The 288,358-nt window shown below is 41.8% G+C and overlaps 1 protein-coding gene across 1 annotated transcript; it reads right to left on the bottom strand.

Moving 5' to 3' along the window:
* Positions 1 to 57,426: 57,426 nt before the first annotated feature.
* HIVEP1 (HIVEP zinc finger 1) lies at positions 57,427 to 262,923 on the bottom strand. Its single transcript, XM_082259257.1, has 9 exons — positions 262,747 to 262,923; positions 262,330 to 262,474; positions 137,661 to 137,714; positions 103,338 to 109,060; positions 100,726 to 100,853; positions 97,790 to 97,965; positions 93,787 to 93,888; positions 69,124 to 69,602; positions 57,427 to 59,171 (listed from the first exon to the last, which is right to left on the bottom strand). Exons 2-9 carry the CDS (start codon positions 262,367 to 262,369, stop codon positions 58,041 to 58,043), a joined length of 7,833 nt encoding a protein of 2,610 aa, XP_082115383.1. The 5' UTR covers positions 262,370 to 262,474; positions 262,747 to 262,923; the 3' UTR covers positions 57,427 to 58,040.
* Between the last annotated feature and the right edge of the window lie 25,435 nt (positions 262,924 to 288,358).

Below are 288,358 nucleotides of genomic sequence, written 5' to 3'. Positions count from 1 at the left end.
TGCTGCGATTACAGCTATAAGTTGCGTGGGGTATGTCTCTATCAGTTTTGCACATCGAGAGACTGAAATGTTTGCCCATTCCTCCTTGCAAAACAGCTCGAGCTCAGTGAGGTTGGATGGAGAGCGTTTGTGAACAGCAATTTTCAGTTCTTTCCACAGATTCTCGATTGGATTCAGGTCTGGACTTTGACTTGGCCATTCTAACACCTGGATATGTTTATTTGTGAACCATTCCATTGTAGATTTTGCTTTATGTTTTGGATCATTGTCTTGTTGGAAGACAAATCTCCGTCCCAGTCTCAGGTCTTTTGCAGACTCTATCAGGTTTTCTTCCAGAATGGTCCTGTATTTGGCTCCATCCATCTTCCCATCAATTTTAACCATCTTCCCTGTCCCTGCTGAAGAAAAGCAGGCCCAAACCATGATGCTGCCACCACCATGTTTGACAGTGGGGATGGTGTGTTCAGGGTGATGAGCTGTGTTGCTTTTACGCCAAACATAACGTTTTGCATTGTTGCCAAAAAGTTTGATTTGTTCATTCAGAGTGATCATGGGCCTCTTAGCTGCATCTCTGATCAGTCTTCTCCTTGTATGAGCTGAAAGTTTAGAGGGACGGCCAGGTCTTCGTAGATTTGCAGTGGTCTGATACTCCTTCCATTTCAATTTTATCGCTTGCACAGTGCTCCTTGGGATGTTTAAAGCTTGGGAAACCTTTTTGTATCCAAACCCGGCTTTAAAATTCTCCACAGCAGTATCTCGGACCTGCCTGGTGTGTTCCTTGTTCTTCATGATGCTCTCTGCGCTTTAAACAAACCTCTGAGACTATCACAGTGCAGGTGCATTTATACGGAGATTTGATTACACACAGGTGGATTCTATTTATCATCATTAGTCATTTAGGTCAACATTGGATCATTCAGAGATCCTCACTGAACTTCTGGAGAGAGTTTGCTGCACTGAAAGTAAAGGGGCTGAATAATTTTGCAAGCCCAATTTTTCAGTTTTTTATTTGTTAACAAAGTTTGAAATATCCAATACATTTTGTTCCACTTCATGATTGTGTCCCACTTGTTGTTGATTCTTCACAAAAAATTACAGTTTTATATCTTTATGTTTGAAGCCTGAAATGTGGCAAAAGGTCTCAAAGTTCAAGGGGGCCGAATACTTACGCAAAGGCACTGTATATGTATATACAGGCGGTCCCCGGGTTACAAACATCCGACTTACAAACGACTCCTACTTTCAAAGGAGGGAGACAACAGGAAGTGAGGAGAAATCCAGCCCTAGGAAGGGAAACTCACTCCTGTAAGAGTTCTCATGGGAAAAAGGTATCTCCACTAAAGCTTTATCACTAATCCTTGTTTCCAAAACATCCCAAAATGTTAACAATCCAGTTGTCATAGGGACAGAAAGTGAGGGGAAATCTTCTAAACGGGGGTACAGACAGCAAAACAAATGGTACAGGGGTGTTAACCCTTCCCTATGCTATCCAAAAAAAAACTAAAAATTATTCTTTTGGCTGGAGCTATACCTAAAAAATGTATCTGTTCCGACTTAAGAACAAACCTACACTCCCTATCTGGTTTGTAACCCGGGGACCGCCTGCATATATATATATATATACACACATATATATATTACCAAAAAAATAAATAAATATCAGTTTATAAATCAAAACATAAAAGAAAATGAAACACATTTGACCCAAAAGCAATATAGTTTGCCTGTAATAACTTTCTTATCTTTGACTCTGGGTAAGAATGGATGTGCAAATTAATTAAAAATCCAGCAAATTTATAGAATTAGAGACAAATTATTTACTGCCTTTAAATGTGTTCCATATTGAATTCTAAACATTAAAGATCACTGGATAACCTCTGAATATAAGAGACGTTTAACAAATAGCATGATGAGTTGAAGGTTCTATATTGTGTTGCATTGGGGCATCCCTCCCATAATCCCGTGTTCTCTCTGCAATGTTTACTATTAGGGATGGTGAGCTGCAGGTGCTTATGGCAGATGGTGGTTTAACAGGCTTGAAACGTTGTGTGCTGCAGTGCTAGTTAAGTTCCAGGAAGCCATCTTGAATTCTTACATTACTACACCAGTGCTTGGGAATGGGATACCTCTCTAAAATATGCCTCTCGTGAGTCTACAGACAACAATATCAAGTAAATATTTGCCTAATGTCAGAAATAGAATTCGTGCCATTTTATCTTTTGTGCTTTTGAAACCTCTGACGTATATGGGAGCCTGGACTTCATCATATGGTGTTGACTCAACAAATAATTCTTCAGATATTTATTTTCACACTAAGCAATGCAAATTTCAGAAATATTTCTTCTTTTGCTCAACGGTATTGCTTTATGGCCTGGAGTATTGTATTGTCATTGTCTGTGGCGAGAAAAGAGAAATAATACAACTGGTTGCTTTGCGTTTACTACCTTTGTTACAAAACTGAAATGACTTTATGCTTCCAGTCTATTTTTACTTTTATTGTACTGAACATTAAAGAAGGCTCACACCCAGCAATTAACTATATGTGCTAATTAGTAATTTATGCTCAGTAATGTTTTGAGTTTACACCCAGTGACACATTTGGAAAACAGATTTATCTGGAAGGAGCAATGTACTTTTAGGAGAAGCAGACAGCATATTATTTAACTAGCAAATACAGTCTGAAACACCGCTGTACAGTACTGCCTCAGTGGTGTTTTTAGGTTTTGTGCTGCCCTAGGCCTGACTAAGTTTGTGCAACCCCTAATTTAAATATAACCCACCCCATCCTGTAAAGGCCTCACCACTTCCTGTTTATGACCCGCCCTGTCATCTGTACACCACAGACCACAACCACAGTCTATCTGTGCCCATAAGCATAGCCTTATCAGTTCCCATAAGTTCAGCCTCTTCAGTGCCCATCAGTGCCACCACATTACTGCCCATCAGTACACCCCCATCAGTGGCCACCAGTGTAGCCTATCAGTGCCCATTAGTGCAGCCTATTGTACCGGCAGGTAGCAGTGTGACTGCTTTATGGGGGTGCCAGACTAATTTGCCTCCTGGACCCTGCCCTCTGGCCCAATTTGCCCCATAATACTGGCCTTAAACTAAAAGTGTAGAGCAAGCTAGTGGGGACCCTTTTCGTGCAAGAGCCGGGAGACGGCTGTTTTTTTTTCATGTGCTGTGCAGATTTTTTTTTTTTTGCTGCCCCCCTACAAAGTGCCGCCCTAGGCCTGGGCCTTGTTGGCCTAGGCCAAGATACAGCACTGGTTACAGGGCTATGTTTGATGAGAAACTAGTACCAGCAGGCTAACACCATTAAATAGTTTCCTTGCGGATAACTATATTCATAAACAATGTTATACGTATCCAACTGTCAAAAATCACAGCTAGCAATTGCAAGTATTGGGTTGGATTGGCAGACAAGGAAATGTCAGCCTATTTGCAATGATGTGATTATGTATCGTGTTACTGTCTGCATTGATCAGTTATAAATGTCTGAAATAAAAATAAAAAAATATAAAACTTAAATATTAACTTAAATCCAGCTAAGAGTAGACCGCCAATCACATTTGATCTTTGTGTTCAGAAGAAGGAGTATTTTCTGAAGCGTGTTTTTTATTGTGCAACCAGGGATGATCTTCATAACCAATCTTGCAAAAAAAAAAAAAAAGCTCAGTAATCACTTGCAGAAGTCAAGAATGCTGTAGACCGATCCATGGTATATCAGCAAGTTCACTGAAATGAACGACTGGCAAATAATTCCCTGAATCTGGAAAAGTCTACATCAATGATGGATACCACCACCTAATGAGCCCACTGTCTAGTTTTGCAAAATCTGGAAAACAAACTATATTAGTGGGATAGCCAGTGTAACACACTTGTTGTCCTTGGGTGACAATAATCACTCAGTGTAGTGCAAGTAAAGGAGCAGCAGTGTCACCATAGGATGGGAAGTGTGTTAGGGCTATCACTTTCCTCATCTTTTTAACATAGAGGGAGTTGTTCTGTAATCCACAGTGGGTAACTAAACTGGGCTGATAACAACTGATTGAAATACCACTGCACAGTGCACAGAACAGTATTGGATTTCTGGCAGGATTAACAGGTATTTTTTTTCCACTTATCAAACAGATATAACAAAACACTTCCAATGGTATATTTATCAGACCAGAATGGGACAAAAAAGAGCAGGCAATGGTTAGGATTTACATTTACCTAAATGACCTTCATAAACTACAAATGAACATACCACACTGTACACAGTTTTTTTAAGCAAAATTATTTTTTGTAAATCTTTTGCTAATTTTCTTACCTGGAGATCCTGCCAGTAACAGCACATCCTGTTGCAGCTTGACAATGCTAAGTCAGCGATGTGTTCTCCTAAATGCACTGGGTTCCCCGGGAAAAAAAAATGCAGAGTAATATCAAAGTTAACAAGAGTACAATTGCATACAGCCATTTGCTTGTATGGCAGACTGTACGTGGTATCTGCAGCTCATTGGGTGCGGGAAAAAATTTAGGCTCAGCATGTTTTCAGCCTCTCATCGTCCATGTGCATAAGGATAAGACCAGTGCTAGACAACCATTCAGAGGTTAAGATCTACTTGGACAACATGGAGGAAATCAAAGATCCCAGGAGGTGGGGGCTGCATCTTTTTGTAAAAAAAAAAATTAAATGAATAACTATCAACTCCCCCCCCCCCCCCCAAAAAAAAGGAAAAAATGGCATGAAAAACACAGTGTCACAGTAGTGTCCTCTGCCCTCCCACCCCCGCCCACATTATTGTCCTCTGCCCCTCCCCCTGCACAGTATTGTTCCTTGCCTCCACCCCCCCAACAGTACTGTCTTCTGTCTCTCTGTCCCCCCCATGCAGTAGTGCCCTCTGCCCCCCCCCTCACTGTAGTGTTCACAGCCCCTTTTCAATCACCCCCCCTCACTGTAGTGTTCTCTGCCCCCCATAGCTTTCTCAGGTGTCCCCTTCACATCACCCCCCCCTCCACTGCAGTGTCCTCTGCCCTTCCCCCACCCCAAAGCAGTGTCCTCTGTCCCTTTCACATCACACACACACACACACCAGTATGTAGGTAACACTCTCCTACCTTACATAGGTGTACTGCAGAGAGGAGAGAGCGGTAGGCAGCACATTACTGGACGAAGGGCAGGAGCTGCTGTTTTAACTTTTCATATTAACAAGCTGGCGATTGGTTGCTAGGACCATCTCAAAAGGTTAACAGAGGCAGCTCCTCTCCTGCCTTCCATCCACTACTGAGCTGCCTCCCGTTCTCCGCTCTGCAATGAAGATGAGATCGATGAATTTTGGGGAGAAGGAGTGGCAAAGCAAGGCCGTGTTTACGTTCTACTTCTAGGCTGCCCAAGGTCGATAGGTAGATCACGATCAATGACTTGCCAATCCCTGCCTTAGACAGTTGTCATCAAAACAAGTGTCCACATTGGAGGATATTCCCTCCAACAGAAAGTTGAACTGGGTTTGAACTGACATTTTTTTAAAAGTTGGGCAGTTCCATGTACATTCACTGCATTTACAAAGATTACTAGCAAAACGTTGCAAAGGGTGAATACCAATGAATGCAAACAAAGGACCCAAGCAAAAATTTGTTAAACATGCACTATATGTATGGCTAACACAACAAGCAGTTAGAGTCCCTATAGGTAATAACTGGGAAATTGAATTTACTAGTTCATGGTGGAGTATATTAGAATCCAATATTATAACTGTCGCTGTTTTGTGATTGCAGAAAATCGTACATATTGTAGAATCTCCCAAGAATTCTGAAATTCAGATGTTAGCAAATCTTTCTGCAAGTAATGATGGAGAACATTTATTATAAATTTAACAAGGGGCTTGATTGCTTATATACGGTTATCTATGATAATGAATCTTGGGTAAATCTGACAACTGACCTTTCATAAGTACATTCCTTAGTATTGTGTTTGATATCCTCACGATAGAAGTAATTTTGTCAAGCATAACGATTTATAGATTTTTCTTATACAGCAATGCTTGAAAACCCAAGTATGCTGACTCTGATTTTCAAAGAATTTAGAGGATAATGTTCATGTCACCAACGCCTTTGGCAAATAATTTCAGTGTGATCACCTTTCCAATAAATAAGTCCTTTCTATGCTAGGCAGAAAAAAGCCTTTCTTCATATCTCAGTGTGTTTTTCTTGTCACAGCCCCAGGGATAAAAATTTCAGACAAATCCTTGCACTGACCTTACATTTTTCCTATCCATAGCTTTCTAATTCCTTTTATCTTTTTTCTCTCTTAGCTTATCATTTTTTTTTTTCTGTCTTCTGCTTATTATATTTTTTATTTAGCTATATTTAGCGCTTCTTATTTTTTGTGCTGTATTTTCTTGCTTCAACTTTTGTTAATCTTTCTGTATCTCTAGCATACACCCAGATGATCACTTTCTTAAAGTGTTTTCCAAATGAAGCACAGCTCTTCAAGGTCACCAGTTCTTGTGCCTAGAAAACTGAATATTAGATTGTGTTTTGGCAGCAATTCCATGCAGTCTCCAAAAAACTGTGTATGTCACTACTTCACAAAGCTTTTCTCAAGCTTATTATCTTAGGGGAACCCTAGAAATATCTTTCTGGGCTCAGGGAACCCCTCCAAAAATGACTAAGTTTACCACTCACAGTACATTAGTGTGATCGACACTAGGAAGAATGCTCCTTACATTTGTAGGCATTGGGAAGAATCCCCAATTATAGCTAGCTAAAAAGATCATTGTTGAACCTGTTGTCAGTGATTACTCATCTGAGAGGTAGAAGCTGCACATTGCTCAAGGAACCCTTAGAAATCTCTAGAGCACATGAGTCAAACACAAGGCCGAATCCAGACATCCAGACCATTTCATGTGGCCCTCGCACTTCTCCTAGAGCTCCGGCCCTCCTTTGGGCCTCCTCCAGACCCTGCACTTTCTGCTTCCCAGCTAAGACCCCAGCTACTTCCCAGCAGCAACACAAGGTAAGGGGGTGCACTTTGATGTAAGGGAGGGTAGGGCGGGACACTTGACATCTGATGTAAGGGGGGTGGGATACTCTGGACATCTAGTATTACAGATACAACTGGCCCTTTAAGGGCAATTTTAATGCTGTTGCGGCCCTCGATGAAGTTGAGTTTGACACCCATGCTCTAGAGGAACCCTAGGACTCCACAGAACCTTGTTTGAGAGACGCCGAACTACACAGTAAAAAGCCTGGTACCCACTACAAGTTTTTTTTTTGTACAACCCAGTCAGCTCCGGTTAGGGATGCCATACTAATGATCCGACATTTTCGTACTGACAGGGGGATGCCAACCCCCCCCCCCCCCAAAACACTCTCAGCTATTGGCTGAGAGCGATGATCGGGAGCCGGTCTACTGCTGGTTTTCCATCCGACAGACCTAAATACACATGCACTGAAAACATTTTTTTTTTTCTTTTTTGAGACAGACGAAATTTGGCGAGTCTTCTGACATTTGGCCTATCTGTGCCAGGCTAAAGGAAGCAAAATCACACTGTACGGTATTATGCTTTTAGCTGCAAACCTAAACTAAAAAACCTAGACTAAAAAATCAATAACTGAGAGAAATGGTTTTGATCCTAGTTTGTGACACTTTAAATCCAGGTATTTATAGTACAAATTAAACATCTATAAACTAGCATAAAAAGCAGGAAACACCCGTGCCCTTTCTCTTTGAAAAAGTGGCTTAGTACATCCTGCTTTTTTGCTACAGAGCACTAACCTGGATATCCTATTGCTTGTCTTATAACACTTTCAGCGTTTGCAAACAAGACATCTTCTTCCTGCACCTATGTTTTTGTGGCCGCTGTCCCCCTGAAGCTCTTTTCTTATCTGTCTGCACTCTCTTTCTCCTTTATTTCCCACTCACCACTTCTGGTTTCAAATGTCAACTTTGCCCTGATGACATACAAATGTGTTTGTTGTCATCACCTATCATTACACCTGCATCCCTGAAAATAGACCATTGAGTATCTCACCACTTTGAGTTTTGTAGTAAGCCACTTATAAACTTGGTATAGAACGCTTCGAGTATTTTTAATATGTTGCGGCCATGTACTTCGTTATTATAACCTATGACCTTAAAAGTAGAAGATGTTGTTTATAAAAGTGACTAAATCAACCATATGCATTTAATGTATCACTATTGGGCAGCCACTTTATTTCCAATTTAAGATGCTCATTATTTGCTTAATCAGACTGATGGCAGTTCCCATGCATACTGGTCGAAACTGACTATCACAGAAAATCCCAAATATTTATCAGGTAGAATGAAAAGATTACTAATGCTATGATTGGTATGCAGTAAATGGGTGGACACTAATCAACACTTCAGCCCTCTACTCCAGTGTTTTAGTATTTAGTTCTTACTATTGACCATGGAACTTGTATGTTTACATAAAGTTCCTCACTATTCCCTACTGTATAGTTTATAGCCCAAAATTGTACTGACAGAATAACTGGCCTCACCATAAAGTATTAATAAATGTATTTTCTGGTATGCATGTGGTAAGAATATTAGTTTGTAAGCACCACTATACAATGGCTGTAGATATGTGTATTCTGCTAAGGGCTGCATATATGTCAGTAATATATGAAGCTGGACTCCAGGTAAATCAATAAATACATGGTTGAAATACATATGTGAGCCGTTAAAACTGCCAATACTTATTATCCTGGAAACCCTACCAGACAGCACATTCAGGTCCTGGACCTCTGTACAAAATACCCTGGACCAGAGCCCACTCTAATATGTGACTAGTCAATGGAGGGGTAGCAACACAACAATTAGGTCATCCCTGTATTCTCCCCTCCTGTAGGCATGTTCCTTATTGTACTTTGTAAAGATGTGTCCTTTGTCATATGATGTCCTCCCAAAACAATTGGGTGCGCCAAAAGATCTGTTCCTAAGCAGGGTATACAAGTATAGAAATGTGGACAGTTTTGCAGGAACCTAGATGAATTTTGATGAGTGTGTAACCCCCTCTCTGTTTAATAGAAACCAACCTCTGCAGCGCAGCTATTACGGTATATTCTAATTGTCAGTTTTTTTCATTCGACCCACTGGTTGACGAAAATAACCTCTCCATGTATACCCAGCTTTAGTCTAAGTTGCCACTGATAGAATTGAATACACAGTGTAGTGCATTGAAATAAAATCAATGAACACCATCATCACAAAGAAGAAGAAATGCAAGAAAGCAAAGTGGCTATGATGAAGCTTTACAAATAGCTGAACAAAGAAGAAAGGCAAAAGGCAATGGAGAAAGGGGAAAATATACCCAACTGAATGCACTTCAAGTTTGAATAACTTCCAGAGGATAGCAAGAAGAGAAAAAAAGACCTTCTTAAACAATCAATGCAAAGGATTAGAGAAAAACAACAGAATGGGAAAGACGAGAGAGCTTTTCAAGAAAATTTAAAATATAAAGGGAAATTTTTGTGCGAAGATGGGCATGATAATAGACAAAAATGGCAAGGACCTGACAGAAGCAGAGGAGATAAAGAAGAGATAGCAAGAATACACAGAAGAACTATACAAGATCAATCGGAATGTCTCACATAACCACGATGATGCAGTCACTGACCTTGAACCAGATATCCTGGAGAGCGAAGTTGATGGAGCCTTGGAAAGCATTGCTAATAACTTAAATAACTTAATAAATAAGCTTGCGGAAGTGATGGTATCCCAGCTGAGTTATTTAAAATCCTAAAAGATGATGCTGTTAAAGTGCTGCACTCAATATGCCAACAAATTTGGAAGACTCAACAATGGCCAAAGGACTGGAAGAGGTTCTTTTATATTCCAAAACCAAAGAAGGGCAGCACCAAAGAATGCTCAAACTATTGTACGATCGCACTCATCTGACACGCTAGAAAGGTTATGCTGAAAATTCTACAAACTAGGCTTCTGCAGCATGTGAACCAAGAGCTAGCACAAGCTGGATTTCAAAGAGGCAGAGGAACAAGAGAGAAAATTGCCATAATTCTCTGGATCATGGAGAAAGCAAGGGAGTTCCAGAAGAATATCTACTTCTGCTTTATTGACTAAAGTAAAGCCTTTGATTGTATGGATCACAACAAGATGTGACCTACTTAACTTATATGCAGAGTACATCATGCAAAATGCCAGGATCAATGAATCACAGGTCGGAATTAAGATCGCAGGGAGAGATATCAACAACCTGAGATATGCAGCCGATACCACCTTAATGGCAGAAAGTGAAGAAGAACTAAAGAGTCTCTTGATGACAGTGGAAGAGGAGAAAGCAAAAGCTGGCCTGAAATTGAACATTAAGAAAACTAAGATCATGGCATCCCATCCCATCACTCCTTGGCAAATAGAAGGAGAAGAAATGGAAACAGTGACAGATTTATCTTCCTAGGCGCCAAAATCACAGCAGACAATGACTGTAGCCATGAAATTAAGAGAAGCCTGCTTCTTGGGAGGAAAGCAATGTCAAACCTAGACAACATTATAAAAAGCAGAGACATCACCCTACCGACAACGTGCTATATAGTCAAAGCTATGGTATTCGCAGTAGTATCTTATGGCTGTGAAAGTTGGACCTTAAGGAAAGCTGAACGCTGAAGAATTGATGCTTTTGAACTATGGTGTTGGAGAAGACTCTTGATCCTGAAGGAAATCGATCCTGAATATTCACTGGAAGGACAGATCCTGAAGTTGAACTCAAATACTTTGGTTAGCTAATGTGAAGAGAGGTCTCATTAGAAAAGATCCCAATCCTGGTAAACATGAAAAGAATAGAAGAAGAGGATGACTGAAAACAATTATCAAAACAATGAACATGAAACAATGAACATGAAGTAAAGCAAGTTCCTGGAGGCAGTGGAGGACAGAAAAGCCTGGCGCGCTATGGTCCATGAGGTCATGAAGAGTCAGACACGACTAAGCGACTGAACAACAACATTGCACATTGAGAAGCACATATATTCTTTACAGCTAAATAGCTATTGCCATATGGATTAATTACAGCTTCAATTGGTGCTTCTGCTCTTACACCTTACATCAGCCCTTCTCACCCTCAATCTCAGGGCTCCCCTTGCTTATTATGATATCTACAACTTAGGTTACATTACCGTTATGGTCACTGGGAAGAATGCTCATTGCGTTTGTGGTCATTGGTTAAAAGTCTGCCCTTACATTAAGCTTAAAAGATCACTGGTATCAGAAGTTACTTATCTGAGAAGTAGAAATTGCTCATTGCTCAAGGAACCCCTAGCAATCTCTGTAGGAACCCTTGAGAAAGCCTTACTTGATCGATGGGCAAGGCTGTAAAACCCTGTGTGCTCGCAACAGGAAATTAAAACCAATGCATTTTGTGTGTGGATATGGACAACCTTTGAATGGCCCTCAATTAAAAATAATTTCATCCTTCCAAAAATCAGAATAGTATATATGCGATCTGAGAGAACACTAGTAAAGTAAAAAAAAGGAGCAAAGCCATGTGATGACATTATCAAACTGGGGCTGCACAGACATCTCTGGCTTGGGGCCTGAGTTAAGCTCACATTTTCCTAAAGGGCTAAAAACTTCCATAGGTGCAGGTAAAAGTTTTCTGGACATTTGGACAACTGTATGCAAAAGCAGTGAAAGTAAGACAGACATCAAAGGCCATTTCTAATACATGCACAACAGGCAAGGCATGATTTTATAAGAAATATGCTTATGCCAGAGTTTACTACCCATGTTTATCTAGAAAACCGCTAAAATATCTCCCTTTGAAGTCTCAATTAAACAACTAAATTCCACTATTATGCATCTAAAGGGCTTAAAAAGTAGAGTAAAGTTTGTTTTCTCACTGGCTCTGCCACTGAATTAAACAGGTCTTAACATTTGACCTTGCTGGGCAAAACAAACCTGCTATTACCAAGGAAAACTAAGCAAGACTAGCTAATTAACTGATCCTGGGCTGGCTTTTTTCTTACATGACTGAACTCCAGGAATGCACTGCTTTGCAGCTTTTTACAAACAGGAGGTATTCAGACCTCCCATGATAGAAAAGGTGGCTATAATTTTCTTCTTCAGTCTCAAAATGCTGTATTTTTAATCCTCTTTTTATTTTTGTTGTTTTTATTACAATCATATAAAGAATTTGAAAAATGTAAAGTTTGAAATATCAAGCTGCCCAAAGATGGATCACTAAGATGGTGGGATGACGAGTGATCTGTCCATCACATACTAGCTTAAGCTTCCATGACCGGGTCTGTGTCTGCCTATGGTAAACATGCAAGGAAAAATTGTTCTATTTTCTGTCGTGGAAAGGAAATGTACAATAATTATTCAGATAATAAACACTTCAGGTGTTCACACATGCTTATTATAATTTGGCTTACAATATTTGCAATGTTTGGCTTTAAATATAAGGCCACACATGGATGAACCCTAAAATGTATCTAAAAATAGGTCTCATTAAAATTCTACCTCTAGTTGCCTGCATGCCTGTTCTGTTTTCCTAAAAGCTTATGGGTCTGTCTATTTCTCCTGAAGCCTGTGGCAGTCTATCATGTAAATTCAACCCTCTGCAAGGGTTTAAAGCCTGGCCTTTCCCCTCCAATTCCTTATGGCCTACTATTGCCCACTGTGATGATGGCCTTACTGAACAAAAGTAAGGTGGAAGGACAGGCTATTGATCATGGTAGAATGACTTATTAGAGCACCCACAATTTGGGATTCTGGGCCCTCAGTAGGAGAATGGAATTGGTAGGCAGGCACCTGGAGGTTCTCACTATTCCATAATAGCAGCAATTCAATAGTTTAGAAGTAGTTGAAAAAAACAGCAGCATGGTCTGTCCCATATGCATGTCCTCATTCAATTATTATTCTTAGGTGCAGTAATGCACAAAAACGACTCAGAATTCACTCTGCTGAAGTCAGACTAGAACAAGCTAGATTTTGATTGGTCGCTGCACTTAAAGTGATTGTACACGATTACCTTGTAAAACAACCCATTCAGTTTAAAATAGATATGAAAGGCAAAACATTTTTATATAGATTTAAAAAAAAAATCATTATGAATACCTTTTTTCCATGTTTTTAAAGTGATCACATTCCTTCTGTTCTCAGCTTCATAAGAGCTGGGGGGAGGTGAAGCAGCAGCACACTGAGCTTCTCAGTGAATGACTGTGCATTGGAGGCGTGTCAGGACAAGTCTGATCATTGGAGGAGAGCACACAGAGTTCCCAGCATAGTTAGAAAACGGACCACAGTTTGCTCTCCTGCCTAATGTGGTCAGTTTTTATTAGGAAAACAGCACAATTAGAAAACTGACAACGATTTGTTCTCCTGCCTAATGTGGTCAGATTTTAATAAGAAAGCAGAGGGACTGGCAGGAACATCAGGGATTTCACAAAAAGGAAGCAACAGAAAGGGGACAGGATACTTTATCATACCAATTACATTGCTCAGCAGGCACATATCAGGAATATGAAGTGTTGGGATAACAAATGCTTTAAATGTACTACAGAAGAATAAGATAATATATCTTTGCTGAATTAAGTCATATTCATATTTACACAGTGGCTAAGTGGTTAGTACTTCCGCCTAGCAGCACTAGGGTTGTAGGCTCAAAACCCAACTACCTGCCTGGAGTTTGCATGCTCTACTTGTGTCTGTGTGGGTCTCCCCCGGGTACTTTGGTTTCCTCCCAGACTCTAAAGATATGCTGGTAGGTTAATTGGCTCCTGTCTAAATTAGCCCTAGTATGTGAATGTAGTTGTACAGTATGAATGTGAATTAGGGACATTAGATTGTAAGCGCCTTGAGGGCAGGGACTGATGTGAATGTATATTATATACAGTATCTCACAAAAGTGAGTACACCACTCACATTTTTGTAAATAGTATACCTTTTCATGTGACAGCACTGAAGAAATTACACTTTGCTACAATGTAAAGTAGTGAGTGTACAGCTTGTATAACAGTGTAAATTTGCTGTCCCCTCAAAATAACTCAACACACAGCCATTATACACCCCTAAGTCAAAATGTCCAAATTGGACCCAATTAGCTATTTTCCCTCCCCAGTGTCATGCGACTTACAAGGTCTCAGGTGTGGATCGGGAGCAGGTGTGTTAAATTTGGTGTTATCACTCTCACTCTCTCATACCAGTCACTGGTAGTTCAACATGGCAGCTTATGGCAAAGAATTCTCTGAGGATCTGAAAAAAGAATTGTAGCTCTACATAAAGATGGCCTAGGCTATAAGAAGATTGTCAAGACCCTGAAACTGATCAGCAGCACAGTGGCCAAGATACAGCGGTTTAAAAGGACAGGTTCCACTCAGAACAGGCCTCGCCATGGTCAACCAAAGAGGTAGAGTGCACATGCTCAGTGTCATATCCAAAGGTTGTCTTTGAGAAATAGACATATGAGTACTGCCAGCATTGCTGCAGAGGTTGAAAGGGTGGGGGGGTCAGCCTGTCAGTGCTCAGACCATACGCTGCACACTGCATCAAATTGGTCTGCATGGCTGTCATCCCAGAAGGAAGCCTCTTCTAAAGATGATGCACAAGAAAGCCCGCAAACAGTTTGCTGAAGACAAGCAGACTAAGGACATGGATTACTGGAACCATGTCCTGTGGTCTGATGAGACCAAGATAAACGTATTTGGTTCAGATGGTGTCAAGCGTATGTGGCAGCAACCAGGTGAGGAGTACAAAGACAAGTGTGCCTACAGTCAAGCATGGTGGTGGGAGTGTCATGGCCTGGGGCGGCATGAGTGCTGCAGACACTGGGGAGCTACAGTTCATTGAGGGAACCATGAATGCCAACATGTACTGTGACATACTGAAGCATAGCATGATCCCCTCCCTTCGGAGACTGGACCGCAGGGCAGTATTGCAACATGATAATGACCCCAAGCATACCTCTAAGACAACCACTGCCTTGCTAAAGAAGCTGAGGGTAAAGGTGATGGACTGGTTAATCGTGTCTCCAGACCTCAACCCTATTGAGCATTTGTGGGGAATCCTCTAACGGAAGGTGGAGGAGCGCAAGGTCTCTAACATCCACCAGCTCCATGATGTCATCATGGAGGAGTGGAAGAGGACTCCAGTGGCAACCTGTGAAGCTCTGGTGAACTCCATGCACAAGAGGATTAAGGCAGTGCTGGAAAATAATGGTGGCCACACAAAAATATTGACACTTTGGGCCCAATTTGGACATTTTCACTTAGGGGTGTACTCACTTTTGTTGCCAGCAGTTTAGACATTGATGGCTGTGTGTTAAGTTATTTTGAGGGGACAGCAAATTTACACTGTTATACAAGCTGTACACTCACTACTTTACACTGTAGCAAAGTGAAAAATTATAATAAAATATTTACAAAAATGTGAGGGGTGTACTAATTTTTGTGAGATACTGTATGTTATGTGCTGCATAAATTGACGGCGCTATAAAAGGACCTGTAATAAAAAAAAAAAAAATAATGATCAATTTAAATGTTATATGGAACAAAAATAAAGGTTGCAATTATGACATCATTTTGAAAACACTAGGTGCCTGCTTGTCATTGGGAACCTCTAGCCTTACTGATTCAGGAAAAATATGCAGAGTTCCAAACTATGTATGACATTCTGAGCAGCATTTTCAACTGTGTTCTACTATAATTATAAGTTTTTATAAATAGTTCTCCTTAACCGCTTTACTCCCGCTCACATTGCTGCTACTGCGGCAATGTGGCTCGTTATCGTCCAGTGACATAGACCTACGTCGCTGGACTCCTCCCCTTGTGGGTGGCGCACGCGCGCCGCCGGAGGCTCGCTCCCGCTGTGTTCAGTCACAGCGGGAGTCGGGCCAGGGGAGGAGCAGCAGCGATCTTCTTCCCCGATCGTCGGGGAATCGAGTGTGGAGATCTGCCTGCTTGTGTAAACAAAGCGGGCGGACCTCCTAAGTGACAGGCAGTGACAGATTGCAGGGTTCAGCATAGCTGAACCTGCGATCTGTCCCTGTGTCACTCAGTCACCTCCCCCCACACACGTCAGTAAGCACCAGGCATATATTAACCCCTCCCTCTCCAATAAAAATTAACCCCTTCCCTGCCAGTGTCATTTTTACAGTAACAGTGCATATTTATAGCACTGATTACTGTAGTAATGTCACTGGTACCCCCAAAAGTGTCAAAAATGTCAGTCAAGGGTCCTATCTGTCCGCCGCAATGTCGCAGTCCCGCAAAAAAAAAATCGCAGATCGCCGCCATTACTCGTTAAAAAAAAAAACACCAAAAATGACAGAAATCTTTCCCTTAGTTAGTAAACGCAATAACTTTTGCGCAAACCAATCAAAATACGCGTATTGGCAATTTTTTTTTACCAAAAATATGTAGCAGAAAACAAATTGGCCAAAAATGATAAAAAATTTTGATTTTTTACATTTTTTTGGGGGGAATTTCATATAAAAAAATTTGAAAAATATTGTTATTTTTTCAAAATGTTCGCTCTTTTTTTGTTTATAGCGCAAAAAGTAAAAAATCGCACAGGTGATCAAATACCACCAAAAGAAAGCTCTGTTTGTGGGAAAAAAGGATGTCAATTTCATTTGGATACGGCATTGCATGACCGCGCAATTGTCAGTTAAATTCGCACAGTGCCGAATCGCAAAAAGTGGCCTGGACGTAAGACAGCAAAATCCTCCGGTGGTAAAGTGGTTAAAGTTTACCTGTTTGCATGGCAATAGCAGCTAACAAATATAAAAATAGTTATTATTCATGAAATATCAAGCAGCTAATGTACTGACAAACAGCATACTTTCTTTTGATTATACTGTAATCAAAGGATCATTTTTATCATAAGGCATTTGTGGCTTGTGACTTCCTAGGCCATGTTTCCACCTTTGGCTTCACTGGGCAATAAATCAATTCCACCACTTCTTTCCAAAAAACAGGTTGCTGACATAATGGTAATCCCTAATTTTATAAGAAGTTAAAATGGTAAATATACATTCCCAACCCCTGGTCACTTCTGAGTTGGGCTGATTAACCAATTCCCATCTGGGCCAATTCTGACACTTCACTCCTACATGTTAAAATCTACTTTTTTTTGCTAGAAAATTACTTAGAACCCCCAAACATTATTATTATTTTTTTTAACCAGAGACTCTATAGAATAAAATGGTGTGTGTTGCTATTTTGTATGTCATACGGTATTTGCGCAGCAGTTTTTCAAATGCAATTTTTTTGGAAAAAAAAAAAACTTTCATGAATAAAAAAAACAAAACACTTAAAGTTAGCCTAATTTTTTGTATAATGTGAAAGATAGTGTTATGCTGAGTAAATAGATACCTAACATGTCCCGCTTTAAATTGCGTCTGCCCGTGGAATGGCGCCAAACTACGTTGCCTAAAATTCTAGATGGTCTATGCTTTAAACCCCTTTACAGGTTACCAGTTTAGAGTGGAACAGGATGTCTGGTGCTAGAATTAATACTCTCACTCTGACATTCACAACAATACCTCACGTGTGGTGTGATCACCATTTACATATGCGTGCAAGAGTAATGTATGCTCTCGCATTTGCGCAAAAGCATGGTGGCGCTTTCATTTTTTTTTTTATTATTTATTTTATACAAAAAAAAAATGTTAACAATTTTTTTGTACTAAATTTATTGCTATCACAAGGGATTTACAACATCCCTTGTGACAGCATGGGCCGTGACAGATCCTCTTTATGGAGAGATTTGGGGTCTATTAGACCCCATATCCCTCCCCTCTAGCCTCCCATGCAGCCAATCAGACACAGATCGGTCTGATTGGCTGCTTTACTGGCCCCTGGTGGCCAGGTAAACAAAGGGGCGGAACCGGAAGTTACAGAGAGAGAGAGAGGAACGACACCAGTTCCTCTATCTCTGTACAGGGCAGCCATTGCTGCCGGCCGCATCACTCCGGGGCTCAGCAATGGGACAGGAGAGCTTGGGAATCCCCTTCCGCCACCCACAGAAGGGATTAGATCACTTCTGCATTAAAGAGAATATCTTGCTGAAAAGATTGATACGGGAATGATGTCTGTAGGTACAATTGAAACCTGAGGACGCCCATGGACATCCTACAGGTGGAAAGTGGTTAAAAAATGCATATCCCTGCATAACTGCACTACCTGCTTTTCTGCAGATTCTTCATTGAAGTCAATTAAACCAAAAATGCACAGTTTCGAATTTAATAAAGTCCCCGACCTTTTCCAAAAACACAGTGGCTGAAAAAAGCAAAGATGGGAACGTATTCCATAGGAAACCATGTTAAAGTGGCCTTTCAGTAATTTTTTCATCTTTCCATCTATTAAACCTTCTGCCCTTGTTGTTTTAACTTTGGATAGTAAAACATTTTTTTTCTGCCAGTAAATAACTTATACAGCCCACTTCCTCTTTCTTGTCTGGTAATTAGCCAAAGCTAATGAAATCATGCACGCTCGTGAGAGCTTGCCAGCAAGGGAGTTAAGACGAGTCATAGGAGAGCTGCTGAGCTGGAGGTGGAGGGGGCTGGCTGAGGGCGGAGATAACAGGAGACTGCAGAGATCCATGTGTATTCATCCAGAGAGGAGAAATGTGCAGGCAAGCAGTGGTGTGTCTGTCTGTATATATGTTTGTGTTTGTGTGTGTGTGTGTGTGTGTGTATGTGAGTGTGTCTATAAATATGTGTATGTGTGTGTGTGTCTGTTTATTTGTGTGTTTATATATGTGTATGTGTGTGTGTGTGTGTGCAAATCCAGGAAGAACAAGAAGCAACTTCAGCCGTCCACAGTAAAAATGACTGCTGCCAGACATAGTGGAGGGAGATTTCTGCAGCATATTTGGCAAGTAAAGAATCACAGTATATATAAAATATTATGCAAAGAGATGAAGGGAAGCTTCAGAATGGCAAATGTGCTTTGGAGTTCCTCTTTAAATTGACTGTAGTGCGCTTCTGCAAAAAAGCACTAAAAACGCATAGGTGTGAACCAGGCCTTATGTCATCTCCTTTTCTCTCTGCAGCCTGCTAAAGTGAGCTTTGAATACAAAAGGGCTTTTGGGAGCTTTGAATACAAGGCATTGTGCCATAAATTGGACACTGAGAGCGAAGGTAAAACTCCAGCCAAAACTCTAGTTTTGACGATTTGAATACAATATATATTTCCCAAATTGAACTTGACAGAGGTGATGACCATTTCCCAATATATTTAAAACTAAAGACCAATCATGGATAATGTTCTGCTTTCATTTTTACAGCTGCAAATATGGAGCCTGCATGAATAAATACATAATTGAAGTGTGCCTGAGGCAGTAAGAATTCAAAATAAAGCCCTGATCTGATGTTTGACAGGAGCTACATCACAAGCCAATCTACACAGGCTACAGCATTTTCCTATGTGCTTTAAAGATATATTTTTGTTTAAGTGAAACAATTGTAATCTTACCTATAAAAGATGAAAGAACTGAGTTTAGCATGTAAATGACGGTGCACCTTTGTCCCTGTAAGGTCAGTAATGAGCAGGGGTTAAGCTGGTAAGGGAAGGGATATTGTTAAGATTAGGGGAAAAGTAAAGTTTAGGAATAATGATAAAGGTCAGACAAGTGAACTCCTGAGGCTATATCCCTTTTGTTTATCCAGTAAGCAACAGGAGGATACTTCAAGGTTAAGCACATCTGCATTTAACGCTTTAAGGATATGCACTCCCAACACCTTGTTATCTCATATAATCCTCTTTTTAATACCAGACAAGCAGTTGCTGGTTATTTGAAAGCTAAAAATAATGATGCTTATTAGTACAGTACAATATAGTGTGTAACAGTTTCTCACACTCATTTTTACAGTTTTTGCAAATTGGTATTTGAAGCTTTATGAAAGTATTGATCTTAGGAAAAGTAAAGATAATCTGCAAAGGTCAGTATTTCTGTTTCTTTTCAACTATCCAAAGACTCCTAACCTCAGGGTGTTCTGACATTCAAATATAAATTCCTTCTGCACTTGGCTCTGCCCCTCCTGGTTGGGTTATCTAATATGATGGGTGGCTTTACTAGCCAATTAGAAGGTATGGACATGGGATGCACAAAAGATGACTTCAGTTTGAAAGTTGCTTCAAAGTAGAAGGTTCCAATGGTTCTTCTAACACAGGGGTAGGCAACCTTAAAGAGGTGGACATCTACCTGAACAACATGGGAGAAGTCAAAGATCACCGGGGACAGTTTTGCACAGTGTCGTCTCTGATTTAAACCTCCAATTGCCCTACTACTTTGTCACAATCACAGTATATTGCATGGTAATCATGGGTTTAAATCAGATGGCAAGGAGGCAACATATCGCCTCTTTTATATGTGTGAGTGGTTCCTGCGCTATCTGGAGTAGTGTAGGTTCCCTTCTTGTTGCTGCACCACGGTACTGGTACCAGGATCCAGTTAATAGAGTTAACCACTTTACCACCGGAGGATTTTGCTGTCTTCCGTCCAGGCCACTTTTTGCGATTCGGAGCTGTGCAACTTTAACTGACAATTGCGCGGTCGTGCAACGCCGTACCCAAACTAAATTTACGTCCTTTTTTTCCCACAGAGCTTTCTTTTGGTGGTATTTGATCACCTGTGCGATTTTTACTTTTTGCGCTATAAACAAAAAAAGAGCGTTTATTTTGAAAAAATAAAAATATTTTTCACATTTTTTTATATGAAATTCCCCCCCAAAAAAAATGTAAAAATCAAATTTTTTTAAAAATTTTTGGCCAATTTGTTTTCTGGTACCTATGTTTGGTAAAAAAAATCATGATAAGCGTATTTTGATTGGTTTGCGCAAAAGTTATTGCGTTTACTAACTACGGGAAAGATTTCTGTCATTTTTGGTGTTTTTTTTTTTAATGCGTAATGGCGGCGATCTGCGATTTATTTTGCGGGACTGCGACATTGCGGCGGACAGATCGGACCCTTGACTGACATTTTTGACACTTTTGGGGGTACCAGTGACATTACTGCAGTAATCAGTGCTATATATATGCACTGTTACTGTAAAAATGACACTGGCAGTGAAGGGGTTAATTTTATTGGAGAGGGAGGGGTTAATGTATGCCTGGTGCTTACTGACGTGTGGGGGGGGGGAGGTGACTTTGTGAGACAGGGACAGATCGGATGTCCAGCTATGCTGAACACTCAGATCTGTCACTCCCTGTCACTATGGAGATCCGCCCGCTGTGTTTACACACAGCGGGCGGATCTCCAGACTCGATCCCCGACGATCGGGTAAGAGCAGCGGCGATCGCCGCTGCTCCTCCCCTGGCCCGACTCCCACTGTGAATGAAAACAGCGGGAGCGCGCCTCCGGCGGCGCGCGAGCGCCGCCTACAGGGGGAAGAGTCCAGCGACGTAGGTCTACGTCGCTGGACGGGATCGTGGCAAAGTGCCGCAGTAGCCTCCATGTGAGCGGAGGTAAAGTGGTTAAAAGTGGGGTTGTGTGGTGCGCTACAGAAGTGAGGAAGTCACGTGACGTGACGTAACGCGTAGGAGGAGCTGCCAGACACCGGAAGTGACGTTAAGGATCGGAGCGAAGTTCTCCCAACGCTAACCAAACAATTTCCATGCGCATAAGAAACTTTTTAAATGTATGTGCAACTGATTTTTTATGAATAAACTGTTTTTATATACTGCACCATGATGGTACTCTGTGTTTAATGAGCCCGAGGTCGAGACAGGAGCTAAGGACCCCATAAATAAAAGCACCCCAGAACGTACCCAGCAAGCATACCCGGGAACAAGAATAGGAGAGTGGAGATAGCACAAACCGTTGTTCACCACTCCAGGAGACCAATATATATATACAGGCGTATATTATACCTTACTAAGGTGAGAGTTTAGAGCACCTAGAGGTGACACCTGGTGGAGGAGCAAGCCATAGCACGTTTGTTTGCACGGAAGCACCTTGTTGTTTAAGTTGAAGACACTTGGTTGAATTTCTTCTTTTTGTGGATTTTATTAAACGGACATTCACGGACACTGCACTTTAAGAATTTATATATTTTATTGCTTTGATATATTTAATGAAGAGTGAAAGCACATAGCACCTTACGGTTTGGAATTATTGTTTTTACACTATATCAGCTGGAATACGTATTTATTTATTTTGTTGGTTTACATATTGAAAGCACTCAGCACTTTTAATTGGAATATCTGTTTAGCACGGTATAGAGTTCAATATAGGATTTATTTATCTGTGTACGTCAGCATAACCAGTTTGAAGCTTTAACACACCCCCAGTTAAAAGAAGACGACACCAATCAAAAAATAGTACTTTATTTATTTATTATCACCCAATTACACTTATTAATTTTTCTCACTTCTGTAGCGCACCACACAACCCCACTTTTAACATATCGCCTCCTCACCACCTGTCAAACACATTTGGATCACTTTTCATAAGAGCAGCACAGCCTGTGCACAACTTGTGAATTAGCCCTTAGTTGCATTTGGCAATCCCTACCCCCCCCTCCCTTTAGCTGCTTAGGCAGCAGTCAAAGGTGTACACTTGCCGCAGCAAGAATTATACCTCCTGTTGCTTATGGTGGGTGCTACTGCCTGCCAATCACAACCCATTCAAGTAAATTGGGCCACTCTGCAAGTGCCCCACAACTGCATGCTTTTGCAGGGTCCAAGGGGTTAAAGCAGGTAGTGAGAAAGCAACACAACACTGCCTTCCTTAACCCCTTGTTTGCTGTACTGCATGAGGTTGCAGGGCACTTGAATGGGTCATGCTTGGCAGTAGCTACACCCACCAACCATGACAGGGTGTATAACTCCTGCTGCGGCTGTGACATGTGTACACCCCTGGCCACTGCAGCTAAAGGGGGTGCAGTTGGGGCAGAGGTGATAAAAACACATCTTAACTATGGGGTTTTACCACCCCCCCCCAAACTGCAAATGTAAATCATTATTATTATACAATATTTATATAGCAGTTTGCGCAGAGCTTTACAACATGAGAGCAGACAGAACAGTTACAATACAATTCAATACAGGAGGAATCAGAGAGCCCTGCTCGTTAGAGCTTACAATCTAGGAGGGAGGGTCAAGTGATACAAAAGATAATAACTGCGGGGGATGAGATAATGGAGAAAATCAAAGTACAGTTATTGGGTATGGGCAGGATAGGCTTTTCTGAAGACATGGGTTTTCAGGGATCATCTAAAACCAAACAGGTAGGAGATAATCAGACAGATTGGGGTTGGGAGTTCCATAGGATCAGAGAGGCTCTGCAAAAGTCCTGGAGACGAGCATGGGAGCAGGGGACGGGGAGCTAGAGAGCAGAAGGTCTAGGGAGGACAAAGAGCACAATTTGGTTGGTATTTTGAGACAAGGCTAGTGATTTAGCTGGGTGCTGAATTGTGGATGGCTTTGTAAATTTTTGTTAGTATTTAATTTCTTGGATGAGCAGATTGACAGAGAGGAGTAGCAGACATGGAATGGTTGGTAAGGTAGATGAGCCTGGCAGCAGCATTCATGATGAACTAAAGGGGGAATAGCTTATTTAAAGGTAAGCCAATAAGAAGGGAGTTGCAGTAGTCGAAGCGAGAGATGACCAGCGAGTGGACTAGGAGCTTTGTGGTGTCATTGGTTAGAAAGGGGCGTATTTTGGAGATGTTGTGGAGGTTGAGGTGGCAAGATTTGGACAGTGATTGGATGTGGGGCCTAAAGGATAGATCAGTGTCCAGGATTACACCTAAAACATTGGCATGTGGGGATAGACTGATAGTTGTTCCATTGATCTTGACAGAAAGATCAGGGGAAGGGGCACGTAGGGGATGAAATAATATGAAGTTGGTTTTGGATAGGTAAATGAACCCATACTGTTCTAAGCCCCCTATAAGGCTGCTTTCACACTGATCTGCTGCGGTTTACCTGCAGCACGGGTGCAGCACAGTGCATCTGCGACTTTCCTAAGTCAGCTGCGCTTTGCCAGACATCTATTATATCCTGCATTTAGGAGTTTTGGTGCACTTTCATAAAGTGCACCAAACCCGCAGGATATAATAGAGGTCTATGGCTAAGCGCAGCAAACCCGCAGAAAAGCTGTAGGTACACTGCACTGAACCCGTGGTGTGGGTAAACCTCAGTACATCAGTGTAAAAGCAGACATATACTATTATGCCCAGTGTATTGCTTCACACTTACCTGAAAATCTCTTCTTTCCTGCTGCTGGCACCACTCCGGAGACCGCTAGTTGGGATAAGAGATGGAGTGCAGTTCGTATTACTCCACATGGGACAGGAGCCTGAACTACAGAGGAGGCATCAGCTTTTTTCGCTCTTACTCCCTACTACAGCTCCAACTTTACAAGTATTCCCTCTGCATTGCATTCTGTTTGATGCTCTGGGATGGTGGATCAACAAGTCCAGAGACCACAATCTACCTAGCCGCGATCTACTGGTTTTCCAACCCCCCCTCTAACAGGTAAAATGAACAACTTATTTTTTTTGTTCCATATTTATTTGCTGCACAAACTGTTGACGCTATATAAATCCTGTAAAATAATAATAATAATAATAATTGAAGCGGACCTGGCAGTAATACCCAAAGAAAATTCAGATTACCTAGGCCCTCTCCTCTTTACAAATCATCCATTGTAAGGCTGGCCATCTATGGGCAGGTTGGTTGTGCTGAAGTCAATACATTGATTGACTTTAGTACAACCAGCCTTTTTTTTGTGCTATAGCTGTCAGCAGTAATCATTGTATTCTGACTGCTGGGAAATCTCGCGATGTCAGAATACAATAGCACAGCGGGAGGGATTCCCCCATCAACACTGACTGTGTTGATGGGAAATCGGGCAATCTTCTTTCCTTCAACCCGTGGTTGAAGGAAAGAAAATTATATATTGTAGTTCACTTTAGTAGATTTAAAATGAACTTATATAAGAAAGATTTATTTTTATCTTATCTTTGTCTTCGTGTGAAAAAACACTCCAATCCATTGCAACATCGTCAGCCACTCTGTTTTCCCCAGGATCTAGCCAGGAGGAGTGTGACATCATTCTTGTCTAGGCACCATGGGTAGAAGACAGCGGTGAGTTAAGTAAAAACCCTAATTTTTTTTTTGTTTCACAGATATACAGTAATTTACACCACCTAAAATTTGTTATTTGTGGGGAGGGGGCTCAGACAGTGTAAAACCGTGAATTTTACTGCAAGATCCACTTTCACTTTCAAAAAATAAATCCTTGTTTAGAGCACAGAGCAAAAACGTGACACAATAAATTGAATACACTTTGGACAATATAAATATTTGTGGAAAATTCACTAATCATTTGTCTCACGGTCACAGTTAGTTTACAGTGATCGTTTGGCAGCTGTAGGCTCAGCAGCGTAAATAAACGTTGCCGGCTGCCTTCTAGGTTTGGGGCACGCATCTGGGCGTCCCCAGCTGATCTGCACTGGAGTTGGACACATCAACATTTTTTCAGCAGGCGTCAGCCAGTTATTTATGGCTGATACCTGCGGATTGGCTGTGTGCAATTACAGCACAGAGTCCTGTGTTTACAAACACACAGGACTCTGTACAAAGAGCAACAATCTGGCTGTTTCTTCGCCCTGCAAAGCCAGAACAAAAAACAGCCAGGTCTCTTAGTAAAAGCAGCACACATTACACTTGTTAGGCACACAGTTAACTCCTTGATATAAATCCCAACGAGGGTCATTAGAACTGTGACAGTGTACAGTAATATATCTGATCACTGTATTAGTTGCAAGGTCTTTGCCACTACTAGTATAGCATTATAGTGGCGAAAAATTCCAGTATATATACCATAGATTGTAGACGCTATAACTTTCACACAAACCAATTAATATACACGTATTGGAATTTTTTTTTTTTTTTTAACAAAGACATGTAGCAGAATACGTTTTGGCCTAAGTATATGAAGAAATTAGATGTTTTGTGTTTTTATTGGACAATAAAAAACCCAGTGGTGATAAAATCTTACCAAAAGAAAGCTCTATTTGTGTGAAAAAAAAAAACAATATAAATTTCATGTGTGCACAGTGTTGCATGACCGAGCAGTTGTAGCGCTGTGCTGAATAGCAAAAAATGCCCTGGTCATAAAGGGGGTAAAACCTTCCAGAGCTCAAGTGGTTAAAAAATGTTTTACAGGGGGTGTGGCTGTGACATGCTGGACTAAAAACTATATAGTGTTAAGCTCCTGCACTCTCACTTATAAACAGGCATATCCTTTCAATTCTACTCCATAAATTAAGGGCTGCTAGGAGAACAATCACTGATATACAGCAGTCAGCTGCGAAGACAAAAATCCACTGCTATTTTGGTGCCTCACTTACAGCAGCGGCCCCCAGACTTGGAAGACTTCCGCATTGAGTCCTCATCCAGGGAACAAATACCTTGATCTGCCTTAGAGTCATGCAGATTTCCTCCACTATTTCTATACTCAGACTGCAGCAGAGAATCACTGCAGATACCCTCCAACCCTGAACATTAGGTAGGCTGAACTCCATATTTGTGGTGGATGGTGAACCCAAATACATAGGCATGCTTCCCTGCACCTTACCCACCAAATCAGACATAGAGGGCCCAATTAATAAGATAGCAGAGACACACAGATGGGAAATTTAGTCTACACATCCTGAATTGCAGCAACTCATTGCCTGCATTAAACAGGAAGAATCCACCTCTCCAGCATTGGAAGTACTGGACAATTACAGATATGTCATGTAATACAGCGACAACCCCTGTCCTCTCTCCAATTCCTTATGGAAGATTATAAGGCTAGGAATCGCTGCAATCACTTCTGACTGAGGGGCCCTCTAGAAGCCAAGGAATCTAAAACCCTGAGGGATACCACTTTAACCATACTTAATAAGACCTTTACTAATTCTCCATCCACTGCTATTTAACCTGGACCAAGTGCCCCAAACATGACATAATTGTCAGGGTCCATTATAACTCTCAGAAGAAGAGATACTAAAGAAGGCCTGTCACCAGGATTCCACAGGTTTTTTCCATGTCCACCCTGCAGAGACCACTTACTGTGGCCTGTCACCTAGATAGACTGCAAAACACTTGCAGAACAGTCACCAAGGTAGCAGTATGTACTCTTCACCACCACAAAAAAGGCCTCAGAAAAACCTCTCTGTATTGGACAGCAAGCGTTAAGATGACATTTTGAAACTGTAAGTCTTCCGTGTCCCGCTTGCCCTACCACGCCTGGATAAATATTTCCCTGTGCATGCTTTACATATTGAAACTGTGCAGATACTTGCTTCTCATGTAACTTCAGAGGATGAACCTTTGTGTGCTCTAAGCAGAAAATCCAGAGGGCTTCTGCTTAGCCCACCATTCATACTACATCGATAATAATTTTAGCCCACCAGTTGCCTCTGCGGCTTACTGTCTTTGACATCTTTACATACCGAGACCAATCCACCAAATTAGATTGTTTTTAGCTTTCTTCATTTTCCCTTCAATTTCACTAATTTGAGTTGCCTGTTAAAACCTTAAAGTGGTTATAAAGTCAAATCATTTTTTACCTTAAAGCATTCCCTGAATTGGGAACCTGTCCCCCCTTTCCTCCAACACTTATCTGAAGCCTCTCTTGATCCAGTGCATTTCTGCTGGTCTCTGTTCCTGCTCTCACAGGACAGACTGAGAGTAGCAGGAGCCATTGGCTCCTGCTGCTGTCAATAAAATCCTGTATGAAGGGAGAAGGCGGCAGAGTGTCTGTGGACACAAATAGCCCAGCTTAGGAGAGCTCCCACATGTATGCCCCCATAGCAAGCTGCTAACTATGGTGGCACACGCAGGAGAGAGGGATCCCGCAGGGGACCCCAGAAGAGGCAGTAAGGGACCTATTTGTGCATTACAATTGCACAGAGCAGGGAAGTATAATCCTTCTTTTCATTTTAGAGAAAAAAATGTACTTTACAACCACTTTAAAGTTGAACTCTGAGTAGAAATGTAAAAGCAGTTTTACCATGCAATAGTCTGTAGTCAGTTTTTTAATTATTGGTGCAGCAATGGAATAGGTTTCATCTTATAGTCTCTTTTCTAGGACTTAATTAACCTGATTTTCTTTCAGAAGCCTGGCAGCTACTATACCCTCTCCACCCCATGGCCAAATGTCTCCTAAAAATTTCCTTTTATGAACAGCAATATAATTACATTGCTACTTCCTGCAATGGGAAAACCAGGCTGTGCAGGCTCCAGGCTTTTCCTGCCCATCAATGACTGCAAGAGAAGATTGACAGCTGGATGACTCCTGATCTGTTCCGCCCATCCACCGGATTGGCAAGTTATACATTTGCAAGGATGTGATGTTGGTAACTTTCCTCATCCCTCTTCCCAGCAGCTCTGCATTTTTTAATTAACACTGATGATGCCACAGATTTTTCAACAGGAGGCTTCCCAAAATATATGTAAGTGATCTAAAGGAGTTCTACGATCACAGCATACTTTCATTTTAGAACATCAGCATTGTAATAACAACACAAACAATACTTATTTTTAATAATCCAATAAGCTTACTTGAAAAAGCTCCTTTCATGTTGTGAGTTCTGGTCCTCTACTGGCCATCTTTTTCCACAATTTCCTGGATCCTCTGAATGCTCTGCTTTCCATCTGCTGTTTAATTTCACTTTTTAAGGATTACAGTGCCTTGCAAAAGTATTCACCCCCCCTTTGACTTTTTACCTATTTTGTTAAATTACAGCCTTAAGTTCAATGTTTTGTTAATCTGAATTTTATGTGATGGATCAGAACACAATAGTCTAAGTTGGTGAAGTGAAATGAGAAAAATATATACATAAAACTATTTTTTAGAAATAGAAGGCAGAAAATTGGCATGTGCGTATGTATTCACCCCCTTTGTTATGAAGCTCATAAAAAGTTCTGGTGCAATCAATTACCTTCAGAAGTCACATAATTAGTGAAATGATGTCCACCTAAGTGCAATCCAAGTGTCACATGATCTGTCATTACATATACACACCTTTTTTGAAAGGCCCCAGAGGCTGCAACACCTAAGCAAGAGGCATCACGAACCAAGCACTGCCATGAAGACCAAGGAACTCTCTAAACAAGTAAAGGACAATGTTGTTGGGAAGTCAGGGTTAGGTTATAAAAAAATATCCAAATCTTTGATGATCCCCAGGAGTACCATCAAATCTATCATAACCAATTGGAAAGAACATGGCACAACAACAAACCTGCCAAGAGACGGCCGCCAACCAAAAATCACGGACCGGGCAAGGAGGGCAATAATCACAGAGGCAGCACAGGGATCTAAGGTAACCCTGGAGGAGCTGCAGAGTTCCAAAGCAGAGACTGGAGTATCTGTACATAGGACAACAATAAGCCATACGATCCATAGAGTTGGGCTTTATGGCAGAGTGGCCAGAAGAAAGCCATTACTTTCAGCAAAAAACCAAATGGCACATTCTGAGTTTGCGAAAAGGCATGTGGGAGACTCCCAAAATGTATGGAGGAAGGTGCTCTGGTCTGATGAGACTAAATTTAAACTTTTCGGGCCATCAAAGAAAACGCTATGTCTGGCGCAAACCCAACACATCACGTCACCCAAAGAACACCATCCCCACAGTGAAACATGGTGGTGGCAGCATCATGCTGTGGGGATGTTTTTCAGCAGCTGGGACTGGGAAACTGGTCAGAGTTGAGGGAAAGATGGATGGTGCTAAATACAGGCATATTCTTCTGCAAAACCTGTACTATTCTGTGCGTGATTTGAGACTAGGATGGAGGTTCATCTGCCAGCAAGACAATGACACCAAACACACTGCTAAAGCAACACTTGAGTGGTTTAAGGGGAAACATGTAAATGTGTTGGAATGGCCTAGTCAAAGTTCAGACCTCAATTCAACAGAAAACCTGTGGTCAGACTTAAAGATTGCTGTTCACAAGCGCAAACCATCCAACCTGAAGGAGCTGGAGCAGTTTTGCAAGGAGGAATGGGCAAAAATCCCAGTGGTAAGATGTGGCAAGCTCATAGAGACTTATCCAAAGCGACTTGGACCTGTGATTGCTGCAAAAGGTGGCTTTACAAAGTATTTACTTTAGGGGGGTGAATAGTTATGCACATTGACTTTTACTGTTATTTTGTCCTATTTGCTGTTTGCTTCACAATAAAAAAAAAAACATGTTCAAAGTTGTGGGCATGTTCTGTAACTTAAATTATGCAAATCCTCAAACAATCCATGTTAATTCCAGGTTGTGAGGCAACAAAACATGAAAAATGCCAAAGGAGGTGAATACTTTTGCAAGGCACTGTACATATCCCATGCCCCTTTCTATGGGGGCACTCACATTTACGCTGGGAAGGGGAAAGGATTTATGCTGGAATAGGAGATTGGGCTGGAGAAGATTTGTGTTGCACTCTTTTTGTTTTATACTCCAGTCCCCTGCATTCTGTGTATTACATACACCTGACACCTGCTCTCTGGGTGTTATATACTCATAAACCCGACACTGACTGCAGCACTGTGATTGAAGTGTTAAATACCCCTTTGCCTTTGAACTCTTTGCATTATACACCCAGACTTCTTCGCTCTGTGCACTGTACACTCCTGACCCCTGCACTCTGTGGTATATATTCCTAAAATGACATTCTGTCTTACAGACACACTCTTACACTATATACACTACATTACATACTTGCCACCAAGTGGGGTGGGGTCACAGTCTGCCATGTTTGCCCTGGGCACTGCATGACCTTGTCCTGGCACTGGCCTTGGTACCGTTGCTAGGAGCATGTAGTTCAGCTGATTTCACTAATTTAAGAAATGTTGCCAGCTCATACACATGAAAGAACAACTTTTACTTACAGATCCTCATCTTTTACATTCACCACATAGCTGTGGGGAAAGGTATAATAACTGGTGGTTTAGCTAATTAGTAGGCATTGATTGGTACTTAGAAATTGGGTAAGCAATGGTTACTATTTTAGTTAAGTGCAAATGAGGGTGTTTTTCTGTCTGTGTCTAATTTGGAAGTGTCATATCCAAGTCACAGAGCTAGTAATTTACTAAATGTAATACTTATATAGGTGTTTTTGATGATGAAGATGAAAGTACTAAACACAGACATTATAGCACTCCATGTAGAAATAGGCAATGATTTTTCCAGATTCTAGTATTTACCATTATTCCTGCCCCATGCAAGATACAGTTGTCTAATATGTCAGCATTGTCTATCATAGAGAAAACCCTCTATGTGTGGCCATTAAGGGTACAAGGGAGCCTTTTTTACATTGAAGATCACAACCTACTAATATTCACTGCATCAGCCCAGTTCTGAAGGCAACGGAAAACGCCTTATCCTTCCAACATAGCCTCTAGTTTTACCTGGTGTTATCAATGATCTGATTGTCAGCTCAATCAACAATCTTCATGCAACAATTTTCAATATCAACTTTCATTTTAAATTATAGACTTGAAAGATACAGATCTAACCTAAACCTAAAGGGGCTTCCATGCTTTTGTTTTACCTTTTTCTTATGCACATGTGATTCATTTTTTTAGAATATTCTAATGATCAGCTGTGGGAGTATTTAAAAAAAAGTAAAGCCATGATACATGTAAACAGAAACGGCCATATTTCTTCATTACTACATATTTGGGTATAGATTTGTGCACAGTTGTGCTGCAAAATGATTGTACTATTCTTTGTTTATGACTAGTGTTGAACGAACACGGACTGTATTATTCCTGTTCGTACCGAATAATTGGATTTTTGTTACCCGAACACGGACCCGAAAACTTTACTGTATGTTCGGGTAAAAATCCGTGTTCGGTCATTTTATTTCCGGGTTTTGTATGTATTGGCGCGCTTTTAATGGCGGGCTTTCAACAGCCAATCAACAAGCGTTTAACTGGTGTGCCTTTAGCCATCCCAGCCATGCCTACAAATGTATTAGTAGCTGTGATTGGCCATCTGAAGCATGTGACCAAGTCTTTATAAGTTTGAGACGGAACGCCGCTGCGTCATTATGCTGTAGTTCAGGGACAGAGCACACACCATACGTGCTGGCTGCTGATTAGGGACAGACAGGCAAAAATCATTTGTGTCCGAATAGAATTGAGGGACAGGTCGGAGTGTTTTAGGCAGGGCGAGTTGTTAGGGCATTTTAGGGCGAGGCTGCTGATTTTTAGGGTCAGTGTTCTACAATCTATTTTGCTGTGTGGGGGGGGGGGGGGTTTGCAGTGCCGGCAGTGACCAATCTTATCGATCCTTTTAGGGCGAGGCTGGAGATAGGCAGGGTCAGTGTTCTACAATCGATTTTGCTGTGTGGGGGGGGGGGTTTTGCAGTGCCGGCAGTGACCGATCTTATCGATCCTTTTAGGGAGAGTCTGGAGAAAGGCAGGTGTCAGTGGTCCACATCGATTTTGCTGTGTGTGGGGTGGTGTGAACACAATCTTTTTGCCCGCTGAGGAGGAGGGAGAAAAAAGTCTTTTTTATCAGACAGTCACTTGTGTGCAGCGTTTTTCATTCAGTGCTGCTGTGCTGACTGTGATAATACACTGCTGTGTGCACATGTGCTATTATTGAGTGATTTCAAAAGTTTTACACTTTTTTCTATTCCACTATTCAATATACACCCTTGGGTTAAACAAATTAAATTGTGGCATAGTCTGTACTAATCTAGTTAAAATTACAAACTTAAAAGGGGAATTTTCTTTTTTTTTTTTCTCCCCATAGCCTGCAGCAGAGCTGCTGTTCACTAGAGGTGTACCGAACTGTTCGCCGGCGGACAGTTCCCAGCGAACTTAGCATGTTCGCGTTCGCCGCTGCGGGCGAACATATGCGATGTTCGGTCCGCCCCCTATAATATATCATTGAGGCAAACTTTGACCCTGAACTTCACAGTCAGCAGGGTGAACTGCTGCTGCTGTTAATAGCTAGGGACAGTTGTTAGTCAGTGTTCCTGGTCTTGCTAGTCAGTGTTCTTGGTCCACTACTGCTGTAAGGACAGCATCCTGACAGCACCCCAAAAAGCCGCTGGTATTTGTGTAATTTTATATATATATATATATATATCTAGTGTCCCCAAAAGCCCTTTTAAGGGCTGGTAATTGAGGATTTTTTTTTATTTATATATATATATATATATATATATATATATATATATATATACAGTGTCCCCAAAAGCCCTTTTAAGGGCTGGTAATTGAGTTTTTTCTTTTTATATATATATATATATATCTATCTAGTGTCCCCAAAAGCCCTTTTAAGGGCTGGTAATTGAGGATTTTTATTTATATATATATATATATATATATATATATATATATATATATATATATATAGTGTCCCCAAAAGCCCTTTTAAGGGCTGGTAATTGAGTTTTTTCTTTTTATATATATATATATATATCTATATCTATCTAGTGTCCCCAAAAGCCCTTTTAAGGGCTGGTAATTGAGGATTTTTATTTATTTATATATATATATATATATATATATATATATATATATATATATATATATATATATATATATATATCTAGTGTCCCCAAAAGCCCATTTAAGGGCTGGTAATTGAGTTTTTTCTTTTTATATATATATATATATCTATTGTACACTGCAGTTGCCTGCCCGCTGTGTGTGAGAGGCCACAGACCCACCACAGACTGTACTGTGTGCACACCACACTCATTTCGGGTGGCACAGGCACAGTACCTTGCATTTTAAAAAATATTTTTTTTTTTCCTCTGTCATAATTGCAGTGAGTGCTGTGTCAGGTCCACAGAGTGTACTGTACCCACTGCAGTGCACTGCCCACCACTGATATATATACGGTGGCACAGCATCTTGTTGCAAATTGAAAAAAAATATATATTTTTTATTATTGCAGTTGCCTGGGCTGCCAGTGACTGTCAGGTCCACAGAGTGTACTGTGCCCACTGTAGTGCCACTGCGTGCCCACCCACCACTGATATATATACGGTGGCACAGCAGCTTGCAAAGTAAAAATATATATATTTTTTTATAATTGCAGTTGCCTGGGTGCCAGTGACTGTCAGGTCCACAGAGTGTACTGTGCCCACTGTAGTGCCACTGCGTGCCCACCCACCACTGATATATATACGGTGGCACAGCAGCTTGCAAAGTAAAAATATATATATTTTTTTATAATTGCAGTTGCCTGGGTGCCAGTGACTGTCAGGTCCACAGAGTGTACTGTGCCCACTGCAGTGCCACTGCCCACCCACCACTGATATATACGGTGGCAGGCATGACTTTTTTTGGATTAGTGTCTGGGGGGGTCTAAAAAGCGTACCTGTGAAGTTTCAGCTCTGTAGCATGTCCAGAACCAGAAAAAAAAGATCATATAGGTGTAAAAGGGGTTCCCACCATCCCTGCTCTACTGAAAAATTATCTTATTTTCTGGTTCTGGACATGCTACAGAGCTGAAACTTCACAGGTACACTCTTCACAGGTACACTTTTTAGACCCCCTAGACACTAAATCACACAAAAAAGTTCTTAAAAATTGTCATTTTTGATAGAGAGCCAATTATTGGAAAAATTAAAAAAATAAAAAACCTTAAAAAAAAAAAATTCTTTGGATTTATTGTCTGGGGGGTCTAAAAAGTGTACCTGTGAAGTTTCAGCTCTGTAGCATGTCCAGAACCAGAAAAAAAATAGAATTAGGGTTAGGGCTAGGGTTAGGGTCAGGGCTAAGGTTAGGGTTATTTTTAGTGCTTAGGGTTAGAGGGTTAGAGTTAGAGGGGTAGGGCTACTAACTCTAACCCTAAGTATCTCACCGTAACCCTAACCCTAGCCCCTAACACTAAACCTAACCCTAACCCTCTAACCATAACCCTAACCCTCTAACCTTAACCCTAACCCTCTAAGCCTAGCCATAAAAATAACCCTAACCCTAAACCTAACCCTAGCCCTAACACTAAGCCTAATTCGTATTTTTTTCTTGTTCTGGACATGCTACAGAGCTGAAACTTCACAGGTACACTTTTTAGACCCCCAGATGCTAAATCCAAAGAAATTTTTTATTTTTATTTATTTTTTTTAATTTTTCCAATAATTGGCTCTCTAACAAAAAATTACAATTTTTAAGAACTTTTTTTGTGTGATTCAGTGTCTGGGGGTCTAAAAAGTGTACCTGTGAAGTTTCAGCTCTGTAGCATGTCCAGAACCAGAAAAAAAAATAGAATTAGGGTTAGGGCTAGGGTTAGGGTTATTTTTAGTGCTTAGGGTTAGACGGTTAGGGTTAGAGGCGTGGGGGTAGGGTTACTAACTCTAACCCTAAGTATCTCACCGTAACCCTAACCCTAGCCCCTAATACTAAACCTAACCCTAACCCTTAAAGCCCAGTTCCTGTCCCATTTTGGTCAGTTCTGGTCTGTTTGCGGTTGTTTGCGGTGCGTTAAACGGGGAGTTTGGTCTGTCACTGTGAAGCGGCGTAACCCTTACACAACCTGATCGATACAACATCATACCTGATCATATACACACACTGGATGTTTTAAAGCACGTTATTCCAAACAATTTAGGAATGTTAGGTGATTTATGCACTTTATGGAATAAAACCCGACACTGCGTCAACTACGTAATTTTCCATGGGAGTATTGCCATGGATCCCCCTCCGGCATGCCACAGTCCAGGTGTTTGTCCCCTTGAAACAACATTTCCATTACTATTGTGGCCAGAAAGAGTCCCTGTGGGTTTTAAAATTCGCCTGCCTATTAAAGTCTATGGCGGTTCGCAATGTTCGCCGGTTCGCGAACATTCGCCGATGTTCGCGTTCGCCGTTTGCGAACGGCGAATTTTATGTTCGCGGCATCACTACTGTTCACATGTGCTATTGATAAATCACCAATTTCATATCATACTTTCTATTCCGCTATTCAATCTACACCTTTGGGTAAAAACAATTAAATTGTGGGATAGTCTGTGTCGGTACGTGTGAGATACACCTTTCCAATTTTTGGGGCGCATCTCATACTGCCGAGGATTTGAGGGTGCTGCCTGTTCTGAACTCCTCCTACTCCTCATCCTGCCTTTGGGGGGGTACAAAAAATTGTAATTTGGGCCTAGTCTGGGTCTGTACGTGTGAGATACATACACCTTTTGATATCATATTTTCTATTCCGCTATTCAATCTACACCTTTGCGTATAAACAATTAAATTGCGGGATAGTCTGTGTCGGTACGTGTGAGATACACCTTTCCAATTTTTGGGGCGCATCTCATACTGCCAAGGATTTGAGGGTGCTGCCTGTTCTGAACTCCTCCTACTCCTCATCCTGCCTTTGGGGGTACAGAAAATAGTAATCGGGGCCTAGTCTGGGTCTCTACGTGTGAGATACATACACCTTTTGATATCATATTTTCTATTCCGCTATTCAATCTAAACCTTTGGGTAAAAACAATTAAATTGCGGGATAGTCTGTGTCGGTACGTGTGAGATACACCTTTCCAATTTTTGGGGCGCATCTCATACTGCCGAGGATTTGAGGGTGCTGCCTGTTCCGAACTCCTCCTACTCCTCATCCTGCCTTTGGGGGGGGTACAAAAAATAGTAATTTGGGTCTAGTCTGGGTCTCTACGTGTGAGATACATACATCTTTTGATATCATATTTTCTATTCCGCTATTCAATCTACACCTTTGGGTAAAAACAAATTGCGGGATAGTCTGTATCGGTACGTGTGAGATACACCTTTCCAATTTTTGGGGCGCATCTCATACTGCCGAGGATTTGAGGGTGCTGCCTGTTCCAAACTCCTCCTACACCTCATCCTGCCTTTGGGGGGGTACAAAAAATAGTAATTTGGGCCTAGTCTGGGTCTGTATGTGTGAGATACATACACCTTTTGATATCATATTTTCTATTCCGCTATTCAATCTAAACCTTTGGGTATAAACAATTAAATTGCGGGATAGTCTGTGTCGGTACGTGTGAGATACACCTTTCCAATTTTTGGGGCGCATCTCATACTGCCGAGGATTTGAGGGTGCTTCAGTCTGCCTCCTGCCTGTTCCGAACTCCTCCTACTCCTCTTCCTCATCCTGCCTTTAGGGTACAAAAAATAGTAATCGGGGCCTAGTCTGTGTTTGTACGTGTGAGATACACCGTATTATAAAATTTTTCCTATTCCGCTATTCAATATACACCCTTTTGGAGTGTAAAAAATTAAATCACGGCATAGTCTGTATCTGTACGTGTGAGATACACCTTTTAAATTTGTTTGGCGCATCTCCTTCCACCGCCAAGGATTGCAGGGCGCTTCAGTTTGCCTCCTGTTCCAAACTCCTCCTACTCCTCTTCCTCATCCTCCCTTTAGGGTACAAAAAATTTTAATCGGGGCCTAGTCTGTGTTTGTACATGTGAGATACACCGTTTTTATCATTTTTTCTATTCCGCTATTCAATATACACCCTTTTGGGGTATAAAAAATTAAATTGCGGCATAGTTTGCATATTTGACTGTGAGATACACCCGTTGTATTTGTATACTGTTTTTCTATTCCGCTATTTAATAAACACCCTTTTGGTGTAAAAAAAATTAAATTGCGGCATAGTTTGCATATTTGACTGTGAGATACACCCGTGCGATACTGTTGTTGTTTTGTTCCGCTATTCAATAAACACCTTTCTAGGGCAAGATCATAAATTACAGAAATATGAGGAGACCGTCAAATAGGGGCCGTGGCCTGGGTCGTGGTGCTGCTGGTAGAGCTCCTGTTGCAAGGAGAGGACGTGGTCGATCTGTGCCAGCTACACGCACAAGTGAAACACCTTCCTCAAGTGTGAGTAGGCGACAGAACCTGCAGCAGTATTTGGTAGGGCATAATGCGCCTCTAGAAGTTATGAGGCCAGAAGAAGTACAGGCGATAGTAGATTAGGTTGCTGACAGTGCCTCCAGTTCCTTCACATTGTCTCCCACCCAGTCTACTGCAGAAAGGTCAGAGTTGGCACCTGCAGCCAATGTCCAACCATCTTTCACCTCACCCCCTTGCAAAGCAGGCAAGCAGTCTGAGCCCCAAGTCATACAGCAGTCTCTTCTTCTTTTTGAGGACTCTGTCAGCAGGGTTTCCCAGGGCCATCCACCTAGCCCTGCCCCAGAAGTGGAAGAGATTGAGTGCAGCGATGCCCAACCACTTATTTCTCAAGATGAGTACATGGAAGGACCATCGCAGCACGTCTCCGATGATGACGAAACGCAGGTGCCAACTGCTGCGGCATTCAGAATTGTGGAGACCGACAAGGAGGGCAGGGGTGAAGACTGGGTGGAAGATGATGTGGAGGACGATGAGGTCCTCAACCCCACATGGAATGAAGGTCATGCAGGTGACCTGAGTAGTTTGGAGGAAGAGGCGGTGGTCGCACAGAGCCACCAGCACAGCAGAAGAGGGAGCAGGGTGCAGAAGCGGAGCGGCCGTGCCCTAGACACTACGCCTGCTACTGCCCAACGCAGCAAGGGAACGAGCGCACCAAAGCCAGCTCAAAGGAGTTTTCTAGTGTGGAAGTTCTTCAGAAAATGTGCTGATGACAGGACACGAGTGGTTTGCACCCTGTGCAATCAGAGCCTGAAGCGAGGCATAAACCTTCTCAACCTGAGCACAACCTGCATGATCAGGCATCTAAGTGCAAAGCACGAGCTGCAGTGGAGTAGACACCTTCAAAACCAAGAAAGGTCTCTGGCTCCTCCTGCTTCCTCTTTTGCTGCAGTCTCTGCCTCTCCATCCACATCTGTAGTGATACCGGCACCTGCCACCCCGCAAACAGAGGATCTGTCAGCAACACCACCACCTGGGTCACCAACCATCTCCACAATGTCCTGTGGAAGCGTTCAGCTTTCCATCTCCCAAACACTTGAGAGGAAGAGGAAGTACCCCCCTACCCACCTGCGATCCCTGGCCCTGAATGCCAGCATTTCAAAATTCTTGGCCTTTGAAATGCTGTTATTCCGTCTGGTGGAGACGCACAGTTTTAAAAGCCTTATGTCGGTGGCTGTCCCACAGTACGTCGTGCCCAGCCGCCACTACTTTTCCAGGCAAGCCATCCCTTCCCTGCACAACCAAGTGGGGGAAAAAAATCAGGTGTGCACTGCGCAACGCCATCTGTGCCAAGGTCCACCTAACTACCGATACGTGGACCAGTAAGCACGGTCAGGGGCGTTATATCTCCCTAACGGCACACTGGGTAAATGCAGTGGCGGATGGGCCTGAGGCGGATAGCAATTTGGCGCATGTCCTTCCACCACCGAGGATTGCAGGGCGCTTCAGTTTGCCTCCTGTTCCTAACTCCTCCTACTCCGCTTCCTCATCCTCTACCGCCTCCTCATCCGGTCAGCGTAACACCTTCACCACCAACTTCAGCACGGCCAGTGGTAAACGACAGCAGGCAGTTTTAAAACTTGCCTGTTTGGGGGGAAAAACCACACACCGCGCAGGAGTTGTGGAGGAGCATGGAACAGCAGACAAATGAGTGGTTGCTGCCAGCGAGCCTCAAGCCCGGCCTGGTGGTGTGCGATAACGGGCGAAATCTCATAGCAGCTCTGGGCCTAGCCGGTTTGACGCACATCCCTTGCCTGGCGCATGTGCTGAATTTGGTGGTGCAGAGGTTCCTTAAAAATTACCCCGATATGTCAGAGCTGCTGCAGAAAGTGCGGGCCGTCTGTGCGCACTTTCAGCGTTCTCACCCTGCTGCTGCTAGCCTGTCAGCGCTGCAGCGTAACTTCGGCCTTTCCGCTCACCGCCTCATATGTGACGTGCCCACAAGGTGGAACTCCACCTTGCACATGCTGGAAAGACTGTGCGAGCATCAGCAGGTCATATTGGAGTCTCAGCTGCAGCACGCACGCGTGAGTCGCTCTGCGGAACAGCACCACTTCACCACCAATAACTGGGCCTCCATGCAAGACCTGTGTGCCTTGTTGCGCTGTTTTGAGTACTCCACCAACATGGCCAGTGCCGATGACGCCGTTGTCAGCTTAACTATCCCACTTCTATGCCTCCTTCAAAAAACAATTCGGGCGATGATGGAAGAGGATGTGGCACAGGATGAGGAGGAGGAGGAGGAGGAGGATGAAGAGGTAAAATTTCCAAGGCTTTCAGGGCAGTCATTCGCAAGGGGCTCCGAGGGTGGGTTCCTGCACACACAAACGCCAGGGACACAATTGTCCAGCAGGGGCACAGTTCTGGAGGATGAGGAGGAGGAGATGGAGGAGGAGATGGAACCATGTTCACAGCAGGGTGGCACCCAGGCCAGCTCATGGCCATCACTGGTGCGTGGCTGGGGGGATACAGAGGACGCAGACGATACACCTCCCACAGAGGACAGCCTTTCATTGCCTCTGGGCAGCCTGGCACATATGAGCGATTACATGCTGCAGTGTCTCCACAACGACTGCCGAGTTGCCCACATTCTAACTTGTGCTGATTACTGGGTGGCCACGCTGCTGGATCCCCGTTACAAGGACAATGTACCGTCCTTAATTCACTCACTGGAGCGCGATCGCAAGATGCGCGAGTACAAGCGCACGCTGGCATTCCCACCTGACAGCGGGGCCACAGTGGAAGCACAAGGCCGAGGCAGAGGAGGAGGAGGAGGAGGAGGAGGAGGAGGAGGAGGAGGAGGAGGAGGAAGAGGTCGCCAATGCAACCAGGGCACCGCCAGCACCTCAGAAGGCAGGGTTAGCATGGCCGAAATGTGGAAAAGCTTTGTCAGCACGCCACAACAAACAGCAGCACCAGCAGCTCATATGGAACGTCTTAGCAGGAGGCAGCATTTCACGAACATGGTGGAGCAGTATGTGTGCACACGCCTAGACGTACTGAATGACGGGTCTGTCCCCTTCAACTTCTGGGTCTCCAAGTTGGGCACATGGCCTGAGCTTGCCCTTTACGCCTTGGAGGTGCTGGCATGCCCTGCAGCCAGTGTATTATCTGAACGTGTATTTAGCACGGCTGGGGGCGTTATCACAGACAAGCGCAGCCACCTGTCCAGAGACAATGTGGACAAGCTCACGTTCATTAAAATGAACCAGGCATGGATCCCACGGGACTTTTCCGTACCTTGTGCAGAATAGAGATGGATACCGACCTTACCCAGCCATTGTTGTATTTTTGCTCTTTCTCACTCTTTTGTGGTGTACCCTCATTTAAAATGACTGAAAAAAAGCAGTGTTGGCTACCTCGTCCTCCTCCACCGCCGCTTCCACCTACACCGCCCATAGGTGTGCGCAGCATATTGCATTAGGGTGTGCACCCCAAAGTTTAAATACACATGCATGCGTTTGCCTACATGTACATGGCCCCGATACATTACTCTCCCTGCTGGCAAAGTGAAATAGAAGTGTGTGGCACTTCTCTTATGGCAGAGCAGGTCAGAGGGAGATCTTTCCCATCTCCTCACTGGCAAGCACAGCGATAATGCTAATGTGCCCTAGGTGATTAGGGTGTGCCCAGGCACACCCGGCACACCCTGTGCACACACCTATGACACCGCCACATCCACCACCACCTCAACCTCCCTCCTACTCCATATGGGCCTCGTCCTTCACAGATGAAGAACATTGTTTTATTTTTCTGTTTTTTTTTTTGTTGTTTTAAGTTATTTCCCTATCCACATTTGTTTGCAGAGCACTCGCCATGCTCTTAACTACGTTTTGCTGCCATTTGCAGCACTCTAGCCCTTTCAATTGGTGTTTTAGAGCCATTTTAGTGCCTGAAGGTTCGGGTCCCCATTGACTTCAATGGGGTTCGGTGTCCGGGTAAAGTTCGGCAAAAGTCCGGGACACGGACCCGGACTTTTTTTTAAAGTTCGGCCGAACCCGCCGAACACGGACATCCAGGTGTCCGCTCAACTCTACTTATGACAAGTCTATCATTCTGCCCTGACTTGTTTAAAGAGGAACTGCAGTCTGCTCACATAATTTGTAATAAAAACATATTTGCCATTCTGAGGCTTCCCTCCAACCAGTTTGCATATTATTTTATATATACTGTGATTCTGTATTTGAATGTTCATTTCTCTACCATAAGCTGTCTCCAAAGGCCTTCTTGTCCACATCAGTGCCTGACCTCACAAATGCGCTTCTGGAAGAATGGTCAAACATTCCCATAGACACACTCCTAAACTTTGTGGACAGTCTTCCCAGAAGAGTTGAAGCTGTTATAGCTGCAAAGGGTGGGCCAACTCAATATTGAATCCTATGGACTAAAGCCCCATACACACGATGAGATTGTCGAACGATCTGTCGTCCGTTTTTTGTGGCATGCTAGTCTGATGTGGAAAGTGAAGAGGTTATTTTCATACAAATTTTCCCGTATGACAGAATTCTCCTTCAGAAGTGATGTCATGTGCTGGATTGTTTTGTATGTGTTCTTTCGTCTCTGAGCATGCCTAGTCTTGCTCTTAAGATTTTTTTCCAACAAAATTTGTACTAATGAGACGAAAATCGGACGTTGTTTTGACGTACAACAAAAATTATATAGCCTGCACATCAGGATTTTGTCAGCCGAAAAGTCGGCGTCGGCTGTCGAAAGCACCACATTAACAATCCGAAAATCGACAGATCGGTCGTCGGACGAATTTTCCCTATCGTGTGTACGGGCCTTAAGTCTGGGATGCCATTAAAGTTCATGTGTGTGTAAAGGCAGGTGCCCCAATACTTTTGACAATATATTGTATACATGTATATTAACGATTTGGGGCTAATAGCAACTGTAGTAGTGCTTCAGGACCACACCTTTGGAGACAGCTTATGGTAGAGAAATAAACCTTCAATTCACGGGCAACAGCTTTGGTGTACATTCCTGCAGTCAGCATGCCAATTGCACGCTCCCTCAAAACTTGCGACATCTGTGGCATTGTGCTGTGTGATAAAACTGCACATTTTAGAGTGGCCTTTTATTGTGGCCAGCCTAAGGCACATCTGTGCAATAATCATGCTGTCTAATCAGCATCTTGATATGCCACACCTGTGAGGTGGATGGATTATCTCGGCAAAGGAGAAGTGCTCACTAACACAGATTTAGACAGATTTGTGAACAATATTTGAGAGAAAGAGGACTTTGTGTACATAGTTAAAGTCTTACATCTTTGAGTTCAGCTCATGAGTGACCTTAATATATGGAGGAAGCTGAAACTTCGAGTTGCCAAGCAACAGCCAAGAAACCTTAAGGATCTGTAAAGTGGACCAAAATCCCTCCTGAGATGTGTGCAAACCTGGTAATCAACTACAAGAAACGTCTTAACTATGTGCTTGCCAACAAGGATTTCTCCACCATGTACTAAGTCATGTTTTGCTTGGAGGTCAAATACTTGTTTTACTCACTGAACTGCAACTCAATTTATAACATTTGTATAGTATTTTTTATTCTCTGGATTTTTGGTTGATATTCTGTCTATCACTTAAAGCGGAGTTCCGGGCACAAAATCGACCTAATCGATTTTGTGCCCATCCGCTGGCTCTTCTTCACCTGAAAAGGAATTGGATAGTTAGGATTATTTCTTTTTTTTTACTCACCTTGTATTCGTAGAAAGAAATACTCACCTATTCTCCACTTCCTTCCTCTGTGGTCGCGGCCTGCGCCGTCACTTCCGGTTTGCAATGATTCCTGGGAGCTGAACGTCATCGCTCCCAGGAATCAATGCGACGGCACCGGCCCCGCTCGTCACTTCCGGTGTGACGCCGCATTCCTTGCTAAACAGCTTCTGGGCATGCCCAGAAGCTGTGGAGGAATGCGGAGCCGCACTGGAAGTGACGAGAGGGGCCGGTGCAGGCGCATTCTGAGAGAAGAAGACACGGAAGAGGACGCAGAAGAGGATCACGCCGGCTTCAGCTGCCCACAACAGAGATGGCAACGCTGTAGAAGAAATTTTATAAGTGAGTATTTCTTCTTGCAGGTAAGTGCGAACCGAGACAGATCAGAGGCTAGCCATTGTGGAATGTACTAGCCCTGACTGTCCCGGGGGTATGTTTATTGAAAAACTGTTTTTGTGCCTGGAACTCCACTTTAAAATACACCTATTATAAAAGTTATGGACCCTTCTTCTTTTTTTGTGAGTTGGCACACTTACAAAATCTGAAGGGGATCAAATAATTATTTTCCCCACCATATATATATATACATACAAATATTGGAACACAGTTTAATTGAAGTAAGGTCACGTGTTCAGATTTTTCCATAATGAACCAGGATGCATCCGTACATTCACATTTCATTCCCCTTACACACAGGTACCTGCCCACAGCTTTTGGAAGATCTGATAATAGGCCTTGTACTTGAATAAAGCTAAATATGAAATATTCCAAATCATATTTCATGTTTTTTACTTGCAGTCACTAGGTGGTGCTCAAAGCGATCCAAAGCAAGAAACTAATTCTCTCCCAGCAACAGCTGTGCTTAAAGAGAGACATGAGGGTCGCCCCCCTCCTAGCACAGAGTGCAGTCTTAAACCGAGGTTTTATATTGTTTGGAAGAAAGCATAAATATACTTTTTTTTAATAAAAATTCCATCATGCTTTGCACACACATTTATTAAAGAAATAGAGGCTGTTCCCCTAGTAAAATGAATGTTCACTTTGGAAAGTGTATGTTGACTTAGCAAAGTGAATTAGGTTGAATAAGGCAAAGTTGCATTTTAAACCTTCAAAACCAAATCAAATGTGAGGGACATTAAAAAAAAAAAAAGCAGCTGCTAAAAGGCTGAGCCGAATCTGTGATGTCAGCCGACAGCGGTTTTCAGCTGCTAAACAGGCCAGAGGAGTGCTGAATGGACTGCACTCCTGTGATCCACAGGATAAGTACAGCCAAACAAGCTTTGGCTGTACTTCTCCTTTAAAGTGTTACATATTTACTTCATAATGTGTTTATTTGTAAAAAATAAAAAAAATAAAATAAGAAAAAAGTATTCAATGTTCTAAAAATGTAACAATAAAGAAGAGAATCTAAATCAAATGGACAGTGCCCATTATAAGCTCCCTTTAGGCTCGGTTCACATTTATGCGATGCAGGAAGGCTGCGAATTCGCACTGCCATATGCGATACGCTGGGGGTGTCAATGTAATCTTAACGACACCCCCAGTTTGATCGCATATCGCAGTGCGATCGTGCAGTTCGCACAGGAGCGGATCGCACAAGTGTGAACCGCTGTGCGATCCGATCCTGATGCGGCTGCAAAAATGCCTCCTGTGCGTGTTTGCTCCGGGTGCGATGCGAATTTAGCCATACAAAAACTGTATGGCTAAACTCGCACCGCACAGTTGATCGCATGTAATGTCGGAGCAGTGCGCTCCGACATTACATGCGAACCCGGCACTCGCAGAAGTGTGAACTGGGGCTTAAAGTGGTTCTAGAGGCATAAGTTTTTTTCCTTAATACATTCTCTGCATCAGGTTAAAAAAACCTTCCATGATCAGCTCCTCCCAGTCTCCCCCCCCCCTTAAATAATTAATTGGCTCCTTTTTCAATTCAGCACTGTGACCATCTCTTCCTGTACTCACAGGACACAGAGGCAGCAGCGGGAGCCATTGGCTGATGGGGTTGGGGCAGATCCATGCTGTCTATGGACGCACACAGCCTGGCTTGGGAGCACACAACTGCTCCCATAGCAAACCGTTTCCTATGGAGACACTCAAAGAAAAGTAGGAGCAGTGGGGGATCCAGCATAAGAGATAAGGGGCTGCTCTGTGCAATACCCTTGCACAGAGCAGGTAAGTATAACAGGTTTTCAATGGAAAAAAAGTCTTTACAACCACTTTAAGTAACAATTTTGTCTCTCTTGTGACATCTTCACTCTAGTTTAAATTAATGCAATTCCCAAAATTTAGTTGTTAATCATCTATTGTTCCTAAAGTCATAATAGTGAGACGTAAATCCCCAAATGCTGGGTACAAGGTGTTTGTTTAAATAGTGGGTTAGAAAAACAATTATATTTTCCTAGACATGTTCTTCCCTTTTGTGAATTAATGGTTGGCAGGCTTTTTAGTGACAAAAGGTTGTGTTAGCTAATTCCGAAAGCCAGGCATAATTCCAAAGTATAGAAATAAAAGGAACTTTACAAAAGGAATTCCAGAAACATATACGGGTAAAGCATTTGTTAACTCTTGCCACACGTTTGCTGTTTAATACAGTGCCTACTAAACTTTAGATATGCGTCTTCCACAAACATGTTTCCAGGTTAAAGGACCCCAACTCTCCCATATCTTAACAATGGCTAACTCAGAACAGTCTCATCAAGGAAGGTCTTCAACATCTTGCCTTCCATAAGTTTACTTCCTCGTACCCCCTTCATTTCGCCAAAAGGACTTTGTTCTTTTTAAAGCAGTTGCTACAGTAAACAGAAAAACAAGGTATAGATCCTAGAAAATGGCTAAATACACAAATAAAATATAAATGTTTACTGATTTATCTGCCAAAGGATTTGTACCATGTGATTTGTACACCTCTGCCACTAGTGGAGGGACAAGGTCAATCAGTGTCCAGGGTGAAGATGTCAAATTGCGCCGCCCTCCTTGGACGCAAGAAATACCCCCAGCATAGGTGTCAGTGGAAACCATAATAACCCTCAACACAGGAATCAGAGGATGCAATAACTCCCAGCATTTATGTCAGAGGAAGCAGTAATACCCCCTAGCATAAGTGTCAGTATTATTAACCCACACTGTGGTGGTCAGTGGCATTGAAATGTAACCCAATGTGGGGGAAGTGCGTTAAAATGTCATCACTGCCATGAGCAATAATACAAGGCGGGGGGGGGGGATAACATTCACTGCCATGAAGACCAATGCAAGGTGAGGGAATGGGGGGGGGGTTAACATTCACTGACATAAATACCAATGTAAGGTGGGGGAATGGGAGGGTTAACATTCACTGCCATTAAGAACAATACAAGGTGGTAGGTGGGGTAAAATTCACTGACATAAATACCAATGTAAGGTGGGGGAATGGGAGGGTTAACATTCACTGCCATTAAGGCCAATACAAGGTAGGGGGTGGGGTAACATTCACTGTCAATGACAAGCAATGGGGAGGAGGGGGGGCAGTGGCAGTTAACCCCCATCTCCCATCTGTATGGTGGTCATGGCAATGTTGAACTCAATTCCAGCCAACTCCCCTACTTTCTGTGCTCTGGTGATGGACAGGGAGCATGTGCAATGACATCAGATGCTGCCACACTCAGTCCTGCTCAGCTCACATCTCCCTCTGCCAGGCAGGCAGGCAGGTGGGTCGGCTCTCAGAATCTGGCGGCATCCCCATCCTGCCCACACAACAATTAGCAATAGCCAGCAAACTGCCTCTGGGTTATCCTACACCACAGCCTGTCCACCAGCCAGAGCCATTCCATCGCCCTACTGCTGCTGCCCATGGGTTCTTTTATCCATCATGAGAGGTTCATGAAAGTTGGAATCCTCATACATGGGTGACTGTATTATTATCATTAATGCTGTGGCAGTAGATCCGCATGTCATTAAAAGGCAGTGGATTGTGCTTGGTACCATTAAAAGACATTTTGTTTGGCCTTGTGGATTTTAGCACTAAACTATTTTGTTGGATATACATCACTAAGCTGCCTCATATCCTGCATCACCTCAGTGAGGTTTATTTCATATGAAAGACATTCCATTATGGTCATCCTAAGCGCTTGTGTGGATATATCATGATTGCAAAGGTATTTTTATGTACAGTACTTGCAGAAAACGTACTAAAAATTAGAGCTTATGCTGCCACCACATCTATGGACTATTAAAGCGGTATTAAACCCATAACAAAAAATGTATTATATTTATATTTCAGTTTACCAATCATTAGATGTGGTAGCTGCATTCATGTTCTTTGTTCCCTCTGTTTTCACCTGATGATCTCGCCAGTAACACATTTCCTGTCCTAAGAGCGCCTACACCCTGGATGAAGGAGCAACAGAGACGCTTTTGGACAGGAGCAATGTCAGTGTGGGCGGAGGGGAGTTTGATGTAATAGTAGATTTAGATACACTAACAAATTGAAACCAAATGTAAGCTTACATTTTTTTTTAAGTAGTTTCAGCAACATTTATTTTCCTTTTGGGATAAAGATTTTACCTAAATAAAAGACGTTCGTTGTAAGTACTCATGTTAGTGTTAAGTTTGTCTCAACTCTCTAACTACCACATCACAGTTGTGATATATACAGTTTTATTAACATCAATGATAAGGTAAAACACATGCATATACATAGTTTGCTTACCTTCAGGACGTTAATCTTTAACCATAAATAATAATGAGCGAATACTTAAAGCCTGGGTTGGGCATAAAAGTCCTCCTTTCTTCAGTCCTCTGCTTCCTCCTTACTTTTTTCCAGGTGTCTTCTCTCAGGTCACATGACAAGCAGGGCTCTTCCTCTTCTTTTTCCGTTTAGTGGAAGGTGGTCCCTACTCCTCCAAAAATAGCAACCTAATGATGTGTCTGTGCCTTTTTGTACAATCCAAAGCAAGGTCCATAAAGACATGGATGCGCAAGTTTGGGGTGGAGGAACTTGACTGGCCTGCACAGAGTCCTGACCTCAACCCGTTAGAACACCTTTAGGATGAATTAGAGTGGAGACTGCGAGCCAGGCCTTCTCGCCCAGCATCGGTGCCTGACCTCACAAATGCGCTTCTGGAAGAATGGTCAAACATTCCCATAGACACACTCCTAAACCTTGTTGACAGCCTTCCCAGAAAAGTTAAAGCTGTTATAGCTGCAAAGGGTGGGCCAACTCAATATCGATCCCTACAGACTAAGTCTGGGATGCCATTAAAGTTCATGTGTGTGTAAAGACAGGTCTCCTAATACTTTTGACAATATAGTGTATGTGCGTACTCGTGAGTATGCGCATTCACCCAGTGGTGTATTTAAGTTAAGTGCTGCCCTAGGCCTGACTAAACTCATGCACCCCCTAATTTAAATATGATCCACCCCTTCCTGTCAAGGCCACACCCCTTCCTGTTTAAGACCCCCCCTGTCATCTGTGCCTCAACAGTGCCCATTAATTAAGCCTATCAGTGTCCATCAATGCAGCCTATTAGTACCCATCAGTGCAACATTATCAGTGCCCCATTAGTGCAGCCTATCAGTGCCCATCAATGCAGTCTGATCAGTGCCCATCAATGCAGCCTGATCAGTGCCCATCAATGCAGCCTCACCAGTGCTTATCAGCGCAGCCTCATTAGTGCACATCAATGCAGCCTCACCAGTGCCCATCAATGCAGCCTCATATTGCCCCAATAAGGGCCTCCAATTGCATTTAATCAATGTGAATTTTCTTCATAGTAAAGTCACTGCAGAACATCTCAGCATTAACTAAATATGGGAAATAGACCATGACAAATTATAAATGGTAGATTTGTAGCTAAGCACACATCCCAAGCAGTGATGGAAATCTAAAGCAAGGTGCTACATGTAACAAGTGCTGTCACAACAGTTCTCACCAAATGACAGGCGTTGCTCTGCCCTGCAGGTGGGACTAGTCTAACACTGGGTGAGGCAATGATACCCATTTGCTTGGGACAGAACAACTTTCCCCCATCCCTGAACTGTACAATAAACACGGACAGCTGCAGCATGGCACTCACCTTTAGCCTCGCTCTGAGCTCTGAACAAAACAGAGACCCAGGAAGAGAACAACACACTGGCTGCACAATGAGAATTACTGTTTCATAGTAAGTTTAGGGCCTGGGGGTTCCCCTCGTCATCCTCTCTCCTATGACACCCGAGGCAGGAGGAAGTTAGGATGCAACGGAGGAGAATAGGCGGAGCTATAGGCTCCGCCTCCGCCCATTGCAATAAATTTGGTTGGTCTGGCCACTTTATGGGGGCGTCAGTCCTTTCCAATTATGCCCCATAACACTGGTGCTACAGCAAGCCACCGGGGACTGTTTCAGGAGACAGAGCCGGGACTCAGGAGGCGGCTTTTTTTCATGCAGGGGGATGGCTTTTTTGCCACCCCCTGCAAAGTGCCGCCCTAGGCCAAAACACAGTGCTGCATTCACCCGTACAATATATGCCTGTGCTAAATCCATGAATATTTAGGCTAATATGCACGTATTTGCACACATATACATGTATCAGCATAAAATACTGACCCGGTAGGCAGATTTTACAATTTTTTGTTTTACTCAAGAATACGCAGCACTTGTTTACATGCCTGTGTGTAAACAGTGTGCATCATTTTAGATCAGGAAAAAAAACGCTGTACTAAGCATTTTCAAGCTGCAGTGTGCAAGAGGCCTAATAGTTTCATCTCTCTTGCATGCCTCAATTCTAGTCCCTGACACCCCCATTAGTTAAATGATGTGAGAAACCCTCCCAGACCTGTTCCTGAAGTTTAGCTTTGGAAAGGTTTAGGTCTTGTATGTGTTCTCTATGGGAAGTTCTTGATTTGTCCTGCTGACCTCTGTCAACTAAATAGAGAATAGGAATAGGAAAAGGCAGGAAGCCAAGAGAAATCTATAAAGGAGAAAAAAGAAAAAAAGAAAAAAGAAAAAGCAGGACACGGGTTTTACCCCATTTTCTTATCCTATTAAAAACTGACAGAGAAAAATGTTTTGGCTTCAGGTACACTTTAAGGATTGATATGCCAGTGTACCATAACTGGTGAAATCAGGACCCCAGTGCAGAAAGGTAACAGGGCCAACCAGAAAGTCACTGTGCTCCCCATTGTTTACTGGTGAACTTTAGACGTCTCCTAATTTCTTTTTTTATGATTAAATATAATTAGGATTAATTAAAGCTCATACAAACATCTGCTAGCTTGTACACAACCAACTTGAGCATTATAGTGAACACAGACTGCAGTTTACACTAGTCAGCACTGCATGGTATACCAGCAGATACAGATCTCCGATCAATGGGGTTGTGCAAAATTTGGTGCAGCTCTGCAGAGGAACCAATCAGCTTCAAAGCTTTTTTTCTGTCAAAGCTTAATTGAAAAAGCTGAAGTTAGAACCTGATTGGATGGCTACCATGCACAGCTGCACCAGATTTTGCACCTTCCAGTTTTAGTAAATGAACCCCAGTGTGTCAACTAAGATTTTCTCTTGATCCAAGAGGTGAATGCATGGCAGCCTGAATTTACCATAAACAAATAACAGCAATGTTATATTTGGTGGGCATCAAATATCTACACGCCCATGTACATGAAATAATAAAATGATATGCAACCAATGAACTAATAGATCTGGAAGCAAAATGAAACAACGTACGTTTCATTCATTCACAGGTGCAAGCCAAAAGACAATGTAAAGAGGAATAGAAATACCTCGACAACAGTGGTAGGGTTAACCTCAGGATTAAACATCACAATAATACAACCATCTTTCAATTACAAGTCCTTGTACAGAAGGTAATTATTAAACTGCTTCAAGAACCACTTATTAAAAGATTTGATAGAATAAATAGAAGTCTACTTAACCAAATTGCTGAGTTAAATCATCCAAAAGAGGTTATTTGCAAAATATATCTTAGTAAATAGAAGAATATAATCAAAAGGAAGGAAAACATGTTTTTAAGTTCTGAAAATAAGTATTTCTGCAATTCACTGACACCTAACAATAGGGGACAATTAAACCAACACCCTGTATTAGGAAGGATTTTATAACCATTACTTATTCTCTGATCTCCTACTACATAATGTTTTACCCAGGGAACCTAAACTTCTCTCTTGACCAAGTAGGAGACCTAAAGCCCAGATATAGTGATAAAAATAATTGATAAAAAAAATGTTAATTTTAATATTTCATTTGGCTCCTAAAAACATACACGAACCAAAACACCTTTAAAGGAGAAGTACAGCCAAATCTTTTTTGGCTATAATTCTCCTGTGCAGTTCTTTCTGCACTCCTGTAGCCGTTTTCAGCTAAAAGCGGGCTTCAGCACTGAAGCCAAAGTGCTGGTCCAGGCACTGGAAAGATCCCGACCTAATGGTCACAACTAACATGAATTGCTCGTTCAAAGAACAAATGAGAAGGAAAGGCGAAGGTTTAGGAGCGTATAAAGAATGTTACAAGGGGACAGAAAAACACAATAACTTCAATACCGGGCACGCTCTCCCCCTTACGGCCCAGGCCAATTTTCAGCTTTAAGACGATTGCTTTCTGACAATTGCGCGGTCATGCAACACTGTACCCATATGACATTTTTTTTTACACAAATAGAGCTTTCTTTTGGGTTTTTTATTTTTTGCTAAATAAACTTCTTCAATACGGTTATAAACTTTTCCAAATAAATAATCTTTTTATCTTATTTAATCCATTTCTTTGGTGAAAATAACCAAATCAGTGTTTATTATTTAGTCTGTAGGAAGGTTATAGAATCCACAAACTATGGTATATATCTGAAAATTGATCAATCGATATGGATGGCCTTTTTTAATTTCTTGAGGCCTGAAAAACCCAGGACAGTACAAATACCCCCCAAATGATCCTTTCTTGGAAAGTAGACAGTCCCAGGTATTTAGTAAGAGGCATAGCAAGTTGTAATTGTTTGTCACATTTTTTTAGAAAATGAAGAAATAAAAAAAAACATTTTTTTTTTCACTATTTTTTTTTTTTTTAACATATGGTCACATACTGTATAGCGTCATTAGATAACCAGTGTGGTGGTGATGAGGGACACTGACTGGTGACAGTATGTACAAAAAAAAAAAATGGTAATTTTTTTTCAATTACTTTTCTTTATTATTTTTTTTTATATACAGTGACCAGAGTAATACAGTATTACCACATTATGATTGCTTATACCAGTGAATTTCACTCTTATAAGCAACCATTTTTAATGAATGAAATGGATTCAGTGCTTACTTGGCCACAGCGAATCACATGGTAAAGATGGGCTGTGATTGGTTAGTACCAATCACAGAGATTAACACAATTGTATACAATGAATGGCATGAATCAAAGCCATTCATTGTGTACAATTGTCACAGCGATCACACGATACCAGCAGCGACTGGTACACAGCGGTGGACACAATGGGTGACAGATTGTGCCTCAGCGGTGCCCAAGGGGGGACGTGTTCCAGGAGGACGTCATAGGATGATGAGTGTCCCGCCCTGACGTCATTGATCTATAGGTTGGGCAGAAACTGGTTAAAGAGAATCATTGGTCTTTTTGTAATAAAATAAAAGTCACCAGCTACAATCACTGTAGCTGTAGACGTTTAATAAAATGACAATTACCAGTCTAGGGATCCAGTGCTATCCCCACACAGATCCGGTTCTTTGCCGGTTTTTAGATCCCTGACAATGCCATCTTGAGTGTGGGAAGCCAGCTTGAACTTCCTGCTGGCTCACGGCTGGCTTCCCCACTGTGCATGCACAAGACACGCTGCACTTTCTGAATGGTACTACAGCCTCCTGGAACATGTGACATGTCTGAGGAGGTTGCAGGTAGGGCCGAACTTCCACTGTGCTCACCTAGGTAAACCGAGAGGAAGTGGGAGCAGGTACCTGTAAGCTATAGGTACCCAATCCCTGAAAAAAAAAATGATTACATTAGTGGCAGAGGGAGGGAGGAAGAGGATCAGTGAAACTTCCGATTTTAGGAGAAGAAGATTGTTTAGTGTCACTTTAACTGCTTTACGTCCGTCCCCTGCAGATGTACTGCGGCAGGCAGCCGCTCCTGGGCGAATCGCTGTACATGTATGGCGCTCACTCTCGGGAGTCTCGGTGGCAAGCATGCGCCACCGGCGTCGCGCTCCCGTCACCGATCGTCACCGGGGAAGCCGATTGATCAACCCCCCCCCCCCCCTACAGACATATACTTACAAACATATCTCTTTAAAACAGCATATCATTTTAAAACAGCATATCGAATAATATAGCAGAGCACGCAGCGTCTGCCGACCAGCCTCGGAAGGTTGGAGATATGTTTGTAAGTATATGTCTGTGGGGGGGATTGATCTGTGGATCCAATAAAGTCTGTGGAGTTGCACGATGAGTTTCTTCTTCTCTTTTTTGGATGGTCTATAACCCCTATTACACTTACTTGGAGAATCATTTGCATTATCTTGAGAGAGGTCCAGAGAGTGAGGTTGAAGTGACATGCTCAATGGGAGTCAGCAATGAGGATCTCGTGGAAATGACATGCCTTTATTCCATTGTTTTCTGGTGAGTGAGCGACCACTGGGAGAGGCTGCACGTGGTTCAGTGACGGACTATGATGTATATCTTTAGATTCCCTTCACACAGTGCATCCTGAAATTCCAATATATATCTTATATGGACTTACCATTGTATGGCATGGTGATCTATGGGATTATTGAGATGCATTTGATCCTCCGGTGTTTTTAATTTACATATTGAAGTGTTCTTTGATATTTACAACACTGATAATTTTGACTGCTCTGTTGTATGTCTGCCTATACTGTAATCACTTTGTAGGTAATATTGCATATGTGCATACATGCTTAGAGGTATGGCCTATTGATGTAATATGATATACAATGGGCTCCTCACATTTACATTTATTTTACTTATTATAAATGAGTGATTAGCGCAGCTTGATGTTTTAGTTCTTTGAGCTTTTTACCACCAAAAGAAAGCTCTATTTGTGGGAAAAAAGGACGTAAATTTTGTTTGGGTACAACGTCGCACGACCGCGCAATTGATCGTTAAAGTAACGCAGTGCCGAATCTCAAAATAGGGCCTGGTCAGGAAGGGGGTAAAATCTTCTGGGGCTGAAGTGGTTAATAAAAGACTTGGTGAAGATCACCATACTCAGCAGATTTGAACATTTCTGCTTTGTCCGTAAATGATAAATGTGGTTTGGCAAGAAACCAATTTTTTGTCATCACTTCCTCCACCATGTAATACTAATAGTTACTGTAAGTACCAAGCTGAAAGGAAATGAAACGGATATTATATATATATATATATATATATATATATATATATATATATATATATATATATATATATATATATACACACACACATTATCTTTGCTTGTATTTACCTGCAATGTGCTTAATATGGAAGTGAATCATGTTTCCAGTAATATATTCCAAACTAAACTATCCCCAACCCTTTTGCTTTATTAGTGCCCATGTAACTAACTTGCAAAGTAAAGTCTAGGTACAATGTAATAAAGCCTAAATGCAGCCAAAACCATAAACAGAAAATTCAGCACAAGGGACATAATTTAAATTCAGTAGAATGTGTCCTTTGTGCTTATTCCTCTTCTGTTAGTAAAAATCTTCCTCAATTCGCCTTCCCACCCCCACCGTCAGCAGGTCCTAATACAATTAACAAGCTGTCATAGGCCCAGATCCACTACAGATTCCATGAATGGAATATGATCTATGAATAGATGTGCATTGCTATCAATCTTCCACCCTGTCCTCCATTCATAGATTGATTCCCATTCATAGAAGCTGTAGTACCCTGCCCTTTTCCATTCATAGAAGCTGTAGCACCCTACCCTTTTCCCCAACAATGACTTACCATGCCTTGTTCTGCACAGTATCTCTGTGTGAGGGTGGCCATCTTGGTATATAAGCGTGGATTTGTTTCCTCATGTCATAGCCTAATGTGGTAATGTTCAAGAACAAGCAAAGGAGGTGCCGAAAGCACAAATCCATAGATTGAAAAAGCAGAAGCAGGGAGAGCATTGCCCCTCAGGTGCAGCATTCTCTAGAGCAGGGATTTCCAACTACGGCCATCCAGCTGTTGCGGAACAACACATTCCTTGAGGCATTCAAAAAAACTCTTGACATTCACAGACATGACTAAGCATGATGGGAATTGTAGTTCCTGAACAGCTGGAGGGCCAAAGTTTGGAGACCCCCATTCAAGATCAATGAGTTGCGCAGTAGTGACATCACCAAATCTCAATCCTAATCGAGTCCAACCTACATCGAGAGGCACAGACCACAGCCCTGGATCCTCAAAACAAATCATCCAAGTTAGCTCTCATTTTACATCCTGCCAGAGAATAGGTATCTAGATTCGATTTTTCAGCTAAACATATGCAATGAACACTTACTTGCCTGTTATGTGCTTTGTAGTTTCATACACAAAACCAAACTGTATTTGAAGATAACCCATAAAGCACCTATGTCCCTGACAAACGATTGTACTGCGCAAAATAAACTATACTGGTTAAAGCACCTCCAAGTGTTTAGTGGGCGTTTCCATTAAGAAGCATGTCTATGTCCACAGTTTTAGACAATTTGAAATATGCAGAGATGCAATGATTTATAGAATGACCATTAGCTGGCCTAAAAAAAATGGATATTGTACTTCCTAGAATGTATGCCATAACAGTCATGAATGCTGTAATACATAGGACAGAGAAGCTTAGAGGAGTTATTTCTTTGAGCCAAGGTCATGATTTCTAGAAATAATAAATATACTGCTCAATATATTACAATTTTATATAGCATTTCCTCATATGTATATTTATTTTAAAATCCACATTCTAATACTATCATTTTACTGAATGGTCAGGGGTGGTAATGTTCATGGGACATTTCTTTAACCATGATCACTAGATTGGCAACCAGTGCTTGGCCTCTAAACCTGACCACAAGAAGCATGCAGTGCATGGTGTGGTGGCTGCATTCGTTTTCTTTAAGTTTTATTTTTCCTTTTGGTTTTCCCTAGGGGACCTGGACAGTGACACTCTTCCCGTCTTATATTGTCTCCACTCTGTATGGAAGAGCAACAGAGACACTTTTAGACAGCAGCACTGTCAACCTAGGTAGAGGGTACTGTTGGATGCAGATCTAAATAGATTTGGCTAAAATATTAAAGCCAAACTTCAGCTAAAACTGGTAAAGCAGTTACAGCAACAGTTGTTTTTTCCTTTGGGGATAAAGGTTTTACATAAATGAAAAAAAGCTTACCATTGTAACTATTGTAAGCAACCTTGTCAGTGGTACATGGTTTGTCTAAACCCTCTAACTGCCACTTTTGATGGACAGATTCGTTTGGTAAAGGAAGTTGAAAAAGAACTTACTTGCCAGACCAACAAATTAAAGTAAAAGAAAAAGTATGAAGCCACCAAGGTTAAGAGTTGGTAACTTGCAATATATTAAATTTTTGTTTTGGGGTTTATTACTGTTTTTCCTGCCAATTCATGGCACAGTGACAGTGTCTTCTGACAGCCACCACAAGTAAGGTATACTCACAAATTTATGCTCTCGTATCATTCCCGCTGCAGGAGTCCACCTTAAGTGAACTCTGAAGTTGGAACCTACCCAGAAGGATGACATAACCCCCTATCCCTGGGAACATGACTAGCTGTTCAGGCCCAAGCTCCTCCATATCTGGAAGCCCCACTCCATCAGAAAAACAGAGCAAGGGCTCGGATAACTTAGTGCAGAATGGGCAAAGCAACAGTGTCTCTTTAGTAACCATTCCTTAATGTTACGTAATCATATGTACATTATTTAAATCACAAAACGCACAATGCAACCATAAGTAGAAGTCAGTAATAAAAAGTTTACTGGAACATAGGTTAACACAGAATTTCTGTTTTAAAGTGTAAAGCTACCGTCTTGCACACAAAGATGGACAGAACCATTTTCCAAGACTAATATGGACACAATAAATATGGAGTTTTACATACAAGATCTGTACACAAAGTTGCCCCACGTCCATAAAAAATTACATTTAACAGTGCAACATATACATATAGAATTTTATAATTTAATTATTTTACTCAACATGAGATATGTACGTACATACTAAACACAAGCAACTACCTTGTATTATGTACATTTATAATATTTATAAGTATTTATATTGGATTCACTGATATATACATATTTTACACATAAAGTTCCGAAAGGCACAAGTGTCTATACAACATGTACAAAAATGGTGGGAGCAAAAAACAGAGAGAAAAAAATAAAATAAAAAAACTATTATTGGTCAAGAGTTCATGATTGCACAAGTGTAATTCATGTGTAAGAAAATGTGCTTTTAAAGATAAGAAAGGTTTTCCACTAAACCTTGAAGAGTCTTTTATATCACAACTTTCCCAAAACAAATAGAGAAAAAGAAAATACTGAAACTAAAATGAAAATCATGAGTCTAGGTTGCTATAATCAGTCTGCCTTCATCATCATCGCTGCTCGAATCGCTATACTGCACAGTCATCTGTCTTGAGATCAGCTCTGTTCTCCTCTGATGTCTAAGTGGCGGAAGAGCTGGACCTAAAGCAGACCTGCTTAAACTTTCAGACTTAGCCTTCAAGTAATGATCTGGTTTGGCAGTTTTAAGCTGACTGGTACCGATGCTAGTATTCTGCTTTAGTTGGCTTTCTCTGTCCATTTTCTTATTGCAGGTTGTGCCTCTCTCCTCTGTAACAGCAGCATCACTTGATGTTTTAGGAGGCTCATGGATCTGGGATGACACTTGTGAAGAATCAGACTGCTTGATATTTTTGGCATCTACCCCAGTAAGGTTGGTTGGACTCTGGCCAGGTGCCGTGCTACATGAAGAAGATTTATCAGGAACACCCTGGCCATCGACAGACAAAGGGCTAATAGATGGGATTAAAGTGGGTAAAGCTATGTTGAGAATTTGAAGGCCTGGAATGTGAGTCTGTGGACTGGGATTGCTCTGGGAAGCAGGAGTTGTTGTTAAAACCTGCAATCCAACTGCATTTAGAGTAAGTCCTGAAGAATGAATCTGAGGTGAAACACTTGGGTTTGAAAGACCTAATATGTTCACAGTTTCCATGCTTAATGGCTGAATGGGCTGTAAGTTTGATGCACTAAGAGTTGGCATGTTTACTTGGCCTATTGGAATACATGGTACTACACCATTCATTTCAGCCACACCTATGGGGCTTGATGTGTTAGGTACTTCCGCATGGTTGTCCCCATGAGAACTTGCAGTTCTGTGAATCACCCCCACAGCAGGTATGGTAAGTTGTACTTGCCCAGCTGGGAACGGAACAAAAGTGGAATACGCAGTAAGACCTGCTGGGACAAGCTGAATCCCACCTACTGGAATCATGCTGTAAGGTGATCTTACAGGCTGCTGAGAATGCAAAGGCAAATGGCTAAATAGATGAGTTGGAGCAGCAGACACTTGACTGAACTGTTGAGTAGAGCTGGCAGATGTTCGTTGACGGTCATCACAATCCGCTACAGAGGAATCCATTGTCTGTGTGCTCCGATCAACAGGGGAGGAAGGGGTGTTCACAGATGATGAATCCTGCAATAACCAAAAACCATCAATTACATTAACTTGTTGTGAATATGTGCACAATATGACAAGTGTACATGAACATTTAAATTATCTGGCTAACCTTAAAAATTGCATACGTGTGATGTCTGGGCTTTTCACTGTTTACTAATCTGATATATTTGGTAAATTAAAAAAACATTAAAATAAAAAGTCTGTTCAATAGCTAAGCATGGTAAAGTGCATACCAATTCAGTGCAAAATAAACAAGAGTCAAAGCAGTCATAGATAATATACAAGGAGTCTAAAGCCAACCATATAGGGTTTAAACCATATATGGGCAGGCTGAATCTACCAGAGCTGAAAGTTGATTGAATGATTGATCATCTTGGGTACAACCAGCCTGCCGGATTTTACATGCGGTTTTTGCTAGCAGCTGTTATAGTCACTAGCATTAATCACTGTGTTCTCCGCGTGGGGATGGCTTCCCCCGCCGGGAGAACACAATGTCTACGAGGGAGGGATTCCCCCATCAACACTGTTTTGATGTGGGAATCAAACCCCTTTCTTTCCTGCAACTCCTGGTTGCAGAAAAGAAAAGCGCTTTGTCTAATGCCTCGTACACACGCAACGATTATCGGCCGACCAATATTCCGACTTTTGTCCAGAGTGGTGTTTTGTTGGTTGGAATGTGCCTAGACTGCACACAAATTTTCTCGGCCAACAAAAATCTACTTCAGAAGTGATGTCATGTGCTGGTTTACTTTCCGTGTGTTTTTTCTTCTCTGAGCATGCCCAGTCTTGCTCATCAGATTTTTGTCTGCCGAAATCTGTACTGACTGACGGAAAATCGGCCGTTGTGTTGACGGCCAACAAAAATTTTATAGCATGCACACCAGATTTTTTCGGCCGAAAAGTCAGAGTCGGTTGTCAGAAGCATCATACTAACAAGCCGAAAAACGGCCGATCGGACGTTGGCCGAAAATTCCCGGCCAATAATCGATGCGTGTGTACGGGGCATTAGTCTGGTCTAAACAAACAGTCATCAGTAATCAGGGAAGCAGAATATAAAATAGATGCTTGTTATTCTGGCAAAGGAAAACTGTGCCAATTTTTTTTTTTTCTTTAAGGTTTGAGCAGGGAAGGCTCTAAATGCTGTCTGTAGCTCCACTTTCCTGTTTTGTTTAACACCCAACACATGGACAGGTAGTGGGAAATCTCCTCAGTGTGGACACAGCTATGTATGGATAAAACCAGACAGAGGTTTTACTACTTATCCACTCTAACACAAAAACTGTTTCAACTGCTGTGGCCCCACTGGGAAAGAATAGTAATAATTGATACTATTGCACTCAATGGATGTTCTACATTTTCTCTATTCTGTTAACAAAAAAAAAAAGATTTTGGTTTAACTTCTGCTTTAACTTGCAGCCAATGGGACTATATATCAATGTAAAGTGATAGGGCAAAGCAAATGTTTGCATCGTAATCCTTATTATGAAGGTGTAGGCCTACAATTGTAATCAAGACAAACACAGTGGGGCCTTCATTTAACCACCTTAATGACCAGGCCATTTTTTGCTATACAGCACTACGTTACTTTAACCGGTTGCCGACCGCCGCACAACGATATACGTCGGCAGTCAGCCCCGGCCAGGCAAAGTGACGTATATATACGTCACTAGCCTGTCACTTCCTTGTGAGCCAATAGCGGGCGAGCGCGCGCCTCCACTCGTTCCCTGGGAAGTCAGTGCGTGTGACCGGCGGCCCCCGATGTCCGCCGGTCACTCTTGATCGCCCTCCGTGAAGGGAGAAAGGCAGGCGGCTAATGTAAACAAGCCGCCTGTCATTCTCCCCTGTGTAGGAATGGTGATCATACGGTTCTACTATGTAGGACCGTTGATCACTGTTCCTACACTAGTAGCCATGTCCAATCACAGTAAAAAGCACGCCCCTAGGGACACACTTAACCCCTCCTTCCCCAATAAAGTTAACCCCTTCACTGCCAGTGTCATTTTGCAGTAACAGTGCATATGTATTGCACTGATTACTGCAGTAATGTCACTGGTAACCCCAAAAGTGTCAAAAATGTCAATCAAGGGTCCGATCTGTCCGCCGCAATGTCGCAGTACCGCAAAACAAATCGCAGATCGCCGCCATTACGCGTTAAAAAAAAAAAAACACCAAAAATGACAGAAATCTTTCCCTTAGTTAGTAAACGCAATAACTTTTGCGCAAACCAATCAAAATATGCTTTTTGCGATTTTTTTTACCAAACATATGTAGCAGAAAACAAATTGGCCAAAAATGTTAAAAAATTTTGATTTTTACATTTTTTTGGGGAATTTCATATAAAAAAATGTGAAATATATTGCTGTTTTTGAAAAATTTACGCTCTTTTTGTTTATAGCGCAAAAAGTAAAAATCGCACAGGTGATCAAATACCACCAAAAGAAAGCTCTGTTTGTGGGGAAAAAAAGGACGTCAAATTTAAGTACAGCGTCGCATGACCGCGCAATTGTCCGTTAAAGTTACGCAGTAAAAAATCGCAAAAAAAACCCTGGTCAGGAAGGGGGTAAAATCTTCCGGGGCTTAAGTGGTTAACTGACAATTGCGCGGTCGTACCCAAAAAAAATTAATGTCTTTTTTCCCCCACAGATAGAGCTTTCTTTTGGTGGTATTTGATCCTTTCTGCGATTTTTATTTTTTGTGCTATAAACAAAAAAAGCGTCAATTAGGAAAAAAAAAAAGAGGATACTCCTCACTGGGCAGAAAAAATCTATAGCAGACAGAGGGTGTATACCACCTGGGACTGCCCATAGACGTAGCCAGTTTTTTTTTTCTGCCTACTGTCCAAGTCCTGTAGGGGGCAGAATAATCCAGTGGTTAAGAAGATCAGGAGCTGTGTCTGTCAATGAATGAAAGAGAATTACTTTCTGCTATAAAACATTCCCAATAAAAAAAAATTAAAAATCAAATGTTTTCATCATTTTAGGCCAATATGTATTCTGCTAAATATTTTTGATAAACAAATCCCAATAAGTGTACATTGCTTGGTTTGCGCAAAACTCATTGCGTCTTCAAACTAGGGGAAAGATTTATGTCATTTTTATTTAATTTTTTTTAGCGATTTTTAGCAGGACTGCGACATTGCGGCGGACAGATTTTTTTTACACTTTTGGGGGGACCAGTGACATTACTACTAGGGATGCACCGAATATTCGGCGGCCGAACATTATTCGGCCGAAAATAGAAAAAATAGCACTTTCGGTGTTCGGCCGAATAAGTCAAAAGGCCGAATAATTTTGTGCCGAACAATAGGGCTGAACGATAGTCGATATGATATCGACTATCGTTCTGTGGCCGTAGGCGATATTCATATCGCCGCAGGGGGAAGGGACTCGGAGGAGGACAGGAGGACTCACAGACTTCCGTGTTAGGCAGGGGAAGCCGGGACACTTCAGCGGTGAGCATACATACATTACTCACTCGTGCACTGCAGCCCGCCCCACACATTCAGTGAGTCTTACTCTCCTCCCTAGTTTTTTCAATGGCACATTCAGAGAGCCAATCACGCCGTGATTAGCTACACAGCGAACCAATCACGCGTGCCTGCACACCTGATTGGTTCCGCTGTGCCGCTACTCACGGCGTGATTGGCTTCCTGAATGTGCCATTGAAAAAACTAGGGAGGAGAGTAAGACTCACTGAATGTGTGGGGCGGGCTGCAGTGCACGAGTGAGTAATGTATGTATGCGGCTGTGCTCCTTTCCAGGCTCCTCATAGTCCACCTCCAGCCTCCTACTACCACCACTATGAGAGACTGTCTGTCACTGTATAATCTGATCGAGTCCACACTGACACTGACTGATTGTCACTGAGTAATTGATGTTACCATATTAACCCTGACCTGCCCAGTGCCCTGTATCTGCAATTAAAATTCACAAGGCTGCCTGCATGCTTCCTGATTTCCATTCCCGGCATCCTTCCCAATCCCTACAGTGTCACTAACATTAACCCTATGGTACAAGGCTGCAGTGTGCACTGAAACCCATTCACTACAGTAACATTTAGGGAGAGAGAGAGACATGAGAGGACAAGAGAGAGAGAGAGAGAGAGACACGAGAGGACAAGAGAGAGGACAAAAAATTGGCAAAATAAATAAATGGAAAAAATGCGAAACACCGCGTTCGGTATTCGGCCTTCGGCCAAGCATTTCATTATTTTTCGGCTTCGGCCAAGAATTTCATTTCGGTGCATCCCTAATTACTACAGTAATCAGTGCTAAAAATATGCACCGTTACTGTACTAATGACACTGGCAGGGAAGGGGTTAACACCAGGGTGATCAAAGGGTTAAATGTGTGCCTAGGGTGTGCTTTCTAATTGTGTGGTGGATGGGCTCACTGGATGAACACAGAGACCTGTGTTCCTAAATAGCAGGAACACAGGATCCCTGTGTTCATCACTCACAGAACAGCGGTCTGCCTTGTTTAGATCGGCAGACCGCAATTCTGTCTCCATGGGGAGCGATCGCGGGTGCCAGTCGGACATTGCGGCCACCGGACCCGCTAATGGGCTCCCCCTCTAGCCAATCGGCGCATGCACGCCCCCACTAACTGCTACGCGAGGCGATGTACACGTACGTCGTTTTGTGTAACAGAGTTGACCTGCCACAGTAAAACTACGGCGGCTGGTCGGCAAGTGTTTAATCCCTTGTCTACCAAAGTACAGTTATAGTATTCAAGGGTTTAAAGCAAGCTCATGGCTGCTGCTGCAACTGACTAAGCGCATTCAGGTAAAAGTGATCGCTTTCACGGGGCTCTGAAGGTCCTCCCTCTATCCGGCAACACCAGCGCCCGTGGTTGTTCCCAGGCTGTTCAGTTCAACTGGGGAGTTGGGGATCATGGTAAATAGCTGCATCATTGAGAGCAGGAGGTGACTGGGGAACAGATGTGAACTAATGAACCTGGAAGTGATGTGTAACGCAGAGTTCACAGCTGACATTCCCCAGCTACTGTAGCTGAGGAAGCAGCTAATCAAGCGTGACCGGGTTAGCTGAAATGGAGGACAGGGGGACATTGGGGATCTAATAGACCCTAATGTCTCCATAAATAGGATCTATCCCCTGCTATCACATAGGAGCTTGGTAGCCCCTCGTAATAAAAAAATAAATATAAAAAAAAATGTACATGCACCCCAGTTAACCTCCCTGCTATATACCGTATATATATATATATATATATATAGCAGGGAGGTTAACTGGGGTGCATTTACATTTTTTTTTATTATTTTCATTTTATTTGAGTATATATATATATATATATGCTCAAATACAAACTGTCTTATGGGCCATGCGCCTTCAGACAGCAGCTATCTGGGCCATGAAATGTACACTTGGGGTGTGCCCCTATCCTTAAATAATTTATTACATGGAAGGATTGGGAAGCAAGGCTTTCGGGCACAAGAATTTGTATAAAATTACTTTTATTGAAAAGATATTTAAAATCATAAGAACATACAGGCAGATAGTTATGTAATGAGGACCAAACAAAACCAATAAATGGTCTGTGCTGTAGTGTTTCCTGATACATAAAGTATAAAACAACGATTTACATACAATTCAAGGTACAAGACAGTTGGTAATCATATATATCTCAGAGCTATATACATAATCTCAGAAGAAACCTGCCAGCGGACACCCGAACACCCATCCGGTGAGGACTGTATGCGAGTGCAGAGAAGCTCGGCACGGGTCTCTACATAACCATAGGAGATACGCTTTATACAATAGGCTCCCTCCTATACAGTGTTTGATATTAAACATAGAGTGACTATCCTCACTGCTATGTAACCCCTCAGGTGCCAACACATGAGCTCTCTAAAATGCATAACAGTCCTTTTCGTTAAAAAACTCCCTACGAATTGAGATTTTTGCCCTACTACATAGTGTACAGACAAGCCAAATGATATGCTCCAGACGAAGCTTTTCTCATAAGAAAGCGAAACATGTTGAGCAAAGGTCAAATACTGTATGTTGAAAGCTAATTTATACTCCCAGTTGACCCTGTCGACCGGCACCATAGTGTTCGGGTGTCCGCTGGCAGGTTTCTTCTGAGATTAAGTATATAGCTCTGAGATATATATGATTACCAACTGTCTTGTACCTTGAATTGTATGTAAATCGTTGTTTTATACTTTATGTATCAGGAAACACTACAGCACAGACCATTTATTGGTTTTGTTTGGTCCTCATTACATAACTATCTGCCTGTATGTTCTTATGATTTTAAATATCTTTTCAATAAAAGTAATTTTATACAAATTCAAATACAAACTGACAGAGTAGGGCACGAATGTGTATGTAAACATAAATTGCGTTACACATGTGAAGTATCGCTGTAAGAGTAATAGTTCTAGCGCAATAATATATGATTAACTCTAAGCTTATAACCTGTAAAGGCTTTTAGAGGGTCACCTGCTTTATTGTCCAGTAATTTTTTTTACAATTTCATGGGTGCATGCACTTTTAAAGGTTGACATGTCTGATATCTATTTACCTTACAAAACACATTCTTTTATATTTTACCATAAAAGTTGTATAATATTGTGTTTCTTTGCTCTAAAATTAATTTTAATTTCTTTCCTGAAAATATGCATTTAATAAGTAGTTGCACAAAAAATATGTGACATAAAATATTGTAAATGCCACCATCTTATTCTCCAGGGTCTCTGCTTTTAGAAATCACATTATATACCTGTTTGGGGGTTTTAAATAATGTCTGGTAGAAAAAAAAAAAAAAAAAACATGCAGATTTTACCCCGTGTGCAAAAAAATTAAATAATGTAGACAATTTAGGTGGCAGACAAGTGATATAGCTTTTAGTAGCATCAAGTACCTTGCCTCATTATAATGCTAAGATAAGCATTAAAACAAAACTTAGTTCACATTTAGGTTTTAGGCAGACTAAATAGGATATGAAGAAATAAAAGGAAATGATGAGATGAGTGTTTGGAAAAAGGTAAAAATATAATTTACTGGTTTTATCAAAAGAAAACGGATACACACACAGTATTACTGTCATTACTATTATAGAAAGGAGAACCCACTGAGATTATGCAATACTTGAAAAAAGTTAGATTGTATGCGTCATTTACACACACTACAATCAAAAATTGCACACATCATTGTGCACGTTACTTCAGTAATTCCTTTTGGATCCCTTACTCTTTAAGCTGAACTCTACACAAAGTATGCAGATGTATTACATAATGCTTCATGTCCATCAGATTTCCACAGCTCTGCCACACAGCACAGCCCTATCTGTCTGCTCTACTATCAACATGATCCTTGTTGCACATGCACACTGAAGCACCACTGAGTAGCTCCTTTTGCTGCTTCTCTCTCTTCCAGTCTGAGCTTTTCTCTTCAGTGGATTAAAAGAGGTTGATACCAAGGCAAAGGGGCTTACACTGCTAGAATTTAAAAACACATTAAATTACGTATTAATATATACAGAGCTGAACTAAAGGCAAACGTTTTTTTTTTTTTTTTTTTTCATTTTGTATATAGTAAGGGGGGATTATAACTCATGTCAGGTTTTTTATTGCCACCTGTGTCCCATTTGGGAGATTTACCTTCAATTCCTGTCCCATAGCCTGTCCCTCAGGTCAGCAGAACTACTGGAAAGTTTTTCCGTCTACTACTTTTCTGGGGACAACTCAAAATTTGGGGTTTTCTTTTTTTTTTTACTTTCAATGATAATAGTAGACAGGACAATAAAGCAGGTGAATCTCCCTAACAGGTGCACAGACAGCAATACAAAACTAAAGAGGTATTCTAATCCATCTCCACTCTATTGACAAAAAAAAAAAAGTTTTGCCTTTAGTTAGACTTTAACTTGTCCCTTTTATATCTGCCTGGAGTTCAGTTTTGAAGGAAATCTTGGCAAAGGAACTCTGTACTTATTCACAACCCTCCTACATTCTTTTTTTATTTATTCTGCAACAGGCAGACATAAATACCACTAATATTTCTACTACAGCTACTAGTTCTAATATAGAGATGGATATAATCCATTCAACACAAACTGCTGCTTGGTCCTGAACTAATACTTAGACAATATGATTTTCGCAATACTAAATAGATGTCAAAATGTTTCTCCAAATCCCCCCCCAGCCTGTTAAGGTCTCTCCGAGTTTCCATCATCAAGATAAGCTGCAATTCATTTCATGGAAACAAGCCAAGGGCAACCATGGTAAGTGGGAGGAAGCGGGAAAAACCCAACACAGTTATCTTAGAACTATAAAAAGTCCAAGTTAAAAATAACTTTAAGATTACCATCTGATGGTAAAATATACATTTTAGGTGGGCATAGGCATATGTATTGATTATTATTGGATATTAGGGTTTATTACAGTGTTACTTTAAGATAAGATACTAAGATAATATACTTTATTGTTATTGTATACATACAACAAAATTTTTTCAGGATACTCTTTACATCAGCAAAAAATATTTCTCAAAACAACCACACATACATACTTCTAGCACAAGACCACAAATATAAAAATGTTTAAAAAAAAAAAAAAAACACTTTAACTATTTGATTCTTTTAAATTTTCACTTTGCTGATAATAATTTACAGTATCCATTTGGTTCAGTTTGTACTAGCCATGTTTGTTAGACATTTTAATAGATTTAAAAAATTTGAACTAAGCAACATTTAAAGGTGGATCAAAGAGACAGACAGGGTAGCAATCCCTCTATTCCTGATATACTGTAAAAGTATAGTTACAGCTGAAGTGTCAAGAGCCCATTTATTTTTTGTGGAGCTAACCTAGTAATTTTGCAAGAAAAGTGAAGTGGTAGCAAACATTCATAGCAGGAATATGGCATACCGGTAATTATTCATTCATAAGTTATAAGCAGTGAATTTCTCAAAAGTGACTTATTAATAGCCTTGGAAAGGTTTGCCTATTTTCTCTCCATGGATACATTAACATTTCAATAAAATCCACAAAAGTCACCGAGGCTGCAAGTTGAGATCTTGACTTGAATAGATTTCTCCCTGATATTCATTTTCTAAAAGATGACAGACCACTGCTTTCTAAAAGCTTTTTAGTTTAAAAAGTAAGCCACTAAGTTCTGCAGCAGTGAAACTAAAGCTGGATACACACTATCCAACTTTTGTGGTTAGATTTCCTTCAGATTTACCTTTTCAATTTAGTGCAAGGGCCTGCCAGATTGCATACAAATTGAAAGTGTTTAGGTTTGACCTCATATTATATGGTTTTGGTAAGTCTAAAGGAAAATGTCTTCAGAAAATCTTATAGTGTGTATGGCCCATAAGGCTGGCCATACAAGGTTTGAACCGTTAATGGGTAGGCTGAATATACCAAGTTGATCGATTCACTTGGGTACAACCAGCCTGCCGGATTCCCTTGCATTTATTGCTAATGGCTGCTATAGCTGCTTGCCATAATCACTGTCCTCTCCTGGTGGGGCGGCTAACGCCCCCCTACTAGGAGAAGACATTGGCCAGGCAGGAGGGATTCCCCTGTCAGCACTGTCAGTGTTGATGGGGGAAATCTAGTGAATTTCAGAATGGGAGCTTCAACATGAGACTGACATTTTTTATCTGATCTGATATTTCTATTTCAGACAGATTCCCTTGAAAACAAAAAGTAGTGCTGATTGCTTTAGCTGTGTCACAGAAGTGAGTAACTTTATATTTACACTTGGTCAAATATGTCATCAACCAATAGCAAACAGAGATTGTTTGATCTTAAAGGAGTGGTGTTTTCTGAAAGATTAAGTTGCAAAAATGGCAAACTTAAGAGATAATAAGGTGTCTCTAATATTGTACTTTATGTATATACCAGCCTTGACAACACCAGGAGCCGGTGCCGCTTTGGTCTTGTTTGCCAAAGGTTTGCCAAATTTTGATGTGATATGTACTTTTTAAAAATGTCTATCTTACCTGTGATACAGCTAATTTCTTTGTTTCGGTTGAGCCACCTTCTTCTTCAGTACCATCTGGATAATCCACTGACATCTGATGACATGGGGATTTAGGAGAGGATGCTTCACTTTGAGGAGGTATAGTTTTTTGGACTGAAACATCATCACTCTTCCTTTCATGGCTCTCTGGTTTGCAAATGGTTGGTGTGGTCAGTGCAGTCATCCTGGTAATCAATGCTTTAGGAAGAATGTCCATTGAGCTTGCCTGACCAAAGCAATGGGGAATTCGAGAATCCTCATCAGCGCTGGATGTATCTTGCTGGCAATTTCGGAAGGGGCAATGCTGAGGGCTTGCTGTAACTGATGGGGTAGCCGACAAAACAGACTCTGCTTGACTATCTTCATCTTCATCCTCATTATCATTGTCTTCATCCTCAACACCATCAGAGTCTTCCCCATCGAAGCCTGCACGATCACCAGTGTATCTTTGCCTCTCACCTGCAAAATGGAAAAAATAAAAGTTTGCACATTTCTAATAAAAAAAACCCATAGATTACGCAATTTCAGGCAAATACCCATTTTATAACTTTTCACAGTTCATTTTAGTGCCAAATTTAGGGCAGGAATATATGATTTAGTTGTACAGGTCTGTGCTGTTAGCGAAAGATGTAATGCACACGGATCCAAGATAACCTGTACAAACAGAAGCATGAAGACTACAACTGATAACTACTTAATAATGGTTTTCTTGAGAAACCCAGTTTTGTTTTAAAATGACACTGAAATAGCTGCTATTCATCCCATTGCCTTTTAAAATGGCATCCGGTCTCAATGGCTCCTGCAGGTCTCAGCAGGGTTGCAGGTTGCAACCCCTGGCTGTCTGTGACAGCTGACATCCAGCATGATCCGAAACAATCGGCTCCTGGGCTTCCAACGTTTTTTAAGATCACCCATGTAAGTGAACACAAATTCATTTGATTTTTTATAAATCCCTGATTAAAAATATACTTTTGATTGATTTTTAACAGTACTAAACTTATACACACATGCGTACAGTATATAAAGTTTTTTATTTAGGATTGTAGATTTTTGATTAGGATAGGAAATCCAATTTCAAGTTCTTGAACCAATCAATGAGCACCCAAAGCAAAAGTGACACACGGCATAAACATGGTTTATCATGCTTGAACATTTATGTAACAAATTATAAACGGGATTGTCATTTTATTCTAAAAAAATCTACATAGCATAAAATATATGATAACGCTCACATTTTATAGAAAGAACTTTATCTGTTTGGGTGGCCATTGTGCAGCTGTAGAATTACCACAATCACATATCTCTTCATCTGACATGTTGGGGTTGATTTACTAAAACTGAAGAGCGCAAAACCTAGTGAAGCTGTGTATCGTAGTCAAATCAGATTCTAACTTCAGCTTGTTCAGTTCAGCTTTGACAGAAAAACCTGGAAGTTAATTGGTTTCTATGCAGAGCACCAAATTTAAAAATTAAAAAGCACTGATCGCTGCCATTACTAGTAAAAAAACAAAAAATAATTAAAATTCCATAAATCTATCTCATAGTATGTAGATACTATAAATTTTGTGCAAACCAATAAATATACGCTTATTGGGATTTTTGTAGCAAAACATGTAGCAGAATACACATTGGCCTAAATCGATGAGGAAATTCGATTTTTTTATTTTTTTTATTGGATATGTTTTAAGCGGAAAGTAAAAAATATTGTTTGTTTGTTTTTTTCAAAATAGTCAGTGTTTTTTTGTTTATAGCGCAAAAAAGAAAAAAAACACAAAGGTGATCAAATACCACCAAAAGAAAGCACTATTTGTGGTAAAAAAGGAAATCAATATTGTTTGGGTAGAGCGTTGCATGACTGTGCAATTGTCAGTTAAGTAATGGAGTGCTGTAGTTGTGAAGTTTCCACTTTTTATATTAAAAATGCTCATTAGGATTTGTTTGCATTACAGTTGACAAGATAGGTTTGCTAAGAGTTTCCCCCCCCCCCCCCCCCCAACAAGGCATTTGCTACATTTTACTTCTGCTTAGTAAACTGATACTTGACAACCCAGATCAACAGTGACAACAGCACCCACAGGTTTCAAGTGAACGTGTGGGGGTGTATTACACATTAACGGAAGCAATACCTATTGCAATGTACTTCACCATCACACAAGTCATGTTATAATAACAAGATAGCTTGTTTTATGTCCATCTCAGACCAGCCAATATAATGAAGATTAATAGATCATTAGCAATTCATCATTCTTTGCCCATATTGTCATGAAACTAATAAACATCTATTTTTATCAGAATTCTACTAGCATTTTATAAACTCTCAAAGCAAAAAAAAAAAAATCTATTTTGCACTTTTTATCCTCTTTTTGTGCACTGATTTAACCTAGTATAAAGTTTGGTAATGCATTTTCCAAATATCCTAATTTGTGAAAAGTCATTAGAGATGACCTGATTCTATGATGGATACCTGATCACAGAAAATTTAATAAATGCGTTTAGCAAGGGATTTAAAAAAAAAAAAAAAAAAAAAAAAAAAAAGAATTAGGCCCCTTTCACACACGGAGTCCGCCAGGCAGACTCGATCTCGACTCGATCGATCCGCCGATCCCCCCCGCTGAGCAGGCGGATGACAGCTGTGTCACCGCGCACAGGTCCCCATTCATCTCTATGGGGGAATCGGATAAGAACGGACCATCTGTCCTTTCTCATCCGATCCGATCCGCCGGACGGATGGAAAATAGGGTTTCCATCCATCCGGTTTTGATGGATCGGGATGCATGGGGTGTCCGTTCAAATCCGCCAAAAAAACTGACAGGCGGATCTGAACGGACTCCATGTGTGAAAGGGGCCTAAGAAAGGCAAGATAAATCTGTTCATACACATCACTTGAAATCTTCAAGACCGCAGCATTGTTTTGCTATATTTGTTTTCCATGTTTTTGTTGTTCCATGGACTTTACTGATCATAACTGTACTAAATCCGAACAAAAGAGGTGGGATGTCCGATAGACAATGACCAGCTGCCCAAAAACAAATTTAGGATATATTTACTCATGTTACTGGGTAGCATTAGCCCAAGTTATATCTGTCAGGAGAGTAAAAAATGAGCTGCCTTTGCTGGCCTCTGCCTGAAAAAGCAAGTCACCTGTCTGTTATACTATAGACAAGATCCTGGGATCTGTTGGTATGGTGTGTGGTTTAACATTCATTTTTAATGTTCCTGTATAATGGACATATATATTGAGATTTCTGATGGGACAATCTCTTTGGACCCCTAGACTGGGAATACATGCCCCCTGTTATAGTGTTCCCACACCTGCCGAGACAGACATTCTCTGGGGCGCCTTGGGTGGGTTCAGAATATGTACAGTTCTTCTGGGTCTTCATGCTTGCATATATTGTTTTTATATTATGTATTTTTTTTTCTGTTATAATTGTTATTATCTCTCTATAGATAATTTTGTTTGCTCTCCAACATTCCTGAAGAAGTGGATACTTCCGCGAAGCATGTCGAGAAAATCTTGGATGCATGCTACGACTACGTGATAGCTTTTAGGTACGAGCTTTTTTCCATCACTGCATTATTATCCACATAATAGAGAGTGACTCTAGTGCCCTATTGTGGCACAACTTCTTTTATTTGTGAATGTTTTTATTCAATTGTTGTAATAAAAATACTTTTTAAAGATTATATACGTGTTGCTGTCCTTATATAGTACCATTAAAGTTTATATTTGCCTCCAAAACAATACATTTCTCATAAATGTTATAATAAACGAATGACTTCCAAACTTTGAGGCTCAAAGAAAAAAATAGAAAAAAGACGAGAAAAGTTACATTTTTTTTTTTTTTTAAAAAGGCAGAAGTCTTATTTGCATACTTGGAGCCTGTGACTCAAAGTATAGAAGTGTGAGAGTCAGTATGATAGCCAGGGAACTACAAACTTCAGCACAGGTCAGCAATTACAGCCGACATATCCTGATTGGGTATTACAACTTTTAAACACTACCGCTGCCTCGTATAGTTTATACTAAGATTACCCTTATTTCAAAAGCACAAAATCTGACAGGCTTAAAATGATTGTAAAGTCTCCTCCCCCCCCCCCCCCCCAAAAAAAAATAACTAACCTGTTATACTTACCTGCTCTGTGCAGTTGGTCTTGCCCAGAGCAGCCCAGATCCTCCTCTTTTTGGGTCCCTCTTCTGTGGTCCTGGACCCCCCCCCCTCCCCTGTTCAGTGCCCCCACAGCAAGCAGCTTGCTACGGGGGCACCCAAGACAAGTCACAGCTCCCTGTGTCTATTCAGACATGGAGCCCTGACCTGGTCCCACCCCCTCTCTTCCCTGATTGGTTAGCTGACTTTAATTGAGAGCAGCAGGAGCCAATGGTGCCGCTGCTGTGCCTCAGCCAATCAGGAGGGAGAATCAAAGACGGCTGAGACACTCGTGGACATCGTTGGACAGAGAGGGACCTCAGGAAAGTTTAAGGGGGGGGGGCTGCTGCACACAGAAGGCTTATTATCTTAATGCATAAAATGTTTACTAATAGGTACTGATGCTTTACCTATCATCAAAACAGCGAAATGATGAGATCTAATCAGTCTTCACAACATAAACTACTATACGTGATTATACCCGGGACAGTTGAGCATCGGTGAAAATATTACCAAGAAAAAATCCTAGTTTAAAATGTTAACACAACTATACAAATAACATTACGATTCAAAATGATTTTTTGAACTTGCTACCTACCTGAGTTATGTATACAGAATGGCACTAAGCAAATCGCCTTTGACAAATCCTGCCCTCCCAATTGCTTCTGCTCCCCTGAAGCAGAGCAGCTGCCTGTGTTTGTGGACAAAACTAATCTTACAAAATAACTCCCTCTTTGATCCACGGCACAGAGTAAAACTAAATAGGCCTTTGGTTCTGGGTGACTGGCAGGAGACAGAAGCTCAATGCACATCCCTTTCAAGTCAGCTTTCAGATTGTACATATTCCTTGTCATCCCAGGCTTCAATCCCACAGGGAAAGGACTTGCTTCCTTCGGTGAATCAAGCATGAAAAGTAAACATGAAAGACACTACCTCTTTAAGTCACCTATCACCTTGTCGCCTGCAAACCAATTTCTCATGTTGCACAAGTTAACAATAAAGGAGACGTTTTTAGCTAGATCAACTAATGAAAAACAAATTGCCTGAAGCCTGTAACGTCATGTTTTGTCATGAATGGCAGATTAGAGAGCTGCCCATTAAAAGGATATTCAGATATATTGGGAATAGTAATTTGTGGTTATGGATTAACTTTAAAGAATTTCCCAGTAGGCATAAAAATATGAATAAAAGCTTCTGATGACAATGCTAGCTAGTGTCAGCTTTAGTATATTTCACATGGGGCTGTATTTAGAGATTCTACTCTTCCAAGCATATAAAGGATGATGTCCTTTTGTCCAGGTCGTGTAACCATTGGAAATCAGAATGCACTACTGATATCAGCATTCTGTCTACTGGATGTGGAGCCATGGGACAACACAATCTAACAACCAAAAGCCTGTTTAAAACCACTTGCGACCACCTAACTTGGAAAATACGTCATTACTTTGATGTTATATCTGCAGCTAGATGCCACAGTGTAATTTTCTTCTCTCAGGCGCAGGTCTTTCTGGATCGCTTCTAGAAGTGGTAGAAGGGGTCTTCGCTTCTAAAAGTGATCCAGAAAAACAGGCACCTGTGAGTGAGGTCACCCCCTCCCCTCCCGCTGCTTTCTGGTGGTTCCCAGGCTTACCTGGCCAATCGGTAGCCCTGGGAACCGATCCGGTGCTGGCGGCGGCTGGGCATAGAGATTAATGAAGGAAAGATGGCCTCCGCTCATCAATATGGCCTAGGAGGACCGGAGCCATGTCAGGACGTCACTTCTGGTTCCGGTTCCATGTAAACAAGGTCATTTTTTTTTGTTTTGATCTTTTTGCTTTTAAGGGTAGAGGAGAGATTTGTAGTCTTGTCATAAAGAAGACCTGTCATGCTGCAAGAGATGTTTACATCCTTGCGATAGCAATAAAGTGATCAAAATTTTTTTTTTAAAGTGACAGTGCAAAAAAATGAAATAAAATAAATACAGTAAACCCCCCTCCATTGCGGGGGTTACGTTCCGGACCCAGCCGCGAAAAGTGAAAATCCGCGAAATAGAAAAACCCTATTAACCACTTGCCGACTGCCTAACGCCGATCTACGTCGGCAGTCAGCCCCTCACAGGCAAAGTGACGTAGGGCTACGTCACTAGCTTGTGAGGGTCTAGGGAGCGAGCGCGCGCCCCCGGAGGCGCGCTCCCGCGTGGTCACGGACCCCCCCGCGCGTGTGACCGGCGGACCCGATGTCCGCCGGTCACTCGGCGATCGGCGGGGGAGAGGGAGAATGTCAGGCAGCTTGTGTAAATAAGCTGCCTGTCATTCTCCTTGCTGTTAGGATACTGATCACTCGGATCTAGTATGTAGATCCGTTGATCAGTGTCCATACAGCTCAAGCCCCAGCCAATCACAGTAGAAAGCACGCCCCTAGGGACACACACAGCCCCTCCCTCCCAAATAAAGTTAACCCCTTCACTACCAGTGTATTTTTACAGTAACAGTGCATATATATAGCACTGATTACTGTAGAAATGTCACAGGTAACCCCAAAAGTGTCAAAAATGTCAGTCAAGGGTCCGATCTGTCCGCCCCAATGTCGCAGTACCGCAAAAAAAATCGCAGATCGCCGCCATTACACGTTAAAAAAAAAAAACAACAAAAATGACAGAAATCTTTCCCTTTGTTAGTAAACGCGATAACTTTTGCGCAAACCAATCAAAATACGCTTTTTGCGATTTTTTTTACCAAACATAGGTAGCATAAAACAAATTGGCCGAAAAAGTAAAAAAATGTTGATTTTTAAATTTTTTTTTGGGGAATTTCATATAAAAAAATGTGAAAAATATTGCTATTTTTGCAAAATTGACGCTCTTTTTTTGTTTATAGCGCGTGATCAAAAAATCGCACAGGTGGTCAAATACCACCAAAAGAAAGCTCTGTTTGTGGGAAAAAAAGGACGCCAAATTCGTTTAGGTACAGCGTCGCACGACCGCGCAATTGTCCGTTAAAGTCACGCAGCGCCGAATCGCAAAATACCCCCTGGTCGGAATGGGGGTAAAATCTTCCGGGGCTTAAGTGGTTAAAATGCATTGTAGGCATGTTTTTTTTACTGTCACTGTACGTGTAAAAGCATTTTAAGGTCTTTAAACACACTTTTAAAACAATAGAAACTCATTTAAACACATAAAAGATACTGAGAGACATAGCAAGAGCTATGGAAAACACAAAAATATTTCATTTTTAATGATTTATATAGTAAAATAACATTACAAAAAAAACCGCAATATACCGGGACCGCAAAAACTGAACCGCGATGGAGCGGGGGTTTACTGTACATTTAAAAAAGTGCCCCATCCTGGCATGCTCATGCAGTGGTGAGCACATACATAAGTCATGCCGACATATGTAAACTGTGTTCACACCACACATGTAAGGTATCGCCGCGAACATCAAAGCAAGAGGAATAATTCTAGCACTGGACTGCCTCGATAACTCTAAACTGGTAATCTGTGGAAATGCTTAAAGCTTCATATATGGAGATTTTGAAGTACAGTAGTTTGGCGCCATTCCACGAGTGCGCACAATTTTAAAGCATGACATGTTAAGTATTCATTTAATTGGCATAACATTATCTTTCCTATTTTACAAAAATGGGTGACATATTGTGTTTTTTTTATTCATTTAGGTGTATTTTTTTCCCTCCAAAAAATTAAGTTTGAAAAATCGCCTCGCTAAAATCGTGTGACATTAAAAATTGTAATGACTGCCACTTTTGTCTAGGATCTCTGCTAAAAAAATATATATATATTTAATGTTCGGGATTCTAAGTAATTTTCTAGCAAAAAATATAGATTTTTACTTGTAAACAAGAAATGTCAGAAAAAGGCCTGGTCAGCAAATGGTTAAAAAGATCTTCATGTTACATAGATCTACAGCCTTGAGACTTCTCCTAATATATCTGACATTCCACTCTATTATGCTGTGTCACTTTTTTTTTTTTTTTGGAAAATATTCTATTTTTTGATATTTTTAATGCTTACATAAAATTTCACATTTTCTGTTTTCAAAACATTATATATACAAAAATGTCTAGACCAGTGTTTATCAACTGGGGTGCCATGCCATTTTGATTCCCCAGGGGTGCTACAAGCATGTCTGCCCTGGGTTAGCTTATGAGCTTTATAAAATGTCTCTTTCCAAATAATTGCACATCATAAAGTGGTATATTTTAGCCGAGTTAAAAGCAGAATTTCAGCTATCACTTTTTACCCATAGTGGAAAGGTCTGTCAGGCATTTGTTGCTTTCTGTGTTCCCACTGGGGCATTTTTTCCTCTTATTTCGTGTCTCAGTGACAACATTACCACTGGGTCAGGAAACTAGGGAAATCTTCCCACCAGCATAACAGACAGAGGTTCAGACCTTTTTCTGACTGTTCAAACCCAAAATTATTTTTTTTTTTTATCATTTCCAGATCAATAATTTATCATCTATATTGTTTTACCTGAATATAATAATAAAAAATAAAAAAAGGGGGTAATCTTTATAGTATTAGCCCAAAAAAATCATGTTTATACCCTGAAGATGAGGAAAAGAAAGGAAAAAAAATGACAAATGAAGCATTAACTATCCATTTCCAAGTAAAACACAAACGACTCATTAGGCATCCCATCACCCTCCCGAAACCTTTATCTAAGAAAAGTGTTAATCTTATGTGTAGTCTGGGTTGTCATTTTGCTCCTGTGTAAACTGCCCTCTATCATTTGCTTTCTTTTAACTTATTCAGCTTAAGTGACCTCATTCCACTCTTTAGCAAACAAAGGCACAACCTCTGACCCCGGGAAGCCCATTGGTACTAATTACAGCTTAATCTCCTTGAACTCACAGTACATTCAGAGGTGACATGCCAATGACAATGACAGAAAGACTCTCTCTCCTCCCGTGTTTGCATTTATAAAATAAAACAAAACTAAATCTATATTCCTGCAAATGTTCCAAATTTAAAAAGCTGTTGATCTGGCAAGCTTAATTCTCCCGGAAATGTTTTCTGCAGATGAGAACTCCCCAAAGTCCCTTGCGATTGCTTTTATGAGACCTTATACAGAACACATCTTTGCTGTGTCAATGGAGAAACTGGAAGAATGGAAAATAATCTCATTATTTTTTTTCTGCAATTAGGTTAATCCATTAAAGATATGCACATTATCTGTGCCTACAATGCAGTTACCCCGTGGCAAATTTGGTGTATAGTAACTACATACACAGTCTAATTTCCAAATCACATCCTGGTAGTTTGCAGTGCAAATCACAATGTGTAGACATTTATGGGTTTCTAAATGTCATCATTCTTTTGGAAGGCTCTAGAGGTGCTGGATCAGTCTATGTTTGGGGACACTTTAACCAGCCCAGTAGATTGTTCTAAAATGTTACATTCGGAGGGTGAAATCTGTGGTAGTTCTCAGACGGACATTAGATGATCATTGTCCAATCTCAAATTCATGATCAATAATGCTATGTATGTCTTTGATGTACCACAGATGCTGAAGCAAGGATGTGTTTAGGCGTTCAAAAGCTACAAAAAAAAAAAAAAAAAAAACGTTACTTACTGCTAACAAACCTTATCACAACCCATACATGCTTCATAAACTTTCTCTATTTAAATTCAATTTCTAAGAATATAGTAACATAGGAACTGCCATTGCCATATATATATATTTTTTTTTAGCAAGACATGGGTACAGCCATATGGACCCATACATCTATGCAGAGGATCTCTTGTTTTTGTGCCTGGGTAATGACAGGCCTTCCTTCAGTGAAGCCCAAGAGGCGCTGAGGCTGTACAGACCTTCCCACACATGCCTGAGGTTCTACGGATCTTCCTGCAGGTTATCTGCATCCAGAGCTGTGCATCTGTCCCTTAATGGATGTTGTACACACTGGTGTGTCTGCTGGAAGATCCATACAGCCGCTGCATCTCTCAGGCTGTAACTGATTTTGACAGGCTGGCTTCATGCGACTGCACAAAACACCCGTCATTCCTCAGATGCTTAAACACAACCTTTTGATTGGTGGTATGGTCTATGCACCCGTGTAAGGCTATTCTCAATGCTTATGATCCTAATTTTAATACAAGGTAACTCATTGACCCGGAACAGGCATGTGAATGTGCTCTAAGAACACCAGATATACACATACCTGTTCCAATTCGGTAACTCTCTAAATAGTGAATAAAAGAGAAAGATTACAGCCCCGAAGGTTCCAAACTGAGAAAGTCGGCAAATATGACAGCTTTCAAAATTGTATTTTGTCAAAGTCCATTCAAGATGTTCATACACAGACCAACAGCAGCAAGCGATGAGACCAGATAAAGCACTCCTTGCAATGAATACCACCATTCATGGAGCATGAAGCACTACTAACATGGTAGATAACTTCTATCTTGGTGGCTACTGATCATTCTTTTAAGGCTGTGAAAAGACTAAATATAAAGCCTTTATTAGTGATGACGACCATACACAAAAAATTAACTAGACTCCATCTTCAGACCATTCATTTCAACAAAAATTTTTCTATGACATTATATGTACATTTAAGGCATGTTATACATGCTTTTTATGTGTGAGAGTCTCCTATGTGTAGACACCCAAAAGCCTTGAGACTGCTGCCATCATGGATGTGATATTGACAGCTCTAGCAGATTCAGGGCTGTCACTGAAGTGACACTCTATAGCAGTGATGTTGAACCTTAGTACCCCAGATGTTTTGGAACTACATTTCCCATAATGCTCATGCACTCAGCAGTGTAGTAGAGCACCATAGGAAATGTAGTTCTAAAATATCTGGGATGCCAAGGTTTGCCATCACTGCTCTATAGTATTTACTTTAGATCATCCACAGTAGCTACCTAAAAGGTTATGTAGAGAGGTTAGGGGCAAAGATGCTAGGCCAGCACAGACAGTAATTAGAAAATATCAGAAAAGAAGAGAGCTATGACATGCAAGGGGGGAGGGGTTGTGCTTGGAAATTGACTCTCTTTGAGTAGTCAGATTTGCTAGCAAGTTCAAAGGCACATTACATGTGATTTATTAATTTATGAAAAGCAAAAGCATTTTAACCACTTGCCGACCATCCGCGGGCACATATACCGCAACAGGTCGGCTCTATTGCGCGAAAACGACATCCCTGTACGTCATTTCGTGCAATAGCCAGTGGGGGCACGTGCTGATTGGCCAGAGGGGGAACCAATCAGCAGGTCCAGCGAACGCAATGTCCTTCAGACACCAACGATCACTCCCCATACACACCGGTCTGCCTATGTAAAAAAGGCAGACCGCCATTCTGTCAGGAACATAAATCTCTAGGTTCATTTTGTTAGTAGGCATCCCCTAGGGACACACTTAACCCTTTGTCCCCCCTGGTGTTAACCCCTTCCCTGCCAGTGTCATTAGTACAGTAACAGTGCATATTTTTAGCAGCGATTACTGTAGTAATGTCACTGGTCCCCTCAAGAGTGTCAGTTATGTGTCCGATCTGTCTGCCGCAATGTCGCAGTCCTGCTAAAAATTGCTGATCATCGCCATTAGTAGTAAAAAAAAAAATAAATAAATAAAAATGCCATAAATCTATCCCCTAGCTTGTAAATAGGATAACTTTTGCGCAAACCAATCAATATGCACTTATTGGGATTTTGTTTACTAAAAATATGTGGCAGAATACATATTGGCCTAAAATGATGAATAAAAATTGATTTTTTATTTTTTTTTTTTATTGGCTGTGTTTTATAGCAGAAAGTGAAAAATATTGTTTTTTTTCCCCCGAATTGTCGTTTTTTTTCTTGTTTATAGAGCTAAGAATTAAAACTGCCGAGGTGATCAAATACCCAAAAAAAAGCTCCATTTGTGGGAAAAAAGGACATCAATTTTTTTTTTTTTGGGGTACAGCGTCGCACGACCACGTAATTGTCAGGTAAAGTAACGCAGTGCCGTATCGCAAAAAAATGGCCTAGTCATTAAGGGGGGTAAAACCTTCCAGTCCAGTAGTGGTTAAATATCAGATTTTCTGTGCTTGTACCTGAAAATTTTGTAAGCGTGTAACAGGGCCCCTTTCACAAAGACGAGACCCTGAAAGAATTCTCTCTGTACCTGAAATGTACATGTACTATTGTGTTATTGTGCAAAAGCCTCTAAATTACAGCCCATGATGCAATATAGGGGAGCTGTAATTTACTGCTAGGACTTTATCAGAAGAAATGTACAGAACACTGGAGGAATATATCCTGCTAGATTTCTTGAAACATCACCAGTCTCCTCAGGTTCATCAATTGGATTCTTTGCATTCTATAGTGAAGACTGTTTTATGACCATGCAACAGTCTGGTACTATGTACTGTATGCATACCTTAGGGCTGAACTCCAGGTTAACTGCCAAGTATGCAGATGAAATAAATATATTGGAGCAGTTTAACCTACCAAAAGATCTGTATTTTTGCTCATCCACTACTGAGATTTACACTGCTCTGCCACACAACACAACTCTGGCAGGGAAGGAGACCGGATTTTTCTCTTCTTCAGCAAGTTACAATTAGGGGTCCTGTCCATCCACGATAAAAGAAGAAGAGGTAGACTAATAAGATAATTTGCTATCAGCATGTTCCTTCTTAGCACATGCAGAACTAGTCGACTGGCTCCTTGTTTTCCTTATCCTTCTCCCACTGTAAACTTTGTGGTACAGAGACTGCAAGCTGCTGATTCCAAGTCAAATTCAGGTACTTATAATGCTTGCATTTAACAAATATACATTTAATAATATATTTGTGAATACAGAGTTGCATTAATATTTAAGCCCAACTCTGGGAAACTTAAAAAAATCTCCCTTGTAGTGGGGCTGCATTGCATTGCAAGGGTTAATCTTACACATAGGTCTAAGGGACATAGAAAAGATTATTTAATTACCCAATCAACGGTGCCAGGACTGGTCCCAATAGTGTCTTCTCCCCCATGCTCCAGAGGTCTAAGGTCTTGATATCAACAAAGCTGAAGACAGTACATTGCTGAAGTATAAAGCCAGCTGTATATGGATCGATATTTGGCCAGTTCAGCAGGGACCGGCCAAGATTCGATCCATCTATGGGCAGGCTGATCGACTTGGGTACAACTAGCCTGTCTGATTTTTATTACATGCCCCCCCCCCCCGCTGGCCGGAGTGTTGATGGGGGAATCTAGCAATTTTCTTTCCTTTCACGTGTGCAAATGCGTACTGATGTAGAAATCCTAACTTACTGGCCCCAGGTCTGGAACACAGAGTAATCGACCGATATCGTTTTTCTACCTCCAATACTGTTTTTTTGGTCATCGGATATCGGTATTGGCCGATATTTTCGGACATTACATTTTTTTTTTTAATGTCTACAGGTACTGTGGTGGAGGGATCCGGGGGTCTAAAAGACGCCAAACCCCTTCTCTGCACTTAAAAGCATTCAAAACGCCAAGTTTGGCTGTTTTGAATGCTGTAAATTTTTGAAGTTGGCGCCGCCAGTACCCGGAAGTGATGTTGTGTCAGGACATCACTTCCGGGTACTTGGCGGCGCCAAATTCAAAGAAATGGAGACCCGGTCAGATGGCGGCGTTGAAGGTAGGATGCCTTGGTCTCCCGGAGGGACAGGAGACTCGGGCGAGCCGCAGAAGGCGGCGGGAAGGGGGGTGTCCCCTCCCGCTCCTTGGATTGACAGCCGAGCGGCTTCTCATCGGTTGTCATTACAAGACAGCCGACCGTCGGCTATGGACACCGGTACCGGGGTGATGCCTCTAGCTGCAGGCATCACCCCGGTACATGCACTTTCCCGAAATATTGGCAATATCAGTAAATCAAAAGGCCTATTCCGATATATCGGGGAAAGTGCATATCGGCCCCTCGATAGATCGATCTCTAATATTTACCCAAAACATATAGAATTCCCCTGATTTGCTATTAGATGAAGAAAAAAAAAAAAGAACAGATTATACTACGATGATGATTGTACAATTTATAAAGATTACATTTATCAAAAACTTAACCTAAGTGGAACTGTCATTTCCAAGTAACAATATTCTAGTACACTAAATAGATGTAATAAGGACATGGATTTTCACCACATTCCTGCCAATATTTAGGCACTTAAAAAGTGCCCTGCAGGAAAGAAGGAAAAGCCTTTGAAGCACATACATATATTTTTGATCTGACATAGTTCAAAAAAGCACATGGCTACATTTGATCAAAACTCAGGATACAAGTGGAAACCAGCCTAACAGTGGAAATAGCAGGTTTTAATGGGATTGAACATTTAAGCCTGAACCTTGGTTCCTAAATTTAAACATACTAAGAACAATGCTATAGTTCTGTCAGGTATCTACGGCTGTGTTAGACACAGACATTTAAAAATGAGAATAGGGTTTCCACTACATATCAACTATTGCCAATGAGTTATCTCTTGTGCTTTTCATTAATATTCACAGCACACGCTACTGTGGAGCACTGTATTAATTATCTCATAAACTAACTGGACCATCTAGTGAACGTCTGTCGCTGGGCACCAGTTTTGAGTCTCCTAATTGAATTACCCTGGTTATGTTTCAGTGCTAAATTATCACTTTTTCTGCACTGCTGCTCTCTATAAAGCAACAAAGCTAAATTCTAGACATACAGGTAGTTAACCACAGACAATTATGTTATACAGTGCCACTGTAATGCTGCAAAATCAGATTAATATATGGTTTACTTAAGAAACAGCCACAATGGTAAATACTGAGGTATTTTACAAAAATAAAAAAAATAGCTTTCTGGGTTGAACATGCTCAATCCAAAAACAGTTTTTTAAAATAAAGAACACATTACCCAATGGTATTCTGTCCGGGGAGAGTATACCATGACCCTCTTTTGTTGTGCAGTTTTTGTTTCTGTTATATATGGTTTTACCTTCTTCTGGCCCTGCAGAGTCCAGCTGTGGGGAACACTGTTGGGTTCTCTAACATTTCAATGTCCACAAGTCCACTAAATGGTTGTACTGTTTTGTATTCTTGTATCTTGAAAATTTTCTAATAAAACGTATAATGGGAAAAAGTAAAGAACACACTCAAATTTTTCATGTGTGTGTGTGTTAGGACACCGTGATCTATGTGCATTTCTGGCTAATAGTGCCACCTGCTGGGAGTATCTGAAAAAAAGTAGATCGGTATTTTCTATATCGAAGGAAGAAAGCAAATGATTTGCAGGATACCACAAACAAAATTAGCTACAATACATAGTAGTAATTTTTAAATACAAATAGTAAAGCTGTTATATTTACAGCTATGACAGATAAACATAGGGAGAGAGATAGATTGGCTAGCACAGATAGAAAGCTTCTTTTCTGCATGTAGCGATATGACCAGGTCTGTCAGATGACGGGGTGCACTGGACAGCACCTTAAGAGCCGGTTCACACTGGGGCGGCAAGACTCTGTATTACTTGGGGGGCGACTTGTGCATTCCTATGCACCACGACTTCGGAGCGACTTGCATGGACTTCACATAATGGAAGTCTATGCAAGTCGCTCCGAGGTCGCCCCGAAGTAGTACAGGATCCTTTTTCTAAGTCGGAGCGACTTGTGTCGCTCCTATTAGAACGGCTCCTGTAGCAGTCAATGGACCGCGAGGGAGCGCGACTTGTCGCGCTAGTGTGAATCGAGTCTTATCGGTAGAAAAAGGACACATTTATATTAAGACACACAACACAATTGTTATTTTAGGAAAGTGGAAGCAAGACTAAGACTATGAAAATAAAGATTGTTTTACATGTTTGGTTGACTAAATATCTTTTTTTTTTGTTTTTTCCGTTGAGATTTAACATGTGCACCGGTCCCCGCTCCTCTATTCTGACAGCTAACAGGTGATCTTCCCCCCTCCCCCCACTAACTGTCACAGTCTGCAACAAAATGTTCTGTGAATGGGAAAACTAGAAGGTCTGATAGCCTTTGAAGCTTGTAGTCCAGAACTACCATAGCGCTGTTGAGTGTTGTGGTATTACATTCATGCTTTTTTGTAAAGGTGAACTTGTCCTTTAAGTGAGCATACTACTGGTAGCAATTTTTAATGCATGTGAAAAAGAAGCAGACTCAGATGCTCTAGACCCAGGGTCTTCAAACTATGGCCCTCCAGTTCAAGAACTACAATTCCCCTCATGCCTAGTCATGTCTGTGAAAGTCAGAGTTTTACAATGCCTCATGGGATGTGTAGTTCTGTAACAGCTGGAGGGCCGTAGTTTGAGGATCCCTGCTCTAGACTGAAGATGCACTACTGCCTTTACTGAGGATCTAAGAATATAAAACACAGATTGACCTATAAATGATTAGCTGGTAAACAGTTCCACATCCGGTTAAAAGATCAAACCACTTGGTAAATTGGGCCTGGGATGAACACCATGAAACAGGATACCCATAGTTACATTTTGTCATGCTAAATGGTTCACCTGGCCTGACAGTTTAACTCACATATTAACATTCCTCACATTGCAACCATGTATTTTGGTGACAAAAGTGTAAGATGTCCAGCCATGGGGATGAATCTGAACACAAAAGGTGAGAGCACAAAACTATTTACTAATGCCTTAATGATGACAACCCTAAACAAAAAGAACATGGTAACAACAGCCAGGCTATTGAGCTTCAGCCACATACATACACCCCCCCCCCAAAAAAAAAAATGCTAGGCACATTTTTAAAGGGGATGTGTTGTGTATTTTCCATAAGCATATATTGTGAGTTATTGCAGTATTCGCTTGAATTGGAAGAGAGTGCAAGAAAAAATACATTCCACATTAATAATTACGCTACTAAATTATGCAGGCCATACACATAGCAAATGTCTTTCCTTCAACCACAGGCAGTGCTGACAGAGGAATCCCTCCTGCCGAGTCATTATATTTTCCCAGCAGGTCATCCCCACCAGGAGAAGACAGTGAATATTGCATGCAAAATCTGGCAGATTCGTTCTACCCAAGTTGATCGATCGATTAACTTGGTACATTCAGCCTGCCCATGGTTAAACTTGAACCATCTATGGCCAGCCTTAGTGTGTGCTGTAAATTGCCTTCAGCACTGCTCCTGTCTCTTCTTGATGGAGGCTGCAATTTTGTTGAAGCTCAGAGCCCCTAAACAGCATCTTTAGTCTGTCAGCAGATTGGCCTCTACAAATTCAGCACAGTGGCTAAAATTAGAGTAACTGAGCATGTGCAGAGCAGGGTGAGACAGTGTATTACTGGATTTTTAACAGTATAGGCACTTATTTTAAAATTTTTTACATGGTTATACCTGCATTTGGAGCCAGCCCTTAGTAATCAAGCGGGACTTAATTTTCTGACTGAAGTTCCACTTTAAGGGCTCATTCTCACCAGAGAGCAGTGCTGATCGCACAGCTCCTGGTGTGCGCTGGCAGGAACAGTACTGATTCGCCAGTCCCAAAGTGACATTTCAGAACATTCTATTTACAATAGTTTGCATTGCAACACACTGGGCTGGGAAAAAAAGCAACTTTTTTCCTGAGTGCACACCACTTCAACAATGTGCAAGAATCAGGGTGCCCGCTCTAGTGCCTACACTCTCAAAACACATGTCAGCTATTGCAGCCCCTGTAAACTGCTCACTGCAATTAGGTTTCTAGTAAACCCCTTGCATTCTACAATTTAACGGGATTGTAAAGGCAGAAGGCTTTTTTTTATCCTATCGCATTCTATGCATTAAGATATAAAACCCTCTATGTGTAGCAGCTCGCTTCAGCCCCCCCCGCCCAATACTGACCTGAGCCCGTCTTTATCCAGCAATGTTGCAGGAGTGCCTAAGCTGACTGGGACTTCCCTCCTCATTGGCTCAGATAGCCACACGGGGCGATTGGCTCCCGCTGCTGTCAATTAAAATCATTCAACCAATCAGGGGAGAGGGGGGGCGGGGCCGGGTCATGCCTCTGTGTCTGAATTGATACGAAGCTGTGACTCGGCTCGGGTGCCCCCATAGAAAGCTGCTTGCTGTGGAAGCACTCAACAGGAGCGAGGGGCCAGGAGAGTCGAAAGCCTGTCAGAACATCTTTATTATAGACCTGTGTAACTCAAATCACAGTTTGTCAAACCGGAGTTTAATTCTTAAAAGGTCAAAACCACTATTTTACAGGAAATTTAATTTCCAACATCTTCAAACAAAACGGAACAAGTACAAAATACTTTTACAAGATACAATGAAAAGTAATTTTTGTCTCTAATTGCTGTTACCTGCACCTAAATCCCACTTCATAAGCCTTGTATAAGCCCCCATTCACATTGGCCCGATTTGACATGCGATTTGACAGGTCAAACCGCATGTCAAATCACAGCCTATAGCTGACAATAGGAGCGTCCTAATCGGTGCAAAGCCAACTTTGCAGTGCCGCACCGATTTCCAAAAGTTGTTCCTGCACTACTTTTGCCAACTTGGGGGCAACTTCAATAGACATCTGCGCCCCCGAAGTCGGACTTAAATGCGGCTTTGAAATCATGTGAGTTCAGGTGAAGATGCACGATTTCAAAGCAGTGAAACTAGGGCTAACTGCTGCAGGACTAATGTTCCTTTTCATACCTTATGGAACAGACCAGGCAAAGCTTGAACACATTGCTGATTAGATTATAGAACAGGCCTGAGATCTGCACAGTTACTTCAGTGTGACATTCTAAGGTGAAGTTTACACCTTAAGGTTGAGCTGCGTTTTTTTCTGCCCCCCCAACACCCCCCTAAACTGCAAATGCAGCTGTATGATGGTATACACGTCATGGTCAAAAATCATCCTCCCTGTCACGTATGGCAGGCAGTATAGTCTTACAAACGTAACCCATTAAAGTGAATTGGGCCACACCAAAACTGCCCTGCAAATGTGTGCAATGCCCATGGTTGAGGCACAGTGGTGTGTTTTTTTTTTTTTTTTTTTAGGTTAAAACAGGCAGTGAGAAGGTACATATTTAGCAATTTACCAGAATGCTCTTCAGAGGGCTGCTGCAAGCCCTAGTAGTTTTTTTTTTATAGCTAACCATTGCAGCTGCCTGTTGCAATTTCCATGCAGGAGCTGCTCTGACTGGCTCTTTAGAAAGAGAATGTATTCCCAAGGTGCGTTTAATAAACCCTGCACAGCAGTTCTTGGGTCAATTAAACTATACAGATGTCCTGGAGGGCTAAAGAAACCATGTCAGCAAAAAAGCAGCTAAAAGCAGAAATAATTAAATATTTAAAGCATTTCCTTTTTATAAATACTTTTTTATTGACCTGCAATGTGCCTCTGAAATTGCTAGCAATTTTGACTAGCTTAGGAATAGTGATGGGCTCAGGTGTTCCGGACCGTAGTCCCAACCCACCTGAGCAATCCTGCCTGGAGGCCGACACTGCACACCGCCAATCATAGGCAGTGAGGTATTTCGCGGTCTGTGCAGCTGTGGACCGGGACATGCATCACTGCCTATGATTGGCATTCAGTGTCCCCTTCCTGGCGGGATTGCTCAGATGGGTTGGGATTGCGATTCGGAACACGCCTGAGCCCATCACTTTTTAGGACGAGTTGATTACCTAGCACAGCCCCTCTATTCTTGCATATCATAGCCCTTTACCATTCTGTGAGTTTCTAATTACTGTCGGAGTTGGTTTAGTACTCCACTCGTCGCTACATAACCTTTTGTTGTAGCAGCCAGAGGAATACTATACAGTGTCACTTGAGTGACAGATCAGAGTTTCCTGGGGCTGCTAAAATAACATTCAAGATAGCAGCACACAGCCAGGGATAAACAACGTTTACACAACATAGGCTATTGCAGGTAAACAAGATACCTAAAACATAATACAGTGATCAGTAAATTATCTGTATACTGTATATAGTGACATTGTGACAGGGAGTAAAAGGGTTAACTGGGGGGTGATCAGGGGGTTAAATATGTGCCTATGTGTACTGGTGTCAGTGTAGTGCTTGTGTACTCACAGTTGATGCTCTGTTCTCTCACGCTGGAACTGAAAAGGGCTCCAAGAGAGAAGATCGCATAATTTTCTGTGCCCATGTTTACATTACAGAGGCACAGGACATTCTGCAATTGGTCAGAATCCCGGTCACCAGGTCCAGGCCAAAAATCGTTAGCCTGGACCGGATTACTGACCGGTTCTGAACTGAATCAGCACATCACAGGGACGGCGGGCGCGCGCGCTCCCTAGCCTCGTGCGCTACCAACATACAGTTACGTCGGTGCGCGCGCCTAAAACCACCTTGCCGCAGTAAAATATTGGTGGGTGGTCGCCAACTGGTTAAGCTGTTTAAATAATATAGAAGGTTCAGAAGTAGTTAAGAGTCTGAACTCTATTTTGTCATATAAAACAAGCATTTTCCCCAAAATGATCTGAGTTTCTACACGAGCATGTCATGAATCACAGTGTGTATGTACATAATTTGCCAGTACTCTGACCAAAAATGTCAAGTATGTGAATTTATCAAGTTCATCTTCTGCTTACTGACAGATTCATATGTACGATTTCGTACTTAAAGGATACCTATGCTGAGAGAAATACAGCAACAGTTTCAGAAGCAGAGGATAATGATGGCAACCTTTATATGTCTCTCAGCACAATTTGCAATAAGCCCCAAAAAGCATATTTACTGGTTAAAAAATCAAATAAAACACATACTACTATTCTAAAAGGTAATGTTAAGTAGCTTTATACAGCTTTTCTTTTCTTTAAAGTAGAACTATAGGTAATACGTTTTTCATTTTAGATAGAGTAAAGGAGGGTCATAACCTGCCAGTTTATTTTTTTGCCATCTGTATCCCATTGGGGAGATTTTCCTTCACTTCCTGTCCTATAGACAAAACAGGAAGTGAGAGGAAATCCCTGCAAATTAACCAGTTCCTGGACTACCCACCACATATATACTGCGGCAGGACGGCCCACGCTGCACAAAATCACATATGTGTACCTAATTTTGTGCGTGCGATCAAGGGGGGGTGCCCGCACCGCCGGAGCGCCGCTCCCGCTGTGATTAAACATCGCTGATCGTTCGGAGGAAAGGCAGAATGGCTGTTCTGCTAGGGAGTAAAAGAAAGATGTTGTGTTTTAACTAAGCTCCCACCCACAGCTTGAAAGCACTATATACTGCGGCGGTCAGCCCCTGCCAGGCAGAGTGACGTAGGGGTACGTCACTCGCCTGTCACTGACTTGTGAGCCGATTGCGGGCGGGCTCGCGCCCGCCCCGTTCACTGACAAGTCAGTGCGTGTGACCGGCGGACCCGATCGTCCGCCGGTCACTCACGATCGCTACGGTGAAGGGAGAAAGTCAGGCGGCTAATGTAAACAAGTCAGACGGTTCTACTATGTAGGACCGTTGATCTCTGTTTTTACACCAATAGCCATGTCCCTTTACAGTTAGAATCACGCCCCTAGGACACACTTAACCCCTCCCTCTCCAATATAGTTAACCCCTTCCCTGCCAGTGTCATTTTTGCAGTAACAGTGCATATGTATAGCACTGATTACTGCAGTAATGTCACTGGTAACCCCAAAAGTGTCAAAAATGTCAGTCAAGGGTCCGATCTGTCCGCCACAATGTCGCAGTACCGCAAAAAAAATCGCAGATCGCTGCTATTACGCGTTAAAAAAAAAAAAACACCAAAAATGACAAAAATCTTTCCCTTTGTTAGTAAACGCGATAACTTTTGCGCAAACCAATCAAAATACGCTTTTTGCGATTTTTTTTTTACCAAACATATGTAGCATAAAACAAATTGGCCGAAAATGTTAAAAAAACTTTGATTTTTAATTTTTTTTGGGGGGGAATTTCATATAAAAAAATGTGAAAAATTTTGTTATTTTTGCAAAATTGACGCTCTTTTATTGTTTATAGCACATGATCAAAAAAATCGCACAGGTGATCAAATACCACCAAAAGAAAGCTCTGTTTGTGGGAAAAAAAGGACGTAAAATTCGGTTTAGGTAGAGTGTCGCACGACCGCGCAATTGTCCGTTAAAGTCACGCAGTAAAAAAAAAATCGCAAAAAACCCCCTGGTCAGGAAGGGGGTAAAATCTTCCGGGGCTTAAGTGGTTAAACCCCTTCATTGCCCCTGGTGTTAACCCCTTCCTTACCAGTGTCATTTATACAGTAACAGTGCATTTATTTTAGCACTGATCACCGTATTGGTGTCACTGCTCCCCAAAAAGTGTCACTTAGTGTCAGATTTGTCCGCCGAAATTTGGCAGTCCCACTAAAAATCGCTGATTGCCGCCATTACTAGTAAAAACATAAAAAAAACGTGGTTTTTTTTTTTTTTTTTATATAGCGCAAAAAATAAAACCGGCAGAGGTGATCGAATACCACCAATAGAAAGCTATATTTGTGGGGGAAAAAAAGACAGCAATTTTATTTGGGTACAGTGTCGCTTATTTTCACTTTCAATGATAATGGTAAACAGGACAAACAGAGAGGGTGAATCTCCCTAGCGGGTGCAGAGACAGCGATAAAAATTTCCTGGTGTTCTAATTCCTATCCACTGCATCCAAAACTAAGCAAAAAGTTTTGCCCCTAGTTATACTTTAAAATTGTGAGGACTAATTAAAATATTTTTTTTAAAAAAACTATTATTTTTAAAAGTTAAGCAAATATGAAATATTGCAAATATTATGTTGTATTCTATCCAGCCAGCAAGATGATCACTATCATTAGTATCACTAATTTGTCTTAAAAAAAGCCTGTATACTTAAAGCAGAGCTCCTTCCAAAAGGGGAACCGCCACTTGTCTGCCTCCTCCTCACCTCCGCTGCCATATTTGGCACCTTTTGGGGGAAGCAGGTATCTTGTTTTGACAGGTACCCCGCTCCCAGTTCTTCACGGTTAAGGTCAGGACTCTGCAGGCCAGTCAAGTTCCTCCACCCCAAACTCATTCACCTATGTCTTTTTGGACCTACCTTTGTGCACTGGTCCAAATCATTTGGTGGAAGGGGAGTATGGTGTGGGGTTGTTTTTCAGGGGTTGGGCTTGGCCTCTTAGTTCCAGTGAAGGAAACTCTTAAGGCGTCAGCATACCAAGACATTTTCATGCCCCCAACTTTGTGGGAACAGTTTGGGGATGGCCTCTTCCTGTTCCAACATGACTGTGCACCAGTGCACAAAGCAAGGTCCATAAAGACATGGATGAGTGAGTTTGTGGTGGAGGAACTTGACTGGCCTGCACAGAGTCCTGAGTCCTGACCTCAACCCCAATAGAACACCTTTGGGATACATTAGAGCAGAGACTGCGAGACAGGCCTTCTTGTCCAACAGCAGTGCCTGACCTCTCAAATGCGCTTCTGGAAGAATGGTCAAACATTCCCATAGAAAATATCCTAAACCTTGATGACAGCCTTCCCAGAAAAGATGCCATAAATTTCATGTGTGTGTAAAGGCGGGCATACCAATACTTTTGACAATATAGTGTACGAACAAAGCATATCCCTCTATAGTGTGTACTTGTCTTATTTAAGATCACCAAGTGTTACTTTTGTCTTCTACTTTGTTCCTCTGCTATCAGTATAAATCACTTCTGATAATGTTTCCTTACACCAAGAGAAAAAAGGTGACAGGGGAGGGATCTCAAGCTGACTGACAGCCCTCAGCTTTGTTCCTATGAGCTGTGTGGAGGGGGTTGTGTCTCGTCTCATCTCTGCAATCAGCTGTCAAAGCTCTCCTTACTGAGCTCTGCAGAGTGTAAATTCAGCTCTCCGTCCCCTGTCTTCTGAACTCTCAGACAAGCTTATAAATGCAGCACTTTGAATGGATGTAGAGAAGAGAGGGCTGCAGATAATCAGGTAGAACTTATGTAGCAAGATTGGTTTCATTTCTGTGTATCACCTGAGGCCAGTCACTTCACTGGGTATATGTAAGGGTTTACAAGCATTTTAGATCCCTAGTATGTGTGCACATGGCTCTTTTATCAAGCACAATGCAAAGTATCTTAACAGGAGCATATTCATGTGGTTTACAACTGCAATAAGCAGAACAGCTGGGCGCATCTTCATGTAGTTGGGGCTTGACCATCTTTCCCTATCCTGACATAAGATCAATAACAGCTAACTATCTATTAAACGTTTTTGATTTTTCTCTTCCTTTAGTCTAGCACCACACATACTTTTGTCCTTTTGCTGTTATTAAGGTTATTTCATTGTCCTTGTACCATAAGAATTAAATATGAAATTTTAAAATCAAAGCCAAGTTAAAAAAAATGCTGTATATGAAATACAACATAAAATAGTGTCACTATCTTCCTTCACAACAGATGTTAATCTGTTTCTCAGACTGTCTTTTTATTCTCTAATAGTGTGAAGTAATGAGTCATGTAGAAGAAGACGGAATTAATAATTCATTGATAAGCTTTTGGCCCAAGGTTTTGTTTTTATCAATGAAAGGGTGTCAGCTTGTACGCTATCAGTTGGAATTTCATAAGCAAAACCAAAATTGCTTCAGGGTATTTAGAGAATAAATAGATAAACTAACTTACCAGAATCATCTGTATCTTGATCATCTACTGGCCCAACTACTATTCCCATATCCATACACTTCTTGCTGTGAGCCTTGGATTTCATGTGCTTTGTCAAATTGCCTAAAAAACACATATCAGAATTATTGTAAAGCTGAACTCCAGAAATGGTTTATTTTGCATATTTACATTGGGCTAGTCTGGCACAATGTAAAAATTCATATGTGATACCCGGCTGGCTTTGGAGAAGAGTAGCCTAAGCTACCACAGTGATGGCCATGATCCTCTGGGTGCTGTGCTGAATGGCATACTAAACATAAGGGGTTGCTGACTCAGTATAGTTGCAATTTGGAGGGCATCATGCATTTTTCACGATGAATAAAAAGCACTCTCTGGTTGGACAAGGTGGAGATCATGACTTTACTACCCTTCTTCTCAATCTCCTCCAATCAAAGAATTGTTTGCATCCATTAGGAAAAATGCAAGGCGTTCTGTGAATGACAGCGGTGCCAAGCAAGCAACCCCCTGTGGTACTATGCAGAAGGCATGGGCTACTACAATGATCCACAGCTTTCACAGAGGCAGATTGGGTATTAAATATGCATACTTGCATTGTGCAAAGCTGGCCCAATGCAAGTAAGTAAAATATATCATGCCTGGAGTTCAGCTTTTAGTGAATACATTAATGTGATACCAAAAATATCGCACTCTCAAATTATATAGATTTATAAGAAGCATGTATTATAATGCACTCTAAAATTACATTAAATAAAACTGGTGGGGTATAGCCTAAAGATTGAATCAGAAATTCAGTTAAAAGCTGATTTTGAATTGGTCAGTGAGAATTACTTTCAGTATGAGATTATTTCTATCTCATGCAGCCTAAGTTCACACTGGATGCGGTATAATTTTCATGTGGTTTGGAATGCGAATGTGCGGTGTGATTTGTGCATGACAGCTGTAAATGTAATGCAATTTTAATAGTCTGTGGAGCTTAGGATCCTTTTTTAACCACATTAGAATTGCACCGCATAGATGTGAATGGCCTTCAAAAAAACAATGTTTCACTTGACATATGAATCCTTGCTTTCTGGAACGCTTCTGAACGCATCAGTGTGAACCATGACTTTATGTAAAAAGGAAGCTAAATCCAGCCAGCAAGAACTTTGATTGTGTTTTGCCTAGATTTATTTAACAAATAAATATTTTATTTTAAAATGCCATTCACGGCACATTTATCATGAGGTCTGCTGATAATAAGAGCAAAAAGAAAACAACTTTCTCCTCATAGGAATTTTGAGGATTATTAAAAAAGACTTTGTTTTCTTTCCCCAGTTAAATGTTGCCTCCTTAGCACCTCTGTTTAAACCTATCAAGGCCAAATCACTGCACTGCAACCACGAGCATTGCATGTGGTTGCAGCATTCATTGAATGGGTCGCATTCAGTGGTGGTACTGCCAGCTAAAAGCAACATGGGTTTTAATTTTGGCTGTAGCTGAGAAGCAAAGCACTGCGGCCGTGGCATGTGTGCAGCCCTGAGTGGCTGCATATCCTTTAGGTGGGCAGTTGGAGGGCAGTAAAATCTTTGTGAATGACTCCTCACACTCACACCAAATGAGTTACTGCACCTTTTACTGCACTTTAGAGCAGGCAAAATATATATACAGGAATCAGAAAACGTCATATTTCTCAAGTAAATTCACAGTAATATATAGTGTTGGAGCTGGGACTTATTGCGCTGGGTCTTTTTTTGTTTGTTTGTGAAGAAATATATAATCTGTGCAATATTGTGAAAAAAGTGTGCAAAAAATCATGTAAAATAAATAAAGAAAAAATAATAGCCTTGATCCCAGGCTATATGGTGATTGCTGCCCACACCTCTCAGAGTGTATCCACCTGTAACTCTTACATTTTAAACACCATATATCATAACTAGTGTAGCACAATCATTTTCGACAAACTGTACAATCCATATTAAACAAACATAAAAAAGTCTCTGTATATATTCCACCACTGTGTATCTTCAAGTGACAGTTCAAAGTAATAATAATCCAGTGAATTCGGTGACCACTACCCTCAGCTAAAATGCCTGCTCACCTCCAGATAATGACCCCACTACAGAGTCACCATAACCTGTTAAGATATTCCACAAGAAGCCTCAGGTGTAGTCCTCCACAGGGTATCTGAGAGTTGACCTCTTCTTAGGATCCCAATCTTTCGTATGTGGCCTCCAGATAGTGACCCCACTACAGAGTCACCATCCGTAGTGGAGATATATCCCAGGATGCCACAGCAATATTCCTCCACAGGGTATCTCAAAGCTGACCTTTTCTTAGGGTCTCAATTATTCATGTGTGGCCATAAAAAAATGAAAGAAAACCATAGTGCTCTCTGCTTCTATTATTTATTAAAACATATCGCAGGGATTAAAAATACCCACAGCTGTATGTAAAAACCAAGCATATCTATAGCTCATAAAGCTGGCACAAACAAACATCCAGAGTAATAAATCATCCAACCTGTATGAGTTACGCCTTCTACTGGGCTTCTTTAGCAAGTAAGGTAAGCAAGTTTTTTACACACGGCTGTGAGTTAATCCCTGTGATATGTCTTAATAAATAATAGAAGCAGAGAGCTCTATGGTTTTATTTTATTTTTTTATGGCCACACATGAATAATTGAGACCCTAAGAAAATGTCAGCTTTGAGATACCCTGTGGAGGAATATTGCTGTGGCATCCTGGGATATATCTCCACTAGGGATGGTGACTCTGTAGTGGGGTCATTATCTGGAGGTAAGCAGGCATTTCAGCTGAGGGTGGTGGTCACCGAATTCACTGGATTATTATTACTCTGAACTGTCACTTGAAGATACACAGTGGTGGATTATATACACTGAGACTTTTTTTTTGTTTAATATGGATTGTACAGTTTGTCTAAAGTGATTGCGCTACACTAATTATGATATATGGTGTTTTGTTTGTTTAGCTTTTATAACGAGTGTACAGATTATTCCTTACGAGTGGTCTTAAAAGCTTAAGTACTGCCGTCCCAGCTTTTTCTCCATTTCCCTCAGCATACTGATGAGCCAATGCACTACTTCTTAACCAATTTTGTGTATTTTTTAATGAAAAAAGTTAATGCTTGCTGCACTGTATGTTAAACTGCACCTTTCCATTGAGGTTAAAGGATAAGTTTTCCTTTGGGAACATGTTACGAGTTCCACACGTTTTTAGGGTGGAACATGTATCATGCTCCCAATGCTGAAACTGCTGCCCCTCTGCGCTGTGGAGTGCCGTGGTAGTTCATTGATTCTTCCTATCAATCAGTTGTCATTGATTCTTCCTGCATGGCACCAGCGATCTGCTGATCACTGGTGCAATGCTTTACAGGCTCCAAAAAAATAAATAATAAATGCACATTTTTTTTTTACCTGCAAAAAAAAAATGTGCATTTATTAATTTTTTTTTCAAAGGTGAATTTATCCTTTAATTGGAAAGAAGCCTTTCAAAAAAGTTTAAACAATGCAAACGGTGGTAATGAAAGCTTGTGAATAAGCCCTAAATTAAATCTAGTGGTTGCATTTGTTATGGCTCATCCTTCATTTTTCTCCATAGTTAGTGTAGAGGTAAGCCTACATGACAGTTTAGGATTCTTCGTGATTGTGCACATGTATTAATTAAGTTATCCAGCAGGTGGAAGCGGTGGCTACCAAAAAGCCAGAAAGGAGAATGAAGTTTGTAATGTTAGTTGGCATGTGTTACTAAAACATCAAAACCAACAACAATGACAAACTTATTTGTTTGCAAGGAGTGTAGCCCTCACAAAGAAATATACAAATTCTACAATGTACACATGTGTGGTCTAGGAAGCTGACAAAATCCAGTTCTCATTACAACAGAATCCAGTTGTCATTAACAGCAAAACTACAAGCAATGGCTGTCATAGTAGCATGTCTGGCCAAAGTTTGTGATAAAATAAAGTAATGTGAGAATAACAACAGTAGAGGATGTGGACTGCGTACCTTTTGTTTTGAAGGAGAAGTTACAGTAGTTGCAGTGGTACGGCCTGAGGTCTGTATGCGTACGAATGTGTTTCTTTAACATGCTAGGCTTCTTGCATCTTATTCCACACTCTTCACAAATATATTTTCCTCTTCCTCTACCTCGCACATACACGTACTCTTCATTTGATTTATATCTACCAGGAATATTAAAACTACATTTATTACCTAGCTACTGAAATAAGGTTTTTCTAAGCCGAAATGCAACTAATTTTGACAATTTTTTTCCCAGGAAAAAACTACATTTAATTGTTAACAATTTCAAATGGTAAAAATAATTTTTTTAAATAAATAATAAAAATAGTATTGCTGTATATTTCAGATAACTACTAACAAGTGCTGAGTAATTTGCTGAAATACTCTATGAGTTGACATGTGAGTGAGCCTGTGGCCTTCTAGCAACCAATATTCATAAAAAGAGAATTGGGTAGTGCAACATAAGGTTTTAGTGTATTTTCAGGCAAGATGAGCCCCATACAATAAAAGGAATGCTTTCTTTGGACATGCAAGCCTGACAAATCTAAAAGAATTAAGCATCACTTGTACTAGGATTCTATTGGCACTTTTCCACTGCAAGTACCGGCTCGGCTCCACTCGGCCTGCTTGGCCCTGCTCGGCTCGGTTTGCTTTTCCACTGCGTGGTACGAATCTGCACCTTTCGGCACTGTATAGGCTCTACTCGGCTCGGTTTGCTTTTCCACTAAGTAGTAAGTGGGTGGGATTACAACAATTCTCTGACCAATCAGTGGCTAGTAGTGACAAACAATCATGGCTGCATGCGAAGGATTGTGGGATATGGTATAGGTACGGAACGCTTGGAACCACAACCGAGGGGGTACTGTTTAACCGGTTGCCGACTGCGCACAGTATATTTACTGCGGCAGTCAGCCCCGGCCAGGCAAAGTGACGTAGATCTACGTCACTCGCCTGTCACTGCTACTAGAGCCAATAGCGGGCGAGCACGCGCCCGCTGAGGTGCGCGCCCGCCTCGGCTCGATCACAGAGGAGTGCGGGCGTGTGACCGGCGGACCCGATGTCCGCCGGTCACACTACGATCGCCGGTACAGCGGGAGAAAGACAGAGCGGCTTATGTAAACAAGCCGCCTGTTATTCTCCCCTGTGTAAAAATGAAGATCAGACGGTTCTACTATGTAGAACCGTTGATCTTTGTTTTTACACTAGGAGACCTGTCCCACTACAGTTAGAATCACGCCCCTAGGACACACTTAACCCCTCCCTGTCCAATAAAATTAACCCCTTCCCTCCCAGTGTCATTTTTACAGTAACAGTGCATATGTATAGCACTGATTACTGTAGTAATGTCACTGGTACCCTCAAAAGTGTCAAAAATGTCAGTCAAGGGTCCGATCTGTCCGCCGCAATGTCGCAGTACCGCAAAAAAAAATTGCAGATCGCCGCCATTACTCGTTAAAAAAAAAAAACAACAAAAATCTTTCCCTTAGTTAGTAAACGCAATAACTTTTGCGCAAACCAATCAAAATACGCTTATTGTGATTTTTTTTACCAAACATAGGTACCAGAAAAAAACTGGCCAAAAATTTAAAAACATTTTGATTTTTAAATTTTTTTTTGGGGGGGGGGATTTCATATAAAAAAATGTGAAAAATATTGTTATTTTTGCAAAATTGTCGGTCTTTTTTTGTTTATAGCGCATGATCAAAAAATTGCACAGGTGATCAAATACCACCAAAAGAAAGCCCTGTTTGTGGGAAAAAAAGGACGTCAAATTCATTTGGGTACAGCGTCGCACGACCGCGCAATTGTCCGTTAAAGTCACGCAGTGCCGAATCGCAAGATACCCCCTGGTCAGGAAGGGGGTAAAATCTTCCGGGGCTTAAGTGGTTAAGCGAGCCGTACCATGTAATGGAAAAGCGCTGCCGTACCAAACCGTACCGAACCACTCTAACATTTTTTGTGCCTAGAGTTCAACTTTAAGGTGCCATATCTTGCCAATTGAATTGTTTTCTAACTTGCTTCTTCTACATGTTGAATGCACAATGATTAATCTTTACCCAGACTGAATCCAAAAAATGATGCAGAAATACACTATTATCATTAAAAAATACAATACGGAGGCATTGTCACCAATTATTAGGTCTTTGGGATCTGTTAAAGTACTTTACAGGCCTATCAGCTTCTCATTACAGTACACATTCCTTCCACTCATTCTATTTTAAACTAATTCAAAAAAATAGGGCTTACATTCCTAGCTCCTTCTGAAAATGATAGCTGCCCAGCTATCACAGATAAAGAATAATTTTGCAGAGCAGGCTTTTGGATGTCATGCTGACTCTACTTGTGGCATGCTTGCTGTGGATTAGTAAATCAGGCAAAAGGCAAATACATCCAAGCAACAAGAATTTTCACAAGAAGCCCACCTATTTTTATCCTGACATGGGTGCTATATCAGTAGCAAAATCATTCAGTTGTGCCTATCACATATGTCAATGGGGGGGGGGGGTATCAGCACTTGCACTGATTTCTTCCAGGGGGCCAGCTAGGAGTAGATTGGATTGTGGTATGAACCAGCAAGTTAGCAATTATGAATGCGATTAGGTAGTGTGTAGCAACTCTAATTTTACCAAATCATATTATTCCACAAAATATCTACACGTTTAGCGCCCATACAAATGCAATAAAAAAAAAAGAAAAAAAAAAAGAATTTATTAATGTATACGTATTAATATATACATACGCACACACGCACACACTATATATATATATATATATATATATATATATATACACATATATATATACATATATATTCACACACACACACATACGTATATATATATATATATATATATATATATATATATATATATATATATATATATATGTATGTGTGTGTGTGTATATAGAAAAATACTTGCCCTCCATCAAATATTTTAACTCTTCTTGGCTCATTTCGATTTTGGAAAATTTCCTTCTCTTGTTCACTACTTGCTTCTGCAGTTTTCTGACCTTCAAGTTGATTTACTGAAGACTGGCTTTGAGATGGCTATATCATGACAGAAAAAAGGTTAACTGTAACTTCTAATAAATATGCATGACATAGATTAGCGTGAAATTTGAAATTACTAAGTGAACAAACAAATTCCAAATTAACAATCCAGTTGTGAAATAAAAAAAAAAAGCTTCAGATATGGCTAACACTTACATCAGATCAAATATCTTCTATTTTAAAGATTGGACAAAAATGCCTTACATACAAAGTATCCTCAATGCCTTTAGTTGCCTTTTGGTGGTGCTATGTGTATTGCAACATACATACAGGCTTTACTGAAAATGGCTCTCAAATTATTTCAAATGCATCTACTTTTGAACATGCAAAAACAAAAGTTTAATAAAAATATTGAACTTGAAAATATGTCTAATCATAATTAATGCTATTGTAAATACAGTACTTTAAAGAAAATCAGCCTAAAATATTGTGAGCCATTATTTTGAATTGCAAACTAACAATTTACAACTAGAGACTTAGAATTGAATGCCTGATTTAAATGCAAAATACAATTTACGCTGTCATAATACATTTTTAGCATGATGAAACCCTGTACATAAGCAAAATTATTATTGCGACGTGTTTTAAAAAAGAAAATGCTGGATAGCTACAATCACAGTTAAAAGGATAAAAAATATTTAACATAAAATCTAACACATTCTCACACATAGACACTACCTCAGCATATTTATAATAAAGAACTTAAAGATTTTTTTAATTATTATTTTTTTTAATAAAACAGCAAACATGTTATACTTACCTGCTCTGTGCAATGGTGTTGCACAGAGCAGCCACAAACCTCCTCTTTTACGGTTCCCGCGCCAGCTCTGTCTGATTCTCCTCTTCTGTGTCTGCCCCCATAGCAAACTGCTTGCTATGGGGGTAGACATGAGGGCTCAATCCCAAGTCAGGCTGTGTGCATCTATAGACACACACACTGCGTGGCTCAGCCTTGTCCCCTGCTCTCTGTTTACAGAATTTGACAGCAGCAGGATTCAATAGCTCCCGCTGCACCCTGTCATCAGAGTGAGAGAGGAGAGAGCCCCTCACTAGACTGAGATAGCATGCAGGGAATGCATTAAAGTGATTCTAAAAGCTCAAAGTTTTTTTTTTTTTTTACTTCCATGCATTCTATGCATAAAGGTATACAACCTTCTGTGTTCAGCAGCCCCCCCCCCCCCCAATACTTACCTAAGCTTTATCTTGATCCAGCAATGTTCATGAGAGCCTCAGCTTACTGGGGACTCTTGCTCCTCACTGGCTACTGTCAACCACAGCCAGTGAGCTAATTGGGAATGGGGGCAGGGCCAAACCGCGGCTCTGTGTGTAAATGGACAGGCAAAGCCGCGGCTCAGGAAAACGCCCGCTTGGGTGCCCTGGGGGGTATTCGGCAGGAGGAAGGGGCCAAGAGTGCCGACGAGGGTTCTGAGAAGAGGAGGATCGGGGCTGCTCTGTGCAAAACCACTGCAAAGAGCAGGTTAGTATGACATGTTTGTTATTAAAAAAAAATGTAAAAAAGTCTTTAATATCACTTTAAGGTAAAAAAAAAAAGTCTAGTTTTTAGAGCCACTTTAATAAAAATGGTTCTTTTTACAAGTTATCTTTAGTTTGTCAGGCTGACTGACATTTAACGTTTTGGCTAGTGCAGTTTGCTACATCCTCTCGATCTCTGAGTAATTGAATAGTGAGGAATTTTTCCCTTCACTTTACTTGGTTTTTAAGAAACACAGGTTCTCCAATTCCCTCTTAAATCATGCTCAAATCTAGAAATACAGATCCTAAAGAGCAAGTGTACTTTTAGTACAGGTATCCTTAGTATTTGATGTCCTTCCCCTGCAACTCCTTCCAAGTCTCACACATGCCTGTCCCCACCGTGAGATCTTTGCTGTGTAGACTACTCAGTGTTGCACAGCATTTTCTTAAAAATTCAACCAGCCAGGCTTTGCCCCTTCTCCGTAGGAGCTATGCAACCTTAATTTATTTCTATGGAAAGTCAGTTCACCACTTATGCAGGGACTGGTAAAATACATATGTGACTTGGAAAGGGAGCTGGGGGAGTCTAATAAGGATAACTGACGATAAGTACAGTTGTCCATTAAAGGTCCAGATTTCACCTCTGAAACTGGAGATGCTAGAGCAAAATATCTAGGGAGAGGAAGAGGACATATTCTTCCGGCAATATGGTGGTATTTGGAGGGATCATAAATCCTAGATCTACTTTTTACTAAGAGTAGAAAGAAGCTGAAATTATTATGGCCCCTCCAAAAAATCTTTGCACTTAAAAATGCACATTTTTATTACACGCATTCATGAAAAGAGACATGCATTTTTATTGCACATTCTTGTGTGCTTTACTGAAAATCAAATGAAAATGCAACTAATAAATGCAAATATGTAAGATTCCTACTCTTTTCTGCAGTTTCACATATTGAGTTGGCTGAATAATATTTTATATTGATCCTCAAATAATTATATTATTACCTCTTTCGCATTTCTCTTCCATTTGCTTGAGTACACCAAGATGTCATGCCTTGAGTGAGAGGTTTTCACTAAAGTAAACATGTACTTCTCACACTTCTGTTTTGAATTCAACAGAGACAGAGCCACTTTGGTGGGTAATCCAAGTGGGTTTGGATTATTAGAACCAATAGTCCAGGAAGCATAAGCAGATGTCTTTTGGTCATTCTGTGGAAGATGGATTGGCTTCCTCTTCAGCAAGTAACACCATGTGAAACTTGTTGATGTTTTCAGGCTTGGAAAAGACAGCCTATGCATATCCCCTGCATTTACCACTGATATTGCTGCACCAAGTTTTATTTGGCCTTGAATATTAACTGCTTTAGTATTAACAGATGACCTCTCTTGGCTACTATATCCGTGCTTCAAAGAGCATGCTTGAGTGCTGGTAGAAGGTTCTGGCGACATTCTTACACTGGGACCAGAAAGTTCAGGAGATTTATTTTTCTCACATTCTATTGTTTCTTTCACATCGGAAATGGGTTTTACAGAGGAATGGAAGCTGGTGATCTGTGACCCCAAAGATCGATCTTCAGAGCTATACTTTCCAGGATTGACATCCTGATCCAAGCTTTCACCTGGGTCTGTAGTGCAAAACTGTCTTACTAACATCGGCTTTCTTTGTTTACCAGGCTCCATAGCATTCATGCTCATCAAATGCACTTGCTGACCACTAGTATTACTTGCAGCCCCATTTTCATCCTTTACACGCTTTTGCTGTTTCTCCATAGCAATATCAAGGCTGTTGGCTGGTGAAAGCATTCGCTTGCTTGAGGCTGAAGTCTCTTGCTGAGGAACTAGGCCAGCTACTGGAGCTTTTTGAGGTGCAGATCGTGGAAGACAACTTTCTGAGTTTTTGGGGGAGCTTACAGGAGGTCTGCTTGGCTCCTCATTAGGCTTTGGCATCTGTACTTGTTCCTTTTCTGTCACAGTACCTGAACTGGCTTTAAAAATCATTTGATTCCCATGGTCTTGCGTTACTAAAATCTCAGGGAGAGAAGTAATTGTAGGAAACCCGTAATATAGAGAATTGCTGTAGTTATGAACTGGAACAACTATTGAATGTGTGGTTTGTAAATTACAATACAATTTGCCTTGTTTTTGCATGGTCATACATACACTGGATCTACTGTCTGTAGTATCGGCCTTTAAATGCCAAGATGTGCTACTAAGTCTATTGTCTTCAGAACTGTTTGGCAAAATCATTGCAATTGGTTTTGAAGCACAAAACTGGTTCTCTTGGATTTTCTGACATTCAAGTTGATATTTGGGAGCAAAACTTGTTTTAACTTCATTCTTATTGTGAGACACATACTTCTCTTTTCCATCAATTTGCAACATGCTTTGCTTTCCAACAATTACATCTTTTTTAAATAAGTTAGTATTAGTTGCATTCATTGAAACATTAGAGTCAGTGTGCGGAGCAAGCTTTGAGGTTTCAGCTGAAAAATGTTTGTCGGTTACAAGTTTTTGCTTAGAGGATTCTTTTGGGCACACTGTAAATTCCATTAATGATCTGTTTCTTGCATGTATGCTTTGCTGTGACAATACAGGTGTTTCTGATTGATGGACTTTGGGTTGAGAAGTAGCAACACCAGTTTCTGCAATATTTAAAGATATCTGCTTTACAAGTGGTCCTCTCCTCCTTTCCAATAGGGGAATATGTCCAGTATTTGTTCTACACAACAAAGATGATCTTGAAGTCATAATATTAGTTGGCGACATAGATCTTGATCTAGACATGCTTCCGCAGTCAAATGACTTACTTCTGTAGTCCGAGACTTCCATTGAAGGTTGTGTGCAGTTTATTTGCTCAGATGCAGCTCTCCTCATCTCTCTTGGAACTCCAAACGCATTTAAACCTGTTGGAATTGTAAGAAACTCTGAAGATTTGTTTATACTATCTGTTTTTGAGAAACTCTCAGTTTTTGAAGTCTCTTCTTTGTCAAATGAAGCTGAAAAACTTGAGGCACGGGATAAACTGCTTTCTCGGCTCAGGCTTCTTGAATAGGTAGACTCAAAACTTGATTCAGCAGATGAGTTATCAAGATCAGCCAGACGAATTCTTTTCTTTTTGGGAGGGAGTTTTTCAGTTGGCAAACTGGAAAGGCTTCCACTGCGTTGTGGCCAGCTAAATTTTTCTTGAGGTTCTTGCTCATTTCCTTGAGCTTCTGGATCTTTATCTGGTTCTTCTGTAACCAATATCTCTGGAACCTGAATGTTATGTTGGCGAACCAGACGAGATTGAGGAGCTGATGCTGTTCTTTCTGTAAGTGCACTTTGTTGGCTTTCGTGGATTTCTGTTGTTGATGTATCAACTGATCCACCTAAGGAGCTATGAGAGTCATGATGGGGGTTTTCTTCTTGAATATGAACTGTATGCATGGGATTCTTTGCATTACACTTCTGATGTTCATAAAATGGTACTGGTGAAACTCTTTCAACAGATTCTGATTTATCAAATGAGTTGGGTCTACTCAATGAGTTTGTGTGTTGAATTACTGAAATACCAGTTCCCTGACACTTAAGTTCCACTTTTTCTGTAAAAATTAAGTTTGTGTTCTTGTCTACTCCAAGCAAATTCATATCAGTATTTGTTTCCGTGTTTCTTGCTACCAACTGTATTTGAGGACTTGACACAGTACATGATTGTGAGCCTAAAATTGTGATAGTAGAGGAGGATTTTGGGCTAGCTACATTTTTCAGAGGTTCCAAATTTTCTGGAATTAAACGACATTCACTTTGTTGGGGTTCATCATCATCACCTACACTTTTCATCTTTCTTCGTTTTCGGATAAGCAGTGGCTGTTCCAAAGTTCCAGTTGAAGTAGCAACTCTATAATGAAGAATTTGAGGCTGAGAAATAGTTGAAGTTGTGCTATGCTCAGTTTCACGAGCTATAGTTTTGCTCTTTGGTCCATGCAACTCAGAACAGTAAAACTTCTTATGATTTTCAAAATTCTCTAGTTTCCTGTACCTATTTCTACATGTTTCACATTCAAACATTGTACCACGACCCTGATGTGTTTTTTTCATTTTATCTAAACTAGACCCTTGCACAAAGGATTTGCTTCTAGGCAGCAAGACATCCTGCAGTGATTTACTTGTAGGATAACTTTCATCAACTGATCGAGCAGGTCCCAGACCACAATGTTCAGTGGTTGAGGAGTCTTCAACAGCAGCCTGTCTAACAAGAGTGCGGGGATGAACAGTTTGCTGGGGCATAGGTGGTCCTGAAACAAACACATCATCATAAAGAGTACCTATTTTGTCATCAAATGACTGGCTTCCTCGGAGAGGATGGGAAGCTGGAATTACAGGGGGGATAGCTGAATACCCTGTTGTGGGCATTGAATTGCTTCTTGTAATTGGTAAACAGTCAATGGAAGGGTATTGTGAAGGAACAGAAAGAAAAAAAACTTGTTTGGACTTGTCTGTTGGTGTGAAAGGGGACTTTGGTATGTCAGAGCTGGAACTTGTACGTCTTCCTGGAGGTTTTAGATCAAACTGGAAGGAATCCTTAAATATGTAAGACTTTGGTGAATCAATGCTACCTCTTCTTGACAATGAGGTTCTCCTTGGCTTCACACTGTCTAGTTGTTTGTCATCAACCAATGCTTCATTGTCTGAAATTAACTTTGAAATACGTTCTTCAAGCGTTTTTGATCCTAATGGAGGCCGCATTATTCCTATTGTAGAAGATGATTTCTCAACACATACTGGTTGTACTACAATTGTCCCATGAACAGCTGGGTGTGCCAAAGAACTTATATTTTTAGTCAGATCTTTTTCAATGGAGGGAAAAAGTTTAACGAAAGGTGATGGAGAAGTCATAGCTTGATCTGCACTCTCTGACCTGGAGAAATAACCAGAGTCTGTGCTTCCCAAACTTCGAGGACTTAGGAGACATTTGCTCTGCTGCTCCTGGGAACAATCAGTAGCTTGCTGTCTCTGCAGCTGTGCATGAGGAGTTATATTTGTTGACTGTTTGCTTTCAGCTTGAACTAGCTCACAAATTTTATGAGACGACTGCTCTAATTCGCTTAATGAGCACATTCGCAAAACATTTAAAGGCTTGTTTTTTGTTTTTAATTCTGCCATTTGTGCTACAAAATGTTCAGAAGTAGATTCTAAAACTTTTGGGCTATCAGCTCTCAATGGAGAAACACTGACAGGATAAACAACAACTTTAGGTAATTCCGTCAGTTTTGCCTCTATTCGGTTGTCCAAAATGTCTTGACACATTGCAACGGGGCTGTTTGAGGAAGACCGTCCTTCTTTCTGTGAAATACTGTCAGATGCAGATGCCATTTTTACATTTTCTGGGAATTCCATGCTTGAAAGACTTTGATCTTCTTGCCTTTCCTCTGAAGTATACTCCTCATCACTTTCTCCACTGTCATCTGCATCTGAACTAATAAAAAGTGCTTTTTCAGAGTCCTGTGAAAGGAGCATGCCACCAGAATCTGATCGGATACCTAGTCCAAGTTTAATGGCATGTGCATGAGACTTTTTGTGCTTGTACAAATTACTTTTTGTTTTGAAAGAAAATCCACATGTTACACAAGGGTATGGACGCTCCCCAGTATGTGATCGAATGTGCTTTAGGAGAACACTGGGTTTTGCACAAGCCCTGTTACAATATTCACATATGTATTTACCTTGTTTCTTAGGTTTTTGATCCTTCAAAACAATATTGCACATTTGCTCCCCAGTAATAAGTGAGGCCACTTGGGTTACACTGTATGTGGAGTTTAAAGACAAATTTGAAGAATTAGATAAAGAATTTACTGGCAGCGAAAGAACCTGAGTTACTGTATTAGTTGAAGAACTAACTAGGGAAGAAGTTGCAGCTACATGATAAACTTGTTTATGTTTGGTTATGTCCAGAGCATTGGAGTACCCTGAACAGGCAGCAGGTATTTGCATCTCACACTGTTCTTCCTTAATACCCAAATGACCCTGGGTATTTGGAGAATATTTAATTGACATGCAAGGCTGACCACTCTGAGGTCCGTGATGATAATGTAAATATTTAGCACTTGATTCCCTTTGAGACGAAGATGATGTACTTGAACTTATGTATGTTACTGAAGGTGCTGGATTGTTATTATGCCCCTGCTTTTCCGTTTGAGTGCCACAAGGTGCCCGAGACTGGTTCAATGTGTTGAGTTCAGGCTCCATTGCTTTTAATAAAACATCGAAAGCTGAATTTGCACATGAATACTGCTTATTGGTGTTCTCTGAGTTACGATTTGCACTTTTATCACAAACTGGTAATGCACTAGGAGCACTACTTTCCTTAATCAAAGTCATTTTGCTACCAAAATCAAAGCCTTCAGTTCTCCCGTTGCATAAGTCTGGTGGAACAGACAGTTTTTTAGCCTGCATTGACACTCCAGACTTAGCAGACTGTCCAGTTAGCTCAGAATTTGCAGCTTTGCTTTGTCTGATGTTTTGTTTATGTAGTTCTACCAGCAAAAGCTCCTTCTCTTTTGAATGACCAGATCTTGAGGGGGTAGAGCTGGATGATGTGTGGGAATCTAGATCATGCCTTTGCTTCTCCTTGGTGACATTCTTTAGGGGTGACTTAGGTATTTTCTTTAGGTGGTTTTCTGCTACTATTTTTTTCCTCTTCACACCTTTAACAGTGTCAGAGCAACTTCGGGAGCCAAAAGCAACAATTTCTAAAATATAAAGAAAATAATAAATAAATAAATAATTGACCAGGGCATTTTTTTTTTTTTACAAAAAGGACAAATAAACTAGCAATAGTTATTAACAAATACACTAATAAAAATGGTTAGACCTCTGTCTTATAGCTGAACTCCAGAAATTCAGCACTTTGTAAAAAGTACTGGATTACTATGAGTTAAGTCCAATGAGGTATATGTCACATTGTGGACTTATATAAAGGTTGAGAGCATTGAAAACTGGGACTGAGGAGTCTGGAGACCTTCACAAGGTTTAGAGGCTGAGCCTAGGCAAATGATTTCCTTACTGTACAGCCCAGGATTTGCATCAATTATGCTTTTCCTACCAAATTAAAGCCGCAAAAATTAACAATTAAGGCTAATACAGGCAATCAATGCAAATTAACAGTGGCTTTAATTATTGCACCAAGCATTTGGGCCAAGAGATTTACCTATAAGTAGGTAAATGACACATGCATGCACGGAATAAAAAGAACATAAGCAACTTTTTTATTTTTAGCAGAACTACTCTTAAACTTCTATTCTGACAGGGTGGCAAGGTTATCTCAGAGACACTATTACAAAGACAGCAGTGGGACCAAAGTGGATTACAAAGCTCAAAGTGGTTCCTGGGTTATTTAGGCTTTAAGTGATGATGTTTATAATGACTGCTGGGCAGTTTCTGATCTGAAGGTACACTTGATCTATCCCCAATGCATTTATATGGAGAGATGAAAATAATTTTGCAAATGACACCTTCAATTCTTTACAGTAGGGTCCACAGGCACTGGATGCAGAAGAAGAGTACCCAGTGTTTCTGCAGGCCCAACCTCAAAAGAGGCTGAAGAAAGAAACAAAGCAAGTTATAGTCCATTTTCTGTCTCTCATAACTATGCTTATAGAATATACTTAGAAAAAATACATAGTGGTTTTATATATATATATATATATATATATATATATATATATATATATACATACACACGCACATACACACACATTATGTTGCCAATAGTATTGGGACGCCTGTCTTTAAACGCACATGAACTTTAAAGCGGAGTTCCGGCCTCGGAAACTATTTTTCACTAAAAATACCTCGGGACAGTCAGGGCTAGTGCATTCCACAAGGGATAGCCTCTGAACTGTCCCAGGTCGCACTTACCTTTTAGAAGAAATACTTACCTTGAAAATTTATTCTCCAGCACTGCCATCTCAGGTGTGGGCAGCTGAAGCCAGCGCATCCTCTTCCGTGTCCTCTTCGGTCCCACAATGCACTGCACCGGCCCCGCTACTCACTTCAGGGGCAGGCGCGTCATCCCTGCACAGCTTCTGGGCATTCCCAGAAGCTGTTTAGCAGGGAATGACGTGCCTGCACCGAAACTGAAGAGCGGGGCCGGTGCAGGCGCATTGATTCCTGGGAGCGATGACGTTCAGCTCCCAGGAATCAATGCAAGCAGGAAGTGACGGCGCAGGCTGCGGACGCAGAGGGAGGAAGTGGAAGAAAGGTAAGTATATTTTCTTCAATAACAAGGTAAGTAAACAAAAAAAAAATCTGGACTATCCATTTCTTTTACAGGTGACACAGAGCAAGCGGATGGCCCAAAATCGTTTTTGAGGCCGGAACTCAGCTTTAATGGCATCCCAGTCTTAGTCTGTAGGGTTCAATATTGAGAGAGGCCCACCGTTTGCAGCTATAACGGCTTCAACTCTTCTGGGAAGGTGGTCCATAAGGTTTAGGAGTGTGTCTATGGGAAAGTTTGAGCATTCTTCCAGAAGCACATTTGTGAGGTCAGGCACTGATGTTTGACGAGAAACTAATTTATCCAAAAGGTGTTCTGTCGGGTACAGGTCACAACTTTGTGCAGGCCAGTCAAGTTTCTCCACCCCAAACTCGCAAATCCATGTCTTTATGGACTTTTCTTTGTGCATGCTTGGTCCAAATCATTTGGTGAAGGGGGGATTATTGTATGGGGTTGTTTTTCAGGGGTTAGGCTTGGCCCCTTAGTTCCAATGAAGGGAACTCTTAAGGCGGAAGGGTTTGGGGATGGCCCCTTCCTTTTCCAATGACTGCGCACCAGTGAACCAATGCACATAGACACACTGCTAAACCTTGTGGACAGCCTTCCCAGAAGATTTTAAGCTGTTATAGTTGCAAAGGGAGGGCCAACTCAATATAGAACCCTACAGACTAAGACTGGGATGCCATCCCAATACCTTTGACAATACACACACACACACACACACACACAGGGTTTGATTTACTAATGGCAAATGCAGTTGCGCTAATTTTCCCAAAACCTTAGTGAATGTGGTAAAGCTCTGTTGGATTTCCATCATTCAACCACATGCAAGCAAAAATTTACATTTTTGACTTACTCTAAAATCCATTTCTCTGATGTTCATTGATGGACACAACTCCTGATCTTCATAACCATTGGGTTATACTGCCCCCTATAGGAGTAGGACACTAGGCAGAAAAATAATCTGGCTACGCCTATGGGCAGTCCCAGGGGGTATACTCCTTCTCCCTGCTATAGGTACTCAGTTTTGTTACAGGCAGTGTCAGAAGAATTACAACTCCACAGAAAGGTTGGTGCTGTGTCTGTCAATGAACATCAGAGAAACTGATTTTACGGTAAGTCAAAAATCCAATTTTCTCTTTCGTTCATTGACGGACGCTCCTGATCTTCATAACCATTGGGACGTCCCAAAGCAGTGTTAAACATGAGGGGTGGGAACAGCAAAATAAAGAAAAAAAAATTCCCAGGCTAAACAGTAGCCAACCAGGCAACAGAAACTCAACCAAAACAACTGGAGCACACATTAAAAAAAAAAAAAAAAAAAACAATACACCCTCAAAGGAGGATCAAGTCCTCTAAACAGCAGCCTGCAAAACCTTGCTGCCAAAAGAAGCATCTGCAGAGGCCCACACATCCACATTATAGAACTTTGTGAAAGTGAGCACTGACGAACCGGTGGCTGCCTTGCAAACCTGCATCACTGACGCCTGATGACAGAAAGTCCAGGAGAAAATAAGTGCCCGAATTGAGTGCGCCTTGACAGAGAAATGAGGAAACTGATCCCTGATGGAATAGGCCTGAATCGCCGTCTGTCTGATCCATCTGGAAATGGTCGCAGAGGAAGCGGACAACCCTTTCCGAGGCCCATCCATGAGCACAAATAGTGAGTCTGACTTTCTGAAAGACTCGGTAGCTGCGAGGTACACCCTAATTGCCCGGACGACATTCCATGCATGCAAGGCAATTTCATTCGGATGTTTTGGCCTGGGACACAGGGAAGGCAACACAACGTCTTCATGCAAATGAAAATCAGAGACAACCTTTGAAAGGAAAGACAGACAGGGGCAAAGAACCACCTTATCTTTGCGAATCACCAATTAAAGTAAACGACAGGATAATGCCACCAGTTCAGACACCCTGCGAGCAAAGGTGATAGCCACCAAAAAGACCACCTTCTGAGACAGCGTAAGCAAGGGAATCCCCGAAGATTCTCAAAGGGAGGTTTCTGGAGGACTGAAAGCACCAAATTGAGGTCTCAAGGTGGCAACGGAGAAAGCACTGGAGCAACCAAATGTCGGGCACCCTGAAGAAAGGTACGCACCAGGGAGTGTGTAGCCAAGGGTCGTTGGAAGAAGACCACCAAAGCCAACACCTGGCCCTTGATGGTACTCAGGGCCAATTTCTGTTCAACCCCGAATTAAAGAAAGGTCAAGATCCGAGCCACCAAGAAGGAGCGAGGATAAACCCAAGGAGACTCACACCACACAATATACGTCTTCCACATACTATGGTAGATTTTCCTGGAAGCAGATTTCCTAGCTTTTAACAGCGTTGGAATCACCGACTCAGATAAACCTCTATCCATCAGCACCAGGCGTTCAACAACCAAGCGTCAAAGCCAGCGACTATAAAGCAAGATGCAAGGTTGGTCCGTGGGACAGCAGATCCTCCCTGAGAGGAAGCTTCCAAGGAACGTCGGCAAACATTCGCACCAGATCGGTGTAACAAGCCCAGCGAGGCCAGTCCGGAGCCATTAAGATTAACAGAAACCCTTTCTGCCTCGATCCTGTGTAGAAGTCTTGGCAGAAGCTTAAGAGGAGGGAAGGTGTAAATCAGACGATACTAAATCCACGGGGCCACCAGCGCGTCTGTGGCGTCCGCCAGAGGATCCAGTGACCAAGCCACAAACCTCTGCACCTTTCTGTTGAGCCGAGACGCCAACAGATCCACCTCGGGGATTCCCCACTGGAGACCCAACTGATGAAACACCTCCGGATGAAGGGACCACTCCCCTTGGTCCAACGCCTGCCGACTGAGATAATCCGCCTGCCAGTTTTCCACCCCAGGAATGTATATGGCAGAGAGGGCTCGAACAACCATTCTGTCCACACCTTAGAATTCCGGCTACCTCCAGAGCCACCAGGAATATTTTTGTGCCCCCTTGGTGATTGACATAAGCCACGGCCATGGCATTGTCTGATTAAATGCGCACTGGACATCCCTGAAGACGATCAATTCAATGGTCCAGGCATCGCTCGAAGTTCCGAGGCATTGATCGGTAGTCTGGACTCTTCCAGTGTCCAGATCCCCTGAGCAGAATTGTTGCCGAGGACACCTCCCCAGCCGGACAGGCTGGCATCCGGGGTGACCACTGTCCAATATAAGGGAGGAAGGATTTGCCCAGCCGAAGCGCTGGAGAACAAAGCCACCATATCAGGTAAACCTTCGCTCCCCGGCTCAGCCTGATCGGATTGTCCAGAGACTGCATATTCTTGTCCCATTTGGCCAGAATCTCCCTTTGCAGGAACCTCGTATGGAACTGTGCAAACGGAACCGCCTCAAAAGGTAGACAACATCAGGCTCAGCACCCGCAAGCAAGCCTGGAGGGATGACCATCTGCTGGACAGTCTGAGACGAAACTCAGCCTGCAATTTCTGGAGTTTGTCCAGAGGATGGAGCACTCTGGCTAAGGCCGAGTCCAGAGTCAGATCGAGATTGTCCAGCTTTGTGGACGAAACCAGAACAGACTTCTGAAAATTCAGAAACCAGCTGAACTCCCTCAGAGTTCGTACAGTGATTTCCAGGTTTTCCACCAGAGCAGTAGGGGTCTCCGCTCGCAGAAGGTTGTCTAAATAGCCTGGTACCGCGATCCCCCGTTGGCGTAACAATACTAGCACCGGGGCTAACACTTGACTTCATGGACCCACTTGTCTTGTACCAGGGAAGTCCATGGGTCTGGAAACCAACAAAGACGTCCCCCTACCCCGATACGGGTGAGGGCAAACAGTCATGCTGAAAGAGCCTTGTCCGCGGGTCTGGAGAAGCCCGCTCTCGGCTTGCCAGACCAGGTTCGTTTGGATCTTCCAGAAGAGGCCCTGAAAGGTTTTGAGCCCTTGTCAGTTGACTCTGAGGGATGAAAAAACTTCTCATGAGCCGAGAAGGAGGACCCACTTATACAACGAGGTTCCTTGCCCTTAGTAGCCTGTAAAAGAAAAGTACTCCCCGTTAGACCTTTAATGATGTCATCTAGGGTAGCCCCAAACAGTCGATCCCCTTGAAAGGGGAGATCGGTCAAGGCCTCCACAGACAGCATCTAAGCCAAGAGACACGCCGAAGGACCACTGCCGAAACAGAGAGCTGAGCCACTGGGGGGCCACATCCAAAGAGGCATCACAGATAAACTACAGCCCTTAGACTAGCTGGTCTGCCAGCTCAGCAACGGCAGGGGGAGCTGTTCTCCCTACAAGTCATGGCGTAAAAGCTTAGCCCACTCGGTCAGAGTTTGCAACACCAGGGCAATAGTGAATACCGGCCTCAGTGCTGAACCAGCCAGAGTGTACATATTGCGAGCCACAGCCTCCATCTTCCTGTCAGCCGGATCCTTAAAGGCCGGACACTCTGCAACTGGATTCAAGATTGCCTTGTTCAATCTGGTGGAACAGTCAACGTCTTAATAAGGCACTCCCCATAGGGTATCGCCTAGTAAATAGCTTAGGGACCAAAAGGGAACGCTTTGGTCGTCCCCAACTCTTTAGCGAGAATTGTGTCAAAATAGGCAGGGAAAGGACACATTTTTGCCACTCTGAATGGCTTGTGAGTGCCAAAGGGAACCTGCGCCTCCGTCATAGTTGCATCCTCCATCTTTATGGTCTTACGCACAGATACAATCAGTGCTTCCACCAGTGCCTTTTTATGCGCAGTTGCAAATGTGAATCATCCTCGCTATCTGAGGATTCTGGGCGCGTGGTCACAGACCCAGCAGGGTGACCCACGTCCGTGGTGGCCAAATCAGATTCAGGATCCAATGAGACAGATGAGGCAGGGGAAGGTGGGGGGCACTTTTTGCTAGCCCGTCGCCCAAAACCCACCTCCAACCGCATCCTCAGAGAGGGGGGTCAGGTGGGGAGATGTGCTCCAAAGACTCCATGAGTAACCAGGGGGACCCCACCAAAAGTGTAAAAACACTGCAAAGGGACAGCCCCCCACCGTGCTGCCAGCACCACCCGGTCTCCAGGCACAAAGCACCAAGCGATCCTCAGCAGAGAGGGAGAGAACCCCACCAGACTCACCCCCTAGAAGAAACAGGCACCAGCAGCCACCAGGATAATCCACACTCTACACCATCTCGCGAGGTGTTTAACTCGCAGGCCAGCCCCCGTCCAGTGGGGCTATGTCGCAGCCGACCTAGCGCAGAGTGGAGGTCTGCGCGCGCTTGCTGGCTAAACTGGGGTAACCACTGGATCTAGATTATCCAGCCCGTTGCCCGGTTCGGCAGTTGATTGTAGATCTATAAGGAAAAAAACTTCCAGGACCAGAGATCCCAGCAAGAAACAAGGTCCTTACTCCTGACTAGGCAGAAAAAAAACTGAGTACCTATAGCAGGAAGAGGGACTATACCCCCCCCCCACTGGGACTTCCCATAAGCGTAGCCAAATTCTTTTTCTGCCTACTGTCCTACTCCTGTAGGGGGCAGTATAACCCAATAGTTATGAAGATCAGGAGCTGTGTCCGTCAATGAACGAAAGAGAAATGCTGTTTTTTATTCCACCACATTCACCAAGCTTTCAGAAAAATTCCCTTGCAAAGTGAACAGGCTACTTGCCTTTAGGAAATCCACTCCATAGAATAAGCAGCCACCTCTGTACGCAATAGCCTTGCACTTATTTAGGTATTCTTTACAAAGAGAAGCTTCTCCACATTCACTAAGCTCTGGAGAGAATTACAACAACTCTATTTGCAAAGAGGGGGGAGGGAGGGTTGCAGGTAAATTTGAAATTCAGCATATAAAATGTATAAAAAAAAAAAAAGCTGTTAAAATGGCTTAATTGTTCAAAGTAAAATGTACTCACACAATTAAATGAGTCAATAACCCACCCCCCTCACTGGCTGCCTTTTTGGAAAGCTATCTGTTTCTGTTCTTTCTTTCTCTCAAAAAATCCCATAACACTGTATAAATCCTGTGGCAATGGGAGCACTCTCTAAATTAAATGTTTATTTGGAAATGCACATACCATATCATTCATAATATCTTTATAAATGAACCACAGTTGCTGGGAAATTGCATGCTCTGAATGTGAGGGTAAGCTTCATTCATGTGTACACAGGGGCATACAATAAAAATCTGACGGAGGTGGTATTTCTTTCCTATCCAATTAAAGAAAAAAATGGCTGGAGTTGCACTTTAATGGTTTCAGAGATATATAAAAAAACTATAAACCTAAATTAAACATTATTTTTAAAACCCTAATAATGCCATTCACAAATATGTCCGCAAAACATTAAATTTCTACATTAAACTTGCGATCATTAGCACTGTATTTACATGTCACGTTAGTGCAACTTAATATTCAAGAGTAACAGCCATTTTAAGCTGGAGAAGGTTTGATAGAAGCTGCCCACATTATCTTGCTGCTTGAAGACTGAACTGGAAACCAGATTTGCGTAAGGACTAAGTATAAGAATCTGTCATTTATTTATTTTCTTTTTATATATACAAAAAAGCAAGCAATTTAAGGGGCAACGCAAAAATATTTTAAAGAATAAAAAAAAGTAATCTTTAAAGAAAATCACAAAACATTTGCAGACTTTTTTAAAGGATTATCATGCAGAAACACAGTTTATGGTAAATACTTATTATTATCATTTTATTTTATTATAATAAAACCTAAAATAAAACTCCTCTCTGTATGCAGCAGTCAACCTTAAAATACACAGGAAGACAGACAACGGGGATGGTAATATTTGTGACTGATAGGTATATTTCCAGATTTGTACATTATCAAATGTAAATATATCTAAGCTTTAGAAACTCCTGCTCCATTACTTTTGATGCCTGACTCATGTTATCCTATATATTTGCATTAAAAACATTAAAGTTTATTGCATAGGGCAAACCATTCTTCTGCCTACTTTGTTTTCTTGCGAGACAAACACAAATGACAATTTAACGAACTACATAGTTGGTAAAGGTGTATTTGCTTCCTTTGATGCACTATAACTATCTTCATTAACTGCGTAGTAATTATACACAGGAATAAACGAAAGAAGCTTTCCAATACAAAATGATGCTCTGCAGTCAAAAAGCATCAAGAGAAAATAGTTATCGTGGCAATGATCTGCAGATAGATCTATTCAAATGGTCATTTTATATGTTTGAGATATGGTGATGTAAAAATCTCTAACTGTTGGTGCTATATTTATCAGTCTTCGCTCAATGGAGGAAGCAGGAAATCATATCTCATTCATAAAAATGGATCTGAATGCAGAGATTTTAGGTCTTTATAATGAAAATGGAAAGGCAACTAGTTAAGCCAGGAGACATTCAGTAGTACATACAATAAAATAAGATCATGCTCTGTCAATGCATTACATATCATTCAGTACCTGTTCTGTCCAGGCTCAGATTCCTTCACAAATTCCACCACTGCATTGAAAATATCAGCAATGCTTTTGTTGTACCAATTCTCACTGCTGCCAGTACTAGCCTACTCAAGCCCACGCATTATTATAACACCTACCTTCTTCCCAACAGTCTCATCTCCAGCTATCCTCCCCTGGCTTTTTTTTTTTTTTTTTAATGGAGCCGTACATTAAATATGACAGAGCCACAGACAGCAAAGCCTACAAACACGTAATTGTTAAAAAATGCACACAGTGTTCCTGTAGTGCAGTACATTTACGTAAAATGATAAATACAGTTTCATTGGGGGAGCAGATGAAATCCTATGATAAAGAATACTTGGTTTCAACATGTGAAAGGCAAAAAAAAAAAGGAAAATTATGACAAAAATGGTTTATATAGAACTATATCATACAGCCAACAAAATCTACAAATAAACCGTAAAGGTGAATATAACCCAGTACATAGTCTAGATAAGGCAAAATACATTCTGTTTCTGTATGGAAGGTATGAAGTGAAATAGAGCAGCTATTTAAAGTGGACTTTAAATAGTTTTTTCTTTCTATGTTAAAGAAAATTTCATTTTTAAAAGTGAAGATTTGCTGTGTTACAGAGTAGATTTAGAAATGTTAAAGTGTTACTAAACCCACAACAGTAAAATCAGTCTTTATATGCAGTAAAGCATGCCTGTTATACACACTGTGGAACCTAAGGGGTTAATGCTCCATATTGTGTTAAAAAAAAAAGCTGTTTAAACCTGATTTCTCTGATCCTCCCTTTCTCTTACTGTCCCCAATCCATCTCCTGATAATACAGAGCCTTGAAGGCAAGCTGCACATTCTCAGTTTGGAGTGTATTGCTAGAGATTTTGTTTGGGGAGGTTGCACGTGATCATCACAGGGCCAATCAGCACTGTCCAGAAAGAGGGTCAGGATTCATGCAGCCTCAAAGGACAGTCAGATGAGAATGAAAACTCCTCCTACAAGCTTTAACCAGTGCTCGGCTGGACATTGAAGTCAAAAGACCGCTCAAAATGCTGATGAGAAAAGGAAGGTTGTACTGTGGGAGACCAGGTATAGAGAATTCAGGTTCCTGGGATTAGTAACACTTTAACTATACCTAAGCAGTACTCTCAATTGTATCTTTTGTCTGAATTCCTTCTAAAAACAGCAGTGCACCTTGTAGGTATATGAAGCAGCCTGGGCACTAGTGTTAATTTTGTCGACTAAAACCAACTAAAACGTTTTCGTCGACTAAATTAACACAATTTTAGTCGATTAAAATAGGACTAAAACTAAAACAATTCAGATGACTAAAATACGACTAAAACTAAAATGGCATTTTAGTCTTAAGACTATAACTAAAACGAAATCGAAATTTGCTGCCAAAATTAACACTGGTACTCAAAGCTTAATACCATAAATAATAACATATTAGATTTTTCACTCCAGGACCACCAGTAGTATATAATGAGTTTGGAAATTGTAGAGAAATGCTTGGATAATGCATTACAAATTACAATTGAACTACACCCATTCGATTATAGATGACTAAAATGAGTTTCAGTCGACTAAAATGTAGGACGTTTTAGTCGACTAAAATGTAGGACGTTTTAGTCGACTAAAATGTACTGGAGTTTTAGTCGACTAAATACAACTAAAACTAAAAACACTTGCAGAAGACTAAAATGGGACTAAAACTAAAATGCCATTTTAGTCCTAAGACTAAGACTAAAACTAAATTGAAATTTGCTGCCAAAATTAACACTGCTAGGCACTCCTGTGTCTACAGCCTAATATCTATAGAGGCTCTCATATGAGGAAACAAACACCCAGCCTTCACCAGGATGCCTGCCTCTACACAAAGACACAATGCAAAACAATGCATGGTAAGTCAGTGATAATAATAAAACCACATACCATAGGTAATACTGGTGACTAGACTTCTATTTTTAATTACTTGATTAGGATTTTTTATTGTCTCCTTTCCTGACCAGCCCTAGCACCCATTTAAATGGATCTCTACAACTGGAAATGAGATGGACCTCCAAATCTTGTGACCACTGCGATCAGTTGTCTCTCTACACAAAAACCTCGGTTGTCCATGGATTCATATTTGAAGATTAAGACTCGATTCACACTAGCACGACTTGTCAGGCGACTTGTCAGCCTGACAAGTCGCGGTCCCTCGCGGTCCATTGACTGCTACAGGACCCGTTCTAATAGGAGCGACACAAGTCGCTCCGACTTAGAAAAAGGGTCCTACTTCGGGGCGACTTGCATAGAAATTCATTATATAAAGTCCGTGCAAGTCGCGCCGAAGTCGCGGTGCACTGGACTTCACAAGTCGCCCCCGAAGTAGTACAGAGTCGTGTCGCCATAGTGTGAACCGACTCTAAAGCTCACCCACTTTGCTGTCCCACAAATGCATTACATCAGAGGCAAGGAGTTAAAACGAAACTACAATACATCTGAGCACTAAACCAAAAACACTATTTAATTTAATTTTTAATATTCAAAGCAAACTCCCCTCATTCATGTCTCCATAATTTATTTTGCTGAGAAATCACTTCGAAAACACCTCCTAGCATTTCTGGACGTGGCCATCTTGAGTAAGGGAAGAGGATTTGTGTCGCATTTTCTGGAAACAATCTGCCCTTAGCTCAGGAATGCAGGCAGGAGGGTGTTAGCTGAGAAAATCCATCCTCCTCTCCTGAAGATTCCTACACTGTATGACATCATTTCCCTAGGCCAGAAACGTAGAAAGTAACTGAAGAAACGTAAAATGCCGGCAGCATAAGGATTAAAAATAGTCAATGTTGCTTGAGAGAGTGAAGTTCTACTTAACCTACTGCATGCGAAAAGAAGGCCAACTCGCCAATATAGCACAAAAAAAATCTTAAATTCCTACTTATTGAGGAAGTCCAAAAACTACTATTCAGTGCTCAAGCAACCCACTGCCAGCCCTGATCACTGTCATATAGGGTGCTTGCCTAGCAAACAATGTGTGTGGGGATGGCTAAATGTGACTGTGCTTTAAGAAGCTACTAAAACCATCCACCGCCAATTTGGGCTCTCTTTATCCTATTTTCAGTTTTCATTTGCAAATCAATCACCATGCAGTTTCTAAAGACTCACTTTCTGTCTTAGGCCCCTTTCACACTGATGGACTGATTGGGTCTGCCTGTCAGTTTTTCAGGCGGACCAGATCGGACCATCCATAGCTCTCTATGGAGCGGCAGAGATCAGCGGACATGTACCTGCTGACAACCACTGGCATCCGATCCGGGCGGCTAAAAACAGACAGATGGGGATCTGTTTCCCACCCATCTGGCGGATCAGGGGAGATCAGATGACAGTCCATCTGACCGTCCCAAAGAGAAGAGTTGGCTGGGAGGGCATAGTGGATCGAACATGGATCTGTCATCGGCCTGCTCAGCAGGGATTAGCAGACAGATCCACTTGGTGGAGTCCGCCCCATCTGCAAAGGGGCTAGAGTGCTATGCTCACTCTTCCTCGTTATCTATGGAAGAGCAGTGTCACCCATGTTAGATGAACTAATAGCTGCAGACTTTACATAAGTGATTAACAAAATTACCTTCAGCCAACACTGTTTAAGCAATCGCAATGTTTTTTTTCCTTTCTGGAAAAAGGTTTAAAAAAAAGTTGATGTTTGGAAACATGTTACATGTTCCACCCATTTTTAGGGTGGAACATGTAACATGTTCCCTGTGCTTCAGCCTTTCCCTGACATGCTGTCTCTAGTGACAGCGAGCAGGGGATCTTCTACCCCAACTCGCTGTCACAATGTATTTATTTATTTTTTTAAACGTGGCTGTGCATGGCTCCACCCACTGGCCGCATCATTTATTCACAGAGTTCTGTGAATGGGAGAACTACTATGCTTGAAGTTCTCAATGAACTACCAGTGCACTATTGAGCTCTATAGTACTATATTGAACTATTTAAAGTAGTTTATTGTTCCCCCCTGCCATTGTGCAATAGCCTGCTCGTAAGGAGTATGAGCAGACAGCTTACACTGACAGTCTGCAGGAGTCCTGCATTGCACCTATAATCTACTGCTAGTAAAAAAAAAAATGCATGCATATTTTTTACCTTTAAAAAAAAGGTGCATTTTTTTTAACGTTTAATGTTAATGTTTAATGTCAGTGTTAAATGGCTTGTCACAACCCTCTAAATGAGAGTTTTGCTGTTCAACTTGGTCTGGTAAAGGAAGATGAAAAATAGACTTACTGGCCAGTTTAATGGGTAATGCAACTGTGGAATGGGGGGGGGGGGGGTTAGAAAAACAAGGACTGTGTTAATGCTATGGACACACTGCATCAAACATGCCACTTTTTTTGTCCACACTTCCAGCACACCTCTTGAGAAGGCTCCTCCTGTTACCACTATCTGGTTGGAAAAATTTAGATACGTTTTTTTTTTTTATACAGCTGTTTCAGACAATATTTTCTCATTTTTGGTGAACATCACAAAAAGAGAGTCTAAAAAAAACCCAACCTGTAAATGGAGGCTAGGTCAGAAACCAAGCCCAAGAACAAGTTTCAGCACACAAGCTTAACTGTGTCCTTCGAAGATATGGAATGTTGATTAAAAAGTCATCATATGTGTGGCAACAGCAATGGTCATTCCAAGTGAGCTTTCTGCCAACTAAGTCCATTAGTGTACAGATATATACAAAGGCAGCTCTGTACCTACACCTTTCAAATGGTTTCCCTATTGCAAATGATCTTTCAAAACCAGAACTGTTTTTTTTTTTTTTTTTTTTTTTTTTAAAAGCCTGCCATATATATAACGTTTTCTAAAGGTGCCTATCAATCCTTATCTGCTATTAAATGGGTTATAGTTTTCCATTTGAAATAGGTCTTTAATATGTTGAAAAGGGACAACAGAATGGAAAATGTAAAAAAGCAAGTGAAATGTTTCCTGATATATTCTATAGAGAAAATATTATAGGCACATTGTTTGCAGATAGCTGGGAAGACATAAATGACTGTATAACAACGCTAGTAGTACAATGGTTTAAAAGCTGAACTAGGATCAGATATAGTTTTATGGGCATGGTTAGTATTGTTTAACGACTTGCCGAATGTGCTATAGCCGAATGATGGTGGGGGCAGCGCGCTCTGTGATTACAAAGTCCTCCAGACACTGCTGATCACATACTGAGGTAAAGAGCCAATCAGCGGCTCTTTACCACGTGATCAGCTGTATACAATCACAGATGATCACAAATTTTAACAGAAGCCGATTATCGGCATGCCTTTCCTCATGCTAACAGCATGAGGAGAGGAGAAGAGAGCCAATAACCTGCTTCTCTAAAAAGGGCATGTACACTGGATAATCAGGGCACTGATTATTAGTGCAGTCCCAACAGTGCCCACCAGTGCTGCAAATAAGTGCACACTAGTGCTGCTAATCAGTGTCCATCAGTGCCTCCTCATCAGTGCCACCTATCAATGCAGATTCAGCAGTGCCCACCAGTGCCTCCTCAGTGCCACCCTATCAGTTCCCCTTTAATGCCTATCAGTCCTGCCTCATAAGTGCAGCCTCATCAGCGCACGTCAGTGCACAAAATTACAGGTTTGCAAAATTGTATTTTTTCTTGAAATTTTCAATATGTATTCATTTATTTAGCAAAACAAATAAAAAACCCAGTCGCGATTAAATACCACCCAACGAAAGCTCTATTTATGTGGGAAAAAAAAAATGTTGTTTGGGTACAGTGTTGCATGGCCACTCAATTGTTATAGAAAGTGCGACAGTGCTGAAAGCTGAAAATTCGCCAGGGCAGGAAGGGGGTAAAAGTGCTCAGTAGGCAAGTGGTTAACACTTAAATTTTTTTTTTCGCTCTCAAATTTTTTTCCCTCCCCCAGAAGGCCAGACCCATATTTGTTAAGTCATTAGTTAGAGGGGGCATCTCTTCCTAGCATCTTCAGCCATCACAGTCTGCACTGGTTCACATTTCTGCGATCACAGAGATTGCATGTAATTTGGAGCGCACTTCTCCTAAAATTACATGCGATCTCTGTGCGGCGCAAATTCAGATATACAGTTTGTATGGCTGAATTCGCACCGCAATCACACCTAACTTGCACAGGACCCTTTTTTTGGTCCGCAGCAGAATCGGATCGCATGGTGGTTCAAACTAGTGCGATCCGATTCTGTGCGCACTTTCAGATCGCACTGCGATATGCGATCTGATCTGGAGGTGTCGTTAACTTATAATTGACACCCCCATATATAAATCAGCCCCTACCTTGTGCCCTGCCAAAACACTACACTGAAAGCGAAGGAAATGCTTCCTCATTCTTGCAGCAGATTCACAATATAATTCCCCCACAATGCTTATCTCCAAACCTTTACAAACTGTGCATGGAAACACACACCTAATTGAAGAAATGCTTTTTGATAAGAAAAGATACATTTTTTTCTTTTTACTCATGCTCATTTTGTGACATGTCAGGAGTTTACTCATGCATGCATATAAATTTAATGAAAGGTTTACTCTAAGTCTTAACAGATTAAACTCATAGATTTCCAATATAGAACTCAAGAAAGCAACAGAAGAAACTGTGAAGTTCCAAAGAATAAAAATATACAATGAAAATATCAGACTGGCCAGGAATGCTGAATGCCTGCCTGCCATGATGCAAAGAAATATTCCAATTTATCTAAACTCAGCATTTGTATAGCTGGGATTGTCTGCTTTTGTCTTGACATAAGGCATTCAATAGAAGAGAACATCTAAAAACAATGGCATTCCAAATGTCTGCTTTATTTGGCAATGCCTACATCAGTATACAAACTTTATCTGAGACATACGACAACATGGTAAGGCCGTAAAGAATGTCTTGCCTGCAACTACAAGCTGGATCTATCAACTTGGGTACAAGCAGCCTGCTGGATTTTACATGTGATTATTGCTAGTGGCTGTTATAGCAATAATTACTTCCAAAAAGGATGGCTTCCCCCACATCCCCACCAGGAGAACACAATGATTCCATGGGAGGGATTCCCTCCTGCAGAGCCATTGTGCTCTCCAGGTGTCGGAGCAGGGGAAGCTGTCCCAGCCGGGAGTGAATATTGCTAGAGGCTAAATATTGCTAGCGGCTATAACAGCCACTAGCAGTGGCGGCTGGTGCTCAAAATTTTTGGGGAGGCGCAAACAGAAAAATGTAATAGGCATTGCTTTGCGTCAAAAAACACTGTAAAAAATTGCGCGACTTTGAGGTCGCAAAAGTGAGAAAGGGGCCTTCAGTAATTAAGGTATAGTGTGCCCCCCTTTCAATGCAGAGAGACCAGTGTGCCCCCTTTCAATGCACAGTGAACAGCGTGCCCCCTTTCAATGCACAGTGAACAGCGTGCCCCCTTTCAATGCACAGTGACCAGCTTGCCCCCTTTCAATGCACAGTGACCAGCGTGCCCCCTTTCAATGCAGTGACCAGTGTACATGCCCCTTTCAATGCAGTGACCAGCGTACATGCCCCCTTCAATGCAGAGATCAGTGTTCATGCCCCCAATGCAAAGACCAGCATACATGCCCCCTTCAATGCAGTGACCAGCATACCATTCCCCCAATGCAGAGATCAGCGTACATGCCCCCAATGCAGTGACCAGCATGCATGCCCCCAATGCAGTGACCAGCATACATGCCCCCAATGCAGTGACCAGCATACATGCCCCCAATGCAGTGACCAGCATACATGCCCCCAATGTAGTGACCAGCATACATGCCCCCAATGTAGTGACCAGCATACATGCCCCCAATGTAGTGACCAGCGTACATGACCCCAATGCAGAGATCAGCGTGCATGTCCCCAATGTAGTGACCAGCATACATGCCCCCAATGTAGTGACCAGCAAAGCGATTTGGGTTGAGCTCAAGAAAACCCGAGTTTAGAGTAGGATTGTATAGTGTATAGGTGCCAACATCCCTTAATTAGAACAAATAGTGGTATTTGGTTCCTCGGACCAGTGGGTGGGACTTTGAGGCAATAGGTTGAAAGACAAAAGTAGTATGCGTTTTCGTTTATTATAAAACAATGTTTATCATAAAACAATATTTAACATGTACGAGACATGAAATATTAAGTGCTTGGATGGGTAAGAGGCCCATCCGTGGTGGTGTACGAAAGAAAAGAAATGTGACACTTGTGAAAGATGGTGACTTTTTAGAGACGCAGATTCCTGCCATCCATGGATGTTTGGATGTTGCAGGATGCGTTTCCATCCGACGCGTTTCGGCTGTGCCTTTTTCAAGGATTTTCACCGTATCTATATGACGATATTTTAGTCTTTATTAGTGTCAAAAAGCGATTTTTAGGCAATTTCATTAGTATAGTCTGAAGTCTTAGCTTACATTGATTTTTTGTGTGCAGTTACTGGATCGGTTATGGAGGTGCCCCCTCTCAGTTTCCCAGGCAACCACAAGATCCCAAAGAAAGGGAGGAATGGCGGTAACGTTTTTGTTCTGAAAGACCAAAAATTGGTGAATGGCATATAGTGTGTATAGGTGTATAGCCCTTTGATTTTACAAGGTTATACTCACAAGGTCCAGATAATGCTGGTTTTCCAGTCGTGAGTGCCCTTAGTTGTATTGGCTGTTCCTGGAATTATATAGGTATTTAATTAACCATGTTTATCCAAATATTAGGAATTTGTTGGGCCGCCAATGCTTGGGTAATAAAATACCTGAGGAGCGTCTTGGGTATCAGATGGTCTCTCTGTGAGAAAAAACACCTGCAGCGCTTCTTGGTTGCCAGCTGTTCTCTCTATCTAGGAGGGACATATACCATTATGACAGGGCTATAAAAATCCCATATGCCTGAATTTTGGTGTAAGGTAATGTAAAATTTTAATTTACCTTACGGTACTGCAAAGGATAATTATTCAGACTGCAGAGCATTTGCCTGTAGTGGATAACCTTTCTCTTGCAAGATGATCTCTTCTGTGGAAAAGACACATCGTGTAGCAGCAAGGAGGAATGGATCCTGTGAGGTGCAAGGCTATATAAAATTCTCGAGAGGCTGTATGTGTTACCTGTGTCCAGCAGAGGGAGTCCTGTCAAAGAGTAGGGGTGGTCCGCCGTCCTCCAGGAGGTGCTTTCACTCCAAGGTCTGGAGATGAATGGCACACTGCAGGGATCCCCGACGCCTTAAATATAGGCCGCGCATGCGCAGTACAGCGCCGCACGGTCCTATCTGTCAGGGCGGAAGTGCTTCACCCGTGTCTGCTGCGCATGCGCCTGGGCTGCTGCGCGGTCAGTGACGAGGGATCTTATCCGTTGCCTGGCAATTAAGGACGCCGCCGACACGGAGGAGGAGGGGCGACCAGGATGCCGTAAGCTGTTGGTGAAACCAACAAGTTTACGACTTAGATGACAACAGCTGGTGTTTGGCCCCGAACGTTGCCCCGCCATGTGGCGGGGCTTTCCGTGCCGGGGGTTGCAATAGGGTGTTGGGGGGGAGCAAGTCCACCGATCGGGTCTGCATTTACAATTTATATTGTTATATCAAAGAACAATCACTTGGCATTGATTATATATGTATATACTGTTTTAACTTTTCATTCTAACAATAACAGGTCTGGTACATTCATTTTTTAAGGAGAATGAAATAAGATGCCTTGAGAAGGGAAATAAACAAGGGGGATGTATGAAAGACTGGGGATTTATATGGGTCTCTGGTGTCAGTATCTAGGGTCTCTCCACTGGTGGAAGGGGAGAGAGAGTGATGGGGGTTATTATATCGATGTATACAGAGCATTTGTATGTAGGGAGGACAATTTGGTCGGGATGGAAAATAGAGGGGCAAGTAGCAAATCCTGTCCAGGTGATGACCGGTGACTGATGAATTTTGAATTAGTCTGTTTTACCGGACACAAAGCCATCATGCCCCCAATGCAGAGATCAGCGTGCGTGCCCCCAATGTAGTGACCAGCATACATGCCCCCAATGTAGTGACCAGCATACATGCTCCCAATGCAGTGACCAGCATACATGCCCCAAATGTAGTGACCAACATACATGCCCCCAATGTAGTGACCAGCATACATGCCCCCAATGTAGTGACCAGCATACATGCCCCAATGCAGAGATCAGTGCGTGTGCCCCCAATGTAGTGACCAGCATACATTCCCCCAATGCAGAGATCAGCGTGCCTGCCCCCTTACTTACCTGTAGCAACAGCGGCGTCTCCTCCAGTCCTTCCGCTCCCGCCTCCTCCTCGGCCAATGGCATGGGGTTTGCCTTGCGGCCAATCAGGAAGCGCGTATCGGACGTGCTTCCTGATTGGCCAGGAGGAGGATTTTCATTCGCTGTTGTCACACAATGGGTGGGCTCGGGACGCACTGTCTGCGCCCCAGGTCTGCCCTTTGCATCGCCCTATTAGAGCCTCTGGCTCTAATCAGGTGATGCAAAAAAAAAAAATCCCCATTGAACTCCATGCGTCCGGCGCCCCTGCATGCAGATTAGACGCATGGATGGGGGGGCGGCCCCTAACGAACCGGCAGCCACTGGCTAATAATCGCATGCAAAATCTGGCAGGTTGTACCCAAGTTGATCGATCCATCAACTTGGGTACATTCAGCGTTTCCTGCTGAACCAGCCGAGATTCGAACCGTCTATGGCTGACTTGAGGGTGGAAAGTTTTGGCAGCATGGATTAAAGAAAACCATGTGAATACAATAAAATATACAAGTGCTGAGAAAAATACAGAGACTGCCAAAGAAAATACTAATTACCTGGTTGGCTTGTGGATCTTCTGGCTTCAGTACTTTGAACTCAGTTGCTAACTTGAACAAGCATGCAGATGATGAATTGTGACACTATGCTGCCTCAATAGCAGTGACTGTCAGTGTAGGCAATGGCAGTCTTCATATCCTTTCAGTGCAGTTCCCTAGTACAGACATACCTCACTTTTAAGTACGCAATGGGACCAGAGCATATATGTAAAACAAAAATGTACTTAAAGGGAAGCAATACCTTTTCTCACTTCTCAATTCATGTAAATACACTAGCTCTATAGGAAATCAGCTTGAGATGGCACTGCTTCCAAATCGTAAGTGACAAGGACACCAAACTTGGGGAGCACGTTAAGGGGACCAGGACTATGACATGGTACATTACCTAGGCAAGCTGGCTGGGCACAAAATATGATATGTGCTCCCTAAGTTTGGTGCTCCCTAAGTTTGGTGTCCCTGTCACTTATGGTTCGGGAGTAGTGCCATGTCAAGCTGACAAAGACTTCCCATAGACACCAATGTTTGACAAGGAGCAGTGTCTTATCAAGCTGACCAAAATTTCCTATAGACACCAATGTTAAAAACCGGCAGCAGTGCCATGTCAAGCTGACCAAGCTGTGTCTGTACTCGCGAGTGTACGTAACGTGAGTGTACATAAAACGGGGTATGCCTGTAATCAGTGTCACTGCAGCATGTGTGTAGAGCTAAATAGAGAGTTTGTACCCTTTTGGAAGTAGGTAGCATGTTCCTCTTACTGCAACCTATGGATCCCACATTATTGGGAACATCCTGCTGAGGAAGAGGTTGATCCTGGGAGCCACTACTGTTCAGGGTAACACATGATATGGACTCAGATGAAGTCATCTTCTTTATTGCCGAGAACCCAATTTATGATACCCCTGTACTTGGAACGTGTTACTGGTTTGGAATTCTTCCCATCAGGTAGCTCCTCCTTGAAGTGGAACTTAACTGTATCTGAGCGCCAAAAACTGAAAATGTAATTTTATTCATTTTTAAAGCGGTAGTATACTCCGCTTTTAAACTTTTACCTACAGGTAAGCCTATAATAAGGCTTACCTGTAGGTAAAATTAATATCTCCTAAACCTACACGGTTTAGGAGATCTTCGCCCTGAATGTAGCCGCTGACACCAGCGGCGCATGCGCTCTGAAAGTCCGGCGGACCTTCAGAGCTCCTTGCCGGAAAGTGAACTCCCACATGCATGCGCGGGAGCGATGTCATTGCGGCTCCAGCCACTCCAAGCCCCGGAGCCGCTGAACCCGGAAGAGACGCCAAGGGAAGATGTCAGCTGCCTCAGCGGTGTCCGAGCGACCATGACGGGGCTTCGTTCTAAGGTATTTCATAATGAGCTAGTATACAATGCATACTAGCTCATTATGCGATTGTCCTGCAGGGTTTTTTTTTCAAGGATACAACCACTTTAATATTCAAAGCAAACCCACCCATCCATCCAGGTCTCTCTGCTTTACTTTGTTGAGAAATCGCTTTGAAAAACACCCTCAACCTAATATGTCCAGCTGTGGCCATCTTGAGTAAGGGCAGATGTATCACATAGAATTTACTTCCTGAAATCAAATGTTTTCATGATTTTAGGCCAATATGTATTCTGCTACATATTTTTGGTAAAAAAAAATTCCAATAAGTGTATATTGATTGGTTTGCACAAAAGTTATTGCGTCTACAAACTAGGCAAAAAGAATGTCATTTTTTATTATTTTATTTTTTTGTACTAGTAATTGCGGCGATCAGCGATTTTTAGCGGAACTGCAACATTGCTTTCGTGGGGACCAGTGACACGAATACAATAGACAGTGCTAAAAATATGCACTGTTACTATACTAATGACACTGGCAGGAAAGGGGTTAACACCAGGTAACTGTGTGGGGGATGGACTTGCTGGATGAAAGCAGAGACCTGTGTTCCTAAATAGGAGGAACACAGGATCTCCTAAATAGGAGGAAAACAGGATTCCTGTTTTCATCACTGACAGAACAGCGGTCTGCCATGTATACATCAGCAGACCGCCGTTTTGTCTCCATGGGGTGCGATCGCGGGTGCCCGGCGGACATCACATCCGCTGGACCCACTGATTGGCTTCCCCTGTGGCCAATAGGCGCGTACGCCCCCACTAGCTGTCCCGCGAGACTACGTATGGGTACGTCGTTTCGCGGGACAAAGCCAACCTGCCACCGTAGAAGTACGGTGGCTGGCCGGCAAGCAGTTAAAATGCATCGCAGTGCTCATTTCTTTTTCCTGCTGTATGTAATTCTTACGCGCTGCAGCACACTGCGATGCCTTATGGCACATGGGAAAGCTTTGTGCAAAAAATGCACCACTTTAGGATAGAAGGATAGTAGGACATATTCTTCTATAGGATATAAGGCAAATTGCCTTTGTTCGTGTGTAAGGACTATGCTTGGTAAGGCTGCCCAACAGCTGATGTGAACAAGCCCAAATGATGACCCCATCAGCAGTTTATATTTATTTTTCTACACAAAATAATACACTAAATAATACAGATTCATGGGGGTAGGGAGAGAGTCCTTAGCTCTGTGTAAGTTTCAAGTTTCAAGGGGTTACCTTCTTCTCTCTCAAAGGTCAAAAGAAGTGGCACTGTAGTGAAATTAAAGGAAAATATAAGGTGCTGGTATAGCAGCTATTAAAAGGAAACAGTTGTTTTGCCATGCTTAAACCACTTTGCCTCTCAACACCTGTAAACATGCTAAGCACCAGAGCATTTTTTACAATTGTGCTATTGACCCCCTTTATATGGAAATAATTTGTCATTACTTAGGTGGTTCTTATTTACGAATATTGAATTGCAAAAATCATTTTTTTTAAATTTTATTTAAAAAAGAACCTAAATTTTGGTTAGGTTGCTTTAACTGACATCATTCAAAGTTAACATTAATAAGTAACCAGGACCAGATGGCTTACACCCGAGGGTCCTTAAGGAACTCAGCCAGGTGATAGCCAGACCATTGTTCCTGATTTTTATGGATAGTCTACTGACGGGAATTGAACCAGCTGATTAGAAAAAAAAGCCAATGTAGTACCAATAATTATAAAAAAAGGGCCGAGATATATCCGGGGAACTACAGGCCGGTTAGCCTAACATCAGTAGTCTGTAAGATATTGAAGGGGATGATAAGGGACTATATACAAATCTTTAGTAATGAAAATGGTATCATTAGTGGAAATCAGCATGGATTCATGAAAAATCGCTCTTGCCAGACCAATCTATTAACCTTCTATGAAGAAGTGAGCTGTCATTTAGATAAGGGAAGGCCCGTGGATGTGGTGTATCTGGATTTTGCAAAGGGTTTTGATACAGTTCCCCACAAATGTTTACTGTACAAACTAAGCTACGTAGGTATGGACCATAGAGTGAGTATCTGGATTAAAAGCTGGCTTCAGGGGCGAGTACAGAGGGTGGTGATAAATGGGAAATACTCAGAATGGTCTGGTGTGGAAAGTGGGGTCCCCCAAGAAACAGTCCTGGGACCAATCCTATTTAATTTATTCATAAACGCCCTAGAGGATGGGATAAACAGCTCAATCTCCGTATTTGCGGACGATACTAAATTAAGCAGGGCAATAACTTCTACGCAGGATGTGGTAATCTTACCGGATGACCTGAACAAAATAATGGGATGGGCATCTATATGGCAAATTAGGTTTAATGTTAAAAAATGTAAGGTAATGCATTTGGGTGCCAGAAATAAAAATGCAAGTTACTCACTAGGGGGAGAGCCTTTGGGGAAATCAAAAATGGAAAAGGACCTGGGGGTCCTAGTAGACAACAAGCTCAGCAATGGCATGCAATGCCAAGCTGCTGCAAGCAAAGCCAGTAGAATATTGGCATGTATTAAAAAGGGGGTTCACTCCTGAGATAAAACAATAATTCTCCCACTCTACAAGACTCTGGTCCAGCCGCATCTGGATTATGCCATCCAGTTCTGGGCATCGGTCCTCAGGAAGGATGTGCTGGAACTGGAGAGAGTCCAGAGAAGGGAAACATAGCTAACAAAAGGGACTGGAGGATCTCAGCTATGAGGAAAGACTGCAAGCACTGAATTTATTCTCTCTTTAGAAGAAACGCTTGAGAGGGGATATGATATCAATGTAAAAATACCGTACTAGTGACCCTAGCATAGGGAACAAACTATTCAGTGAAAGGGAATACAAAAGGACTCGTGGCCATTCGCTAAAATTAGAAGAGAAGCAATTTAACCATAAACTGCGTAAAGGGTTCTATACCATCAGAGCGGTAAGGATGTGGAACTCTTCCACAAGCAGTGGTATCAGCAAGGAGCATCGATAGTTTCAAAAAACTTTTAGATGGGCACCTTAACAACCACAACATACAGGGGTATTCAAGGTACTATTCACAAACACTTATCACATACACTCATCATAGGTTGAACTGGATGGACTTGTGTCTTTTTTCAACCTCACTAACTATGTAACTATAATACAGATCAAAGCTCAACCTTTTCATCTGCAAATGAAATAGAATACAAAAGTAGCAATGTAAAGAAAGGGGTCACATTCCTCTTAGAGGGGTGGTTCTAGGGAGGAAGGCTCCTCCCTAGAACCACCAGTCCAGTTGGACTTTTGTAATGTCATTGGAGTGTGATCCCTTTCTTGTCCTATCATGTCCACCCAGGATGGGAGAGCTCCCGCTTGGGTGTCATTCTTCTGTAGGCTGCGCGGGAAGCACTTAAACACTGTTCCTGTCAAGGACATTTTTTCACCATTGTGATATTTTGACCAACAATTACTCAGTCAGGCAACAGTGTACCCAAATTAGTCTTATATAATTTTTTGAGACTTGAGAAAGTAGAGCTTTCTTTTGGTGGTATGTAATCACCATGTTGACTTCACGTTGAAAAAAGTATATATATTTGAAATGCATTAACCCTGGTGTTCTGATAGCCTATCCCATTTCTTGAGGCCCTAAAATGCAAGGACAGTACAGACACCCCCAAAATGACCCATTTTTTAAAAGTAAAAAAAGTTTGATCGTTTTTTACATTATCATTTTATAAAGTTATTTATCACACAAAGAATAAGCATACTTGAAATTACACCCAGAAACACATTCTTCTACATCTCTTAACATATTTAACTAGAGGCAGGATGAGTCTTTTGAAGAATACATTTTTTGAGACACGTTTTTGGAAAATAAAGTAAGAAATCTAAATTGTGTGTGTGTATATATTTATATATTTTTTTTTTTTTTACACACAGCAATCAATTACATGGGTATAATTGGAATTAAACCCCTCTTGGTTTTCCTCTGGAGTATAGGTAAGGCACATATGTGAGACTTTTTTTACAACCTAGTCACAAACAGAGGCCCAAAATCCAAGGAAAACTTTCAGGATTTCAAGAGACATAAGTAAAATGTCTAATTTCCTGACTACCCACACATTTTTCGAGGCCCTGGAGTGCAAGGACAGTGGAAAAACCAACAAAATGTAACACCCAAAGGTATTTTTTAAAAGGCACAGTAAATATTTTAAAGCCACAACAAGTCTGTGGAAAAAGCATAAAGAAAATGAAAATGTTTTTTTTTTTTTTTTTTTTTACACCAAGTTGTCAATTTTCTTTTTTAGATATTTCTTACACACAACATGGACATACTAGGGCTGGAAATACACTATACAATTTTCTTGTTCAACTTTCCTTTAGATTTACCAAAACCATGTAATATAGGGTCAAACCTAAACACTTTCAATTTGTATGCAATCAGGCAGGCCCTTACACTACATAGTTTAAGGTAAATCTAAAGGAAATTGAATAAGAAAATTGTATAGTGTATGGCCAGCCTTAGAGTCTCACCCAAAAACATATTCTGCTTCTCTTCCCTGATATGGGGGATATCGTGTTTGAGACTTTTTCAAAATTTGGACTGATTAGCTACCAAAGATTGTAGTTTGTGTTTCCCAAATATCAACCAATACTGTATCAAAAAAGTGTACTGCTTGCCTTTGTATGAGTGGTTGAGGAATATAGGTTAGTGCAGTGTAACCTATAGCAGCCCCCATACCTGTAGGTTAAGCAGGCCTAAGCTATTGGTATGTGGCTGCCCACGGAAATGCCTTGTTCTCTGGCCAGAAAGTACAACAGACTGAACAATAGGTGAACAAAAGAGTTTCTGTGGCTTCAGGGGTGGCGTTGTCCCCAGGGGATTTCTGAGACTGATGTTTTGCAGAAACTTAGTCAGTGGGACGTGCGCATGCATCAGTTCAGATGGCAGGCAGAGACATGGTTAATATACAGGCAAAGGATAGGTCCAGGCAGCAGGCAGAAATCTATAGTCAATAGACAGACCAGGGTCAGTACAGGCAGCAGGCACAGGCAAAACTGCACTTGTGTGGTGGTGATCTGAAACACTGTTGTTGGCTGCCCTGGTGACACTATTGCTAGCTTACACTGGTCTTGTGTGGCCTGGACATTAAAGGCCACTATTTCTGCTGTTGCTTAAAAGGGTTACAGGGTCAGGAGGCAATTAATAAAGAACAAAAAAGAAGAATCGTACAAAAAAAAAGAATACACACAGGTTATTCAAAAATGTCTTAAATCAGGGATCCTCTAATTACGGCCCTTCAGCTGTTGCAGAACTACATATCCCATGAGGCATTGTAAAACTCTGACATTCACAGACATGACTAGGCATGATGGGAATTGTAGTTCCCGAACTGAAGACCCCTGCCTTAAATGAAGGGCTGGTCAGAATTACACATAATTAACTGATGTGAAGGTAAATTTAAGGGGCACTTCTGGCATTTCCACAATAGGTTAAATAAATGGGTGCCTGTCATACAGCAGAAAAGTATCATACATTTGCAAAACTTCTTTCAAAATGTTTTTTTCTTCACTCTTGATGCAAAAAGGGTTCAATCTGCTGGGTTTTTATTGTTGTCTTTTCCCCTGTTGTGTTCTCAGTTTCTGTGGAGTTGTCTGGAGTGCACTCTCCACAGATTCCGGTATAGAGTGCATACTCCACATATGGATTTATGTACAATCCATAAAAGAGCTGATAAAACTGCAACAGTGCCCACTGGACTCTCTGGAGTAATATTTAGTATGCACTTCAGAGAGGGGAAAACACATTTAGCTCACAGCAATACCTTAATTTAATTCATACAGGAAGAGAGGAGAAATCTCCCCAAAGGGTAGGATAGGTTTTGTCTGGAGAATATAAATTTTCTCAATGTATCTTTTTGTAATGAGAATCATTTATATCAAACGTCCATAAAGATAAAAAATGGAAGTCATATTTGACCTGCCACCTTCTGTATCTCACTACTGGCCAGTAAAGTGGTCACAAAAAAGCACAAATCAAAAGCCACAGGAAATATACCAGCTATCTGACATCTGGGTTTCTAAACTGCATGACTTAAATTCAAGTAAGTTCCTTTATAATTTTCAAATTATATATAAAGGCTTGTTAAACACAATGCTCTTCAGACTAGTATTTACAGGGCTCATTTACACCTGCTTTGACTTCAACACACATTAAAGCGCCTACTGCTTCAACATGCTTTTTTGATGTGTTTTTGACGCCTCTGCGATGCATCGATGGTGCTTCGGTGATGCTTTGATGAAGCTTGGTAGATGTCATGTGTATTTGCTAATATCTCGTACCTGCAATACCTCCAAAACAAAGTGAAGCTAAAACTGAATTAAAGCCACTCAAAAGCTGCAGGCGCTTCAAGCGAGCTTTGTCAGAGATTTCTATGGAGGCTTTGAAGATGCTTTGAAGCACCACTAAAGCAACATGGGGTATAATTTGTGAAGCAAAGCAAACGCAAGGTGTAAACAGGTCTAAAATCTAACCATTTTATTTAGTAACAGGAGCTTTGACTGGAGTTGAGAGAGCTTTAAAAAAGCGTGTCCGAAGCCACGTTTTGAAGTACCGTATTTATCGGTGTATAACACGCACCGCCGTATAACACGCACCTAAATTTTAGGAGAGAAATTTCAGGAAAAAAGCTGAAATTGAAAATAAACAGCTTTGAACTCAGAACATTTTTTTTAATCAAATGCAGTATCACCAGTGCCCATGAATGCAGCCTCCTCATCAGCGCAGTGCCCACGAATGCAGCCTCCTCATCAGCGCAGTGTCCATCATTGCAGCCTCGCCAGCGCAGTGTTCATCATTGTAGCCTCGCCAGCGCAGTGCCCAAACATGCAGCTTCGCCAGCGCAGTGCCCAAACATGCAGCTTCGCCAGCGCAGTGCCCATAGTTGCAGCCTCGCCAGCACAGTGACAGTAATTGCAGCCTCGCCTGCGCAGTGACAGTAATTGCAGCCTCGCTAGCGCATTGACAGTAATTGCAGCCTCGCCAGTGCAGTGACAGTAATTGCAGCCTCGCCAGTGCAGTGACAGTAATTGCAGCCTCGCCAGCGCCATTGACACTATTAGGATCACTTTTTTAAAAAGTTCAGGAAGCTGCGCCGAGGTAGAAGGGGGCGGGTGGGGCCGAGGAGAAGGAAGGACGCACGCGCTGCCATCGGAAGTCCCGGCGCCTATGATAGACGTCGGCATAGGAGGCGGGACTTCTGATGACAGCGCGTCCTTCCTTCTCCTCGGCCCCCGTCCGCCCCCTTCTACCTCTCGGCGCTGCTTTCTGGACTTTTTTTTTTCATATCGGCGTATATATAGGAGGAAAAAGTGTGTGTTATACGCCGATAAATACGGTAAGTGTAAACAAGCCCTTATACTGGAAAACTACTTTATGTAGATTTTAGCCTAACAGGAAAAAATATATATTACACAGAACCTGATTTTCTAAAAATGCTAAGGTATAAATTTAAGCTTTAATAAGTCTTTACACTTTAGATTTAGTATATAACAGAAACATACCAATAGTGTACTTACCTTTTTGATGTTCTTCTGGAGTGTTAAGCTTTTTCTGTGCCTCTTCTATTTTATCTAAAATATATATAAAAAAATATATATATATGAAATTCACTGTAATTTAATTAACAACCGTTATCTATAAAAAAATCACAGAAAGTTTATGCAAAATAATCAGAACATAGCACAATCATATACTATTGTTAAATAATATAAATTTTTTTAACCCAATGCAGAAACTTGATTTAAAGGGCAAACGTGGATTCTACCATATATTCATTTACGTTATATATTTGTTGTAGCACCCAGCTCCTGATAAAACTTTTGATGCGAAACATGTTGAGCATGAGGCATCTCTCCATCAAGTTAGCAGTTTCGCTTTGTTGATATTGAGTCCTTTTGACCATCTCTACAATTGATGTATATATGTTCAACTGGTTTTTGATATTGCCTCTGTAGTGTGTGTACAATGTACAAATGATGTTCACCATTCATGCACTTGAATATGTTTTAATGGATATTTTATCTCTTTGTACAAACATATGGGTTGTATCTATTTTTGTTGTGCGATTTACTGACAGAGGAGCCACTGCACTTAGCTGCACCCTCTTTGTTTCTATTTCTTTCTTTTTTTGGAGACATTATTATCTCTAGAGGAGCAACCGCTACCTGACTCAAGAATCGGAGCCCACTTTGCATGTACTTTGCATCAGTGGCGGCTGGTGCTCCATCAGTCAGGCGGTCCATTCCCATCCAATTCCCCCAGAGAACAGCGGGGACCTGACAGCTGTGTCTCCGCACACAGCTCAGAGATAGAGCTGCCATCCACCTGCTCAGCTGGGGATCGGCGGATCGATCCCCCGCTGAGAAAAATTGAGTCAGCCGACGGACTCCCATGTGTGAAAGAGGCCTTACTGCTGCCTTTCTATCATCTCAAACTCCGTCTCCTCTATCCCCTGACATCAACAAGGCATTTTAGTCCACACAACTGCCGCTCACTGGATACAGTATCTCACAAAAGTGAGTACACCCCTCACATTTTTGTAAATATTTTATTATATCTTTTCATGTGACAACACTGAAGAAATTACACTTTGCTACAATGTAAAGTAGTGAGTGTACAGCTTGTATAACAGTGTAAATTTGCTGTCCCCTCAAAATAACGCAACACACAGCCATTAATGTCTAAACCGCTCGCAACAAAAGTGAGTACACCCCTAAGTGAAAATGTCCAAATTGGGCCCAAAGTGTCAATATTCTGTGTGTTCACCATTATTTTCCAGCACTGCCCTAACCCTCTTGGGCATGGAGTTCACCAGAGCTTGTCAGGTTGCCACTGGGGTCCTCTTCCACTCCTTCATGATGACATCACTGAGCTGGTGGATGTTAGAGACCTTGCGCTCCTGGGGTCATTATGTTGGAATACTGCCCTGCAGCCCAGTCTCCGAAGGGAGGAAATCATGTTCTGCTTCAGTATGTTACAGTACATGTTGGAATTCATGGTTCCCCCAATGAACTGTAGCTCCCCAGTACCGGCAGCACTCATGCAGCCCCAGACCATGACACTCCCACCACCATGCATGACAGTAGGCATGACACAATTGTCTTTGTACTCCTCTCCTGGTTTCTGCGACACACGCTTGACACCATCTGAACCAAATAAGTTTATCTAGGTATCCTCAGACCACAGGACATGGTTCTAGTAATCCATGCCCTTAGTCTTCAGTAAACTATTTGCTGGCTTTCTTGTGCATCATCTTTAGTAGAGGCTTCCTTTTGGGACAACAGCCATGCAGACCAATTTGATGCAGTGTGCGGCATATGGTCTGAGCACTGACAGGCTGACCCCCCACCCCTTCAACCTCTGCAGCAATGCTGGCAGACCTCATATGTCTATTTCCCAAAGACAACCTCTGGATATGACACGAAGCATGTGCACTTAACCTCTTTGGTCGACCATGACGAGGCCTGTTCTGAGTGGAACCTGTCTTGTTAAACTGCTGTATGGTCTTGGCCACCGTGCTGCAGTTCAGTTTCAAGGTCTTGGCACTCATATTATAGCCTAGGCCACATTTATGTAGAGCAACAATTTTTTTGTTTTCAGATCCTCAGAGAGTTCTTTGCCATGAGGTGCCATGTTGAACTTTCAGTGACCAGTATAAGGGAGTGAGAGGGATAACACCAAATTTAACACACCTGCTCCCCATTCACACCTGGGACCTTGTAACACTAATGAGTCACATGACACCAGGTAGGGAAAATGGCTAATAACATATTTACAAAAATGTGAGTAGTGTACTCACTTTTGTCAGATACTGTATTTTCTCTTTTTCAGACCATTCTCTGTAAACCCTAGAGATGGTTGTGCATGAAAATTACAGTAGGTCAGCAGTTTTTGAAATACTCAGACCAGTCCGTCTGGCACCAACAACCATGCCACATTCAAAGTCACTTAAATGCCCTTTCTTCCCCATTCTAATGCTTGGTTTGAACGTCAGCAAGTCGTCTTCACCATGTCTAGATGCCTAATGCATTGAGTTGCTGCCATGTGATTGGCTTATTAGCAATTTGTGTTACCAAGCAATTGAACAGGTGTACTGTTGAGTGTACACAATAAATAGTTCTAATGTATCTGTATAGTTATCTGTATTAAAGCCGTGGTAAACAATAAAAAAAAAAATCCTGTCTCCTGCAAGTTAATGTCATAATGTGCTAGTATGCATCGCATACTAGTACATTAATAAAGACTTACCTTAAAAAAAAGACCTCAAGCGACGCACTGTCACTTCTGCCAGCACTTCCATCTTAACCCGATCCTCCTTTCCGGGTTCGAGGGCTGTGGCCATTTAAATAACCGAGCCGCGATGAGGTCACTCTCTTACATGTGCTCGGCAGTTACAATCGCGGCACAGCACTTGGAATGGTCAGCATACTTGAGTATACTGTTTAATAAAGAGCGCAGTATGCATGCGCTGATGAGGTCACCGGCTGCAAAACATCCAAATACCTCCTAAGCGGTACACGTTTCGGAGATATTCATTTTACCTACAGGTAGGCTTTATTATAAGCTTACCTGTAGATAAAAGTGAAAAAGCAGAGCTTATTAATGCTTTAAGAAAGTTGTAAGAACCAATTAACCACTTTAAGACCGGAAGGATTTGCCCCCTTCCTGACCAGGCCCTATTTTGCGAATTGGCACTGCGTTACTTTAACGGACAATTGCGCGGTCGTGCGACGCTGTACCCAAATAAAATTGATGTCCTTTTCTTCCCATAAATAGACCTTTCTTTTGGTGGTATTTGATCCCCTGTGCTATTTTTCTTTTTTGCGCTATAAACAAAAAAACAGCAACAATTTTGAAAATAAAAAAATATTTTTCACATTCTGCTATATGACATTCTCAAAAAAAATTAAAAAAATCAAAATTTTTTAACATTTTAGGCCAATTTGTTTTCTGCTACATATTTTTGGTAAAAAAAAATCCCAATAAGCGTATTTTGATTTGTGCAAAAGTTATCGCATCTACTAACTATGGGAAAGATTTATGTCATTTTTATGTTTTTTTTCTACTAGTAATGGCGGCAATCTGTGATTTTTTGCGGGACTGCAACATTGCGGTGGACAAATTGGACCCCTGACTGAAATTTTTGACACTTTTGGGGGGACCAGTGACATTACTACAGTAATTAGTGCTAAAAATATGCACTGTTACTGCAATAATGGCATTGGCAGGGAAGGAGTTAACATTATGGGTGATAAAGGGGTTACATGTGACCCTAGGGGAGTGATTCTAACTGTGGGGGGTGTGGCTTCTGAAATTACAATAGAGACATAGGATCCTATATAGAAGGATCACATGGGCTCTGTTTACAACAGCCGACAGTCCTCTCTCAGCGGGGAACGATCGCGGGTGTCAGGCGGCAATTGGAGCTGCCTCCCTGCTGCATCGGCTTCCTCGCTGACGAGCGGGGCCGTGAGAGCGCCGCCGGCGAAACGCGCTCGACCCCTAGCCTACCTAGAGCGAGCGTCGTACTTGTACGGCGATTTGGCTGGGAGCGGCTGCCTGCTGCCGTCAATCTGCGGCGGGCGGTCATAAAGAGGTTAATTGAGTTCATAGACTTCCATTCAAAGCAAGTAAAGTTTCTTAGTAAAAGTCGAAAAAAATGCTGGATTCAAGTCAGGACAAAGTTAGATCACATACACGCTTCCAAAATTAAGCTGTAGAAATCAGTCACACCTCACAGAAACCCATCTGGCAGTGCTGAAAAAAAAAAATTGAAAACTAGCATTGAGCATGTCCTCAGGTGACAGTCTGCAGCCCTCTGCTTACACTCTTTAAGCATTTCTGATTTGTTTGCTTGTTTACAGCAGCTCACAGCGTTTTACTTTGAGGGTTAATGTCCGCTATGTACCTGCAGTGAGGGCACATCACACTAACATTTTTTTTTTCTTCCTCTTTTTTTTTTTTTAACTTTCTTAAAGTGTTGCAAGAGGACACTTCATTAACCACTTAAGCCCCGGAGGATTTGGCTGCTCAAAGACCAGGGCCTATTTTGCGATTCGGCACTGCGTGACTTTAATGGACAATTAAAGTCGTGTGAGGCTGCACCCAAATGAAATTTACGTCCTTTTTTCCCCACAAACAGAGCTTTCCTTTGGTGGTATTTGATCACCTGTGCGAATTTTATTTTTTGCGCTATAAACAAAAAAAGAGCGTCAATTTTAAAAAAAATAACAATATTTTTCACATTTTTTTACATGAAATTCCCCCAAAAAAATGTAAAAATCTAAATTTTTTAACATTATAGGCCAATTTGTTTTCTGCTACATATTTTTGGTAAAAGAAAATCGCAAAAAGGGTATTTTGATTGTGTTGCGCAAAAGTTATTACGTTTACTAACTAAGGGAAAGATTTAGGTAATTTTTATTGTTGTTATTTAACTAGTAATGGCGGCGATCTGCGATTTTTTTGCGGACTGCGACATTGCGGCGGACAGATCAGACCCCTGACTGACATTTTTGACACTTTTGGGTGTACCAGTGATATTACTACAGTACTCAGTGCTATACATATGCACTGTTACTGTAAAAATGACACTGGCAGGGAAGGGGTTAACTTTATTAGTGATCAAGGAGTTAAGTGTGTCCCTAGGGGCGTGATTCTAACTGTCAAGGGGCGTGGCTTGTGATGTAACCACAGAGACATACGATCCTACATAGCAGGAACTATGATCTCTGCAGTTACACCAGGGAGAATGACAGTAGGCTTTGTTTACATTAGCCGCCTGCCTTTCTCCCTCTTCAGCGGGAGATCGCGAGTGGCCGGCGGACATAGGAGCCGCCGGTCACTGGCGCGGGGATGGCCGTGAACGAGCGGGGATGGGAGCGCGCCTCTGGTGGTGCGCGCTCGCCCCCCTACAGGTTCCTGTGCGAGCGACGTAGTACTACGTCGCTTTGCCCAGGAGGGGCTGACTGCCGCAGTAAATATACTGTGGACGGTCGGCAAGTGGTTAAATGTACACGCGGCATAGCGTAGCTATGGTGCGGTGACATGTGGTGCAGTGAGTTGTGCTGCCGAAAAAAGCATGTCTGCATCTTCCACACACCTCACATCACAATGGCGGTGTGGTGTAAACAGGGTGAATAGTAAACAATTGATATTTATGCAACCTAGCAATGATCCATGTTGTTCTTGTGCAGAAAAATACAAGTCACCGCAGTGTGTCACACCTGAGCGTATTTCAGCTTGTAAAACTCTCATCTCTGAAGTTTTAAAACGCCCAACAAGCAAAATCACATTTATTTCAATGGCCCCTGTTCACATGTGAGCGTTTTGTAGCCTGAAGCTCAAAAAAGTACATGAGCTTTTTTTTTAGGCAGATTTAGGCTCCATTCACACCTGAGTTTATCGTTTTCAGGTATTTTTTTGGGCTTTTTTCAGGTGTTTTTATGGGCTTTTTCCAGGCATTTTTTGCAGGTGTTTGGAGGCAGGCATTGACATTAGTGATCGAACGATATTGTTTTTTTATCGCCAATACCGATACTTTGGCCAATGCATATCGGTATCGGCCAATAATTAATTTTTTTTTTTTTTTGACAGGTACTCTTGTGGAGGGATATATATATATATTATAAACTAGGTTTCTCTCATCCAGAGCACTTTTATTTGTACATGCCCCGACCTAACAGGCCAGTAAGCATAATTCAGTGCAATAACTAATGCTTTGTGTGCTGTAAGAGGTAAGAGATACAGATTACAATTCTCTCACCAATTGCACACTGAAAAATGCTGATTTTGTACTAAATCTAGAATTCCAATAGTAAACAAAATATTATTCCATTACAGCTGAGCCATGAAAAGCAGCATATTGTCCTCCTTTATCACTTCATGTCCTGCGTGTCATGATGCAGTTACATAAAAATCACTGCTTCCATATACAATACTACTACAGCTTTCAAATGTGTTAGTCCTGGAAATAGAACATCCATCCAATGCAGAATTCTTTTCTAACAGACGCAATCACTAACTGGATTTCTTTTTTAAACCACAGATTGAGGTCAATGAAAATCTATGCATTCTGGGAAACACAGGTATTTTAGAAATGAGAAATACAATATAGATAACTTGTGCACACATGTTCTATTTATACTTCTTTTAAAGCGGAACACACAAAGTATATATATAAAATTTAATATGGGATGTTGAAAGGTCTACATACAACCATGCGTGCCTTTTTGTACGAAAAAGTGTTCACCCAGTTGGAGTGATGGAGATTCTGAACTTCAGGGGGGAAAAAATTGACCCCTGCAGATTGGTTCCCCTGCCTGCAAGGGTTAAATGCTTGTTTCATCTAGCGGAAACAGTTAGGCCAGGTTCCCATGTATGCAGGTGGTTTCCGCTGTGGAAAATGTGAATGTGGATTCCATTAATCCTAATTAGTGATCAACCAATATTGTTTTTTTAGTGCCGATACTAATATTTTGGTCATCGGATATAGGTATCAGAAGATATTGGCAGATATTTTCGGACATTTTAAAATACATTTTTTTTTTTTTACAGGTACTCTGGTAGAGGGATCTGGGGGTCTAAAAGACCCCAAACCCCTCCTCTGCACTTAAAAGCATTCAAAACGCCAAGTTTGGTTGTTTTGAATGCTCGCATTTTTTTTAATTTGCCGCCGAGTACCCGGAAGTGATGTCATGACATCACTTCAGGGTTTTTTACATGGAGACCGAATGCAACTTTGATCGGGTCTTCTCTTCGGCGGCCGTGCAGGTAGGCTGCCCGGGTCTCCCGTTGGGATGGGAGACCCGGACGAGCCGCGGAAGGCGGCGGGAGGGGGGAGATGTCCCCTCCCGCTCCTTGTAATGACAGCCGAGCGGCTTCTCACCCGGTACCGGGGTGATGCCTCTATCTGCAGGCAAAACTCTGGTACAGCACTTTCCCGAAATATAGTCAATATCAGTAAACTCAGGGGCCGATTCCGATATATCGGGAAAAGTGCCTATCGGCTCCCGATATATCGGCATTGCTGATAATTAGTCGATCCCTAATCCTAATAGCACGCCACACACACTGGAATTCGTACTGGACTTGCGGTTCCCATGCAGGCTGGAATTTCTAAAATGAAATGAACTGACTGCCGTGCCCACGCAAAGCGCAGCTCTCAGAGCCACATATATGTGAATCTAGAATAAGGCAAATATACTTAGACTGCTTTCACACTGCTGTGCTGCAGTTTGGCCACAGCACGGGTGCAGTGTATCATACTTGCGTTTTTCGTGCGGGTTACCTGCTGTTTCCTATAGAGTTTCTATTACTTCCCATGTTTTTGGTGAGTTTGCTAAAAACGCACTACATGCAAAAAACGTGGGACATTCAGAATCTTTGGGAAACTGTAGGAACACTGCATTGCACCAGGGGTGTGGCCAACGGTCTTGGCTGTGGGCGGGCCCCAGTGTCCTCACTTACAATGCACTTGCAGGCATGCATGTCCTGCACTGTATATGATGGCATCGGAGTGCCTACGACCAAGGTAGTGGTGAAAAGAAGCTGGTTCTGGGGACTGGCCTTGCAGCTGGAGGAAGTCTGTGGCCGTGAAGGGATCAGGTAAATATAGCTGCTTTTTTTCTTTCATTTTACCATTGTAGTGCAGGGAGAGCCCAACTGTAAAGCTCATTTTTGTTTTCCTGGAGTTTACCCACTTGAGTCCCGGGTGCCATTTTAAAACAGCAAAGGGACAGTGCCTATTTATCTCAATGATGTTTTCAAACCTGCACCCAGACTAAGAGGCTCTGCGGGTCCCATACCATTTAGTGCTGGAACAGGCCGTTGTCAATGACAGCTAGAGTTCATCACTAAGCCCAGGAACTTAAATTGATCAGCTCCAGGAAGTCTGACCCTCCTATAGGTATAGAGTGTGTCATAGAAAAGAATGTAAACACAATGCTTCCACAATGTATTCACACTGGAAGTATAGTGACACCGCATGTCGGGACTTCTTGCAGCTTGGTCCAGCATCACCTGGCAGCAGTATATCCCTGCTATAGTGATCTATGGTTGGCTGATTGCAGCTACCAAGCGATTCCTATTAGAAATTATCTCTAGCAGTACAATTCCATGAGATGGTTCTGGATTTGGTCTTCACTGATCACATTTATCCCCAATTAATCTCCAAGTTGCAACAATGCTGTTGGATGAAATGGATGACTTTTACTGTGCAAGTATCAATTTCTCACATGAAGTAGTACAACGTTATTAAATTTTTTAGCGGTGAAAAACTGTAAGAAAAAGTTGTTGTGCTAATTTGAGCTCTCATTAAATCGAAATTAATCTTATCATAATGTTATGCTAAAAATAAATGTCAACCATTTTTTCCCCTGTGTATGTTGCAGTGTAGTGTTGAAAGAGGAACAAAGTAAAACACATATGTTCATTTTGAGCTTTACTGTTCCACTACATTACATACAAGTAACACTAATATGATAGGATTTTAATCAGCAGACTTTATTTTTTTTTTAAAAACCTTTTAATAACTTTATAGGACTTTTTGTGAACGTATGGGGGTGCTCAATTATTTAAATGTTGCGTTGAAAAAACATTTACAGGAAAATGCAAGTGTTTCCAATTTTTTTTTTGTTATTAATTATTGCCAAAAATATACAAAGGAATAAAAACATTTATGTGTAAAGAGCAGGTAGACCGTGCTCATAAACAACCAGTGAAAATGAAAAAGGTATTAATTATAAAAACACAATGTGACAAAGTGCACATAAATCCCATATATTGTGCTTTCTTCATCTAAGTATTTCACTACAAAGAACACCCGTGACTTGTGAGAATATCCACTCCTCCACTGCCATCCGCATGCACAATCCACTCACCAGATATGTATGACCCCCACTACAGGTAGTCAACACCAGCTTTAAAAACAATTTTCGGATCACCCCTGATGACGTCAGACACTTGCTGACGAAACTCATCAGAATACTGACACATCACTTCCACTGTGTGGAACGCGGAACGGCGTCCCCTGCTCGCAATAAGTCCGGAAGCATGTTTTTACATTGTAAGTTAACCTTTATTTTTAATAAATAGGTTTCTGAATCCTGTGCAATGAGAGGCGTTTCACTTTTTCATACATCCTCATCCTGAGAATACATACCTCATCTGACGGCAGCGAAAATTGATTTCTAAAGCTTGAGTTGACTACCTGTAATGGGGGGGGTCATGCATATCCGAATACATACCTCATCTGACGGCTCTGAAAATTGTTTTTAAAGCTGGTGTTGACTACCTGTAGTGGGAGTCATTCATATCTGGTCAGTGGATTGTGCATGCCGATGCCGGTGGAGGAATGGATATTCTTACAAGTAAAGAGTGTTCTTTGGAATTAAATACTTAGAAGATAGCACAATATATGGGACTTATGAACACTTTTTATCACATTGTGTTTTTATAATTAAATAATTTTTCATTTCACTTATTGTATATAAGCGTGGTCTACCTGCTCCTTACACAATCTTTTGGCATTCATCTGCTATCAGACGGGTCACTATAAGCCACCAATAATTGATTATTAGTATTGTTTTTTCACATTTGTTCTTCATTGATTAATCATGTGCGCAAGTGCAGGGGTGCATGTGCACTCTATAATTTAAAAAAACATTTATGTACTGAGATCTGCCGAGTATCACATTCTTCTTGAAAAGTTTCCTTTGTAGAAAAGCAAATTCTTAATAGATATAATGTGCAGAACTGAGACATTGTCAAAATGAAAAAAGCGCTCTGAAACTTAAGGGGATTTAGGGCCAAAAAAGCCCAGAAACATAAGTGTTTAGGTTTTGCTTTTAGGTCTATAAAGCTGGCCATACACAGCTCAGTTTTTCTCTTGCTCAGCCAGTGGGCGGAGTTTAAAAAAAAACAAAATGAACAGATTTCACCATCCACACAATCAAAGACAAGGAGAACTCACTGCTCCAGGTGAATCAGGAAGCCTGATGATATACAGGTGCACGCCTCGGATCGCCTCCGCAGACAATCAATGTAGAAGAAATGGCTGCACTCCAAGTAATATCAAGATTCTGGTTTATTGACCAATTTTTGATCATCAAAAATGATTAAGCACACATACTACTGTGTGAAACGTGTCTACCTGTTGTTTGCCACATTAGGATGTTTGGTCAATAAACCAGAATCTTGATATTACTTGGAGTGCAGCCATTTCTTCTACATTGACACACAATCAAAGTGGATGGGGGAATCCTCCTTGTTGTGCCATTATATTCTGACATTCTGACATCAGAGGAGTCAGCTGGACAGCTGGAAATAATCTGAATAAAGGTCCACTCACTTCCTTTCCTGCTGATAACATAAGGAGCAAGGAAAAATCCCTAGCATGGACACAGACCAAACAAAACTTCAAAATGGACTATAACCATTTACCACGGTATTAAAAATAGCATTGGCATGAGTTCTATTTTAAAATCAATTTTCAGCCCTATGTTTTAGTGACAGTTATAAATACAACATTGGGTAACAAACACTTTAAGCCTAACACTCCATATTCCTGATACGTGGCTGCTGTACCATGCATGTATGAGAAAGTATTCTGTTCTCGTTGCATTGATTCCTTTATGTGAAATCCTTGGTTTTCCTGCTAGCTCCCTTGCTTTTCTATTAAAAACTGACCACATTAAGCAGGAGAGCATACCATGGTCAGTTCTCTAGCTATGCTGGAAGCTCCCTGTGCTCTCCTCCAATGATAAGACTTGTCCTGACACACCTCCACTACGCAGTCATTCACTTGGAAGCTCAGTGTGCTGCTGCTTCTCCTCCTCCCCCCCAAACAGCTTGCTATGGGGACACACAAAGAAAAGAAGGAGCCAAGATTGCTTGGGACCCGAGAAGAGGAGGATCGGGGCTGCTCTGTGCAATACCACTAAATACGAGTATAACATGTTTGTTATTTTAATAGAAAAAAAAATTAAAAATCTGACTTTCGTACCACTTTAAAACTGCTTCATGTTTTTCTACTTAGTTCTAACTCAAACCAACACTAAATGTATCCATATAGTGCAGTCCATGGGCAGAAAATCAGATCATAAGTATGGCTGAGTGGGAGAGAACAGTATATAAGCAGATGTACTTTTTACTGCTGAAATATCTTGGAAGGCAAACGTGTAAACTGGCATTATTGTAAATGTCTGGCATATACAGCATGGCTAGCTGCCACATCATTTGTAACAACACAAAGGAACATAACTAAAGAAAGCAAGGACTGGCGCTGCTGTATTATGTTTCCACACCTGGTAAAGGCTGGTGCAGTAATGCTAATGTGCAAAGCATGTGAGGTCACCCTGTGTGACCACAGATTAGTGCTGAATATATTGCAAGCGGTCATGCTGATGTTAATCTCATTGCAAAGCCCAGACAGCCACTTAATGCGTTTTTTCGTAACAGTTCTTGTAGCTGACACAGGACACCGGATTCTAGGAAACACAGGTGACTCACACATCCAAATTGCCTTCCCCTTTCGGGTTATTAGTCTACTAAATCCCACATGTGACACAGGCACAAAAGATAATAAACTTCTGACATTTTTCTGCAGCCTTGCAAACAGACATAGAAACAATCATGTTGCAGGTCTAGTCTTTGCAAGGTGTTCATATATATTTCTTTCTGCATACACGTATTTTCATTGTAATCATCTTAACCACTTCTGGACCGGAAGGATTTGCCCTCTTAATGACCAGGCCATATTTTGCGATTTGACACTGCGTCACTTTAACGGACAATTGCGCAGTCCTGCGACGTAAATAAATTGACGTTCTTTTTTCCCCACAAATAGAGCTTTCTTTTGGTGGTATTTGATCACCTGTGTGATTTTTATTTTTTGCACTATAAACAAAAATAACGACAATTCTGAAAAAAAAAAAAAAAAAAACACAATACGGTATTTTTCACATTCTGCTATATAACATTCCCAAAAAAAAAAAAAAAATGTAAAAATCTAAATTTTTTAACATTTTAGGCCAATTTGTTTTCTGCTACATATTTTTGGTAAAAAAAAAAAATCGCAATAAGCGCATTTTGATTGGTTTGCACAAAAGTTATCGTGTCTACAAACTACGGGAAAGATTTATGTCATTTTTATTGTGTTTTTTTTTTTACTAGTAATGGCGGCGATCTGCGATTTTTTTGTGGGACTGCGACATTGCGGCAGACATATGCTATACATATGCACTGTTACGGTAATAATGACACTGGCAGGGAAGGGGTTAACACTGTGGGAGATCAAAGGGTTAAATGTGTACCTAGGGGCGTGTTTCTAACTGTGCAGCTACAGGCATCATTCAGATAATTTTTTTTTTCTTTAGCCAGAGATTCCCTGCACAGTTAGAACAATTATTGCGGCTGTTCACCTGTTTGATCATTCTTACAGGCGGCGGGAGGGGACGTCCCCCCCCCCTCCCGCCGCCCCCCCCCCCCCCCCCGGTGCGACCCGGAGAAGGAATGCTCTAGCGGCGGAAGTACACCATAGAGAATACTGAGGACCAGATGGTCCCTGGCAGTCTCTCTGACAATCTGAGGCCCGGGCGCGACGTTATGACGTCAAACCCGGCCTGGCAGTTGTCAATACTGCCGTGATCTTGGCTGGTCAATACTACATCGTTTTTTGTTTTTTTTTTTCAGGCTTTCCAGCCTGTAGGAGAGATCTGATCTTATTGATCCCAGATCTCTCCATAAAGAGGACCTGTCATGCACTATTCCTATTACAATAGATGTTTACATTCCTTGTAAGGGCTCTTTCACACGGCCGCTCCGCTTGTCCGCAAATCATCCTATTTTTTTGCGGATGATTTGCGAACATAATGTAAGTCAATGGCACTGCGGATGTCAGCGGAATACCATCCGCTGACATCCGATTTTCTTCCTGTCAGTTCTGTTCCGTTTTTTGGAACGGAACAGAACCCTATTTTTCCTCCGTGTAAAAAACGGAAAGGAAGGAAAATCGGATGTCAGCGGTGTCATCCGCTGACATCTGCAATGCCCATAGACTTACATTATGTCCGCATATCACCCGCAAACAGATGGGATGATATGCGGGCACACGGATCGGATGACACAAATGTCATCCGCGCCGTGAAAAAAAAAAAAAAAAAAAGTCCCGCAGCGGACACAAACAGCGGAGCGGGCGTCTGAAAGAGCCCTAATAGGAATAAAAGTGTTAAAAAAAATCAAAAGGGAAAGTGTAAAAATAAAAATAAAACAAACAATAAACACACACACACACACACACACAGAAGCGAACGCATACGTACTTCACGGCCACATATGTAAACAACGTTCAATTCATACATGTCAGGTATCGCTGCGAACGCCAAGACCTCCTCTGTAAGGGCTATTTCCGTCTGGCGTTTTTCTCAGAGGGGGATCGATCCGCCGATCCCCCGCTGAGCAGGCGGATGACAGCTGTTCTCCGTGCTGTGTGTGGAGACACAGCTGTCAGGTCCCCATGCATCTCTATGGGGGAATCGGATGGGAACGGACCATCTGTCCATTCTCATCCAATCCGCTGGACAGATGGAAAATAGGGTTTCCATCCGTCCAGATTTGACGGATCGGATCAGATGTCAGCGGACATGTCTCCGCTGACATCCGATGCCCCATAGAGATGCATGGGGTGACCGTTCAGATCGCCAAAAAAAACTGACAGGCGGAGCTGAACGCTCTGCCTGTGTGAAAGGGGCCTAACTCTAAACTGGTAACCTGTAAAAAAATTTAAAGTGCTGCCTATGGAGATTTTTAAGTACCGAAGTTTGGTGCCATCTTAGTTTACGAGTGTGCGCAATTTTAAAGCGCGACATGTTAGGTATCTATTTACTCGGCGTGAGATCATCTTTCACATTAAATAAAAATTGGGTTAACTTTAGTGTTTTGTTTTTTTTTTTAATTCATAAAACTGTTTAAGAAAAAAAAAGCATTTTAAAAAATTGCGCAAATACCATGTGACATAAAAAGTTGCAGTGACCGCCATTTTATATATATATATATATATATATATATATATATATATAAAAATGTGCTGCGCCAGAAATACACAAATAAAAACAGTGATAATATGTGATAATAATAGATGGAAAAAAGTTCATAAGGCACATAATCGTGCTAGTGCTCCAATCAAATAAACCCCAAAAAGTCCCAGTGTTCAACTGAAATGTGATCCAATCGTGATAAACAACGAATATTGTGAGCACCGTTTAGTGAATCCCTCCACCAGACAGATAAGCCTCTCACCTTCCCATCAGACCCAAATGGGCCAGCAATCACATAACATGGATAATGGATTTCCAGGAAAGGGCCTCTCTACTGTGTAGCTCCAGGGATTCCAAGATATATGTGGGGATAAGAATGGGACAGAATCTAGTGCTCTCCGTATATATATATATTATTCAGCTTTATTGAAGAGAATAAACAAACTCACATTTACAGGGCACTCAGCCGTGCCTGCTTTGCTGACATGTAGTGTAGATAGTGCTCCGGAGACACGATCTGCGTCGGCCACGCACGCTCCGCCCCCCCTATACGCGTTACGTCGAGCGTAATGCTCCTTTGACCGAGGAAGTCAAAGGAGCATTACGCTCGACGTAACGCGTATAGGGGGGGGCGGAGCGTGCGTGGCCGACGCAGATCGTGTCTCCGGAGCACTATCTACCCTACATGTCAGCAAAGCAGGCACGGCTGAGTGCCCTGTAAATGTGAGTTTGTTTATTCTCTTCAATAAAGCTGAATAATATATATATATATACGGAGAGCACTAGATTCTGTCCCATTCTTATCCCCACATATATCTTGGAATCCCTGGAGCTACACAGTAGAGAGGCCCTTTCCTGGAAATCCATTATCCATGTTATGTGATTGCTGGCCCATTTGGGTCTGATGGGAAGGTGAGAGGCTTATCTGTCTGGTGGAGGGATTCACTAAACGGTGCTCACAATATTCGTTGTTTATCATGATTGGATCACATTTCAGTTGAACACTGGGACTTTTGGAGATTTATTTGATTGGAGCACTAGCACGATTATGTGCCTTATTAACTTTTTTCCATCTATTATTATCACATATTATCACTGTTTTTATTTGTGTATTTCTGGCGCAGCACATTTTTGTATTTTTTGTATGGTTTGTGATTTGTGAACACGATTGGTGTTTGCTGCCGGATTAGCATTTATACACTTGAGGATATATTTTGCCACACTCTATTCACACACATTAGTTTTGTGCTATATTTTGGTTTGCGCTGATAGTTTTTCTGGTATCATATATATATATATATATATATATATATATATATATATATATATATAATGTTTGGAAGTTCTGAGAAATTTTCCAGCAAAAAAATGATGATTTTTACATGTAGGAGCGAAGTGCCAGAATTGGCCTGGTATGGAAGTGATTAATGCTTGAAATGCATCAGGATGCCAAGGTCTGAATATCCATTTTTCCAAATTTCAGGTGTATTTCCGGCATTTTGGCCTGTAAGAACCCGTCTCCACCCCTACTGCTTTTTCTTGGCTAAAACAAAGATGCCTGAATGTATAACTAAAGGCAAATTTTTTTTTTTTTAGTTTTTTGGACAGAGTGGAAATGGATAATGGATTAAAACACCTATTATGTTTTTAGAACGGTCTGCGGGTGGAGAGATCCCCTTGCTGACCAGGCAGATCTGCTTAATGGATTCTGCTCCGTCTCAAAGGGGTCTTAGGGGGATTCACACTCTATATTTGTCCTGTTTACCATCATCATTGAAAGTAAAAGAAAATCCCAAATTTTGAGTTGTCCCCAGAAAAGTAACAGAGAAAGATATTCCAGTGGGGTCCCTAGAAATTCCCTTAATTTGCAGTGATTTCCTCTCACTTCCTGTTTGGCTGTGGGACAGGAAGTAAAGGTAAATCTCCCCAACAGGATGAAGATGGCAAAAATAAACCTTACAGGGGTTATAACCCTCCCTTACTCTATCCAAAATGAAAAAAAAAAAAGTTTTGCCTATAGTTCTACTTGAAGCTTGAATACACATGTAAAATGCTTGCAGACGCTTGCAAAAACGCTCAAACACCTGAAAATCGCTTTGCTTAGGTCGCAATCAATGCAGCCTAATTAGGTTTATTGTTTGTTTTGTCAAGTACTCCTTTATTTTTTGTGAGCATTAGAGCCGGTTCACACTGCCGCGACCATAATTCGCCCCATGTCGGATCGACTTTTTACCGCGATTTTACCACGACTTCAGCGCGACTTGTGAATTATTTTGCGCGACTTATATGACAGAAGACTTTGTATTTGGCCAATCAGAATATGATGTGTTGTGACCTAATTCCCCTTTTCTGTTTTTTTTTTTTACTCATTTCCTCATTGCCCACCAGTGCCACGTATCAGTGTCCACCAGTGCCACTGCCCACCAGTGCCATGTATGTGTCCACCAGTGCCACTGCCCACCAGTGCCACGTATATGTGTCTACCAGTGCCACTGCCCACCATTGCCACGTATCAGTGTCCACCAGTGCCACTGCCCACCAGTGCCACGTATGTGTCCACCAGTGCCACGAATCAGTGTCCACCAGTGCCACGTATCAGTGCCACGAATCAGTGTCCACCAGTGCCACGTATCAGTGCCACGAATCAGTGTCCACCAGTGCCACGTATCAGTGCCACGAATCAGTGCCACGAATCAGTGTCCACCAGTGCCACATATCAGTACCACGAATCAGTGTCCACCAGTGCCACGTATCAGTGCCATGAATCAGTGTCCACCAGTGCCACATATCAGTACCACAAATCAGTGTCCACCAGTGCCACGTATCAGTGCCACGTATCAGTGCCACAAATCAGTGTCCACCAGTGCCACTTATCTGTGTCCACCAGTGCCACTCACACAGACCAAGCAGAGATAATGGAATATATATATATATATATATATATATATATACACACACACACACACACACATATATACCATATAGGCATGGCTGCAATGTGGGGAATGCCTGGCTAATCTCTTTCTTCTTCCTGGAAAGTCTGATAACAAGGCGCTTCAATTAAGATAAGGATCCGACTTGGAGGCGACTCCCATTGAAGTCTATTGACACAAGTCGGATACAAGTCGTCTCAAAGTAGTACAGGACCCTTTTCTGAAGTCGGAGCGACTTCAGTAGTGCCAATTAAGACGGCTCTCATTCATTTACATTGCATTTGTTATGACAAGCGACTTGAGGCGACTTGAGGGCACACAAGTCGCCTGACAAGTCGTGCTAGTGTGAATGGAGTCTTAAACCCCCCTGTCTAAGGATAATACACAACAATTAGACCATGCTGGTGCTCATCTAAACATTCCAGGGAACTGGTTAAATATACAGAGCAGTCACAGATGTAGGTTTCGCAAGTAATGACGCTTGCCTGATCTGCATCTCAAACAAATAATTATTCTTTCCAATGTTCATAAATCAGAACCAGAATGTGCCAGGTACCACCCCATAGAGTAATTTAGATTTTGCTAAACATGCATTAACTTTTCCTAGGAAGTGCAAGCAGAATGGCCTATACTGTGTTTCTGTACAGATGGAAAGTTCCATCAAACCTCCAGCACTTGCAAGCCTATAAACCACCTGGGAACCCAAACACACAATATATTACTGGGGATCAAAGCAAAATCCAATCACAGCTAACAAAATATTATATGCATTACATAATTATTGCAATTGCATATTAGGAAGGTTTTTACGTTTTTTACAGCCTCTAAAACTATTTTGCATTGTACATTTTTTAAAGCTTGCTTTGTTTCTAGCAACTTAAGTATACAAAATGCATTCTTTGGTAGAAAGATCCTTGCATTTGCTGATCAGCTGCTCATATGACAGGTTGTCAAAGAATATCTAATAAAAGAGACAGCTGTGACTCCCGAGCATTGTCCTTAAGCCCTAGAATTCTAGATATGTCACAAGGAAAGAACAATCCCGGAGTCTGATATTCAGAGCTAAGCCTTGGAGACATTTATATTGCCAGCACAAAAGTTGCCAGTTTACCCTTCTACTGTGCCTTGGAAATTATTTCATTTCCTGCAATACGTAAGCTAAAGAGAGAACACAGATGATTTTTGCCACATATCCAAATTGTGAATTGCTTGCAAGGGAAAAGGATTAAGGCTCTATACACCAAGGCATTAAAAAAAGGGTGCTTTGTGCAATCCTGAACCCCCAGAGCTTCCTTAAACATGTGCCTAAAATCATTTATTCTGCTGAAAGTCATAACAGAAGGGGCAAAGGGCAGTTATAAGTTTGCTCCACAATCTTTTACAAAGTAGCCACACTGGCTGCACCACATGCTGCAGGCACATTACTTTCACTCCTCCACCCCACCCGGAGGGCCTACTGGAAACCTGGAGAATGAGGCCATAATTCCACCCAGGCACTGGAGGTGCTTACACATCTAGCTTGTGTGTGCAAAGGGTCAAAATAACCTCCAAAACAAATTGTAAACTAAATTATATCATGCCATGCGCAAATCTTTAAGTATTAAAGTGGAACTTTAGTCAGAAAATTAAGTCCTGCTAGATCACTTCAGGCTGGCCCCTTTTGCAGGTATCGCATGCGTAAAACATTACAAATAAGTGTCTATATTGTTTAAAATACAGTAACACACTGTCTCACCCTGCTCTGCACATGCTCAAGTTGCTCTCCAATTTGAGGCATTTTTAAGCGCTCTCCTATCCTTTAAAGACAAGAAAGCTGCTTCTGTTTGATCTGCAACTGCCATGGTGCTGCATGTGATCAGTTAGGACACCAACCATTTAATGGTTTGACAATTTGGTTGAGGACACAAGCAAATGTGATAGTTAACAATTCCAGCATTCCAGCAATGTAACTGTTTTATTGACACCGTTAAATTGATGAGTTTAGTTCCCCTTTATGATTTACTGCTGTTCAGGGGCTCTGGGCTTCAGCAAAATTAAACAGGAGCAATGCCGGAGGCAATTTACAGCACACACTAATTTCGGTTGCACTAATTATTAATGTGGTATGTTTGTTCCTTGCTAAGAAACATTTTTTTTATTAATTGCTATGTGTAGTGTTCTGCTTTAAGCTGTGGCTTAATATCTTAAGACGCGTTCTTTACAAACTGTCTAAATTAAATATGTGGTTTTGTTTTAAAAGACTGGTTATATCCAAGAATAGTTTTAACATTTTAAAATATATAATCCTCATGTCAGTAACTGTCAACCGCAATGCAAGCATATACTGATGTATGGGTTTATCTAAATTGTTCTTCATTAAAATGTACAAATCAGCCCATATACAGGTTATCCCAATTTAATTGGCTGCAGCTGCAGGTAGATGGCCAAATCTGTGACACGGTGGAAACTAAATTTGACATTCAGCACCCAAGTCAACCAAGTGGATAGCAAAGGACAGTCTAAGCCTAAGGCAGGGGTCTCCAAACTTTCTGACCAAAGGGCCAGTTTACTCTGCTTCTGACTTTCAGGGGGCTGGACTGTGGCCAGTGTCAATAGAAAATACTCTGGCGTTAATGGGAGTAAAGATTCCCCATCATTGGTATCAGTTGGAGGAATATTGCCCCATTGTTCCTACTGTTGGGATTAGGGAAAAGAAATAGTGCCCCATCACTGGTGTCAGTGGGAAAAATAGTGCCCCAGTGTTTGGGTCAGTGGTAAGAGTAGTGCCCTATCGTTGGTTTCAGTGACATAAATATTGCCCAACTGCTGGTGTAGAAAGAATAGTGCCTTGTATCAGTGGGAAGAATAGCGTCCTAAGGGCCTAATAAAGGCACGCAAGGGGCCATATGCAGCACCCCAGTCACAGTTTGGAGAACACTGGTCTATGGGGATGTACGACAGCGTACACCCTGATCCCTAACACGCAGTCAAGCGGCTGTTTCTGTGCAGTCTGTTGTGCCCTGGCTGGGGTCTGCCACCTGTTAGGCAAGGGGTGTCAAACTCAATTTCATCACGGGCCGCATCAGCATTATGGTCTCCCTGAAAGGGCTGGTTGTATTTGTAAGACTAGATGTCCAGAACACCCCCTCCTTACATGGGATGTCAAGAGTCTCATCACCATCAGAAGTCAAGAGTCCCTAACCTTCACTTACATCAGAGTGCACCCCCTTTTATCTACCTGCTGGGAAGAAGCTCAGGTGGGAAGTAGAAAGTGTAGATTCAGGAGGAGGGCTAGAGTCAGCTGCTGGAGTCTGCTAAATGCTGAGACCAGGGGAGGCGAAGACGAGAAGGTGCTTCAGCTGTACAGAGAGGCGCAGGATCTGTAGGAGGAGTCATGTACTGCTGATTGCTGAGTGTGGGAGGGGGTGGCAGAGACCAGTCTCTCTGCAGCTGCACAGAGAAGTACAAGAACCGGGGGAGAAGTTCTGTCCTCCTCTCTGCTGTAGACTGCTTAGACAAGGTGGGGGCAGAGATGAGGGGGGGGGAGAGGGGTGCTGCAGCTGCAGGAGAGGCCACATGAAATGGCCTGACTGGCTGCATTTGGCCTGTGACGTGTTTGACACGTGTGTAAGGCACTTTGCAGACTGGCAGCATGGTACTGGGTGCTGCAACGCTCTCTGCATTCCGTTTCCATCCAACCGTCCCTATAGAACAGTGTTTCCCAACTCCGGTCCTCAGGGCACAGGGGAGATGCAGACTAGAATACTGCAATCACTGAGCAGCAAATGATATCACCTGGGATGTATTTCAGTTTTCTTGCAAACCTGGCCCGTTAGTGGACCCTGAGGACCGGAGTTGAAAAACACTGCTATGGAGAACAACTGGCTGTGTCCATGTTCGCTTGACACAGTCCTGTCATCCACCTGCTCAGTGGGGATCAGCGGAGAGATCCCCGGCAGAGCAGGTGAATCTGCTTGACGTATCCCGCTCCACCTGAATGGGGACTATTTTTAATCCTTATGCTGCTAGCATTAGTAAATAGATAGGAAGGTATATTATATTTACTAGTTTTAAACTTTTTTTTTTTTTTTTACATTTCTTCAGTTCCTTTTCAGAAATTAATTTTAAAGTTCCATTGTGATGTGCCTTTGAACTTGGTAGAACATTTTACTCCTCTAGAAGAGTATATCCTTTCGTATAGTTCCCTTCCTCCATGCACATCATAACCCTCTCCTCTTCTGGGGTGTGTAATTACTCACTGCACTGGTCCACCACACCTCCCTACATCATCTTTTAGGTTATTGCTAGGGGAGGAGTGAAGTGTAATTCAATAAAGTGACATTTGAGTGACAGCTATGATGTGCAGCCCTCAGCAGTCTGTAGTGGGAACATTGATTAGGGTAACAGCACTGATCTCTGTTAGTCTCATGTAACTTGTTCCCAGGTTCATACTGTCTTCTGAAGCATATCCCCAGCCAAAAATGTAGGGTCACACTATCTGACCCTCATCTCCTCTATTCGGTCTGCAGTTTCTGACAGCCCTCCCAAGCATTACATATACTGAACATTATGTGCAGCCCCTTGGTGATGTCAGGAGCTGCATTTGAAGCCCCTTTAGCTCTTGACAACCACTGCCCTAGACAAAAGTGAGCATTTAACCTTCACAGTCTGGGCTAGAACTCCACTATAAGAGTAGTTTTAGATCTCCATGGATCACTTTTCAGAGGGGTGCTATTAGAGAGTGTTGCTTGTGTAAACTAACCCTTAAAGTGATTGTAAAATCTAGTTTTTTTTCTTTTAAAATAACAAACATGTTCTACTTACCTTCTCTGTGCAGTTGGTTTTGCACAGGGCAGCCTGGATCCTCCTTTGTTCGGGGTCCCTTGCTGGAGCTCTTGGCCCCTCCCTCCTGTCGAGTGCCCCCACAGCAAGCAGCTTGCTATGGGGGCATCCAAGCCAAGCTGGAGCTCTGTCTATCCATTCAGACACAGAGCTGTGGTTTGGCCCCACCTCCTCTCTCTCCTTACTGGCCAACTGATTTGATTAACAGCAGTGAGAGCCAATGGGGCCACTGCTGTGTTTCATAAAATCAGTAGGGAGAGTCCCGGACGATTGCGGCATATGTGGACATCGCTGTATCGAGATGAGGCTCAGGTAAGTATTAGGGGGGCTGTGAGGGGATGCTGCACACAGATGGCTTTTTATCTTAATTATATAACGTATTAAGATTAAAAACCTTCTGACTTTACAACCTCTTTAAAGTCCATAAGATACTGTATACTGATGTTCCTTAAAACTTAAACAGTGTACAACCTTAAAAAAAAAAAACCTTAGGTCAGCACATTAGTAAAAACTGTAATTCTGTTTTAAATTGTATGTTGAAATTCATAGCTAAAGAGTAGAACTTTGACAACCCCTATGAAAATGTCCTACACAGATAAGCACTTACTTAAAAATACCCTACAAACATACTTTCATGAAAGCATTTGCAACACATATGACAGCACGTAGATCCAAGGAACCGTATAACTGTTAATACTTTAAAAAAAAAAAAAAGCCAACTGTCAATAGTGCCAATTCTCATGTCCTCCCTAATTCTTTACCCATGTAGTTAAAAGGGGTGAGAAGATGGACTAAATATATGCATCCTAGTACTAACAAGGGGCGCCTAAACACACAGCTATTTTTCACTCCCCATTTAGAAGTTTGATAAAAGTAAGCACATACTGCAAAATATGAAATACAAAAATTGTACAGATATAGCAAAAATCTAAGCTAAACTCTGTAAACAACCCCAGCAAATAAACCAGCACACTGTGATTCCTAGTAATGAATCCAATTTCATTCAGATGGGTTGGACAGTGTGATTCCACAACCTTCCTATAGATTTTATTGGCAAATGTGCGCTGCTCAGCAAACTAAATCAATAGTCATGTTTAAAATAAAGACACCATTAGTGAAACACAACTTCTCTAACTAGCTGTGATTTGTCACCTTTCTATGTACAATGGTAATTTTTATGAGACATGTCAAAAGCAAGTTTATTGGACAATTCAGCCAATAATTTATGAACTTCCAAAGAATATATTTACTTTTCTAACATGGGGGGGAAAAAATCTGAGATCTGCAAGTCTTCATAGTGCACTGCAGTATTTATTATCTGTAATTATATCCATAAACTTTTGAGAGAAATACAGCTACTTCTGAAGATGCTAGCCAACTGGCTGTTAGGATGTTCCATATTAGTTGAAAATGCAGATCCACATACTTGTTGTCTCAAAAAGTAGTAAATTCAGTAGCAGAACAACATCCAGGCAACTAACATTAAAGAATTTGTAACCACAGCATTTCCTATTCCTGATATGTGTCTGCTGTACCATTTACTTGCATGAAAATATCCTGTTCTCTTTGTATTGTTTTCTTTGTGTGAAATCCCTGGTGTTTCCTGACAGTCCCTCTGCTATCCTATTAAAAACTGACCACACTAGGCAGATGAACACAGCATGGTCAGTTCCCTAGCTTTGCTGGGAACTCAGCCTGCTCTCCTCCAATGATCAGACTTGTCCTGACACTCCCCTACCCCCTACATAGCCTTTCACTGGGAAAATAAGTGTATTGCTATTTATCCTCCCCCCCCAGATTAACAATGCTGCTGTCCAAAGATATCTCTGTTGCTCCTTCATTCAGTGTGTAGGCATCCTAATACAGAAAGTGTGTTACTAGCAACATTATCTACTGAAAACAGAGAGAAAAAAAAGGCTAAAAAAAATGAACATTTTTAAGGATTGGTAAACTGCAATATATTTAATTTTTAGGTTTAATATCACAGTAATCGCTTCTAAAGGGATGCAGACCCTGCAACTTGACTCATCAGAACACTGCAAGTACATCAGCTGATTAATAAAAAAAATACTTTCCATTCAGATTCAGGCTCCATGCACGCTAGTGGTTTTTTTAGAAGCTCAAAAAACACTAGAAACATGAAAAATGCTGATAATAAAGTTTTTGTGCCGGTCTGTAGTAGCGTTGGTGATTTAATAGCGTTTTTACAGTACATAAAGAAAGAAATGCTCAAAAAAAGAGCGTTTTAGTAGCATTTAGGAGTGTTAAGCATTTTTTTCTGCCAGGATAACGCTCCCAAAAACTCTACAAAAAAAAACATTTTTTTTTCTGCTTCTACAGCTGAAGCTTGAAAAATGCTTCTAGCATAAGATAGTGTGAATGGACACATAGAATAACACTATTAGCTTCTAGGAGCAGAAAAAAAAAATTTAAATCTCTTCTAGGAGCTTAAATTTGAATATCGCTATCTCAACCAACATTAATTATTTTTATACCTTATGCTGCTAGCATTAGTAAATAGATAGGAAACTATATAGTTTTATATAGTTTTTACTTGTTTTAAACTTTCTTTTGCATTTCTTAAGTTCTTTCCTGGTTTCCATGCCTAGGCAAATGATGCCATACATCCCAGGAGTCTTCAGAAGGGGAGTAGGGGTTTTCTCAGCTAAGAACACCCTCCTACCTGAATGAATGAGCTATGGACAAATGGATTCCAGGAAGTAAATGCTACATGAATCATCTGCCCTTACTCAAGATGGCCACAGCCAGAAATGCAAGGTGGGTGTTTTTAAAGTGATTTCTCAGCAAAAAAAAAAAAGCATGGAGACATAGATGGATGGATGAGTTTGATTTGAATATTAAAAAATTAATCAAATAGCATTTTTATTTTGTGGCGCTCAGATGCAGTGTAGTTCCACTTTAACAAAATGCTAGTGTGCACATTGACTTAAAGAGGAAGTAAACCCTCCTCTGCAACTTGTACCTATAGGTAAGCCTATATTAAGGCTTACCTATAGGTACTGTAAATATCTCCTAAACTTGCACCGTTTAGGAGATTTTTACTTTGCATGGAGCCAGTGACATCACTGGCGCATGCGCTCTGAAAAGACGGCCGCTCATGCTGTTCCTTCAGAGCCCCGTGCCGTGACCGTCATCGCGGCTCCAGCCAATCAGATGGCCGGATGGCGCAAACCCTGAAGAAGGGCGACAGAACATGTCACCCATGAGAGAGGTGAGCGGTCGGCACTTCGGGGCTTCATTCTAAAGTAAGTATTTCATAATGAGCTAGTATGCGATGCATGTCTTTCAGGTGTTACGTTTTTAAAAAAAAAAAAAAAAAATCTGAGGTTTACAACCTCTTTAACCAAACTGCTTTGTCTTCAGAGCAGAAACAGGTAGGAATCTGCAACACAGTTTGTTAAAATCCCATGCAAAGTATATTGGTCAACCAAAGGGGAATGTTTTTTCTCAACAGTGGAGTTAAGGCTAGTACACACTATAAAGAAAATCGGGCGAACATTTTCATCCAAAGAATTTTCGCATAGTGTGTACACAACTTTCGACAGCCGATTCTGAATTTTAGTACAAAAATTCTCGAAGGGACAAGCTCCAAAATTTTTCTCATATGGGAACAAAAGCAAACGATTTTTGTTTAACGTGTACCTTTTCCTACGCTTTTTGTACAAGCAAAATCTGAAAAGAAAGACTGCGCATGCGCAGAAACAATAAACAACAACAACAAAAAAAAAGACAACAGTAAGACATTGTTGTTTAGGTGATTTAAGTTCCACTTTAACCACTTGCCGACCGCCGCACGACTATTTACTGCGGCGGTCAGCCCCTCACAGGCAAAGCGACGTAGGGCTACGTCACTAGCCTGTTCGGCTCTAGGGAGCAAGCGCCCGCCGCCAGAGGCGCGCTTCCGCTCGGTCACGGACCCCCCGCGCGCGATGTCTGCCGGGCACTCATGATTGTCCATTACACCGGGAGAAAGGCAGGCGGCTAATGTAAACAAAGCCGCCTGTCACACTTCCCTGTGTAAGACTGGAGATCATACGGTTCTGCTATGTAGGACCGTTGATCTCTGTTCTTACACCAATAGCCACATCCAATCACAGTTAGAAGCACGTCCCTAGGGACACACTTAACCCCTCCCTCGCAAAAAAAGTTAACCCCTTCACTGCCAGTGTCATTTTTACAGTAACAGTGCATATGCATAGCACTGATTACTGTAGTAATGTCACTGGTAGTGTCAAAAATGTCAGTCAAGGGTCCGATCTGTCCGCCGCAATGTCGCAGTCCTGCAAAAAAAAAAAAAAAATCGCAGATCGCCGTCATTACTCGTTAAAAAAAAAACAACAAAAATGACAAAAATCTTTCCCATAGTTAGTAAACGCAATAACTTTCGGGCAAACCAATCAAAATACGCTTTTTGAGATTTTTTTTTACCAAACATATGTAGCAGAAAACAAATTGGCCTAAAGTGTTAAAAAATTTTGATTTTTAAATTTTTTTGGGGGGATTTCATATAAAAAAATGTGAAAAATATTGTTATTTTTGCAAAATTGACGCTCTTTTTTTGTTTATAGCGCATGATCAAAAAATCGCACAGGTGATCAAATACCGCCAAAAGAAAGCTCTGTTTGTGGGAAAAAAAGGACGTAATTCGTTTAGGTACAGCGTCGCACGACCGCGCAATTGTCCGTTAAAGTCACGCAGTGCCGAATCGCAAAATAGGGCCTGGTCAGGAAGGGGGTAAAATCTTCCGGGGCTTAAGTGGTTAAGTATCATAAACTGAAACCTTTTGGGTTGAAAATTTGTCATGAATATATGTACAGTTCCTCTTTAGCACATGCTTCAATCTTGTGTATAGCAGGTATGCATAAGTATTACGGATGAGATCACCGATACGAAGCATGGAATTTCTATCCATGTTTCAGAGAAAAACAAGAATGATGAAAATCTATTTATTCAGAATCTTTTTCTCTTTTAGATTTTACGATTTCAGACACAAGTGGGTGGCAGAATGCAATCATCCTTTCTCAGTAAGTTTTAGGGACTTTCTTAAGTACAAGTTCTCACAAGATAACTTACATAATACGTTTTCAGGCTTTTATGTTAGAGAAGAGAAATGAGAAATGGATAATGCAGATGACAGAGAAAAGAAAAAAAACACATCTTTGAACTGAGAATTTCAAACTATGATGAAGGCAGACAAACAAAACATATCGTTGTGGCATATTGGGTTACCATAACAGTAAACCCTCTCTGAAACCCAAACCACATGAGCAATATTGACATGATTTACAGTCAGACAACCTGTGTGACCTGAAACATCTCCCCACAATTAATTTATCCAGCCCCCTAATTACCTAATCACTGTATTAGTGTCACTGGTCCCCAAAAAAGTGTCACTTACTTAGTGTCAGATTGGTCCACCGCAATGTCGCAATCGCTAATCGCTGCCATTGCTAGTAAAAAATAAATAAATAAAAATGTCATAAAAATATCCCATAGTTTGTGGACGCTATACCTTTTGCGCAAACCAATCAATATATGCCTATTGGGATTTTTTTCTTTACCAACAGTATGTAGCAAAATACATATTGGCCTAAATTGATGAAGAAATACATTTTTTTTATTAGATGTGTTTTATAGCAGAAAGTAAAAAAATATATACCGTATTTTTTATTTTTTTTTTTCAAAATTCTCGTTTTTTTTTTTTTTTTTGTGTTTATAGCTCAAAAAATAAAAACTGCAAAAGGTGATCAAAAAACCACCAAAAGAAAGTTCTATTTGTGGGAAAAAACAGTTATAGTAATGCAGTGCTGTATCACAAAAAATGGCCTGATCATGAAGGGGAATAAACCTTCCGGAGCTGAAGTGGTTAGGGCAGCATACATACAGGTCCTTCTCAAAAAATTAGCATATTGTGATAAAGTTCATTATTTTCTGTAATGTACTGATAAACATTAGACTTTCATATATTTTAGATTCATTACACACAACTTAAGTAGTGAAAGCCTTTTATTGTTTTAATATTGATGATTTTGGCATACAGCTCATGAAAAACCCAAAATTCCTATCTCAAAAAATTAGCATATCATGAAAAGGTTCTCTAAATGAGCTATTAACCTAATCATTTGAATCAACTAATTAACTCTAAACACCTGCAAAAGATTCCTGAGGCTTTTAAAAACTCCCAGCCTGGTTCATTACTCAAAACCGCAATCATGGGTAAGACTGCCGACCTGACTGCTGTCCAGAAGGCCATCATTGACACCCTCAAGCAAGAGGGTAAGACACAGAAAAAAATTTCTGAATGAATAGGCTGTTCCCAGAGTGCTGTATCAAGGCACCTCAGTGGGAAGTCTGTGGGAAGGAAAAAGTGTGGCAGAAAACGCTGCACAACGAGAAGAGGTGACCGGACCCTGAGGAAGATTGTGGAGAAGGACCGATTCCAGACCTTGGGGGACCTGCGGAAGCAGTGGACTGAGTCTCAGTGGTCCAAAGCACTTTTTTTCGGATGAAAGCAAATTTTGCATGTCATTCTGAAATCAAGGTGCCAGAGTCTGGAGGAAGACTGGGGATAGGGAAATGCCAAAATGCCTGAAGTCCAGTGTCAAGTACCCACAGTCAGTGATGGTCTGGGGTGCCATGTCAGCTGCTGGTGTTGGTCCACTGTGTTTTATCAAGGGCAGGGTCAATGCAGCTAGCTATCAGGAGATTTTGGAGCACTTCATGCTTTCATCTGCTGAAATGCTTTATGGAGATGAAGATTTCATTTTTCAGCATGACCTGGCACCTGCTCACAGTGCCAAAACCACTGGTAAATGGTTTACTGACCATGGTATTACTGTGCTCAATTGGCCTGCCAACTCTCCTGACCTGAACCCCATAGAGAATCTGTGGGATGTTGTGAAGAGAAAGTTGAGAGACGCAAGACCCAACACTCTGGATGAGCTCAAGGCTGATATCGAAGCATCCTGGGCCTCCATAACACCTCAGTAGTGCCACAGGCTGATTGCCTCCATGCCACGCCGCATTGAAGCAGTCATTTCTGCAAAAGGATTCCCGACCAAGTATTGAGTGCATAACTGAACATAATTATTTGAAGGTTTACTTTTTTTGTATTAAAAACACTTTTCTTTTATTGGTCGGATGAAATATGCTAATTTTTTGAGATAGGAATTTTGGGTTTTCATGAGCTGTATGCCAAAATCATCAATATTAAAACAATAAAAGGCTTGCACTACTTCAGTTGTGTGTAATGAATCTAAAATATATGAAAGTCTAATGTTTATCAGTACATTACAGAAAATAATGAACTTTATCACAATATGCTAATTTTTTGAGAAGGACCTGTATGGCATGTGTTCCTTTTTGTAACGGAACACAATTGGGGGAATTCAATAAAGCTGCTACGCCACTTTTCTGGCGTTTAATACCTCTTGTTAATGTATTGCGCCAAAGTAATGAAAAATTTGCAACAATTTTGGTTCTGATAGCGACTTATGCACCATATTCAGGTAGTTCTAAAATGTGCTGCTATTACATTGTGTCGCATAGAGTGCGCCACTTTAACATTGTAGTTGTAATGTCTCTCTATGTCAGACACTATTGAAATCCCTCTTCACTCATCCCTGATCTCCTATGGAGTAAGAAGGTGAAAGCTCCCATATGCCACTTTAACATTGTGTCTCATTGAGTGCGCCATTTTAACACTGTGTCTCATTGAATGCGCCACTTTAACATTGTGTCTCATTGTATGCGCCACTTTAACATTGTGTCTCATTGTATGCGCCACTTTAACATTGTGTCTCATTGTATGCGCCACTTTAACATTGTGTCTCATTGAGTGCGCCACTTTAACATTGTGTCTCATTGTATGCGCCACTTTAACATTGTGTCTCATTGTATGCGCCACTTTAACATTGTGTCTCATTGTATGCGCCACTTTAACATTGTGTCTTATTGAATGCGCCACTTTAGGCCCCTTTCACACATATGATCCGTTTGTCCGTTTTTCCTCCATCGGTTGACGGATGAAAAGAGACATCAATGCATCTCTATGTAAAAACGGGTGACAACGGAAGATCGTCCGTTAACATCCGCTTCTGTCCGTTTTTTGGAACGGATGAATGCTCTATTTTTCATCTGTCAAAAAAAAAAAAAGATTGGACGAAAAACGGATGTAAATGGACAAACAGTCCTTTTTTCATGTAAAACGAATGTAAAAACTGATGTTAAAAACGGATAAAAAACTGATGAAAAAACATGGATGAAAAAACGGATACGTTTTGACGTGACTGAACTGATAAACTGAACGGACCATATGTGTGAAAGGGGCCTTAACATTGTGTCTCATTGAATGCAACAAATGTAAAAATGAAGCTGAATTAGACCAACTCTCTTTTGGCGTACAGAGAGAAAAACTGGCTCAGACAAATTTTGTGAAAGTGCCTCTTGTGCATTCTAAAAGTGGTGCAGCATGAGCCAAATTTAAGTACAAGTTCTGAACAGGTACATGAATTTGGTGCATTGTTCACCACTTTTAGGCCCTGTTCACACCTTAGCATTTTTCCACTTGTAAAAAGCTCATCTCTGAAGTTCCAAAATGCTCAACAAGCAGAATTATTTTTATTTCAACGGCCTCTGTTCCCATATGAGCGTTTTGTCACCTGAAGCAAAATGCCTGAAGTTCAAAAAAGGACATGAGCTTCTTTTTTGGCAGATTACAAGCATTTTTGGTCAGATGTCAAAGCCTGCCTCCAAACACCTGCAAAAAATGCCTGAAAATGATACGCTCAGTTGTGAATGGAGCCCAAGGCCATGTTCACATCTGAATGTTTTTCAGCTCGTAAAATGCTCATCTCTGAAGTTCTAAAATGCCCAACAAGCAAAATCCTATTTATTTCAATAGCCCCTGTTCACATATGAGCGTTTTTGTTGCCAGAAGCTCAAAAAAGGGCATGGGCTTCTTTTTTTGGCAGATTACAAGTGTTTTTGGTCAGATGTGAATGCCTGTCTCCAAACACCTGCAAAAAACGCCCAATGCTAGTCTTTATCAACTCCACTGATTATTCACTGGCAACATAATGCGTTTTCTTTTAGCAATACAAAGGTGAATACTTAGACCCCGTTCACACTGGGGCGATCCGACTTGCCGGGGCGACCTCACAAGTCGCGGCGCGCAGCTCGCACCGCGACCTCGGAGCGGCCGGCACGGACTTCATAACTTTGAAGTCAATGCAGGTCGCCCCAAAGAAGCTCCGGACCCTTTTTCTAAGTCGGAGCGACTTGTGTCGCTCCTATTAGAACGGGTCCACAGCTTCTCTATGGCAGGTGACCTACGGCGACCTGTCAGGCGACCAGGTCGCCTGACAGGTCACCCCAGTGTGAACGGGGTCTTAGACAATCTAGTTTTTTTTTTTAACTCGGTTTGCAGTGACCTCATAGAAGCAAGTTCCTGTACACAGACAGTTTACTTTGCTCACCTATCCTACATAATTGCTTCCTAGGTCAGTCCTGCTATTCTGTTAACAAAGGTGCAATACAGTTGCAAGAAATGGCAAATCACTGAGCAAAGGACAGACAAAAAACAAACAAATCCAAGACAGAAGAGAGTAAGGGCCCTTTCACACGGGCGCTCCGTATGTCCGCAAATCATCCTATTTTTTTGCGGATGATTTGTGGACATAATGCAAGTCAATGGCATTGCGGATGTCAGCGGAATACCATCCGCTGACATCCGATTTTCTTCCTGTCAGTTCTGTTCCGTTTTTTGGAACGGAACAGAACCCTATTTTTGTTCCGTTCAAAAAACGGAAAGGAAGGAAAATCGGATGTCAGCGGTGTCATCCGCTGACATCCGCAATCCCCATAGACTTACATTATGTCCGCATATCATCCGCAAACGGATGGGATGATATGCGGGCACACGGAGCGGATGACAGAAATGTCATCCGCTCCGTGAAAAAAAAAAAAAGTCCCACAGCGGAGCTCTCACACGGAGCGGCCGTGTGAAAGAGCCCTAACGCACATTTATAAAGCAATTTTCACACACAAAAGGGAACTATGTTCATTTTAGTGGAATATCTGGTGTGTTACATTTTAGAAGAAATACATGTACAGTGATACCTCGGTTCACGAACGCTTCTGTTCACGAACAACTCGGATCACAAACAGAAAAGTTCATAAAAATATGCTCTGGTTCACGAACTCCGCTTCGGTTCACGAACAGAAAAGTTCATAAAAATATGCTCCGGTTCACGAACTCCGCTTCGGTTCACGAACAGGAGCTGTGGCCATTTTATTGCTATTTCCAGGCTGTCACATGGTCGTGACTTCCTGTAGGAAGATCGTTGAGAGAAGAAGAGACACAGAAAGAAGTACTGTGAGTACTGTGAAGACACTTTTTGCTTTTTGGTGTGCTTTTTAGCACATACAGTACTGTACTACTGTACTGTACAATACTGTGCAGTACTTCTGTACAATACTGTACTTACTGTATTGTATTTCACAGCCTCCCACCATGCCAGAAGTCATCTCAAGCAAGGTTAGTGTTCTCTCTTTATACATTACTATACTGTACTAATGTGTCTTGTAATTTGTTTCATATTTTTGTGCTTCAAAAACAAAAAAAGGTCAGAACGGATTAACCAGATTTACATTGAACCCTATGGGAAAATGTGCCTCGGTTCACAACCAATTCGGTTCGCGACCAGAGTCAGTTCACGAATTAAGTTCCGAGGTATCACTGTATATAAAAATATCTTTTACAGGCAGTGATTTATTCTAGCCTGCTATGAATCATTTGGTAACGCTGTAGACAAAAAAATGATTTGCAAAAATAATAGCCTACTGCAACCAGGTTTCTAAAGATCCGAGAAAGGTTCATTGTGTTTTCTTGTAATACATAATACAATTGTAATCACTTTGCACAAAGCTTAGTAAATAGCCTCTCATTCTAAAAGGAAAAACATTGACCTATTAGGTTTCCTTTGTTAACATCAGTGTTCTCATTAAGAGAAACATGAAATAAAAAAAAGCTAACTGCACTGTGACGTAGAATAATTCTATGTCTTTAAGATGTACACCAAGTCCTCTACCTCTATTATTCTGCTGTTTTGTAGATCCATTAACAGTTTGAACACATGTGCAATTTAGAAGACATAAGTGTTTTCCCGTAAAGTGTTTTGCCTGTCACTTTGCTTGATGAAATGAAGAATGTATGTGAGGGAGATACGTGTTTAGCATCAATGCTGATGAAATAAGAGACACGTACAAACAATCACAAGCTGTTGACATGCACCACGCCAACACGCAGAAAATACACACTACAAAGGCGACATGACAAGTTTAGACAAGAATCACAAACTAAAGCACTTTACAAAAGTTGGTTCGTGAACAAAAAATGTGTAAGGAGCAGAAAAAAAAAAAAAAACAGACCCGTGCCCTATAGAGGATAAACAACCTTCTTCCTATACACCTACAGTATGTAACAGGAACACCAAGCATATGCTTCTTCATTTTTTTTATTTGAAATTCATGCCCAGTTGCACACTGCCTGCCTGAAGATGAGGGGGCGGCTAGGGCTGCGTGGGAGAAAGCCACAGCAAGCTGCCACATACTCTCGCAGAGCTGGATTCTGCATTTGGAAAAGAACAATTAGGTTTACTGGGAACATCAGAAGGAGACAATCGAAAACCAAACAACTGGACCTTATCGGAGTGGTCACCGAATCATTCTGTTAAGTGTAAACATCATGCAGTGCCTATATCGCCAATCATACTTAAACACATTATACAATGTATAAAAGTATACAGGCAAAGAGAACTCCAGCAGATCCCTGGTATATAAAGAACCATTTATTCTATTGTATAGTTCTGTACAGCATACAAAATCAATTTGAGAAAGTAAATGGAGTTTGTAAGCTCTTTTGTGTTTTCATAATTTTTTTTTTTTTTTTTTCGATTCTTATAGTTAAGTTTGTTGGGCAAGCCAGAAAAGAGACAAAGACAACATTTTGCTTTTATGTGATTTTCAATGTGTGGAAGAGAATTACATTTCTTTTTTATAAAAAGCATCATTTGCTTTTAATTGAGCAAATTTTTTTGGCCAGCTACTGCAGAAAGAGGCTCAGGTACATCAAGAAGGCCTATCTTCTCTGCTCGTCTTTGTACAATCAAGAAGACCTATCTTCTCTGCTCGTCTTTGTACAATCAAGAAGACCTATCTTCTCTGCTCGTCTTTGTACAATCTTCTCTGCTCGTCTTTGTACAATCAAGAAGACCTATCTTCTCTGCTCGTCTTTGTACAATCAAGAAGACCTATCTTCTCTGCTTGTCTTTGTACAATCTTCTCTGCTCGTCTTTGTACAATCAAGAAGACCTATCTTCTCGTCTTTGTACAATCAAGAAGACCTATCTTCTCTGCTCGTCTTTGTACAATCTTCTCTGCTCGTCTTTGTACAATCAAGAAGACCTATCTTCTCTGCTCGTTTTTGTACAATCTTCTCTGCTCGTCTTTGTACAATCAAGAAGACCTATCGTCTCTGCTCGTCTTTGTACAATCAAGAAGACCTATCTTCTCTGCTCGTCTTTGTACAATCAAGAAGACCTATCTTCTCTGCTCGTCTTTGCTAAACTAAATTGCCAATCTCCATTTATAAGAACTCTGAGGTGGAATATACTTATCTAATTAAAGTGGTACTAAAGCCTCATATGCTTTCCAATGATCAGCTCCAGATAGACCATCTGAGCAGAGGCAAACGTACACTAACATGAAAAAAGTGCAGTATGACTTACGGGGGTTGGACAAAAATATGGAAACACGACATGATTTGCAGGTGTGACGACGTGTTTTGCGTTGAAAGCCAAGGTGATGTAACATTTATTTGCTTCTGCTGTGTGATGAGGCACCTAGCTATCAGGTGGGAAGCCTCACCTTCGTCATTTGGAGTCATGTCAGAGCTTACTAAATTTCAAAGAGGGAAAATTGTTGATGCCTGCTTAGCTGGTGCCTCTGTGACTGAAGTTGCCAATTTGATTGCATCGTCACAAGGTACAATATCAAAGGTAATGACATCATATACAGTTTCTGCGAAAATGCCGTCTGATAAGCATAAGATCGGTTGACATGGTCAACTGACGGAAAGAGACAAAAGGGCATTGTGCAGGATTGTGACCTGGATGTTTGCATGAATAAGGGTACCAGATTCTGTTATCCACCTTCCAAGACTTCTATTTGGCAATTCCCAGGTGAATTTGGGTCGCCTTGGATGCCAAAAGGTGGTCCAACACCATAATGGGTAACAATTACATTATTTTACCATAATTGTTTCCATAATTTTGTCCAGCCCCTGTACATTTAGCTACGGATTCTGGTTTGCCCTACATTGCTTCCCCGAAATTTTGGTTGGGGAGTGCTCCATGACATCAGCACAGAGCAACCCCTCCCTCGCAGGGCATGTCCCATGATTTTCAAGGGCTACTATGCATTCATAACCCGTATAAGTACTCTCCACACCGACATGCAGAAGCAGCGTCAAAGGCTAGCTTGTCACTCTCTCAGTCTCAGGAGAAGGGTGGCTCCATAGGGAAGTGTTGTTTTAGGGTTTAACACTTGAGGACTGACATTTACGCAAACACTTCTAAGCCTTACATTCTCACACCTCAGTATTGGCCAGAGAGGTGGTTTATTGCAAAAATGGGCAAATAGTGTAAAAGGAAGAGGCGGAGACAGTGGGAGGGGGGAAGCTTGACCTATTTGACCTAGGAAGTCTATGCATGTTAGAACAGTCCAGCATTCGGTCAGCAGTTTTCTTTCTTTGTTCCCGAATAGTTATTCTTATCTTCCACTTTAGGAGGAATCTAACTATTCTTAGAAACATTCCTTCCCCCATTTTCCTACCTATCCTGCATACCTTGTAAAAAAAAAAAAAAGATCTGAGTACTTACCCATTTTTTAATCTGGTCAGGTCACATAATCCTGCAGCTCCAGGGGCTGTTGCAGGGGAGAGGAGGGGGCGCCAACAGTGGATGGGCCATGGGAGCCTATACTTGATCTGAGAATTCACAGCCATTGTTGAGCATCCCCGTACACAGGGGAGCCAGGGCTGCAGAATCACATGATCGAATGGAACCGAAATAAAAAAAAAAGTAACTATATCCTAAAATCTTTTTTATACAGAATATGCAGGATAGGTTGGAGGAGAGGGAAGGGAACATTTATAAGAATAGTTATAGTTATCCTTTACTAATATTTTACATTGACTGCTATTCATGCTGCTACAATGGCATCAATTTTAGAGGACCTCAGATAAAAATCATTCTATCTGCCCACATCAAAAAAAAAAAATTCTTTCCTCAATTGTTATTAGATTATTAGAGAGCTCCTTCATAACCTCTGCTACCTTATTCAAAGTGGGTAAAAAAAATGATATATATGTATTCATATATACATACACAGAAAGGAAATAACATTATTCATTTAGGAACGTATCGTCAACATTTACCGACATCTATACAGTAAATATAAATACACTGAACACACAAAAAACCATGCATACACAGGTAGTAGTATCTAATTAGCGGAGCATTATGAGCCTTGCCTTTGTGCACGGTGTGCATGTTAAGTTCAATGGCTAGACAGCTGTGTAACAAGCACATTAAGCACCATCAAAAAGCGCCCTTTGAGAGGATTGCATACTGCTAATTGTAAGGTTTTCTTACAGTAATCACATAATGTTAAAATTTTACGCAGGCGACCCAAGATTTACTCAAATTGATATCTGCTTTTGCTCAGTGGGGCAGAAATAGAACAATTAAACGGTAAAGTTATGGGACTAGCAGGAGAAGTCACATGCTGCCACTCTGAGAGAACAATGAATGCTGTTCTAGTGACTCCTTTGCTGCATGGACCTATTATTTTAAAGCAGAACGCAATGTATGCATGACTCAGTGGTAGATTTGTATTCAATGCTTAAAACCTAGCACTGGTAAATCTTGGTACGGGGCTTTCGGACTGAAAACCTATAATAAAAAGTCTTCCTATACTTTCTGACCCTTACATCGACCTCACCCCCCCCCCCCCCCCCCCCACAGAACCCTAATGCTCAATCCTCAGATTAATCCTTAGCACTAAACTTCTTTATAATGCCTAAACCGAATTTTAACGTTGTGGTGAGGGTAAAAGTTTGGTTTTAAAGTTAAAAATATTTTTTTAAAATAAACATGTTATACTTGGCTGCTCTTTGCAATAGTTCTGCACAGAGTGGTCCCAAACCTCCTCATCTGGGCCTCCTTCTCCGGCAGTGTTCATTTCTCCTCTTCTGTGTGCTTGTAAGGCGGACAGACATGCAGGCTCATTCCTGAGTCAGGCTGTGTGCATCTACTGACACACACAATGAGGCTTGGCCCGCCCCCCCCCCTCCCCACAGGATTTGACTGACAGTAGCAGGAGCAAATGACTCCAGCTGCTGCCTACATGTGCAGTGAGGAGAGAGAGAAAGCAGTGCCGCTGGCTCTCGGGCACAGCACTGGATCAAGATTGGGCTCAGGTAAGTACTCTTGAGGCTCTGAGGAAGAGGCATCGCCTCGAAACGCGTCAGCCGTTCATCTTGACAAGATATTGGACTCCAACATCATGGACGTTGTTAGTCGGAGTTGATATGCTGGTTTACATCACTTGTTTGCGAGTAGACATTTTAATGATTTATTAATAAAAGCCTACTGAGGATAATGTGCTAGGCTGGTGCACCCTTCTTTTGTGTTTGTGTCTAAAATACTCGGGGGGGGGGGGGGTCAGACCACAGAAGATTTTCTTTTACCTTAATGCAGAGAATGCATTAAGTTAAAAAAAAAAATGTAAACCTTTACAACCACTTTAAGTTTTAGGTTCATATTAGGGGTTAAGCCTAACTATTAAATGTACCAAACCCAAATTCCAATTCTAACCTGAACACAAACCTAGCCCATAAAAACGAACTAGATTCTAAACTCACCTTATCAGAGCACTGACGTTAATTGGTCCTGTACCAAGATCCACTTTGTGCCAAGTTCTAGAATTAGTATGCTCATCCTATTTTATTGTGCTCAAATTCTTTAAAAGAATGATAAGTGTTTTCTCTGTGAGCAGAATTTTAAGTGGTATTTACCTTATTTGACGCGACTATTTTTTGTTTATTTATTATTTTTTTACAGGAGTTTTTTCTATATTTTTTGTAATTCTATTTAATGCAGACATTTGCAGAATAGCCACTAGAGGAAGAAATTAACTATTCTGCTTCTCTTCTTAACAATGGTTGAAATAAATTATCCACATATGGAGTGCATTCTTTTCCGTGGGTTGGCAGACCCAAAGACTTAGGGCTCTTTCACACACGGAGACCTCCGTTTTTCTCAGCGGGGGATCGATCCACCGATCCTCCACTGAGCAGGCGGATGGCAGCTCTGTCTCCGCGCTGTGTGCAGAGACAGAGCTGTCAGGTCCCCATTCATCTCTATGGAGGAATTGGATGGGAACGGACCATCTGTCCGTTCTCATTCAATCCGATCTGCCGGACGGATGGAAAATAGGGTTTCCTTCCGTCCAGATTTGACGGATCGGATGTCAGCGGATATGTCTCCGCTGACATCCGATGCCCCATAGGGATGCATGGGGCGTCTGTTCAGATGCGCAAAAAAAAACTGACAGGCAGATCTGAACGGACTCCATGTGTGAAAGGGGCCTTATGCTTTAAAAAAAAAAAAGGGAGGTAAAAGATATCATTCTGCAATCAATGCAGTGTGAATGAAGCCAGATCGCTACCCATGCAACATCCAAGTAACAAAACATTTTATACACAGTATTTCTGATCAGGAAAATGTAAAGCATTCGTTACACCAGCATTTCATATTCCTTATATGTGCCCACTGTACCATGTACTTGTATGAGAAATGATCCTGTTCTCTTTGTATTGCTTCCTTTGTGTGAAATCCCTGGCGTTTCTGTCAGTCCCTCTGCTTTTCTATGAAAAACTGACCACACTAAGCAGGAGAACACATCGTGGTCAGTTCTCTAGCTATACTGGGAACTCAAGCTGCTCTTCTCTCCATTGATCAGACTTGTCGTCCCCCCCCCCCCCCCCCCCCAGGGCTTGCTCCCAGAACTGTGAATGAACACTATACACTTCTGAACCCTTCCCTGTGCTCTATGACTGCATGCAGCCATAACACTTCTCTCCACCTCCAGTCTCTGAATTGTGAAAATATGTTAGACTGACTGACATGCAGCTCAGCTGCAGTATGTGTTTTTTAGGAAAATATATAACTGGACTGAAGTTTTCGCTGTTTCGCTGAGTTCCCTGTATTGCTGAGTCACTTCCCAGTGAGATAAATGATAATTATATACAGAATTATAGCTGTAAACGTCAGTTTCTGAGAAAAGGGATTTACAGAAGGAAAGCCGTGTAAGATTCACACAAGTATGAGTATGTGTTAGGATGGTAGCTGTAGAATTCCCCTGTTGATTAAATGCATATTTTGACCATCTTGAGTCTATAATAAATTTGTGAAACAACCTGTGAAATTTCTTTGAAAAGTCTATAAATAAAGACAACAAATTATCAGATCTGTGTATCTGTAAGTGGTCTGTCTAAGCTTTAGGTGCACCTGTACCCAGATTATGGATATTAGCCTTCCACCATGTCTTTGGAGTGTGGCACAATTAGAGTATATGTTGGTTTCCTCTGGGTACTCCGGTTTCCTCCTACATTCCAAAGACATGCTGATAGATTATTGGACTCCTGTCCAAATTGGACCTAGTATGTGTATGTATGTATGTATGTGGGGTAAGGACCTTAAATTGTCCCTTGAGGGCAGGGACTGATATGAATGCACAATATGGAAAGCACCGTATAAACTGTCTGCACTATAAAAGTAGCTATAATAAATACATAAATAAATAAATTAAATAAACTATTTTCACATTCCCAAGGGCTCTTTCACACTAGGAGTCCGTCAAACGGACTCCGTTTATCTCAGCAGGGGATCGATCCCCCGATCCCCTGCTGAGCAGGAGGATGACAGCTGTGCTCCGCGCTGTGTGCAGAGAAGGAGCTTTCAGGTCCCCGCTGTTCTCTATGGGGGGGAATCAGATGGGAACGGACTGTTGGTCCGTTCTCATCCGATCCCATCCGCTGGACGGATGGAAAATAGGGTTTCCATCCGTCCAGATTTGACGGATCGGATGGGATGTCAGCGGATATGTCTCCGCTGACATCGGATGCCCCATAGAGATGCATGTGGTGACCGTTCAGATCCGCCAAAAAAACTGACAGGCGGATCTGAACGGTCCGCCTGTGTGAAAGGGGCCTAACAAGCAGAAAAATAACATCAGATCAAGCTCTCATTCACCTCTCTAGCTGCTTGTGCTGAAAAGAAATTATTTTTTTAAAGCAACCAGTCCTGCAAAAAAAAAAAAAAAATTTACAAAAAGCCAACTTTTTTTTTTTCTCATGTGTGAACCGCCACCTGTCTTGAATCCCACCTAGGTGAGAATGACATGGGACACCGACGTCACATATCCAAGGAGGCATTGGCTTCCCCACAGCACACGAAGATACATCTTGTTCTGCATCATCAGAGGGCTGGCTGCCAGAACCATGAAGAGACAGACAACTCTCGATAATGAAGAAAACAAGAGGCGATGATGACACAGGGTAGTATGTGCAGTGGTAGAACATCAAGGGAGAAAAAGACAATGCAGGATTTGCCAGGTTTGTAAATAGGCTTATCCTAGATCAGCGATGGCGAACCTTTTTTAGCTCGAGTGCCCAAACTCAACACAAAACCAACTTAATTTTTTCAAAGTGCCAACACTGAAATTAAACTGCAAGACACCCAGCAGCCCAGGTGATGATTGCACACTCCAAGAGGGATTGCAGTCAATTCAGCACACACCTGGCTCCGGCGTCCAGTGTCGGTGTGCCTGGCAACAGCTTCTTTGATGGTTCCTTTTATCACCCTCCTCACTCTTGATCGTGTCCTCTCAGCACCATCCTCTTGCTCCTCTCTGGCTGGTTCAGCTACAGGGGCTTGAGCTCTCTCTCCCTCCTGAACCACCCCAGCCTCCTCTCTCTCTCTTGCCTCCACACTCCTCTCACCCTTGCTCTCCCTTCTATCTCAGCCCTTTTTTCCCCCGGGCTCCAGGCTGTCCCTCCTTGTATTTTCTCAGGGCATGCTGAGCTATAGTTTTTGTTTAATCAATTAAAATAGAGTCATAGTCTTCCAGGACATGTCCCATGCTGCACTTGTCCTCACTCCTCATTGGTTCCTGGCTGCAGTCAATGGGGAGGCAGGAGGAGTGGGCGGCGATCTCTGCAAGCGCTGCTCTGTCCCTGTCCCATGCTGCTTGACAGAAGAAGGGGGCAAGCAGGGGAAATACACTTACAGCCCACCCTCGCTTCTCCCCATGACACAGCGCAATCAGTGGCGGCGGCTCTCATGTTCCCAAAGAAAGGGCTCGCTGTGCCAGCTGTGGCACGTGTGCCATAGGTTCGCCATCACTGTCCTAGATAAACATCCTAGGTAGGTGATATATGAAAAAACAAATCTTCATGGGCATGGGCTACGTTCCTCTTTAGCCCTTTTGCTTGTCACACCCATTTTTGCATACATTAAACACACATTTTAGGCCTGAAATTTAGTTAAAACTCCTGTATATTATATATTTTTGGAAAGCAGAGAAAAAAAAATGATGGTACTTGCAATTGTTTTACAGGATATGAACTAAACTGCTTGTCAAACACATATTTTCAGTAATAAATACATTTGTTAAATTTAGTGCACACATACAATAAATTACACATTTTTTGTGAAAGATAAAAGATGAGGCTGCGTCGAGTGAACAGACACAAGATTTCAAGCCTTAAAATTGTGAATGTCTGTGAAATGGCAACAAACTTTGGTACCCAAAATTATCCATAGGCAATGCTTTCAAAGCCCCAACATGTCCTCAGTTTAGAGATAGTCTTGAGTATTGACCCTAGAAATATTGTGCTTACTCCAGCGTGCACTGTAATATCACATGTGTAGCACAATTGTCATTGTTGAACATAGCCACAATGGACTCATGTATAAAGTCTAGTACATACAGGCCGAAAATCGGGCGGCATCAGTCGATTAAAAAAAAAAAAAAAAAAAAACAGCTGACATTCGACCCAACAGAAGCCAGCTGTTTGGCCGGCTTCAGTCAAAGGGGTATTGCCAAAAAGGCCTGCCAACCAGCTACTGATCAACCACTGGCTGAGAGTGCTGACCGGAGTGTGTTCAGGCAGGGGGGCTGTCCCCCAGTCAGAACACAATAGAATAGCAGGGGAGATCACTGTACTAATGTTGAAGAGTTAGTACAGCCGCTCCTCTTGAGCTGTAAGTTTTTTTTCAGTCCCGCTGGGTTTTTTTTTAAGGAATATGTGTAACTTGCAGTTGCCAACATAAGCGTTGCATCAGTGGCAGCAAAAGGGTTAAAGTGGTTGTAAACCCCTAAGCGATGTTTGTGCATATAGGTAGGCCTATGATAAGGCTTACCTATAGGTACTGTAAATATCTCCAAAACTTGCACAGTTTAGGAGATATTTACAGTGCATGCAGCCGATGACATGATCGGCGCATACGCTCTGAAGGAACGGTCACCCGTGTCGTTCCTTCAGAGCCCTGTGCCGTGAACGACAGCTCCTGCATGCACGCGCGGGAGTGACGTCATTGCAGCTCCGCCCAATCAGATGGCAAGCCCGGAAATAAGGCCCCTTTCACACATACGGTCCTTTTGTCCGTTTTTCATCTATCAGTTGACGGATGAAAAACGGACATCAATGCATCTCTATGTAAAAACGGATGACAACGGATGAACATCCGTTTTCATTCGCTTCCGTCAATGTCCGATTTTTGGAACGGATGAATGCCCTATTTTTCATCCGTCAAAAAACGGATCATACGAAAAAACGGATGTAAACTGACAAATGGTCCATTTTTCATCCGTTTTTGTATTGGTAGTGTATGTAAGAAAAATGGATGAAAAATGCAAGAAAAACAGACGAAAAACAAACGAAAAACTATACATTTTGACGTGACTGAACTGATAAACTGAACGGACCATATGTGTGAAAGGCCCCTAAGATGGCTGAACATGTCGGCCGTGTCACCTTTGAGCAGGCGGCACTGCGGGGGGCTTCATTCTAAGGTGAGCATTTCATAATGAGCTAGTATGCATACTAGCTCATTATGCCTTTGTCTTACAGTTTTTTTTTTTCTGAGGTTTACAACCTCTTTAAAGTGTTTTTACTGCTTGTTCAGAATATGTAAAAATGCCAGTGTGCATAGCTTGGGCACAGGTTCACTTCATCTTAAAAATTGCCTAGATTATGAAAAACTCATTTATGCATGCAGCAGTACAATGCAGTTAGCGCAACACATTTTCTGCATGCTGTGAATGTGGCTAACGTTTGCATGTACAGGACAACAGCTGCTTTTTTTAAAGAGAACTCCATGAAGCTTTGTTTTAAAGATTCTGGAAGAGCAAAAGGTGTAAATTATGCTTACCCTCCTTTCTGTATACAAGAGCTGGCATGCTTTGAAAATGTAGCTTCCCTGCATGGTCCTGGCATACTTCCAGCCATAGTGGAGAAATCCCTACAAATGTCTGTGTGGCTACTTCAATCAGCACACTGCAGCGCTCTGCTCATGAACTGGGAAAGCTGTAGAAAAGATAAGTTCACAAGCACAGAAGCTTTTAAATGCAGCCAGGAAAGAAAGTGTAATTCACACCTTATATTTAACTCCCTAAATCTTCAATACAGAGCTTCATGGAATTGCCTTCAATCCAAAAATCAGATTTCCCCATTTTGTGAAGAGCAGGCTCCAACCCGCTATTGGTTTGTTACTGTTGTCTCCTACTATCTCCAGCATAGCTGTGACAATCAAGCTGCTGTTATCTTGAGTTACCCTTAAGTGGAGTAAGAAAATCGGGCAAACGATCGACCGGTTTTCCTCGACATTTCACAGCAAGTCAGAACCGAGGATGAAAATAATGTACGAAAATTCTTGTACGACAAAGGCTTTTTTTTTTATTTGTGGTTTATGATCATGAGCAGTCTTTCCTATCTGAGATTTCTTATAAATTGTACGAAAAAGGTAGACATTAACTTAAAATTGTTCATTCTGTTCATGTACGAGAAAAACTTTGGAGTTTGTCCCTTTGAAAATTTTCTTTTGCAAAGTTGGAATAGGAGGTCAAAAGTCAGAGTGTACAGGGCTTATACCCAAATAGAGAGTACAGAGGGCAGCATACTGTAATCAATCACCCAATAATAAAGGAGATGTACAGCCAAAGCTTGTTTAGCTGTACTTCTCCTATGGGAGGACAGTTTGTTTTGCACTCCTGTGACTAGTTTTCAACAGAGAGCGGGCTGAAGTCTGCTCTCTGCTGATGTCATAAAGCTGGTCCAGGCTCGGGCATCATTATGACCATCGAGTCGGGATCCGCCCACATGCGTGGATCGGCACCCGGCTCAGCCCCTCAGCGAGCTACTGAGAGGCTGAGCTGGCTGATCCCCGCCCCCTGATTAACAGTCACCAGATCTCTGCTCACAAAGCTGTGAGAATCGAGCGATTGGCGGTGTTTTATCGCCTTAGAGCCAGCGGGGGACAGATGCGGCATCAGAGCTTCCACCTACGCAAGTATGAATCTTAACCACTTTACCACTAGAGCATTTTGCTGTCTTACGTCTGGGCCACTTTTGGCGATTCGGCGCTGTGCGACTTTAACTGACAATTGCGCGGTCGTGCGACGCCGTACCCAAACGAAATTTACGTCCTTTTTTTCCCACAAACAGAGCTTTCTTTTGGTGGTATTTGATCACCTGTGCAATTTTTACTTTTTGCGCTATAAACAAAAAAAGAGCGTAAATTTTGAAAAAAATAACAATATTTTTAACATTTTTTTATATGAAATTCCCCCCAAAAAAGATGTAAAAACCAATGTTTTTTACATTTTTGGCCAATTTGTTATCTGCTACCTATGTTTGGTAAAAAAAAATCACAATAAGAGTATTTTAATTGGTTTGCGCAAAAGTTATTGCGTTTACTAACTAAGGGAAAGATTTCTGTCATTTTTGGTGTTTTTTTATTTTAACGAGTAATGGCGGCGATCTGCGATTTTTTTTGCGGGACTGCGACATTGCGGCCGACAGATCGGACCCTTGACTGACATTTTTGACACTTTTGGGGGTACCAGTGACATTACTGCAGTAATCAGTGCTATATATATGCCCTGTTACTGTAAAAATGACACTGGCAGGGAAGGGGTTAATTTTATTGGAGAGGGAGGGGTTAATGTATGCCTGGTGCTTACTAACGTGTGGGGGGGGAGGTGACTGAGTGAGCCAGGGACAGATCGGATGTTCAGCTATGCTGAACACTCCGATCTGTCACTCCCTGTCACTGAGGAGATCCGCCCGCTCTGTTTACACAGGCGGGCGGATCTCCAAACTGGATTCCCCGACGATCGGGGCAGAGCAGCGGCAATCGCCGCCGCTCCTCCCCTGGCCCGACTCCTGCTGTGAATGAAAACAGCGGGAGAGCGCCGCCTACAGGGGAGGAGTCTAGCGTCGCTAGACGATAACGAGCCACTGTGCCGCAGTAGCAGCACAGTGGCTAGAGGTAAAGAGGTTAAAAAACAAAAAAAACTCATACATCTCTTTTAAAGGTACCCTTCTATGTATTAAAAGCCTTAGTAATTTTAGGCTTTTATTTTTAATTTTTTAAATAAAATAACAAACATATTATACTTTCCTGCTTTGTACGATAGAGCTAATCGTGGAAGTTTTTTTATTTAGCTTACTGCAGAGTATTAAGGTAAAAAAAAAAAAACCTTTAGTCTTTACAAACACTTTAATATTTGGAAACATTTAGGCCTCTTTACACAGGTTTTCAACGTGGTTTCCTATGGGACATATTCACACTTTGCAAAGGGTCAGGGACTTTTTTTAAGCACATAACGGTGCTTTATTGGTTCAAAAGAACAGTGTTTCTCAACCTTTTTCCAGTCAAAGCACCGTTTAAAAATTGTGGACAGTCTTGGCACCCAATTGTAAAATGTAAAATCCATTCTAATAATTTTACAGAACACATCAACATCCACACATAGGACACCCAACATTAGAGGGGATTTATTCCTCCAAAGCAAATACACTTTTGCAAACTGGTACTGACTAGTATTCCAATGTTTCTCTTCTCCCTCAGTTTATCTCCATCACTCAGCTAATGTGACCTAAGTGCTGAGGGAGAGGGGCAGAGAAGGGACAAACAAGGATGCTATGAGGGCAACCGACATCCTTCTTAGGATGCCGGCAGCTAGAAGGCTGTGATGGCGCACAATGAAAACCTGTGGCTTTGTGTAACTAAAAAGCAGGCTTCATCCACACGCCGGCTTGTATACAATTTTTGGGCAATTGTTAGACAATTTGCCAAGGCACCCCTGAAAAAACCTCAAGGCACCCTGGTTAAAAAAAAGCTGCAATAGACTTCAATCAAGTTGCAGAAAAGCATGTGGTGCGTTTTTGCTGTGATTTTACAGTGATTTGCATTTTTAATCTGCTCAACAACTAAACTGGCCAAAAAATAAATACAAATTGTGCTGTCTTTCTTGTGAAAGCAGGATAGAGCTGCACGATTCTGGATAAACTGAGAATCACTTTTTTTTTGCTTAAAATAAAAATCACCATTCTCTGCGTAACATCGCTCACATTATAACTTTACAGTTTTGTTTTTTTTTTTAATTATGGAAGTGTATTTTTTCTCCCCGAAAAAAAGTTGTGTTTGAAAGACTGCTGCACAAATAAATGTGACATAAAATATTGCAACGACTGCCATTTTATTTTCTAGGGTTTTGGCTAAAAATATATATATATATATATATATATATATATATATATATATATAGAGAGAGAGAGAGAGAGAGAGAGAGAGAGAGAGATAGAGATAGAATGTTTGGGGGTTCTAAGTAATTTTCTAGCAAAAATTACTGATTTTAACTTGTAAGCAACAAGTGTCAGAAAAAGGCCTGGTCTTTAAGTGGTTAAACTGACCTCATTCACATCAAAAAAACAAAGAGATTTCCAGTCACAACTGGAGTTCACCCCCTTTATCGAGAAGAACAAAATGATACAATTTTTCTCCTTATCTCTCACTTAGCAATGTTGTGATAAACTTTGTGGCTGTTTTTTTTTTTTTTTTTTTTCTCTTTGACAGCTATCAGCTGTGAGCAGAGAACAGCGCTGCACTGAATTGTGGAATCACTCACCTTCTCTTTGATCTCTTAATTTTCCACTGTTCCACAACTGTCAAACAGCAAAGAAGAAGCCCTGTGTAAGCTCAGGAGAAAAGCCTACACAGGGCAAAGGACTTTCTCCCCACCTACATGTGACAGCACTAGGTGTCTGGCCAATCAAATTAACAAATAACTTTTAGGAGTGAGCTGTATTAAACCCCCAGAATTTTTTAGATTATTGCATTGAGCACATTCCCCAGTAAACTATGTTTAACAGCTTACTTCAGCACTTGCATATGTTGCTGGCTTCCACTCTCTCAGTGCTGCTTCCCTGAACTTCTGGTATTCACAAGAAAGAGTTAACAGTGGAAACTGCAGTCTGTTTGCTTGGAGAAAGGAGGGGGTAAGGAGGAGGAAAAGGGAAGAGCAGAGGAGTGCCTTGACATCCTAGTCTACAGGGCTTTGTGTTTCTGTTAAAACACACACTGTAAAGGGAGGCACAAGTCTAGTCCCTGCATGCAAGTGAGATTCCATAGGACTCTGAAGTCTACAGAGCCTAGCCTTACAGAGCCTAGCCTTAACCACTTTACCACCGGAGAATTTTGCGGTCTTACGTCCTGGCCACTTTTTGCGATTCGGCACTGTGCGAATTTAACTGACAATTGCGCGGTTGTGCGACGCCGTACCCAAACGAAATGTACGTCCTTTTTTTCCCACAAACAGAGCTTTCTTTTGGTGGTATTTGATCACCTGTGCGATTTTTACTTTTTGCGCTATAAACAAAAAAATAGCGTAATTTTGAAAAAATTTCATTTCAATTTCATTTCATTTTTTTATATGAAATTCCCCCCAAAAAATGTAAAAATTAAAATTTAAATGTGACTGAATACAGCGGGAGAAAGGGGAGTGTCTGGCGACGTAGGTCTACGAACCACTTTGCTGCAGTAGAGCTCTAGTGAGCAGACAGCAAGTGGTTAAAGGAGTTGAAAAGTTAGAAGGTTTTTAATCTTAATGCATTCTTTGCAATTAGGATAAAAAAACCTTCTGGGTGTAGCAGCCTCCCCAGCACCCCCTAATACTTACTTGAGGTCCTTTTCTGTCTAGCGATGTTCTTGAGTCCCTCGGCCACTCGGGACTCTCCCTCCTGATTAGCTGGAACACAGCAGTGGAACCACTGTCAATAAAAGTCAGTTAGCCAATAAGGAGAGAGAGGGCGGGGCTGAATGGACACAGGGAGCTGCAGCTTGGCTTGGGCGCCCCCATAGCAAGCTGCTTGATGTGGGGTCACTCGATAGGAAGGAGGGGCCAGGAGCAGCAACACGGGACTTGAGAAGAGGTTGCCCTGTGCAAAACCAACTGCACAGAAAAGGGAAGTATAACAAGTTTGTTTTTTTGTTTTTTTAAAAACAAGACTTTACAATCACTTTAACTGGCACATAGGCTAGGTTTAAAAGATAAAGTGGCTGCATTTCAGTAAGTGATTAAATCAGCTGCTGAATATGCTGAAAAAGGGTTTATTATCACTTTAATAAGACATATAAAAAAAAAAAAAAAAGCTAAACATTATCAAAAAGAAAATCATACATTTTTTAGTTCTTTAACCACTTTAGAACCGCTCACAGTAATACTACTGCGGCAGAGTGGTTCGTTATCTTCCAGCGACGTAGTATTAACGTCGTTAGACACTCCCCCTTCTGGGCGGCGCTTGCGCGCCGCCGGAGGCTCGCTCCCGCTGTTTTCATTCACAGCGGGAGTCGGGCCAGGGGAGGAGCAGCGGCGATCGCCGCTGCTCTTACCCGATCGTCGGGGATCGAGTCTGGAGATCCGCCCGCTGTGTGTAAACACAGCGGGCGGATCTCCATAGTGACAGGGAGTGACAGATCGGACTGTTCAGCATAGCTGAACATCCGATCTGTCCCTGGCTCACACAGTCACCTCCCCCCCTACACGTCAGTAAGCACCAGGCATACATTAACCCCTCCCTCTCCAATAAAATTAACCCCTTCCCTGCCAGTGTCATTTTTACAGTAACAGTGCATATTTATAGCACTGATTACTGCAGTAATGTCACTGGTACCCCCAAAAGTGTCAAAAATGTCAGTCAAGGGTCCGATCTGTCCGCCGCAATGTCGCAGTCCCGCAAAAAAAATCGCAGATCGCCGCCATTACGCGTTAAAAAAAAAACACCAAAAATGACAGATATCTTTCCCTTTGTTAGTAAACGCAATAACTTTTGCGCAAACAATCAAAATACGCTTATTGCGATTTTTTTTACCAAACATAGGTAGCAGAAAACAAATTGGCCAAAAATTTTTTAAAAAATTGGTTTTTACATCTTTTTTGGGGGGAATTTCATATAAAAAAATGTTAAAAATATTGTTATTTTTTCAAAATAAACGCTTTTTTTGTTTATAGCGCAAAAAGTAAAAATCGCACAGGTGATCAAATACCACCAAAAGAAAGCTCTGTTTGTGGGAAAAAAAGGACGTAAATTTCGTTTGGGTACGGCGTCGCACGACCGCGCAATTGTCAGTTGAAGTCGCACAGCGCCGAATCGCAAAAAGTGGCCTGGACGGAAGACAGCAAAATCCTCCGGTGGTAAAGTGGTTAAAACAGATAAATCAGTTTCCTTAGAGGGAGCTGTATACTACTCAAGAAAATGGAAAACTACAAATTCTGTTTAAGAAAACATACATTCTATTAGTCCTTGTACAACATACAGGTCAGTTTGGTGTCACATTCATTTGCAGGGAGCAGTATTCTGCTCATTTATTAATAACATGCTGCCTGTCCAACAATCTGTTGACAGCATTTGTATTCTGAATTAGTGAGCAGAGACGCAGCTAAAGCATACAAACAAATTAATGTGCGAATGCAAGTCTCTGGGTACCACTGCTGCGGAATTACATTATAGCACCCAAGATTATCTACTCAGGAATAATTCAATCTATTACTTATTTTCCTCTCACTATATAGATAAAACCTATCGATATTGTGAAGTGCAAAAAAGCAAAGCAGTGTTTCTTCCTATTTACAGGACAAATAATGTTAACCAGTCAACCAGATATCCAATATTATACAAAGCAAACAGATATTTGTTCTGTTTACTTCCCTGTATAAAATGTTCTGTGAGATTTTGTAGTAAAATTCCACAAAACAACAAGACTATGAAACAGAGGATAGAATAGGAAATTAAAATGAAGAATTACCTTGTACAATAGCTCATCTGGTAATTAAAACAATGGGACCAAACACAAAATATGAATAACGCATATCCTTCTATAGCAGTGATGGTGAACCTTGGCACCCCAGATGTTATGGAACTACATTTCCCATGATACTCAACTACACTGCAGAGTGCATGTGCATCATGGGAAAGGGAGTTCCAAAACATCTGGAGTGCCAAGGTTCACCATCAAACTACATTTCCCATGATACTCAACTACTCTGCAGAGTGCATGTGCATCATGGGAAAGGGAGTTCCAAAACATCTGGAGTGCCAAGGTTCACCATCACTGTTCTATAGTGTGTACTTGTCTAAGTCCAGAGCGCTAGTTGTCATTTTCGTCTACTGCCTTGTTCCTCTTCTATCCGCATGAATCACATCGGACAAGTTTTCCTGACACTAAGAGAAAAAAAGTGACAGGGGAGCTAATTGACAGCCTCAGCGCTGGTCCTGTATGCTGTGTGAAAGGACCTGTGTCTCTTCCCTCCAATCAGCTCTCAGTGCTCTCCTCACTGAGCTCTGCAGAGTGTAATTTCAGCTCTCCGCCCCCTTTTTTCTAATATCTTAGACAAGCTTTATAAATTCTGGACTTTGAATGGCTTTAGTAAAGAGAAGACTGCAGATAAATAGGTACAATTTATGTAGAAGGATTTGTTTATTCTTTGGGTATATGTAAGGGTTTAAAATCACGTTAAAGTGCTACTGTGACCTGGTTATGGACTTGCAAATATGTTTACATATTAACGAGTAAATGACCTATTAAACAAGTCTTTACTGACCTCTGTAGCTACAGTCATTGTAGAGCCCCCTGCACATTGCTCAAATCATCAGCATTGCTTGGGAAGCTAGAGAGCTGTTGGTTGGTGCATTGTGCAGAGGAGTGTGATGGACCCCTGAAAACCTGGAGTTTTGCTTGTGAGTGAGAACAGGGGTCGGACTCTCCAAGGAACGGCTATAACAAGGTATTTCTACCCTTACTGCAGTACCTTGGAAAAAAAACCCCTACAAAATAGCGTATTGTATTTAGTACTGCATATGCACCCTGAGGGTTTAATTGGGCTTTAACAATTTTCTTGTGTTCATATTATTCCTGTTCAAATTTTTATGGATTAAAGATTTTCTGAACTTTGAAATAAAATGTTAGTTTTTTTTTATTTTTTATACAGAAACTTGTGTTGTAACTTTAGTTGTTCCTCTCCAACATGCCACAACTGTACCCAACTCAGCTCTAATACAAATTTCATAAAAGAGGTTGCTTGATGTTATAGGGATCACATCTTCAATGTAGGACACATCAAAGAACTATTTCTTTTTTAGATGTCAGAAGGCTACATATCGTATTCACTTGGTAGAAAACCTATGATATGTAGATACTGACAAATACTCCTAATATTACATCTGCAGTATCCAGCTCACCACTGTGTGTCACCAGTTACTTCACTAAGATACAAAACATTTTAAACATAGGCTCTTGCTTCTAGTAGTCTAACAGCACAGCAACTCAGAAGTCATGAATGGTAAATGCACAAAATCAACTAATTTAGAAGGTTGGAGTAAGATTATAGTTAATAGATAAAATACTGTGTGTGTACTCGCTGCAGAAGTAAAAAAGATTTATTCGTTTATACAGTGCTGACATATCCTGCAATGTTGCGTTTTACAAAGAACATCCACTTGAGTTTTTGGAATCGAATGATGTACCGCATTCATCTATGCATAGCATCTAGGGCCAGCAAAAAACAGAAAATGCTCACATCAGGCAGCAGCACACACCTCTTCCTCTGTTCTTGGGTGGGCCCTGGGTGTGAAGTGTTCTCGTTTCAATCATGGAGACAGCCATCTACACTAAACATAAGCTTTAAAGCACAATATGATGGCCTTGGGACACTCAATGAACAACCAGTGGTCACCCTGTGCTTAGGAGTACTAAGACACACTGTTATATCTATAGATGTCGCCCCCTGGACGCCCAAAATTAAATACTAAAGACACAGATTTTGCAGGATTGCAACTTGTACCTTGTAGTCAAAGGCTTATTGAACATGAGCCAATTCAACGTAAATTCTGGCGTTCCTCCTCCCCCTGCCTGTGAAGCCCAGGTACTGTATACTGCCTCCCTCAGACTTGAATGGCGGTGTGCAGCTGTACCATGGGTATACGGTGGTGCTATCGTACATGATTATAGCATACAGAAGTAAACCACTTGCCGGCCAGCGACATACCAGTACGTCACTTGATTGGAAGGGTGATATCTCAGTCATCACTGCAAACACAGCCATAAATGACTGAAATATCATTTTTCAGAGCCTGCAATGCTGAACAAAATAAAAATAATCCTAAAGAACAGCGCAAATAACTTTAACAGGCAGAGGAAGATGGTCCCCCATCCTCCCACTGCTGCCACGCTTACTGGGCTCCCCCAAGCGTTTTCACAGAGCTTGGCAAGGATGTGACTGGCGCCATCCGGTTCCTGAGACACAGTGAGAGGAACAAATGTTGTTCCTCCCACTGTGTGACATCATAAACCGGAAGCGATTAGGATTTTGTCACTATTGGTTTCAGTCTCATGTAAACAAGTCATTACCAGCTTGTAAAACATCAGGTCAAACCAAAGAATATTTGGATGGGCATTTGCCAATATCATAAAAATTGAAAATATACACACTACAAAACTAGCACTTAAATGAGCTTGTAAACCCACCTTAATTAATTTCGCCTATAGGTAAGCCTATAATAAGGCTTACCTATAGGTACTGTAAATATCTACTAAACTTGCACCATTTAGGAGCTATTTACATTGCATGCAGCCGATGACGTCATAGGCACCTGTGCTCTGAAGGAACGGCCCCTGATGTCATCGCGCCTCAAGCCTCTGGCCAATCAGATGGCCGGAGGACCCGAACCAGGAGGGCCGAAAATGTCTGCCGTGTTATCAGTTAAAGAGGTTTACCACCTCTTTAACAAGAATTATTAAAGGAAGAAAGGTGTCTTCGCCTAGATAAGGGGAATCAATTATATCACTTAAATAAATGTATAAAAGTATGTGAATGCTTACAATATGGTGCACCAATTGTCAGACAACACAGGTCTATAGATGGGAATAAGCAGGAAATCAGAAGACCTACCAGAGTTATTGACATGATTCAGTGACTTAACCACCTCCGAAATGAGAATTCTTACATCTATATCAATTTGTTGGTAATAAAAATTATGGTCTGTTAACATCATTTCCTATTACATCCTGTGCAGAGCTGTGTATAGAGAACATGCTGCCCTAGAGACAATAGGGTTTATTTACTTAAGCTGGAGAGTGCAAAATCTGGCTCTGTTCCGCATAGAAACCAATCAGCTTCCAGGTTTTATTGCCAAAATTTAATTGAACAACCAGAGGTTAGAAGCTGATTGGTTTCTATGCAGAAAGGAGTTTGATTTATTTTGCACTCTCCAGCCTTAGTAAATAAACCCCAATTATTTATGGCATCCTTCTGTACTGGCACTGCCCCTTTAACGAAACAGGTACCATGACTTTTTGTGTGAAAATTAAGCTTGTACAAAGATCTAATTGCTGACCTCCTTGATGTGAATCTAAATTTCGAGAAGAGAAGTTCCTATGTTATAGGGAACATATAGAAAAGTAAATTGTGCCTAAGCAGTAGCCTGAAAACTTACTTTTTCTTGAATCCCTCCTAAAAAATAGCAGTGTCCTTCCTGGTAGGTGAGGGTGCCTAGGCACTCCTTTGCGTTCTTCTTAGGCCCCTTTTACACGGGCCGACTAATCGGGTCTGCCTGTCAGTTTTTTAGGGGGACCTGATTGGGGCATCCGGTGCCTTCTATACAGCGGTTGATGTCAACGGACATGTACCTGCTGACAACCGCCAACATCCAATCCACTAACAGACAGATGCGGGAACCCATTCCCCATTCGTCTGGAGGATCGGATTACAGTCGGATGGAAATGGAAAAGTAGTTTGTTTACATCCAACTGCCCATAGAGGGTAGTGGGCTGTGCCCACTCTACATAGGCAGAGCAGACACGGACCAGTCATCCTCTTTCTCAGCAGGGATCAGCAGACAGATCACCTGAAAGGAGCTTTACAGCTGTTTTTCTAAGGAGTGAGATTGAAGGCATTGCTGTTTCTGACTGCTAGGTCTCAGCAGATTTGGATTCAGATTTGTTACTACTGTGCTACTCTCTATTCTCCTTGCTGAAGACTATGACATGAGATAACAAAACCCTGCCAATACCAGGATGGCCGCTTCCAGACAGAGCCAAAGTCCAGAACAAGGCATGGTAAGCCTGCAACAGGGAAAAAGATCAGCTGCAATGAGACCACAGGCAATGTGGTGGCCAGTCCTTTGTCCTCTACCGTTTCTTGGGCACAGCTTCCAGAGATTAGCACCTCTTTAAAATGTGACTAGATCTGGGTTTTAAAGCGGTTGTATCCTCACAAAGAGAAAAAAAAAAACACCCTGCAGGACAAAGGCATAATGAGCAAGTATGCATCACATACTAGCTCATTATGAAATACTTACCTTAGAACTAAGCCCCGACATGGTCGCCCGGACACCCCTGAGGGAGCTGTAATGTTCCCTTGGCATCTCTTCCGGGTTCAGCGGCTCTAGTGCTGTGAGTGGCCGGAGCCGCGACAACGTCACTCCCGCGCATGCGTGCGGGAGTTCACTTTCCGGCAAGAGGCTCTGAAGGTCCGCCGGACCTTCAGAGTGCATGCAGCGCTGGTGTCAGCGGCTGCATGCAGGGCGAATATCTCCTAAACCTGCAAGGCTTATTATAGGCTTACCTGTAGGTAAAAGTTAAAAAGCGGAGTATACTACCAATTTAATAATAAAGTCAGTTACCAAGAACAATTATGTAGCAAGTAAAGTCAGTACTACTGCTCTGCAAATTTCTTCCAGATCACAAACAGTTTTAAAGCCACAAAAAAAAACATGAAATCTAGATAACTAGCAATTGTAAAAAGTCAATCAGGGCAGCCTATTTCTTTCCGGGTTATTTGCATTGCACATTCAATCATGCAGTAAAAGAGTTGATGGCTACACAAGTGTGGGGTTCTTATGCCTCGTACACACACGCATCGATAGTTGGCCGTGAATTTTCGGCCAATGTCCGATCGGCCGATTTTCGGCTGGTTAGTATGATGCTTTCGACAACCGACTCCGACTTTTCGGCCGAACAAAATCTGTTGTGCAGGCTATAAAATTTTTGTTGGCCGTCAACAGAACGGCCGATTTTCCGTCAGTCAGTACAGATTTCGGCAGACAAAAATCAAATGAACAAGACTGGGCATGCTCAGAAAAGAAAAAACACACGGAAAGTAAACCAGCACATGACATCACTTCTGAAGTTGGTTTTTGTTGGCCGAGAAAATTTGTGCGCAATCTAGAGCACATTTCAACCAACACAACAACACTGGACAAAAGACGGCCGATCGGTCGGCCGATAATCGTTGCGTGTGTACGAGGCATTAGGGAGGAAGCTTCTGAAGGTTTGCTCCAGCAATGCTGACCACACCTTGAAGCTGACTGGGCTCTGGCTTTGTCAAAGAGCCCATGTACATATCACAAAAGAAAGTTTATAATTGACGCGCCTACAAACCTGTTATTGGTTTACCAAATCATGTGAATGAACAAATTATATTTAGATTTTTTTTTTTTTTTTTGCCGATAGGAAAAATGCTTCCCTACAGCTTTCAAACGCTGAAAACCCTTTCTTCTGGCCAAGTCATGAAAAACCTCCAAAATTCACATGCTTCCCAAAAAAATTCAATCACAGTTTTTGATAAGAAATGTACACAAATCTATCTGGTATTAGAGAAATAATAAAGAAGGAATGGGAGCAGATAAAAACATCTTAGAACAGAACTGTAAAGGCCAAATCCACTGAATGCTGATATTTCAGATTCAGATTCCATTTGGTGGCTGGTAGGTTGTATCAACTGCTGGTTTCCTATATCTCTTAAAGCCTAACTCTGGGAAAATTTAAAAATCTACCCTTGCAGTGAGGGCCTCCCTCAATGCTCGTTATTTCTAGGGGGAGAGGTGAAGAGGCTTAATCACTTAGTTTACACCTCGTTTCAGTGCTTTCCTCCTCTGCTAAGGTCCTGTATGGTACACTGAGTAGGCTGGAGTGTGACCAGAGCCGATGGCGGCTTACAGGGCAGGCTGACACTTTTTACAGAAAAATAATAAATGCACATATGTTTGCAGGGGGAAAAAAAAAGTGCATTTATTATATTTTTTGCATGTGTGTCTGCAATACACCCGCGATTATAAACCATAGGTGCAAAGCCAGGTCCCAGCAGACTCTTTCTCCAACTCTATGTCCGTACAGAGGTACAAACTTTCAGTTGCAGAGCTGGAGGCAGTGTCAAAGAACTACCAGTGCAGGGAGTACCACACTCCTCTTCCATTATGAACTTTAAGTCCATCTGCTGATCTGCTGTAGTGAAAGACGGTACTTGTAGTTCATTCACTAACAGATCTGTGTGAATGTTCCCATTTGCACAAGGTTACATTTTACACCCTAAATACAGGTGTAACAGGAGTTAGTCTTTAATCCTCTACCCCTAGACTATGCAAGTATTTAACCATTGCAGTATGTGTGTGTGTGTGTGTGTGTGTGTGTGTGTGTGTGTGTGTGCGTGTGCGTGGGGGCATTGCAAGGGGGGATATCCCCGAAATTGGGCTTTAAAAGACCGCCTTGTTGAGGTATCCCTACTGGATATCCCATTTCTGCAAAATTGCTGTTTCCATAACAAAAGCGCAGTGTAGCACACCCCTAACATGTTCTCCATAATTTCACTGTGAAAGGGTGGCACCAATGTAATGTATACAAATGTATAGATAATAAGGCAAACTGTCCCACCTCTATCCATCCAAAGCTGAACTGTCTCTGGGGAAGTCTGCCTTCACAACATACAGGGGTAGATTTACTAAAACAGGAAAGTGCAAAATCCATTTTGTTTTTATTTTTTTGGTCAAAGTTTAATTAAAAAATCTGAAGTTAGAAGCTAATTGCACCAGATTTTGCACTCTCCAGTTTTAATAAATCAACCCCAAAGTGTTGTTCTGTAAAGACAAAAGTGTTATCTACACAACACATCCACCACTGTCCATTACACAGCTCCTGCATTCTGTTCTTCGCCTTCATTTTAGTCTTAGTTCTAGCTTTTCCTCTAAGGCAGTGGTCCCCAAACTGCAGCCTTTATCCAGCCGTTTGGGTACTATTCCTCCCACAGACACCAACAATGGGGCCCCATTCCTCCCACGGACACCAAGAGTGGGGAACCATTCCTCTCACTGACACCAACAACAGGACACGTTTTCTTCCACTGAAAGCAATGATGGAACACTATTTCTCCTACTGACACCAGCAAAGGGGCATCATTTCTCCCACTGATATTAACAATTAGGCACAATTACTCACATGAATACCAACGATGGGGCACAATTCCTCATTCTACTGACTACAGGCATTATGTAATTTTTTTTACTCCCACTGACGCTGTGGCATTTTCTATTTCCACTGGCCACTCCGACCCCCCTAAAGTCTGAAGGACAATAAAACGGTACTTTGTTTGCAAAGTTTGGACTCCCCTGCTCCAAGATCATAAACAGGTGTTCTCAAATCAAGCTACCACGTTATTTGTCCTAATAGGATTGCAATGTATCTCTTTTATAATGTCAGATAGTGCTGGAGGTGGTGGGAATACCATTTCTCTAAGCTCCTACAGTACAGATACAGTAATGTGCTGTCAGGTCTTAAAGACTGTGGTTGAAGTTACTCATGGCTTTTCACTACTAGAGATATTACAGTGCCAACATAAACAGCAGCAGCAAGGGGGACAACACTGTACAGTAAACCCCCGCTCCATCGCGGTTCAGTTTTTGCGGTCCCGGTATATTGCGTGTTTTTTTTTGTAATGTTATTTTACTATATAAATCATTAAAAATGAAATATTTTTGTGTTTTCCATAGCTCTTGCTATGTCTCTCAGTATCTTTTATGTGTTTAAATGAGTTTCTATTGTTTTAAAAGTGTGTTTAAAGACCTTAAAATGCTTTTACACGTACAGTGACAGTAAAAAAAACATGCCTGCAATGCATTTTAATAGGGTTTTTCTATTTCGCGGATTTTCACTTTTCGCAGCTGGGTCCGGAACGTAACCCCCGCAATGGAGGGGGGTTTACTGTAGTTACTTCACTGCAGAAGGTAGAGCATGGTTGGCCTAAAGTGAGTATGTAAGTCTATCTATATAGAAAAAAATACCCGTGAGATTGACCCAAGCCCCAAAAAGGGTATATATATATATATATATATATATATATATATATATATATATATATATATATATATATATATATCACAAAAATAGAAAAAGTATGGGTTTTAGGGCCCAATTGAAACAGGAAAACCAAGAATCCATTTTATAAAAAATAAAACATTTTATTTAGATCATATAAAATACATAGTGTGGTACATGAGGGATTACTGAACAAACGAAGCCCGATGCTAAACGCGTTGGCTCATTGGGACCCTCAAACCGAATAACAACAGAGACTTCTCGCACCAACATCAGCCTGAAGCATGTATTAGCCCCCTACAAGGTGTATATTTCTGTGCTGTGGTTTTTAAAAGTTTTTTGGTGAATATATGGGGGATTGGGTTCTGTTTGTTCAGTAATCCCTCATGTACCACACTATGTATTTTATATGATCTAAATAAAATGTTTAATTTTTTATAAAATGGATTCTTGGTTTTCCATCTAATGGTTCTACTGACAGGATAATATAAAAGGGGGCACATTATGTGGCCACTTGTGTGGGATTGTGGCCACCATTAGCAGTTCTGTCAGGTAAGCATAGGGGTATAGGTTTACAGGTTTAGGCTAGTAGGAGGTTAATTTTACCTGAGCATACAGCAGGTATCCGCCAATCGGTGTGCAGGGAAGGTTCTAGCAAGCTGGGGCAGAGGCTTTATAAGCTTGGTTTGGGCTGGGGTGCTTCCTTTTGCACCGAAGAGCACAAAGAAGAAAGTTCAGCAGAAGTAGTCCAGGAGGTTTTTTCTTACCTGCTGTCATGGAGGCCTTGTTGAAGCAGCTGATTGAGAAGGCAGAGAGTGCGGGGGGAGAAGCCTGGCTGCGGCATTGTCTCTCTATGTCTGGAATTACAGAGCAAGTTGCGGTTGAAGTTCACCCTGCTCCTTCACAGGCAGAAGCGCCTGCAGAGAGAGAGAAGACACCTGAGAAGCCGGCGTGTGTACCTGCAGGAGAGCTGCCATGCGTTGTCATGGCGGTGAAGACGTCCCAGGCGCACATGCGCCAAGCATCTAAAAGAAGACGAGCCTCCCTGTCTCCAAGAAGGGGCGGCGGAGGGCGGGCTGAAAACTAACAGGCAGACCCAGAGAGGAAGAGAAGGCGTCTGCCATCTCCACAGAGAATTATCCCTGTAGTTTCAAGAACACCTGCTGTGGGAGTGGCTACAGCGCAGCATGAGACAACAGGAGCATCTGACAGTGTGCTGCTGGAGGAAGCTGAGTAGCAGCCTGTTCTCCCCCCAGCAGCTGGTGAGTTGTGCAATGTACAGAATCTGTCTATATTAATTAACTCTTTATCTTCTTTGGTGCAATCTTTTTCTCGTGTCTCCCCTGCTGTTTCTCCTGTGCCTGTTAAGCCTGTTGTGTCTGTTCAGCAGCAGCCAAGCTGTGAACTTAATTTCTCACCTGCAGTATCTACTGTCTCCATTCCTTATGGTGATAATTTCGCTCATAGTAATATTAGTCAAAGTTTATCTAAGGAAAATAATGTTTTGTCCGCGCATGCACCATTGCTGGGAGGTAGCGGTGTGCCTGAGGTGTGTATGAAGGGCGCGATGCCATGTGAGATGTCACCTCTGGGCTACCACTTGAGTGTTGGGCTTAAGGAAAAAATATGGAAGGGCGAGTTTGTCGATTTGTTAACACTGTTACCTGCTCATAAGGAGCTGTCGGTTAGGACTGATAAAAGAGACGACAAACAGGATGAGGAGCGGCGCAGGGGGGCCCCTAGGTCATTCCATAACTGGTTGCAGGCGTTTTGTATATTTGCGGGGTTGATGGCTGAGAAGCACCCTGAGGGGTGTGGGGGCCTATTTCGGCACCTCGATTTTATCTTGGAAGCTTACAAGAGCTTTGGGGGGCTGGGCTGGTACTATTACGACAAATCTTTTCGTCAGAAGCTGTCAGTCCACCCCTCTTTAAGATGGGGTATGAAGGATGTCGGCCTTTGGCTGAACTTGATGTCCCCGCAGAGGCAGAATCCTGCTAGGCAGCCGGTGGTGAACACTCAGAATGCAGCTTATCGCAAAGGTTGTTGTTTCGCATTCAACGAAAGTCAATGTCGTTGGAATGCGGCTTGCCGTTCTAAGCATGAATGTTCATTTTGCTCTGGCCCACATCCAGTGAGTAAGTGCTTTAGAAAAAATGCTACGGTAGGGTCGGGGCAAGTTCCAAAGGATATTTTTTCCAAAAAGCCTGCACGCTTGTGAGGCTGGAAAGAATGCTTCCATGGTTGGACAGATACCCAAACAGGGAGAGGGCCAGTTTTCTCATTGAAGGTTTTGAGAAGGGTTTCCCTTTGCCCCCATTTGTAGGGAAAGGATGTACAGAGGTTGTCAATCTGAAGTCGGTGGAAAACTTCCCACAGGTAGTTAGGGACAAGATTTTTAAGGAAATCGAGCTGGGTAGGGTGGCAGGTCCTTTTGAGCATCCGCCTTTTGATAGTTTTCGTGTTTCTCCACTTGGAGTGGTCCCCAAAAAAGAGCTGAATGAATTCCGTGTCATACACCACCTCTCTTACCCGAAAGGAAGCTCACTGATTGACGACATTGATGGAGATTTGTCTTCAGTGTCATATGCCACGTTTGAAGAAGCCATTGCTATGATAAGGCTGTTTGGCCAAGGGGCATTGTTAGCGAAGGCGGACATAAAGTACGCGTTTCGTCTTTTGCCTATATCACCTGTGGCATTTAATTCTTTGGGCTTTAAGCTGGAAGGTATGTACTTCTTTGACAAAAGCCTCCCTATGAGATGTTCTGTGTCATGTGCCTACTTTGAGGCGTTCTCTTCTTTTTGCACTGGGTGGTAGCGGCTAAGTCGGGTAGTGTGGGAGTTTTGCATTACCTGGACGATTTTTGTTCGTGGGCCCACCAGATTCTGTGGATTGTCTTAGTTTGTTGCAAATCTTTAGGGGAGTGGCGGAAGATTTTGGGGTTCCTCTGGCGGAGGAAAAAACTTGCTTGAATACTACAAAAATAATTTTTATGGACATTCACATTGATACGGATCGTATGGAGTTCTGTTTACCTGTGGATAAGGTGGCAAAGCTGAAATCTCTGGTGCGGTTGTTTATGTCGAGGAGGAAGGTCCTATTGAAGGAGATGCAGTCTTTCTTGGGTTTGTTAGCGTTTGCATGCAGAATTATGCCCATGGGTAGGGTGTTTTCAAGGCGCCTTTACTTGTCTACTTCGGGCTTGAAGGCCCCCTTTTCCCACATCAGATTGACTAGTGACCGTGAGGATTTGGCTGTTTGGGCGGAATTTCTCAAGGTGTATAATGGTCGTTCATTTTTTCAGGAGGATTTCATTTTTGCCCTTGACTTTCGTTTGTTTACAGATGTGGCGGGCTCTAGAGGCTTTGGGGCCATATGGCAGACGCATTGGTGTTGTGCAGGATGGCTGGAGTCATGGAAAAGTGGAAAGCTGACAAAAAACGTGGTTTTGTTGGAGCTGTTCCCCATCTTAGTGGCGTTGGAACTGTGGGGTGCATGTTTCGCGAATAGAAGGATTCTGGTGGAAACTGTCAACAAAGGGGTCTTGTTCGCGGTGAACTGCCTCTCATCCAAGTCCATTTGTGTGATTAGAGTGCTCAGGAGGATTGTCCTTTTGTGTTTACAGCTCAATGTATAGCTTAAGGCGAAACACACACCGGGTGTCTTGAATAATCTGGCCGATGCGCTATCTCGGTTTCAGATGGACCGTTTCGCCAGCTGTTGCCGGAGGCGGACGAAAAAGGTACCGAGATTCCGAGCCGAGTTTGGACAGTTGTTGGGATTTAGTCGAGAGGTCGATCGAGGGATCAGTGGCCCCCAGAACATGGGCGAGTTATTCTGCTGCCTGGAAGAGTTGATTGGCTTTCATGGAGGCAAAGGGCAAGATGGAGGGTCGACCGGAGGAATGTCTGGTTCTGGAGTTTATGGGTTCTTTGATGCAGCGGAAACTGTCTTATAGTTATTTACGTAAGACATTGGCGGGCATCTCTTTTTTCTGCCGCCTGAAAGGTTTTCCGGCTTGTACGACCTATTTTTCGGTACAGCAAGCATTGAAAGGTTATAGGAGGAAGGTGGCGGTAACAGATGACAGGAGACCTATTTCTATTGAGTTATTGGGGGATATCTGCGGTATGACCTCATTAGTGTGTAATTCTGACTATGAAGCACTGTTGTTCAGAATGGCTTTTGTATTGACCTTTTTTGAGGCGCTCCGCATCTCTGAGCTGCTACCTTTGTCAAATAAGACTGAGGGAGGCCTTTTATATGATCAGGTAGTGGTAGGCAGGGAAGATGTCCAGATTTGGTTACGTCGCTCAAAGTCGGACACTCTGGGGAGAGGTGTGGCAATTACTATTAAGGCTCAGCATAATCAGGGTGTTTGCCCGTTGGGCATAGTCAATCAATTTGGTTGGTGGTGGGCGTTTTTTTGGTCCACATGGATTCCACTCCACTCACAAAATATCAATTCGATTTTGTTTTACGGAAATGCTTAGAGCGGCTGGGCTTAAAAAATTTTAGGTTTTCCTCACATTCATTCAGGATAGGGGCAGCATCAGAGGCAGCTAGAAGGGGATTTTCGGACAGGGTAATACAAAGTATGGGAAGGTGGAAATCAAAATGTTTTAAAGTGTATGTAAGGACTAACTTGTTTATTTGAATCCTTCAGGTTTTCAGCGAACAGTCTGGATCTTGGGCCACTCATTCATTTTTTGGGCGAGGAAAAGAGCTTCACATCGTATTTACAGTACAAATTTAGCACTACCTCTGGAGTTTAAATTATTTTGGAAAGGAATTAGAGGCTTGCAGTGGCACCAGCTGTACTTTCATTTGTCTAGATTGTTCCAAGTTTGGCCTCCTCCGTCCATCGTGGTTATTCACGCTGGGGGTAATGACCTTGGTAATATTAAAACTTTGGACTTACTATTTAAGATTAAGAGAGATTTGCATTTATTTTCCCTCTCGTCTCCAGGGACAGTGGTGGTATTTTCTGAAATAGTTCCTCGGCTTCCTTGGCTTTCCTCATCGCAGAGGAAAGTCATGGAGAAGATGAGGAAAAGGGTAAATAGGGCAATGGAAAAGTTTATGCCGTCTATTGGCGGCTTGTCCTATAGGCATGTGGATCTGGAGGGTGGCATCCAGGGGCTCTATCGCCAGGATGGCATTCACCTTTCAGATGTGGGGATTGATATTTTAAATCTAGGGCTGCAGTGTAGCATTGAAAGGGCCGCGGTGGTGGGGTAGGGCCGTCCTTGTTGCTCAAGCCCGGCTGGTGGGGACATTGTATTTCGTATGGTATTTTATGTTTATTGTTGCTCGAGTTGTTTTATAACTGAGCAATTATAAGTTATTTCAGTTTGAGTGTTTTTACAAGCAAGTAATTGATGATTCAATTGAATTGAATGATTTAACTATTCAAAGTAATTGTTATGATTTAATTTATTTATTTAAACCAATAAAGAGTGCCGCGGCCTTTTCTTTGCCAAAACTAGGGTCAGTGTTATTATTCTAGTTAAGTTAAGTGAGATTATGCGGGAGTGTGGCCTACAATTCCATATAAAAGGGGGCACATTATGTGGCCACTTGTGTGGGATTGTGGCCACCATTAGCAGTTCTGTCAGGTAAGCATAGGGGTATAGGTTTACAGGTTTAGGCTAGTAGGAGGTTAATTTTACCTGAGCATACAGCAGGTATCCGCCAATCGGTGTGCAGGGAAGGTTCTAGCAAGCTGGGGCAGAGGCTTTATAAGCTTGGTTTGGGCTGGGGTGCTTCCTTTTGCACCGAAGAGCACAAAGAAGAAAGTTCCCCGCCCCCCCTCCCTTTGTCGCGTGCACCTTTGTGTGGTTGGGTCACCCTAGTATACTAGGGGGGACATTGTATTTCGTATGGTATTTTATGTTTATTGTTGCTCGAGTTGTTTTATAACTGAGCAATTATAAGTTATTTCAGTTTGAGTGTTTTTACAAGCAAGTAATTGATGATTCAATTGAATTGAATGATTTAACTATTCAAAGTAATTGTTATGATTTAATTTATTTATTTAAACCAATAAAGAGTGCCGCGGCCTTTTCTTTGCCAAAACTGGGGTCAGTGTTATTATTCTAGTTAAGTTAAGTGAGATTATGCGGGAGTGTGGCCTACAATTCCAAAAACATTTCCAACATTTTTTTAGAGGGTACTTAAAAAACAGTCTGGTCCTACTATAACGAGTAGCCAATGGCCTCTTGCATAACGCAACATTTTTAGGCATGCAGCCATTTATTTTCAATTATGTAAATGCAGCCTATTGTTTTTAATGTGCCTGTACACACAGACGTGTAAACATGTGCATGCATATTGCGTATTTTTTGCCCCCTAAAATTTACTTTTAATGTGTTTTTTTACTGAAATGTTGTGTTTCCCAGACCTTTACGGTAATGAGACATAAAAAATTGGAACTACAGCTACTTTATTCTCTAGGGTGTCTGCTTTCAGAAAATATATAATGTTTGGAGGTTTTATGTAATCTTCAGGCCAAAAATTATTCTTTAAATGTGTGCAAAAATAAAAAGACAAAAACGGCTCTAGCAGTGAAAGGGTTAAAGGAGAAGTTCACCTTCGGGAATATATTACATGTTCCAGCCGTAAGATTTGTTAGTTAAAAAAACTGCCTCCTAACTTTTTTAGCTGGCTCCTAAGTCCAAAGCAAATTTGTCAAGCCCTGTTTTATGTGCATACACATGTATACATGCAAACACACATATATGACACGTCCCAAGAAAAGCTAGAATTTTCTTCTGCAAATGTGTGCAATTAATACAATGCTCATCCATGTTTTTATGCAAGAAATTTCTGCCAGGAATCTGATGTTCTTGCATCTATAAAGTGAGCAAGTACCCCAAACCACCCAGTGATTTCATAGTTTGACCATAGATCTGCTTTAAATAACGTTCTATGTGTTTTCTGCACACCTTGACAAAGCCTAGCCAGCGTCTTCAATAAAATACACACAATGTAAAATACTCCATTAATTTTTACAATCCGGAACCATGTAAAGTACAAATGCCTGATTAAACATGCAGCAATTTGGTCATAAGAATTTATAGCCTCTAAAAAAAAAGGGTCATGCTTTGAGGTTGTAAATATTTGAAATGTAAATAGCAATGTTGCATAACCATGTCATTTTCCTGTTAAATCTTAGGCAGCCATTTCCGCAGGAAATCCAAATGCCAAGCCAGTAAAAGTTGTATGATTTCTATGTGGTTTCGTGGTTTGCCAAGATAAGTGGCACTACATGGCTGGCTCATGTTATAAAAAGATGAATTCCACAAGTGCAGAAGTAAAAACAGAAGACTGTGAGTATGCATGCCAAAGAGCAGAATACAAACAGAAAATCCTTCGCAATGAAAAATACTGCGTCTCCAACATCCTGTGTTCATAAGAGTGTCATATACCGGGAACCAAAATATCAGACCATCTGTTCAAAAGCAGCTGCCTATTTCCAGAAAATTTCAGACTGCAAACATACACAAGGGGAAAAAAAACATCCTTTTTAAAAAAATAACATGAACAAAAGGATAAAAGTGCCATTGATGTTAATGAGTTTTACTAGCGATTTCATGCTGACCTACAGTTCAAGAGAAAATTCCCAATAAATACACATCTCTAGATAAAGACACCGGCAGGTTTTTTTTATTGCAAGCTGCAGCAAAAACTGAGCTGAAGGTTCCCACAGCCAAAGGATTATTGCCAATTACCACAGGGTAAGGATGCAGCTATGAGGACAGCAGTTTACTGCTGCTGCAAACTGCATTGTATGCAATGGCTAGACAGGGGTCATGACTACACAGAAGCAACAGCACCTCACAGAAAAGCTTTGCTTCCTGGCAGAGATCCAAAACATTCCAGGCAATTTTTCTCTCTAAAAACACAGGTAAGTAAATTTTTGCCTTTACTATTTTCATAATGAATTTGAGTTTCTTCCACGGTTTTCTTTCCAGTGGAATTTGATCCTGTTAAAGAGAAAGTAAACAAAAAAATGAGAAAAAAAAAAAAACTGTAAAGACAAAGGCATAATGAGCTAGTATGCATCACATACTAGCTCGTTATGAAATACTTACCTTAAAAGGAAACCCTCGCAGTGCCGTCCGCTCAGCGACAGGACGGCCGACATGTCGGGCCTTCCTACTTCCTTGTTCGCGTCCTCCGGCCATCTGATTGGCCAGAGGCACGATTACATCACTCCCGCCGTTCGCGGCAAAGGGCTCTGAAGGAACGGCACGGGTGGCCGTTCCTTCAGAGCGTATGCGCAGATGATGTCATCGGCTGCATGCACTGTAAATATCTCCTAAACTGTGCGTGTTTAGGAGATATTTATAGCACCTATAGGCAAAAGACTTTAAAGTGGGTTTACAACCACTTTAAGAAGATGCACCTTATCATACTGCATTGGTGTAAGGTTGCCACCTCATCCCTTTAAACCAAGACACACATTAATTACACAAGTTCTGTGGCTGCTTAAAGTGGTAATTAACCACTTCTGGACCGGAAGGATTTGCCCCCTAATGACCAGGCCATTTTTTGCGATTCGGCACTGCGTTACTTTAACGGAAAATTGCGCGGTCATGCAATGCTGTACTGAAATAAAATTGATGTCCTTTTTTCTCACAAATAGAGCTTTCTTTTGGTGGTATTTGATCATTTGTGTGATTTTTATTTTTTACGTTATAAACAAAAGAACGACATTTCTGAAAAAAAAAAAAAGAAAAACATTTTTCACATTCTGCTATATAGCATTCCCATAAAAAAAAAATCCATCTTTTTAGGCCAATTTGTATTCTGCTACATATTTTTGGTAAAAATAAATAAATAAATCGCAATAAGCTTATTTTGATTGGTTTGCGCAAACGTTATCGCGTCTACAAATTAGGGGAAAGATTTTGGTCATTTTTATTTTATTTAATTTTTTTTAACCAGTAATGGCGGCGATCTGCAATTTTTAGCGGGACTGCGACATTGCGGCGGACTAATCTGACCCCTATTAAGGGGGACGAGTGACATTACTAGAGTAATCAGTGATAAAAATATGCATTGTTACTGTAATAATGACACTGGCAAGGGAAGGGGTTAACCTAGGGGTGATCAAAGGGTTAAATGTGTGAGCCTAGGGGAGTGTTTACTAACTGTATAGGGGAGGAGCTTGTGAAATGATCATAGAGACCTGAGATCCTATATAGAAGGATCACAGGCGCTCTGTGATCATTTAAGAGAGAACAACGGTCAGCTGTGTTTACAACAGCTGACCGTCCTTCTCTCTCAGCGGGGAATGAACGCGGGTGCCTGGCGGCAATCGCGGGTGCAGGCCCCTGTGTATCGGCATCCCCGCTGCCTAGTGGGCACCCCAGCACCAAGCACGCGATCGATGTACGGCTACGTAGATTCGCGCAGAAGAGTCAGCCTGCGGCGGGCAGTCTTAAAGGTGTTAAACTCACTTAGTGTCTTATCTGCATTACATCAGCCTCAGAACCTGTGCAATTAATATGTGTCCTGGTTTAAAGGGATGAGGTGGCAACCCTGCTCTGGTGACCACTATCTGTGCTTGCAATGGTTCCATCACTGGAATAGCAGTAAAGGTGAAATCGTGTAATGGGATGGGATAGGATGTCCTCTCATTTTTTTTGTTGTGTATGCTCCAGGACAGGAAGGGAATGTTCTTACCTATCTCATCTCTATACGAGAAGAAAGTTTTGCTGGAGTTCCACTTTAGGTTTTAGAAATAACGAAGCAGAGTCACCAGCCGTGTCTTTTTCTACCTGTGACCCCAGCAGGAGGCTCTCTACTCACTCCCTGTAAGAAGCGTATCAGAGTTCCTCCCTGCAGAATGCATTCTCCATTAGTAGAACACTTGGTTCACATATATACAGAGCAGAAACGCAGCAAATTCGGTACATTTCTCGCACCGCATTGAAATAGCACCGCATTAATGCGAACCGCAGCAGGTGTCAATCTTAAGTTAACGACACCCCAAAACAGTTCACAAAACCGACCAAATCAGATCACATGATGGGTGTGAAATCCCATGCAATTGGATTCTAGCGCAGGGAAAAAAAAGGGCCCTGTACTTTTTCATGTGCGGATGCGGTGCGATTTGAGCCATACAGATAAATGGCTCGAATTGCACCGTACAGACATTGCATGTGATTTGAACAGGAAAACACAGATACAATATTACTTTTTTCTATATGGTTAACAGATTTACAATGAAACATTCATTTCAGACATTAACAGAGTGCAACATACACAGTGATAGGGAAGAGCCCGAACAATGCATTAATTACACTGATAGTCCAAAATAAGGAATAAAAATGATGTACAACTACATTATTACAACAGATGGGCTACAGGTGGAACGCATAAGAAAATATAACATTCTACATATGGTTTTGCCAATCTAAACCTATTTTGCCATTTCTCTGTAAAAAGCCAGCTTATAAAGCTCAGTAGCTCAAGCTGAAACAATTACAAATGAAGTTATATATGAAGGGGCAAGTAGCAAAGCACCAGGCAGATTGTGTAAATTCCAGAAGTGATTTTTATTAAAGCTTTAAAAATCCAAAGCTTTATGGAACTCATTCTATTTTTGGGTCTGTTTTTACAGCCATTATCTAAATATTCAGACGTAATATTTATTGTACTTTTATGTAATCTTTAATAACCCAAATGAAGATGAAACCCCAAAACCATAATCGCGTGTTACTATATGAGACTTCTTTTGAAATTCATTTCTAGACTTTACATGGCACTTTCCTTCTTACACCATTAGTTGATCCAGGATATGAGCTGACCTATGACCGTTACCCTCTGGAGAGCTGCCTAAAGGAAATTCCTTCCTCTACTAGACTTAATACTCAACCAAAATATCTATTAGAATAAACGACCCAGCACCTCACACTCCTTCTTATTGGAGTACACTCCGATACATGGATTAAGGAAGAGATCTTCACAAAATTCACCATAGAAATACAATACAGATGTGAGAAAATGTGTGAACCCTTAGTAATTTTCCTTATTTCTCCTACATACCACCTAATGTGATCTGAGGGCTATATTTTCATTGTATATTGATGCTACCAATGAAACAATATTCTGCGTACAAAAAAATAACAGAGGTGTAAGAGTCGGTTCACACCAGGGCGACTCAAAGTCGCCCCGACTTTGAAGTAGCCCGTGCAGAACGACTTCATCGCGGCTTGCAAACAACTTCTCATAATAGAAGTCAATGCAAGTCGCTCCGACTTCGCCCAGAAGTAGTGCAGGAACCTTTTTCTAAGTCGGAGCGACTTGAGTCGCTCTGATTAGAACGGTTCCATTGCACAGAATGGCGCTCCTGACAAGTCGGAGTAGTGTGAACCGGGTGTTAAGCTGTGGATACACACTATACAACTTTTGTTGTTAGATTTTCTTTAGATTTACCTTAAACTATGTAGTGTAAGGGCCTGCCTGATTGCATAGAAATTGAAAGTGTTTAGGCTTGACCTCATATTATATGGTTTTGGTAAATCTAAAGGAAAAAATCTAAAGACAATTGTATAGTGTGTATCCAGCTTAATTTTCTGTTAAAAGTACTTTTAAGTATTCATACCAGCACCAAAACCTCATCCAAAATATGAAGCATGGTAGCAGTACAATAGCATGGGCAGCTCAACTGTCCTACAGCCTGCACCCCCTGTAACCAATGAGCTTTATTCAGTAAATAAATACATTAACAGGAACCGTTTTTTGTGTACAGGTATGGACTAAAGTGTTCAGGTTTTATCTGAAACTATAAAAAGTGTTTGATTATTATTAATGAGCATAAAACATTCTCCCATTTAGTAACTTTAAGGTCTGCATAATATTTTGTGATCCCATACAATAAGCTGAGACAATGTAGCCTGTATTTTGTAAATTACTGCTTTTAGCCCCCGTTCACACTGGGGCGACCTGGTCGCCTGACAGGTCGCCGTAGGTCGCCTGGCATAGAGAAGCTGTGGACCCGTTCTAATAGGAGCGACACAAGTCGCTCCGACTTAGAAAAAGGGTCCGGAGCTTCTTTGGAGCGACCTGGAGCGACCTGCATAGACTTCATCAATGTTATAAAGTCCGTGCCGGCCGCTCCGAGGTCGCGGTGCGAGCAGCGCCGCGACCTGTGAGGTCGCCCCGGGAAGTAGCGTTGCCCCAGTGTGAACGGGGCCTTATTGATCATGATTTCTATGAAGAGCGAACATTTTACAAAGTATTCTTACTGAAATCCAGAAAATTACAGTTCACAAACTTGTCCTCACAACTGTATTTATCTAAAATTTCTGCCAAGCTACTGCAAATATACTTAAAAGAACCAGGCCTACAGTAAAGTGGAACTTTACCCAAAAGGGGACCGGTTTTGACAGGTACCCGCTCCCACTTCCACTTAGATTACCTAGGCGATCGGAGGGGAAGTTTTCCTTAATCCCTCCCTCCCTACAGTCTTCTGGGACATGTCACGGATCATTCACAATGCGCAGAGTGGTTCGCGCATGCCTAGTGGGCACCACACTGTGAAGCTACAAGCTGTCACAGCCGGGTGCCCACAGTGAAGATGCCGGTGCCGGGGATCAGACGGCCCCTGGTGCCCCCTAGGGCGAGCACAGAGCTGGATCCTAGGTAAGTGCCGGTTTAATAAAAGTCAGCAGCTACAGTTTTTGTAGCTGATGACTTTAAATTTTCAGAACAACGGTTGGAGCTCCTCTTTAAACTCACAATGTTACCTGAAAATGTAGGTTTACACAAAATGTTTTTGGATAAAGTGGGGAGGGTTAGAACCCCTGTCAGGTTTTACTGCTATCTGGGGCTCTGTAAAAAAAGAATAATTTGCGCTTATTGACTATCATGCTGACAATGTTTTACCAGACAGAAAGTGAGGGCAACAGCAACACACAAATAAAATGTATTTTCATCAGTAGAGTAGAAGGCTAGAATGTCTGTCAGATATTGTATTGCCTTGCCGTCTGTGTCCCTGTTGCAGATTCTCCCTTATTTCCTGTCTGGTGAAACCGCTGTCAGAAGGGTAGGAAAGGAATTTGAATCCTTCTCCATTCTAGCCTAAAATAGAAATAAAGTTTTGGTTTGACGTAAATAACTTTTAAAGTGTTATAAATCAGTGATGCATCCTAGCCTCTGTGTATAAAATCAATAGAAATAAACAGAAAAAGCTATTAATACTGCCCAGGGTAGCACAGGCTACAGACTGAGGACAACCGACATCTTCATAATGCCAGATTTGGTCCTGAATTCAGTGTATACACCAGGGATTTGCAAACTCTGGCCCTCCATATGTTGCAGAACTACAAGTCCCATGAGGCATAGCAAGGCTCTGACAGCCACAAGCATGACACCCAGAGGCAGAGGCATGATGGGACTTGTAGTTTTGCAACAGTTTGCATATCCGTGGTATACACCAAACCATAATGGCAGAAAGAGAAGGTACAGCCAAATAAGTGAATACCAGGCTGTTGTCTTGCTATCATTACTGGTTATATCCACCTGTCAGAAGCCTCCTTTAACATTGATATTACCATATGCAGAAACTGAAGGAAGAGGCATGTGATACTAATTTCTAGGAAAAATGTCACAAACTTTAGTTCTTGTGTACATAGAGGGTTTACCTGCATTTATATTTTGTTTGCTGTGTGCGTATATTGTGAATGAAGCTCCAGGGGTATTGTACACAGAGGGAAATCAAGTGAAGGGAAAGTACTAAGGAATACTATCTCAGTGAACAGAGCTCAATACAAACGGCTATGTACACAAGTTCCCAAGAAATGTGTGTAACTATGAGATCACCCTGACTTCAGTTTTCTTCACATTCTTTTACTGCAAGAAGTAGACCCATAAGAGGCAAACATAAGTGCGTCATAGGAGAGCCTGCAAAACCGCCAAACTAAGAGAGCGCCTTCCCAGGTATCCAGCAGTTATTTCCCATATTTATATGGTTTCTATGTAACACAAGCAACAGCTGGAAAGCTGGGCATCGGGTAGGAAAAAAAAGAAAAACAGTGGAGAAAGTAATAGGCATGCATTTCATTAAACTGTTACTAAACCCAGGACCCTGCATCATTATCTGATCTCCCACAGTACATTGAAATGCAATTATTCTAGTAAATACCTTTTCTCATCAGCAGTATATAGCAGTCTTGTGACTTCTATCAGTTTCTGGTGAAGCTTGTAGGAGGAATTTTTATACTGCAATGAGCTGCCCTATGAGGCTGCAGGGCTCCAGACCCTCTGTCTGGACGTGTCTGGACAGTGCTGATTGGTCCTGTCTGATCACATGCCCTCTCTTTACTGTTGTGGGTTTAGTAACACTTTAAAGCAGGGATTCCCAAACTATGGCCCTCCAGTTGTTCAGAAACTACAATTCCCATCATGTCTGTGAATGTTAGAGTTTCACAATGTCTCATGGGATGTGTAGTTCTGCAACAGCTGGAGGGCCGTAGTTTGGGAATCCCTGTTCTATACTCTCTCCCAAGCTAAAATTAAAATTTTGGTTATACATAGACTTCTAAAAATTGTATTCTGGAGAAGTAAAGCGAGGAAGGAGCTCAGGGTTAAAGCAGAACTATAGGCATTTTTTTTTCTTGGATAGAGCAAGGGAGGGTTATAACCCCTCCCTGTCAGATTTTCTTTTTGCCATCTGTGTCCCATTGGAGAGATTTCCCTTCACTTCCTTTCCCATAGCCAAACAGGAAGTAAGAGGAAACCCCTGCAAATTGGGGGAATTCTGTGGGGACCCCCACATCACCAGAACTAGTGTCCCCATTGGAAGATTTCTCCTCTAATAATAAAAATCTGGCTCTAATAGTGCATTACTCCACTCTATTTGGTACATTTCCTTCATTCAGTGCGTAGACTCCCTCTGATTGCACAGGTCACTGTCATAAGTGAACATGATGTCTTTAAAGCGGGGATTCCCAAACTACAGCCCTCCAGCTGTTGCAGAACTACACATCCCATGAGACATTGTGAAACTCTGACATTCACATACATGACTAGGCATGATGGGAATTGTAGTTGTCAGAGTTTTACAATGCTTCATGGGATGTGTAGTTCTGCAACAACTGGAGGGCCGTAGTTTGGGAATCCCTGCTTTAGACAGTTGTCCTTGGAGAAGCTGTCCCCATAAGAAGATTTTCCATCACCTTTTGTTCTGGGGACAACCGTAACATTTTGAATTTACCTTCCCTTTCTTTTTAGAGGACAACAGTCACCAGTATAAAAAGGAGGGGTGACTCTCCCCAGTGGAGACACAGCAATAAAATGTAAACAGAGGGTCTAACTTATCCATACTCCATCCAAAAAAAAAAATGTTTTCCCTGGTTAGCTGACTTTAAAGTAAAACTAAAGGCAATACTTCCTTTTTTCATTGTGGATAGAGTAAGGGAGGGTTGTCACCTCTGTCAGGCTTTTGTCATCTGTTTGCTAAACAAAGTGAGAATGAAATCCTTAACATTGGGAATGCCTGGTTGTCACCATTGGGAGGTTTCCCTTCTATTGCTGTTCTGGGGACAACTCAAACTATAGCATTTTCTTTCACTTTCACTCTCACTCTCTGTGATAATGATCAGATAGAGAGGGTGAATCTCCTTAACAGGGGGCACAAAGGGGGTACAGACAGCAATAAAACCTGACATGTTTTCTAATCCCTATGCAGTCAATCCAAAACAACAACAAAAACTTTTACCATAAACATGGCTGACATTTCAGCAACTATTGGCTGTGATGAGTACAACAGAAATCCAGAACTAGTCGGAAAACATGAGAAGTTGTGTGTCCATCTGCCATATCTCCTTGGAAGTGACACAATATCACACTGATACAAAACAGATCAAATTTACAATGAAAACTTAAGCTGAATACACACTATACAACTTTTGTTGTTAGATTTCCCCTGAGATTTACCTTAATCTATGTAGTGCAAGGGCCTGATTGATTGCATACAAATGTAAAGAGTTTAGGTTTGACCTCATATTATATGGTTTTGGTAAATCTAAAGATAATTGTACAGTGTGCAGCCAAGTGTAATGACAGGAGAGATGCACCCAGGACATCCAATGAGGAATCAGCCCACTGACAGTTGCAGAGCCCCGATGTATTAGGATGCCAGTAGGTGTGTGATGATCAGAGTTGGGGATTGGAGTGGTAATCGGCGGGGATGCCAGGACTTTAGTGTTTCCTCATACAAGTGATGAGGGATTTCCAAACTCTTTCACAATCTCACTTCCGCATAGGGCCATAGAAGCCGATCATGAACGGAGAGCAGCCCACCCCAGGTGATGAGTGCACGGTGCTGGGGAGACCGATCGCCCCCCTCCCCGGTGCCCGGGACACCCCCACTTCCCCCTCTCCCCCGCTGTGCTGACAGCTGCTGCCCCCCCCCCCCCAGCAATGCTTACCGCAGATCGGCTGAGGTCGGGTCATCCCCGCTCTGTATTGTGATCGGCGGATGAGAGGCGCACACGTAATCTCTCTCCAGCTTAGGGAACCTAGGAATCCACCCCCGCTAGCTTTCCATAGCAACAGTCGCTACACCGGGGCCACCCCCTGCCTGACGCAAGCAGCCAGAGCCTGGGAGTCAGCCAGGAGGACACGAATGTCAGCAGTCACAACAACCTCCACCCCGAGGAAAGCACCTCCGGACACAGCGATCAGTGCTGCCTGGAATCCACCTGTGTCATTCCAAGGACAATTCCAACTTCTGCAAGGATAATAAATGCACCCCGATTGCAAAAACGTGCAATTATGATTATTTATACTTTTTTTTTGCATCGGCGTCTCCAAAGCATAGCAGACACAATCCACAAATGACAGGTGCAATGCTCTGGCTCCTGCAGACTCTTCCTCCAGTCCCTACCAAGTACAGCATTAAGAACTATGCCCCCTCTGGGAAGATGAGAGTTGTAGTCATTTCATTAGCAGCTTCCTGTAGCCCAGGGATCTCCAAACTTTGTGAAGAAAGAAAAAGTTTACTGTCCTTCAGACTTTAGGGAGGCCGAATGTTGGTGTCAGTGGGAGGAATAGTACCCCATTGTTGGTGTCAGAGGGAGGAAAAATACCCAATCGGTGTCAGTGGGAGGAATAGTACCCCATTGTTGGTGTCAGAGGGAGGAAAAATACCCAATCGGTGTCAGTGGGAGGAATAGTACACCATTGTTGGTGTCAGAGGGAGGAAAATGGCCAATCAGTGTCAGTGGGAGGAATAGTACCCCATTGTTGGTGTCAGAGGGAGGAAAAATACCCAATCGGTGTCAGTGGGAGGAATAGTACACCATTGTTGGTGTCAGAGGGAGGAAAATGGCCAATCGGTGTCAGTGGGAGGAATAGTACCCCATTGTTGGTGTCAGAGGGAGGAAAAATGCCCAATCGGTGTCAGTGAGAGGAATAGTACCCCATTTTGTTGGTGTCAGAGGGAGGAAAATGCCCAATCGGTGTCAGTGGGAGGAATAGTACACCATTGTTTGTGTCAGGGGGAGGAAAAATGCCCAATCGGTGTCAGTGGGAGGAATAGTACCCCATTGTTGGTGTCAGAGGGAGGAAAAATACCCAATCGTGTTGGTGGGAGGAATAGTACCCCATTGTTGGTGTCAGAGGGAGGAAAAATATCCAATCGGTTTCAGTGGGAGGAATAGTACCCCATTATTGGTGTCAGGTGGAGGAAAATGCCTAATGGGTGTCAGTGTCAGTGTGAGGAACAGTACCCCATTGTTGGTGTCAGAGGGAGGAAAAATGGCCAATCGGTGTCAGTGGGAGGAATAGTACCCCATTGTTGGTGTCAGAGGGAGGAAAATGCCTAATGGGTGTCAGTGTGAGGAACAGTACCCCATTGTTGGTGTCAGAGGGAGGAAAAATGCCCAATCGGTGTCAGTGGGAGGAATAGTACACCATTGTTGGTGTCAGAGGGAGGAAAATGGCCAATCGGTGTCAGTGGGAGGAATAGTACCCCATTGTTGGTGTCAGAGGGAGGAAAAATGCCCAATCGGTGTCAGTGAGAGGAATAGTACCCCATTTTGTTGGTGTCAGAGGGAGGAAAATGCCCAATCGGTGTCAGTGGGAGGAATAGTACACCATTGTTTGTGTCAGGGGGAGGAAAAATGCCCAATCGGTGTCAGTGGGAGGAATAGTACCCCATTGTTGGTGTCAGAGGGAGGAAAAATACCCAATCGTGTTGGTGGGAGGAATAGTACCCCATTGTTGGTGTCAGAGGGAGGAAAAATATCCAATCGGTTTCAGTGGGAGGAATAGTACCCCATTGTTGGTGTCAGGTGGAGGAAAATGCCTAATGGGTGTCAGTGTCAGTGTGAGGAACAGTACCCCATTGTTGGTGTCAGAGGGAGGAAAAATGGCCAATCGGTGTCAGTGGGAGGAATAGTACCCCATTGTTGGTGTCAGAGGGAGGAAAATGCCTAATGGGTGTCAGTGTGAGGAACAGTACCCCATTGTTGGTGTCAGAGGGAGGAAAAATGCCCAATCGGTGTCAGTGGGAGGAATAGTACACCATTGTTGGTGTCAGAGGGAGGAAAAATACCCAATCGTGTTGGTGGGAGGAATAGTACCCCATTGTTGGTGTCAGAGGGAGGAAAAATATCCAATCGGTGTCAGTGGGAGGAATAGTACCCCATTGTTGGTGTCAGAGGGAGGAAAAATGCCCAATCGGTGTCAGTGGGAGGAATAGTACCCCATTGTTGGTATCAGAGGGAGGAAAATGCCTAATGGGTGTCAGTGTCAGTGTGAGGAACAGTACCCCATTTTGTTGGTGTCAGAGGGAGGAAAATGCCCAATCGGTGTCAGTGGGAGGAATAGTACACCATTCTTGGTGTCAGAGGGAGGAAAATGCCCAATCAGTGTCAGTGGGAGGAATAGTACACCATTGCTGGTGTCAGAGGGAGGAAGTGTCCCATCATTGGTGTCCAGTAGGAAGAATAATGCCCCATCATTGGTATCAGTGAGAGGAATTTTACACCATCATTGGCGTCAGTGGTTGGAATAGTATCCATGAGAGGAAGAGTCATTGAGATCACTGTCCCAAGAGCCAAATAAAAGGCAAGTAACAGGCCGCATCTGGCCCCAGGGGCCGCAGTTTGCACACCACTGCTGTAGAGAAGGGCATGCTCGGACGCTAGAGCCACTCAACGCGCTGATTTTGAAAAACAACAGAAGGACCCACATTCTTATATTTGGGGGGCCAGTTCTGGAGGAGGGGGGCTGTGCACGCTAAATACGGGTGTAACATGATGATGAATCAGGGTTTAAAAGATGGAGCTAGTAAACTGCAAAAAAAAAAAAATGTAAATAAATAAATTGCGCCCCTGCAGGTAAGGCTAATCTTAAAACAAAGCACCCCCCCCAATGCGGCACACTGTCACTGCAGACAGGTCTTCCATCTTCAGGCCCCCGTAATTTAAAAGGCCAAGCTGTGAAGACATCATTATCACACATAAATGTGGGGGTCACAGCCGTGGCACAGCTCTCTCAATGGGCGGCATGCCATCCATAGAAAGCACAGTGCACATGCACCGGTGACATCACTGGCTGCTACTAAAGTAAATACTGTATGTCCTAAAAACGGTACACATTAAGAGATGTTTACTGTACTTACAGATAAGCATTAGTATAGTCTTACATGTAGGTATAAATAAAAAAGTGGAATTTAATACTGTTTTAAAGCAGATCCAAACCCAATCACTAATGTCCAGAAATAATCCGCTTTGCTCCAGCAATGTGACATCCACAAGCTCCCTTGTCAGGTGACACACACACACACACACACACACACTAATGTACATTATAAAGTAGACTGAGAACAGGCAGGGCTTACAGCACCTTTTACTTTTTAACATTTGTCCTGGTTAGATGGTAAAGTGTATGTATAGTTTTATATAAGACTAGTGAAGGATTAACCACTTTAATACCGCGCACGGTAATACTACTGCGGCAGAGCGGCACGATACCGCTCAGCCACGTAGTATTAAAGTGATGCGCGATCACGGCTCCAGAGCGCGCTCCCGCGCGCCGCGGGTCCCGATCCCGATGTCATTCGGTAGGGAACCGATCAGTCATCAGATACTGACCAATGATTTTTGGTCAGTGTCTGTAGATCGGTCCCCACCAATGGCAATCTGTCCCCTGTCTGTGTAATGTAAACACAGACAGGGGAAGTGATGTCACTGTCCTTCCTGGAGTCCTTTCGGTTCCAGGAGAGAGACAGAGACACACCAAAAACGTGAGTTCCACCAACACTACACTGACACACCTCACATAGGTACATTTAACCCCTTCATCACCTCTGATCACCCCCTGATCACCCCCAAAACCCCTCACAGTGAACACTATATACAGTGGTATACAGATATTTTACTGATCACTGTATAAGTGTCACTTGTGAGCGTAGTTTGCGCCTGCGTTAGGCCCAAATAGGGTTAGGGTACCCGCCACCTATCCCCTAATAAAGTTTTTACCCCTTGATCAGCCCCAGTTAACCCCTTCACTACCTATTACTCTGTGCACTAAATACAGTATATAGGTAAATACTGATCACTGTATTTAGTGTCACTAGTGACCCTAATTTGCGCTTGCGCTAAGCCCATATAGGGTTAGGGCACCCGCCACCTATTCCCTAATAAACTTTTAACCGCTTGATCTTCCCCAGTTAACCCCTTCACTCCATATAAATCAGTGCACTAATATATACAGTATATCAGATAACTACTGATCACTGTATTTAGTGTCACTGGTGACCCTAATTTGCGCTTGCGCTAGGCCCGAATAGGTTTAGGCCACCCGCCATCTATCCTCTATAAAGGTTTAACCCCTTGATCTCCCCCAGTTTAACCCCTTCACTTCCCTGTCACAGTGTTCACTATATACAGTGATTACCGATCACTGTATTAGCGTCACGGGTGACACAACTTAGGCTAGCTAGTTAGCGTCAGGGTCCCACTACACCACCGTTACTTAGCGTCAGTTAGAGTCAAGTACACTAACACACACACACCACCGTTACTAGTATAGTGTTTGAACAGATCAATATCTGATCTGATCAGAACTATACTAGCGTCCTCATAATTTAGTGTTCCCCAAACGCAGTGTTTGCACAATCAGCACTGATTCCTGCTAGCACCTGCGTTTAGCCCCCCTGCCCAGCCCACCTTACCCAGGCAAGTGTAGTAATCAATAGATTACTGACACTTCCAAAAAACACAAATCACACAAAACCGCTGCGTTAGCAGAGTCAGGCCTGATCTCTGTTAGCACTAGCAGTTTTTCTTTGTAGCGACCAAATAGTCCTCGACAACCAGGTGCTTTTATTACCTAGTAGTCGCATCACTGTACGAGTAAATTTAGCTACCAAAATGACAAAACGTTCGTTCAGTGATGATGCTATATACAGTATAATGGCCATGTCAAGTGAGAGCGATGGGGAAGCCTCACTGTCAGAATCAGGGTCAATATACGAACCAGATGACGGCAGCGGCTCCCTGACAGATAGCTCCGACAGAGGGGTCCCTGCTAGGGTCAGGCGTACCCGACCCCATTCTGGAGTTGTTGACTTGCAAGAACTGGAGGTTTCTGGTATGCAGCAGAGTGCCAGTACTAGTGCCGCTCACACTTCTCGTGAACTGGCAAGCACGAGCGGCCTAGTACACCCTGGACCTTCAACCAGCACTGCAGTATCACCTGGTGACGTGGCGAGTCACCTGAGTGCAGTTGAAGCTGGTGCGGTGGCTAGCACGAGTAGTGGCCCGCAGCCACCGCGTATCCGAAGACAGGCCCGTAGAGCCCATAGTGTCCTCCCTGAAGCGCTGGCATATCCTAATTGGCAGCCCACAGATTCCACAGCGCCAGTACTTCCCCCATTCACCGCCCAACCCGGAATCCAAGTGGAAACAGCTGGTTTTAATCCCATAAACTTTTTTGAGCTGTTTTTCACTGAAGATCTTTTCAGATCTATTGTGGACCAATCAAATTTGTACGCTCAACAATTCATCGCCGCCAACCCAAATTCACCCCTTGCCAGACCATTCGCCTGGAATCCTATTACGATTCAGGAGTTTAAAACCTTTCTGGGCCTTTCCTTCAACACGGGCATTACAAGAAAGAATGAATTGCGGTTATATTGGTCCACTGACCCAATTCATCAAATGTACGTGTTCTCTGCTGTTATGTCCAGGGCTCGATACCAACAAATATTTCGGTTCATGCATTTCAACGACAATGAACTCTGTCGTCCTCGGGGAGACCCTGAATATGATCGGCTCCACAAAATTCGGCCCCTCATAGACCACTTCAATCAGCGGTTCGCAGCCTTGTTTACCCCCCAACAAGATGTCTGCGTTGACGAGTCCCTGATTAAGTTTACTGGTCGCCTTGCTATCAAACAGTACCTCCCCAGCAAGCGTGCCAGATACGGGGTCAAGCTGTATAAGCTTTGTGACAGGGCCACAGGCTATACAGTTAATTTCCGTGTCTATGAGGGAAAAGATAGCACTGTGGAGCCCCCCGACTGCCCAGGCTACATAGGGAGCAGCGGCAAGATAGTTTGGGACTTGGTGTCACCCTTATTCGGAAAGGGGTACCACTTGTACGTGGACAATTTCTATTCAAGCGTGCCACTTTTTAGACACCTCTATCAATTGCAAATTGGCGCTTGTGGCACCGTGCGATCTAATCGCCAGGGCTTCCCCCAACGGCTAGTGAATGCCCCACTGAGCTCGGGGGAGAGAGCCTGCTTGAGGTGCGAGGAATTGCTTGCAGTGAAGTGGAGGGACAAACGAAACGTTTACGTGCTGTCCTCCATTCACCCAGACACGGCAGTCCAAATTACTACGGTCACCGGTGTTGTTGTTGAGAAACCCCTCTGTGTCCACGACTATAACCGTAAAATGGGAGGGGTGGACTTCAACGACCAGATGATGGGACCGTACTTAATTGCCCGTAAGGCCAGACGCTGGTACAAAAAAGTGTCTGTATACCTATTTCAATTGGCTGTTTACAACGCTTTTGTCTTATACAAAGCTTCTGCTGGAACATTATCCTTCTTTCAATTCCAAGAAGAGATAATCAGAGCCCTTCTGTATTCAGCTGGTGCTCCTGCCCAACTTCCCCAACCAGATGCAGTGAGGCGGCTGCATGAGAGGCATTTTCCGCAATACCTCCCGAGTACCGATACCAAACGATACCCCCAAAAAAGATGCCGTGTCTGCAGCAAGCGCGGATTTAGGCGTGACACCCGGAATTATTGTCCCGACTGTCCTGACCGACCTGGTCTTTGCCACGGTGACTGTTTCCGTCGCTACCACACACTAGTGGATTATTAGCATAGGGTACAGCACGGCACAGTTTAGGGCACATTTACACAGGGTCTCAAAAGATGTTCGATGGCTATCGTCATTTTGAGAGACCCGAACCTGGAACCTGGAACTCGACGTTTGAAGAAAAAAAAAAAAATACATAAAAGCCAAAAATAGTTGTCGTCTCAGTCATTTTTTATGTTCTTCTACACTTCCTATGTACTTTTAATGTACTTTGTTTGTTTTTCATTCTTTTGTGACCTGTTTCTCTTGCAGGTACTCGTCGGCTACCACGCATTGATTTCATATATTCTGACACAAACAGTGTTTGCGCTCAGCATACATGGATACCTTTGCTGATAGCAGCTGTGGTGATTTTCTGATTTCAGCACTGCAGTTAAAATCCTATTTTGGTATACGTGGATAGCGCCGTGTATACCCATCATTAAATTCAGTGGGTGGTTGTTTGGGCGGTTAATGATGAGAATCCAAAAACTTTTGTTGTGTCAGTCATTTTATATGTCCTACTCTTCCTAATGTACTTTTTTTTAATGTACTTTGTTTGTTTTTTCATTCTTTTGTGACCTGTTTCTCTTGCAGGTACTCGTCGGCTACCATGCATTGATTTTATATATTCTGACACAAACAGCGTTTGCGCTCAGCATATATGGATACCTTTGCTGATAGCAGCTGTGGTGATTTTCTGATTTCAGCACTGCAGTTAAAATCCTATTTTGGTATACGTGGATAGTGTCGTGTATACCCATCATTAAATTCAGTGGGTGGTTGTTTGGGCGGTTAATGATGAGTAATACTACGCATTATTCCTGTGCTGATTTCTGATAGGTTCTCTTTTTTTTCGTTCAGCCCACAGGCTGCATGAAAAAAAAAAAACCTATATGCCAAACAAAGACCAGCAATGTACTGGTACGTTGCTGGACTTTGAGTGGTTATACCAGGATGATGCCTGCAGATTTAGGCATCATCTTGGTATCGTTTTTTACAGCAAGCGGTCGGCTTACATGTAAAAGCAATCCTAGCGGATAATTGGCCGCTAGACTGCTTTTACATGCAGTAGGAGGGGACTCCCCCCCCCTCCTGCCGCCTTCCGCTGCCTTCCACGGTTTTTCTCGGGCTCTCCTGTCCCACCGGTTAACCCGAGAGTGCAGCCGGTGGTTCAATTATCTAACCATAGAGCTGATTGGAGATGAGAATGGCTCCAATCATCTCTATGGCCTAAGATGCCGGAGGCTACGAGCATTTCATAACTTCTGTTTCGCCAGAAATAAACAGCGCCATTGGGAAATTGGGAAAGTATTTTATCACACCAATTTTGGTATGGTCAGATGCGTTAAGGTCAGAGGAAAGATCTAGAGTATAAAAGACCCCAATTTTTTTTAAAAAGAGTACCTGTCACTACAGATTGCTATCATAGAGGAAATTTAAATTCACCGTGATAACAATAAAAATGATTAAAGAAAAAAAAATGAAAGAAAAGGTGTCAAAATAACATAAGAAAGCAAATTAAAAAAAAAAAAAAAACAAAAAAAAAAATCAAGCCCCCCTGTCCCCCCGTGCTTGCGCGCAAATGCGCGCACAAGCGTTGGTCTAGTGTCATATGTAAACCGCAATTTCAGCATGCATGTGAGGTATCGCCGTGAACGCCAGGTCGAGGGCAGTAATTGTTGTGGTAGACCTCCTCTGTAAGTCCAAAGTGGTAACCTGTAAAGACTTTTAAAGGCTTTTAAAACCGTACGTAGTTTGTTGCCGCGGCACGGGCGTGCGCAATTTTTAAAGCATGTCATGTTAGGTGTCTATGAACTCGGCATAAGATCATCTTTTAAATTTTACCAAACAATTTGGAATTATATAGTGTATTTCTGCATTAAAAATAAAAAAAGTGTTTTTTTACGCAAAAATTGCGTTTGGAAAATGCGTGCGCAAATACCGTGTAACAAAAAAAATTGCAACATCCACCATTTTGTTCTGTAGGGCCTCTGCTTTAAAAAAATATATAATGTTTGGGGGTTCAAAGTAATTTTCTTGTGAAAAAAAAATATTTTTTCATGTAAACAAAAACTCACAGAAAAGGCTTGGTTTTCAAGTGGTTAGAAGAGTGGGTGATGTGTTGCTAAAATTGAGCATAAAATGCCAGGACTGTTCAAACACCCCCCAAATTACCCCTTTTTGGAAAGTAGACACCCAAAGCTATTTGCTGAGAGGCATATTGAGTCCATGGAGTATTTTATATTTTGCCCTAAGTTTCAGGAAAATGACAATTTGTTTTTTTTTTTTTGTTTTTTTACACAAAGTTGTCACTAAATAATATATTGCTCACGCATGCCATGGGTATATGTGAAATGACACCCCAAAATACATTCTGCTGCTTCTCCAGAGTACAGGGATACCCCATGTGTGAGACTTTTTGTCAGTCTAGCCGCATACAGGACCCGGAAAACCAATCCGCACCTTCTGGCTTTCTAAGGGCGTAAATTGTTGATCTCACTCCTTACTACCTATCACACTTTTGAAGGCCATGAAATGCCAAAATGGCACAAAACCCCCCCCAAATGACCCCATTTTGCAAAGTAGACACTCCAAGCTATTAGATGAGAGGCATGATGAGTCCATGGAATATGTTATATTTTGCCACAAGTTTCAGGAAAATTATTATTTTTTTTTTTTTTTTTTTTTTTTACACAAAGTTGTCAGTAAATGATATAATGCTCACACAAGCCATGGGTATATGTGAAATGACACCCCAAAATACATTCTGCTGCTTCTCCTGAGTACAAGGATACCCCATGTGTGAGACTTTTTTGCAGTCTAGCCGCGTACAGGACCCGGAAAACCACTCCCCACCTTCAGGCTTTCTAAGGGCGTAAATTGTTGATCTCACTCCTTACTACCTATCACACTTTTGAAGGCCATGAAATGCCAAAATGGCACAAAACCCCCCCAAATGACCCCATTTTGCAAAGTAGACACTCCAAGCTATTAGATGAGAGGCATGATGAGTCCATGGAATATTTTATATTTTGCCACAAGTTTCAGGAAAATTATTATTTTTTTTTTTTTTTTTTACACAAAGTTGTCAGTAAATGATATAATGCTCACACATGCCATGGGTATATGTGAAATGACACCCCAAAATACATTCTGCTGCTTCTCCTGAGTACAAGGATACCCCATGTGTGAGACTTTTTTGCAGTCTAGCCGCGTACAGGACCCGGAAAACCACTCCCCACCTTCAGGCTTTCTAAGGGCGTAAATTGTTGATCTCACTCCTTACTACCTATCACACTTTTGAAGGCCATGAAACGCCAAGATGGCACAAAACCCCCCAAAATGACCTCATTTTGCAAAGTAGACACTCTAATCTATTTGCTGAGAGGCATGGTGAGTATTTTGCATCTCTCATTTTTTTTGGAAAATGAAGAAAAAACAGGAAAATGCATTTTTTTTCCTCTTTTTTCAATTTCCAAAACTTTGTGACAAAAAGTGAGATCTGCAAAACACCCAACATGCCTCTCTGCAAATAGCTTAGGGTGTCTACTTTCCGAAAAGGGGTCATTTGGAGGGGGGTTGTGCTGTCTTGGCATTTCATGGCCTCCGAAACTGTGATAGGTAGTCAGGAGTGAAATCAACAATTTACGCCCTTGGAAAGCCTGAAAGTGGGGGTTGGCTTTCGAGGACCTGTACTCGGCTAGACTGCAAAAAAGTCTCACACATGTGGTATCCCTGTACTCAGGAGAAGCAGCAGAATGTATTTTGGGGTGTCATTTCACATATACCCATGGCATGTGTGAGCAATATATCATTTAGTGACAACTTTGTGTAAAAAAACAAAAAAAAAAATAATAATAATATATTTCCCGGAACTTGTGGCAAAATATAAAATATTCCATGGACTCACCATGCCTCTCAGCAAATAGCTTGGGGTGTCTACTTTGCAAAATGGGGTCATTTGGGGGGGTTTTGTGCTATGTTGAAATTTCAGGGCCTCCGAAACTGTGATGGGTAGTCAGGAGTGAAATCAACAATTTACGCCATTAGAAAACCTAAAGATGGAGATTCATTTTCGGGGTCCCGTACACAGCTAGGCTCCCAAAAAGTCTCACACATGGGGTATCCCCATACTGAGGAGAAGCGGCAGAATGTATTTTGGGGTGTCATTCCACATATACCCATGTCATGTGTGAGAAATTTATCTTTTAGTGACAACTTTGTGTTAAAAAAAAAAAAAAATTGTAATTTTCCCAAAACTTGTGGCAAAATATAAAATATTCCATGGACTCACCATGCCTCTCAGCAAATAGCTTGGGGTGTCTACTTTGCAAAATGGGGTCATTTGGGGGGTTTTGTGCTATCTTGAAATTTCAGGGCCTCCGAAACTGTGATGGGTAGTGAGGAGTAAAATCAGCAATTTACGCCATTAGAAAACCTAAAGATGGAGATTGATTTTCGGGGTCCCGTACACAGCTAGGCTCCCAAAAAGTCTCACATATGTGGTATCCCTGTACTCAGGAGAAGCAGCAGAATATATTTTGGGGTGTAATTACACATATACCCATGGCATGTGTGAGAAATTTATCTTTTAGTGACAACTTTGTGTTAAAAAAAAAATTTTTTTTTTTTTTTATTCATTTTTCAAACACCTGTGACAAAAAAATTAAATATTCAATGAGCTCAACATGCGTCTCAGAACATTCCTTAGGATGTCTACTTTCCAAAAAGTGGTAATTTGGGGGGGTCTTGTACTGCCCTGCCATTTTAGCACTTCATGAATTGAGATAGGCAGTCAGAAATTAAAGCTGCGTAAAATTTCAGTATTTACACCATAGTTTGTAGACGCTATAACTTTTGCGCAAACCAATAAAAATACGCTCATTGAATTTTTTTTTGTCAAAGACATGTAGCTAAATATATTTTGGCCAAAAAATATGACATAAATTGAGTATATTGGATATTTTTTAAAAGACAAAGTTGAAAATTTCATTTTTTTGCAAAATTTTCGCTCTTTTTTTATTAATATCGCAAAAAATAAAAAGCGCAGAGGTGATCAAATACCACCAAAAGAAAGCTCTGTTTGTGGGAAAAAAAGGACGTAAATTTTGTTTGGGTACCACATTGCATGACCGCACAATTGTCAGTTAAAGTCGCACAGTGCCGAAGCACAAAAAGTGGTCTGGACGTAAGACAGCAAAATCCTCCGGTTGTAAAGTGGTTAAAACCCCTTCCAGGTTTATCTGTTACATCTCTGTGACTGAAGGTGAAGGGAACTTCCCCAGTGGTTCTTGACAAGTAAACTTGACAGACAGTCTAATACTTCCCCACCCAACTGGAAAAAATATTGTAACTTTTCACGTCTCTGTGGTGGCCACGCCAACACACACTGAGCAGGTATTGTTCACTGTTGTCACTAGCAGCAAACCCCGTGCAGAGCAATGATGGACAGCCGACACTGAAGAGTGTACATTTATTACATGCCTTCAATTTACATAGCATTTTTACATTAATACTAGTCCCTTCCTTCAAGGAGCTTACAATCTAAAGTCCCTACCTAACATAACCTACCAGCATGTCTTTGGAGTGTGGGAATAACCCAGAATCACCCAGAGGAAACACGCAAGCACAAGAACAACACCCAAAGAACTGAAAAAAAAAAAAATACATGATTCGATTTCTCTCATACAGCCCTGTGGTCCGAAATCCTCATACCTGATTGGCTTAACCAAAATGACAGTGAGGAAGGTCCACAATTGTAGTCTCCTTTATTACCTCAGTAACAAAAAAAAAAAATGTATATATATTTTACACACACACAATTGTCTAAAGTATTGGGAATGTTTGACCATTCTTTCTGAAGCGCATTTGTGAGGTCAGGCATGGATGTTGGAGAGAAGGCCTGGCTGGCAGTCTCCGCTCTAATTCATCCCAAAGGTATTCTATTGGGTAAGAGTCAGGACTCTGTGCAGGCCGGTCAAGTTTCTCCACCTCAAACTCACTCATCCATGTTTTTATGGACCTTGCTTTGTGCACTGATCCAAATCATTTGAGAGAGAGAGGGGATTATGGTGTGGGGTTGTTTTTCAGGGATTGGCCCCTTAGTTCCAGGGAAGGGAATTCTTAAGGTGTCAGCATACCAAGACATTTTGGACAATTCCATGCTCCCAACTTTGTGTAAACAGTTTGGGGATGGTCCCATCCTGTTCCAACATGACTGAGCACCAGTGCACAAAGCAAGGTCTAAAAAGACATAGATGAGCGAGTTTGGGGTGAAGGAACTTGACTGGCCTGCACAGAGTCCTGGCTTCAACCCCGATAGAACCCTATTGGGGTGAATTAGAGTGAAGACTGTGAGCCAGGTTTTTTCGTCCAACATCAGCACCTGACCCCACAAATGCGCTTCTGGAAGAATGGTTAACCACTTTACCACCGGAGGATTTTGCTGTCTTCCGTCCAGGCCACTTTTTGCGATTCGGCGCTGTGCGACTTCAACTGACAATTGCGCGGTCGTGCGACGCCGTACCCAAACGAAATTTACGTCCTTTTTTTCCCACAAACAGAGCTTTCTTTTGGTGGTATTTGATCACCTGTGCGATTTTTACTTTTTGCGCTATAAACAAAAAAAGAGCGTTTATTTTGAAAAAATAACAATATTTTTAACATTTTTTTATATGAAATTCCCCCCAAAAAAGATGTAAAAACCAATTTTTTTAAACATTTTTGGCCAATTTGTTTTATGCTACATATGTTTGGTAAAAAAAATCGCAATAAGCGTATTTTGAGTGGTTTGTGCAAAAGTTATTGCGTTTACTAACAAAGGGAAAGATTTCTGTCATTTTTGGTGTTTTTTTTTTAACGCGTAATGGCGGCGATCTGCGATTTTTTTTGCGGGACTGCGACATTGCGGCGGACAGATCGGACCCTTGACTGACATTTTTGACACTTTTGGGGGTACCAGTGACATTACTGCAGTAATCAGTGCTATAAATATGCACTGTTACTGTAAAAATGACACTGGCAGGGAAGGGGTTAATTTTATTGGAGAGGGAGGGGTTAATGTATGCCTGGTGCTTACTGACGTGTAGGGGGGGAGGTGACTGTGTGAGTCATGGACAGATCGGATGTCCAGCTATGCTGAACACTCCGATCTGTCACTCCCTGTCACTATGGAGATCCGCCCGCTGTGTTTACACACAGCGGGCGGATCTCCATACTCGATCCCCGACGATCGGGTAAGAGCAGCGGCGATCGCCGCTGCTCCTCCCCTGGCCCGACTCCCGCTGTGAATGAAAACAGCGGGAGCGAGCCTCCGGCGGCGCGCAAGCGCCGCCCAGAAGGGGGAGTGTCCAATCACTTTAATACTACGTGACTGGACGATAACGAACCACTCTGCCGCAGTAGTATTACTGTGAGCGGTTGTAGAGTGGTTAAACATTCCCAATAATTTTGACAATATAGTGTACATTATATATATATATATATATATATACATACACATACACACACAAATATAGTGTACATATACACACACACACACACACATTTTGTTTTGTTTTTTGGAGTTACAGAGTTAATAAAAGGAGACTACCATTATAGACCTTCCTCACTGTCATTTTGGTTACCCCAAACAGGTATGAGGATTAGTAACTATGATTTTACCTGGCTTTCATGATTTGGATACTTATTCTGGTTTAGTAGCAACTACTATTTTTTAGGGCTCATTTACAACAGGTGCATCATGAGAGCACATAGAAATGCTGCATTTTACACAAAGAACTATACCGCATGTCAAGTGTGTTCTGACTCACTGTAGTTCAAAACATTTAACAAAGTTTCATTTTGTGGCACTTCAAAAAAGATTTAAAAAAAAGAAACAGTGTCATGCCATGCAATGTAACAAAAGTTCACACATCAAGCCTGATCTTACTGTCACCTAGATACCGGGGGAGAGATTGCCTGCAAGTAGAAGGAAAATCTAAATCATTGTAATCTGGGGTGCAGACCCACGCCCCAATGGCTTCTCCTCTACAAACCAGTTTCTTTTTTTTTTTTTTAATGATGAGGCTTCAAAAATTAACAATCAAAATGTAAAGAATGATTTTATTTGTAAATAGCTTTGCACTAGACGACACAATATTAGTGTTATGATAAACAGGACACAATCATGGAATAAAATAAGCACATTCTATCCACAGTAATTCTAGTTTAACATTTTCACAGTTTAAGCCAGTAAAAAAATAGTAGTAAAACTATCCTCATTCCAGACAACAAACTTCATCCATGCTTGACTCTTTAGATCTAAAACAACATGTTAGGTTCAGACACTCTGCACAGAGCATGATCAAATAACACACCTCATAAATAAAAACCTTTTTTCTTGTGCTTAGTGTGAACAATTGTGTCCAGAGCTGCACCCACCAAACATCTAAATACTAGATGTTATAAACAATATATACAATAAGTGCACATCAACACAGAACAACCAAAATCAACAATAAAGAGAAGTGAAAAGTTGAATATATGAAAGTCTAGTAATGTGAAAGTCTTCAACATGCTTGCAGAGAAAACGGAGACAGGTAAAGCATTGGGACATTTACCACCAATCAAGTGAAAGTATCTTGAAGAGATGAGCAGATATCTTGTGCCCTCCACCACAATGGCCTCTTACCAAATAAGATTGATCGCTACGATAGAGATCAAACAAGCATGTTGTTATCAAGCAATCAGCTATCTGATTAAAGTCGCCAACTTTCAGCTTCTGTCACTCTATAGGTCAGCAAGGCAGGCCGGGCAGCACCTACATTCAGGAACAGAGCCCGCACATAGTGTAAAACCGCTTCATTAATTTTTAATAAAAATGAACAGGTACTTACACAAAGGAATATAAAAAAGCATCATGTATAAACAAGTAACAGGGCCTCACCAGTATCACCCAGAGGGTGTGATGACATCACCGGTCAAGCCCCACCAACACACCTGATGTCAGTGTTTTTAATAATAGGACATTTCCAAGAAATCCATTAATGAGTACAGTGCCTTGCGAAAGTATTCGGCCCCCTTGAACTTTGCGACCTTTTGCCACATTTCAGGCTTCAAACATAAAGATATAAAACTGTAATTTTTTGTGAAGAATAAACAACAAGTGGGACACAATCATGAAGTGGAACTAAATTTATTGGATATTTCAAACTTTTTCAACAAATAAACTGAAAAATTGGGCGTGCAAAATTATTCAGCCCTCTTAAGTTAATACTTTGTAACGCCACCTTTTGCTGCGATTACAGCTGTAAGTCGCTTGGGGTATGTCTCTATCAGTTTTGCACATCGAGAGACTGAAATCTTTGCCCATTCCTCCTTGCAAAACTCGAGCTCAGTGAGGTTGGATGGAGAGCGTTTGTGAACAGCAGTTTTCAGTTCTTTCCACAGATTCTCAATTGGATTCAGGTCTGGACTTTGACTTGGCCATTCTAACACCTGGATATGTTTATTTGTGAACCATTCCATTGTAGATTTTGCTTTATGTTTTGGATCATTGTCTTGTTGGAAGACAAATCTCTGTCCCAGTCTCAGGTCTTTTGCAGACTCCATCAGGTTTTCTTCCAGAATGGTCCTGTATTTGGCTCCATCCATCTTCCCATCAATTTTAACCATCTTCCCTGTCCCTGCTGAAGAAAAGCAGGCCCAAACCATGATGCTGCCACCACCATGTTTGACAGTGGGGATGGTGTGTTCAGGGAGGTGATGAGCTGTGTTGCTTTTATGCCAAACATTACGTTTTGCATTGTTGCCAAAAAGTTCGATTTTGGTTTCATCTGACCAGAGCACCTTCTTCCACATATTTGATGTGTCTCCCAGGTGGCTTGTGGCAAAATTTAAACGACACATTTTATGGAAATCTTTAAGAAATGGCTTTCTTTTTGCCACTTTTCCATAAAGGCCAGATTTGTGCAGTATACGACTGATTGTTGTCCTATGGACAGAGTCTCCCACCTCAGCTGTAGATCTTTGCAGTTCATCCAGAGTGATCATGGGCCTCTTGGCTGCATCTCTGATCAGTCTTCTCCTTGTATGAGCTGAAAGTTTAGAGGGACGGCCAGGTCTTCGTAGATTTGCAGTGTTCTGATACTCCTTCCATTTCAATATTATCGCTTGCACAGTGCTCCTTGGGATGTTTAAAGCTTGGGAAATCTTTTTGTATCCAAATCCGGCTTTAAACTTCTCCACAACAGTATCTCGGACCTGCCTGGTGTGTTCCTTGTTCTTCATGATGCTCTCTGCGCTTTAAACAGACCTTTGAGACTATCACAGTGCAGGTGCATTTATACGGAGACTTGATTACACACAGGTGGATTCTATTTATCATCATTAGTCATTTAGGTCAACATTGGATCATTCAGAGATCCTCACTGAACTTCTGGAGAGAGTTTGCTGCACTGAAAGTAAAGGGGCTGAATAATTTTGCACGCCCAATTTTTCAGTTTTTTATTTGTTAACAAAGTTTGAAATATCCAATACATTTCGTTCCACTTCATGATTGTGTCCCACTTGTTGATTCTTCACAAAAAATTACAGTTTTATATCTTTATGTTTGAAGCCTGAAATGTGGCAAAAAGTTGCAAAGTTCAAGGGGGCTGAATACTTTCGCAAGGCACTGTATATAAGATATTGAATACAAAAGACGTCCATGTGAATGTTCTGAAAACATTTCATATGCAGTCCAGCAGCTCATGGTATTAAGAGGTGCTCAGAGGTAAAACAAGAGAAGCAAAGGATGCATTGTCAAAGTGTAATATACAAATGCAGTTTAAGTGAAAGCAAATTTCTAACTGCAAATTTACAAACGTATGAAATATGTGCCTGTCCCCATTATAACATCAGCCTGCAGTCAAGAAGAGATCCTGTGATCCCAAAAAATTAGTATGGTGCCAAATTTAATGACAGTGAACAGACCCTCCAGTAACTCTTCTCATCTGACTATGTTGCAGATACAGATTGATGTGGATGGTGACTGATGCATACTTCATTCCCACTTGAGTGTTTCCATCGATACCGGTTTCCCATAAAGGTTATCAATGTGCTTGATCAGAAATTCTGTTATAACAGCAGATCTCTGGTAAAACAGTTACATACTATTGTGGTATACTGCTCAGCCCACTTAGGATTTTCATCAGGTCTGTTCATGTCTACTTTTGGAAGCATTCTCTGTACATCTTGAGAACAGGAATCCTTTACATTACAATTTCTAGAATTGTTTATATATCAGAAAATGACAATCACTACCTTGTTGCAGCAATATTTTTCCTAATACTTTGTAAATACCTGTTCACTTATATACAAGCTTTTGTTTAATATTAGGAAAAGTATTAGGGATGAGCCAAACTGCTTAAAGCAGGTCTCGGTAAACTTCAGAGAAGTCCAGATGCAGAATATGAACCTCACTGAAATTAAAGGGAGACAAATTTGTTCAAATGTAAATGCCCATTTTCTGGGCTAATAGGCAAAAGGGCGTCAGAAGATTTACAATGGGATGGGTGGGGAGTAGTGGTGCTGCCCTGGGGAACATTGCAAAAACTATTTTTTTTTGAAAATTTAATTTTTTTAAATGCTAAAGTGAAACATTAAAAATATCCGATACCATAAAATAACATGCCTGGGGGGTGTCCTAATCCTACCTGTGAAGGGGCACATTTATCTGATGTAGAGAAAGGATGCAGCAGCATTGAAATATAATTGCGGACTCATTGCTGTTTCTTTGTAAATGTCACTTTTGCTGTAGCACATCCTACAGCAAATATAAAAAATACAATTTGCATAGAGCCCCCCAAAATGCATAGCAGACCTGTTGAGTCTAGTTAAGAGGGTCTGAGGGTGGGAGGAATTATCAGAGTACAGAAGACCTCTAACAATATGGGGCCTCCAAGTACCACCTTTCCACGTAAATGAGTAAGGGGTGTAAAGTACCCTACTCAATCACATAAAAAAAAAAAAAATGTCCCTCGTAAAACCCGTCTTCAATCACTATTCCCGAAGAAAAAGGACCGTGTAAGTGCAGTGGTTGGTAGCAGGGCCATCTTTATTACTGATTGGGCCCAGGGGAAACATTTTTTGGGCCCCCCCAAATTCACTAATAAACTATTTGCGGGGAGCGTGGGCTCAGGGGGGCAGCTGCTTTGGGCCCCACAACAATGAATGGGCCCGGGACAGCTGCCCCTTTTGCCCTGTGTTAAAAACGACCCTGGTTGGTAGGGAAGCAGCAAGTGGGACTCAACACGTTTGTCCATGCTCTAACTAACTGTTTGTCATTCAGACAAACATCGTAACACAAAGCTCATCCCTAATAAGTATCTATTCAACTTTGTTTCACATACCAATTATATTTATAATTAGTTCACCAAGCTCATTCATCTATCCATCAATGTCTGTATTTCAATATGTTTTATATTCGCAGTCATATTTGATTATGCTTTTTCTGAAACCTATTAGCAGTTTAAAGTGGTTCTAAAAGCTGAAGTTTTTTTACCTTTATGCCTTGTATGTACGAAGGTAAAAAATCTTCTGTGTGCTGCTCTTCCCACCAAGACCCACCTAATACCTACCCGAGCCCAATCCAGCAATGTGCATGAGAGCAGCTGTTCTACCTCCTCATTGGTTTAGATACAGAAGCAGGAGCCAATCACAGCAAGTGAGGAGGGGGCAGGGCTGAGCCCCTCTCTGTGAGTCAATGGACATACAGAACTGGGCTCAGGAGCGAGCATGCACAAATATCCCCAGAGCAAGTGACTTCCTAAGGTGGCACTGGCCGGTGACCCCAGAAAAGAAGGACCGGGGCTGCTCTGTGCACAGAGCAGGCGAGTATAACGTTTTTGTGATTTAAAAAAAAAAAAAAAAAAGCCTTTAGTATTAAACCCAAAAGCAAACATATTGCAGCTCACCAATTCTTAGATTTGATAGCTGCATTGGTTTTCTTTACTTTATTTTCACCTTGAGATCCATTTGCAGATCGCGATGCATACTAGCACATTATGCATTTACTTTGCAGGGAAGAAACAAAACTCAAAAAAAAAAAAAAGGGAAGATTTTAATTCCTCTTTAATGCTGCTGCATGCACTTCTATGGGTTGCCTGTGCACAGCTCTGAGGTGGATGCATGCACAGCAAAAAGTGCCTAAGCACAAAGGACAGGTCTCATGCGGGTGGTTGCGGGTTATCGCACCTGTTCCCTCGCACCCGCAACCACCTGCAGCCAAAACACGCTGCTGTTTAAAAAAACGCAGGGCTGTCATTATTTCTTAATAACACCCCCATGCAAACCTAAAAACATAGCACACTTGCAGGTGTGGGAACCGCTGGGAAATTGGAAGGTGCAAAGCACTATGCGATTTCTCAGCCACTACATTTTCAAAATGGCACAGGAACCTTTTTCCTGCATGACATACAGGCAGAGCAGCTCATTCAAATTCATGGGTTGCCGTGCCCACGCAAACACGGCCCACAGACTTGCAGTTGTGTGAACTAGGCCTAAATATGTACAGATATATAACCTTATCCTCCAACAGAACTGTTCAGATAAAACAAGGAACATTTGCATATTATGAATGGGTTGTAGTATTATTATTGATAGCAGAAAATTCCTCACAGACAATAAACACTTTTTTTTCTTACTGCTCACATGTGACTGAACAAATTATGACAGCACTGAGGCTTCTAGTGGAACAACATCAGATCAACAACAGCTGTTTGTGGATTCTTCTTGGACCTTCCTCTACATACAGCATATGTAATGCAAATACTCCAAAGAATCATTTCAGCCTTTACTAGCTAGTCTCATTTTTACTATGGGTAAGACTGGCCAAATGTTGGCCAATGTTTGCAAACTACACATCTAGTTCTAGCACGTGAGCAAAAACACGATCTTTATAAAATCAGAATAGATGTGTGCATCAGAAAGTCAGCCAAGCCATTAACCACTGTTGGGAAGGTCCTGATAATGAAACAATTGGAACCTACACATGTACATCTCCTACAGCTCTTTGCATAGCGGGCAGAGGGCTGAACGAAAAAAAAATCTGAGAGGCTGCTTTAACTTTTTTTTTTCTTTCCTTTTTTTGGCAAATTATTTATTAACATAAATAAAGTATCCAGCAAAGCAATGCAAGACAAAACAGTAGTAACATCTCCCAAAAGTAAAAATAGTACAATAGGAGGATGTACAGGGTGTATATTAGGCCCTGTTCACACCTGAGCGTTTTTAAGCTCGTAAAATGCTCTGAAGTCTCAAAACAAGCAAAATCCTATTCATTTCAATGGCCACTGTTCACATACGAGCATTTTGTCGCCTGAAGCTCAAAAAAGTACATGAGCTTCTTTTTTGGCAGATTACAAGCGTTTTCGTTAGATAGCAATGCCTGCCTCCAAACACCAGCAAAAAATTACTGAAAAACGCCCAAGAAAACGTCTGAAAACGATACGCTCAGGTGTGTATGGAGCCTAAAGAACCCAAAGTACTAAAGTACAAATTAATAACATATAGATAATGCTAGTAAAAGTTTCATCAAATGTTGAGAGGTCCAACCATTGCAGATAGTAAACTAAGGCCCGGTTCACACTGGTGCGATATGTGCTCCGACTTGGAGAGCACATGTTCCATGAAATTTCCAATTCAGTGTTTTCCTAGGAGAGCCGTCTTAACCCTCCTCTTATGTTAGGGTCAGAACCGAACCGTTTTCAGGTTTTGAATGTCTATAAGTATCACATAAATGTGTTTATTGCATCAAGATTTTTTTACTTTGTCAGGAACCTCTATTTAAACAATGTAATAGAAAAATAATCCTTTTCACTAAATTATAAAATACTGTGGTGAAAATTAAGACGTTCATGGTGTTAGGTCCAATTCTGACCCAGTTATAATATAGGATTTTAGGACACTAATAAGTGCCAAAACTGAAATCATAAACACTCTCTCTGTTTAGTAACACTGACAGCCAATCCCCTCTCAACCCTGTGAGCTGTAGTTAGGGAGGGGCCTATCTCTTTTCCTGCTTGTCTGCTTCTCTAAATAAAGTGAAGAAACATAGGACAAATACATTTCAGAGTTGCTGACTTTATTTTACCATTTTTTAAATTTGAAAATGAGAGGTATGCTATCAAAAGAAAGGTCTAAGGGGTCACACCAAAAATATTAAAACCAATCTTTTCAAGGATAAAGAAGCCTAACAAGGTAACCAAGAGGTAAGAAACAAATTTGATGATAAATAATTATTCAGAGGGTGGGTATTTTATGGCTGATTTAAAACACGGGTCAAAACCGACCCTAAACATCATGGATAGTAACGGAATTCTAACATAAGAGGAGGGTAACTGTTCCCACACAAGTCGATCTGACTTTTAAAATGGTTCCTGCTAAACATGTGCAATCATTTAGTTCCAAATACAAATTTGGACACATTTATGGTTATTCGGATGCATTCAAATCTCTGAATTAAATAGTAACGAATTTGGTTGAAATTAGGTAAAATTTATTTTTGTTATTCGTTTTCTAATGAATTCCAAACCTCCGGAATGATTCAAACTCGGATTGGTCAAAAAATGGTCATTCGATTCGAACTCTGTGTGAAGAAGAGCTGGTCTTCAAGCTGCGAGCCGGGAAGCCAGCCATCTCATCCCCCAGCCATCACCAGCTGCCAGTGGGCCTCCCCACGAGAGCTAAAATACAAACAAAAGAACGCCGGCAATAGAAAAGTCAGAAAAAAAAAGCAATGGGTCCCCTACCAATCCACACCAGGCCCCTCGGGTCAAATGTTTAAAAAAAAAAATGGCATGCCCCCCCCCCCAAAGTCCACTTGGATGGGGGTCTGGTTTGGACTTTGGGGGGCCTTAACTAAGCGATGATAATGCTGCGATCTCCCCCGCTGTGCTATTGTGTACTGACACAACATCAGAACACACATGCTGATCGACTGCTGGTTTTCCATCATGCCTGTTCAATGGAACACAGACAGGCGGCTGTACAGACTGTCCGATGTAGGCCCGTTCCTGCTGAATATTTGGATCGTGTGTACCCAAGCTTTAAGACCCGTACACATAAGAAAATCTGTAATAAAATTTCGTACAACGAGTGATTGGCCGATTATCTGATCGTTAAATTATAGTGCTTTCAACAGCCAAATCCGACTTTTCGGACAACAAAAACTGAAGGCGCAGGCTATAGAATTTTTAACATACGTGAACAAAGCGTCTGATCTTCCTTTAATTAGTACAGTTTTTGTCTGAAAAAAATTGTAAAAGCAAGACTACGCAAGCTCAGAAACGAAAGAAAACAATACATCACTTCCGAAGTTGTATTCTGTTATACGAGAATTTTTGCAAGTTGAGTAAGCTCTTCACTGTCGATAAGAGACTAGCATGCAACAAAAAACATACAATTAGTTGTCCGATAATATCATTGTGTGTACGAGGCTTGAGTTAGATCAGTCTTTCCTTAATTAGTGTTGGGCTACCCACACACCTGAGGTTGTGCTCATTTGTGATCCTATTGACTAAAGGCCCGTACACACGATAAGAAAATCTGTAGGGAAAATTCGTCCGATGACCGATCTGCCGATTTTCGGATTGTTAGTATGGTTCTTTCAACAGCCAACTCTGACTTTTCGGCTGACAAAATCCTGATGTGCAGGCTATATAATTTTTTTCGTCCGTAATACAACGTCCGATTTTCATCTCATTAGTACAGATTTAGACGGAAAGAAATCTTAAGAGCAAGACTAGGCATGCTCAGAGAGAAAGAACACATACAGTACAAAACAATCCAGCACATGACATCACTTCTGAAGTAGAATTCTGTCGTACGGGAAAATTCGTATGAAAATAACCTCTTCACTTTCCACATCAGACTAGCATGCCCCAAAAAACAGATGACCGATCGTTTGATAATCTGATCGTGTGTACGGGGCTTAAGGCCCCTTTCACACATACAGTCTGTTTGTCTGTTTTTCATCCATCTGTTGACGGATGAAAAACGGACATCAATGCATCTCTATGTAAAAATGGATCAGTTTTCATCCGCTTCCGTCAATGTCCGATTTTTGGAAGGGATGAATGCCCTATTTTTCATCCGTCAAAAAAACAAATCAGACGAAAAACGGATGTAAACGGACAAACGGTTAATTTTTCATCCGTTTTTGCATTGGTACTGGATGTAAAAAAAACGGATGAAAAAAAACTATACATTTTGACGTGAATGAACTGATGAACTGAACGGACCATATGTGTGAAAGTGGCCTAATGGGCCATACACACTATACAATTGTCTTTAGATTTTTTTCCTTTAGATTTACCAAAACCATATAATATGAGGTCAAATCTAAACACTTTTAATTTGTATGCAATCAGTCAGGCTCCTGCACTACATAGTAGTAAATCTAAAGGAAATCTAAAAACAAAAGTTGTATAGTGTATATCCAGCTTTAGTGTTATATTCATTACGTTATCAGTCTATCTTATGACAGGATTAGTCAGCTTTCACAGATGGCAGGTATCATGCGCACTGTTGCCCCTCACGAGGCTATTATGGGATCTTACTTTCTTTAGCTTACATATGAGTGAATAGGCCCTAACAGATTTGCCTGTGTGTGGCCAATTTTAGCAGGCTATTCGTTTAGAAAATCTGTAGGCAATTAAGGAGCAGTTAGTTTTCCTTTACCTAATTTCCACTGTGTACACCTAATGTAGCTGACAGATGGGCTGCACACATGGCACTTGGTCAATAAAAAATTAGAGAAAACCCCACTGGTGATGTCAGTTGTAGAGCAGAACAGTCTTAAATAGAGAACTACTGATTGTGACCCATTTGTCTCTCGGCCTTTCACTATTCCTTCAACATTCTGTCAAGAAAGAGCGCGGGTGGGAAGAATTGTGAAAAAAACATGTAAACAAGCCTTTAGCCAACCTTCACACCTAAACATTACAGCAATAGCACTCCAATGTGCAAGTACAGCATCTGATGACAAGGTGCAGAGAGATACAAAAATGTTGCAGGTGCATGAAAACCTGGGATATGGTGCAAAAATATTAGAAATCTGATGGAATTGTACACAGGAACTATAAATAACAAACCTGTCGTAAAACTTAAATAACAGGACACACAGAAAACAAACTTATTAGGCTAAGTTCACACTTCAGCGATGTCGGACATCACATGTGATTTGCAGCACACTGCTCTGCAAATCACATGCGATGTCTGTGCATTGCGAAATCAGCCATACAGATTGTATGGCTGAATTTGCATCGCATTCGGACTAAACTTGCATAGGACCCTTTTTTTGTTCAGCAACAGAATCGGATTGCATGGGGGTTCACACCTATGCGGTCTGATTCAAGTCCTAATTGACAGTTCGCACTGCGATATGCAAAGTGATCTGGGGGTGTCGTTAACTTTGTATTGACACTCCCAGCAATTTGTATAAGGCAGTGTGAATTGCCTGCGAGTTGAGTGCGATGGGGGATTCGCAGGGTTCCTGCATCGCATATGTGTGAACCAGTGATCTGTGAGAATTACCTACCCGTGAGAAAAACCTACCCTCGTCACTTCCGGTTGCACGGCACTGTATGCAATTCGGCGTTTACATTAAAACAGCTGTGCTGCAATACGAGTGATCTCCACTCCTGTCCCTGTCACTTCCCTGATCTGGGCTAGTAAATATAAAAGCGGCGGCGGGTGTATGAGAACATAAATCACGGAGCCGAGACCCGCTTTTATATTTACTAGCCAAGATCAGGGGAGTGACAGGGACAGGAGCGGAGATGACTTATATTGCAGCACACTTGTTTTAATGTAAGCGTGGCGTGGGTAGGTTTTTTTCATGCGCTCTAGTCAGCTCCTCAGCTCTTTCATTAGGTATCCGGGGCTGTGAGCATGCGCACTGCTGCGCTGCTCAGCTGTTCCTGGCCGGAAGTGACGAGGGTAGGTTTTTCTCACGGGGTAGGTAATTCTCACGTTACACCGGCACTAAGTTGTGTTTATTTAAGGGGTGAACTTAATATTTAATTACCACTATAAATTAACTCAGACTAGCCTTATGGCAGAGGCCAAACCATAAACAGGTTGAAGTTATCTATCTAACACTAGGCTAGAGGACTAAGATTCAGTTCACTAGTGCAATTTCTTTTGAACCGGCCATTGTGCTCCAATGCACGACAATGGAAATCATGTTCTCTCTGGTGCCTGTTCACATGAAAGCAACATGATGCATTGTAATTCTTTCCTACTGGGGTCCCAACTAAAAGCTAAGGGTGCATGGTCATTCTTTTCTTCTAGAGTCCCAGCGAAATGCTAAGGGTGCATTGTCATTCTTTCCTATTGGGGTCCCAGCTAAATGCTAAGGGCGCATTGTCATTCTTTCCTACTGGGGTCCCAGCTAAATGCTAAGGGCGCATTGTCATTCTTTCCTACTGGGGTCCCAGCTAAATGCTAAGGGCGCATTGTCATTCTTTCCTACTGGGGTCCCAGCGAAATGCTAAGGGTGCATTGTCATTCTTTCCTACTGGGGTCCCAGCTAAATGCTAAGGGTGCATGGTCATTCTTTCCTACTGGGGTCCCAGCTAAATGCCAAGGGCGCATTGTCATTCTTTCCTACTGGGGTCCCAGCTAAATGCTAAGGGCGCATTGTCATTCTTTCCTACTGGGGTCCCAGCGAAATGCTAAGGGTGCATTGTCATTTATTCCTACTGGAGTCCCAGCTAAATGCTAAGGGTGCATTGTCATTTATTCCTACTGGAGTCCCAGCGAAATGCTAAGGGTGCATTGTCATTTATTCCTACTGGAGTCCCAGCTAAATGCTAAGGGTGCATTGTCACTCTTTCCTTCTGGGGTCCCAGTTAAATGCTAAGAGCCCATTTTCATTCTTTCTACTTTCCATTTATGGAATGCAGTTTAATGTGTGCTTGAAGGGAAATTGCAAGGGCCCATTCATTCATTCATGTTTTTCGCTGTCATAGCACAGGCATGACTGGGCCCCAAGGCAATGACCTGGAAGCAGTATACAGATAGGAGTTCTCGCTCTTCTGATCAGCAGCTCAAAATAATAAACCGGTGGATCAGGAAAACAGCCAGGCAACTAGAGTTTTTAGAACAATAAAATCCTTTGTATCTCACGTCGCAGGTTTCCTTTATGCTTTTACTGGCAACTGGAGCACAATGAAATCACAGTATTGCTAAGAACGTGATTGCCATTGCTTAATAGCATACTACCTCCAGGCAGCACAGTGGTTTAATGATTAGCACTTCTGCCTTGCAGCATCCCAACCATGACATTACCTGCATGGAGTTTGCATGTTTTCTTTGTACTGGTTTGTGGTTCCTCTGGGTAATCTGTTTTCCTCCCACACTCCAAAGACATGCTGGTAGGTTATGTGGTTTCTGTCTAAATTGGCCCTGCATGTGAGATACAGACTTAAAGTGATATTAAAGCCTTTAAAGCCCTGCCCCCTCCATCTCCCAATTGGCTCTCTGGCTGTGGCTCTCGCTGCTGCCAAATACCAAATCAGGAGTGCAAGTCCCCAGAGAGGCAAGGCTTTGCATGGGCATCGCTGGATCGAGAGGGGGCTCGGGTAAGTCTTGGGGAGGGGGCTTGGGGTGCTGCACACAGAATGTTTTTTAACTTCATGCATAGAATACATAAAGGTAGGAAACCTTGTGACTTTACAACCACTTTAGGACCATAAGCTACTTGAGGTTAGAGACTGGTGTGAATGTGCAATATATGTGTGGTCTCAATTGTAGGTGCTATGAAGACACTTGTAATCAATAACTAAAATTTAACTTAGACATTTTGTTTACCTCTTAAAGCTATCCTTGTGTAGACATTCAAAAATAACTCCTTCTGGGTGCCACCATCTTGGATGTTATGTCAGTAGCCCCAGCAGGCTCCCACCTGTCACTCAAGTGTTCCTCCTCACTTTCCACAGTGGTCAAATTAATGTTTATGCAGGGAGGTGAGGGGAGGAGCTGGGCCAGTACAGACAGTATTTAGACACTTAGAGTCAGTTCACACTATGGCGACACGACTTCGGGGCAACTTGAACAAGTCGCCGTGCACCGCGACTTCAGCGCGGCTTGCACTGACTTCACATAATGGAAGTCAATGCAAGTCGCTCTGACTTCGGCCAAAAGTAGTGCAGGAACCTTTTTCTAAGTTGGAGCGACTTGAGTTGCTCCTATTAGAATGGTTCCCATTGCACAGAATGGAGCACGACTTGTCGGAGTAGTGTGAACCGGCACTTAGAGGAGAGGGTTATAACTTTACAAGAAGAGAGGGGGCTGTGCCAAGGAACTGAGTCTTCTGAAGTAGTTACATTTTCCTAGGTCTGTTACACTGTGCATGTAATAAACAAAGATACATATACTGTATATTGTAACAGCGCAATGAAAGTTTCTTGTTAAAAACAACTAAGATGTAACACAATTCTCAGGAGCAGAGCTAAAACTGACCGACTAACATCACTGTGATGCAGAGAGCCTCTGTGTCATCCTACAAAACCTCTTTCTGCACATGATTACGTCTTCACGGATTCTTTTGACCTTCTTTATTCACCTCGGCCTAAATCATTGTGTTCCAAGGGTAAGCAGAAGCAGCTCTAAATACAGTAAATGATGCTAGCAGGGAAGTTTCCAGACACAAGATCCCAGTTGCAGCTAAAGTGTATATAATATACTGTATATCAAATATATCAACAATAAAGGAGGTAAAACCATTTATAGAGTCAGTGTCCCATGTAGTTTAACCAATTAAGGCCCAGACACTTTCACCTCCTTCCACTCCAGGCCACTTTTCAGCTTTCAGCGCTGTCACACTTTGAATGACAATTGCTCAGCCATGTAACATTGTACCCAAATTACTTTTTTCTTTTTTCGTTTTTCTTAACTGTAACTAGTGTGGGGGTGATCACGGACACTAACTAGTGTGGGGGTGATCACAGACACTGTAACAGGTGTGGCAGTGATCAGGGACACTCACTGATGTGGCAGTGATCAGGGACACTGTAACTGGTGTGGCAGTGATCAGGGACACTCACTGATGTGGCAGTGATCAGGGACACTGTAACTGGCGTGACGGTGATCAGTGACACTAACTGGTGTGGCTGTGATCAGAGACACTGTAGCTGGTGTGATGGTGATCAGGGGCACAAGGACTGGTGTGGCAGTGATCAAGGGCATTGTGACAGGTGTGGCAGTGATTAGGGACAATGACTGATGACAGTATCCATTTTACATATGGTCAGCAGAGCAGTGCAGTGTTACTATAGTGACACTGGTAGTGCTCTGGGGAGGTGCTCGGAATTTTTATTTTTTTAAACTGCGATTGCTTTTTACAGTGATGATGACTGTAATAAGCAATAGGTAGGCTGTTCAAAGGTTTTAGTCATTAATCCGTTTTTGAGGTTTGATTGGCCCTGGTATCATGTGATTGCTGTGACCAATCATAAAGATCACACAGTAGTAAACAATAACAGCCTTGTTTACTACTATTGACTGCGATCACTGTGATTGGTCACCGCAATCACATGGTATCAGGGCCGCTCACAGTGGCCCAGTACAATCATCGGACACAGCAGTCTCTGATCCCGCTGCTGAGAACTCTAGAGAGTGGCTGATGCAGGAGTACATATAGTTATGTCAACCCACATCGGTGCTGCTCCTGTCCTGCCTTATACAGTGGCTGGACAGGAGATGATTAAAATTTACATTATTACATAATGAAGCACAGTTATACAATACAAAGCCAAAATCCTCTTAAGGGAAAAAACATACTGCAACCATGATCTACCAGGAACTCATTAGGCTAAAAGGTAAGGGGAGAATTGGTCGAAGGACCCATTATTTTTTTTTGGAACGTTTAGCGATCCCCTAGTATAGTTATTATATATATATATATATATATATATATATATATATATATATATATATATATATATAGTATATAAGCTGGTAAAGTGGAAAGGCTGCATTAATGAGTTGTTTCCACTCTGAAAGGGTTGTCAGAAGGGATCTCTTCTAGGAGATTCAAATAATCTTTTTGGCAAAAAAAATAGAGAATAGACATCAGGTTTTTGGTATGGGACCTAAACTGGAGATCCCCTACCAGCCCCAACAGACAGATGCTGGGATAAGATTTGAAAGACCTAAGGCCAACTCAAGAAATTCACACACTTGTGGCCAAAAGCTGTAAATCCGGGGACACAACCAGAAAACATGACAAGAAGTCTGCCTCCTGACCACATAAGCAGAAGTAGAGGAGAGAAACTCTAAATCATAGACTATACATGTGTTGGGGTGTGTAATAGGTTTAATGGCACAGTTGTATAAGCCTGTCTTTGGAGCAAATTCCTGATGCCACATATGTTTCATCAACATCCTACCAATCTTCTTCAGAGAGCCGAGGGATCACCCCCATGCCATTTGGCTCTAGCTCTTAGTGGGAACGATATCAGCCTAGTGTTAAGTAGGTTCAAATAGTACCTGGAGATCATTTTGGTCTCATCGAAGGATAACAGTTTTTCTAAAGGGGTCTGTTTTGAAGTGTTTCCGTAAGAGGCTGAAATTGTGCCTTAACTGCATGTCACAGCTGGAGATAAAAAAAAAAGAAAAAGAAAGTACTTTGATGGTACCTGTAAAGTAAGAAAATCTTTCATTTTGCCTTCCTGAAATATTGGTGCAGAAACTTTAAGCCCCTGGAGGACCAGAAGCCTTCATGGAGTACTGTGAGGAACTCAGAGAAGGGGATTCCTCCATATGGGGTTGTTAATGGAGGAGGTTCAGTCAGTGATGAAATCTTTTATTCCAGGGTACCTGAACCAGAAATACCCATATCATCTGAGAGCATAGGAACCGAATGATGTGGGGGATGGGATTGGAGAAATTACAGAAAAATTGAAACAGAATTTTTCCTTATTATTTAACATGAAATCAAAGTGAAGAAATTGTCACATATGTATGTTAGAGGACATACAACATACAACATCAGTAACTGTACCTCTAATGCTTTATTGAATAACAGCAAAAAACACACTAGTTGTAGTTAGCTTGTATATTTGGGGTTTGCACTCTTATATAAATGAATACATCATTATTTTTGTTTAGCTGTTTTGTTCCAAGGTATCCGTGAAAAGTAAAACCAAGTTATTGATATCTTTTGCAGTCAATACTGGTAGGTACTCAGCAGAACTAGTAAAGATGATTTTTTTGACAGTCTGTCGAAGGGGCTATGGGTACATACAGGGCAATCCACTTGTGGTCTGTAATTATAAAAATGTTAACAACCCCTGTTGTAGTCCATCATTGTTGTATTAAAGTAAATCTGGCAATGAGCCATACAAAGCCAAGACCCGCATATCCTTTGATGCTACATATTACTTTACATTCTCCTTTCTACCCCTCATAACTGCAATAGTACCCTAAAGATTCCATGGAAACACTGACTATTCTAGAAAATACTATCTGCTCCCCCACTTCTGACAGGGGCACGAAAGGTTATATGAGGCACCAAAACTTCCCTGCTACGCACATACCAGTAAAAAACTCCAACAGTCTTGTACCTTTCACCGCAATTTAATTTGTTTTATGAATTTCGTTTGGAAGGCTTGACTAATACTTTACAAAATGCTTTATATAATCCAATCAAATATCTATAGACTTTACAAACTACAACTGCAAGCCTTGGTGTGTAAGCCTTTTTTTGGCAACTTAAATAATCCGAAGAATTGCCACCCCTAATGCTTTTTGCTGGCACGTCACATTTGTTAATTTGCTTTGAGCATCAAGAGTTTCCCCGAGACTAACAAAAAACAGAGCACTACTACTGCCAAACCAAGTGTATTCAGGAAGTCCTTTGCTTGACAAACTCTTTCCATACATAATCAGTCAATGTACTGTACACCAAATTTTCGCTGCATTAACATGCAGATGTAGAAGACTAAAAAACAACAGGCTCTATTATTAAAGCATTAAAATATGTCCTTAGCTGTACATTTCCATCTGAAGTTTAATATTTAAAGTCTTTAAAAATGCCTCCACCAGGTTAGGGAATTGTGACAAACATACCAGCAGTGGCGGTTTCCCGACTAAGCATACTTATTTCTTGATTCAGCAATGTAGCTTCCTCCCATCTCTGCCTTCAGCCTGCTAATTGGACAATAATTCAACAATGGCTATGGCCGACAAGTAGAGAGCTGACCCAGGAAACGGTAATGCTAAACCAGAAAACCAGAGTGATCTTCCTAATGCCTCGTACACACGCAACGATTATCGGCCGACCGATCGGCCGACTTTTGTCCAGAGTTGTGTTTTGTTGGTTGGAATGTGCCTAGACTGCACACAAATTTTCTCGGCCAACAAAAATTAACTTCAAAAGTGATGTCATGTGTTGGTTTACTCTCCGTGTGTTTTTTCTTCTCTGAGCATGCCCAGTCTTGCTCATCAGATTTTTGTCTGCCGAAATCTGCACTGACTGACGGAAAATCGGCCGTTGTGTTGACGGCCAACAAAAATTTTATAGCATGCACACCAGATTTTATTTGGCACGAAAAGTCGGAGTCGGTTGTCGAAAGCATCATACTAACAAGCCGAAAATCGGCCGATCGGACGTTGGCCGAAAATTCACGGCCAACTATTGACGCGTGTGTACGAGGCGTAAGGGCCCTTTCACACCAAACACAGTGGGATGCAGTTGGATGCATTTTTCGACTGCACTCAAACTGCATAGACAGTCCAAAATCCAAAATGTTATTTCCAACTAATGCGGTCTCCATAACATCAAAAGATTACCCAGAATGGGTTCCAAATAGGTAGTAGTTTGTTTTGTTTTTCTGCAAAATCACCTGCAACCCATGACAGTCCATACATTTCTCTTCTTCCACCACAAATACTGCCATTATTTGCCTACCTCGTGGACTGTAAAACCTTGACTCCTCCACACTACCCTATGAACTTATGTCAACCCATGTCCCCACCTCTCTACCTTTACCACCCTCAAGAACTAATCATCAAATGTTACCAACTTTCCTACAACCACCTCCATAAATTACAGTACTGAAAGTACTTACAGTTAGCACAGTACAAGGTATAGGACAACTGTTAGAGGACTAAAGCCCCGTACACACGTACTGAATGTCGGCCGAACGATCGGCCGTCTTTTGTCCGGTGCTGTCCTGTCGGTTGAAAAGTGCTAAAGGCTGCACACTAATTTTGTCGGCCAATAACAGCCGACTGCAGAAGTGATGTCATGTGATGGTTAACTTTCCGTGTGTTTTTTCTTCTCTGAGCATGCCCAGTCTTGCTCATCTGCTGTTAGTCGGCCGAATTCTGTACTGACTGGCGAACAATCGGCCGTTCTGGTGACGGCCAACAAAAATTTTATAGCCTGCACACCCGATTCTGTTCGGCCGAAAAGTCGCAGTCGATTGTCGGAAGCATCATAACAAGCCGACAATCGGCCGATCGTTCGGCGGCCGAATATTTACGACCGACAATCGCTACGTGTGTACGGGCCTTAACAGGGGCAACTGTCTAGGGCAGGTCATCTATTTTTCCAACAGTTACAGTAACAGATACATGTTCCCATAAATTGACATGTCCTATTTTGTTAACATATATTATATTTAAACCAAAGCATGATATACATTTTATTAAAAAAAAATAGGCTGGAAGTAGACATGTACTCTCATGTTTAAGCTCTGTACTGTTTGAAAATGAATAAAACAGATAAAAAAGCACATTTGTATTGCTAGAGTTGATATCATTAGGGAAAAGGGTACTCACCACTTTGAACTACAAATACATGTGGATGTTGTAGTGCTCGATTCCCATATGTAACAGCCATTTTTGAACATCTTTGCTCCCTAGCAGCTGTTTAAAGTGGTGTCAAGTCAGACTCTGTCCTCCACATACCATAGCATGTTTTAATTGTCAGGAAAGTACCTAAAGATCATGCAGTAACTAATAGTGAAACAGAAAGAAGTTCCTTCCTCCTTCCTTCAGCTGTGCCAGATAACTCAGAGTAAGCTTTAGTGGGAGGTTTGGAGGTTTTTCATGTTTATTACTTGGGACAAATGTTAAGAGCCCATTTACTTCCTTGTGGCATGTTAAAGCAGAACTTTAAGAAAAAAAAAAAGTTGGGGAACAGGTAGGATTTTTATTACAGAAGTGACATACCTACATGCCTCTTCTAAAAACAAACATCTTACCTGCCTGTCCACCACTGTTCACTGGACTGTGCATATGTAGTTCAGTGCATAATTTCGGCAATGCCGAGATTATGTCACCTTTGCCCAGCCAATTAAAACAGCCAGAGATCGGTACCTGGATAGCTGCCAGGGCCAATGGTGATAGCAGCTGTCGGGCAGCTCCAGGGCACTGCAGCGCTGGAGTAAAGGTTATGCCTCGTACACACGCCAACGATTGTCGGCCGACCGATCGGCCGTCTTTTGCCCAGTGTTGTTGTGTTGGTTGAAATGTGCTCTAGACTGCACACAAATTTTTTCGGCCAACAACAACCAACTTCAGAAGGGATGTCATGTGCTGGCTAACTTTCCGTGTGTTTTTTCTTCTCTGAGCATGCCCAGTCTTGCTCATCTGATTTTTGTCTGCCGAAATCTGTACTGACTGACGAACAATCGGCCGTTCTGTTGACGGCCAACAAAAATTTTATAGCCTGCACACCAGATTTTGTTCAGCCGAAAAGTTGCAGGCGGTTGTCAGAAGCATCATACTAACAAGCCGATAATCGGACCGATCGGACGTTGGCCGAAAATTTACGGCCAACAATCGGTGCGTGTGTACGAGGCTTAAGTATCCATCTAGCTCCCACCAAAAACACAGGAACACATATATGCGGCGCCCAAGTTTAAAGCCCACCTTCTGGATGCCGCATAGATGTGTTACTGTGTCATTATGGGATTAAGTGAAAGACTGTAAAAAATAAAAAGTATTTATTACAGCGAAGCACCTAAAAAAAAAAAAAAAAAAAATTAGATTCTCCCACTGCCACATGAACATTTGTACGTAAAGGCACACTTCTATGATACCTATGTACAAAAATGACAATTGCACTATATATGTTTTTGAGTAAGATCATAATTCTAGGGCCATTATTCATGTTAATTATATAATGATGACCTGTAACAGCATATAGGCGTATCCTATGGACAATTTTGGGTGCTGAAGTTTTTCACTGTTCACAACCATGCACAATTTTAGGACTTGACATGCTGCGTACATCATTTATAGTTTTTTAAGGAATAAGGAATGTGATTTAAGAATGGTTAATTTTAATAGGTCTACTTTAACTCACTAGACATTTATGATCAGTGGGGTTGATTTACTAAAATTGGAGAGTGCAAAATCTGATGCAGCTGTGCATAGTAGCCAGTCAGCTTCTAACTTCAGCTTATTCAATTAAACTTTGCCAAAAAAACCTGGAAGCAGATTTTGCACTCTCCAGTTTCAATAAATAAACCCCACAGCTAATAAATGTCTAGTGAGACCACCTCTCAACCACCCGCTGTGAAAACGCACTGCTGTGAGGAAACGCACGAGGCTGCCATTCACTCTAAATAACAATGCAGCTTGTTTGCAGGTGTAGGAACCGCAGGAAAATTGCATGATCACAATGACCATGTAATTTCCCCTCAGGCCGCATTCTGAAAAAGGTGCATGCACCTTTTTCTGGGGGAAATGCAGGTACGGCAACCCATTCAAATGAACAAGCCGGGAAGCCCAAGCATAGGTGTGAACCAAGCCTTTGTAAATCAACCCTTTAGATGCAACATGAGTGAGTCACTTATTAACTGCTGGATCATTAGTTCTCTTATTGATATACAGACCTCAAATGAGGACCCGCGAGATCACAAAAATACAGCCTGGAAAAAAATAAAAACTTTCATTAAGGCCCCTTTCACACATGCTGTCCGTTTGTCCGTTTTTCATCCATCCGTTGACGGATGAAAAACGGACATCAATGTATCTCTATGTAAAAACGGATGACAACGGATGATCATCGGTTAACATCCATTTTCATCCACTTCCGTCAATGTCCGTTATTTTGAACGGATGAGTGCCCTATTTTTCTTCCGCAAAAAAAACGGATCGGATAAAAAACGGATGACAACAGATGAAAAACGGATGACAACGGATGATAATGGATAAAAACGGATGAAAAACGGATGAAAAACGGATGAAAAACGGATGAAAAACGGATGAAAAACGGATGAAAAACGGATGAAAAACGGATGAAAAAACGGATGAAAAAACGGATGAAAAAACGGATAACAACTGACAAAAAAACGGATGACAACTGACGAAAAACAGATGAAAAACTGATGAAAAATGGATGAAAAACGGATGGAAAAAGGATACATTTGACGTGACTGAACTGAACGGACCGTATGTGTGAAAGGGGCCTAACACGTAGAAAATGTGAACAGCCAGTATGCAGGTTTTGAATTACTTCATTACTTCACCATCCATGAGACTAGCCTTGTAACAGCAATGCACCTGGTGGATTAGATTATATCTTGTATGTCATATGATCAAAGATGATCCCATACACACAGTTAAAATCAAGGATTACAGGCATGCTCATTTACAGTATCTACTTTCCAAAGAAAAACTGCCTGTTTTAACCCATAAAAAAAAAACACAATACAGCCTCATACAGCTGAATTGGTGGTACTTGGTGGGCATTACTGCCCGACGAATGCGACAGAAAAGATACATTTTTGCAATGTTGCAAATTTATGATTGTACCAGGCATGTGCACAAGTAGTAAACCACTCAGTTTTTAAAATTCACCCCAGCAATCCACATCCACCTACCCACTGTTTTTAAACATTTGGCACTAGAAAGGTGGTTAAAGTGGTCCTGTGCCCAGACTATGCATTAAGGTATTTCAATAAACTGAACAAGCAAAAAAGCACTTAAAAACAAGTACTTATTTACCTGTAACTACAGACACTGTGGAGAAAGAATGCATTCACAAAGCGCGGAAAAAAATGCATGTCACGCTTGCGGTGCCGTTCATTAATAATAACACCCCCAAATACAACAAGTATGACACATGGTTTTGTGTGCAAAAAAAATGTGCAACAATCTCAGCAGTGTATATGGCTAAAAAAAAAACAAGCAAAGCTCAAAAATATACTTATGCTTCTTTGCTGTGTTTGTTGCATGTAGGGCAACCCCCTGAATTAATAGTGTGCCCTACGCATGACAACGGGCAAAAAACATGTGAAGATGCTCGTACACGCCACACGGGTGGCCATCAGCGTCCTTAACAACCAGTGAATAGCTGGTTGTTAAGGAGAGGGGGCGAACAAGCCAGCCGCTGCATCCTTTACAACTTATGACATGTCAGCTGTCAGTAGGGTTCCCCATTGACAGCTGAATGTAAACTAAACAATTGTGGACAATAAAAATTGAGAAAAAAAAACAGCTTGTTGACGCGGATAAGGGCCTCTAACCCCCAAACCCTGCCCCAATGGTTGTGGAGGTGACCTTTTGGAATCTGGAAACCCCCTTTAACAAGGGGACCCCCAGATTCTGCCCCCCCCCCAATGTGAATGAGTATGAGGTGGCTGTAAGTTAGGGGAAACTAAATAAGGTTGGAAAAATACAGGTTAGTACTAAAGTGTACGTACAGTAAACCTCAGCTCAAAATGTTGGCACTGTATCCTTTTGTCCTTAAACTGATAAAATGCAAGCTTTTTTTATGTATGCAGTTCAAATCAAACCCGAATACCTGGTGATCCTGCTAGTTCCATTCACAACACAGGACTTCTAGTTTGCTGACCATGCTAATCATGGAAGTAGATCTATGGCTGCTGACCATGCTAATCATGGAAGCAGATCTATGGCTGCATAGTCTGGAAGCATCCAGTTTTCTTTTTAGGAACCTAAATAGGGCATGCTTGTAGTCCAGCCAAAGCTACATACAGTTTATACCGCACATCCAGTGGCCTCACAGGTTAGTGAGGGACATTATTTGGGTCAACTTGGTAAAGTGGAAATATGGCGTTCTTTTTTAACCTCTTGCCGACCGCCCCACGCAGATTACTAAGGCAGGGCGGCTCGGCTGCGCATAATCACGTAGATCTATGTGATTATGTGCACGCGGTTTCACAGCGGGAGCCAGATTGCAGGAGGAGCAGGCTCGACTGCCACCAGCCTCCCGCAAACTTCGGACAGAATGACAGGAGAGCCGCCTGCCTATGTAAACAAAGCAGGCGGCTCTTCTGTCGGAGAAGCAGGGAAAGATCATGTGATTCAGCTAAGCTGAATCACCGATCTCTCTCTGCCTCAGTTAAATCCATCCCCCCACACAGTAAGCACAATAGGGAACACATTTACCCCTTTGATCACCCCAAGTGTTAACCTCTTACCTGCCAGTGTCATTTATACAGGAACAGTGCATATTATTTAGCACTGATTACTGTTTTAATGTCACTGGTCCCCAAAACGTGTCAAAAATGTCAGTTAGGGGTCCGATCTGTCCACTGCTATCCCGATAAAAAAAATCGCTGATCATCGCCATTACTAATAAAAAATAAATAAAAAGTCCATAAATCTATCTCATAGTTTGTAAACGCTATAACTTTTGCTCAAACCAATTATTATACGCTTTTTGTGTTTTTTTTACCAAAAATATGTAGCAGAATACAAAATTGGCCTAAACTGATAAAATATATATATATATATATATATATATATATATATATGTATATATATATATATATATATATATATATATATTTTTTTTTTTTTTTTTTTAATTTTTTTATTGGGAATGTTTTAGAGCAGAAAGTAGAAAATATTGGTGTTTTTTCAAAATTTGACGCTCTTTTTTGTTTATAGCGCAAAAACGAAAAATCGCACAGGTGATCAAATACCACCAAAAGAAATCTCTATTTGTGGGGAAAAAAAAAGGACATCAATTGTATTTTGGACTTATTATTTCACCAGTCTAGAATGACAGCTCTTTGGAATAGTTGAATATAATCACAAGGCCAGAAGCAGTGCTATTAAAATATAGGCACATTTTTCAACTGCAGGGTAGGTAATGATCTGTGCAAAAAATAAACACAGAATTAAGGCCACTTCACGATGGAGAGTGGGAGTATATCGGGAACGGCAGTTTCCACAGGTGATACACAGAGATTAAACAAATCCTCCTACATAAGTTGTACCGGTTTATCTGCAGTCTTCTCTTATCTACATCTGTTCAAAGTGAAGAATTTATAAAGCTTGTCTGAGAGTTCAGTAAAAAGGGGGCGAGAAGTTGAAGTTACACTCTGCAGAGTTCAGTAAGGAGAGCTCTGAGAGCTGACTGGAGGGAAGGGACACATACCAATTCATAAAAGCTCACAAGAACAGAGCCAAGGCTGTCAATCAGCTTGAGGTCTATCCCCGGTCACCATTTTTCTCTTGGTGTCAGAAGAACTTGTCAGAAGTGATTCATGCTGATAGCAAAGTAACGAGGCAGCGGACAGAAATGACACTTAGTGCTCCTAATTGAGACAAGCACACACTATAGACGGATACGCTTTGTTCATAGCTCATGTCTGAAGTTTACAACCACTTTAAATATACAATTATGATACACTGACATTCTTGAATGCCTATTACACAACACACACTGGGTATCTCCCCAACGGCCAGAGACAGCATATTCATTTTAAAGCCATTTTTTAATTTAAACTGATGCACTGTAAAGACTGTAAATGTATCACTTTTAAATGATTTTGCATATTGTAATTTTATGCTGTTTTGTATAATATATTTTTATTTGTTAATCTGACTGTCAGATGCTCAATGGTAAATGGTCAGATTTACGATTTATGCCTCATTCGAGCCTGAGTTAATGGGAATACACAATCCTGCTTGCTTTTTGTATGTTTGTCGCGCCAGGGGCAGCCCATTCACTTGAACTTTTTTGGTTATGGAGCGTCATGCGTTTGTCAGTGCACATTTTGGTCCTTTAGTGCAAAATAGTCAAGCAGCGGCCCTGGTGACACATTCACTATGCCCTGTGAGTAGGCACTGCTGTGTCACACATTTCATAGAGCCTCTGAAATACAGAGGTGCTGAGAGGAGGCATTTCCGGAGGCGGAGTCAGTGCAGGAATCACTGCTTGCAGGCAGCAAGGTACCATGGGATATATAGTCCTCAACATTTGAAAGTAAACAGCCGTGGAGAAGCTGCAAAGCATGCAGGGAATCCAGGAATGTGTGGAATGAGATGACCTAGAGGTTGGCAGCACTGAACATGAAAGGAGATTTTTCAAGTTTGTTAAAATAACTATTGTTTGTATTGCAATTGCAATGCTGATGTTATAAAATAAAAGTGTCTGCTGTCACTATAGAACTCTTTTTAATATGAATCAGTTTCTCCTTTTAAATAGAATACTTGTTTTCACCTCTTGTTGCATTCCATTTCTGTAGGCTTCCGGCAACCTCTTTGCAGCTACTTCCTGACTACATGCATGCACTCCAGGGGATAGCTGCATGACATTTCTCAGGATAGGTTTGCTAATGGAGACAACAGTGGACTACGCCAGCACAATTTGTGTTGAAATGGACACTTGCAGTCTCTACTGGAGGCCATGCTGACAACGCAGGGCACAATTAAAAGCAAGAGACCAAGCATTGTCACACCATACTAGAAAGTTATGGTGCACTAATCACACATCTGTAGTATCAATTAAGGTGCTGATATTTCTTTAACCACTTGCCGACCGGATCACGCAGGAGTAGGGCGGCAGAGTGGCTCTCCTGTGCCGGATCAGGTACTGTATCTAGTACATGATTCATAAATTCCGGGTACGGGGTGCTGGCTGTGCTGTGATTAGTCACAGCACAAGCCGATCAGTTGGTGCCAACCAATGATTGACTGCTGGCACTCACTGATCGGCAAGTAGGAAGGCTGTAAACAATACAGAGCTCTGTCCTGTCAGTGGAGATATGCCTGTTTTTGTTAGCAGGCATGATTGATGATTGAAACATCCCTAAGTGCCGGTTCACATTTGTGCGGCTGCGGAGATCGCATGTAATTCGGAGCGCACTGCTCCTACATTACATGCGATCTCATGTGCGGAGCGAATTTCAGCCATACACTTCGTATGGCTGAATGTGCACTGCATCCGCACCAAAGACGCACAGGAGGCATTTTTTGAGCCGCATCAAAATCGGGTCGCACAGTGGTTCACACTTGTGTGATCCGATTCTGTGCGTACTTGCAGATTGCACTGCGATATGCGATCAAACTGGGGGTGTCGTTAACTTTTAATTGACACCCCCTGCGTATCGCATATGGCAGTGTGAACTGCCAGATGTGCGGATGCGATGCGGGAACAGGCTGTATATTAGCAGCGTTCCCGCATCGCACAAGTGTAAACCGAGCCTTAGTGAAAGCACCTCACATTACACACATAAACACTGGTTAGACACACCCTTTCAATGCCCTAGATGTTTAACCCAGTCCCAGCCAGTTTGATTTTTATAGTAACAGTGCATATATTTATCAAGTGTCAGTTAGTGTCAGACTGCCCGTCATACTATCACAGTCCCGCTATAAGTCGCTGATCTCCGCCATTACTAGTATTAAATAAATAAATAAAAATTCCAGTATATATACCATATTTGTGGACGCTATAACTTTCATGCAAACCAATCAGAATACACTTATTGGGATTTTCTTTTAACAAAAATATGTAGCAGAATACATATTGGCCTATACCTATAAATGACATTTGATTTTTTTAAATTTTTTTTATTGGATGTGTTTTATAGCAGAAAGTAAAAAATATTGGGTTTTTTTTTCCAAAAATTTTTTTATGTTTATAAAAAGTTATATAAAATTGAATTTGTGTATAGCGTTGCATGACCGCACAATTTAACACAGTGCCATATAGCAATAAACGGCCTGGTCATAAAGTGAGCTAAATCTTTCAGAGGTCAAGAGGACAAAATAATGCAGACAAAAGGTCCTATAATAGTAGAGGCTTTATATTTATTTCTCCAGTGCCCTGTGTCCCTTACCTTCCCTCTGTTTCAGTGATGAAGCCTCTGTATTACTCTTTGGCATTGAAAATTCTTTAAGTATTGGATGCTTGTGGCCCTGCCCCACACTGTGGTTCTTTCCTACACAATGCCTATGTCACTGTAGGAAAGACGGAAATATAGGTCGCTGCAGACAGGAGAATAAAAGCTCTTTTATTGCAGGACCTATCATCTGGATTTTTTTTTTTTTTAACCTGACAGGATCACTTTAAACAGACAAGTGAAGACATTCAATGAGCTTCTAATGCTCTCCAGTAAAACACAGCAAGTGTTCCATGGTCAGAAGATGTATTCGGTGTACCCTAATTTGGGTTCTGTTTAATTCCCTGCCGAATAAACAAAAAGAGCTGTATAGAGGGTCAGTAGGAGGACATTAGGAGTGGATTTCCTGAAGATTGTGTTGTGTAACTTCCTCTCTCTGCCTCCTGCATCACCAATCACATACAAACTTCCAAAGCAGGCTTGAATCTGACTGGTGGCTGAAAGATAGATCTTATTACAATCATTTTTTGTTATATCAGACATTCTGTAAGCAAAAGACAGTAGTTCCAGCATTACCAGCAGGAATGTTTCAGGATCACTAGGAGGGTGAACTGAAGCAGTACAGTAATGCCTGAATAAACTAGTCAGCAGGCAGGATATTTTCTCTGTATAACTGATAAGTGGAAGACACAACAAGCAGTGCAAAAATGCCTTCTGTTACAGTCACCTGCCCTTGGGTATCCAATGGGCTCAAGTTCAAATCCCAAAAAAGAAAAAAGGTTACCAGCGCCAAGGGTAATAATAGCTCTTGACCTCTGGAAGACTTACCCCCCCCCCCCCCCTGACATGGCCATTTTTTGCACTGTGTTACTTTACCTTACAATTGCGCGGTCATGCAACGGTGTACCCAAATAAAATGTATGTCTTTTTTTTTTTACTTTCTGCTATAAAACATATCCAATAAAAAAATTGAAAAAAATCAAATTTCTTCATCAATTCAGGCCAAGTTGTATTCTGCTACATATTTTTGGTAAAAAAAATCCCAATAAGCGTATGTTGATTGGTTTGAGCAAACTTTATAGCATCTACAAACTATGTGATTTTTTTATTTTTATTTATTTCTCTTTTTTTTAATAGTAATGGCGGCGATCAGCGACTTATTGTGGGGCTGCAATATTGTGGCACACATTCTAACACTTTTGACACTTTTTGGGGACCAGTGACACTAATACAGTGATCAGTGGTAAAAAAAAATATGCACTGTCATTGTACTAATGAGTCAGGCTGTGAAGGGGTTAACACCAGGGGCAATTAAAGGGTTAACTGTGAGCCTAGCTTGTGTTTCTGTGTACTGTGGAAGGTTCTTTTACTAGGGGAAGGCATGGATCCACGTCCCTGCTTTGCAGGAACATAGGATCTAGGTCTTCTTGCTGACAGAATAGTGATCAGCCTTGTTTACTTAGGAAGACCATTGTTCTGCCTCTGTACCGAATGATTGATGGGTGCCAGCAGACAGAGTCCGCGGTACCCGTCGCCCAGCTTCCGTTGTGATTATACCCCCCCACTACCTAGAAGAGCCGGATCATACATAGATACGTGATCTGGCGCAGAGGTACTGCCCTGTAGCAGTAAAACTGCTATAGGGCGGACCTTAAGTGGTTAATTTATGCATTATCAGATATCGGCTGATAAAAAGTAACTCTGCTTTTTAATATATAGCGGCAATGTTTCATGTTTCCTTCAGCTCTTTTGAAAGCAAGTATCAGTTCAAACAAATCCAACAGTTTAAATATAACCCCCAAATCTTCCCCTTTCTTGTATAGAATTGGATATTTTATAGTTCCTATGAAAAGACTCAGGTTACAGGCCAAGGGTGGAGTTTTAACCTGAAAGGGGTGGAGCCACAGTTAAAGTGAGTTGATCTTGAGGGGGAAGGAGGCTGCTCCCTTCCAGTAGGGACATCATATAGGGAGGGATTATGTATTATGCTTTTGTATGATGTGATTGCAGCTTAGCTGGTCATAGATGGGTAGAATTTTTCTGATCACCAGTGGGTCAAATCAATGTTCATTGTCGACGAAAGTGAAATGAAAATTCAAAGGAGCGGAATGTAAAATTTTTCATGAACAAGTTTCTAAAACAGCACGTGGTTTTCATTCAGTAAAGTCTATTCATTCCAAAATCAAATGCTAAAAGCAAACGAAATCTTTCGAATGCTCTGAGAATTTTCATAAGACACTTCCTAAAAATTTTCATCCGAAATCCTTTCCATCTATGACCAGCCTTTAATGTAGGCTCTGTATGTCAGTGTATTACATGACAGTTCTTGGTGCAGTTCTCCAATCAGGTCTAGTAGTATGTTGATTGCCGATTGGTAATTTTTTTTCCCCAATGTCATGCTGTGATTGGTTGTGGGTTCTATTTAAACTGTTGGGGCTGTTTATTTGTATTGAAACCTTGTGCTTTAAAAAAATAAAAATAAAAAAAGAAGATGTATGTTCAAAATACAAAACACCAAAACTTATATATTGTCAATAAGTTTGGCCACTAAAGCTCAAAATTATCATGGGTGAAAAAAATGTATCCACACGCTAGTTAGAGTTTCTTTAGATTAGATATGTTAGAGTACAACTTACAAATAATTGAATAGGCATGTAAGGGCCTACCTGAACACTATTCCGATTACACCAATCAGCCATATTATTATGGCCATGAGCCTAATATTAAGTAGGTTCCCGTTTTGCTGCCAAAACAGCCCTGACCTATCGAGGCATCAACGCCACTAGACCTCTGAAGTTATGCATGGTATCTGGGGACAAGCTAGCATAGCAGATCCTTTAAGCCTTCTCCAGCTCACCTTCTTTTCATATTGCATCCTGGTTCCATCTCTTACCCAGTGGTGTGCACCTAGTCATCCACATAATATAAAAAAAAAAATGTAATTCATCAGACCAGGCCACCTTCTTCCATTAATCCAAAAGGTCAAGTTCTGATACTTACGTGCCCATTGTAGGTGCTTTTGGTGTGGACACAGATCAGCATGGGCACCCTGACCGGTCTGTGGTTACACAGTCCCCTATGCAACAAAATGTGATGCACACTGTGTTCCGATACCTTTCTATCATAACCATCAATAACTTTTTCAGAAATTTAGGCTTTAGGATCTTCTATTAGATCAGACTACGCAGGCCAGCCTTCCTTCCCTACATATATCATTGAGCCCTGGCCGCCCATTATCCTGTCGCTGGTTTGCCAATTTTCCTTCCATGAACCACTTTTGATAGGTAGTGACCACTGCAGACTGGGAACATCTCGCAAGAGCTGTAGTTTTGGAGTTGCTCTGATGCTTGCCCATTCTTTCTGCTTTCAACACATCAACTTCAAAGACAACAGGTTCACTTGTTGCCTAATATATCCCACCCAAGTTCAGGTACCATTGTCATGAGATAATCAATGTTACTCACTTTACCTTTCAGTGGCCATAATGTTATGGCTGATTGGTGTATATCCAGTTAGGTAAGCGGTTACATTACAAAGTTATTGGTAAATCATGCTGAACTACCAGTTCAAATCTACAAAAGATCCAGTGTAGAAGCTTGATGGACTGTTACCTACTTTTTTGGCCTAAGAAAATCATACATAGACTGAATAAAACAACAACAATTGATTGCTGATTGGTGTATATCCAGTTAGTTAAGCTGTTACATTACAAAGTTATTGGTAAATTATGCTGAACTACCAATTTGAATCTACAGAAGATCCAGTGTAGAAGCTTGATGGATGGAGCTTGATCTAGTTAGGTAAGCCGTTACATTACAAAGTTATTGGTAAATTATGCTGAACTACCAGTTCGAATCTACAGAAGATCCGGTGTAGAAGCTTGATGGACTGTTGCCTACTTTTTGGCCTAAGCAACCCATACATAGACTGAATAAAACAACAATTGATTGCTGATTGGTGTATATCCAGTTATGTAAGCCATTACATTACAAAGTTATAGATAAATTATGCTGAACTACCAGTTTGAATCTACAGAAGATCTAGTGTAGAAGCTTGATGGATGGAGCTTGATCTAGTTAGGTAAGCCGTTACATTACAAAGTTATTGGTAAATTATGCTGAACTACCAATTTGAATCTATAGAAGATCCAGTGTAGAAGCTTGATAGGTGGAGCTTGATCTAGTTAGGTAAGCCATTACATTACAAAGTTATTGGTAAATTATGCTGAACTACCCATTCGAATCTATAGAAGATCCAGTGTAGAAGCTTGATGGATGGAGCTTGATCTAGTTAGGTAAGCCGTTACATTACAAAGTTATTGGTAAATTATGCTGAACTACCAATTTGAATCTATAGAAGATCCAGTGTAGAAGCTTGATAGGTGGAGCTTGATCTAGTTAGGTAAGCCATTACATTACAAAGTTATTGGTAAATTATGCTGAACTACCAATTCGAATCTACAGAAGATCCAGTGTAGAAGCTTGATGGATGGAGCTTGATCTAGTTAGGTAAGCCGTTACATTACAAAGTTATTGGTAAATTATGCTGAACTACCAATTCAAATCTACAGAAGATCCAGTGTAGAAGCTTGATGGATGGAGCTTGATCTAGTTAGGTAAGCCGTTACATTACAAAGTTATTGGTAAATTATGCTGAACTACCAATTTGAATCTATAGAAGATCCAGTGTAGAAGCTTGATAGGTGGAGCTTGATCTAGTTAGGTAAGCCATTACATTACAAAGTTATTGGTAAATTATGCTGAACTACCAATTCGAATCTACAGAAGATCCAGTGTAGAAGCTTGATGGATGGAGCTTGATCTAGTTAGGTAAGCCGTTACATTACAAAGTTATTGGTAAATTATGCTGAACTACCAATTCAAATCTACAGAAGATCCAGTGTAGAAGCTTGATGGATGGAGCTTGATCTAGTTAGGTAAGCCGTTACATTACAAAGTTATTGGTAAATTATGCTGAACTACCAATTCGAATCTACAGAAGATCCAGTGTAGAAGCTTGATGGATGGAGCTTGATCTAGTTAGGTAAGCCGTTACATTACAAAGTTATTGGTAAATTATGCTGAACTACCAATTCAAATCTACAGAAGATCCAGTGTAGAAGCTTGATGGATGGAGCTTGATCTAGTTAGGTAAGCCGTTACATTACAAAGTTATTGGTAAATTATGCTGAACTACCAATTCAAATCTACAGAAGATCCAGTGTAGAAGCTTGATGGATGGAGCTTGATCTAGTTAGGTAAGCCGTTACATTACAAAGTTATTGGTAAATTATGCTGAACTACCAATTCGAATCTACAGAAGATCCAGTGTAGAAGCTTGATGGATGGAGCTTGATCTAGTTAGGTAAGCCGTTACATTACAAAGTTATTGGTAAATTATGCTGAACTACCAATTCGAATCTACAGAAGATCCAGTGTAGAAGCTTGATGGATGGAGCTTGATCTAGTTAGGTAAGCCATTACATTACAAAGTTACCTACTTTTTTGGACTAAGCAAACCATACATTGACTGAATAAAACAGCAACAGTTATAAACGCTTCATTGGATAACATCCAATGTCATTTATTTGGGCACTGGTGATTGGCACTGTGCCCCTAGTAATCACTTCAATTTAAATTTTTACAGTTTGGATGTGGCTGACAACACTATGTAGCAACTTGCAATGTGCAACATTATAAAAGAATAATATCACATTGAAAATCACTTATTAGGTTTTTTAGCTTTACAAAATACCTTTCGACCGAATGTCATCCTGAACCTTTCCGATTAGTGTCTCTTTTTTTGAGAAGTTGTTGTATAGCAGCAACTATGGAAAGCCAGTAGGTCAGTTTCAACAACATTTTATTGTAAAAACTGTGATTTTAGAAATTTGTGACAGGCAAGCACTTGCTCAAGGTCATAGCTGACACACAGATGAAACTGTATGCACACAAGCAGAACTTCATAAACCTGCTACATCCCCAACACTAACCTTGTAGAAAATCTGGAATGTTTTAATTTGCATACAAGGCCTTCGTGATCTACATTGGCAAGGGCTGGCGGAAAAGCACAGCACCACTTGTTGGATATAATATCAAGAAAAGGTAGCACAAAGAATGCATACTGCATGCATACTGCTAGGTAATGCTTACTGCATACATAATGATACCCTATATATGCCTGTTTCATTGTGTCTCTGCACTACTTGTTACAGTTTTTTGTATTTGAGTGGTTACCTTAACAAAATTATTAATGACAAGGCAGGCAGAAAGTGTTTGACTGTTTGAGTTGCTTACAAAATGATAAAATGTCCCAGCTGTGTATAAATAGAACATATGTTGGGAATGGCTAATTGATGCACATTATTAGTGACTAAATAAGAGGACATTGCTATCCAGATATAAAATCCACAGTATTTTACAGCAATGGGAAACACACCATGTGGAAGGCACTCGGATTTGAAACAATGCCAGCTGTCATCCCTTTTAACAAAACAATGACTAACATGACTGGCTTCTGTCCTATACCTGGAACATTCCACCAATGTTTATTGAAAATGAAGTTGTGACAATAAAAGCTTGACATTAGCAGGGTGACCCCCTGCCCCACATTGATCTTAATGGTAATCCTTTAGTTTGTGAATAAGGCCTGCAACACAGTTGCACTGCTGGCTACACTGTGGGCCCTGCCAGCTGGGATTTTTTTTTTATAACTTCCATAGATGAATATTGATATTCATGTTTGAGCAAAATAATTGGTGTGCTCTAAAAACTTGCTGTTGACTGCAAGTTAGCACATTCCGGCAATAGGGGTACGTAATACGTCTGGAGATGGCAAAGACAAAGGATACTCTACAGTAAACCTCTGGGGGTCATTTTAGACTTGACCATCGTCAGCTTCAGAAGCTGCAAGTACTTGAATTGAAATCAGCAAGGATCAGCCTCTTCCAATACTCTATTCAGGACAAGATTCTAAACAACACACAATGACATACTGCAGAAGACCCCCCCCCCCCCCTCTTCCTTTTGCCAGTACTGCCACCTTTACAAGGTAAACAGCTGGATGGATCCCTCCAAAACAAGCACACAATCAGAACAGAGAAACCATTTGCTAACCTCTTAGATTTCTGGGGTGGATCTGTTTTGTCCGAGGCATGATCCTCCTCCTCCTGGAGCCTGGTTTTCCTTCTCAAAAATGGAGAGCAGTGCTCGCAGAGAGAAGCCTCCATATACCCGCCAAGTGCATCAGTTAATCCAGCAGCTGAACAAGGGAAGGAAAAAAACAACATGAGGGAAGATAGGACTAAGGAGGGAGCCTGGATGCACTGGCCTGGGACTACACTCCCCTCCCACACCCCCCTGAAATATACAGCACTGCATCTGATTAGTAAAAATAATACCGAATGGAAAGTCATAGAGCAGTGCTAGAAAAAAAGATATAAAATAAAATAAAATGGAAAGGGGCTCTAAAGAATGCTAGATCAGCCTTTACACATAAACACACACACACACACACACACACAGGACACACACCTCCTTCAGGGCATTGCAAAACAAAACAGCATCATCCTGCACATGAAGATCTCGCTGGCTGCTCGCCTCTGGATCATTCATGGTTTTATGAATCACATGCGATGTGCACAGCCCACCAATGTGCCTGCTTTACAAATCGGGATGCCTTGTCGTCCTATTGCAACACTGCAAGCAAGTATACTGGGGAGGGAAAGAGAGAGGGAGGGAGAGAGAGAGAAAAGAGAGAGAGAGGAGGAGGGAAGGGGGTAGGGAGACAAGGGGTGACAGAAGAGAGAGAGATAACACTTGCTAGCCTGTGAATGAAAGCTCCCATGCAGCTACTGAAAAGGCATCATATGTATAAGCACACAGAGAAGAGATCCTTCCAGCAGCACAGGAATTATTGGTGCTAAAGGGGAGGGAGCCAATTAGATCATCATTACCACACTGAAATGTGACTTTCACGGTGCCTGGCTTTTTCATTTATTATGCTGTCCAATTGTTTTTTTTCCAGTAACCGAACTTACATATTAAAACCAGGAGTCTTGTTATGACATGATGGATGGTGCAGGAAGGTCTTACAAAAACATAAAAATATAGACATCAGACAGGAAAAGCAGCAATAGGCAGACAAGGAGGTATCCTGCCTATACCAGAAACAAACATTAATTTTGTACTTTACATACATTTACATTACAGAGCATACAGGTATCACATAAGGGGTTAATACCGCCCCATCTCTCTACTGAAGGATGGGAATGTTAAAGCTGAGGAAAGGCAGGGTGCCATGAGTGCAGTCTGGCAGCATGAAGGGTAGGGGGGGGGGGTTCCATAATGCTGTGGATGGCTAAACCACGACTGCGATTGAGCAGATCTGATGCACTTGACTGTTAGAAAACGACAAGAGGTGATACAGGATGTCTGAATAATGTGCAGCAAAAGGGGGAAGGAACTAACAGAGTGAAAAAATATGAATGAAACTGGGAGGAGGAGCTTGGGGAAACCCCTATGCAACATAGAGCGCCTTACTGGAACCCAAGAGGATTAGAGCTGTGGGGAGAGACTCTCCGCTACATGCTGCAAGCCAGGGCCTCTTGGTCACACAAACACTCCAGCTGTTAACTCTTGCAGAGAAAACGGAGGAAGCAAGACTAACGCCTCCCAGTTTCCTCCGCAGATTAGACAGACGTTTAGGTTGATGAAGAAACACAGTGAGGATTTGTACACTTAAAGTAATGCTTGTGCTCAGAGTTTTGTCTAATGTGCAAAAGGGGAGAACAAATAATATTTTTATTTGGATGCAGCATCTGTCTATTGCAAACAATGCATCAAAACATAAAACATTGTTCTAAAATACCCTGCTTATTTTTTCAATAATTCATTCAGCATAGATTAAAAACACTCGCCGACCGCAAAAGGTATATTTATACGTTGCGCTTTGCAAGTGGTTTACAAGGATTATGGATGAAGATATCGGCCATAGCCCCAGTATTGTTTTCTTCAGATGGCTTTCTCTTGAAAGTGTTCTGAGCTCAGAAGCCGTTGGAATGCTTTCAGAAGTGGCGGGAGGGGATGTCCCCCCCCTCACCTGAGAAGCGATCCAACTGTTCCTCCAGTTGGTCACAGAGGCAATCCAAGAGTATATTGTCTTTGATCTCCTCTATGGCCTTGGAGTACCGGAGCAACATCATGACATCACTTCCGGTCCAGAGTGGAAGTAAACAATTTTTTTTCAAAAGCAAAAGGTCTATTTTTATTTATTTTTTTTATCTTTTGCTTTGAGGGCCAGTTCACACCATAGAAACACAGTCCGGACATTTTTCTGTATGCACTTTTTTGACACGTTTTTACAGTCTTCCAGTGCGTTTTTGATGCGGTCCAGTGCATTTTATCCCCTCTTTTTTTCTTAACCTTAACCGGTTGCCGACTGCGCACAGTATATTTACTGCGGCAGTCAGCCCCGGCCAGGCAGAGCGACGTAGATCTACGTCGCTAGCCTGTCACCGGGTTTTGAGCCAATAGCGTGCGAGCGCGCGCCCGCTGAGGCGCGCGCCTGCCTCGGCTCGTTCACAGAGGAGTGCGGGCGTGTGACCGGCGGACCCGATGTCCGCCGGTCCCACTACGATCGTCGGTAGAGCGGGAGAAAGGCGGGCGGCTTATGTAAACAAGCCGCCTGTCATTCTCCCCTGTGTAAAAATGCAGATCAGACGGTTCTACTATGTAGAACCATTGATCTCTGTTTTTACACTAGGAGACCTGTCCCACTACAGTTAGAATCACGCCCCTAGGACACACTTAACCCCTCCCTCTCCAATACAGTTAACCCCTTCCCTAACAGTGTCATTTTTGCAGTAACAGTGCATATATATAGCACTGATTAGTGCAGTAATGTCACTGGTACCCCCAAAAGTGTCAAAAATGTCAGTCAAGGGTCCGATCTGTCCGCCGCAATGTCGCAGTACCGCAAAAAAAAAAATCGCAGATCGCCGCCATTACTCGTTAAAAAAAAAAAACACCAAAAATGATAAAAATCTTTCCCTTTGTTAGTAAACAAGATAACTTTTGCGCAAACCAATCAAAATACGCTTATTGCGATTTTTTTTACCAAACATAGGTAGCAGAAAACAAATTGGCCAAAAATTTAAAAAAAATTGATTTTTACATTTTTTGGGGGGGGGAATTTCATATAGAAAAAATGTGAAAAATATTGTTATTTTTTCTAAATTTTTTTGTTTATAGCGCAAAAATTAAAAATCGCACAGGTGATCAAATACCACCAAAAGAAAGCTCTGTTTGTGGGAAAAAAAGGATGTAAATTTTGTTTGGGTACGGCATCGCACGAACGCACAATTGTCAGTTAGAGTCGCACAGTGCCGAATCGCAAAAAGTGGCCCAGACGTAAGACAGCAAAATCCTCCGGCGGTAAAGTGGTTAAATAAGGACATGTGTGTTCCAGTGCGTTTTTGGTGCATTTAGGTGCGTTCCGGTGCGTTTTTGATGTGTTTTACCGCATTCTAGTACAGTCCAGTGCAGAAAAAATGCAGAATATTCTACTTTTTTTTTCTGGAACTGGAACACACTGGAATGAACTATGCCATTGAAAACCATATAACCTACTATATACAGTGGGTACGGAAAGTATTCAGACCCCCTTAAATTTTTCACTCTTTGTTATATTGCAGCCATTTGCTAAAATCATTTAGGTTCATTCTTCTTCCTCATGAATGTACACATAGCACCCCATACTGACAGAAAAACACAGAATTGTTGACATTGTTGCAGATTTATTAAAAAAGAAAAACTGAAATATCACATGGTCCTAAGTATTCAGACCCTTTGCTGTGACACTCATATATTTAACTCAGGTGCTTTCCATTTCTTCTGATCATCCTTGAGATGGTTCTACACCTTCATTTGAGTCCAGCTGTGTTTGATTATACTGATTGGACTTGATTAGGAAAGCCACACACCTGTCTATATAAGACCTTCCAGATCACAATGCATGTCAGAGCAAATGAGAATCATGAGGTCAAAGGAACTGCCTGAAGAGCTCAGAGACAGAATTGTGGCAAGGCACAGATCTGGCCAAGGTTACAAAAAGATTTCTGCTGCACTTAAGGTTCCTAAGAGCACAGTGGCCTCCATAATCCTCAAATGGAAGACGTTTGGGACGACCAGAACCCTTCCTAGAGCTGGCCGTCCGGCCAAACTGAGCTATCGGGGGAGAAGAGCCTTGGTGAGAGAGGTAAAGAAGAACCCAAAGATCACTGTGGCTGAGCTCCAGAGATGCAGTCAGGAGATGGGAGAAAGTTGTAGAAAGTCAACCATCACTGCAGCCCTCCACCAGTCGGGGCTTTATGGCAGAGTGGCCCGACGGAAGCCTCTCCTCAGTGTAAGACACTACAATAGCACAAAAAATTAAAAAAACAAATCGCACAGGTGATCAAATACCACCAAAAGAAAGCTCTATTTGTGGAAAAATAAGGATATCAATTTTATTTAGGTACAGCATTGCACAACCGTGCAATTGTCAGTTAAAGTAACAGTGCCCATTGCAAAAAATGGCCCGGTCATTAAGGGGGCAAATCCTTGCTGTCAAGAAGTGGTTAAACCTGCAGGAGGACCAGTGTTTTTATTTGTAAATTACTTTACTACTGCTTTAGGCCTGGTTCACATGTATGCCGGTTGGTGGCCCACATTTGCATAGGCATAGCAGCCCTTTGATTTGAATGGGCTGCTATGCCTTCGTTTTCCGCAGAAAAAAGGTGCATGCAGCAGTTAAAAAAATGCAGTGGCCTTGAAATCCATCCTGCTTTTGCACCATGTTACTTACCTGCAGTTCCTGCACTGGCGAGCTTTCTGCATTTTTATATACGTGGGCCCAGCATTTAAAAACAGTTTGCGTGTGCAGGAACTGCATGTAAGTCGCATGGTGCAAAAGCAGGATGGATTTCACGGCCACTGCATTTTTTTAGATTTCGCATGCACCTTTTTTCAGTGGAAAACGCAGGTATAGCAGCCCATTCGAATCAATGGGCTGCTATGCCTGTGCAAATGTGGGTCACCAACTCGCATACCTAAGCCATCAAGCAGTGTCTGGCCTACCTGCTGACTGGTCCTGGAGCTAGCTCAGCTCCGATCCGATGGCCTGCACTCTGATAATGGCTCCACTCAGTCGGACTCCTACCCTGAGGCGCTGCCTCCCGTACAGAACAGCGTGCACAGCAAGGGGCGGGGTCAGGGCGTCAGTGGAGGTCAAAGGCCCTGCCTGCTCCTTACTTGTAACACAGTGTGTTGCCGATGCCTGGGCAGCCCTGACTCCGCTCTCCGTAAAATCTGCCGGCGACCCACTCAAACTTAGCTCATGACCCATAGTTTGGCAACTCCTTCCCTAGGATCTTTTCTAAATATATATATATTGTGACAGGAAGTCAGGTAAATCTGTGGATGTTGTCACAGACAGTAGATACTTCTGCTTGGGTTAGACAATTCACCAATTACTATAGGGTGTCGGCTGCAAAGGTAGCCAGGACGGCTTAAGGAAGTTGAAAGGCCTTCAGCTGTTCAGAATGAGGAAGTTAAGGCCTCTATAATTTGTCCAAAGGAAGTCTATTGATTGCTGCCTCCCGACGCTGTGTGAACATGGGGAGAAGGATTGCTGCCTCCTGACGCTGTGTGAGCTGGGGAGAGGAAGACAGTCAGATGAATGCCCCCTGAAGCTGTGAGAGCATGGGGAAGACCTCCTGAAGCGATGTGCGCTGAGGAGGGTAAAAAGGGTGAAGACTACTCAAGGTGAGAAAATGAACTATTTCTATGTGAAGAGTGTGAAGAGAAAAACCAATGGATGTTTTCTATGTGAAAGGAAAGTCCAATGAACATGTGCTGTGTGAAGAGAAAATGGACATTCTCTATGTGAAGAGATAATAAATGGACTATTGATAGTCTGCTGTATGATCAGCCAAGTCTACCCAACAGTAGGTTGGGGACAGACTTCCTTAGATAGGTTCCTGTGTGTGAGAAGGTAGCCGCCCACAGTGGCAAGGATTTATTTTGTGTTTTATTTTATTTTGGATGTTTTTGACGCTTGCAGTCTGGTGAAGAAAATTGCATGAATAAACCAAACTGTTGTTTGCAACCACTTCTCGGCTATCTCCCTGTGTAACGCACCCCCCCAAGGGGTCATCCACACCCGCCACCGAGCTAATCCCTCACAATATATATATCTATATATATATATATATATATACACACACACATATATACAGCTGCAAGAAAAAGTATGTGAACCCCTTGGAATGATATGGATGTCTGCACAAATTGGTCATAGATGATGATGATGATCAGATCACATTTTAAGTCACAACAATAGACAATTACAGTCTGCTTAAACTAATAACACACAAAGAATTAAAATGTTGCCATGTTTTTATTGAACACACCATGTAAACATTCACAGTGCAGGTGGAAAAAGTATGTGAACCCTTGTATTTAACAACTGGTTGAACCTCCTTTGGCAGCAATAACTTCAACCAAATGTTTCCTGTAGTTGCAGATCAGATGTGCATCAGATGTAGTTGCAGATCAGATGTGCAGTAATTCTTGACCATTCCTCTTTACAGAACTGTTTCAGTTCAGCAATATTCTTGGGATGTCTGGTGTGAATTGCTTTCTTGAGGTCATGCCACAGCATCTCAATCGGGTTGAGGTCAGGACTCGGACTGGGCCACTTCAGAAGGCGTATTTTCTCCTGTTTAAGCCATTCTGTTGTTGATTTACTTCTATGCTTTGGGTCATTGTCCTGTTGCAACACCCATCTTCTGTTGAGCTTCAGCTGGTAGACAGATGATCTTAAGTTCTCCTGCAAAATGTCTTGATAAACTTGGTAATTCATTTTTCCTTCGATGATAGCAATCCGTCCAGGCCCTAACGCAGCAAAGCAGCCCCAAAACATGATGCCCCCACCACCATACTTCACAGTTGGGATGAGGTTTTGATGTTGGTGTGCTGTGCCTCTTTTTCGCCACACACATAGTGTTGTGTGTTTCTTCCAAACAACTCAACTTTGGTTTCATCTGTCCACAGAATATTTTGCCAGTACTGCTGTGGAACATCCAGGTGCTCTTGTGCAAACTGTAAACGTGCAGCAATGTTTTGTTTTTGGACAGCAGTGGCTTCCTCTGTGGTATCCTACCATGAAATCTATTCTTGTTTAGTGTTTTACGTATTGTAGATTTGCTAACAGGGATGTTAGCATTTGCCAGTGACTTTTGTAAGTCTTTAGCTGACACTCTAGGATTCTTCTTCACCTCATTGAGCAGTCTGCGCTGTGCTCTTGCAGTCATCTTTACAGGACGGCCACTCCTAGGGAGAGTAGCAGCAGTGCTGAACTTTCTCTATTCATAGACAATTTGTCTTACCGTGGACTGATGAACAGCAAGGCTTTTGGAGATACTTTTATAACCCTTTCCAGCTTTATGCAAGTCAACAATTCTTAATTGTAGGTCTTCTGGGAGCTCTTTTGTGCGAGGCATCATTCACATCAGGCAATGCTTCTTGTGAAAAGCAAACCCAGAACTGGTGTGTTTTTTATACGGCAGGGCAGCTGTAACCAACACCTCCAATCTCATCTCATTGAGTGGACTCCAGTTGGCTGACATCTCACTCTAATTAGCTCTTGGAGATGTCATTAGTCTAAGGGTTCACATACTTTTTCCACCTGCACTGTGAATGTTTACATGGTGTGTTCAATAAAAATATGACAACATTTCATTCTTTGTGTGCTATTAGTTTAAGCAGACTGTGATTGTCTATTGTTGTGACTTAGATGATGATCAGATCACATTTTATGACCAATTTGTGCAGAAATCCATATCATTCCAAAGGGTTCACATACTTTTTCTTGCAGCTGTATAATGTTTGGGGGCCATAAGTAATTTTCTAGCAAACAAATACGGATTTAAACTTGCAAACAAAAAGTGCCAGAAAAGGCCTGGTCTTCAAGTGGTAATTAGCATATTGCCATCATTCTAGATTGTTTTTCAAGGCAATCACAAGGTTTCTAAACATTTAACGCAGTGCATTAAAACAAGTGCAAACATGACACAAACAAGACCAAATAATGTCAAGGATACCAATGCTACAGATCTCTTGCATTCTACCACATTATCCATGGCTCCCAAAAGACCCTTATTTGAAGGGACTGTCCCTCATTTGGAACCAAATCCCTCTGTCCCTCTTTAACCCTTTCGCTGCTAGTCATTTTTGCTCACATTTTAGGCCTGAAGATTACATAAACCCCCCCCCCCCCCCCCCAATGTTTGATTATTTCTAAAAGCAGACACCCTAGAGAATAAAATAGTGGTAGTTCCAATTTTGTATGGCACATGATATTACTGCAAAGAAAACGCACAATTTCAGAAAAAAAAACAACACACAAAAGTGAATTTTAGGGCAAACAAACGCAATAATCTACTCAAATTCTTGGTAAACTATATTCTTTTTAGTAAAATATAAAAGAGGAGGTTGCACTGAGTAAACAGATACCCAACATGTCACACCTTAAATTTGTGTGCGCCCGTGAAATAGCGACAAACTTCTGTACCCTATATGTTCTATAGGCAACACTTCAAAAGCCCCCTATAGGGCATTAGTTTAGTGTTATGGAGGAGGTCTTGTGCTAGAATTATTACTCTCACTCCGGTGTGCGTGGCGATATGTAACGTTTATTGCAATCAACGATTTCACTTGTAGGCACCCCCGACACTTACATTCGTATATGCGTATATGTGGGGGTCCTCAAATGGGGGGGGGGTGTATGTGCTCGTGTGTAACAAATTTTTTGCATGGTGGGGGCGCCGATACCGAGAGCGTGTGGAGACAATCGGGCGGCAGCGCAGCCGCCCAAATGCATCCACCTGACAGGCAGGAGTCTGAGGCCACCATATTGTGTGTGAAACCCACCCCTCTCAGTACGTTGCACGGACCTGGCAGTGGAAGGATTAAAGGCCCATTCAGACCATTGTGGTCCAATAAACAACAGAATGTACATTAACCACTTGACCACCGGAAGGTTTTACCCCCTTCATGACTGAGCTACTTTAACTGGTAATTGCTCGGTCATGCAACAATGTGCTCAAATTAAATTTTTATCATTTTTCTAACACAAATAGAGCTTTCTTTTGGTGGTATTTGATCACCACGGGGTTTTTAATTTTTCTAGAGATATAGATGAAAAAAAAAAGACCATAAACTCTGGAAAAAAACAAACAATATTGTTTACTTTCTGCTATAATACATATCCTAATTTTCTTTTTTATTCTTCATAAATGTAGGCTAAAATATATTCTTCTATGTCTTTGGTTAAAAAAAATCTGAATAAGTGTATAATAATTAGTTTGTGTGAAAGATATAGCATCTACAAACTATGGTATATATACTGGAATTAACGCAGTTATAGGCACTGTACTGTAATGGCGGTGGTCAGCGGCTTATAGTGTGACTGCGATAGGGGGGTGGACAATCTGACACTAACAGACACTATCTGGTAGGGGCACTAACTGACACGAATATAGTGATCAGTGACAATAAGGTACACTGACACTGTACTAATGACACTGGCTGAGAAGGGGTTAACATCTAGGGGCAATCAGGGGGAAACTGTGTGACTAACAATGTGTAATATGTGCTGCTTTTACTTTAATATCTGGCTGTTTTTTCTCCCTGTAAACACAGAACTCTGTGTGTGATTGGCTAAATCATTGGCTGAATCAGCTGCCAAACTCGTGTCAAACTACATTATGGGACAGTAGGAGGCATGCGCATGTGTACCCCAAACCTGGAAGCAAGCCTGGCAACATACAGGTACATTGTCCAGCCTGCCTGTGCTAGATTTAACCACTTGCCGACCTCCGCAAGTACATATACTGCCGCGGTCAGCCCCGGCCAGGCTAAGTGACGTACCAGTACGCCACTAGCCTGTCACCGGCTTGTGAGCCAATAGCGGGCGCGCGCGCGCCCGCTGGGGCGCGTGCCCGCCGCGGCTCGTTCCCTGGGAATTTCCTCATGAACGTTCGCCGGGAAGGGAGAAAGGCAGGCGGCTAATGTAAACAAGCTGCCTGTCATTCTCCCCTGTGTAAAAATGGAGATCAGACAGTTCTACTATGTAGGACCGTTGATCTCTGTTTTTACACTAGTAGCCATGTCCCATCACAGTTACAAACACGCTCCCCTAGGACACACTTAACCCCTCCCTCTCCAATACAGTTAACCCCTTCCCTGCCAGTGTCATTTTACAGTAACAGTGCATATGTATAGCACTGGTTACTGCAGTAATGTCACTGGTAACCCCAAAAGTGTCAAAAATGTCAGTCAAGGGTCCGATCTGTCCGCCGCAATGTCACAGTCCCGCAAAAAAAAAAAAAAAATCGCAGATTCGCCATTACTCGTTAAAAAAAAAAAACACCAAAAATGACAAAAATCTTTCCCTTTGTTAGTAAACGCGATAACTTTTGCGCAAACCAATCAAAATACGTTTTTTGCGATTTTTTTTTACCAAACATATGTAGCATAAAACAAATTGGCCGAAAATGTTAAAAAATTTTGATTTTTACATTTTTTTGGGGGAAATTTCATATAAAAAAATGTGAAAAATATTGTTATTTTTGCAAAATTGACGCTCTTTTTTTGTTTATAGCACATGATCAAAAAGTCGCACAGGTGATCAAATACCACCAAAAGCAAGCTCTGTTTGTGGGAAAAAAAGGACATCAAATTCGTTTAGGTACAGCGTTGCACGACCGCGCAATTGTCCGTTAAAATCAAGCAGTAAAAAAAAAAAAAAAATCGCAAAAAAACCCCCTGGTCAGGAAGGGGGTAAAATCTTCCGGGGCTTAAGTGGTTAAGATTAGTGTCCTGGTTATTTTTTCAAATCAGAATACACATATACATACAGTGGGTTCAAATGATAAGGTTTGGAGCTTTAACGCTTCATGGTGTAGTATGATAGGAGTGTGTTCTGTGGTTAAATATTTTACACTAGTAGGTGTCCCATTTGCCAGTCCCAAAAAGTTGGAAGGTTTTGTATATTTGTTTAGGAAACCCTGTGCAGACGACTAAGTCCCGGTTCACACTTCTGCGATGCGGGAATGCTGCGAATATGCAGCGTGTTCCCGCATAGCATCCGCACCCCTGGCAGTTCACACTGCCATATGCGATACGCAGGGGGTGTAAATTAAGAGTTAACAACACCCCCAGTTGAGATCGCATATCGCAGTGCGATCTGCAAGTTCGCACAGAATCGGATCGCACTAGAGTGAACCACTATGCGATCCAATTCTGCTGTGGATAAAAAAAAATGGGTCCTGTGCGTGTTTAGCGCGATTGCAGTGCAAATTCAGCCATACAAACTGTATGGCTGAAATTTGCACCGCACAGAGATCGCATGTAATTTAGGAGCAGTGCGCTCCAAATTACATGCGATCTCTGTGATTGCACTAATGTGAACCGGCCCTAATAGCCAAGCTGCTTTTGCGGACCTCCTTCCTAAAGTGTTAGCCAACTAGCAGTCACTCTGGTCCAAAGGCTTCAATATTTTGATTCCCTGACCCATAATACATTTGCAGATTAGGATTTCAGTATTCACTTGCAATTTTTTCTTTTGGTCAGTGACTCAGAAAATAATGAAAGCAGGGACAGCTAGCAAACTATTTTCAGAAGGAAGAGTGCAATGGCAGCCTAAATATTTCTCCCAGTATGTTTTAAAACAGAACTAAACTCTCTCAAGCTCAAAGCGCAGTGGCCAGCTGGGTGTGTACCTTTGGGGCGGTGGGGGCACTTTAAAATTTTTTTATTTATTTGTTTTTAATTATTGTCTTCATTTGGGGGACGGGGGGGGGGGGTATCACTTTTATTGCTGTCACAAGGATTTTTGATGAAGTGATCTGTAGAAATAGTATAATTGTAGATGTAGCGTCATTTTGGGTTATTAAGAATTGTAGTATTCAGTAGTCAGTCATACACATATGTCCTCCAAACAGTCTGCAAGCTTAGATTAAGTATCATCAGATCAAAGGAATGTGTTTTATCTCTCATAATAGGTGAAATATTAGGGGCAGAGAGATGAAAATAATTCCTTCTTATGGTTCACGTGTTTGGCTACATGTACATGTAAATCTGTGTCTGTAGCGTGTGTAGAATCCTAGAGAAACGCACAAAACCGTTATATGGCGCCTGATTGCGGCAGGCAAGCAGTGTTTGGTACTGTCGCAATCAGACGGATGCGCTCGTGTCAGAATTCCTATCCCTGACTCAGCGGTCAGCGCCGTTCTGGGTCAATTAGACTCTGGTCAGTTCAGGACACAAAACCTCCTGTGGGCTGGGACAGGGACAACCCCCTGGGGTTGATTGGTCAAGGGCTAAAGTCCAGCCCACATTCATATTCCAATAAATTGGGGAACCTGAGATATGAACACGTTCTTCCACTAAGTCAGTTCTAAACTGGGGAGTCCCCACGCGGTTTCCGGTATGCTTCTATCAAGGGATAAGCTTCGGTAAAATTTATTTCTGTTTTATTCCTTTTTATTTTCATAGCAAATTGCCATTTGTGTATCTTTATCTTTTTTGTATTTTTGTAACTCCTTTTGCTTTGTATATATTTCTTATCCCACTTTTGGGATATTAAATTAAAAAAATGAATAAGTGGCTTCTGTGTACTAAGCTAGGACTCATATCTCTGAAGAGATTATTGCATTTTAGTCCCTAATTGGCTTGGTCTAAGCTACATGCCAATCTGTATGCAATTGCACTGTGTGTTGGAAGATTGCATGCAGATTGTAAACCAGACGGAGATCTGTGTGTGTGTGGTGGCCCAGCAGACCAGTCCGCGGACAAACTGTTGGGTGGTGGCAGGCTATCGTTTGTGGTGTGTGGGTGTGGGGACAGTGGGAAGAGTGATTAACACCGGGGTTCTAGCTTGTAGGATAGCTGGAGGAATCCTAGTAGTGTGTAACAATTGCTAGACTGCTCCCCAACCCTTAGAGTGCACCAGATTGTATGTAAGGTTTGTATCTGCCTGTGTGTGGTCAGCCAGCTGGATTGGAGTGGAGTCTCCCTCTAGTGGTGACCAAAGGCAGTGTGGGCTGTGAAAGTGTCACAGCCAGTCTTATTACTCAGTAGGAGTTTCCCTTATTCCCTTATACTCCCTAGTCACGAAACCACATCTCGGTTAGCTAGTTGCCGTGGGCGTGGTCAATCGTGACACCTTGTAACAGCAATAGGGACGTGAAAGGTACTCTTTGTGGAGGGATCTAGGGTCTATAAGACTCCAAATCCCTCCTTTGCACTTGAAAGCATTCAAAACGTGATGGTTGGTGGATTTAGGAACGTTGATGCTACATGAATCATCATCAACCCACCCCTCTCAGTACGTTGCACGGACCTGGCAGCGAAAGGATTAAAGGCCCATTCAGACCATTGTGGTCCAATAAACAACAGAATGTACATTAACCACTTGACCACCGGAAGGTTTTACCCCCTTCATGACTGAGCTACTTTAACTGGTCAACTTGCTCAAGATGGCCACAGATAGAAATGCTAAGGTTTTTTTTAAGGAGGAAGCAAACTTCCTTTACTGCCTTTTACCTATATTTAAGCCTATAATAAGGTTTACCTATAGGTAGTGTAAGGATATATTTACAGATATATAGGAGATATTTACATTACATGCAGCCAGTGACATCACTGGTGCATACGCTCTGAAGGAAAGGCCACCAGCACCATTCCTTCTGAGCCCTGAGCCGTAAACCCTGGCGCATGCGCGGAAGTGACATCATTACAGTGCCGGCAAGTTCTAGAGCAGGTGCCCACAAACCCGGAAACAAGACCGGTGAAAATGGCCTCCCGTGCTTTGGAAAATAGCCTCTCCAGATGGGTATGTTTATATCTGCATTACACTTGAAAGCGGATAGTCCCGGTCTTGCTGCCCTCAAAGACTTGGGGAAGTATACAACACTGCAACCATGCAAAGTTGCAATTGTTAAAAGTGCATCACAGATCTCAGCATAGTTCCATCCAAATGATGTCAACATGTACAACAGATACTGAAGACTCCCGTGGTCTGATGCGTTTCAACTAATTCCTCTTTTTCAGAGCCCTAAAGAGGAATTCCTCAAAAAAGCGTCAGCCCACGGGGTCTTCAGTATCTGTTGTACATGTTGACACAATTTTACAATTTGGACGGAACTATGCTGAGATCTGTGTTAACATCTGACGTAAGGAGGGGGGGGGGGTTGTAGGGTGCTCTGGAAATCTAGTCCTACAGATACAACCAGCCCTTTGAGGGCAACCATAATGCTGATGCGGTCCACGATGAAATGGAGTTTGACACCCCTGTTCCCTTCACCAGGAAGGATCAAGTATTTCTCTTGGCTTCAACAGCAGGATGGGCAGCAGGGCAGGTAAATACACCTTAGGGTCCCTATGGTAACGTTAACCTGGTTAGCGCAAAGTATAGGTTCACGTAAAGTCAACTTGTACCGCATGTTCGGGACTCACCACCCACCATAGCTTTCCTCAGCAAGTTATCTATCCCCAGTTCTCATCTCCATTGTCCTGCTATTATTCGCTCTAATGTCAAACACTGTATGATAAAATCAGGTCAATACAATAACCCTCTCTGTCCATATATGTAGTTATTGTACAACTTTATTGCATAATATGACATTTCAAAAAGAGTGGAAAATTACCGGACAATTTATGGGCAAGTATGCCCATATCTGTTAATGACCACGTCCAAGTTGGTTTGCCAGGCATGATCTGCAGTGTATGCAATGCATATAATTGCCGTGACATAGTATTGATAAAGAATGGCTTCACTTAATTACCATGATTTTTAATGTAGCTAGCAATTACTTGAGAAGAGTAACATTGTAGTTTAGGCGTAAAATACAGTGTATTAACCACTTAAGCCCCGGAAGATTTTACCCCCTTCCTGACCAGGGCCTATTTTGCGATTCAGCACTGCGCGACTTTAATGGACAATTGCGCGGTCCTGCGACGCTGTACCCAAACAAATTTGACGTCCTTTTTTTCCCACAAACAGAGCTTTCTTTTGGTGGTATTTGATCACCTGTGCGATTTTTTGATCATGCGCTATAAACAAAAAAAGAGCGACAATTTTGCAAAAATAACTATTTTTCACATTTTTTTATATGAAATTCCCCAAAAAAAATGTAAAAAAATCAAAATTTTTTAACATTTTAGGCCAATTTGTTTTATGCTACATATGTTTGGTAAAAAAAAAAAAAAAAAAAAATCGCAAAAAGCGTATTTTGATTGGTTTGCGCAAAACTTATTGCGTTTACTAACTAAGGGAAAGATTTTTGTCATTTTTGTTGTTTTTTTTTTTTTTAACGAGTAATGGCGGCGATCTGTGATTTTTTTTTTAGGGAACTGCGACATTGCGGCGGACAGATCGGACCCTTGACTGACATTTTTGACACTTTTGGGATTACCAGTGACATTACTACAGTAATCAGTGCTATACATATGCACTGTTGCTGTAAAAATGACACTGGCAGTGAAGGGGTTAACTTTATTTGAGAGGGAGGGGTAAAGTGTGTCCCTAGGGGTGTGATTCTTACTGTGATTGGATGTGGCTGTGTGTGTAACAGCACAGATCAACGGTCCTACATAGCAGGACCGAATGATCTGTGCTGTTATACAGGGGAGACTGACAGGCGGCTTTGTTTACATTAGCCGCCTGCCTTTCTCCCGCTGTATCCGACGATCGCGAGTGACCAGCGGACATCGGGTCCGCCGGTCACTCGCGCGGGGGGGGGGGGGGGTCTGTGACCGAGCGGGAGTGTGCCTCCGGCGGCGCGTTCTCGCTCCCTAGACCCTCACAGGCTAGCGACGTAGGCCTACGACGCTTTGCCTGTGAGGGGCTGACTGCTGACGTAAATCATCGTTAGGCAGTCGGCAAGTGGTTAACTATAACATTATTGGCAAGCTCTGGCCATTTATTGCAGATTTTGCCTCTCAAAACAACATGGACCTCATCCTTGACAGATATGGTCACAGACACTTATCGCTAAATCTGCTCTGGATACTCTAAAGCAGGGGTTTCCAAACGTAATAAACAAAGGGCCAGTTTACTGTCCCTCAGACTTTGAGGGTGCCGAACTGTGGCCAGTGTGGGTAGAAAATGCCTTGGTGTCAATTGGAGTAAACAATGTCCCATTGGCTTTTGTGGTAGGAATATTGTGCCACTGTTGGTATTGGGGAAGGAAAAGTGCCTTATCATTGGTGTCAGTGGGAAAAATACTGTCCTATTGTTGGCATCAGTGACAGGAATTATACCCCATTGTTGGCGTATGTGGGAAGAATAGTGCCCCAAGGGCCGGATAAAGGCATGCAAGGGGCCACATCTGGCCCCCAGGCCATACTTTAGAGAACACTGCTTTAAAGTATCAATCACTGGCAAATTGAGTAGCATGACTGAGCAAATGCACTTAAACCCCCATGTAGCCTTTTCAATCAATGTTGTTATACACTCACCGGCCACTTTATTAGGTACACCTTGCCAGTCCCGGATTGGACCCCCTTTTGCCTTCAGAACTGCCTTAATTCTTCATGGCAAAGATTCAACAAGGTGTTGGAAACATTCCTCAGAGATTTTGGTCCATATGGACATGATAGTATTATGCAGTTTCTGCAGATTTGTCGGCTGCATATCCATGATGCGAATCTCAAGTTCTACCACATCCCAAAGGTGCTGTATTGGATTGAGATCTGGTGACTGTGGAGGCCATTGGAGTACAGTGAACTCATCGTCATGTTCAAGAAACCAGAGGGGAGATGATTTGAGCTTTGTGACATGGTGCATTATCCTGCTGGAAGGAGCCATCAGAAGATGGGTATACTGCAGTCCTAAAGGGATGGACATGGTCAGCAACAACACTCAGGTAGGTTGTAGCATTTAAAAGATGCTGAATTGGTACCAAGTGGCCTAATGTGTGGTATCTCTCACACCATTACACCACCAGCGTGAACTGTTGATACAAGGCAGGATAGATCCATGCTTTCATCTTGTTCATGCCAAACTCTGACCTTACCATCTGAATGTCGCAGCTAAAAATCGAGACTCATCAGACCAGGCAACATTTTTCCACTCTTCTGTTATCCAATTTTGGTAAGCCTGTGCAAATTGTAGCCTCAGTTTCCTGTTCTTAGCGGACAGGAGTGGCACCTGGTGTGGTCTTCTGCTGCTGTAGCCCAGCTACTTCAAGGTTCGATGTGTTGTGCGTTCAGAGATGGTATTCTGCATACCTTGGTTGTAACAAGTGGCTATTTGAGTTACTGTTTCCTTTCTATCCTCTTAAGCCAGTCTGCCCATTCTCCTCTGACATCAACAAGGCATTTTCATCCACACAACTGCTGCTCACTGGATATTTTTTCTTTTTGGGCCATTCTCTGTAAACCCTAGAGATGGTTGTTAATGAAAATCCCAGTAGATCAGCAGTTTTTGAAATACTCAGAACAGTCCGTCTGGCACCAACAACCATGCCACGTTCAAAGTCACCTAGATCCCCTTTCTCACTGGATATTTTCTCTTTTTCGGACCATTCTCTGTAAACCCTAGAGATGGTTGTTAATGAAAATCCCAGTAGATCAGCAGTTTTTGAAATACTCAGAACAGCCCCCGTCTGGCACCAACAACCATGCCACGTTCATAGTCACCTAAATCCCCTTTCTTTGCCATTCACGTCACCTTTATCACGTCTAAATGCATTGAGTTGCTGCCATGTAATTGGCTGATTAGCAATTTGTGTTACTATGCAATCGAACAGGTGTACCTAATAAAGTGTCAGGCGAGTGTAAATCTATTTGAAACAAATGTACAAAGTGAATGAAGTGTCCTGCTGTATTCAAAACACACATTACAGAGGTAAATATTCCAATAGAAAATCGAAGCACTGGTTTGATAAACTATTGCATTACACTTAGATAAACCAATGCATAGTCATTTTTATCTATACCAGCATAACAATTTTCCTTTGTTCTTATTTGTGTCTGTGTTTCTGCTAAATAAAAGAATACAGACTAAGAAACTGCACAACCTTTTCATCAATTGTTTCAGCAGGAGATGGTAGGTAGAAGTTGGATCCTATGTGAAAAAATATGCTCTGTAGACTAGCATATCTTTTTCTCAGCTGTAATGATGTTTTTCAAGGACAATGAGAGGAGACTGCCTCATTCCCACCTCTCTGCACAGTGTTGAGAATGGGAGGGACAGTATGTAGCACCAGGCATTAACACACTGTCTTCTGGTATGCCTGGCCTTTTGTTCCATATTTGGCAGATCACTGAAGATTCCTACAAATCCTTTCTTCCTATGAATCCTAAATGCATTACCCTGAATATGGCAATCCTTGTCATTATGCTTATGAGGAAGATGAACACTTTGCTCAATTAACACTTCCTGTAAAATCAAGTCTTAAAGCAATACCGTCATTAAGATTTATACTTTACATGTATCAGTAGAACAGCATTTACAAAATCACATTACTATTTAAAGTAAAACCGTACTTCTTGCTTAATAAATTAAATAAAAAAAAAAAAAAACTTCTGCCCCTAAGCTCACAGCATAGGCAGGTTTAACCACATGGCCTCTGGCTACCAATCATTGGAGACTGCAGTATATGGTTTTCCCTTAAAGTCTTACTAAAACCATATAATAAAAAGGTCAAACCTTAAAACAGAGTTCCGGGCACAAAAACATTTTTTCAATGAACATACCCCCGGGACAGTCAGGGCTAGTACATTCCACAATGGATAGCCTCTGATCTGTCCCGGTTGGCACTTACCTGCAAGAAGAAATACTCACTTATAAAATTTCTGCTCCAGCGTTGCCATCTCTGTTGTGGGCAGCTGAAGCCAGCGCGATCCTCTTCTGTGTCCTCTTCCGCGCCGTCTTCTCCCAGAATGCGCCTTCACCGGCCCCTCTCGTCACTTCCGGTGGGCGCCGCATTCCTACACAGCTTCTGGGCATGCCCAGAAGCTGTTTAACAGGGAATGCGGCGTCGCACCAGAAGTGACGAGCGGGGCCGGTGCCGTCGCATTGATTCCTGGGAGCGATGACGTTCCTACACATTCCTACACAGCTTCTGGGCATGCCCAGAAGCTGTTTAACAGGGAATGTGGCGTCGCACCGGAAGTGACGAGCGGGGCCGGTGCCGTCGCATTGATTCCTGGGAGCTGTGACGTTGAGCTCCCAGGAATCATTGCAAACCGGAAATGATGGCGCGGGCCGCGGCCACAGAGGGAGGAAGTGGAAAATAGGTGAGTATTTCTATCTACAATTACAAGGTAAGTAAAAAAAAAAAATAAATAATCCTAACTATCCAATTCCTTTTCAGGTGAAGAAGAGCAAGCGGATGGACACAAAATTGATTGATTAGGTCGATTTTGTGCCCGGAACTCCGCTTTAACACTTTCAAATGATATGCAATCAGGCAGACCCTTGCACTACAGAGTTGAAGGTAAATCTAAAGGAAACTGAAGAACATTTGAATTATTAATTCATTATTATTGAATAATAAAATGTATGACCAGCCTTAGGGCTGGTTCAGACCATAATTTCTGCTTTCCAGGATGCGCTACTGTATGTGCGTTTTTGATGCGTTCCAGGGCATTTTATAAGTGTTCCAGTGTGCCTTTTTCCCTCTTCTTTTTCTTCATTTCAATTGAGGACAATTGTGCATTCTGGTGTGTTTTGCAGTGTTTTCATACAAAATAAAAGGCAACATGTTCTACTTTTGTTTACTGCGCTGGAACGCATTGCACTGGTGTGAACTAGGGCCATTGGAATCCATGTTAATCACTGTCTATGCATTTTAGATGCAGAATAAAAAACACATTGGACAGCATCTGGTGTGAACCAGCCCTCTATTTGCTATTTTTCACTTCATTTAACAGACCAGGCTGTCCAGCAAGATTGGCAGTTAGGCGGTTGGGACGAACTATTTAACCACTTCCTGCCCATGCTATAGCCAAAAGACGGCTACAGCACAGGCTTTATTTGCCGGGAGGGCAGCTGATTACAGATCGGTGTAAAGGGCCAATCACAGTGGCCCTTTACCATATGATCAACTGTGTTCAATGACAGCTGATCACGGATGTAAACACAAGCCAGTTATCGGCTTTTCTTTCCCCACACTGACAGTGTGAAGAGAGAAGCAAGCCGATAACCAGCCTGTGTTAAAGAAACATCAGCACTGATAACCAGTGCCATCCATTATTGCCCATCAGTGCTGCGAATCAGTGCTCAAAAGTGCCTCCTCATTAGTGTCACCTATCAGTGCTGCCTTCTAGAGTGTATCAGTGCCACCTATCAGTGCAGCCTATCAATACCTATCAGTGCAGACTCATCAGCGCACATCAGTGAAGGAGAAAAATTACCTGTATGGAAGATTTTATAACAAACTATGAAAAAAGTTTTTTGTTTTTTCAAAATTTCCAGTCTTTGTTTGTTTAGCAAAAAGTAAAAACCCCAGTGGTGATTGACAGGCCATTCAGACTGGTGCGATCCGACTTCAAGGGGCGACCTGTGAAGTCACAGTGCACAGCGTGCACCGCGACTTCGGCGTGACTTGCAGGGACTTCACATAATGGACGTCTATGCAAGTCGCTCCCAGGTCGCCCCAAAGTAGTACAGGACCCCTTTTCTAAGTCGGAGCGACTTGTGTCGCTCCTATTAGAACGGGTCCTGTACTACTCAATGGCGAGCGACCGACCGCGACTTGTCAGGCAACTTGGTCGCCTGACAAGTCGCACTAGTCTGAATGGGCTCTAAATACCACCAAAATAAAGCTCTATTTGTGTGGAAAAAGAAAATGCTAAAAAATAATTTGGGTACAGGGTTGAATGATCATGCAATTGTCATTCAAAGTGTGACAGCTAAAAATTGGCCTGGGCAGGAAGGGGGTAAAAGTGCCCAGTAGGCAATAGGTAACACTGACAGGTGTGTCTACAATGGTCAGATTTTATTAATTTATATAAAACCTTAATCCCAAAATTTAAAATAAAAACTGTTTTTGTAACTGCTTTAACAGTGTTAGTTAGAGTTTGGCTTTAATTGGATAGTCAACTCGATCTAAATCTGGGTTTATGTCCCCTTTTGGATACTTCCCTTCAGCAGCTTATGCATCTGGCCAACTGACCACCCATCATAGATAACAAAGTAGCGATCCTTCTAATGCCTCGTACACACGCAACGATTATCGGCCGACCGATCGGCCGTCTTTTGTCCAGAGTGGTGTTTTGTTGGTTGAAATGTGCTCTAGACTGCACACAAATTTTCTTGGCCAACAAAAACCAACTTCAGAAGTGATGTCATGTGCTGGTTTACTTTCCTTGTGTTTTTTCTTCTCTGAGCATGTCCAGTCTTGCTCATCAGATTTTTGTCTGCCGAAATCTGTACTGATTGACGGAAAATCGGCCGTTATGTTGACGGCCAACAAAAATTTTATAGCCTGCACACCAGATTTTTCGGCCGAAAGCATCATACTAACATGCCGAAAATCGGCCAATCGGACGTTGGCCGAAAATTCGCTGCCAATAATCGATGCGTGTGTACGAGGCATAACACTAGGTAGTAATGTAGGCAGAAGGGTGGGAGGTTACCTTTTATTAGAGTAAAAGGTGACTTAGGACAAAAAAATGCTTCAGCATGTTATTGGCACCGGTGAATATATCATTCTGCTCTGCTTTTAACTGGTGACACTGATATACGAGTCTTGAAAAAATACCGGCAAATACACATATAGCCAGCGAGAATACTGCTGACACTATGTTACAGGAGGTACACGTAGGAGGCTAGCTGTATGACTGATGACTTTACAAAAAGAAAAAGTATGAAACCCTGCACAACTAAATTAACCACACAGCAGAAAAACAATAACAAAATAAGTGGACTTGTCAAGGGCAGTAGGAGGTTTCAATTTGTAGAACACAAACTACTATAGTGTTTGACATAATTAAAAATTGCAATGCAGCTTGTTGAGCCAATAACGTGTTACCCTGCATTTGCTATATCTAGCCTCCCAAAGTATTCATAACATGGAAATCGATTATTTTAGTAAATATAAACTGCTAAATACATTTGCTGATCAGCAGTATATAGCAGTCTTGTGACTTGTATCAGTGTCTGCTTAAGCAGAGGAGTTTTCATTCTCTCCTGATTCTGTCTGAACAGTGCTGATTGGCCCTGGGCTGATCATATGCACTCTCCCAAGGAAACAAAAAAAAAAAACTCTCTAGCAATAAACAGCAAACTGAGCATGTGCAGCCTGACTCCTAAAGCTCTGTTCTATCAGGAGATGGGTTGGAGCCAGTTAACCACTTAAGCCCCGGAAGATTTCCCCCCCTTCCTGACCAGGCGATTTTTTACTGCGTGACTTTAACGGACAATTGCGCGGTCGTGCGACGCTGTACCTAAACAAATTTGACATCCTTTTTTTCCCCACAAACAGAGCTTTCTTTTGGTGGTATTTGATCACGATCACCTGTGCGATTTTTACTTTTTGCGCTATAAACAAAAAAAGAGCGTAAATGTTGCAAAAACAACAATATTTTTCACATTTTTTTATATGAAATTCCCCCCAAAAAAATGTAAAAATCAAAATTTTTTAACATTTTTGGCCAATTTGTTTTCTGCTACCTATGTTTGGTAAAAAAAAAAAATCACAATAAGCGCATTTTGATTGGTTTGCGCAAAAGTTATTGCGTTTACTAACTAAGGGAAAGATTTTTGTCATTTTTGGTGGGTTTTTTTTTAACGAGTAATGGCGGCGATCTGCGATTTTTTTTTTGTGGGACTGCGACATTGCGGCGGACAGATTGGACCCTTGACTGACATTTTTGACACTTTTGGGGGTACCAGTGACATTTCTACAGTAATCAGTGCTATAAATATGCACTGTTACTGTAAAAAATGACACTGGCAGGGAAGGGGTTAATTTTATTGGAGAGGGAGGGGTTAATGTATGCCTGGTGCTTACTGACATGTGTGGGGGGAGGTGACTGAGTGACACAGGGACAGATCGCATGTTCAGCTATGCTGAACCCTGCAATCTGTCACTGTTTGTCACTTAAGAGATCCGCCCGCTTTGTTTACACAAGCGGGCGGATCTCCAGACTCGATTCCCCGAAGATCAGGGAAGAGCGGCGGTGATCACCGCTGCTCCTCCCCTGGCCCGACTCCTGCTGTGACTGAAAACAGCGGGAGTCCATCGACGTAGGTCTACGTCGCTGGACGGAATCGAGCCACTTTGCCGCAGTCCAGTCCCAGTGACTGGTCGGCAAGTGGTTAAAGAAGAGGAGGATCAGAGAGACAGGATCCCCTCCTTTATACACAATGCGGAGGAATAACCCCTTAGGTTCCACAGTGAGTAACAAGCATGCTTTACTGCATATAAAGACGCATTTTACTGTTGTGGGTTTAGTAACACTTTAAGATCCCTAATAAACCTTGTTGTTTGGACTGTTTATGTCACAAATCCCTTTTAGATAAACTCTGCTTAATATAAATATTACATGTGCACTTGGCCAGCACCATCCACTGTCCAACCCACCTTATGCCCACAATTAACCCATGCTTTTAATGTTAGTTCTCTTAAAAAAAAAAAAAAAAGCTTTTGTTTAGGACCTGAAACATGAGTTCTGGGAAGTTATCCCAACCAAATAATAGGCCAGGAAACAAGTCACTTTTTTTGTTGCAGCTCAGCTATGATTTCCTGGGTGCAAATTTTCCCCCAAACATGACTACCTCAAAATGACACTAAAGGATTTCTTTATTCCAAAAAAAAAAGTATCCATATACAGTACTGTCCAAAAAGTAAGGAAAATGTTGTATATTAAAAGGATATGTATATAAATGTACATTGTTTTGCAGGTAAAAAAAAACTGTGCATTTATCATTTATTATGCATTTATAATTTTTTGCCTGTAAAACATTGCACCGACAATCAGTGGATTGTGAAGACTGTCAGTGAAGCTGTCTGCCCATACCTCCGATACAGACAAGCAGTTACTGAATAATAGGAAGCTTTTACAGTACCTAGAGTGTTTATTAGCACCCTGGTAGTTCACTCAGAACTACAAGTGGTCAGCGGCAAAGGCTGACCATAGTTGTAGTTCATTTGTTAATAAGAATCTGTGAATGAATGACACGGCCTTGTATGCAGGGCTCCGCAAGGCGGCGCTCTTTTTGAATTGTGAAAGCAGGTGCAAGGAGAAGATCCCCAGCCCGCTGGGACAAGGGGGGGGGGGGGAGGGGATTCGCAGGCAAATGCTGAACATGGTATTGGTGTAACATGAAATAGGTTTAGAAAGGTGAACTTATCCTTCGGGAATGCTTTCAGAAATAGAAGTGTCAGAGCCGGTTCACATTTGTGCGGCTGCGGCGTTCGCATGTAATATCGGAGCGCACTGCTCCTTCATTACATGCAATCGGGTGTGCGGTGCGAGTTTAGCCATACACTTTGTATGGCTTAATTTGCACCGCACCCGCAGCAAACACGCACAGGACCCTTTTTTGCAGCCGCATCAGGATCGGATCGCACAGCGGTTCACACTTGTGCGATCCGATCCTGTGCGAACTGCAAGATCGCACTGCGATATGTGATCAAACTGGGGGTGTCGTTAAGATTACATTGACACCCCCAGTGTATCGCATATGGCAGTGTGAACTGCCGGGGGTGCGTTTGCGATGCGGGAACAGGCTGCGGATTCGCAGCCTTCCCGCATCGCATAAGTGTGAACCGGGGCTCAATAGCTTATTTTTGTCAATTAACAAAATGGAAAGTAAATAAACAGAAGAGAAATCCAAATCAATTCAATATTTAGTGTGACCACCCTTCGTATTCTCTTACAAAAGGAAAATAAAAAAATGCTCTTTTTTTTCTGGTTCTGGACATGCTACAGAGATGAAACTTCACAGGGACAATTTTTGGACCCTCCAGACACTAAATCCAAAAAAAGTCATGCCTGCCTCCAAAAATGCCCAATAAATGCCTGCAAGAAAAATGGCCAGGTGGAGAGAAGACATATTCCTGTTCTAATATAAATCATAAGAAAAATGCTCTTTTTTTTCTGGTTCTGGACATACTACAGAGATGAAACTTCACAGGGACACTTTTTGGACCCCCCAGACACTAAAGCCAAAAACAGTCATGCCTGCCTCCAAAAATGCCCCATAAATGCCTGCAAGAAAAACGGCTAGGTGGAGAGAAGACATATTCCTGTGCTAATAAAAATAAGAAAAATGCTCTTTTTTTTCTGGTTCTGGACATACTACAGAGATGAAACTTCACAGGGACACTTTTTAGACCCCCCAGACACTAAATCCAAAAAAGACATGCCTGCCTCCAAAGACGCCCAAAAAATGCCCGATAAATGCCAGCAAAAAAAAATGCAAGGTGTAGAGAAGCCGCCACACTGCTGTATTAATAATTATAAGAAAAATGTTTTTTTTTTTTTCTGGTTCTGGACATGCTACAGAGATGAAGCTTCACAGGTACACTTTTTAGACCCCCCAGACACTAATCCAAAGAAATCTCATTTTTTTTTTTTCAATAATTTTTTCAATAATTGGCTCTCTATCAAAAACGATTTTTAAGAACTTTTTTTTGTGTGATTGAGCATGACCCAGAACCATCATATTCTGATTGGCCAAATACAAAGTCGTACAAAGTCGTCTATCATATAAGTCGCTTAAAAAAATTCACAAGTCGCGCTGAAGTCGCGCCGAAGTCACGCTAAAAGTCGCACTAGAAGTCGCCCCTTATGAGGCGACTTAGAGGTCGCGGCAGTGTGAACCGGCTCTAAGGATAAAAAATCTTGTGTGCAGCAGCACCCCCAGCCCCTTATACTTACCTGAGCTCAATCTTGATCCAGCTATGTTGCACAAGCAACTCGGCTGTCCGGGACTCATCCTCCTGATTGGCTGAGACACTGCAGCGGTTGCTAATGGCACCATCTACTGTCTTAGCCAATGAGGCTGCCAATGAGCATGTTGGGTATGGAGGGGAACGCGACCCAGTTAATATAACATTGCTGGGTCAACCAGAAAGTGATG

Source organism: Pelophylax lessonae (genome assembly GCF_965119305.1).
Source record: "Pelophylax lessonae genome assembly, chromosome: 5".
Classification (NCBI taxonomy): Eukaryota; Metazoa; Chordata; class Amphibia; order Anura; family Ranidae; genus Pelophylax; species Pelophylax lessonae.
The sequence above is the reverse complement of the archived record's forward strand: the minus strand, read 5'-3'. Positions and strand labels throughout refer to the sequence as shown.

Coding starts and splice junctions, on each gene's coding strand:
- HIVEP1 (XM_082259257.1), bottom strand. CDS start 262,369: ATGCCTCGGACAAAACAGATCCACCCCAGAAATCTAAGAG. Junction 109,061..137,660: donor TCCAGAAGAACATCAAAAAG/GTAAGTACACTA, acceptor TTTATATTTTAG/AAATTGTTGCTTTTGGCTCC. Junction 59,172..69,123: donor AGAAATTAGCTGTATCACAG/GTAAGATAGACA, acceptor TGGTTATTGCAG/GATTCATCATCTGTGAACAC.